Here is a 275481-nt window from a genome sequence, read left to right as displayed (position 1 = left end):
GGACAACAGGAGTTTTACAGATAAGCGTCTATACCCACCATCACCACCCTAATATCCGCACAAATCTGACCAACATCTGTCACACCACCTCTTTTAGACAAAATAACACAAATCTACTGCTCTGTGTACAACACACATAAAATACAAGCACCCTGACAGATGCCAGGGCTAAACCAGACTGTAATTTCCTGTGAAATATACAGGAAAACATTAATACTCTGAAATGCCTAGATATATGGTCCAAATGACAATGAATGCAAAAATAGAGCAGCCAACTAGAATACAGTAGTTGTGTCTGGCAGTGGCATATTTATATCATATACATGACGTGTGACCTTTTTCCAAACAAGTTCATCATAACAGACTGTTAATCCAAGATCAGTAGATGCTCATGTATTCATATAAACAGAGTAGACCCTGAATTTGGGGATAACTCAATTTTATTCTGTGGTCCTTGAGATGGAACAATAGGGAACCTCTCAGAATAAGAAACATTTACAAAGAAAGGCTTACTCATTATTAAAAACCAACAAGGGAATTGAAGTCTATTGACATATGAAAATATATTTTCATACAGTAACCCTTATAATAGTTTGAGCTACTGTAATGCTACGATGAGCACAATGAATTAGAGATGAATCCAAGTGAGATTTATTTCAGTAATTGCAAATAAAGTTAAAACAGGTCATTGTTTATTATGTATAATAAGTATAACAACACATGCAGAAATTCAGGTCACTAGAATGTTATATATTTTATGTTTTTATATATTTTTGACAAATCATAGTGTAGCATTAGATATCATACACTAAAAATGGTTGTAGAAACAGTTTTCACTCAATTGCTGGTTAATTTCACAAACAATTATAAAAAAGCATTGAATTTATTATCACATTGAAATAAATGTGAAAGTTTTATGTAGAAAAACTAAAATACTATTTTCTTGCAAAACATACTCCATCTTTATTTACAACTTTTAAAAAAATAACAATAATTCACAGTGTAATGCTCAATTTTTATAAAGTACTCTTTTGTGTCTCATGTTTAAAATATGTCTAAAAATTACATTTGGGCAAGGCAAGTTTATTTATCACATTTCATACCCAATGGTAATTCAAAGTGCTTTACATAAAAAGTAAAATAATCATAAAAAATATAATCACAACAATAAAAACAAGGGATTTAGGCCCAAAATGTTCAAAAGTTTACATAAGTTTAACAAAAGATCACATTGTTTTAGTTTTATATAAAAGGAGTTTGCTTATTTTCTCATCTCATGATGTGTATATTTGTGCATTTTTACTGTCTCCATACAACATAATTGTCATTTGAAGGCTTAAATTGAGCTTTTTCAAGAATGTTTGATATTTGAAAAACAAAACTTCAAAAAGCACAAAATCATAAAAGTCATATGGCTTTGTAGGCCCATACTGTATGTGCACCCATACTGCAAGTCTTCTGAAGTTTCATGTTCATTGTGTTGTGTTGGGAGTAACTGTAACACTTTACAAAAGTAACACACTTACAGTAATGTATTACTTTTTGCTGTAAGGCATTACTATTAAAAGTTTGGTAATAATATACAAAAACAAACAAACGAACAAAAAAACAAATAAAAACAAGAGGCAAATCATCTAATAGTGCAATATTATACCCGTTACAGTCTCAGTAACGCATTACAACAACTTTTTTTTATTATTTCATTTTAAGAATTTACAAACACTACAAGACATTCCTGCAGCACCAGAGAGAAAATTCCGCGGGTAAAATATTATGTCTGTTTGCTGTTGCTGGAATACGTGCGACACCGTGTCGGAGAAGAAAAGAATGTGGCGGATGAGAGCGCGGGAATTTCTCTCGGTCTGCCATGCTACTTAAACCCTGAGAAGTGAAGAGACTTGTGGGTGATTAGCCTATGTTGTGGAAAACATGAATCCTCTGTCAGCAGTAGAATCGCTGGCTTTTAGAAAGCTTGCCAGCAAAATCCCCGTCAACACACCAGCGATGGCAAGGTAAGCTAACATTGCTATGATTCATATTAGGGATTTAATGCACCCGAGCCGGTTGAAAATCGATAAAAAATATGTGACGATTCTTGTTGGTTATGAATATGAATGTATCTCTGAGGGAAACTGACTGTCTTTAGAAAAGTTTAGATTTTGTTTTCATCTTGCCTCTGTATAATGCATATTAAACTGCAGTAGAATTCCAGCAGTCAGGAAAGGCTGTATTGCTGCTGTTCATAAGCGCCACCTGCTTGCAGAAAGTGAATTTGTGTTCTCTGTTTCGTTCAGGACAGGTATGTTTAATGTAGCGTAATTTTACAAAACTAAGGTCAGACCATTCTGTCTTTGCTTCAAATTTCTAAATTATGCAATCTAATTTAAATATATACTGCATCTTTATTTGGATCATGATTAAAATGCAGTGGTTGCCTCCAATCAATGCATGCCAGGTTTGTGCTATGAACTTGAATTTAAAGAAAATAAAAGAAATAGAGGTTGTGCGTCCTGCCATTAGGCTATAGGGTGCATAAATTGAGTTTGGTATCTCTACCTGTCCGTTCTCTGTCGTGTGTGTCATTGTTCCTACCTCATGTTTCCATATTTGGCTTGTTTCCTGTCCTTGTTTAATATGATCATTAGTTGATTCTTGTCCAGCTGTGTTTGTCTCGTTATCTATGATTATCCTGTGTATTTATAGTCCTGTCTGTTCAGTTTGATTTCGTCTGGTCTACTCGTTACTCCCCGGTGTTCCTGTTTGTGTCAGCCTTGCCTTGTCTTGCCCTGCCTTGATGTCGTCATTAAAGATTGTATTTTGAGTTTACATCCTCGTCTGCTTGTTCCTGTGTCCTCCTCGTGTGTGCACCGTGACACTACCATAACTGACCAGACTTTGATTGTTTGTCTACTTTTTTTTCTTTTTTTTGTTTACTTGTGATTCTAACAGTGAATGTTACTCAATATTGTATTGTGCCATGAGGCTTCACTGCGCCTATTACATTATGTTGTTAGTAGGCTTGGGGGGCCTACACAGGCATTATGCTGTACCACATCGCCCTTCACTGGATGTATAATGAGCTGTAATAAACTGCATATTAGCATTTCAGAATGCTTAGTCATATTTCTGTGGTTATTTTGGTGAAAGTAGCTAACACAAAAGTAGTGTAACATTACAATACGGAGAGTAATATTGTAAAGCAGCTAATTACTTTCAAATGACAGTAACTAGTAATATATAATGTATTACATTTTGGAAGTAACTTACCCAACACTGTTCTTAGACACAGTAAATGCAGAATGAAGAATAAAATTAGAATTTTGGAGTAGATGGGAATCATTTTCAGTTCAGTCTGTTCTACATGCAAAGCTATTGTTGGATGACTTTAAATATATTTTACAAATCATATGGAGCACTTTTATGTGTTTTTGTTTTTTTCACAAAGGGAATTTCTCCCTTTGTGTTCCACAGACAAAACAACATCATGCTTGGTAGGAACCGCATGAGTGAGTAAATAATCATAGCATTTTTATATAATTACTTTTTACTTAAGTATTTCTTTGTCCTTTAAAATTATGTTAGTGTATTTATCCAAAGCCTAAAGGTAAAGGGTAATGTTTCTACTGTATTTATACAAAAATATTCTAATCTGAATAATGCTTTTTATTTTCATGTTTGTGTTAATTGTTTGCTTCTTGCGTAACAAGCCATGTCATGCAGTGTTCACTGATAGTTTGTAACCTTGAATGCACAGCCTAATAATTGATTTCCAAATTCAATGTATTTGCTATAAACATAAAGCTGAACCTAGTGTTTCTGTTCTGTTCCTTGAATTTACACTACAAGATTAGATCTGAACATATCTTTCTTATGCGTTTAATAGCGTTTAAATATTTCTTATAAAACTGTAGGAATACTTTTATTATATTTGTACAATGCTGCCCCCTTGTGGCATGAATGTGTATTATTATTAGTATTCTTCTGTGGCAAGGTGTATCAGACTTGTGGGCAAAAGAAAGCCCAATATTTATAGTATCTAATAAAACAAACAAAAAAGAAAAGAAATATGCTATTCATTTGGAAAAATAAAATATGCTTTTATTAATATAACCATCACCGGAAATGTTGATCTGTATAAATATCCTGGAGCATTTACACATCAAGCAAAACTTTTATGCCTTCAGACTTTCACTGTCTTTATTTGTAGTCGTTGTTGTTTTAAATCTTTTTAGTGAACATGCTACACAATTCTAGGTTATGATATGAAAAGAGGGATTATAAACAGACAATGCATTCCCATAAACCTAAACAAGAGATTTCCGAAATTACTAAAAACCAAGACAGCAGAGGAAAATCTGGGTCATTGGATGAGTCTGTTGCAAACTTTCCCCTCTTGAGGGCATCGGAAGCCCATGAAACACTACAAATGATTATCAGGATCAGACGGTGAAGCAAAAGTATTTATAGTAAAACACAGTACATTCCAGATGCCTTCATCTCCTGCCTCAAAGAACTCTCATCAAACCACAGTTATCTGATATGGGTGGTAATATGGGTATATCTATCTGTCTGTCTGTCTGTATCTGTGTAGGAAGAAGAGAGTTGATTCTTTAATAGTGCACAGGCTGCTAGGCAGATGAATGGAGAGAGGCAGCGGATGACACATTATTGTCGGCCATCTTGAGAGGGATGATAGGGGATCCGTGAGGGTCCCAGGGCACAACTCTGCATCTGTCCTGGGTTATTTTTAACTCACTGAGATCCTTCTACGCACTGCCTAGACAAGCACAAGCTAAAATAGGCCGGGGGGGGAAGTAGAACAAAGAGCCAAAGAGTTTGAAGAGGAGAGATGGGTGGAGAAGGAGAAGAGGCAGGAGTTTAAACAAAAGAGAACAGGATGACGAAAACAGCAGCAGGGAGGACGTAGACAAGATGATGCAGAGAAAGACAGTGTGCGTGAAGTGGAAGATGAGGGACTGAAAATTGAAAAAGACTTGATAAGGAACGCAGGAAGGAAACATCAATATGGTCATAGACATATGATTGATTACATAGCTTTAAGCTTTAATCAAAGCTTTAAAAACATTATTAAAGCCTGACATATAACAGCATTCTGAAAAAAATCTATTTTTTGGAAATGGAACAGTTTATTGAACATCTAGATAAAACCTTTATTGAGTATAATATGTGATACATCATGCTTTTATGTAAAGTAAAATGAGCAACTGGGCAATTTTCTGATATTAATATGGCCAAAAGATAAGATGTTCATAACAGTATAGCAGAGTACTTTCATAAAATGCATATAAATATTACTTGTCACAATATATATCTTAGTAAAATTATATTTAAATGCTTAGTTTTGTGACCAAAGCTCTGCAGTTTTTATTGTGAGGGCAAAACATTTAATGCAATTCAGCAGAGTGATGATTGAGGGCTGTGTAATTAAACATTTCTCAAAAGTCTGATTTATCATATTTGATACTCACATTTTAACATTTTAAATTCTAGCAAATTATGTGTGGATAATCAAGTAAACCCAAGTTACTTAAGTCCAGTGAGTGCTTATTTTGGAATATTACTAAAAATATAACATTTATTCTTGCATTTACTTCATAAAAATCAATAAAGATTTCACAGCAAAAAGACGTGTACCACAACCTGAAGGTGAACATTTTTAGAATTATACTAAAAGGCCTTTAACTTGATTAAAACAGTATAAACTATCAATCAGACAACAGAAAAAATATAGAAGACTGTGTACAGCAAGTTTTTCAGCTAAACATATTAATAATTTAGAGGCCTTAGAAATTTGTATGAAATATGACAGTAGAATTTATCATTTAAGGACACATAAACAGTTACAACAGTGCTAGATTTAATAAACATCACAGCACAAATAAAAAGTATAGATTGTTTGCCCACTTGTAACAACTTATTCATATTTGCAAATCTATTGGTATATCTCAGAACATAAAATTAATTTTAAACAATACAAAGCGCTTTTAATGTAATGAAACTTCCTTAATAAATATTCTAATAATTGTAAAGACGCAAACAGCATTACAGGCTAAAATTCAGATGAAGAGGAGTGTCACGGTTTGGTTTCTCTTTAGTTTCTGTGTGTCCTTATTTGGTCGGTTTCCTGTCATTAGTTAATCATTATTTATTCCACTCACCTGTCTTGTATTAATTATCTTGTTTCCTCATTAATTTGTGTTCTTTATAAGCCTTGAGTTCAGTAATCCTCTTCGTCGTGTCTTAAAGTTATGTTTACGCTGTTTATTCTGTTTTTAATACGTTCACTCCATTAAAGAACCTGATTATTCTGCATCCCTCGTCTTCCTACCATCCGGAATCAGCATCGTGTAACGAGGAGGACAGTGATACATTTATTATGTCAAGTACAGGAGACAGATGTCTAGCTTCTGTCTGCAACTGTTGACTGTGATGTAAGCCAGTGACATAGGTTTTTAATCAGAATCAGAATGAGCTTTATTGGCCAAGTATGTTTACACATACAAGGAATTTGTTTTAGTGACAGAAGCTCCACAGTGCAACAGAGAGACAGCAACAGGACAGGACACAGATAATAAAAGAATAATATACAAATATCTAAATAGGCAATGTACAAAACACAATAAATAATATAGACAATTATGTATGTACAGGTCTGATATGTGCAAATTTGAAATGAGAAAAAATAAATAAGTGTGGTGAAAAAATTATGTATAATAGTTGTGTGTTCCACGTTTATTGTTGAGTGTTCATGAGATGGATTGCCTGAGGGAAGAAACTGTTCCTGTGTCTGGTCGTTCTGGTGCTCAGAGCTCTGTAGCGTCGACCAGTCGGTAACAGTTCAAACAGGGAGTGTGCTGGATGTGAGGGGTCCAGAGTGATTTTACCAGCCCTTTTGCTCACTCTGGATGAGTACAGTTCTTGGAGAGTGGGAAGGGTTGTACCAATGATTCGCTCAGCAGTCCGGACTACCCTCTGTAGTCTAGTGTGCTCAGATTTGGTAGCTGAGCTGAACCAGACAGTTATTAAAGTGCAGAGGATGGATTCAATGATGGCAGAGTAGAATTGTTTCAGCAGCTCCTGTGGCAGATTGAACTTCCTCAGCTGGCGAAGGAAGTACAACCTCTGTTGAGCCTTTTTGACAATAGAGTCAATGTGATTGTCCCACTTCAGGTCCTGAGAAATTGTGGTGCCCAGGAATCTGAATGACTCCACTGCAGTCACAGTGCTGTTCATGATGGTGAGTGGGGGGAGAGCAGGTGAGTGGGGGGAGAGCAGGGTTTTCACGAGTCCACGATCATCTCCACAGTTTTGAGCGTGTTAAGCTCCAGGTTGTTAAGACTGCACCATACAGCCAGCTCCTTAACCTCCTGTCTGTAAGCAGACTCGTCACCGTGCATATGATAATCATGCATATGATATTGAATGTTGTAAAATGCCCCAAACTTTGGACATAGCCCAAAAGTGCAAAATACGTCTGTCACTATAGTTTCACCATTCAAGGAACAATGAGAATGAAGAAAAGCTGGGCAGATATTCATAGTATTCATATGCTGGATGTAGAATCAAAGGATTGCCAGGAGAAGGAAAAAAGGGATGACGCTTAATTTGTTCATCTGTGTCGTCACCAACTGTCTGGCAAAAATGTATTAATAGTGTAGTGTAGGTCAACATGAAGCAAAACTGAAATAGTCCTCACAAGGCTTATATCTTCACAAGACTCAACTGATAGTGTGCGACAAAAATGTCACTAGAAGAAAAACAGCACTAAACTGTTAGAATCACTGTCAATTTTCAGAAACCACTATTTATAATTTTAGAAGTCAGGCTCAGACTGGTATATGCAAATTATCCAGCCTCATGGACTTAAGGGTACTTTTCCAGTGGCAGACAGTGAGGAAGCAAATAGGTAGTTGACAAATCACATGAACATTAACTGTTTTTTTTTTCATTAAGATTTTGTAGGTTACAACTTACAACCCGTTTTTTAAATTTGAATAAAATGAAAACTAAAGTACTTTCAAATCACGTGAGCCAATATTTTATTCACAATAGCAAATAGATAACATAACAAATGTTTAAACAGAGAAATTTTACAAAAATGAGCTCATTTCAAATTTGATGCCTGCTACAGGTCTCAAAATAGTTGGAACGGGGGCATCTTTACCATGGTGTAGCATCTCCTCTTCTTTTCAAAACAGTTTGACGACGTCTGGGCATCGAGGTTATGAGTTTCTGGAGTTTTGGTGTTGGAATTTGGTCCCATTCTTGCCTGATATAGGATTCCAGCTGCTGAAGAGTTCGTGGTCATCTTTGACGTATTTTTCGTTTAATGATGCGCCAAATGTTCTCTGTAGGTGAAAGATCTGGACTGCAGGCAGGCCTATTCAGCACCCGAACTCTTCTACTAGGAAGCCATGCTGTTGTAATAGCTGCAGTATGTGGTTTTGCATTGTCCTGCTGAAATAGACATCGTCTGGAGGGGAGCATATGTTGCTTTAAAACCTTTATATACCTTTCAGCATTCATAGTGCCTTCCAAAACATGCAAGCTGCCCATGCCGTATACACTTAGGCACCCCCATACCATCAGAGATGCTGGCTTTTGAACTGAACGCTGATTACATGCTGGAAGTTTTCCCTCCTCTTTAGCCTGGAGGACACGGAGTCCGTGATTTCCAACAAGAATGTCAAATTTGGACTCATCTGACCATAGGACACTTTTCCACTTTGAAACAGTCCATTTTAAATGAACCTTGGCCCACAGGACACGTCGGTGCTTCTGGACCATGTTTACATATGGCTTCCTTTTTGCATGATAGAGCTTTAGTTGGCATCTGTAGATGGCACGGCGGATTATGTTTACTGACAGTGGTTTCTGGAAGTATTCCTGGGCCCATTTAGTAATGTCAATGACAGAATCATGCCGATGAGTGATGCAGTGTCGTCTGAGGGCCCGAAGACCATGAGCATCCAACAAAGGTCTTCGGCCGTGTCCCTTACGCACAGAGATTTCTCCAGTTTCTTTGAATCTTGATGATGTTATTCACTGTAGATGATGAGATTTGCAAAGCCTTTGCAATCTGACGTTGAGGAACGTTGTTTTTAAAGTATTCCACAATCTTTTTATGCACTCTTTCACAGATTGGAGAGCCTCTGCCCAGCTTTACTTCTGAGAGACTCTGCCTCTCTAAGACATCCCTTTTATACCTAATCATGTTGCAGACCTGATGTCAGTTAACTTAATTAGTTGCTAGATGTTCTCCCAGCTGAATCTTTTCAAAATGTCTTGCATTTCAGCCCTTTGTTGCCCCCATGCCAACTTTTCTGAGACCTGTAGCAGGCATCAAATTTGAAATGAGCTCATTTAGTGGATAAAAGTGTAAAATTTCTCCATTTAAACATTTGTTATGTTCTCTATGTACTATTGTGAATAAAATATTGGCTTATGTGATTTGAAAGTCTTTTAGTTTTCATTTTATTCAAATTTAAAAAACATCCCAACATTTCCGGATGTATGTATATTAATATGTATATTAATATTAGTGCTCTCAAAGTTAAGGCAAATTCATTTTAACGGCACTAATTTTATTAACGCGCGATTAACGCAGCGCATATTTTCTGTTTGACCCGTGGCCTAACCTGTAGTTGGAGAAATGGAGATGCACAGTGTTGCCAACTTAGCAACATTGCAGACCCCTCCAGACTTTTTTTCCCTTCAAAAAAGCGCCCAAACCTTATTTAGTTTCTGAGAATTGCTGGTACTGCCGCGCGAGCGCGAGGTCTTGCTCTGCCAGTGCGTGCACACCTCTCTCTCTCTCGGCTCGATTATCAGGATTTTTGTGCAGATTAAGATTTTGGGCGAGCTGGTTATGTAGTCTTAATGGGTCGCGTTTCAGTCACTATTTCATATTCATTCCGTTGTCTGACAACAGAAACAGTAAAATATATCAATGAAAGCTGTTTTATTGAGAATTTAGCTGCATCAAAATACAGTATGTGGCACAGAGAGGGAAACAAATGTAATCATAAATAATAATAATAAATAATAAATGTACATTTTGCATGTTAAGAAGAAGAGCCCTGACATGCAAAAATGTAAACAGGTTTGTGTAAGTAAACTGCTCAGTGCAAAGAAAGAGAAGTATAAATGGGAACCTGCATTTCTTTTTTCATGTGTCTAATAGACATGAACAAGTTCTTTGAAAAACATCTATGACCTTTGAAACATGTCTAGTCTTCATGCTCTGTGTTGACTATGGTTTCAATAATAATAAACATACATTTGCATAAAGCATCCATATTTGTCAATGCCCATGTTGATTAGAGTATTAAAAACTTGAAAAGTTTTAATTTAAAGGTACATTTAGAACTAATAAAAATGTGCGATTAAGTTGCAATAACTCATGACAATCATGCGATTAATCGCGATTAAAAATAAAATAAAAATTAATCGATTGACAGCCCTAATATATATATACACAAGATACTTCTCTTTTCAATATAAATAAGATTTTATTTATATAAACCGAAGACATAAACTAATCTAACACATGAACACAAGCATTCACACATTCACACGTTGCAGAAAGAGAGAAAGTAAGGAAAGGATGAGTTTAAGAGAATGAAAATGTGAAATCCCAAGTTTACAGCAATATGTTCAATTGCATAGACCTGAACAACCATCAATCACAATCCCCGAAGTGTCTGATTGGTTGAGAGTTCAGTAGTCTTTGAAGTGACATCTTGGGCGTTGGCTGAGGATGCGGAGTTGGTCTGGTTGAAGTTTGAAGCAAGTGCAGTCGGAGCTGGACTTTGCAGTAAACTTACATTAGAACACGGAACTCCACAGAAAGAAAAGAAACTAAAGTAAAAGAATAAGAATAAAAGGATGTAACAAGACTAGGTGGTTTTCTTCTCATTGTGGTAGCAGCTGGTACATGGGCCAGAGCACGCTCAAAGAGCAGCGTCAAAATGCAGTGGCAAAATAGAGCAGAAGAGGAGAAGGGTGACTAAGAGAGAGTTTGATGGTGTCCTGAGTTTTTAAACTCGGCTTTCAGACCATCCCATCTGGACGTCTTGACCAATTAGATACTGTCCTTGCTGTATTGCTTTGTTTCTCCACCCCATCAATAAAGCAACATGTTAAATGGTCAGTCACCTGTCCGAACTTTACAAGCTCTTGCAAAGCATACTTTTGAATTTGATTTCTATAACCAGAATATGTTACATTTTACAAAGAATTAATTGGAAGAAACATTTAAAGCAAGAATTTTCAAACTCATACATACCAAACATGAATATTACCCTTTAAGGCTTAAGCTATTCAATACTTATTAAAAGCAAGACATACACAATGAGTGATTAAAACAAGGATAGTCAAATGTGTGGGTTACATACATAATATGCAGTTATGCATAGAAATGATTAGTTTCATTAAAAATTGAAAATGTATTTAAGATGATTTTCGATGCGTATGGAAGCAGACAGTCTTTGTCTTGTATGGGGGAAGACCTCCCCAAGAGAGTCTGTAGCTCGTGATTTTCTATTACAGGTTTACATGTGACGGCAATCTCTTTGACCATCAGTCTTGATTACTTGCCCCAAATTTGACGGTCTCCTTCCTGAATTGGAATTATCAATAAGTGTTCTTTTGTCTCAAGGTTGTAAGTTGTTCTGTGAAAGAGGCTTGCTGGTTAGTTTGCTTGCTTCAGACTAGTTGGGGCTAGGAATCTGATTTACGACGTTGTCCCGTTTTCTTGGGGCCTCTCTGTGGAATCTCAGCTTCTCATGTTTCGATGTTCTGCTCGAATCTTAACTTTGTCTGATTCAGTCTGTGATATCCTACAAAATGTTGGGACGTTTTTTAAATTTGAATAAAATGAAAACTAAAAGACTTTCAAATCACATGAGCCAATTTCAAATGAGCTCATTTGAAATTTGACGCCTGCTACAGGTCTCAAAAAAGTTGGCATGGGTGCAACAAAGGGTTGAAAATGCAAGAAATATATATTTGGTGCAGTGACTAGTCAGGACCTTTAGGATATTTATTTTTTAGCGTCATCTGCCATAAGTGATGTGTTTATGAGATGTCATGTCTAGTTAAAAATATTTCAGCAAACAACATCTGGAGATGTTTGGAGATCTGTCTCCTGTGCGTTCTGCTCTATCTAGCTGTTTTGAATGCAATGCATAAAAACTTCCTGCATGAACGACCCCTTAGAGATGAGTGTGCATTATGGTGTGACTTTACTTGTTGAGGCACATGACTAACTAACTAATTCAAAATCTATAACCCCAATGACATATTACTTAACAATTAGTTAATAGTTCAGTGCCTCAACAAGTAAAGTCATAACATAATGATACCTTTGCAAATCATTAGCTAATGATTAATTAAAGCAGACAACTGGAAGTTTAAAGGCATGGCTTTGACCCAATGTGATAACTAACATATGAATTTACTTCATTGGTTAATAAAATAAGTTATTAGGTAATTAATACATTGACACATTTAACTAATAACAATTGTTTAATCTTTGAATCATATCGAATGTTCATTAGTTGCTGATGCAGTAATCATTAATAAATGGTTTAGTTCATCATGAGTTATACATTAACTCATGATTGTCTGTGCATTAGTTAAGCATTATTTAATCCATATTTGTGCACCAGTATTATAAAGTGTTACCAAAATTTCACACGCATAAAACCAAATGCATTAATTCAGTGGATTCACAAAAAAAGACTCACATCCACTCACACCCTGTGTCTGAATATGCGGTAACACTTTATTTTGATGGTCCCTTTTGATCATTCTGTTGACACTAAGTAACGTTGCACCTACATGTCAATTAATTTTATTCATTCAGTAGACTGTCTGCTTAACATCTGCTAACTCTTTAATGTGATGGTCTCCCAACAGATATTCTACTGACTATAAGAAACTTTGCAAGTACATCTCAACTTATTCTAACCCTACCAGTCTATTAATACTCTACTAACACTCTATACAGAGTTAGTAGACATGTACTTGCAATGTTACTTATAGTCAGTAGAATATCTGTTAATATTAATGTAGAATATCTCAAAATAAAGTGAAACCGAATATGCATAAATGTCTAATAGATAATATACACAAAGCAGTATGCATGATATGGAGAGGTCAGACTGGAAGAGTTGAAAAATAAAAGATGGCAAACAACTGTAAATTCTAAGGGAGTGTTTTCTCAAATTTGGTGTCTTTTATGACAGTTTCGGTACCGAAAGTTTTTTTTATATAGTTGGTGTACTTGGTTGCCAACGAGACGAAAGTGTCAGAGCATGCTGGCAAAAAATAAAAAACAAAAACAGAACACAATAACAGAAACAGTATCAGACCATTCTTGAAAAAAACTGAAATATCAAGGTATGAGAATATGTTATTTTAGGTAATTTCCAATCAACCTGTAATTGTGTTAAATTATGCAAGAAGTGCAAACTCTGTTATTTAATTGAAAGTGTTTGAAATACATAAAATGCTAGCTATGAAATGCTAGCATGTCAAACCAAAGGAGTCAGTTATTTTCTTCCAAAAGTATTCAAAATGTAATTTCCACCACCATCATTTCCACAACTGAAATCAGTTAAACACAATACATAATTTGGGATGTGGTTAAAATGACACATTGACAAAAATGACAGAATTCTCCAATGCATTAATTTCACTACTTGATATTGCTAATTAAACAAATTAAATAAACTAGTGTGAAAAGTGTTAATTTTAAAAGTCCTGTATTACCAAGAAAGTTATTCCTTGTAATTAAATTTTACTTGTTTCAACAGAGCAGGGGTCACCAGACTCGGCCCTAGAGGGCCGGTGTCCTGCAGAGTTTAGCTCCAACTGGCCTCAACACACCTGCCTGGAAGTTTCAAGTATACCTAACAAGACCTTTATTACCTAGTTCAGGTGTGTTTGATTAGGGTTGGATCTAAACTCTGCAGGACCAAGTTTGGTGACCCCTGCAATAGAGTGTATTTTTACAATTATTATCATGTCGTAGGTGAGAAAACAGTCAAAATATCACATGTAAAATGAGAAATTGTTTTCTGAAAAGAACAAATTTCTTGGTCCCTAAAGCCCACTCTTACACCTACCCAAGCTTAACTATACTCTGCTGCTGAATGACTTGCTTTTTTCACAACCAGTCAGGTCTTGAACACAAAACAAGATATTTTGAAGAATGTTGGTAACTAAATAGTTGCTGGTAGCCATTGACTTCCACAGTATAGAAAAAAAAAAGACTATGGAAGTCAATGCCTACCAGCAACTGTTTGGTAACCAACATTCTCCAAAATATCTTTTGTACTCAACAAAAGAAAGAAACTCATAGGTTTGGAGCAAATTTAGAAATTTAGAGTGAGTAAATGATGACAGAATTTTCAGTTTGGGGTAAACTATCCCCCTAACTGACAGCTTTAAGTAGTCTGGGTGCAGTGAATATAGGAGTGTTTAGGATTAAGATCTTTGCTTTAAATTGACACATAAACAGTATCGTCAAACAGTTAAGTTTAAGTTACAGGTATGTGTGTAAGATTGCAACTCAGACAGTGGAGGCACGTGAACCCTCCACGGTCCACTGATGAGAGCGATGACGCACTCCATTTGAAAACCGTCTGCCTCACTGCGGGAAGAGTGCAGCGCTCTGCGAATGTGTGATTAGGGCTAAATGAGTGTGTATGTGTGCACCCGCGCAAGTGTGCGACTTTGCATACGCAATTCATAAACTCTCCAAATGTCTGTGGTGCCGGAATCTGCCAAGAATGTGACTCAAATATCTCACATCTCCTCTCACTCCTCTCTGCATTTTATTCACCGTTTCACACACTATTTCAGCCCTGCTGATGTCTCTTGCAGTCTGTCTTTCTCTCTCTCCGTCTCCCTTTTGGTTCCTTTTACGGAGTTTTAACGTCAGCCACTGTCTCTTTCCTCCATTTACGCAGAGCAATATGAGTTTTACAGCTCTCTCCTTACACTTTGAAAACACATCAAAACATATGAGATAAAAAAAACCTGTCACTGTGTTCATGGGATGAATGGGAGTTGGCGCATCAAATAAGCACCCCCTCCACTTTTTATTTTCCTCCTGCAACAGATAGCCATGCTGGTAATCATTACGGAGGACATCATTAAATTCTGGGCCTCCAACACAAATCGATCCTTGGGTTCATTACTCTACAGCACTGGGCTCAGAACACCTATAATTAAGCCCAAAAAGGGGAGAAAAGAGGGGAGAGTCAAGGAAGATGAGTGATAGGAAGAAAAAGGCGACATGCTCATGTCAGTAAGAGCTGGAGAAAGTGAGGAAACCAAGGGAGTGAATTGGAAAACGAGAGAGAAGGGGTGAGAGAGGAGCTGATGACGACAAACCAAGCGGAAAGACCGAAAGAAGAGAGAGTGTGAAAAAAAAACAGAATATGTAACAAAGAACGAGAGCTTTGAGCCGTGCTGAACTGCAAGCTAGACAGAGATGTGGGAATATATTAAAATCATTGCTAATTTATACCGAATTAAACCCAGCAGCAGCTAGAAATTAGAAATTTGTGCTTATATGTTTTGTAATCATGTTTCATAGAGAGAAAATGCAATTTCAGCTCACAAAAGTTTACATGTTAAATGAACAACACACCAACACGCCATGTGTATGTGTCGATATGTACCAGTAACTGTATTTATTTGACATTTCTTTTCATGGGGGCGATTACATAACACTTCCAAACTCTTGCTGTGATGAGCAACTTCCGGTAAATTCACTCACACACATGCACACACAAATAAAAAAGAGAAAGCAAGTCGTTGCCTCCCATTTCTTTCTTCCTCACACATATCTCCCATTCATGTGATTCAGTGACTCAGTCTTCATCTAATATTCAGCGATACTGACGTGGTCGCCACCCCTCGATTTCCAGCCAACTCATTGTGCCTCATTGTTGAGTAGCATGGCCGACAGCCAGTGGGTACGCAGATGGCGGGTGGGATGATGAAGGACTATTTGCGCAACTGTCCTCCATCCAATGGGGGCATCGAGATGCAGATGTCTTCCATTCAAAGGCCTGATTCCGAAAATAGCCTCGTGCATCATAATCGGCGATACACGGTTTACTCAGTTGGTTGATTAGTTGAGTAATAGAGTAATTGTAGTCTACAAAATTTTGACATGAACATGATTCACATCACACTGATATCTTTAATCTCCAATCAGTGCAAGTTGTAACGCAAACAGGCTGAAGATTGAGCATTGGATGGAGGATGAAACAGCCTGTTGGCAGTAGTTTTCATGCTAGATTTACTGTGGAATTGAGAGAAAAGGCACTTGAGCCTCTCACCGGGTCTCACACGTATGTGTGTGTGTGTATGTATGTATGCGTACACGTTTGTGTTAAGCACAGCCTGCCTTTGCACATGGTGGGAGACTGAAGCAAACTCTGCATCTTGCTGCTCTTTCAGTGAGAGCCATCTGCTAAAGACAGAGAGAAAAAGAAAGCTTTTCTGAATCTGAATTAACAATAACCATTCAATACCACAGCTGGAGTGCTTTGTGAATACCTTTTCCAATAACATCATCTTTTAGTCAGCTTCAGGGGTGCGTTTACTCGCGCACACTTCTTGCATACACTGCAACCCTGAATTGAAGCTCTTAATGGCGGCCAGTGCGTTGCATGGTAACTGCATGTTATAGTGAATGATGTTGCCTTCAAAGAACTTTACAAGTGGTGAGGAGTAGAGAGTGTGTATGTGTGTGTCTGTCTATTTGTCTGTCTGTATGTGTCAAGGGAGGTCAGACTGAGAGATGCGAGGGAGAGAAGGCACATGCGAGATTCTGCTGTAGAGTCATGGCCGTTGGATGGAGATTTAAAGAAAGTACGCCCACACCAGAGATGTTTCGTATTCACAGATAAGCATTTATTCTTTTGTCATGCTTTCTGTCCATCACTTTGTGTTGTAGTGAAAATATTGAACATTCCATTGCACATGTTGCATACATTCTGGGTAAAAAGGTATAACTAATGCTTTGGTCATCTGTGAGCAACCTCACAAACATGGTCACTCAAGAGCACCTTAAGGCAGTTTGACCTTACCCATTCGGCTGAGATATACATTCACACATCGTACAAACATTATAAGACATAAATGTGTCATGCAACATCCAAGGGACAAAAAGATCAGTATTATTTGTTTCAATACCGTCTCAGGGTAAACAAAAAACAAGATATTGCTGAAATTAACAGTAGATATTTACCTATTGTATTAAGGACCTTTAGATTGCATTTGCATTTCTCTTTATCAGCATGTCCATCCTTTATCATCCATCTCTTTGCCTCTACCGCCCACATCCACCCCTGCTTTCTGTGCATTTCTTTTTCTCTTTCTCTCCTTTCCTTTTCTCTCTCCTCTTCTCCTTGTCCTCTCTGTTTGTTTTCCCTAAAGCAATTTGATTCTTTATTGCAGTTCGAAAGAGGAGGAAAAGGGAATAGGCAAAGCCCACCAAGAGCAGCCTAGACAGTCGGTATTTGCACCTTCCCTCCTCACACGTTTATGACCAATGGTAGACATTAATCTGAATGTCGACCAATCTGTCAGTAAGCACATTTTTCTACAGTAGCCAATTCATTTCAAGAAAGTCTTTCCACAGTGTCCTTCTTATATTGCCTTGTCTTGGATTCGGTCCTAGTTTTTAGCATTATGCCCATTATTTTTTTTAACTATAGCTGCAAGCTGTTGACTGGTTTGATTTAAAATTGATTCTTTAAATGAGAAAGGATGGAATTTGCTGGAATATTCTGATACAATCAGTTTCATTTGAATTTGAAAAGAAGAATAAACAAAGGGAAGTCTTGGAACAATGTAGGTAGTGTATTTTACAGTAATAAATCAACATGTCAACAGTATTTTGAAAGACATACAGTAAAAAAGGACATTCACACTCTCTCACGCCATTGATTGATCTTTCCATGCACTGACCATAGAAATAATATCACAGACATTACTCACAGTGACATTCTTGGCCATTCAGAACAGTGACAAGCATAAGGCCTTTCATAGCGTTATTTACAGCTCCCTCTGCCAAGATGTCATATTTACACAAGTGATAATTGCTGTCATAGCTAGTGGGTGATGTAATGAATTCTTTCGCCTTCTCTTGTGCGTGCTCTCTGTCTCTCCTGCGCGTGCTTTCGCTCTCTTTGTGCATCTTAAATTATAGCTGTATTGCAACACTTTCAAACTCATCACTCTATTGTGCTTTGTCTATCATGCTCCGCTGCTGCACGCCGTTCCTTTTGTGCTTTTCGAGCCCTGAATGATTTTGAGACCCTTCTGTTATAATAGATGAAATATAACAACATTTGATCGCTGTGTTCCAAAGGGAATCAAAAGATTGGCTCATTATGCTATTGTTACCAACTAACTACTGAAATAATGGAGCTGTGGCGCTGTTGGAAAGAGGCTGTCATAGTGACATCACAAGCTATAATTACAACTATCATAGAAGCACTTAGAGTGGTTGAAAAATCTAAAAGCATACAAATATTGTATGTAAACCTAAGATGGAAATTTCTATCCTCTGTCTGCACTGACTGTGACAGAGATGGCTTAGAATACACTTGTCCTCAAAAAACAGAAGGACCGAGTATCTGCTTAACTAACCAAGCCCTCTGAACAGCTTTCTTTACTTTCCATTAAGGGCCTGTACTGCCCAACGTTCCCTGCTTACCCACTGTATCCTAAATCAGTCTAGTGCCCTCTAGATACCAGGAACTAGAGGCTCGAACTGAACAGAACAGAGATACAGGTAAGGCTGATAGTAAACAGGAATCAAGGCATTGCAGAGTTAAATTGAGCAAACAGGGTTTTCCCTCCTCCAGAGAGGAGAAAAATGAGGGGGAAGAGGGTTCTTTTTGAGATAAACAGATTCAGCCAAAAAGAAGATGGATGCAAACAGTCAAGACAGACATGGAAAGTAGCAAGAAAACAGAAGATGAGGAGCGAGAAGTAGAGGAAGATGGTGGCAGAGAGTCGAATTCGGGAGGGCACTCAAGCTCAAAGCAGCGCAGAGAGGTGATGCCCGCATCTTCATTGCCATAGTTGGCCCAATACTCTTCTGGGTCAAGCTTGGGAAGAAGAGCCTCTTCCTCCCCGAGCTCATACTTTGTGGATGTAGACGTGATTGAGGGATGCTGCGACTTGAAGGGGTACGCCTTGGTCTCGGAGGTCTTCTCAAAGATGCCCTTAGAAGTGCTGACGGGCTTGTGCTTGGAGATCCACCAGCGGGTCTTGGTGCTGAAGGTGGTGGTGGTGGTGCCAGAGAGGGAGCCAGGGTCAGGAAGAGGGCACAGGGCGAAGTCCATTTCCCTCAGGAAGCGCAGGTCCTCTCCACGACGAGAAGCTGGGGAGGCGCACAGAACCTCTGAGCTGGACAGACGGGCGCCTCTGAAGAACTCCCACAGGGGACGAGCCTCGCAGCCGCAGGCCCAGGGGTTGTTGTTCAGCCGCAGGAACTCAATGGAGGTGATGTCACGCATGGCCTGACCGGGCAGCTCTGCCAGGGAGTTGTTGAAGAGGAAGAGCATGGTAAGTCGGCCCAGGTCGCGGAAAGCGCGGCGATTAACCTGACGGACCCTGTTGTCGTGCAGCAGCAGACGGTCGAGGTTGACCAGGCCACGGAACACGTTCTCGGACAGAGTGCGGATACGGTTGCCATGCAGGAAGAGCTGGCTGAGGTTGATCAGGTCAGCGAAGAGATCGTCCTGGATGAAGTGGAGCTGGTTCTCCTGCAGGTAGAGGAACTGCAGGCTGTAGAGCTTGTGGAAGATGTCATGGGGAAGGGCGGCCAGCCGGCAGCGGTGCATGTGGAGGCTCTGGAGCTTCTCCAGGCCGCGGAAAGCTCCACCCTCAAGGCGGTGCAGGTGAGGGTTGTCGCCCAGATCGAGCTCCTCCAGATCGCGCAGCTCGCTGAATGCACCGGCCTCAATCCAGGTGATGTTGTTGGAGAAGAGCCACAAAACCTGGTATGAGATGAATTGATGGACGGAAAGGAAAGGAAAAGAAAAGGTAGAGGGAGGGAGAGGTGATGAGGTGAAGGTGTTGAGAAGGAATACAAAATTAGTAAATATCTCATAGATATACTCTCAAATGTATATTCGCAAATGTAAATATTAAATGTTCTATTCTGCCGCACACATAGAGCCTACATACACTTCCTTACCTGTGTGCCAAAAGCAAAAGACCCCACTCTCAGTTCAGTGATGCGGTTGTTCTGCAGAAAGACACGCTGGGATTCGTAGGGCATGCCATGGGGCACAATAGTGAAGTTCTGCGCCTGGCAGCTCACTGTCATGGGGGTCGGGTAACACACGCACCGGTGAGGGCAGTTCTGTGCAGGCACAGGTTTTACCACGACCAGCCAGACAACCAACCAGAGCAAGAGTGCACCTGATGGAAAGAGAAGAGCGCGTCACATCACAAAGTCTTAGTAGCTAAAGCAAGTTTCTTGGTCTGTAAGTCTCATCTTATCCTTTACATTAATTCATGATAATAAAATGATTTGATGTTGAAAGATTCACGAATCTCCTAACACATTTCTACAAATGCACTAATATGTTTTCATCATTATGACAATACATTGGTTTTCATCCATTTACGTTGTGACAATAATTTATCTCATTAAGAACTTTTCGGAATTTCAGTTCATTAGTAAATCATTTTAAAGTGGTCGGAAAAAGTGCTATTTAACTTTGGGTTAGTTGTATTTTTGTAACTTTAATTTTACTGACAGGTTTTAAGCACAATTTTTACAGCCTGCCGCTCCGAATATTATTCTCTTCATCTCTTTGAATATAAATGTCATTCCAAATGTAACTTTAAACTTTTAAATATGTGCATGCATTTGCTAAGACTTGTTTGAAAAGTCATAATTCAAAGCACTAAAGCATTCATGCAACACATTTTAAGCATCAACCACAAAATATATATTCTAATCATGCTGCATAAAACCAAGCATACTGGAAAGCCTGTTTGATCATATTCTAAATCCTTAAATTATCTTAAATTCATTCATTTCCATTACTTAGAAATAGAATACTTAGGAAATTCAGCATTTCAAAAGCATATTCAAAATAAAGATGAACAGAGAAGAAGCAGAAACTTACTCTTAAAGTTGTGCGCAAAGGAGCTGCGTTGGCTCCGCGTAAAAGTTGATGCTTCCATTCCGAACCAAAGCCGAGAGCGAGTTAGCCTGAGGAGTTTAGCGACTGATTCCCTGCTATCTCCGCTGATGCTCTGGTTCCCGAGTCGGAGCGACTGAGAGAGTGCCGAATGATGGGTCCCGGGCCCAATTTATACACGAGCGCAGCGCGCGCCCACGGCAGTGGGCACCACGGAATCTCTCCTACGTCACCAGTCGGGTCAAGCCCAAGCGAGGGTGGCAAACGGAAAAGGCGGTGCGGCGAGAGGAGGGGAGGGCTCTCGCGCACCAGTTTGGACAGAGGGAAGTCAGACGTCTTAGCTCAGAGTTACGATTGTGGAGACGTAGTTGGAAAGGGCGGGGGAGCGCAGGCACGGCGCCCGGTAATGACTGAGCTGAGTGCATGCGAGGAGGATCGCACGAGGCACATGAAAGAAGCATACGGCGCGTTTCTTGGCTTTGCTTATGCGTCCCTTTGGATTAACTTGTCCTCCGCATTATTAATGAGACGCCTGAATGAAATAAACTCATTGACTTTATGCTCTGGAGACACAAGTCATGACTTCAAATATAGAAATATAAAGCTATAGCACTGAGATAATCGTTAAGGGATTTGATAATGGGTGACTAAAGAATGCAATTACTGTCACTTACTGCTGGAAGGAAAGACAAACCAATACCAAATTTGGTCTCAGCATCTCCTATTTGGGCAGCTTCCTGAAATCGGCTAAACTATAAGCCACTTTCCCTTGAGTATCTCATTTAGGTACTCCAAAGCTTTTTGCCTAATAGGTATATGCTGCATTCACAACACTAGTACATACATGGAATCATTAAAACAAATAATAATATATTTTTTGACAATTATATTGATGACTTTAAAAGTGTATATGTGAAGAGTACTGCTTTTGGACATACAAGGCCATTTCTGTAAGGGATAATGTAAAGTCAGCCGTTTATTAATGTAAAATAAAGCCAGGCAGATAGATCAGAACTCTGGTACAAAAATAAACAAATAAATGGACATGAAATATTGATTTCCCTTACGAAAATTAACCATGGTGTTATTATAGTAAAACTGTAGTAACCATGTCTTTTTTGGCATATTGATTACCATTTGTAAAACCACAGTTTTACTACAAATACCATGGTTAATCTTAATTTGTTGTTACCATGGTTTAAGTATAGTAACCATTTTATTTTATTTTTATTTTTGTGGTAAAACCATGGTTAATTTTCATAAGGGTTGACTTGAAATTATTTCATGTATGTGAAAAAAGTGTGTCCAGGAAAACGGAACTCAGCCAATCATTGATCATTGTCTTATTAGTTTTTCTTGTAGAGACTATGAAGAGACCAAACAGAAGCACAGCTATGCAGGAAACATAGGATTTCAGTGTGAGTGGTCAGTTAAACAGTACTGCCCTGGTCAGTGGCTTGACTGACCAATCAGAATCTAGCATTCCAGAGATCCTCGTAATAAACAGACAGACAAACCGAAAGACAACAGTAGACCCGAGGATGTCGATGTTGTTATTTAGCACCTCCTCCATTCGCTCATGTTCTGGACACCTCTTTTCTTTTCTTCCCTCCCTCTCCACCTCCACAAAAACACAAGATGACTGGGCGAACAGGCTTTCCCCGCTCCACCTACACCTACCAGCTGGACGTGTGAGTGTGAGGGATTTCATGTCTCATGTATATTACCCTATCGCCAACAACAGTCAGCCGAGTGAATGCCATGACTGACAGCTTCTGAGTCGTGGTACAGTTGTGTATGAAAACGAATTACCGAGCAACAACAAAAAGACTATGATGGGGGAAGAGGAAGTACAAAGTGTGGTTGGAAAGGAGGGGTTTATGGAATTAAAAACAAGGCAGAGGACCGACACATGACTCATAGATAGTGGAACGAGAGGGATATGGGACTGCACTTAGAGAGATGTTGCGCATAAGGCTTGATTAGTGTGCGGGCCAGCAGCCTAATGCATTAAAGCTGTATCCCTCTAGTGTTCCAAGAGTGGCTTTGTAGTGCCCTAAGGGAGTGCTCTACAGTGGCAGCCCACATATAATGACAGATTTGCTTTGCCCTGTTGCATAGAGATAGCGGAATAAAATCAGCCCTGATAACTTTAGAGTCCTGCGTCATGAACCTCATTAGTTTGCTGTGCGTCGGAGAAATAATGGAGGGCGGAGGGGAGGTTTGGAGGAGTCTCACTCCCAAATTTAAGGGAAAGTTGACCCAAAAGTGAAAATTATGTTGTTTTAAAGCTGCATGACTGTGAAACACAAAAGAAGATATTTTGAAAAATGGCTTAATAGGATGAGTAAATATTAACTGAAATTTAATTTCTTTACATATTCTTGTCATTTGTAATTTACTTTAAAGGAGTTTAAAGCAGACAAATAAAACTACTTTAAAGGGGTCAAATAAAAAGGTTTTGGAAAAGTATATACTGAACAACATTTATTAACTGAAAATCAAACAAAGTTTAACATGCTTCTCCCTGGTGACATCTCCCATCATTTAGTCTGCTTAATCTCCAGCACTTTCTGCTTTCATCCAATGAACAACTGATGGATAAAAGCAAGCCCGATTGTTCCTTTCTTTTTCAATAATCTGTCACTATTTCTGTTTCATCACAGCTTTAATTTACCAGCATCTCAGTATTAAAATTAATTTCTGTGTTAATCAAACAGAAAAGACACACACAGGAATAAAACATAATTGGGGGAAAGTTTACTCCCTTACAAACACTGATTATCCATTCAGGTTATCTCTTACATCCAAATTGTATTTTGGCAGCTCATATTTCTCTAGACACAGTGAGCTGCCAAAATACAATTTGGATGTGCGAGACTAACATAAATGGATCATGCCCTGACATGGTCTATAAAAAAAAAATATATATATTTTTAAGTCGTTTTTCACCCACTTGAAATGGAAATATATATTTTACTTAGGAATCAGTGTTATTTTAGTATCATTGATATATTATTAGTTTTTGTTCATTTTTTGAATTAGATTTTTTACTTTAATTTTAGTTAAAGTTTTAGTAATTTTGTTGCATAACATGTTTGTCATTTTTATTATTTTTTTTGTAAAAAAAAAAGTATATAGTATATATATATATGTATATAGTTTATACTATTTTATTAATTTATTCCTTTTAGTTTTAGTTTGTTATTTTCATACCCTAACTTAAACCAAACCAAAATGAGAAATGTTGCCTTGACATCTAGCCGAAATAAGATACATTTTTAATTATTTCATTTCATTTCAGTATTTTTTTATTTTTTTTCAGGTGGTGCATTTTTATGCTTTTAGTTTAATGTATTAATGAGTCTAGTTATCTTTGTTGTCTATGTTATGTGATTGGAGTGGGGACTGTTATATACGTACAGAGCTATATTACGGATGTGACCTCATATACTGAAGCTGTCACTGTTCTCTTCCTGTGTGCTGTAATTCCCTTAGCTCTGTTAATCTGGATACAAGAATAGTTACAACAAAAGCCCAGAACGCAGTAATCAGGTTTCAGGAGAATCTAATGATGCAGAAGCACAATCAAACGTTAAAAACCCCTGTGGTACCTTCACAGCCCCCCTTTACTCTCTGTCTCTCTCTTTCTCTATCTCTCTGTCTCTGTTTCCCCAGCTTGCTCATTATTCCTTCCTTTATAAGCTCTTTATGTCTTGCTGCTTCTTTCCCCAAGGGCTTTTCATACTCCCCTGTGCACAGTTTATGTTTATTATCAATGTTTTTTTGTTGATTAGAACATTCATGTATATATTCACATATTTGAATAAGATTCTGAGGTGGTAGTATCAGGATCCTTACATGTTAATGTAAACTGCCATCACACCCACACCCATCAATTAATTACATAATTATTTATGAATATTTATAGTCTATAGGTGTAAATAACTTTATAAACATGCTATCTGTGTGATTGCGAATGTCTACAGCAGCAAGTATAACATATGGATTATGTTTCTATTAGATGTGCTTATATGACTGTTCCCTAACTGTTTCTATTATATATCTCTTGTATGAACACTTAGAGCACCTGCTCCAATAGCCCCTCTGAAAGTGTGCATTGATTGCTCTGATTAGATGAAATCCATCTTAGACACATTCGCTGGGCTTCTCAAAACAAAGTGTCCCCTAGAGATTTGGCAGAAAATTGATGCTGCGGTTGACTAGAAGCATTCATGTTGGCTCAAGTGGCTCATCTTGAAGGCTGTAAAATATAATGATCATGTTGCCTCGACTGCATAAGAAAGAACAATCCCAGTTGGATCACATGACTAAAATAGAGTGAGATACTTGTTCAGTAAAGTCACAGAAAAACCCAAATTTTATATTCAAGTGTTCCTTCAATTATGAACACTTTTGGTCCAGTCCAGTTTTTTCCTCCTAATTTGTTTTGAACAAATTTCATTTCCATCATCAAATATTAAATGTTCAGGTTGGGGTCAAAATTACATTTATAGAATAAAATGACAGACTCCTTTGGCTTGAGAAGGATCATTTTATAACTAGCATTTTAGTACTCAAAACCGGATGTGTAAAATTTGTATACAAACGTTAATGTTGGCTTAAAAAAGCCTAGCATTAGATAAATAGATAGATAGATAGATAGATAGATAGATAGATAGATAGATAGATAGATAGATAGATAGATAGATAGATAGATAGATAGATAGATAGATAGATAGATAGATAGATAGATAGATAGATAGATAGATTCTATATTTCAGCTTTGATATGACTCAAAATGAAAATATTCTTTTTGGAAGGGATATTTCTCTTGAGTTTTCCTTTCTTCACACATTTTATATTTCTCATACCATATTTTCTTCAAGTCTCACATTTCATCATATTCTTGCTCTTCACCAGCACTGGAGGGTCCTTGGAAAACAAGTGCAAATAAAACCTTTATTAGTAGCAAAATTCTAGGTCATATTACACCAGAACTGAGGGACAGTCATAATTTGTTCAAATAAAAAAATAATAATTTTAAGAGTTTATATTATGATTCTACATGCAATAATTATATATTTTTAAGATCATATTGAAACTAGATTTGTTTTAATGTGATCTAACAAAAATGAAAAAGTGAAAATTAGTTTGTTTTAATAAATTCAACCCATGCATGGGACGTAAAAGTGCCGTTAGTTATAGAAAGACCCATTTGCATCTGGAAAGTTCTTCGGTCTAATACATCACTGCCTGCTATGACAACACAAGATTATAATTAGGCAGAGACTTCCAGTCACGCTTCAGACAAAAAGACAACGACAAGCTGTCAGACTTTTCCTATCCATCTCGACAGAAGCATTGTGTTTGGTTAATCGTTGTCTTTCTTTCTCCTCTGCCTACTTACAGACCCACTTCCTCTCCGTGTTTCTCATACAGCAGTCATGCACTCTGCACTGGCCATTATTTACTGATTTGATCTATTTCTGTAACAATGCACAAACTGAATCTACAGAAAAGTGTTTTGACACTTGACACTTTAAAATGACCGTTACCTTACAACTACATAAATATCAAATCAGATGTCGTTTATTTTAAGGAAAGATATGTTAAGCACACTTTTCCAACAAAATGTTTTGTTGTTGGGATACGATTCCTCTACACTTTTGGGTTGCCACACAACTTGTCCACTGTAAATTAGATGAACTACACTTGTGGTTATTCTGCTAGGGCACCTGTGAATTTGAGCAAAACTGATTTCATACATCCACTAAAAATCATAACGAGAACAAAAAATGACTCAGTTTGTTGTAGAAGTTACACTTTATTTGGATAGTTCACTTTAGAAGTTCTACTAGCTATAAGTAACTTTGCAACTACAAGTCAACTAACTCTTATTTGAGTATTAGTGGACTATTAGGTTAGGGTTATTAGAGTAAATTGAGATGCACTTTATAGTCAGTATAATGTCTGTTGGGGACCATCAAAATAAAATGTTAGCTGATATTAAGCAAACAGTCGTACTAATACTTGTAGTTCCAATGTTATAGTTAGTGAAGTGGACTATCAACACAAAGTGTTACCACTTATTTAGATATTGAATATCATACCTTTTTAAAGTATTCTTAGGCATCCAAATTGTTTTTGAGGCCAGAGTAAATCAAACTGTAAAGGTACAGAATTAAGTATACAGTAAGTTGAATGTAAACATACTGAATTTATCACAATACTAAAATACACACAGGTTTCTTTAAGTGTGTGTATGATGACATCAACCAAGCAAAAAAAAAAAAAAAAAAAAGCAGCCTAGTTGCGCATTCAGACGCTTTGTGTTCAAATGCCTGATGTGACTTTGATTTCATTTGAAAAGCTTTTTTTTCTTTTTTTCCACATAGCGTACTGTGGTTTGTGTCGCCATTGTACGCCACGCTGAGAATAATACAATCATGAAAAGACCTCCATGTGATTCAATGTGAATAAAGGAGGCTAGAAAGTGTTCATCTGACTCTCTCAGATCTCTGTACAGGGCGAGACAGATTATTAATTATGCATCGCGAAGTGCAAAGTGTGTCTCTGGTACACTAAGAAGCTGATCGTCACTGATGGTTTTTTTAAAGCATTTCTGGTAAAGTCTACGTCATTGTGCTGTGGTTTTCATTCTTAGAATTTTATCATAATCTAGCAAAATGATTTATATACTCAAGCTGTTCAATCTGAAATGCAAAACTGTATTTGGGTTGTCTCTGTGTTTTTACTGCAATTTAATGATATACTCAATTATTACATGTATTATAATTATAGATATGTGCTACAGATACATACACCTGTCTATACCTACATCTGTGTCTACATTTAACATTTATATGTATATATAGGCATCCTTCTGTATCAAAATCTGTTTCTATATCTGTAAGCACCTCTCTATATCTGTATCAACAACTACATCTAAATGAATCAGTTGGCTACATCTCTCTAGGCCACTGATTCTCAACTGGTTTTGATTTCTAATCAAAATGTTGTGCTGTAAATCATATGGCAACCAAATCCAGGAGCAAAATGGTAGAAAAGTTTAGAAATTTTTAAACATTATTATTTTATATAAATATTTAAAATTAAACTTTAATGATCATAATGTTAAATTATTTCAATGGGAAGTGTTTTTTCTTCTGTTTTAAAGATTGCATATTTATCCTGTCCTAAAAAAGCTTGATTAGTTAGTTAATTAGTTGAATTTTTTTCTTGCAGACATCTATCTTATCTGTAAGACTTGAAGAACCTCAGACACTTTGATCTTACAGACAATACAAATACGGTGTATTAACATACAGACATATGTTTCCACATCTCACTGATAGAATGGTCAACAGCATAAAATAATGTTCTACATGAACGCAAGTGAGATTCACAGTTATGTTTGGTATCATTTGAAATACAATGGTCTCAATCTTACAAGAAGTAAACTAAAAGGTAATACAGATCAGAATAATTTAGAATTATGTTGCTTACTGCAGAGAGTGCACCATTTCCCAGTCTTTCATGCAAATTACCATCTGTCCCCAAAAGGTGTAAACTCTCCACGTCTAGGACTTGATCAGTGTAAATTTCAATTGTTAGTTCCTGTCTCTATTTGGAGGATGTTTGTTTTGGTCTGAGTACTTAAGGAGATGTTGCAAGAAGATCAGGGCGCTGTAGATGAGCCTGTTGTATAGAGTGTGTACACACACTCAATCCTATGCATTTTTCTGAAGTCCTTTACTCTTAGATTTATCTTTGAGAATTTTATGTCTTGTGTTGATTTGATTTGATATCTTTGAATTGATTATGTAATTGGCATAATACATTTTATCTGATAAATTGTCACATTTGGTATTATTCTGACTTACTCTGATATTTTTGACTTAAGTCCACAAAACCACATACGTTAGGAATGGACTAAAATTATGTTTTAGTGCTCCAACTAACACATTGGCATTAGTCATGTATACTTAGACTGTAGAGGCTAATAATGGGTTTTCCACTTATAACAACAGAGTGTGAGCCTCAACCTCTTATTATTGTAATATTATTCTAACTAAGTGTAAGTGGGAAACCATGGTATGATTATATAAAGATACTATTAGAGGAAGTTAAGTTGGTCAACTTGGTATGGTCATGACCTCTGACGAGTTTGTGAGTATGAGATCCGTATACATGGCCGGTATGAGAGTCAAAGTGTTATAGGAATCCGAATGAGCGAGCACAATATGATTAAAGAGGTAAATACAATAATCAGATGTCTAGGTGAATTATCCTATGAATGTTGGCACCGATAGCCTTGTAGGCTATGTGCCAACATATAGTGCCATTGCGCTTCCGTCCTGAGTTATAGTCCCGGCTTGTGGACCTTTCGCGATCCTATCCCCACTCTCTCTCCCACTTTACTTCCTGTTGTTACTCAACTGTCCTATCAAAGTAAAAACAAAAACGCCAAAAAAATTATAATAATTGGCATTCTAACCTAAATTTGAGGTCATATTAAAACGGAATCAGATTACAATTTAATTTAAATTAAATTACTTTGCGCACCGAAAAGACCGAAACCTTCAACCACCATTGGATACCTTCGTTGGGCCAATTGGGTGGACCTTACATATCTTATCTATCTAGCCAGTTATCTATATTTACATCTATCAGCATCTATCTATATCTTTATCTATAGGCACCTGAAGTGTACTTGTCTACATCCCTATCTATAGACAACTAACTACAGTATATCTACATCTACACATCTTAGGGATGCACCGATATGAACATTTTGGCCGATACCGATAACCGATAATTCTTTATAAATGAAAGTCGATAACCGATATGTTGGTCGATAAATCTAAATCCAAATTTTTATATAATTTTTGAGCCCGATTACAAAAAAGTCTCAACATTAAAGCCATTAAACACTTCAACATAAATCAAACAAAAAGCAGCTTTACACATAAATAAAACAGGGCTTAAATAATGCAAACAAGTCACTGGACAACGTTACTTAATGTTACATGCAAAAAATTTTTTATAAATAATGTGCCATGTATTAATTAAACTGAATAGCCTCCGCACTGACAATTAAATTATTTTAATTAAACCATAATGAAAATAATAAGATAAAAATCAAATTGGTGGTTATTATTATTAATATATCAATGATTTTGAAAAAGAAGTATCTTAAATTAATACCACTGTTTCAAATAGCAGCAAGCAGTTTTAGCTGCGTGCGCTGAAGAGCTGAATGAACACACTTGCAAATCTGCAAGTGATCTTGTACTAAGTTACGCGCTAATAAGATGTGACGTGCTCTTGGCTCTTCCCGCACTAACGTGCAAAAACACGACAAATTAAACCAAAGAATTCACAAGGTTTTCTTATAATAGTGTTCTCATGATAATATTATATATATATACCTACATTTAGGTATATATATAATAATATTATATATATATATACCTACATTTCACTGCTGGTTATACTCTGAATAATTGTGTATGTGACAAATAAAAACTCTTGAATCTTGAATATAATTGTCCCAATCATGAAGTGCTTTGCTGGCAGCTTATTTAACCTAAGGAAATCCATCATATATGAAATTAATCAGCTATTTATACAACATAAACTAAACATAATATTACAACTTGTATGTACAAAAAGACGCAAATGCACAAGTGAACTCGAACTAAGTTACGTGAACCAGAATGTGTAACTTCTGTTGTGGATGCGCTCTTCCCACAACAACGAGCTGAAACACGACAAATTAAACCAAAGAATTCACAACATTTTATAATAGTATGTTCTTATTGTAATATTATATATATGATAGTCCCAATCATATAGTTATTAATGTTGTGCGCTGTTGTTTGAGCTGCATGCACTGAGCTAAAGATGATCACTGAAGCGCTGTATTAACGCTCTATTAGCTTAAGAAAGCGAATTCTATAGGTCTATGAGATAAATCAGATATATATGCATAAAATAAACTCAATATTACAACCTACAATTGCAAAAAAGGCTGCAAATGTAAGATAACTTCATGACTGTGCTAGTCATGAATGTGTAGCTCTGTTGTGGATGCGCTCTTCCCGTAACAACGCGCTAAAACACAGGCTCACAAAGATTAGTAATGTTCTCATTATAATATGACAGACTTGCCCTACACATGTTGCACTTCACTGTACTTTCCTGTTCCAAATGATTCCAATAATATTTCAAGCAATTAAAAACCATCATGGCGAACAGTGCGCATCTGAAGTGCCTCTGCAGGAAATAATGTATTATTTATCGACTTAATTTTCTTATCGGTTCGATTACGATAACAGAAAAATTTACATTTATCGGCCGATAACGATATGGTGGCCGATATATCGTGCATCCCTAACACATCTATATCTCCCTATGTGTATCTATAGGCACCCATAAGTGTGGCCACGGCCATTTGTAAATTTAATGTGTCTGGCTTCCGGTTTCAACCGCTTCCAGCTATTTTTAGCTGTACAAAACAGCTAGTTTTTCTGCTTGATATTGCAAACCGGTACGTCTTACCATATTATTTTAATGTATTATGTTAATAATGAACACACTGGTTTGTAGTACAAACCGTTTTACCATTTACTGCACTTATTATTCTTCTCATTATTTCCCCACTGCAGCTAATGAACCGAAAGTCTCACACATTGACAGAAACGGCTTACTTCCGTGTTGAAAAATAAGCTGGATACAGTTAGGTCCATATATATTTGGACATTGACACAATTTTCATAATTTCAGCTATATGCCACCAGAATAGAATTAAAATAAAACAATCAAGATGAAACTGAAGTGAAGACTTTAAAGGAACATGCCACTATTTTTGAAAATAGGCTCATTTTCCATCTCCCTGCGTAATATCATTGCGCCTGCTGCATCCATGGTATGGCAGCAAAGTTCCTTGATTATAACACCGGAAATGAGAGTATAGTTCCTAGAGTTGACCCTTAACCTACTTAATTGAGGTAGAAACGAAAGAATATCCCACATCTGTCCATGAAATGGCTTTTGAGTCAATTGTCCAATTATTTATGGTCCCTTGAAAAAGGGGATAGGTACATATTAAAGAGCTGTAATTCCTTAACGTTTCCTCCAATTTTGATGTGAATACAAAATAAAGCTCAGAGTGTGCACTTTAAGCCTATATTATATAACTATAACTTTTGGTCAACAGCTAAAATAATAAAAATTGTGCCTTTGTCCAAATATATATGGATCTAACTGTATATCTACAGATGCATCTCAAAATATTAGAATTTCGTGAAAAAGTAAATTTTTTTCTTGTAACTTATTTCAAAAAGTGAAAGTTGAAAGTTCTTTAAAGTATGTTTATTTATGCATTCAATACTTGGTCGGGGCTCCTTTAGCACAAATTCCAGCATCAGTGAGGTGTGGCATGGAAGCGATCAGCCTGTGGCACTGTGCGACTATTGAGCCTTCAGCTCATTTGTATTGTTGGATCGACAGTTTCTCAACTTTCTCTTGAAAATATCCCATAGATTCTATATGTGGTTCAGGTCAGGCATGTTGGCTGGCCAATCAAGCACAGTAATATCATGGTCAGCAAACCACTTGGAAGTGGTTTTGGCACTGTGGGCAGGTGCTAAAGTCCTGCTGGAAAAGGAAATCTGCATTTCAATAAAGCTTGTCAGCAGATGGAAGCAGACTGGTAGACTGCTGCATTGACTTTGGACTTGATAAAACACAATGGATCAGCACCAGCAGACGTCACGGCACACCAAATCATCACTGACTGTGGAAACTTCACACTGGACTTCAAGCAGCTTGGATTCTGAGTCTTCCAGTCTTCCTCCAGACTCCAGACCTTGATTTCCAAATGAAATGCAAAATTTACTTTTATCTGAAAAGAGGACTTTGGACCCCTGAGCAACAGTCCAGTTCTTTTTCTCCTTAGCCCAGGTAAGACGCTTCTGACATTGTCTCTGGTTCAGAAGTGGCTTGGTAGCCCTTTTCCTGAAGACGTCTGAGCGTGGTGACTCTTGATGCACTGACTCCAGCTTCAGTTCACTCCTTGTGAAGCTCTCACAAGTGTTTGAATCAGCTTTGCTTGACAGCATTCTCAAGCTTGTAGTTATCCCTGTTGCTTGTGCACCTTTTCCTACCCAATTTCTTCCTTCCAGTCAACTTTGCATTTAATATGCTTTGATACAGCACTTTGTGGTTTATTATTGTGGTTTCAAAGAACAAGAGATACCCAGAATTTATACTGTAGGGATGGTCATTTATTGAAACTCAAATTTAAATATTCTAATATTTTGAGATACTGATTTTTGACTTTCATTAGCTGTAAGTTTATTAAAACAAAAACATATTTTTAAATGTTTTACTTTACATGTAATGAATCTAAAATATATGAAAGTTTAACTTTTTGAAATAAGTTGCAAGAAAAAATGAACTTTTTCATGATATTCAATTTTTTTGAGATGCACCTGTATATCTACGTCTGTATCTACATCTACGTATATCTACACCTACATCCACGCGTAGCAGACTCTTCACTCCTTGAGTTCTCTTTGCAGTTGTTGCATAACCCTGACCCACATCTTTCAGTACATTTCTCTGTTATTTTCTCACTCGTCTGTTTCCTCTGTCATTGATGATCCATAGTTGCTGCTGAGTGTCGGCCTTCATTTCTCTCTTAATAAATCCCTCAAAGCACAGTCTTGTTCTCTGCAATTCCTTCTTTTTGTTTTTCTCTCAGGCACATCACATCTCTCTGGCTCTTTCGCACATGTGCTTTTTGAGATTACAGTTCTTCCTGCCTCGTTCTTTTCTCTTTTATGTTTTTTTGTCTTTTGGTGACATCCTCACTTTCCTTCTCTACTGTTCTGTTTTTCTCTCTCTCACTCCTTCTTTTCTTCCTTACCTTCTTTTCTGCACTGACTCTTTGTCAGACTCAAAGAGAGGAATGCAAGTGTTAGTTTGCTCACTGCCTTCTGTGTGTGTGTGATCGGTGTGTGGGCAAGTGTCCTGAGGACAAAATGTGTAATGTTTGTGTGTTTGTGTACAGACACAGCCACAGTATAACTGACCCTGCGTGTGCATTGTGGAAATGTGCTAGTGTGATACTCAGCTTGAACCGTACTCATGTGTCTCTCTGTGAATGTGACAATGTGTCAAATAGAGGTGTCATTTCCTGGTTTTTATACAACAGTTTGTTCCAGTTCTCTGATTTGATTGGCCAAGCCATTTTCTAAGAGTCAAATCAGAGACCTCTAATGAGGAGTAGACGGACCACACATAGAACGATGATTGGAGGGATAACAAGTTCCTGCTATAAAATACCCATGCGCAACTATTGGAAAATACTTTTTTTTTTTAAATCAGACTTTCTGTGTTTTTGTTTCTTGCTCTAAGATTGCAGTGGGACTTGGAAAACCCATGCAACAACTTGTGAGCTTTGTGCTTCTGCTTTTTCCAAACTATTTGAGTTGGTGGAAAAAAAGCTAATTATTCCACCAAATTTGATCTGAAACGATAGGTATTTGATATTAACTTGTGGTTTATTGGACTGTTGTATAAGGCTGTGTTTGAAAGCTGAAAAATACTGCGTCCGCAGGCAGCACACGGAGGTAGGAAGCCAGCAAGGCACATCCAAATCCAATGATCATTTCACATCCTTTGCCCTAAGATACTTTCTTCTGATTCATTTTTGAAGGCAGCATAGATGCATTCTTCGCTGTTTGATATCTACTATCCTGTGCGATTTCATAACATTTTTCAACTTTATACTTAATTATGACCAAAGTTTTCTCTGTTTAGTTATAGATCATTATACAGTTATGCTGTGTCAGAAGCGCATCCGAAATCAGTTTCAGGAGGTACCTTTAAGCTGAGAAGTCACTGGCTAAAGGCTGTGACACACCAAGCCGACGCTCAGCTGTCGGCCAACGCCAGACAGTCTTTGACCGACTGTTGGCTTGGCTTTTGCAGTGAATTGTTTTTGGCCAGATTGTGAGACAGATCACTCTGACTGGCTGTTCAGCTTAGCAGATGAGTGCATGTGAAGAAAAAAGTGAAACTAAAGAAAGCAAGCAAGCAAACAGCAAAGTCAAGAGGGTACATACAGTACAGATGGCTCTTCTAATTTTACATCTTCATCTTACCTGAACATTCCGATATGCAATATTCCAATATTTTTATAATGACATGGCTGCCTGGGATGAAGAAAGTGAAGACCGACTGATCAACAAGATCATATACAAACAACTAGTATAGATGTTCAGAACATACATGCTATTTGTCTGGTGTCTGTAGTTTTTTGATGTTGGTTTGGTGTGTCACGGCCTTTAGCCAATGATTCCTCAGCAGCAAGGCAACAAGTCAGATGCTTAAGCTTTCATATTCAACCTAAACCTCTGAAAACACCTCTTGCATGAGCACACAATAACTAGCTAGCCCTTTTGCACAACCTTTTTGCTTACACTTCTACCACTGGTGCTTGCAGGAATTTGTCATTTGAAATAAACGTGTTAATCCCTTCTGGTATATTTCTTTTGCTTGCATTTCAGATTTGTTTCTTTGGATAAAAGCATTTTTTTTAATGAATAAATGTAAAACCACATTTGCGATCATGCTATATAGTTATTATCATTAACTAAAACTAAAATGATTAAAAAAACATTTTCATTACTTAAATTATTCTTAATTTAAAATATATAAAAGTAAACGTAAACTGAAATAAAATAAAATTTAAAAGCCTTATTTTGTTTCAGCTAGATTAGTTTAACAAAACTAATAAATAAAAGTGATATATATATATAACAATGTTACTAAAACTTTAAAATCAAAGTGAAAACAAAAACATTACTTCAAAATATTCACAAAAAGTACAATAGTATATTAATAATACTAAAGTAACTCAAGTAAAATGACAACCTTGCTAATATTCTACCCGTTTACCCCTCTTCCAGCTATCCTCTTGCCACATTTTCTCATGTTTTCATTTCCAACAGATTAAACTTTCATATAGATATTTTTCCAAAAAAAAAGATTATGAAAACTATATCTTCCTCTTTCCACTTTTACACCTATCTAACACTAACTCATATTCTTCGCCCAGATTCCTCAGACTTGCCCCAGCATCCCAACGCAGTTTCTGGCCTCTCAGCCTCATGCACTTGCTTACACACACTCTCTCACCCCTCTCTGCTCTTTATTTTTAACCCAGTCAATCAGACACTGCTCACCGATGACGCAGATCCACATGCAGCACTGACACCATCAGCCAGAATGAAAGAAAGAGAGAGGGAGGCTGGCAAAACAGGGACAAGCTGTGGCAAAGAGAGGAGACGGAGGGAGAACAAAGTGCCAGATAATAATCAAAGATGAAAATCCTTGAAATTTACAACTGAACGACAAGTGCATTGTTAAAATATTTTGTCGGGTAACATCTAAATAAATTGGTTTTATTCAAATTATGATCTAGTATTGCTGAATCAACCACCAAAAAAGTCCATGCTAAAAATCAACCACCAAAAATGTCCCCTGTCAGATCAGGTAGAAACGGCTCCTCTAGTTAACACCTGTACATTTTCACCTTTTTTATACAGTGTATGTAAGATAAATATGCTGCTTTGTAGGTGTCTTCACTCTTTGCCTATTCTCCACTATCTCTTTGTCACTTTCTCTCTAACTCTCTCTATCTTACTGATAGGTTCACACCCACTCGTTTGTTAAACACTGAGACAAATAGCTTACATCACTCGGCGGAAAGACTTTTTAGGAAGTTCCAGAAAAAGAAGCGCTTCTCCCCCAGCTAACTCACAACACAGCCGTGACGCAAGAAAGAGACCTGCCGCACACACACACACATACAGCTCTTGCAGGCTCTGTGTACGCTTGTGGTTCAGAAGCAGAGAGATGAAACGGCAAAGGACATCTCTGTAGATTTCTGTGTGTGTGTGTGTGTGTTTGTTTAAATGGAATACAGAAAATCCATGAGTGATATTGCACTGTAAAAGAGTTTTCCCAGGCAACCTAATGTGCTTATCTAATTTAACTGATCACTAATATGATTATAAATAACTAAACTATATTAGGTTACACTAATGAAGAATTTTTAAAAGTCAGATTAGGGAGAACTAGATCTGCACATTTGCACTGTATGTGTGTGTAGATGTGAAGCCGTGCTGTTGTTGACGTCGTCATGACGTATTTCACAAATGTTGTGAATAGGAAGCAACTACAATTATTTCAAAGTGCCACAAGAATAAGAAAAATAAGAGGACTGACAAAACACAATTGTTGGTACCTTCTTGTGGTGGTTGTGTGGTACTATAAGAGTGAGATACAATTACCTCAGAATCCCACTGAGTCTACCTTCCCTCTAAATCATTCCAGCCTGTGTGAGTGTGAGGATGAGAAAAGTGTGAGAGATGGGATGCTCACACACTTAGGATGTGGAGTTACTAGATTTCCCAAGGTGCTTGGAGTGCGTGTGTGTGTGTGTGTGTGTGTGTGTGTGTGTGTGTGTGTGTGTGTGTGTGTGTTTACGTGAGCGAGGCCTCGGGGCGACTGACGTCAATGAAAAGGCTGGAGCTGGGATGAATCTTAATTGTGTCTTGTATGTGTTTTGGCCTTATGTGGGAAGCATGACATCAATTTCAAATAATATATTAATTCATTCAGGAAGGTTTAGAAATACGTTATGTTAGGATAATATAAACTCATGCATGTGTTTGAAGAAACTGGTGAGGTGTTATATAAACCCACAATCATTCTGTGTATGATGACAGAAACCTATATCTGTCTTATATTGCATATTATTTTAAATGCAATGAAATCCAATAGAAGTGACAGATATAACAACGCTGATTTATATTCAGTGCACAGGCAGCACATGCTCCAAAACTGTTAATTATCAGCTTGTGTAATTATTATACAATCTTAGTTTAGTATATTTGACAGCTCACTCAGAATCTTCATTTTAAACGAGTAATCCTAGACTATTGCTGTATTTAAATAGTTTAAATGGGTCATATCATAATTTTAGATTTTAGTGCATTTATGCTATATGTGTGCTGTTATTTAGACTTTTAGTCATTTTGTTTTGTTTGTTTTTTCTTCACCACAACAGGCAAAATTTAGTTTTTATGATCATAGACTCTTTGGCTTAAACAGGCTATTTATTTTCCTTTTATATTTTTATGAAACATTTTAGAATTTAGAATTATAATTTTTTCTTTGGCTATACCTTTAATACTTACAGTATATGCAACATTTCTCTAAAAATATAAATGATTTTATTTTAAATTATTTAGGTGCCTTTCAAATCATTGGGGCCCTTCAAAAGGTGCTAATATGTATTCTTTAGGTACTTTTCAAGTATTCTGTCTTGCACATGACATGACATTTTAATTATTAGTGATTTAAACACGTTTAATTTACCACATTTTGTTTGTTTAGTATTGTTTAATATTAAGGTCAGTTATTGGATTGCATTTATGGCGCCTTTAAAAATACTGTTAAAAAAGGTATTATTATTTTCTTAAATTCTTCCAAACTTGTATATAACCCATTTGCTTCCCCACTGCCATGAAATACACAATGCGAAAATGCGATTTGTACAAAAACGTGTGGCTGAGGTTCATTCATTTATTTAATTATTTATTTATTTTTTGTTGGTGTGAGTGGGAATTTGCGAATTTGCTGTAAATGTTTCAGTATCGTTGAGATACTACTAGCTTTTATTATTATTTTGCTGTTAGTTTTTAATATTATCTTATGTTTACATTTTCATTTTTGTTAAATTTCATTAATTTTGTTGTGTTTTTGTCATTTTTTAATTATTTAAAAAAATCTATATTTTTATTTATTTTATTTCATTTGTTTAGTACATCAAGCTGTACTAAATGAAAATAAGAAATGTAGCTGAAAGTTTTTTGTTTTTAAGTTTTAGTTTTAGTTAACTATAATACTCCCGTAGCTTGTTGTTATCAGTATATACCAACTTTTTACCACTTAGTTTCAATAAAGTTCATAATATGAAAGTTTTCATTCCAAAGTATCAAGGACTTATTATACTACCCCTTTAAAGATATAATTCATAATTAATGTTAACATTTGATTCATGTCTTTCTCTTGAAGGTGTTAGAATTTTTGGGAATGTGATGATATGAGAGGACTGACATATTGATGTTAAAAATAAAAGGCCATGGACACAGATCAGCAGTGATAACAAGGAACGGTCACAGGTGTCGCTTTTATTACCGTTCCAAAAGGATGTGGAGGTTTTACACGGCCTTTAGGCCAAAACACCCCTCCCTCTGCTACCCATTGCCCCCCCCCCCCCCCCCCCCCCAACCCACCCTTATCAATCCCCTCGAGTCAGACATCAGTTAAGACTCTTTTTGATGGACTGATTTCCTCAGGGGAAAAGTGAATGGAGGATGAGGAAGGGGAGGAAGAGGGAAGAAAGAAGAAGATGGGAGAAGAGGTGAAGAGTAGAGAGAGAATAAAGGGAGGTGGGGAAGAAGAAGCCATGCTTTCATCTGTTATCAATAGCCACATTTTCTATTGTGATGTTTTGTCTGCTAGGCTGCTGGCCATAACTCACTGACCTCCATCCCTCTCTCCTTCTTTCCCTTCCCAGGATGACTCATACGGGTGGTGCGCTCCTCCTCTCCTTCTTGGCCCTCCCCCCTCCCCCTCCTTCATCGTCTCCTCCTCCTCTCTTTCTCTCTCCCCTGTTCCCTCTCTTTCTCGTCCTCCCTAGCCCTCACTTGGTGGCCATAGTGTAGCAGCCGTCTGGGTGCCACTGCATGTCACGGATGCGCCTGACGGACTGAAACTGGGGATGACGAGCGCCATACTCGTTAAAGTGACGGTACTCGCCCTTCTCCAGCAGGTACTGGCTGCCACGATAACCAGGATACTGGTAGCCCACCCAACTAAGACAAGAAATGAGAGGAAAGGCAAACAAACATAGAGAATGAAGAAAACTCAAGTACAGAATTGAGAATAAAGAAGAGCCTATTTTTCACTTCTGTATTATCAGAAGTTTACCACACTGAAAATTATTTTATTGAAATATTAACAGCATTAATACTGATAGTTTATCTAGGTTAAGTAACCATAAATGAAATGAAAACTTAAGTGTGTAATGCAAGACAAAAGTGACTGTTTTCAAACAGGTTTCCAGAAAGTCTGCCATTAGTTGAATAAACACAGTCTCATGGTAATTCGTAACAATTTTACGTTTTGGCAAACTGGTGGCTAATTCATATAAATTATACAATTATATCATTTTATCAAATCATATAATTTGTATGATCTGCTTATGCAACAGTGTCAGTTATGTTTAGGGGGCCTTCATGCATTTTTCAGAAAATCATATGTTTTTGTGTGATTAACATTATATGAAATCGCCACCTCTTAGAATAGTTTTGTTTTTCTGTGAGTTTGGGTTGGTCTTGCCAAAAAAGTACACAGATTTTACAGTGCCAGATTTTATACCACATTGGAAAATATTTTATTCATATTTTGTTGATTGAAATATTAGGAGCTTTGATACTGTTCGCCAAAGACAAAAACAATCTCATGGGAATTCATAACAATTTCATGATTTGACAAATTGGTTAATTCATAAAAAGAATTGTTCAGTCTGATTTGTATGATCTGCTTAGGCAATAATAACAAAAAAAAAGAATCTTCACACTTTTTTTGGAAAATCATACATTTTTGTATGATTCACATTATATGAAATTGCCACTTCACAGAATTATTTCTGTGAGATTGGATTGGTCATGGCAAAAAAAAGTCTGCCATTAGTCAGACAAACAATCTCATGGCAATTCATAACTATTTTACGTTTTGGAGATTACTAATGAACAAATTCATTCAAACTCATTTTGTCACTTTCGTACAATTTGCTTTTCCCTCAGTAATAGTTATGTTTAAGAGTGGACCTTCATGCATACTTTATATAAAAAAATATATATATTAATTGAATTCACATATGAATTACACATGAATTCACATAAAATTGGCACCTGGTAAAATAGTTACATTTTCCCATGAGAACAGGCTGACCACCCCCCAAAAAAGAGCAATGTCTTGATGGTGCCACATTTTATACACTTTTCGGTAGCTAAAAGAAAGTGTTATAACATGAAAAACTACAAATTTCTGTTTTAAGCTCAGTGGATTTAGGAAGTGAGGTTTATGACTTATAGATCACAGACTTCACATTTTTCTCATATCAGATCTATTTTTTATGCTGAGATCTCACTTTTATGTTCAAATATCACAGTCTACTCAGATTTCTTTGATGAGAGACCACTTACGTGCCACAGCTGACCATGATGCTGCCCACGCGGTCAGTAAAGCCGAAGGTGTACATACTGGGAACATCGTCATCGATAATCTCCATTTTACGGCCCTTGAATTCACCAACTTCATACAGACAGATCTTATGCTTTTCTGGGTCCTGTGAGGAGCACAAACAAGAGGAGATAAAGGTACAATGTTCACTAATAAATGCATGAGATTTCAAAAATAATTTTTTCTTTGGCCACTTTTAGCCACTTTTATGAATATAGTGAGTGCGACAGGACTGGAAATGATGGGAGGGAAGAGATTAGGAAATGTTGGGAGCTCGTTTCAAACTTACATTGCCTTCAAAAACTCCATGGCTCAATGTTTCAGGAAATATATCCATAGATTTAAAAATATGTATTTTTTTCCTTTTCAGTTTATCTGTAGCTGGGAACAGGAATCAAACTCACTTTTCTGAATGAGCACCATGGCTTAGTGAATGATTTTCTTATAAATGGAACGAAAACATTCTAAACAAAACCAGAAATGTGTATAATGAATAAAAGGGATGGATACCATTCTGATAGGTCTGAAGGACAGCAGGTAGTCGTTCCTGTGGCAGTTGCTCCAGCAGTCCCAGCGGGGGTACTCGCCCTTCTCCAGGATGTACATCTCTCCGCAGAAGTTCATCTGCTCCCAACCCACCCAACTAAATAAAAGAGAGGAACACAGAGAAAATGGAGGTATAGTGTTAAAATGCACAACAATTGGTAAGTCGCTCATAACTATATCACAGGAACACTCACGGGCCGCACTCCACGCGGAGGGAACGCACTCTATCCATGCCCATTTCACACACATTCATGCACTCATTGGAGATCTCGATCATGCGGCCCTGAAAGTTCTCCTGATCATACACATACATCTGAGAGAGAACAAAGCAGAAGAAAATCAGGTCAGTTTTGCTTGTTATCCAACTCTCAGTTAAAGTTGTCAGTTTTTAGTTTAGCTTGGTGTAAAAATAAAGCATACATACAACTCCCACATCTATTTCTATGGAAACTGAATTGACACTGTTTGGCACAGCTGTTTGCCATCGTGCACCTTTCATCAGTCATCATGTGCGACTTTTATGCATCTGTAAATATGGCACCGGCACATACCCTGTAGTTTCCCATGCCCGTCTCGGTTTTCTTCTGAATTTGAGCAGCCTTCCCGTCAGGCTGGGAGGCAGGCTTGGACTTCTCTCCACCAGTGGACATGATGACTACAACAAGAGAGTGGAGAAACGTGAATAATTAGCAGCCTTCTTGCTGGAAATATCTATTGTTGGATATGTAGTGATGTGAAGTGTTAAATATTGCTCAAAGCAAGCCATGAAACCCATTCCAACAAATCATCGAGTACATTTATAGCCCTGAATGAATTCTTCACCCACTTACTTTGAAATACTTACACAATAGTGTTACAGACGTACAATGCTCATACGTAACAATTTGACCGGGATGACTAATTTACAAATATATCACAAAATGGTACATTATAATGGCTGAATATTAAAAGTGAAACATGGAATGAGACCCTTAAGGTATCTGATGGAAAACTGAGGAAATATTGGCTGATACAATTCTTGCTACTTCTTCAAAATATTTGCATAAGATATTAAATTAACCTAGCCCCAGATTCTCACAAGGCTTCAAACAGCCCTTTTTAATTAAAATAACACTCACCCCAGTAAGTAATTAGCAGACATTTAAATGAGAGACTGTGTTTAATAAATAATTAAAAACCTGCATCACTTGGTACTGCATTTTTATATATTATTTAACACACCACCTATAATTCATTTCTCTCTCTCTCTTCATATCCACAACTTTTCTGTATTCAATGTTTCTGTTATGACAAAAAGGTTACAGTTCACCCCGATGATGAATAAAGTGCTATGCTCACAAAAGGATTACATTTTAATTGCCTTCTACCAGTGACTAATGCGTCAAAGCTGTTAGAGATATTCTTACACGCAAGCTCATGCTTGGGTTTCCTTGCTGTAGACTATGCAACCAGACTAAACATGGGATCAACTCTCTCCCAGTTTGTTTTTGCTCACAGACCCCAGTCTCTTACCTGTGTTAGTCAGTAGCCGCTCTCTGTCTCAATCAGCGCGTCAGCGTGTGTATTGAAAGCAAACATGTGTCCCTTTTATAGGCTGGCGCCCAGCATAGGGGGATTAAGCCCACAGAAACAAACTCGCTGAGCTCACCAACCCACACACAGAAAAGAAATCACCCCATCATCAAACACAGAGAGAGAGAGAGAGAGAGAGAGAGAGAGAGAGAGAGAGAGAGTATACTTATTTCTCAAACTCAAGAAGTCTTTTTCATAATCATGGAAGCTTACCTTTTGTCTGTGTGTGTATCTGGTTCTGAAGCTTTACAAGGTGACAAAAAATACAAGCTATTGAGTGCCATTACAGCAATACTTCCAGTTTATTTCCCTGTAAAATGAAGTAGTCCTACATGAAACCTGATAAACGTAAACCAAAGGAAAAATACCAAAGTGATACTAAAGTGAAGTCTTCGATTGGAAAGTTGGATCTATGATATTTTACATAAAAGCCTAATTCATTTAGTGGTAGTAGAAGTTCATCATTTTAAAACTACATTATTAACCTGCTTCCACAGCACACTAAAATGGACAAAAACTAAATCTCATTTGTCAGTGCAATGGAACACCATCGGGCCAAAGCCAAACCATCAGGCGGCAAATTGAAGACTTGGCGAATTTCCAAAACGTACACTGAATTTATGATATTTTTCATAAAATGCATCTAATTTGGTGCCGATAAAAGTTTATTTTTGTCTCATTTACAAAGTACATTAACCTGCGTATGCAGCCCATATGTTGTGTTAAAACTCTTGGCAACTGTGAAAGTTAGGGTTTTTTTTGGATAATATGCCAACAAGACTGCACCAATTACAATTTAAGATTCATGGCGGAGTGAGACTGTTAGCCTAATAATTGTAGCCTAAAAACTTATTACAAGAACATATCTCTTATGTGGAATGTATTCTTTTACACACCGCCACAAGGCACTCTGGCTATGTTTAAAACAGCAATAAATCCCATAATACAATGAGTTTGACTGTGATGGATGAACCCAAAGTAATATCAGCCATAGTCTGAAACCTCTTTCCTTAAAATTTGTCAAGCTGATGACACAGTAAGATATTTTTAGGCAAAACAAGGGGGAAAATGCAAATCACAGCATTTTCAAGATAACTGAATTATGCAACATGGTACGATCCTCATTTCCTGCTATTTTTTTAGGCCTACCATTTTTCATTCATTATAAATTGCAGTAGTATTCAGTAAACAGTGAGCTTGTAATTCCCATCACTTTAACACTTCTGGGTCATGGGTCATGTAAGGTGAGGAGCAGCCAGTATGGAGCACATGTACCTAATGCAACACTACAAGTGTGGATTATGGATTTATGATGAGTTTAGTATAGTACACTTGATTATTAAGGAAAAAGGTCTTGTTGTATTACAGAAACATATTAAAATGTTCAGTTCATTTAAGATTTGAAAAAGTTCTGTTTCCTAAGTGATATTACCATGGACAGATAGAATTCTAGGTTGCAATGTTTTTGTAAAGCAGAAAAGAAAGGAGGAGGAGGAGGGGGGGGGGCTACAACAAATTATTTTAAACCTCAAAGTGAGAAAATAAAATAAATAAATAAATCACCACTCATAAATCCAATGTTTAATGTGTGGATTCGCCATGGTTGTGGTTACTAAAAATGACTAGGCTGTCTTCCAAACCTTAAGACAGCAGACAAACTACAAACATGTTTCTGAGCTTTGAAAGCGAGGACGTTCACTGTATGCAGTGGGTCAAATCCCTGTATTCTCCACATATAGGCCGCTCATTGTGTAGCATACGATGCGCAGTGCTGACCGATAGGAATACAGGCGCTTGCGCTCCATTGTGTGAATTAATGTGTCTGCATTCACACGAGCCGCGGGGGTGCGCGCTCGCTCGCGGATACATCAAATCCAATGCGCTGACGGCGCAAAATGCTCCACTACTCTGGACTCACAATAAAGAGAATGATTTCACACACACACACACACACACACTCCCTCCCTCACAGATCCTTCCATTAATTTGAGCGTCGCGACGCGCACCTAGCTTTGATGGTCGCTATAAAATAGAAGCGTCAAATAATCATAAAACTCCTCTCCAAACGGGACTGACGAGCATCACTGTAAAGTAGGACAGGTGGAAATTCAGGTAAGATAACGTTACAGTAATAGATGCATTTATGGAAATTTAGCCTACCTACAAAATAATTAAAAAAAACGAAATAAAAAAACGCCAATTAATTTCTATTAGCTATCTGATCAAGTGCCAAATTAAATAGCACTTTGTCACCTTGGCTGTTGTTTTTGGGATATTACCTGGAACAACCGGAACTTCTTTGCAGTGTATAGCATGCATATTAAAGCTTCCTCTGGGAAACAATCCGTCGAGCAACGAACGCTGAAACATTACAATATTTTATTTCTATTTTTGTTTTGTTTACATATTTTTTACGAGCAATATGTTCAGTAATTTTAATCTACAAATCCACTTTCTATGGACGAGTTAGCAAAAATGCTACAATGTAACATATTTTCTCTCATATAGCCTAACCATATGGGAATCTAATTTTTCTCTAAATATTATCCTTCTAAATATGCTCTTTTCTTTCTAGTAAGCGTCTAGCAATGTATTGCTAAAGGTGGCAAAAAAGCGCTTCTCAAGTGGCTTTTGAAATTTACCATCATAAAAGCGATACTGAAGACCACAAAAACATTTTAGCACTCTTGTTTTGAGATGCATATGTTACCAATCTGCTATTCTAACTTTTTAGCATTTGTATGAAAAAGAGAGCTCGCGGAGTGATACATACAAGGGACATGAAAGTAGCACCGGTTTGTTATAAGAATCAAGTATTCGGCAGAGCAGTAAAATTATGTATAATAAATATTATTTAACATATGTATTTATACATACTCATTTATTTTTGATCCAATACGGATTGGCCTTTTGATAATTCCATTAGCACTCCTTAGGTTTTCCCAAAATGCCCAAATGTACGTCAAACCGTATGTTTGTATGAAACGTAACTGTACATCTCCCAAAGTTTGTAAAATACTTTTGATGAAGTTTTCGGCCTTGGCTCTTGTGCAGGAAAGAAGATGAACAGAGTTACTAAGATCCAAACAAACCCATCAACGTCTGGGCTAGACATGGCTGCTTGCTTTAAGGTAAAAACCTCACCACTCATTCTCTCCAGTGAGAAGAACAATGAATGGGAATGAATAGAGAGAAACAAGCTATTGATTCTTTGTCTGAGAGTGAGAAACAAGGCACCAGACTATCAATATTTTAACAAAGGCATCCTCTTCTCAAGTATTGATTTTGAGACTTTAAAGATGAATGCTCTGTGGATGGTTGCTGTTTCTTGTCCAAGATGTGCAGAAGTATGAGAAGAATCCTGGATTATTTAAAGGGATAGTTCACCGGAAATGAACATCATCGAGTTGTCCCAAACATATATGAATTTCTCTCTTGTCTGGAACACAAGGGAAGATGTTTTGAAGAATGTGTGTAACCAAACAGTTTCTGGTCCCCATTGACGTCCATGGTTGTTTTTTCATTCTGTGGAAGTCAGTGGGGACCAGCAACTGTTTGGTTACCCACATTCTTCAAAACATCTTCCTTTGTGTTCAGGAGGGGAAAAAACCTTCAAACTGGGTTGGAACAATTTGAGGGTGAGTAAATGATGACAGAATTTTCATTTTGGAGTGAACTATCCCTTTAACAGATAGGGGACATAATGAAAGGACAGGAGGCCAGTGGTTGTGTGTTTGTAGGAGAGAGAGACATTTCTCCAAATTAGAAAATGGAGCTGTGGCATATACATGTGTGTGTTTGTCAGGTGACCGCGTTCGAGCAGGAGCATTTCCAAGGAAAATGTCAGGAGCTCACCTCAGAGTGCCGCAACATCCAGGAGCGTGGGTTTGACAACATCCGCTCTATCCGTGTGGAGAGCGGCGCGTGAGTCGCCCACTCTGTGTTAATGATTTCAAATCTTGCCAGTTAGTAAGGAAATTACAGTTTTAGATGTTTTTGAAAGCTTTTGGGTGTTTCATCCTGAGATGTTTTAAAATGTGTGTTGGGAAGTGTGCTTTCTAATGAATTATGAATATGATTGAGATGCCTCAAGATTACTTGAAAATTGGTTTTGTCTTGCTTCCTGAAGGCTACCCAGGAAGAAAAACAAATCCAGAAAATATTTATGAGCACAGTGCTTATTATATCTTAATGTATATTTTTTAAGAAAACAAAACATCATAAATACCCCAAAACCTATTATAAGTACTTTATAATTTTTTTATTCTTAATTCTCTGCAGCTGGGTAGGATACGAGCACCATGACTTCCAGGGACAGCAGTTTATCCTGGAAAAAGGAGAATATCCTCATTGGGATGCCTACAGCGGCAGTCTGGGCTACCATGTGGAGAGGATGATGTCACTGCGCCCCATCTGCAGCACTGTGAGCGCATTCTGATGCTTTGAAAGTCTTTTATTCTCAAACTTTTCAAAGCAGTTGGACTGATTTTGCCTGACAATAAAACAAGATGAGAAAATCTCTTGCAATGAAGAACAGAGCTCAGCCATGTCTGTGGACCAGAATATCATAGACACTTTCGGCTAAGCAGCTACACTTAAAAATAAAGGCTTTATTGGCATTAATGGTTCCATGAAGAACCTTTAACATCCATGGAAACTTTCCACTGCACAAAAGGCTATTTAAAGTGGAAAAGATTATTAAAATGGTCTTCACACACTCACTCACACGCACACACAAAACAGTTCTTTTAAAAGCTGTTCACTGAAAAGTTATTTAGGGAGCCCAAAAACTATGGCTCTCTGCGAAAGCCCCCTTTTGAAACCTTACATGTTTTTAGTGTAGCAACAGGCAAGATTGATGGTAATCGTGATGTTTGTTGGTGTTCTGCTCAAATTCATTCAAGCAAACTGTGTCTCTAAAATCTTTTTTTTCCTCCAAACTCTCTCTCAATTTGTAGGACCACCAGAGCAGTCACATGGTCATCTATGAGAAGGAGAACTTCATGGGCCGCAACATAGAGCTGTGTGACGATTACCCATCTCTGCAGGCCATGGGCTGGTGCGACAAGCAAGTGGGCTCCATGCATGTGCAGTGTGGCGCGTGAGTAATGCTTGACAAAACACCATTAGTGCCAAACTACTGTCCTCCAGAACTACACATTTCTCATGCTCAACAGCTGTGCTGACAATACACTTACACACAACGCAGATGAGACCAGCATCATTGGCTCATAGTATCCAGTCCTTGTATTTGTGAAGCGTTAATGATTTTGCTTTCACAATACAGTCATGTGTAACATACCATCAGATAAAACATCTTTCTTTGACTGCACATTCCTCACTTGGTGCATCAAACGCACTCACATAACAGCAATACTGTACCTGTGACTGCCACATCTGTTATGTAATGACGTTATATCAACATTTCAGTGCATGTCATTGCAGAAACTGATAATTTAACACAGTGATAATTTACTATAGCATACATGGAAGAAGGACTTGCAGTTTTCATGTGTTAGGTGATAAAACAGGAAAAAAGCATCCCATAATTCTAAACTCTAATTATGATTATTTTAAGTATTCCATTCTCACATTTTAAGGGCCAATTCTCACTGCCAACTAAGACTTTTCCCCTCAATAAACTCCTAATTTGCTGCTTATTATTAGTTAGTAAGGTAGTTGTTAAGGTTAGGTATTGATTAGGATTAAGGGATATAGAATATGGTCATGCAGAATATCTGCTTTATACATACATATAAACCGTCAATAGGCATGCTAATAAGCAACTAGTTAATAGCGAGAAAAGGTGTTACCTACATTTCTAATGTACATTTGATTAATCCAGCCAAATTTGTTAATTCAAGATCCTCACTTTCTATTAAAACTCTTTTTTTAATTCCCTTCCACATAGCTTGTCATATCGTATTCAGTCGCCACCTCTCCTCCTCATTTCCTGTCATGGTCTGTTTCCCTGCAGCTTTGTGTGTTACGAGTACCCTGGCTATCGAGGACAGCAGTATGTTATGGAGTGTGATAGGCACAGCGGAGACTACCAGCACTGGAGGGACTGGGGCTCTCACTGCCAGACCCCTCAGATCCAGTCCATCCGCAGAATCCAGCAGTAACGCCTGAGGGCGCATGGAAGGAAACCGAAAGAGTGCAGAGTTTGGAAGCAGAGGAGTCACACCAGTCATTCTAGCGGCAGTCACTTTATGAGGTGCAGTGTGGGAAATTGTAAGACCTTCACTGGCTGCACGTAGTTTCCACTTGCTGAAAAAAAAAAAAAAAAAAAATCCAGGCATACACAGATACACATCAATGCCTGTTCAACAAACATCACCAGCTAACATTCAACCCCACAAGTGATTCAAGGTAAAGTAGTAGCATATAAAAACAATATTCAAATGAGACTAATATTCTATACAACAGAAGCACACTGGGAGACACCGGAGAGTAAAAATGTGTCAAAGGCAAGATGTGTATCTGTATATGCAACCATGTCACATCTCTGTGACGTTTGAGTGCCATATGGGGACAGATGGGAGTGTGTTAGACCATTCGGAGGAGAGGAGGACAACGGTTGACTAATAAAAACATACTCACCTCAAACTAGCATCTTTGTCTTTTTGCCAGTTCACAAAAAGATTGTAATATAAAGATTGTGATATATCTAGTAAATGTTTTATGACAGCAGTAAGGCACTAATACACAAAAAGGTCATAATGCTGGGGATTAGGAAAAGTATTTTAAGAAATATTATTTTAATTCTCAATTATTTCTTTTTGTCTGAAATCCAAACTCAAATGGGGCAGTTCACAGAGAATGCATTATTACATCCCACTGTTTATGTAAACATGATGCGCTACATATTTTGGTTGTTGCATTGCGCTCGAGTCTTGCATCTTGTGCAGCATCTCGCCCAACTGAAGCAACTTTTTGTTTGTCAATGTAACCAACTTGAACAAGTTTCAAAATCTGCTTGGGGACATTTTTCGCCCTCACGAGAAATTCAGTTGCTTGGATTCCTATTGAAATAACTTGATTTCACCTGTGAAAAAAATTGACCTTAACAGTGATAAACTTAAAAAACTAAAATAAAACACAGCTCAAGTTAAATACTTCCATTCCACTGCCCTGCGTCTCACATTTTCAAATGCAAAAATGCATTGTTGAACTTATCTTAACTTGTGTACTGCATTTTTAGAATGCTGTGTCATGCACTAAAGTCCATCTAACGCATGTTTACATTAAAAAATTTATGGAAAAATATATGGCAAAATACCAAAAATTTATTCTGGTGAACTGCCCCTAAGAATATAACTGCATAAAATACCTTATCAAATGCAGATGAAAGAGAAACACTGCAAACTCGAAATAAAATAAAAATAAAGTATTATTGTGTTCATATCAAAGCACATCATACATTGGTTTAAAATATTCCAATGGGCAAAATCACCATTTTAAATCATATACGTATCTCCTCTATTTTATCTTTATTACAAATTTAAAACTGGTTTTATAACATCATATAAGAAAATGAAATGCAACACTTTTTTTAAATGGAGAGAACTTTGGTTCTTCAGTTACAATAAGGAACACAGATATGAACTGGATAAAGAATTACAGCGCACAGAAAGGAATTAGAATGAAATACACAACTCGAGTACATCACCTTGCCTCCAAATGGAGAATATCCATTTCTATGGCAACAAACCACCTAACCTTACAAGGTATCTACAGTTTCCTCTTTTCACTTCCCATTTCAATGAAATGCTTGGTTCACTTCTTCTTTATTTTATTTATTTTATCAATTTTTTTTACTGTGAACTACTTTCTGACCTTCATTTTTTCCATCGGTGGCCCACACTTTTCCTTTCCAAAGAAAAAAAGCCTTATTTATTATAAAAGCGAGTAAACGTTTCCCATACCATCGCTTCTCTTTCAATCTGGCTATTCAGTATTTTACAACTTCCTCTCATCGCTTTCCAATCCCCAATCGTGCCTTTTCACCTCTCCTTTTCTAGTCCCTCGTGTGTTGGACATAGTCCTCTCTCTCTCCTGCCTGTTCGTAGGCAGTGTTGTCTTGTTTCTTCCTGCGGTCCCTAACCCCGCTCCTCTCCGGTCCTGGTGAACCCTGGGAATCGTCGTCTGTATTTCTGTCCTCCTCAACCAACCTTCTCTCATCCTCATCTTTCTCATCAGCATCACTAAAATCTGTGTCGGATTCATCAGAATTTTCTTCCTCAAGGTATCGGTAACCTTTGACCTTTGAGGAAAAGGATAGTAATGCAAGTCATTAGCAATGACAGTGATATGGAATAATAATAATCCAAACAGGATGAGTCAAAATGATAAAAAACAATTATTTTACAGAATAAATTGATTCTACTTCTAACATTAACAGAAGACATTAGTGAAGCTGTTTCTTTTATAAAATCACTTTAAAGCCTCCAGGGACTCACTGCATTGTGACACATTAACAGCTAAATTACCTTGTGTCTTGGACGGGGAATCCGGGGCAACCTGAACGGAATTTTCTTCGCCAGACGACGCTCCATCTGCACGTAGCAGAAACATGCCACTATGAGAGTGAAGAGTAGGAGTCCAAGCTTCGCCTTAAAAAGAGACCAGAGACAATGCTCAGCTCACTATTCTTAAACATCGATAAACAAACAACAAAAAAAGTGAATATCTCTCAACAAATTTAATGGCATTTCATGAACAAAATCCAGTCACTTTAACAGGAATCTGTGCTGTCGGGAGTTTCGTGCGAGTGTGAAAAAGCCAGCAGTGCAGAATTCGCAATGTTCATGTTAGTCACGCAAATGAAAGCAGCTTGGTTTGAAGGGTGTGCTGTGTGACAATGTCTAAAACGTAGTTTTAACTATATGAATTATATTGAAAAATGTCCTGGCTCTTCCGAGCTTTATAATGGAGCTTATGCTACACCTACGTCCTGCGTCATCACCTGGAATGCCACTCTCTCGTAAACACACAGTTTTAAATATGGATATTATTTTTACACAAATGCATCGATTCACTTCAGAAAGTACTTATTATGATTGATTTATGCACTTTATTTAGCTTCAGGTGACATGTTGGAACCATAATTGACATAACTGAACATTTTGTAAACTAAAAAGCAAATAATTTTTTGCCTGGTTACAATAAATGCAAATTATGCAGTCAAAACCTACAAAAAAATAAAAATAAAGGCTTTACCCGCATAGGCAATGCAGACCAAAGATAGACGATGAAGATTGCAATGGCCTGCCACCAGTGGTAGATGGTATAAACAAAGTCTAGTCGCTCCTTGTCTTCATACAGCATCCCCAGCAGAGCTACACACAAAAACGTTATGTTATATCATTGATGTTTGTGCAATCTCGAAATGGGTGTAAGCTTAACGTGGAAAAGGCACTTGTACTCACTGCTCAGTCCAGTCTTGTTGAGTGCAGTGCCCAGACCCCAGAGGGCAGTGAGCACCAACAGATACGGAAGATAGCTAGGCTCTCGTGGTTGGGGCGACCAGCACATAAGGGCTATAATTAGCACAAAGTGCATGAAGGCGCCCCCCAGAAGAATAATCGGCCTGGGCAAGCGTAGCAGCGTCAGGGCCAGGCCCGAACAGACGGAGGATGACAAACCATACACCATAACTAACAACCACAGCTTCTCCATCCCTACTGTACACACTCCATATGACTGAGAAAGACAGGCATAAAAAAGGAGAAAATCTGTTTAGGTAATGAGTGATTGCCTGCTGTTCCTTTAATAGCTTAATTAACCTAAATAGCAGACAAATTGGTTTACTTGCAGTGTCTTCGTAGGTGCTTAATATTGCAGAACAGCAACCAAAAACTGTCTTGTTAAGCTAAAAAATACTGAGTGCTGAGAGCTGACACTGTGACTTTTGATATTCAAATTTTACCAGTGTATTTCAGCTACACAGTCTATTTTTCTCACCAGTATGAGTCCCTGGACGGCGAAGAGCGTTTCAAAGCCAGAGTAGACGAAGAACGGACAGAGCAGACGGAGACGGTAGTCTCGTAAGTGCTTGAAGGGCAGCTGGAAGATGTTCCCCCATCCGATGCTGCGGAGGTCAATCTCCTCAGTAGGCCGATATGCAGCTCCACACAACACCAGGAACTATTAGGAACATTGGCAGCACACTGTTAAAAGGGGTAGTTCACTCCAAAATGAAAATTCTTGTTTAAAGTTGAACATGAAATGTGAAATTTGATTAATTATGAGCAGTTCGTACCACTCGTGCACTACATGGTAAAACATGATAACGTTGTGTGAGGAACAGTCCAAAATATATGCTGCTGATATCAAACCAGAGCACAATATCGTTTTTCTTATGACGTAAAACATTCTTAATTTAAAACTTAATTGACTTTTTATGCCGTATAGGCATTATTAAATATTTTAATAGTCAGCAATTATTTAGTGATTCACTTTCACTTATATGGAAATTAATTTTCAAAAAGAAAAAGACATTATTTTAATGCATCTTTGTTACCATGTAATTACTCAAATATGTGCCGAGTAATATCAATTAACAAACATGTACTTACTATACTAATTGCTTGTAATTATGCATAACTTACTGTTATTTCTATAGTAAATACATATAGAAATAACAGTACATTAAAAAAACTTAACAGAAAGTCTAATGGATTCAGAATAGCATGAGGCTATATAAAAGATGTTCATTTCTGAGTGAAAGACTCCTTTTTTAAATTAATCACTTGATTTTGCTAAAAACAAAATAACAATCCTACTTTGGTTCAGTGTGAAATATCTATGTGAAAGGACTATCAAGGTCAAATTGCTCTTGACTACAGACTGATATAATCCTATTTTTTTAAGATGATGTGGAGGATAGAGACGTCATAGTGATGATGATGATGATGATAGTCTTACGATAAGCATGGCGAGGAAGGCTGCCCCCATGAGCACACTCTCCACCTCGATAAGGAGCAGAGAGCGAGGCAAGCTGAGCAAAACTGTCTTATTTAAATTCTCTATCACCCCTTTCCCGGAGGCTCCTGAGAGAGAGAGAGAAGATAAGATGAGACAAGAGAAAATAATGCATCGTACAAGACTGCAAGACGGTTTTATATTACATTTTAGGTCTAGATGCATTCATTTTTTAAAGATTTCAGAGTTCAAACTGCTTCTTTCTCTATACAGTGTTTTTCTCTACACAATATGGCAAGTGGGTGACTTTCCATGTTAAGCAGTGCTGCTGGTGATTTGGCGTGATTGGCTATTTTGCCATTTCAAATGCTGGTTTGAAAAAACTCTTATCGTCATCTCTGCTGAGAGCTAGGAAGAGCCAGACACAGCAGAGCCCCGAGGAGCAGATGTGCTGACGCCTCGGTTTGCAGGAAGACAGAAGTGATTGCCAAATGACAGATTTTTTCCAACCGTAAATATTCTTGACACATTTGATTTTATTTTGCAAGCTTACGCCTTATTCGACCTTCTCATTATTGACACATGAAACTACCATGCCTTCAAGATGATTTTGTTCCTATTTTACCTATTTTCTTTGGTGTTAAATGGAGTTGATTGAGGTAAATTTATTTTCGGTGTAATTAAGTAAATACAGGTACAGTGGAAGTAATGAATAGGCCATACTACATAATGTATTCATTTAAATTAATCAGAAATAAAAAAAAAATAAACAAGTAGCATCTAGAAATATATTATTCTCGAGAGCTAACTTTACTTTTCGGAGTGAATTTTGCTATTGTTTAATGCATTACTTATGAACATGATTCACTAACATTTGACAACCACAAAATAATAGTCCAAATATGTTTTGTCTTAATTATGAACCATCCATATATTGTTTTATAAAACCAAAAAAAAAAAAATAAAGGGTTTCAAATGCCAAACATTCAAAAGTTTGGGATTTTTTTTCCATACAAATAATAAGCAGCATCAAATCAGCGTGTTATAATGATTTCTGAAGGATCATGTGACACTGAAGACTGGAGTAATGACTTTATTTGTAGTTTATTTGATAGAAATAAACTACATTTTAAAATATATTAAAATAGGAAAAAAAAGTTGTTTTTACTAGAGCTGGTAATTTAACGCATTAATTAGATTAATTAATTACGGTAAAAAATAACGCGTTAAAATTATTAACGCATTTAACTCACTTGCCCCGTAGAGTGCAATCTGGACGATTGGGGCAGGGTTACACATTGGACAAGTGTCGCTCCGCCCACCCCCAATTCCATTGGTTTATAACACAGCAAATCTTATTGGTGTAGATCCGAGCATGCGCATTCATTTGTGAACGATTTTGTAAGTGATTTGGCCATATTACAGAAATATTATGTGCTAACTCTAGAATCATAGGCCTATCTTAATTATTATCTGTTTAGTAACCATGGTCATTTTAGTTAGATGACGTCATTGTTTACAAATAAACTCTTGATGACAGCACCTCCGGGTTCTTCAGGTTATAGCGCTTCATTCATATTTCCTTGAGGATCGGCAGGCTTCGGATGTTTCCTTGTTTATATCTCAATAAAATATTTTTTAAGACAGTTAAAAACAGTTTTTAAAGGTTCCTATCTTATAGTAAATAAGTGTCCGTGACATCAGATATTAAAAATCTAATTATTTATGTATCCACACCCTCACTGTGTGCCTGTTCTAATCTGTGTACGGGATGAATTTAGATTCAGTTATTAACACTTGATCATACTGATAACTATCAAATAATTGAGCACTTTTAATGAATAAAAGAGACCTTCTCTGTGATTACTATTTTTGTTTTTTATTAATGACTATAATAACTACTAAAAATCTAAAGTCAGTAGGCCTAATAGAGTACAGTGATTCCTGGTTCTTTGTAAAGGATTGAGCCACAAAACCAGTAATTTAATTTGTGCATATAGCCTATATATAAAAGGATAAATAAAAATGGCGCAGAGAAAATATATGAACATTTAGGCCTATTGCTTAAATACGCACTAAATCACATTAATAATAATATTTGATGTAGTTCAGATTTAATAATAGCTGTTTTAGTAAACAAAAACATTTAAAATAGGCCTATATGTAAAAAAAATAAAAAATTGTTTCAGCAAGGTTTTTAGTTCACACTGATGGGCTATTTGGTATTGTCGTCTTATTTGTCACCGCAGTTGTTTTTTAAAATAAAACCATTTGCGGGTTTTCCTATATGTCTTACTGAACTACAGTGAATTATCATCATATCTTAAGTTTTTGCTTATCCCCCGATCCTAAAATAAAGAATATAGGCTACATATAAATATACATATTACAAAACAGCTAAATCTCAAACAGTGGATCATTTTTATCAACAACGCCCAGCTAAAACGGCTCAATGTTAAAGTATGTCTGCTTTTTGTACTGTGAAAAGTGCAATAATATCTGACTTCATTTAACGTGCTATAGCATAGGTAGGACTATATCATGGCCACAAATTAAGAATTTGTTCCACAGACTTCATTCGAGAGCCGCTCTTATTACACAGCTCTGTTCCGCCCGAAGTACTCAGAGACGTAGTTAGAATGTCCCTAAAATTCAAGATATGGGGCAAAAAAATGCCCCTGTTTGAGTTTGTCTTATACTTGCATCATATAGTTAAGCAATACCACACGAGCAACAAGTGCAATTCAGTAAGTAAGAAGTTAATATTGTGTTATTTTAGACACAATGTTGTCAGGTTTGCACAATTTTGCCAACGAAAATATGAAGACGAAGCAGAACTGTTCGTCTACGAACAACACACAGCAGGCTTTGAGCGAACTGGGTGAATCATTTGAAGCGCGCTGCACAGATCGATCGGTGTATAAGATTCAAAAACATGCAGAGCCATCTGCTCTCTAATACTTTGTCACACACCGATCGGTCTGATGGTGATGATCCGCTTCAAGTCGAACAAGCCTAACGATTCAATGGACCATTCATAAAGAACCATCTACTTCACTCCTGAATGAATCAACTGTTTTAACGAATCAAATTAATGAATAAATGACTCGATGACTTAATCATTAAGACATTTACCACCACGTACTGGCAGTTTTATTTTGTTATTTAGAGTATCATTTCATTCAAGAAATTATTTCATATTTCCATAGTAATAATAATAAAATTAATAAAATAAATGATTAAAGGCATAGTTCACCCACCCAGAAATGACAATTGTGTCATCATTTGCTCACCCTCATGGTCCAAAAGAGTATATGTAATATATTTTATCAAACAAAATATTTCTTGCTGAAGCTACTTTTTGTAATGTCTGTTTGATGCTTTACACAACAATGACTTTAAATTATCTTTTGGGAGTAATTTCTTGGCCAAATTTGACGTGTGATTAATTTGCAATTAATTAATCACCATATCATGTAATTAATTAGATTAAAAAAAAATGTAATTGCTTACCAGCCCTAGTTTTTACTGTATTTTGGTCAAATAAATGCAGCCTTGGTGAGCATTAAAAAAAAAAAAAAAAAAAAATTATATATATATATATATATATATATATATATATATATATATATATATATATATATATATATATATATATTTATTTATTTATTTTTTTTTTAAATCTTACTGACAAACATTTGAATGAATCTCATCCTGATATTGTCTTTTTCTGCTGTTGGTTACTCATTTTCCTAGCAAGTCTGGTTGGTATTCAAGCAACAGCTGTTGAGGTGTTATATTGTTTTTTCCAGTGTCACATTTTGTTTTTATGTCCTGTTGCTCCCTTATAAATATGTATACTTTTGTATACCTTATGTTTAATGTGGTGGTTTTTATTTTTATAGGTGTTATAACCCGCAAAAAGTGAATACCTTTTTATAAGTCTCTCCAGTGAGCGCAGCAAGCACTTCAGTTTTGAAAGTCTAAAGTACTTCATACAAGTCATTCTTGTCTATTTTTAGTTCTACATTATGCATCAAGCATGAGAAAACTTCACAAAAGGATATGAGAACTAACGCAAATACCATACTGAGCAGCTGCTCAATCTGTGAACGACACACGAGCCTTTAAAAATGTAAGCGTGTACAGCTAAAAAGAGGATAAGATCGAGAGAGAGGATTTTACCACACTGTGTGACTTTGAAGAGAGTGTGTTTGTAATCATTCAGATATTTATTGAGGAACAGCACCATGGGGAACTCGGCAAACACGAAACTCAGCTGCAGGAGAGAAGAGAGACAGAGTGAACGCTATAAATAGCTGCATATTAATGCAAAAACCCACATATGCAGCTGGCATCCGACACATACACACACGCAGCTCTGAATACATAGAAATACTTCAGGGGAAAACACAACTAATGAAAGGTTAACTATTACTGAATTACTGAAACTTACAGCATTTCACACATTTTAGTGGAAGTGCCTTAAACTGAGCATCTTTACTCACATGGAAAATGATGTAGAAGACCGACTGGAAAATGATGATGTAAGAATGGAAGGCTCCTTTGGGGGGCTTCTTCTGCTCCTGGACATGTTCGTCCTTATAGTTCACATACTCATAATACTGCTGGGCCATTCTGATAACCACACAAAACAAAGAGGAGGGAGTGGGTGGGGAGTTAGTTAACTGTTATTGTATTTCCAAGCCTGAAAGACTCAATGACTGAATAGTGAGCTTTTATTTGTGCTAAGACAATCTGAGGCGGTATAATTGAGAATTGCTAAATGCATAATCTGAAAAATAATGACCAAACAGGTTTCCCTGTCTACCAATTCACAGTGCTGCTTTGTTGAGTCGATGTTGCAATATTGGAAATCATCCTACAAATGGCTTAGCTATAGTTTCTCCAACAGAACATTTACATTTAGTTATTTATTTATCCAAAGCGACATACAAATGAGGACAATAGATGCAATTAAACCAACAAAAGAGTAATAATATGTAAATGCTGTGACAAGTCCAGGTTAGTCTAACGCAGTACACGTAGCAAGCCTTTTTTAAATAATGAATAAAAAGAAAACAAGTAGATAGAATAGAAAAACAATAGCAAAGGCTAGTGTTAGAAGGTCAGTTTTAATTACACAGCAAAGGATTCACCACTATTACAATTCAGCTCGAAACCAATTAACAATACCAGCAATTGTTTTCATGTTATGGCCAGTAACTGCAAAATATATATTCAAAAATCTCTGATATCGGCCAATAATCAATATAGTACTGATAAATTGTGCATCACAGCTGCATCTTCAGTTTCGCTTTTATTTTGCTATATTAATCTGAATAAATTTGTGGAAAACTGAGAAGTAGAATAAAATACTGTAAACTGTAAATCGTTCAAAAATGCTTCTGAAAGAAGCCTCTTATTAAAAACTCCAAAATTGTGAAATATTACTACAATTTAAAATCACTGTTTACTATTTAAATATACTTTAAAATGTTATTATTTCCTGTGATGTAAAAGCTGAATTTTCAGCATCATTACTCCAGTCTTCAGTGTCACATGATCCTTCAGAAATCATTCTAATATGCTGATTTGGTGAAACATTACTTATTATTAACAGTGACAAAAGATGTGCTGCTTAATATACATTTTTCAGGATTCTTTGTTGAATACACTGCTACTTTTGATCAATTTAAAGCACACTTGTTCAATACAAGCACTAATTTCTTTCTCAAACTTTCGAACAACATTGTACATCACTGATCCGTGCACCCTCAGCTTCTGAACACCCTCACCTGGTGATGTAGTTTCCCAGTGACGCCCAAAGAGGAACAATGACAACACCGATGGCCACAGCTGACGGTACAAGAGTATAATATCGCTCCCAGTAATTGGTTGAAACAAAGAGAGCATATATGCCTGATGCCAGGAACATCATCCACTTAGTGCCAAGAAATCTGAGAAAGAAATTGAGAAAAACAATTAAACTTGAAAATAAAGGGTGTGGGATTACTGGACTGTAATTATCACCAGTCATTTTTAGTTAACACCACGGGTGTGAGAAGACCTTTGGTGCCAAAACTGCTCAAGCATTAAGTTGACAGTAGATGAACAGTAGAAGCGCTGCTAATAAATGTGGCGGCGGGTGACAAACATCCAAAGTGCCAAACTAAATGAGCAAAACGGAAAAACGTAGGTTGCATGAGCATTATGAAACAAAAGAGAAACGCAAGGAAAGACATAAACTCAACCTAATGAGCAGCGGCGTGTAGAGCAGGCCGACAATAGGTGTAACGTTGATGCCCATCAGCATTTTGTTGTCGATATCCTCCAGCCCCAAGGTGCCATACTTGACCTCTCTATACGTCTCATCGTAGTGCAGAATTAACTGCATCTGTAACAGACCTACAAAGAAACAGCTCATCATGAAACATACACAACTCTCCAAAAACCTTCTTTTGTTTTTGGCATGTGACAAGATGTCCCAGATTTGTCAGCTGTTCCTCGATTTCACAGTCTCAGACCAAATGAGACATCTTTGTGTGCGTGCATGCCAATGAACCTGCTAAAAATGGCCAAAAGAGTGAAGAGTCAGTGAAGTATGCCATCCACAAAGCATGTCATATTCATTTGCACTGTGCATAATGAAATCACACTGATACAACAGTGTGACATAAGTAGAGTCCTACTCAGTGTCGTATTTAGAGTAAGATCTTTTTATAAAGCAGCGTGCAGACTTTGAGGAGTATGAGGTCATCACTGGACTGAATCATGTTGTGTGCCTGTGGTGTGTGATGCGCAATGGCTGACCCATGTAAACGCTGTAGATGATCATTCCTCCGCAACTGGCCCCCACCACGTTCTTCACTACACCCAGCCTCTTTCGTCTGTAGTACTTGCGCTCCTCCTCCTCCTCATCGTAGTCAGGATGTGGGCCGAGAAACTCTTCCACCTGTCAGAGGAAGAAAGTTCCAAAAGTCTGAGACCACATTGAAAATTCCAGATTGTTTTTCTCTTTTATACGTGGACATCACATAAACAAAGTTTCAGGGTTTTAAAAAATTGAACAAAGAAAAGTTATGAGGTAAAATGGAATATTTGAGATTCTATACAGTTTTTTAGCACATTCGTGACACTGACCATGCAATCTCCAGTTTTTTTTCTGATAAAATTTTACTCGTGGTGTTATGCTGATAATATACAGTACTTTTTGAAGGTCTAGAGTCAATAAAATTTTCTGAGAGAAATTAAATTTTTATGCAGCAAGGACACATTAAATTGATCAAAGTTCATTGATGTTAATGAATTTTCTATTCATCAAAGAATCCTGGAAAAAAAAATATTATCCAGTTTATCCAACATTGAGTATAATAAGAAAGATTTATTCATCAGAATGTCAGCATATTAGACTAATTTCTGAAGGATCATGTGACACTGAAGACCAGAGCAATGGCTGCTGAAAATTCAGCTATGCCAGCACAGGAATAAATTACGTTTTAAAATATGTGATCCTGGACCACAAAGCCAGTCTTAAGTCGCTGGGGTATATTTGTAGCAAGAGCCAAAAATTAATTGTATGGGTCAAAATTATCCATTTTTCTTTTATGCCCAAAATCATTAGGATATTAAGTAAAGATCATATTCTATGAAGATATTTTGTAAATTTCCTACTGTAAATATATCAAAACTTAATTTTTGATTAGTACTATGCATTACTAAGGACTTCATTTGGACAACTTTAAAGGCAATTTTCTCAATATTTAGATTTTTTGAACCCTCAGATTCCAGATTTTCAAATAGTTATATCTCAGTCAAATAGTGTCCTATCCTAACAAACAATACATCAATGGAAAGGTTATTTATTCAGCTTTCAGAAGATTTTGTGACTGAATTTGTGGTCCATGGTCACAAATATTGAAATAGAAAAAAGTTATTTTAAATTGGAATAATATTTCGCAATATTACAGTTTTTAAAGTTTTTTTTTTTTTTTTTTAAATAAATGCAACCTTGGAGTATATAAAATACTTTAAAAATGCTAAAAACTTGTGAACACTAATTTATTTTGTAAAGAAAATGTAATAAATATAAAACAGACTTTAGACTTTTGAACTTCACTGCACATCAGAATATTTCATTTGCAAATATAAACTTATATTATAAGAGTATTTAAAGAAAAGACAAAACAAAGAAGTCTGCAAGAAAATTTTAAATTAAAATAATTTAACTTAATTAAAAGATGTAAAACATGTAAAATTACATCAGCTTTCTGATATATCATATTAAATGTCGCCCAAACCATTGTTTTTATAGAACAACAAAGTTCTGGCATCATAAAATTAACCGTGGTTAATCATTTAATCTGTAGATTATTTAGTTAACAAAATTGTTAAGTGATACTTCTGATACGCTGTAAGACTGCTGCTGCTACCTGTCCCTGTATGTTTGGCTCAGGAGCGGGCGGCTGCACTTGATCCTGTCCATCAGCAGGGGGCGCTCCGTTCAGCTCAGCCTCGCTGTAGACGTTATCCTCCGTGAACACTGCTGCCATCTGCCGGCCGCGCTGCTCTCACCACAGCAATGCAGGTAGATCACTGACGAAGGAAAAAAAAAAAACACCCTTTCAAGCATAAAACAAAGCACAATAAACACTTTGAGTGATAGCAAAGGAGGAGGAGAAGAAGCATAAAAAACCATGGCGATTGTGAGCCTGTAATGTTTAATAAAATATTATGGAAACTTGTTCCTGGACTTAATAAAAACACGGAAGGTCTACTACAGGTGTACAAAACGACAACACGACTTTTTAACGCATTTATTGGTAATGTTGTATAGGTAATGAAGCTTGACGATCACGCAGGGCGAAGTAAACATTAAGCATTAACTAAGAGCAAATATAACTCACCAAAGTGGAAACGATGAACGTCGCTATAGTCACAAAGGCTGTAAAGTCGTTTAAAAGATTAAAACCTAACGTTAAGGAACTTATATCGAGCCTCTAATGCAATTTTCGCCTCATAAACAGTTGCCCGTAGGTTTTATTAAGAATACAGAGAAGGAAATGAAAGTTTTCTCCCTAGTTCCCCATTTTCTTAAAGGGACAGTGCCTCGAAATGTGGGCTATTCACACGATAGACGGCCTGTTTGCCTTCTCTTGCTCAATGTTTGCGAAAGGAACTTAACATTGAAGAAAGATAACATTGCTGGCAACGCACCAGTGTTACTAGGCACCGTCTTTTACACGTGATTGATTGCAGTCTCAGTTTAACACACATTGAGAAAACTTTAAATAAAAGTGCCTTTGGAAATAGAAGAATTACCATTATGAATGGTTTACCCCCCAAAATAAACATTTTGTTAATACTTATGTTGTTCCAAAACTGTATGCTGTTTTTTTTCCCCATGAAGAATCTTCAAGCAGCTGTTTTCCATACAAATGTCAGTTTATGGTGACCAAAACCGAACAGGAAACATCTCGTTGAAAATTTGTTACATAAGTAGTTCCTTAAGAAGATGAATTTAAGCGAGTCTTCTCCCTGAAAATAATTTTTTTAGCATACCGACAGTCCATTGGTTGCTGTTAACATGCTGTCAGCTCATTAAAATTGTCTCTGGGAAGCTGAGACATTATATTAATCAACTTTAAACATTAAACATCAACTGTCAGGTAGCCATCCTGACACAATTTTATTAAATAATACAATTTTGTAAAATAACACAGCACAGTTTTTGCTCATTAAAAAAAAAAACAGTCGGAAGAGAAACAGAATGGTAAACATTTTAATTCTATTGCGCAGTAAAGGTACATTTTGTAAAACAACAGAGAATGTCAGAAATTACAATGTCAACATAAAAAAAGTTCTCACAGGGACATAATTTCACAATGCTTCACAAATCTCCCTACCCAGACAAACACTTTATTCCATGTTCATGCCAACAAACTATCAATGAGTTGTAGGGCAAAATATATCCCACCCACCTCCCTCCAAAAGTCTTGATCTTTTAGTGGCATGTCTATCAGTGGATCAATATTTGTCACAATATTGTTCATATTCATGTCATATTGTTTATATCCGTAGCATGCTGCCCGATTTCCCCCTTTAGTGTCCACAGTGCCCATTCGTCCCATCCACAGGCCTTCAGCTCCACCCTTAAGAGTCTGTAGGGGGTCTATCCAGTGCCCGCAGCGGCCTTCCTCATCACCTCCTCATCCTGAACAGAGAGCTCAGTGAGCTTCCGACCAAGTCTCTCATGCAAGTCCAAGTATTTGGCCACACAGCGGTCCAGACACACAGCTTCCCCCTTTGAAACTTCTGCCTCCTTGTAATGAGGAGGAACACATTTCCTGTGACATGCATTGGTCATTCTGCATGAGGAAAAAAATAAAAATAAATTATAAACACAGGACAAATGAGATCATACACATTTTTTAATGTATAATCTAATTGAAACACAGAAATGTTCATCTTCATGAATGATTCAAGTACTATAATCTTTATTAATTCATGCCATTATTTTGTAGAGACTACATACTAGGTATGCAACAATTAATCATCAACAACAAAAAAATTGCTAATCTGATTACTGATTAATCGCATTTGCAGAAGCATCCAGAAAACAGCCAGTCTCGCCATTTTACACTAAAGAATAATGCATTTCTGTATATTTTGATATGTTAAATATATAATTTGTATTTGTAAAGAGTAATTGTATTTTTATGAGAGCAGTAACAGTAATGGGGTATAGATATAATTACTCTGTTCAGATTCAGCCTCTTACCACTTAACATGTTTTTATTTTTTCATTATTTTTAATATAGTGATTTTAACTTTAAATGTAAATTTGCTATGTATAGCACAGGCTTCATAGATACATTCACTAGATTTGTTTTCATAGCCTTCAATTTGTAGGATGTGATACATATACACACAAAATAAAATTCGGTTTTTCATCTGATTAACTGAGAAATAATCAACCGATTAATCATTATCAGAATTAATATTGCAGTCCTACTACAAACAGTAGGCTACACACCAGGAATGAATGCAATGGAAACTTCTAATTTCCTTCTAATTGCTATAAAGTGCTTCTGCTAATTGCAAAAACGGTTACCTTGCAAATCTAAGACGCTTATCTCAAGGGCACAGGCTAACACAGTTTGAGAGATCTTTATATTCTCAAAATTATTGGTCTATCTGTTCTGACGGAGGCCAGAGAAGGTGAACATGATTCGAGCTGTACGATTATATACAGGATGGTTTGAACTATATTTGAGTGCATACAGCTTAAGCAATGAAGCATAAAGCAAAAGGCCAGTTTTATCATGCTCTAAATAATCGAATTTGATACTGAGCAAAGCCTGGTGTCTAAATAAGTTATAATAGCAGCATTACAAAACATGTAGCCTGCCGATAGCCACCGATTGTAGTAACTAACGTTACTAAGCTGCATCTACAGACAATATACTATTCGATAGCGTAACCCACTACACAAGTCCATATATTTCTTTCGTTAGATGTCGAGAACGTGAGTAATCTGACAGAAAGCATGCTGTAACATATTTACAAAGACCACCGTGGGCTTCATACCGGTTATACATGTCAGCCATCATTTCAACCTCCAGCTCCGCGGCGAGCTGCTGCGCTTTCATGGGGTCCATCTCTGCAAAGATGATGATCTTTCGGTTCACCCTCGCTAAAAACCCACCGGACAACGCGTGGGTCCCGTTCAACAAAGAGCTCTGACAGCTTGCTTAACCTTCAGTGAGCGCGCTTGACCAGAGGAAGTACCCACGTGGATCCTATCCATCCAGCAAATTGGTACTTCCGCTGACAATAAAGTTTTCTATTCAAAGTTAGCTTCTTCATTTCTAAAGGAAGTTATGCGTAATAGCCCTTTTATTAATTGTATAGTTTTTTTTATTTCTTAATTTAACTATTATTATTATCATTTCGCTATTATCGTGATTCTCGCTTTTTTTTTTACCAATTCCTATGACTTCCAGTTGGGATTACTGGATAAAGATAATAATTTTATAGAAACAACGCTCTCAAAATTTCTAACTGATAATTCTATGCCAATAGAATAATGTATATTTACTACCACAGTCTTTTAAATTTCCTAATATTTCGAGGGAATTTAATATTTTCACATTTTATGCTATATTTATAATTTAAGAATAAAGATACAAAGTCAGACTAAAATAATTACAAGTCTCGTATTATATTTTAAATAAAGCACACATACAAAAGTGTAATATGAACTTATTTAAATTGATTTTAATTTATATAATTTTTATATGTAACTTTATACATGTATGAGACAATCCAAAATAAATTGAATGAATTTATAGGCTAATTCACATAAGTAATGTCAAATTGACAAAAAAAAAAAAAGAAAGAATTCTTCTCACCATTTGATACATTAAACCTTGGGTTAAGAACTTGGCTCAAACATCTGCTATTGATTTCAAAATGCTAAACATGTATTCTCAACATGAACATAAAAAAAAAAATCATTCCGTCTCTTCTCCAGTGACATCTACCTCCTCTTCTTCAGTGGCATCCAACTCATCCTCTTGCTCCATTAGACACTCAATAGCCAATGTGACAAACTGACTAGATGCCAAAAGCCCTAAAGGATCTTCTACAGACCCATCGACAACATCTACTTCAATATCTTCTTCATCTGCTGATTCTGTATTGGACGTCACCGCTGAGATATTCTCGCTGCACACTTTGGGGCTTTGATAGTTTGACTGAAGCGACACTTCAGTCTGGACAGAAGGAACATTTCTGCTTATTATTTCTTCTGTGTTTCTCAGTGTCATGGCTATGAGGACAAAACAGAAATCAGGAATATGGATTATTAATAACGGAGTGTACAAAAATCTTGAGTTAGAATTCGAAGTTTATCCATTTTACCTCTCTTTGATGCATCATGTGCAATCCCATCAATATGTCCTTCACTCAATTCATCTTTCTCCTGTAGGGTCTGTTCATCAATCTTCCCAGCACTGTACTGGTCCCCCTCCTCATTCATTTCATCATTATCATCCCACCCATTGGTGGTTTCCCAACACCTATCATCTGAAGAAGGCAGAGCATTTTCCTCCACAAGCTCATTTGGCTCAAGGATTTCCGTTTCTTCAGTCATCTGAACCTCTTTGTTCCTACCTAAATCCTGCCCTTTCTCAGCCACACAGCTAACATCCTGGGTGTTAACACCATGTGCTGTCTGAACGTCTTTGTCCATGTCTGATGTTGCCTCAAATGAACACTCATTAGAAACTGTCTCTTCCAGGTTTTGTTCATCTCCGAGATGTTCTGCTAGTGTACTATCAGGATTCGTACTGAAATCCATTTCTATTTCCTCCATCACTGTCAGTTCATTGGTAGAAACATCACAGTCTTTCTCTGTGGGTGACTTGGCATGATCATCAATATCATCAGCCGGCATCATAATTTCCTGCATTATGTCCTCCTGAGCTGTTAACGGCACAGAAATCTCAGTCATTTGGTCCTGAATGTCTTTTCCCATCTCATTTTGGGAATCGCTATTCTGTAACACACTGGCTTGTCCACTTGAGTTCTCCTCAGTGGCAGTTTCTCCGTCTTTAACCAAACATTTCACGTTATCTAGCATATCTCCACAAGACAACAGTGACCCTACTTGCTTGTCAGATACCTCCATGTCTTCATTCTCATTTATCAGCATAGACGTCTCTGCTTTTTTCTTACCACAAATGCCCTTATTGATCACTTCACTTCTATTCATCATTAATGTACTATTCTCATCTTCACTTTTCCGTCCTTGGAATTTTTGAAGGCTAAAAGACGTGTCTCGCAGGCTTGATGTTAGCGGCTGATCAATTTTCAGAGAACTCCTACAAGGGAGACTTTCAACACTTGGAAGAGTCTGATGGAAAATTTGATCAATGATATTTGGTCCTTTAGCCTGACCAGCATATCTTAAGTGAGAATTCAGCGTTGTCGGTCCAAAATTGCTGTTAACATCTGCTTCTTCCATTTCTGTTGAGTCTTTCTCCTGTTGTGTATTTGGTTCTTGCTTATTACCCTGCTCAGTCTCACTGTCTTTCTTAGTTTTTTCTACTTCACAATAATCTTGTCCTGAAGTGGACAATTTATCTGCACTGTTGCACAAGTGAGCTCCAGCAGTGGTTTTGGATCTAGGGGGTCTACCACGGCCACGTTTTACAATACCAGTGTATTTTGGTTTACCACGACCACGTTTTACAATACCAGTGTATTTTGGTTTAGGTAAAACATCTTCATGTTTTTCACTGTCAGTATTCGATGGAGGCATTTTCTTACTGATAGGTGAAGAAATTTCTTTTTTTCTCTTCACACCTGCAGTTGCCTTTCTGTTCGCATTGGTTATTCGGGCACTGACTCTACGTGCAATAGAGGTTGATGGCTTAACATCTTCACAGTGGGGATCATCACACTTTGATATCCTCGGTTGAACCTGTTCCTGATTTTCAAGTTTTTGACACTTTGTATCCCCATTCACTTCTGACTTTCGAGTTGCAAGCCTACGTCTTCTCGTCTTTCTCTGCTTTGGGTGCTCACTAGCATCTTTCACATCATGCTGAATGCTGTTTGAACTACTCCCACTCATTAAATCATCTTGTAAAAAGGAAGTCTTCAATTCTTGCTTTTCTGCAAGGTCAGGGCATAATCGATTTTGGCAGGCGATGAGGTCAGGCTGTGGATGTGGGTAGGAGGAAACAATCATCGAGCTTAGAGGGAAGTCCAATTTCAGTGGTGACTCAGAAAGCCACAAGGGAAGGTTTTGCATTTCTAGGTCCTGTCTGTGTGGTGGTTCTTGTGTAGGAATATCACTGTCTCCCTTATCTGATTGAAGGGGGGAAAGGCATCGTAGTAGTTTGAATTCTGGCCTGTTGTCCAGTATGCTGGTCATACCAAGGCTTGGCATTTCACCTGCGGCCGGAGAAGGGTTAGCTGGGACAGCTGTGCCTTTTGGGGTTAAAAACAAATCTTCTATCAGGGAGGGAGTGGAGTTTCTTGCCCCAGCTGACAGATTCTTATCTTTGTTCAAGTCGTCCTGTCCAGGAGACTGACTCATGAATGTATTGGATCTTGACTGATTATGAAAGCCTGAGTGGTCTAAAAAACAAGGAGTAAAGTCAGGAATAAAGTGCTCAATAACATATACATATATATAAAAAAAGTAAATTAACCCTAACCATATTTCTTAAAAATATTTTTTTGGGACAAAAATGTCAAGGTTAACAAAAATGTCAAGGTCGTAAAAATCGTAAAACAGGAAATAATATTAGAGAATAACATTTATGAATTATAAACCATGATCAGCGTTTTGTTTACCTTTTAAAGTATAAAGTGATAATATTTGATGGTTGCACCACATAACATTTAATTCAATTTCAACTTTTTTTTTTGGAAACTATAGAAAACCAACATAAAATCAGAGTACATTTCCAAGACCTTGGCACTAGTGTTTTAAGCCAGATTTTATTTTTATTTATTTATTTTCTCTACCATGGACACTTATTTTTCATTGACCCAAAGACTAATGCAAGCATATCACACGCTGTTTGGGTTAAGTAAGCATGTGAAGAGCACTCCCAAATAAACAACGACAGAGCATAAGAAGAGATGCAATTTTGTGTCAAAGAGGGAGCTGAGAATGTTGGATGTTTGATGAATGTAAGTGTTATACAAAAAACATGAGAAAGAAAGCTGGGAGCACCACAACATAAAGAATCTACACATGCATGGTCTAAAGCACAAAAACCCAAGACATTTCAAGATGATGCTTTACCTTCATCTCTTTGTCCTGGTGACCCAACTGGTACTGCTGTTTTGCTAACATCAGATCCCTTCATCTCTGGCTCACAGCTTTGCATATAAAGACAAGCACCTTGAGCCTCAGCAGCCCTCTGCTGACCTTTAGAATCCTGAAGAGGACCTAGCTGCTCTTGCTCATCCAGATTTCTGTCTATTGGCATCAATGGCAAGATGTTTAAATCCATCAACATATCATCCAACATCTTTGCAATATGTTCATCAGATTCATCTGCTTGGGGAGGGCTTGAAGATATAGTTGGTATTTCCAAAGGGGAAGAGACAGAAACGTGGTGTGGCGTACGAAGACATTTATCTGAAGAGGCATGTGTGGAAGAATTGGTGGGTGAAATATGCAGGTCCGTTGGTGGGGTGAGAGTTGCAAGACTTTGACCAGCAAGTACAGTAGGTGGGCAGCTCTTTAGTCAGAAAATAAAATAATAAAATTATGAAATGAACAAGAGAAAATATAGAATAGACAGTTTGCTATATATATATATATATATATATATATATATATATATATATATATATATATATATATATACATATATATATACATACATACACACATTTTCAGCCAAATGTGTATGCTCATATATATACAGTTATGTGTTGTTTGGGGGTTAAAATCAACGAAGAGTACAAGACGAACACCAAACAAGCATGACCTTCAAGTTGGGACGTCTTGCTGAACACCTCTCGATCAAGAAGAATATAAAAGGCTGATTTTACTTAACAAAATTAATTTGGATAGACCTGTGGAGTTCTGGAATATTTTTTATGAAGTGGCCAGTTCAGTCTTCAGATTTAAATCTCATTTAAAATACCTGGTGGAATTTGAAGAAAGAATATCAGTGATCTGAAAACTTTTTCCAAGCAAGCAATGGGGCAATTAAGGGCAGCGTTTCTTGGAGGTTATTAAAAGTAAAAATATTCTCTACAAAATGAACTGTTGGCGTTGTATAATTTTGTGCATCAATGTTTAGAGCCAATTTGATTTTTTTTTTCCATTAACTTTACGCACTGAGAATCACTCAAATGTGTATTAATAATTTTCCTATTATAGTTTAATTATGCCTTGGTTGAACTTTTTTCATAAATTTTTGCTCACAGCAGCAGAATGTCTTACAGGTCTAGAGGGTTGTTGCAATCAAAATTATTCAACCCTCTAGACCTGTAAGACATTCTGCAAATTCTAGAAAATATTTCCGCTTCATATTTTTGTGGAAAACATGATCCGTTTTTGTTTTCAGGATGCGTGACTTTAGGATGTATAAACTGGCCACATTATTAGGTCCACCTTGCTAGTACCGGGTTGGACCCCCTTTTGCCTTCAGAACTGCCTTAATTCTTCGTGGCATAGATTCAACAAGGTGTTGAAAACATTCCTCAGAGATTTTGGTCCATATTGACATGATAGCATCACGCAGTTGCTGCAGATTTGTTGGCTGCACATCCATGATGCGAATCTCCCGTTCCACCACATCTCAAAGGTGCTCTATTGGATTGAGATCTGGTGACTGGAGGCCATTTGAGTAAAGTGAACTCATTGTCATGTTCAAGAAACCAGTCTGAGATGATTTGAGCTTTGTGACATGGTGCATTATCCTGCTGGAAGTAGCCATCAGAAGATGGGTACACTGTAGTCATAAAGGGATGGACATGATCAGCAACAATACTCAGGTAGGCTGTGGCATTTAAACGATGTTCAATTGGTACTAAGGGGCCCAACCAAAATATCCCCCACACCACTACACCACCACCACCAGCCTGAACCGTTGAGACAAGGATCCATGCTTTCATGTTCTTTATGCCAAATTCTGACCCTACCATCTGAATGTTGCAGCAGAAATCGAAACTGGCGCCGCTTTGTTCGGACGCCGTCCAGGTCGCTACGCTAAGATTGTGTTTTTATCTACTTTTTTTAAATTTAGTTTTACTTTCTCTTTTTACACATCTCACGTCGGCACTGATCACCTATAACAAAGAAACACTTTTGGACATGGGAAACCGCTACACTAACCTGTTCCAGGACACTCTATCCAGTAATCCAGCATGGCCTCTGGAGATTCTTCGGAACGTAGAGATAAACAACAACCCCCAGAGGCGAAGGATCAAGAAACACCACGGGAAACGCGCTGGGATTCGAGATAGACTCCGGAAAAGGGCTCACAGTCCTCCCCTTCCGAGCATTCTGCTCGCAAATGTCCAATCCTTGGAGAATAAGATGGACGATCTTAGAGCCAGGATTAGTTTCCAACGGGACATAAGGGACTGTAACATCCTTTGTTTGTCAGAAACATGGCTTTCGTCCATGTTCCCGGACACTGCTGTAATGCCAAGTGATAACTTCTCTGTTTTTCGGATGGACAGAACAGCAGAGGCCGGTAAATCCAGGGGCGGAGGAGTGCGTTTCATGATCAACAAGAAATTATGTGACCCCAGGAATATCTCCATTCTGTCGCGTTCCTGCTCACCTCATCTGGAACATCTTTCCATTATTTGCCGCCCATTTTATCTGCCCCGGGAGTTTTCATCGATCATTGTTACTGCTGTGTACATTCCACCACAGGCGGACACTGGCTTGGCTTTGTCTAAACTTCACGATGTGCTCAGCGGCTATATTAACAAACATCCTGACGCTGCCTTTATCATCGCGGGGGACTTTAACAAAGCTAACCTCAGACAGGTCATGCCGAACTTTCATCAACATGTATCCTGTCCAACTAGAGGACCAAACACACTGGCTCATTGCTACACTCAGTTCAAGAATGCCTACAAAGCCCGCTCACTACCGGCTTTTGGCAAATCGGACCATGGTTTTTGAGAGACTTGTAAAGAGCCACATCTGCTCCTCCATCCCTGATACTTTGGACCCTCTTCAGTTTGCCTATCGCCCAAATAGATCCACTGACGATGCCATCTCTCACGTCCTCCACTCTTCCCTCACACACTTGGACAGCAACAATGGGAATTATGTAAGGCTACTATTCATTGACTCTAGCTCAGCTTTCAACACTATAGTCCCCATCAAGCTGACTTCTAAACTCACAGACCTCGGCCTAAACTCCTCACTCTGTGACTGGATTCAAGACTTCCTCACCGGCAGACCTCAAGTGGTGAAAGTTGGCCAGTTCACCTCAAACTCCATCACCCTGAACGTAGGAGCCCCACAGTGTTGTGTCCTGAGTGCCGTGCCGTGCTCTACTCTCTCTACACGCATGACTGCGTGTCCTCTCACAGCTCCACATCTATTATCAAATTCGCTGATGATACTATGGTTCTGGACCTCATCTCCAACAATGATGAGACCGCTTACTTGGATGAGGTAGAGAGACTCACATCATGGTGCCAGGACAACTGTCTCTGTCTGAATGTGAGCAAAACTAAAGAGCTGATCATGGACAATAAGCTATTCATAATTTTTTCTACCTCATATTGCTGCTATTTAAATACCCTGTACAACTTTTTTTTTTGCACATTCCTGTTATATTACTATTTATGTCAACAACACTGACCTGCACATTTATATTTATACTTATTTTTTCTTATCTTTTATTTTTTTCTACTTTTCTTTTTCTTAACACTTGTATTCTATACAATTGCACTGTCCTTGAAGCGGACCTGACTCACATTTCACTGCTGGTTATACTCTGTATAATTGTGTATGTGACGAATAAAAAAATCTTGAGTCTTGACTCATCAGACCAGGCAACGTTTTTCCAATCTTCTATTTTCCAATTTTGGGGAGCCTGTGCAAATTGTAGCCTCCGTTTCCTGTTCTTAGCTGACAGGAGCAGCACCCGGTGTAATCTTCTGCTGCTGTAGCCCATCTGCTTCAGGGTTCGACGTGTTATGCATTCAGAGATGGTATTCTGCATACCTTGGTTGTAACGAGTGGTTATTTGAGTTGCTGTTGCCTTTCTATCATCTCTAACCAGTCTGCCCATTCTCCTCTGACATCAACAAGGCATTTTTGTCCACACAACTGCCGCTCACTGGATATTTTCTCTTTTTCGAACCATTCTCTGTAAACCCTAGAGATGGTTGTGCGTGAAAATCCCAGTAGATCAGCAGTAGATCAGAAATACTCAGACCAGCCTGGCACCAACAACCATTCCACGTTCAAAGTCACCTAAATTCCCTTTCTTCCCCATTCTGATGCTCGGTTTGAACTTCAGCAAGTCATCTTCACCACATCTACATGCCTAAATGCATTGAGTTGCTGCCATGTGATTGGCTGATTAGCAATTTGTGTTACCAAGCAATTGAACAAGTGTACCTAATACAGTGTGCAGTGAGTGTATATTTCAATACATCAATATAATCTATGCTTTGTCTAAATTTTGTTATAAATTCAGATTTAAAGAAAACCCTTACCTGAGTTTGAAGTCCACACTCTTTCATTTCTTCTGGGTTCTTCTCGCTCTCTCCTTGGACAGAAACGAGAAGGTTGCTCTCCCAGCAAGCTCCACTCCTCCTCAGTTTTATCCTAACTTTAAGCTGGTCCAATTTGGCCTCCTTTTGGTCAGCAGTAGCACTTTTTTGCCTGTTATCTGCCTCTAAAAGTTTCTGGAAGTTTTTGCCTGAAACATTCATTTGCTGCCGAGTTAATTTGTTTAATTGGCTTTCTCTCTTTGCCATTTTCCAACTCTTATTTGCCTTTGTTTTATGATGATTTATTACAGATGCTTCTGTTGCGACAGCGAGGGAAGGAACAGTTGCATTACTGGTCCGATTAAAACATGCAGTTGGACTAGCTTCATCAAGTAATGACAATGAGGACAAATCAGCTTCCAATAAGCCACAAGCTTGCACTGGAAGAGTACTGTTCTCTATCCTTAATGGCTCAGACACTATTTCACTTTCCTGGCTATTCACATCTTCTGTCTGTACACCAATCTCTGTCCAACGTCTCACAACATCCTCAACTCCTCTTTCCACGCACACTCTCTTTCTTTCCAAAAGGTTTTTAAGTCCAAGTCTGAAGGCAGCAGCCATTACCTCCTCATGTTCTCTCTGACTCTTGATCTCCATTTCCCCCGTGTACAGGAACTTAACTAGATTTAGTAAGGCATGAGATCCTACAGCCTCAAGGCTCAGAAGCCTGTTTTGCCCAGCCTGTGGAGCAGGGGAAGTGGAAAGGACTCTTGACAGGACGGGGCTTAGAGCAGCTAACACACAACTGTGAGCTGGAATACAGACACCTGAAGAGTTGAAAAGATTTTTTTTTTTTTTAATTATAAGAAAAGCATAGGAAAAAAAATATTAGTCAAATACAACATTACAGGCAACGGAAGTCTATAGATTCTTTGAAGAAAAAATTAAATAGTGTAAAACAACTGTTCAGAAACCAAATGATTCATTACCCCCAACAAATGGCTCTTTTTTCAACTCTTAAAATGCAAATTTGAAACGATTTTAAATGACAAAAATGGCAGAGTAAACAAATCAACCCCCCCCCCAAAAAAAGGATAAAAAGAATACAAATAAAATAAAGCAAAATATTATTGGAACTTTTATTAATGTATTTGTGTTTACATAGTGTTTGAACACTACTAAAAAATTTGTTTGTTAAAAAAAAAAAAAAAAAAAATCAATGGTGTGATGAATGAACTGCTTTTGTGTGAAAAAATAAGTTTAGTCTAGAAAATTCATTTAAAACATTACACATTTTTCATTAGTTTATATCTATGGCCACTGACTGCTAATTTATGTCTGTGGTCCAATTTGGAAATCATAGCAATGCCATAATCAGGGTCTTAAAATGATTTGTTTACAAGGTGCTAGTTATAAAGTTGACAGCTCTTTCCAAAGACAGACCCAGAGCTGGCTATCTCCAGCACTGAAGATCTCTGATCTCTTACCGTCTGTCTGCAGAAGTGTGTCGCAGAAGATGCTTCCCTGCTGCTGCTTCTGAAGTTCACCAAGCAGGAATATCGCAAAGTCAGGATCATGATACTGCCACATGCTGGTAGCAGCTTCAGACTAAAACACATTTAGAAACTTCAAAACAAAAGTTAATCTGTTAACGACGCAAAAATCGTTAACAGCTTTCTTCAATTCTGCAAGATCAGATTGATTTACTTTGTGTTACCAATTCAGATGCAACTGCTGATACGAACAATTTTTTTTTTAGATGGAGGTAAATATTTAGAGAAGACAGACGGACCCGTGTATGAGCGTCAGGTAACTGTGATCTCAGTTCAACGCCTTCATGTTGTTTAGTTTGTTTAAATGGCAAAGAAAGGCTAGCTCAGCCACACTCTCAATAAGGTCAACTGAGCCTGATGTCCCGAGGATTCATCTGGTATTAATACCGCAAAGCCGTCTTGTTTTCAAACGCTAAGTGAACTTTGTTCATCAAACGTGCTGAAACACCACGTTATAACCCAATATAGACACACATAATTGTACATACGCAAACACAGGTGATATGTAGGACACGTGAGCCGCTGCATCTCCACTATTCAATCACCTAGAAGTGAGTGAGATTTTCAGTGAATCTTTTGAATCAGTTCACCAAAAAGATTCATTCATTGATTTGTTCAGTTGCCATGCCTGCACAGCCAGTAGATGGCGCTATGGTTGAGCATTTTGAAAGAGTTTGTTGAATTATTCATTCAATCGATTCGTTAAAAACACAAGCGGTTTCATGATTTTGTTCTTGTTTACTTGTGCAACTGAAATCTGACGAAGATTAATAAAACAAGACATTTCCTAAGTAACAAAAAAGACTATCTGACATTTCCACAAATGCATTTATTGGTTTAAAAGCTCTCTTCAATGTAGTCTCATTAAAATCAGTGAATTTAGGTTTGTATCAGTGGTTCTGACAGGGGGCTCACTATGGCTTAAAATACGGCAAAATAAGGATTATCAGCTAAAATCCAACAATTTAGCAATTTATTTTAAATTCACCTCCGTCAAAGCCGTTTTCCCCCTCTTCCCTTTCAGTCTTGAAAAAAAAATCCCTGGACATATGAGGTAGCTTAATTGATGTCTACATCTAGAAAGGCCATGTAGCCTAATTAATAAAATCTTAAAACTCTGGGCATTTTTATAACAAAATTGTGTCTAGTTATGCCAAGCACACTAAAATATTAGGTAGAAATTACAACTTATAAATTGAGATAAACTCGTGCAAATGATTTGGTAAAAAGGGATGGGAACATTGCTGTGGATAATGTTCAACAAACAGCTTGTAAACCACTGGTTTAGTTACTTTCAAGTAATTTAAGATGACAACTAGCAGTTTACAATGCTTTTTCTTTTCATTCAGCCTAACATGTTAAATTCACACCGTCTTGGCTGGTTTGTAAAAAGTTTTTTGTTTTTTAAGAGAAAAACTTGAAAGTTGAATCAATTCAATAATAATACCATGCTTCCCTATAGCTCAAATGGTAGAGCATGGTGCTAGCAACTCCAAGATCATGGGTTCGATTCCCAGGGAAAGCAAGAGCTGATAAAATGTAAAACTGTGACTTGAATGCAGTGTAAGTCGCTTTGGATAAAAGCGTCTGCTAAATGCATAAATGTAAATGTGCATCAAACATATTTCTCAGTAAACAGCTAGACTGTATATGGTGAAATATATTACATTTCTCATTTACTTCATTACACTGATATTCTGAAAATGAAGAATTCTAATCAAATAAAATGTATTGAAACACTCTTTGAACCACACAAAAATTCTCTGTCAGAACCTTGGAAAAAAATCATTCTTTTATTTAAAAAACAAAACAAAACAGTATTGCCAAGTTACATGTTCAGTCCATGAGAGAAAGGTGCAACGTTTAAGACCAAAGGTAAAGTGGTGAAATATAGGAATTATGGATCAAGATCCACATGTTAGTGTTGCAGAAACATGTCAACTAACAGCACGACAAAGAAGTTTTCCTTTCGTCTTTAATTAAAAGATATAAACCGTAAATGCATTTATTTAAAAAATAAAACTGATTGCATATGCATTCACCCACAACACCCCAGAAAAAACAAAATCAGCCCCAATCATAAAATATAGAAAAGAAAGAGTAACGGAACAAAAACCAAGAAGAAAAAAAATAATTAAAATTAACAAATATTCTCTGGTATATATAGTTAAATGTGCTAGTTAAATCTTATTTTCTCATCAAGCTAGAATCAAAATCTGGCTAAATCCTGCCTGAAAGAGATGCAATGTTTTTGTAATTAAAAGATTCATTTATCTGCCTCCATCAACACTGAACAATCGATTGATTCTTCGAACTTGTGAACAGCTTCCTGTAACAGGACTCGGACTTCTGGCTCACATCCATTTAGTCAACAGCCAACCTTTCCTTTACTGACTGTAGTCTCGAAGGATTGGTCTGCGGATTGGCAGACAGGGAATTAAAAAGGCATTGGGTAGAAAAAATAAAAAATAAAATCCATTACCCCTAGTGCTAATGTTTCCATTCAGTAAATATCTACAACAGACTTACTGTGCGTTTTTAATTATGCAGTCTAAGAAACGAGCACTGTACTTATGGATCTCAGAAAAAAGAAAAAAAAAATGCATATACATCCTCAAATGTACACTCGTTCACTCTCTACACAGACAGGCACTGAAACCAAGAGGCAGAAGGGTGGCCGAACGTCCCTGTTCACCGCTCATCACAAACACACTCAAACGACGCGCTGAGCAAGCGAGGCACTCCAAGTATGCAGAGTGGATTTGTGAGACGTGGTCATATTTACACATTCATTTATATTCAGACTGATCGAAGACCAGGGCTACAATTTGTCTCAGACTTAAAGGCTCTTTTGTGGCTATTTAATTGTACTTATTCTTAATGAAGATTGAGGAACTTTTAAATTCCCACACAGAAACTAATCGTTGTCAGTGACAATTTCAAAGACAAAACAAAGGGGGAAAAAAATTTAATCCCAAAACAGATTTCCCACTCTGGAATGCTTTGCAAATTTGACAACTGAATGAATAAAACTATCCTCACCTACCACTAGAGAACTTTCTTGAATGCTACTGGTTTAAAAAAAACAAATCTCCCAATCAAATATCCCTCTGCCTCTTTTGTAATGCTTCATCAACGCGTTCACAACAACCACTTCCTAGAGACCGAACACTCCACGAGACCATCCACAAAAACCACAGATGGATAACTTAAGGGGAACTGGTGGTCGTCTAGTGCTTTCAGAAAACGACAAAAAATAGGCCTCATGCCCGTTGCAATGCATCGAGACTTATCGAAAAATTCTATATACATTATTTTCTGCAGGCCGCATATGATTGATGCAATTTGGCATTACCTTTTTATCAATGTGAACCACAAAGCAGGATGAAGCAAAATAATCAAAACACCAACGCCATACTATACTAGTGTTCTAATAGATGCATAAGCAAAAAAAATAATAAAAAAAGGAAATGATTTATAAAGCTCAATAAGCTGGGGGGATGTGACTAAACAGAGCTTGTAGTCCCTAGTGTTTCCATTATTTGACATAAAAAGAGTCCGTTTGAAGTAGTGGCTGTTTTCAATCACATTGATCTCAATGAGAGCAGGAGCGTGACAACATGAGAATGTTGAAAACTACAGAAGAGTCGTTGCAATTAGTGGCTATGGTCCCGTAAGTGATGAGATCAGAGACTCAGCAGGGACAGTAGGCAGGAGGAGGAAACTCACGGCGGGTGATGCACACGATCAGTTTTTCTGTGGACAGAGACAGGATGAGACGTGAAGGTCAGACGTGGCACTCACTTACATTAGGTTTACTAATAACAAAGGAAAATGATTCAGTAATGTGTCATCAAGGAGCTGCGATGGGAATTTGTGTGCACTACTCAAAATTCACATCACCCATTTTATGTGGCAAAGTGATGACAGATACAACCACTGAAACATCAGTCATGTGACCAAAGTGGACACATGAGGGGAAGAGATCAGTGTTGGGGAGTAACTAACTGGAAAAAGTAGCAACACTGCTAATCGAATGTGGCATTCGCTGAGCTGTTTTCCAAACATTTTTGAGATTTTTTATTAATGTAATATAAAGATCTACATACACTATTTTTGCAGTGAAATATTGACCTTTCAGTCGTTTGTTTCTGACTAGTTGCTCACTGTAAATTTGTTTAAATTTAAAGCTGTCATCCTATTTGATATCCTGGTTTTTGCACCATATAATGCAAAAACAATCGAATATAAAAATACATTACAAAAAGAAAATTAATTTTCACTGAAATATTGACTATTCAGTCATTCATTTTTTTTTTTAACTTTAGTTGTTCACTGTAAATTTGTTTCATTAAAAGCACAAAAAGCTGATCAATTGTAAAAAATAATATATTAAATTAGTTTGAATTTAAAGCAGCCACCCTATTTTTGCACCAGATAAAATGGCTCTAATCGAAAAAAAAATGTAAAAGAAAATGTTAAAAAGAAAAATTACAATTTGAGTCCATTTTACCAAGACTGGCAAAAAAAATATATAAATTATTAATTTCATTTATATACATACACATATAGCCGTCACTCTAGTTTTACATTTTTTTAAATGTAAATTGACTTTTCAGTTGTTTGTTTTTATGCAACTTAAAGCTGTCTTCCTATTTGAGAATTTTGAGATGAATATGGCCCCAGTTGTAAAAAATAAGTTCTAAAAATACATTTTGATAAATAAATTCATTATTTAAATAAGCACCTTGTATACCTAACCACATTTCAGTAGCCGTTGCTTAATTCAACTACTGTGAAACTATAGCTTCCCAACTATAAGCTACACCAAATTTCAAGAAACTTCCCCAACACTGGATGAGATTTACAGAGATTAGTAAAAAGCATTTCCACTCAAGTACAGAATAACAAAATACAGTTAATGAGGGTTAGAATCACAAATACACCGAGCGGCACACATACACTTCAATATCCACATGAAGGCCATGCAGAAGGTGGACACACATACCATGCGTGCTCATGCACTGAGTGGGGGGGGAGGGGGAGTGGCCTAACCATCATAAGAGTCCAAGAGAGGCAAAGAGCCCCGCCTCTCCCCATACATTCCTCCCTGAGAGCCAAAGAAAGAGAGAGAGATTGACAGAGGATAATAGAAAGGGAAAGGCATTGAAGAAGAGGTGAGTGATAATAGAAGGAGAGGGGCGTGTGAGAGTTAGTTGAAGTGAGACCCCTCTTAGTATTATTAGTGAAATCACAGTGGGTTAATAAGTTTCAGGTTGTGTAGTGTGTGGGTTTGGGGATGTCTGGTGTGCTGAATTGCTTGTGAGGGAAGTTTAGTGAGAACAAGTTGTTTGTTGTGTGTAACTGCACAGGGGTGGATGTTCCCTTGCAGGTGTGTGTTACCTGAGGTGCCTCTCTGTCAGAGCGATCCAGAGTGTCGTCCAAAGTGTTTCTCCGTCCTCTCTGGTCTATCGTAGAGTAAGCGTCTGGAACCACAGATAAAAAGCATTTTAAGTTGGGGAAATACTCCCCCAAACCCAATCTTGATGCACATGATATTTACTAGAAACATTTTTTATATACTTTATAAGTAACATTTTATATTTTTTAATTGTAAAGTGAAAAACTGAAGTAAAAAGGCAAGTGTTGAAAATGAGAATTGGGAAAACCATATCCACCACTGGAAAATGTGGCTAAAAATTAATTTTGAGACCTTGTATATAAACAAACCATGAGAATAAAGTATGTATTTTTTACCTGGTCCCATGTCATTAAGAGGAATCATGTCTCTGTCCTGTTTGCCCCCTAACAAAGAGACCCAAACAAAGTCAGATCACAGAAACACTGAGATGTATCCTCTATGTCCATGTGGCCGACAAACATCTGTTTTCTGTGTAAACACTACAGAGCATTCAGCAGGAATGTGTTGCGTCTTACCCCTGTCTATTAGCGGCAAGGTGCTGTCCTCATATCCTCCGTTGCTGCGGGTGTTGTTAGGGGGGTTAAGGTTCACCATGAAGTCTGTTTTCTTCCAGCCGTCCTTCTCCAGTGTGCGGCGGAGCTCTTTGAAGCCCCACACGATCTGCAGCACCAGCCCAGCGCCACGCACCTCCCGATCTGAACGGTTGCTATAAGGGTAAACAGAGGATTGGCATTTGCAGTTAAATACTTTCTTCTTCCAGGTCTCTCCAATGTGACCGGCCAGTTATTAAAATCACTTAAACATACCTGTCCTTGTTGATGAGCACCAGTCTCTCAATGCCCTGGGAGCTGCGCAGGGTTTTGGCCGCATCCACACTGGAGCCGACCACCTCCACCATAGTGCTGAGAACAGACACCACCGTCTCCTCTGAGCGCGTGCACGCAGGCTGACTCTGACCACCGCCTGGCAGATTGGCCACCAAGTTAGGCACTGCATGCTTCCCTACACAGAGAGAGAGGAAGAGGGTAAAAATAGACTGGGATTCATTCATTAGGACTGTACAAATATGATTTTTTTGTAGAGGTTTTGATGGGAATAACACTAAATGGACACGAAGGCCAAACAGGTATTGTTTGCTCACATACCTAGCAGCTCACGGTTGCGAGTGTCAATGGCCAGGTTTCTCAAGGCTCCGGACATGGCTCTGACCACACGGTCGTTCCCATGAGACAACAGCTCGGTCATCATCGGTAGGCCATGCTCCTGTCTAACCACTGCTCTGATGTACCGCCCATACTGAAAAGATAAGGACAGAAATTAAATGATGAAACTGTCAGATTTTTTCACCTGATGAACCCAATTAAACAAACATTAACTATGGAATAAGGGCAATAATAATAACAATAAACGCATACAGTACATCATTTGGGGGGGGGGGGGGGGGCAATGTTAATGTCACAACTATTTAACTCGTTGACCTTGGAAACATTATAAATATATTCATCTTTTAAACATTGAATTTCTTTTAACTTTGATTTAACAGAAAAAAATGGAATATATATATTTGTATAACACATTTGTATATTATAGTATAATGCATATTGGGTAGAGCACACTGCTGTATAACAAAGGGGTATGCTGAATTTATAAGATTAAATTATAACTGCAAAATGGAATGCAGCACAATAATAATTTTATCTTGATAGTCTTGTTTCCATTATTATTAATGATGATTTTGGCTTCCTAAAATTAAGCTCCTTTAAATGCCCTGGCTTATAGATAATTGAATGTTTTTCAAATTTACTACACGTCATGTGGCACAGGTCTGAATCAGATTAAAAACCACCCTTGGGATGTGTGTCAACCAATCAGCATCAAGAAATAAATGGCATATTTATTGTAAAAGAGGTCAAATTATACTTTCGTTTACTATTCTCCCCACTGATGTCCACTTATGTGGGTAATTTTTTTTTTTCAGTGGCAAAATATTTAATTTAAATAAAAGCTACTGAAGTTCAGAACGAATAGTTTTTGCAGCTCAGTTTCCATAGATGCTTGCATTTCTGGATGACAAAGTTAAAGCTGCATTAGGTTTTCATAGTAAATCAAGCTTTTAATTAAATAATAAAATGATGGCTCCTATAATGTTGAATGAGTCTAATACGCTCTGGATTGCAATAGCAGTATCGTATCTACACACAAGAATGCATTAAGAGTGACCATTACTCACAGTCCAGCGGCCCGCACACAGGTTCTGCACGGCCCCCGCCGCGGCTTCGAGAACCGAGGGGTTCTTGCTCTCTTTCAGGAGAGAAGTGTAGACACGCACCACCTCTGGCTGGAACAGCAACTCATAACCTACAAAAAAAATGATCATTACATTTTATTTAATCTATTATTCAACTACAATACGACGCAAAACTACTAGTGTAAGCATTTAGAGAGAAACAAGACTGTCATTGTACCTTTGGCTGGTGTGCTTCTCTTTGGAATGTCAACGGTATCTGAAGTTCCATCATCCTCTTTTTTTCCTGAACAAAGCAGACGGCACGAGCAACAAGTTAAATAGTGTGATACAGAAATCGTATCTGCTGTTTAATGGTAGTGATGTAATTTGTGACAGGTCTGAAGAAAACCTCAAGATTTAAGGGGATTTTCTTCAGACAGTTATGACAGAGGCTACATTTATCCCCTGAGGAAAACCCCATGCGTTTTAATGACTGATGACTTAAAGCCCCAATATACTTCAAGCGAAATCAGAGATGGTGTAATGTAATTTCAAAATAAAATCAGCCCAAAACAAAGTTCTTTTGGAGTTTGAAACAGCTTGCTAAAGCAAACTTTCCATTATGAAGTTCACCACGATGATTAGTGAACACCTATGAACTACTATTTGTTGTGTGGCAGTTACAGACAGGTGTGCTCAGGGGCTGTGTCTTCTTTAAGATGGAAGTCTCGTCATGTTCATTTTTATCCGTTCAGTCGGTTTAGGTCAATGGAGAAAAAAAAAAAAAAAAAACCTTTGCCACAAGTATATTGGGGCCTTTAAAACGGGCCTTTCACAGTAGTGTATGACTTTATAGAGAGGTGACAATGCGCAAGTTTAAAAGAATCAGACAATTATCTTTTAATATGTCTATATGATTAAAGATTAACAGTGAAGGTTTATAAAGAATGGATTTATCAGAAATGCTGCATTCTGGCACCCTCTGGTGGATACTAGTAAAATGTTATATATACAGAAAGCACTTATATAGACCAGAGTCCCACAAAAATCATATCTGTTCTTAGAAAACTGGGAAATGTCCTCAGTCTTTCAGATTTGTAAATTTATGCTAAAATTTCTTTGTCTGTGATAGTTTGGATTCGTACTAGGCTTTAAAACGGAGCCCTAAAGTTTAGTGTCCAGCGACATAATCCGATACTTGTTAATGATTCCACGTCTACTTCCTTCAGATCAATAAAAACCTTATTTGTGTGGCTGGTCCCCTTAAAATGCCTTCTTACTTTATAAAAGTAGTGCAGTTAATAAAACGAATGTGAAATGGGATGAGAAACCCAATTATTTTCCCCTAAAACATTACTTGAGTTTCCCATTTCACATCCATTTTCTGAACTTTGACCTATAACGGTGTTAATAATGGGTTATAGTGAGAAAAACTATGATTCCATGAAAGCAAAGCCTTTTTAATTAAAAAAAAAAAAAAAAAAAAAAAGGAAAGAAAAGAAAAGAAAAAAATTAAAAAGACAGAAAAGCTTACCTTTGGAAAACCACTCGTCTGTTACAGGATAAAAAGATGCACGGATTGAAAGCAGAAGAGACAGATACAGAAGAAAATGAGAGGAAAGGACTGTTTTGGCATTAAAAAAAATTGCAATAGTGCCCCAGCCACCGTACATTGCTCAGCAACAAACCCACAAAGCACACACCCATGTGAAATTCATGCACGTCGCATCTCCTCCTTGTGTAAACAAACTTGATCTGGCACATATCAAACGTACAAGCTTAACACACTTCAAAGTGTGTACTATGATTAAGACAAGGAATAGACACGGCCTCTTGGTTTGGTTAACACAACACAGAGATTATGCACTGGAATGCAAAGATAGCACGTTAACTTATTTGAATTGGTTACGGCCCAAAGCCAGTGCCTGTGTTTTTCTTTAAATGAATCAGACACGCACCTTTGCCCTTTCGGGAGCTGAAGCAGCCGCCCTTTTGGGAAGAGGCGGGGCCTTGATTGACAGGAGTCATCTCCTGATAGCGCTCGCAGCCTGGTATCTCCCGATGCACCTGATAGGACAGATTCCTCAGCAGACACACACTGTTCTCAATCAGCTGCACACAGACATAATAAACATGATTAAATAATAGATACCGTGTAAGAGAATGAAACAGGTCAACTACCAATGCCAAATTTAGCTTTTATATATAAAATCATTGATGAAAGTGGAGACTGATCCTACTTACTAAAGAGTAACAAATAAACAAAAAACAACAAAAATTATATTTATTTATGTTACTCTCAATATATGGGCATTATATAAAGACAGTACCAATCAAGGTAGTTTTTGAAAGGCTAAAAATAGTAGGTTAACAGTAATATTATGAAATATTCTAATTAAAACAAAATATTTTCCCTTTTAATATATTAAATAGAATATTACTTATATTAAAATGGCAAAGATGAACTTCAGCCATTACTCCAGTCTTCAGTGTCACCTGATCCTTCAGAAATCAATCTCATATGCTGATTTGGTGCTTAAGATTTCATATTATCAGCAGTAGTTTTGCTTAATATTTGTGTTAACCTGTGCTTAATAGAAAATTAAAAAGAACAGCATTCATTTGAATTTTTATTTTTTTATAAAAATGCCTGTCACTTTTGATCAAATTCTTAGTTTCTCAATAAAAACAATCTTCTTTCAAAATCTAACTACAAAAATTTGAATGGTACTATAAATGTAGTACATTTAATTTAATTAGCTATTTACATTTTTCTGTGTAAATGGGTTTAAGCATTAAAAAATAAGAACCTACTAGCTCCAAATAACCCTAATTATTCCCCCAAATTATAACAATGCATTGAACTATTATTGAAAATGTACAATATGCAATAATAAAAATGACCAACAATGCTTTCTTCCCCCTTTGCTCTTCCCTAAAACGCTCTATTCATGTGCTTCCCCATCATAAAAAGAGCAGTGCGCATGAAAGCGCAGCTTTCAAAGCCGAAAGGTCAAAGTCCAGTTGTTACCTTGTTGTCCACATCTTTACAGTTGATCTGTGACTGGACGATGTACATGAGCGAGTCGACCAGTCCAGTGCACTCCCTCAGCTTCCTCCTGGCCTCGCTCCGCTCCGAGCTCACATTCCTGAGAGCAAAACGTCATGCAACTAATTAGGACACAGCCTGTTTAATGTTTAGTAACGTTTGGCACGCACAAAGTTTTAGCTCCAGGTCATCACCTAAAACATATTAACCAAATGTATACACAGATGGCATCTGAAAAGCTGAACGGTGAGGGTTAAAAAGGCAAGACACCGTTAGCTCTACTTAAATGTAATCACGGTGTAAAACCATTCCTCCGACGGAACCGAATGCTTTCTAAAAACCTAATTGGCGAGTGGGAGAAGTGAGGGACACTCAAAGAGAAGCACTCAAGGGAAATAAGTGGATTCGAAGATCACATTTCTCTCTTTTGTCCAAACTTTGTCCTGATTCTTTCACAGCCTTAGAGGTTCTTGCGCGAAAACACAATTCAAGAGCATTTCCTTTGCACTTCCCTCCTTTCTTCTACATAAAATGCAGTTTCCTCACACACACAAACTTTACTTGACAGGAATTCTTTAGCAGCACTGAGACACACCCCTCCTCCCTTTAACGTCTTTCATTAATCTGAATCATAAAACTGTCCCTCCTCAATACATCCTAATCCTTTCCTCAGCCCCTCTCTCTGGCTTAACTACTGATTCTCAGGCTGAAAAATGTACACTTTGAATTCGCTGTCAGCCACTTTGGATAAAAGCGTCTCCCAAATGCATTAATGTAATCTAACCTTAAGCAGCCGGTGGTGTTGGTGAGTGCTGTCTCCCACTCCAAGTGTCTGGGTTTGCAGCTCTCCTCTCTCCCATCGTTCCCCCTCTCCCAGCCCGAGTGAGGAACCATCACCTCGTCGGACAGGGCATGCAGCGCGTGGTCCACGATCTCCATCTTTACAGAGTCGTGAGACGACAGGTTCCACAGCGTGCCTGAGAGAGAACGAGCCATCAGTTACTACAGGATGTAAGCCACAAACTGTCTTGTCTGATCACTTGTGCTTGAATCACCTGAAACAGGATGTTAACTCAAAATGGAAATTGACAGGACATTGTTTATGTTTTTGACAGAAGTCTCTTATGCTTACCAAAGCTGAATTTATTTGATCAAAAAGTGAAAAAGCAATATTGTGAAATATTATAGCTTTTAATTAACCCTCATATTTTAAAACAATTTATTCCAGCCATTACTCCAGTCTTTAGTGTCACATGATCCTTCAGAAATCACTTTGTCAGCAAATCATAAGTAGAATGAGGCAGCAGTTTACTGACGGAGATTTGCGCCGCATCCAGTGTGTCCACTGATTATAATGAGTTCTATAGAATTCGTCGCACCACACCACGCCGGTCACATCTGGTGTAGACACGGTGTAAATCGGTTTCATTGTGACTTTAATAGCATAAAAAAGGTGTGTACCCGTTATGGTGTCGGTAAGGTCCTGATCTCTCGTCTTCCTCAGTAGCCGCACCAGCGCGGGAATTCCGTCACAGTTCTTGATGGCTATCTTGTTATCTGGATCTCGTCCGTATGAGATGTTCTTGAGTGCTCCGCACGCTGCGTAATGCACCTCCTTCTTTGGGTTATCCAGCATGGACACGAGGGCAGGGATTCCCTTCAGTCGTCTAACTTCTGACTTCACCTGCAAAGACAGAGGAAAGACTGAGGGCATGGAATCTGCATAGACACAATGTCATTTGGGTGAAATCTCAATCCTCGCCAAAAGCCAGTACTAAGTGAAGAAATCACAGGCAATCAGAACAAAAGTTTGGCTTGAGTATGTTTTTAAAATTAATGCTTTTATTCAGCAAGGATGCACTACAAAAAAAAGATAGTAAAGACATGTTACAAAAATACTTGTTTTATTTTATTTACTTTGTTCATTAAAGTTTAACAAAATATAGAATGATCTCTGAAGGAAAATGGGACAAACTGAAAAGAAAAAAAAAAAAAAAAACTGAGGTAATGACTGCTAGAAATCCAACTTTTCTTTATAGGAATAAGTTACATTTTAAAATACTTTGAACGATTTCCACAATAATACAGTTTTTAATCAAAAACCAAATGAACCCAAACTTTTGAACGGTATTGCATCTGATGTTTAATATACTGCTATGTGTGCTGCGACACCCAGCATAGTGTGTACGTGCATACTAACCTTATCGTTTTTAAACGTGAGATGTTGCAAGTATGCTGCAGCGTTGCTTTTGACAGGGTCCAGGCGGTAGTTGAGCATAGCGATGACTTCAGGAAGCTCCGGCTGCCTCCATGTTGTGGGTGCAGGACCTTTACGAAGAGTGCTGTCCAATGATGCCATGCTGCCTCTCTCTCCCTGAGCCAGCGGAGCTCCTGCTCCCCAATAATACGCATCACCAGCTCCACTCATATCACCATCCAGTGTGCCCTCATATGACCTACACAAAACAAACAGCAGTTCAAACCGACTGATTTTTTACCCCCTTCTTCTGTGGAACGCAAAAGATATTTTGAATAAAATTGGTAGCCAGACTATTATAGTTCCCATTAACATTCCATAGCATGGACATACTATGGGATCTGAAATTGTTTGGTTACCAATATTTGGTAACACTTTATTTGAAGGTGTCCTTGTTACACGTTACATGTACTTACTTCTAGAATAACGAATTATGCATAATTACATGCAAGTAACCTTAAACCAAGCCCTTAATCCTAACCATATAACAAGTACATGTAGTTAATTAATATTACTCAGTACTTAAATGTGTAATTACACTGTAACAAGGACACCTTAAAATAAAGTGTAACCCAACATTCTTCAATATCGTCTTTGTTTCACAGAAGAAAGGACATACAGGTTTGGAACAACATGAGGGTGAATATCATCTTTCCCAATCAAAATGATTTTCTTAACGTCTAACTGAATACACTTACCCTGCCCGACGTGGAGGTGGGCCATGATGTGCATGTGCCAACCGGGGCATTGTGCTGTAATGCATGGGTGGTTCCATGCCATAATCGGGTTCGTCGTATCCCAGGCTCCTCTGATCATCCTCCAGGCCGTATGGCTCTGGTATAAAGCGCTGCATGCCAGAGATTTCCATAGCACTGCCCATACGTCCTACTTGGGGCTGGGCTGCATACGGGTCCAACTGCGGCCGGCTGTGGGTGCGATAGGCGGAGTCCAGTGTGCGATAGCCATCCACGGGCCTAAAGAGAAAGCAACAGGGGAATTAATTTGTACATCTACAATGCTCGATCTCAAAAGGCAAACGCAACAGGCACAGACCTGTAGCGGTCATCCATTCGTGTCCCTCGACTGAGACTGGCGTAGGCTTCAGAAGGAGGGTAGCTGCGGAAATCATCATAGCCTGGTGGTCCATAGTGGTAGTTACGGGGGACAGTAGCGGTGGGGTAGTCCATGGGGCCGCCCGGTGGCCTGTACACACGGTCCATTGGGGTATTACAACCGGGTATCCCAGTGACTGAACCAGTGCCATCAAGGGAAAGTGTGTCGGAGACTGAGGGAATGACTGTTCGTGTGGTAGTCGTCTTTGTGACCTTCTTTACCTGATAAGAGGAAGCGCCATCATTATCTTTCCAAAGACAAGTGGCCATACTTGACAAATTGTCGTCAGTTAAATTAGACTGCAAACTTACTGTGGTCTCAGTCCGACGTGTGGTGCCATCACCAGTGGTTTCAACTGAAATAATTGGCATCGAATCATGGGGGTCCTCCTCCACTGTGACCGACTCAACCATATGACCAGGGTCCAACATCCTGTACTGTAGCACAGACGCATAAACAAAGAACAATAGTGAGCATAAGCCAAGAACAGGAAGTGTGTACACTCACACAAACACACCATCTGGAGCACTTGCAGGTGGATGTTAATGACGACACAATAACAAGTTAGTGCAGAAACAAGTGTGAAAATATGCGCAGGAGTATCTTTCATGTACACTGACACACAGGGTTCAACAATAGAGACCAGAGCTGTGTCTTTTACCATGACACAAAAATAACTAAATATTTAGGCCTATATTTTATAATAATAAAACCATCTTAATTCTATTTTTGTGATATTAGTAGTAGTAGTATTTTAGCTTAGTTTAGCATAGATCATTGAATCGGATTAGACCGTTAGCATTTGGTCATAAAAAATGACTAAAGAGTTTCAATAATTTTCCTATTTAAAGCTTGACTCTTCTGTAGTTACATTGTGTACCAAGACCGACTGGCTGATATGGCTAGGAACTATACTCTCATTCCAGCTTAATAATAATCAAGGAACTTTGCTGCCGTACCATGGGTGCAGCAGGCGCAGTGATATTAAGCAGCGCCTGAAAGTAGTCCCCAGCTAGGTAACTAGTTATGATATAGTTGGGGACTACTTTCAGGTGCTGCGTAACATCAATGCTCGGTCTGAGTACACAGTGTAACTACAGAAGAGTCGAGCTTTAAATAGGAAAATTATCGAAACTCTTTGGTCATTTTTGAGTGAGATGCTTTCGGTCTAATCAGATTCAATGATCTTTGCTAAGCTAAAAGTGCTACCGCCAGACACGGAGATCGGCTGAATGGATTCAAAAACGGTAAAACTCAACTGTTTATCTCTAGGGGAGTTGTAAAATGAGCCTATTTCCAAAAAAAATGGAGTGCTCCTTTAAGTAAACATCATGAAGATATTTAGTGAATTTTCTACTGTAAATATCTCAAAACTTAATTTTTGATCAATAATATACATAGCTAAGAACTTCATTTAGACAACTTTAAAGGTGATTTTCTCAATATTTAGATTTTTGTACCCTCGGATTCCTGATTTTCAAATAGTTGTATCTCTGCAAAATATTATCGTAGCCTAACAAACCATACATCAATGGAAAGCTTATAAGAGCTTTCAGATGATGTAGAAATCTCAATTTAGAAAAATTAACACTTGTGACTGCTTTTGTTGTCCAGGGTCACATATTATTAATCTATCACAATCTTGCACAACTGGAACATCTCCATCTAAAGAAAATTATCTATTGCGGACACACCATACTAACCTGAGTCCCGTTTATGTATCCCTCGCTTAATTTGAGCCGCTCTAACTCTGCATCACCAGTGACACGGCCGTTCTAAAGAGACAGAGAGAAAAATTACAACAGCCCAAAACAACAAGACAATGTGGCCAGTGATCATGTCGATGAACAATGCTAAACATTCAGCGAGACCACAAATTGTAGCAGGACCTTGAGTAAATACTGTAACAAACAAACATTATCTTATGAATGCTCATGCAAAGGATGCATAGGGATAAACAACACTTAAAACAAAAGACTTAAGTTAATGAGACCATTGCATAAGAGAAACATGACAATGTTGCGGAAATGGATAATGGATGAATAAATGATGCCAGGAATGAGAAAGGGGTTGACCGCTACTAGATAATATTACTCATGCTTTTACATGACATGCAGCACCATTCACACTTAAAGCACAAATTCTCTACACGCAAACCAGGGGAAGTGGGCTGCTGTACTATTCCCAGTCCACAGAGGGAGCCGTGAAAGTAGATGGTAATCTCAGCTGGCAGGCAGGCTTGTGGGAACCTGTCAGCAGGTAGGAACTGAGCCTGCTCAGCATGTTAATATCTACACAACTATGTCAACAGAGAGTAGATACGTATGATGGCGGCATTCCAAGCACTGCTGACCAGCTTATCTTTACATACATGTCTGTCTCTGTGTGTTAAAGTGTGCTAGAGAAAGAATGGGAGAGAAAAAAAACAAAAAAACAAAAAAACAAAATAGATTTCCCAAAAAAAAAAAAAAAAAAAATTATTTACTCACCAATTTAAGTCATATGGTACCTTTATGGGATAATCATACCTAGAGTTCAATCTTTCTGTTATAGTTCTCAGTATCATTCACATTTGTGGTGAATTGAAATGTGGAGCATCAAAACGTGTTGCACCAAGTTTGACATCTCTGTCAAATGATGGTTCTCTTGCTCCATATTTAAAAGGTAAACAAGTGCAAATGACATTTGCGCACTATGACAGGTGGAAAGCTTTTCAATTAAATCAAAGCAAATTAAAACAATTGAAGTGGCGGCCAGAATTTTTGGACTGCATTTATGGTGCTTTACATTAATTTATATTATTAGCTAATAAAATCAAGCCCATATTTATTATCATAAATTTAATTAAAGTGCAACCGAGACATCCTGCAAAAGATCATGCTCCATGTAAGAAAATAAGCGATAAGGGTTTGAAACTAGTGTTAAAAGGGATAGTTCACACAAATATGAAAACTGTCATTTTCTTATGTTCAACATAAAAAGATATTTTGAAGAATGCTGGTAATTGAACAGTTGATGTCCCCATTGACTATTTCTTTCACTACTGTGGAAGTCAATGGAGACCAACAACTGTTTGGTTGTTCAAAATATCTTGTGTACACAAAAAAAAAAAAGAGCGACATGAGGGAGAGTAAATAATTTAAATTTTTGGATGAACTATTCCTTTATCTAAAACTTAAAACTATCGTTTTCGGTAAGTGAAAAAGCCGAAATAAAATAAAATCCACGAGATGAAAATCTTAAACTTAACTCAAAATTAGAAATGCTGGCACTTAACTGAAATAAGTTGACGTACTAAATTAACTGACAACTGACTGAAGTTATATAGAAATACTTAAACTGAATGAAAGCACATAAATTGCTAAAACTAAAATAAAAATAAAAAAACTAATTCAAAACATTAGTAAATACTACATTAGTATATAAATAATGCTAAAATAACAGTTATTCTACACACCATGAGAGCGTATAAATCACAGAATATAAATTTAGGTGAAGTACTTCCAATTTTGAGATATCTTTAATGTATCTGAGTGCCAAGAGAAACAAAAGTTGTGTATGCACCTATCTAGTTATGAATAAATCACACACACACACACACACACACACACACACACACAGTCGACGCCCTCGAAGGAGGGGCTGTATCTATGTGGAATCATGCAACGAATCAGAGAAGTCCTCTAGTCTGAAGTAAACTGAGAAAGCTGAAATTAGGACGATACTTAACATGTTAGCATTGAGCAATTTCCACCGCAAGATAGAGCTTTCTGAAATCCTCTACACACAAGGGAGACTCATCTTACTAAACCGGTTTGTTATCTCTCCGCTTACAGACATCAGCGGAAGGGGGTTTTGGTGTTGAGAAAGTTTCAGTGATAACGGAGACATTCACCATGAGGACAGAGAGTAAAAGAGGGAAAATTCCCCTTCTTTGAAGAATACTCATACCGCCAAGTCAAACAGACAGGTTAATGACACATGTACAGACATGCCTTTGTGTGACATTCACAAAAAAAAAAAAAAAAAAAAAAAGTTATGAGTGGTTATGTGGTGGCAAACAAATTGGGGACATAAGAAAACATGCAACAGAAGAGTGACTTAAAAACTAAGTATCCTGTGACGCCACACGCCATAAACCGCAGAATGATGCAGACAACTGCGTATTATGATGACAAAGGGTGGGTGGTGAATGACGACAAGAGGAAAGGATGCAAAAAATGGGTTCTGATGACATTGAACACAATGCTGAAGGATGGGTTAATCGCCATGCTCCTCGAGGTGCCAACTAGGACGCATTGGTGCAGAGTGATGCAGCATGGGTGATGATGCGGGGAACCCTGCTGCTGCATGATTGGCTGGGAGGGCGTTACCTGCAGGGTGGGGAGGGGGCGGGGTAGGGTACCGGAGGGCCCCACGCTCCTCCTCTCCTCCTCCAGAGCTCGAGTCAGACGCTCGAACTGCATCTCCTGCTCTCGCACGGAGGCCAGGAGAGATGCGGCATTCTCACACTGCTCCATACACACTGAGAGAAAGAGGACAGGGGTTACACACTCGCACACATCATGAGACTCATGACACACGTGCCCTGAAACACACACACACACACAAACAAACGCTTTATGCAGACACAAATACACCGCTTAAGAAGGTGAGCACCATGTGACGCATGTGGCAAGCTAAATCGAGAAATGGTAACTCGGAAAAGAAATGAGAGAGATAGAGAGAACATGACAGACAGAAAATAAGAAGAGTGAAGAGACAGGTGATAAAGCGCTTCAGATGCAGGCGTGATCACGCTGCCACCGATAAGTGACAACACACAGAGGAAACTAGACCGGTTTCCAGCTCGCAGATAGGAGAGTGATTCAGACGCTGTGCAAGAAGAGATCGTGTCGAGGCAGGAACGACGAGTGCAGACACAACAAGGAATGAGCCAAGGTCTGTTCAAATCAAGAGCGGCTCCACGAAACCGTACCGCAACTAAAGAAACTGTCTGTTCTGCTGTGCTGGCCTTTCTGGAGGCCATTTCACTGTCTGACAACTGGAAACCAACTCCGTGCTTTAATGCTTAAGCTCTTACTAAATAGCACTGCAGCAGTACCACAGTATAGTCAGCAATGGGATCATACATTTATAAAGGATTTCAATGTTTACATTCAATGTTGTAGATGAATCAAAGTACTGAGTCATAACATTTAAGATACCATTATACTACAAGTAGCTTCAAAAAATGCTATGATACAAGTAAAAAAAAAAAAAAAAAAAAAAAAAAAAAAATACACATTTATATACAATGTTGAATAATATTTTTTTAAATGATAAAAATCTTCAAATATATAAATAGATAAATTTAAATAAAGCTAACAAAAAAGCAAAACAAATCATGGTATTGTCGTCATTAAGACCCATTTGCAAATATATGGTCATTGCAATTAAATACTATGATTTAAAAATGTGAGAAATATTTAAATATATTTAAAATAAAGAATGCAGATATAATAATAATAATAATAATAATAAAAGACATTATTAGTAACATCAATATTATTATCAACATCGTTGGAAGCAAAACAAAGGTTTTATTTTATTACTTTGTAGGCAGTATCTGCTCAGTGCATCTTCACCCTGGTTTTAAAACAAGACTATTATTAAGTGAAAGTTAAGTGACATATGGCCAAGTATGGTGACCCAGAATTCGTGCTCTGCATTTATCCCATCCAACGTGCACACACACAGCAGTGAACACACACACACACACACCGTGAACACACACCCGGAGCAGTGGGCAGCCATTTATGCTGCGGCGCCTGGGGAGCAGTTGGGGGTTCGGTCGTGGTATTGAGGGTGGAGAGAGCGCTGGACATTCACTCCCCCCACCTACAATCCCTGCCGACCCGAGACTCGAACCCGCAACCTTTGGATTACGAGTCCGACTCTCTAACCATTAGGCCACAACTTCCCAATTAACTAACAACTACAGTGAACTTTATAAAACAGCTGGAGATGCTACTCTGAAGGCTCAGAGGACATCTTTTATTATTCGCTGTTAAACAGAAGCTCCATTGTTAGATGTGTAACTTCTAGAGATATCCGTGGCGTAGAGTATAAATAACTGCTTCTGTGAGTTCACGCTGCATTTGCTCATTAGCACCACTGATCTGGGTGGGGTGCAAACGCTGTGTGAGAACAGCAGGTGAAAAAAAAACAAAAAAACTCTGGATCGCTGATCTGAGCACTGACATCACCAAAGTGATGTGCTCTGAAACATGACTGATGTCAAATATGGGAAGCTGAGTCAATTTGATTCACAGGTTGAGATAAGTTTAAAAGGTTCCTTGGAAGAACTACAAAGAGGGCATGGCAGCTTTACACAATCTATATTAGCTTACAATAAAGGGAACCTAAGAACCATTTCTGATCATTTCCAACGGAACTTCCCAATTTATTATTATATTTTTTTTAAAGATTACTAGGGTTAAGCCAAAGTGAAAGAGAAACAAGTCTGTCCCTGCCCTTGTTCGGGAATCATTGCTACACAATTTCAAAAGATAATCAAAACATAACTCTGTAAGTGATATCTGGTAATAGTCAACTAATAGGGCTGGGTTTGACAAATTTCACGATTCGATTCAATTCTCATTCACAAGCTTGCAATTCGATTCAATAGATTATTTTAGATGTATCAGGTACACATGCAAAATTTTCTCAAGGAGAGAAGAGAAAAAAAAAACAAACAAACAAAAAAACACTTAACTAATGCTGTAAAATATACATGAGAGTCAGTTGGTAATACATTAGCCTACAATAATATAAATAATAAAAAATAGAAATTAACATTGAAGAACAGTAAAAGTTATATATATATATATTATATGGTGCATATATTTAGTAAAATGCTTCTAGCTAGAGTTTATTTTTCTATGAGACTAATGAATTTATGGTCACCAAATCTGTTTTTTTCTGAGGTAAATGTGACGTTACGTGACATTGTTTACAAGACGTTATACTGACATCTTTGCGCGGCTGAAACACGGAGCGATTACATGAGACAGGATACGGATTGTAAAGTTGTACTCTTTCTTTTAACGTACCTTCGGATGTTTACTCATGTTTATTTTGTGCTGAAACTGGTATTAATGTGGAGGATCAGATCAGTTCACGTGCGCCTCGCTTGCTGCGTCTATTGAAATGAGGCATGCCGCGCTACAGCAATCACTCCACATTAAACAGCACAAAACAGCATTTATTGTTTAAATACTGCAATAAAATGGACACAATTTGAAATCTGAGACTTTGTTTCATATTAAAAGTACCAAAGCACAATGCTTATTGTGATTTATTGGATGGGAGGTGTCCTTCAATGTAAAAAAAACAAAAAAAAAAAACAATAGAAGCCCAATAGAAACCACAGAAATTCCAATAGTTTCCATTAAAACACCATTAGCTTTTTCCAGTAAAACCATTACAAAATTCCCTTTTGTAGTGTGTTTTGGACATTTTTCCAATAGGATTTAACATCCCAACAATAGAATCCATCACATACCAGTAGACACATTATAGTTTCCATTAAAACCAATACAATTCCCATTATAACCATTAAATCCATTTCATTTTCTATTGTGTTTTGGGCAGGGTAGCTGTCCCATCAACTGAAAACAGGCTAAACTAATAGATTCTTGGGATTTAAGAATTGATATAGTTTCGTTAAAATGAGACTCAATTAATATCGAGATTAGGGATGCATCGTTCCAATAAGCCGATCGGTATCGGTCAGACGAGACTGATCCAAATCCGATATTGTGCGTATACTATTGTGTTATTGTTGAGCCCCACAAAAGGCACAAAAAAACATTATAAAGCACCATAATGTTTTCGTGCACTATTTCTCAAGTGTTCTGAAGCTGTTCCATAGTTTAATCTGAGGTACAGATGAATATTTAAGTCGTTAAATGTCTGTCATCCTCCATTCAGCGTTCAAACTGTGCGTCACATTCGGTTCCTACAGTCAAACTCTCTTCAAGTAGCTGAGGTTTAAAACTGTTCAAAGAAAAGGATCAATAAACTAACGCACAAATTTAATACACTACGCATCAATATCTTTTCCCTTTGTACTTTGAACTTTTCTGTGTGGACTCGGAGGACTGCACGCTGTGACTCCGTGCTGCTTCAAGGCCTATATATTTATGTATAAATGCTTCTAATGTCCTCCCTTTGGATAAAAGCGTCTGCTAAATGACTAAATGTAAATGTATTTGCTTGTTTTTTTCATGAATGTATTTTACAACAATACAAAGAGCAATGTGTACCGATTTAGCAGATTTAGTCCTACACATTCACTTTTATTTGAAAATAAAAATGTTTCACTAGGTTTTATAAAATTGTGCACCCATGATTTTTCTAGAGGTCTTTTGCTGCCATGTCATTTTAAAAGCTATTGTTCACTTAAATCCGATTTATTTCCAAATTCAGTTTTGTTAAAATGTTATTAATCAAAAAGTCTGTCTAATTAATTGAGCTTTCCCTCCCCACAAAGCACACAGACTCTCGTTTGCTGCTGAGATATGTCTTTTGCTGCTGAATTATCCACTAACCTAGTTTATAATAGTATTTGTCATGACAAAAATACTATTATAAACTAGGTTAGTGGATAATTCAGCAGCAAAAGACACTCTAGGAAAATCATGGGATAACTTAATTTTATCATAAAATCATAATAATTTTGATATTAAATCATAATATTATGATTAAATCAATTTAATCATAACTTAATTTTAATGAAAAATAACAAATTAACATTTTATATATATATATATATATATATATATATATATATATATATATATATATATATATATATATATATATATATATATATATATAAATATATATATTTTATTTTTTTCATTAAAATTAAGTTATCTAGGCTACAAGTAGATTGTGTTTAAAACACAAAAGAGTGACGATCAGGTCAACACAGAGAAGTATATATATATTAAAAAAAACAAACCACGCTGTATCGGATTGGATCGGTATCGGCAGATACTCAGAATTTTCGGTATCGGATCGGTTCTGAAAAAATGGCATCGTTGCATCCCTAATCGAGATTAGGGCTGCCACTAACAACTATTTTTATTTCGATTAATCTAACGACTAATTTCTCGATTAATCGATTAATCTAAACAACTAATTTCCCACAAAAAAAACAATTTTACTTAAAAATATTTTATTAAACCAAATGAAATCTAAATTTCTATGAAATCCTTTTTTAAAGCAAAAGTGAAGTGTAACAGAGTGTAAGAAGCAAGTGTTCATCTCGTAGTCCAAATCACTGAAATCAAAGTTCAGTATTATAGTGTAAGAATGACAACATATCCACGTATTCTAGTCTAATAATAATAAAACTATAATCAAAAAACACTTTTTAAAGGAGTATTCACCAGAAATATTATTTACCAGAACTTATTTAGGTGAAAAATGTAAATGCAGTATTTCTGAAACAATACTTTTTTTAAAATATAAAATCAATTAATTGGATATGCTTTTTATTATTAAAATTTAAAATGGAATCCAGAAAATAATGGAAAACAGAATTTGGTAAAGATAAAACCGTAAAACTCAATTAATTAGACAGGCTTTTTGATTAATAAAATTCAACAAAACTGAATTTGGAAATAAAACGGATTTAAGTGAACAATAGCTTTTAAAATGACATAGCGTTTGTGAATTCACAATTATGCTTAATTATGATTTTAAATGGGTTTAATATATCATGGAGCCTTGGAAAATAGTCTACTAATGTGTTTTATGGATTCTTGTCCGTGAAATGCGGCACTTCCGGTATTTTGCCGGTTAGTCGACGCGAGCAAAAAGTCGTCGACGATTTTTAAAAATCGACTAGTCGCGACAGCCCTAATCGAGATATCGATATTTTTTACCCAACCGTATCAACTAATGAGCTTTTTAGTTGCCAATGCTGATATCTTAGTGTAAAAGAATAATAAGGCTTATATTGTCCACTCTGCTCTCCATTTAATAATTTATTTGTAAATGTTTTGTAATAAATGTATAATTTTAGTAATAAATGCATAATTTCTGCAATTAAAAGATTTTCACGGTTAGTAAATATTAGAAAAATTAAGGAACAATGTGAAAAATAATTTGAACTTGATAAAATAAATCTGTAAAATAATATTTTTACTTAATTACCCTATTATAATATTTTTCACAAATTAAATTGTTAAATTATTAATAAAATTAAACGTAAACCAGCAGTGCACTCAGTAATCTGATAAATTTGTGCACACTGGAAATCACCCCCCCCCCCCCCCCAAAATACATAAAATAAAAAAATTATAAAACGGGTAACACCTATTTATAATCTACTACAAGTGAATATGATATGGATAACTTGAAATCAAGGATTTAAAGTTGCTTAGTCGACTCAACTCTCGTCTGTATCCAACTCACACAGTTTGCATCCTTCACGTCTCATAAAAAAGAAATGCAAACGAAGTTTGAATATGTGAAAGCACAAATGAAAAGCATGAATAATTAACTTGTTTCAGCCTAAAATTTATGGCTTGAGAAGACTTCGGAACAACATGTGGTTAAATAAACAGACAGTTTTAATGGCTGCATTTAAAACTGAACTATAACGCATGACTCATACGGACCATTTTATGGTACTTTGAGTTGTTTTATGAAATTGATAGCTTTTGATCACTTGATGCTCTGCTGCATGAAAAAGAACAGCATGCACAATCTTCAAAATCTCTTATGGTGTGTTGTACATGAGAATAATCACCAAATTTATATTTTTAGGTGAAAATTTAAACAAAAGACTCCAGCTAGTCAGAGCACTTCAAAACAGTGGTCTTTAACTGAATACAGAATCGAAGACATAATATAATCAATGTGGGCTTTGAATCTTTATCTACAGCTCTGCAGGGATCGAAACTTCACAACATCTGCAACAAAGCACAAACTCAACTGAGATTTCTAGACTCATCCACAAAACTAGAGTGCATGTAACTATTTTAAGGAGACCACAAAAGCACAACGACCCAAGAACAAAAAAGAATCCCGAAAAACAAACAGCAGCTATCATGAGCAGGACTGAAATGGAAGCAAGCAGAAGTCAAGGCCAAAATGTACAAAACAGCAGCATAGGAAAAGCTCCACACCCCCAAAATGCTGTAGCCACTGAAGATTCAAGCAGCTAACAACCCACAACCAGCTCACAAACGCGCTCTCTCTCTCTCTCGTGCCACACAACGGAGTGTGTGCGTGTTTGTGCGAGACAGAGAGAGAGGAAATATTTGCAGCTGTCTGCCTAGTGGTTAAAAGAACAATAGGAAATGTGTGTCCACTACAGAGATTCTCGAGAGAGGGACAGCAGAGGGGTGTGCATATGCCGTGGTGATTTTAGTTCACCGGGGGGCATTTGGGTGGGTGTGATGATCGCATTGTCCTTGAAAACACAGACGCTGCAGTCAGTTTCAACCAGGACTGAAACGGTTTTCCACCTCTCTTCGACTTCCCTCCCCACAAAGCACACAGACTCTCGTAGAAAGCGAGGAATGAACACACACACACACATTCCAGCTTGTATTGTGGCATGTCAGATCCTGTCTCTGCTCCACTGGCAGCTCAAAAAATAACTGGAAAAAACACTTCTCTTCCTTTCTCCTTATATGTCGCTTTTTCCTCTGCATTCCCTATGACATATGTCCTCATTCTTTCCCTAAGCATCTGATTGAAGTGTGTAACCAATGACTCATTCACATCTCAGACCGTTTCTCGCTGATGCATGCATCATCTAGACAACAAAGACTTCTGATACACTTTTCACAAAGTAAAACACAGAGGGGAGTGTCTAAATTATAATGTATTATAAAGCTCTCTGGCAATACTTCACTCTGATTGGTCGATCGCAATAATCTGTGGTTAAATATTTTTGCGTTTGTTGTGTTAGTTGCACATCTCTCATTTCACTCTGTGGTCTCTTTGCCCATTATAATTTTGGCTTAACCCATTATTTCACATCCATTAGTTTGTTTATTTAATAAGTATTTTGTATTACGTGCAGTAATGTACAGTGAATTAGTCGTTATTGGAAAATAAACCGCATTCAGGACGACAGAAGGACATGGGTTGTGCTTTATTTCACTATAACGTATAGTACCAATAGTACCAACGCAACTTTAAACGTTTTCGAGTATGATTATTAAACAAAATGTACACTCGTTAAAAAAAAGGGACTTTTGAAGTTGTAAAAACATTGTTGGAGTACATTTTTCAAGAAAAAACGTGGTTTAAATTTGATGTTTAATTCAATGCCATTTCTTTGAAAAATAAATTTGTATTCAAATGCTAATGAAACAGTGTACATGACTACAGACAAGTTTTCTTAATTTTTACATAAAATATTTTCAAACATAAAATCACCAGATAGAAGTGTTGTATCAAATGTTCGTGCTATGACATTTATTAAAAATGTCAAAAATAGAAGTTAAATGAAACATGCATGAGTGAATTGTTCACAATAAGCTTGTTAAGATTAGGGATGCAACGATACCATTTTTTCAGATGTAGAATTTCTATACTTCTGTGTGTTACTCTTTTGTGTGTTAAACACAATCTACTACATATAGATAACGTCATTTTAATGAAAAATAACAAATGAAAAAATATGTAATCATAATCTATGACAAAAATACTATTATAAACTTGGTTTATAATAAAGCAAAAGATACTCTAGAAAAATCATGGGTGCACAATTTTATAAAACTAGTGAAACATTTTTATTTACAAATAAGTGAATAAGTGTAGGACTAAATCTGGTGAAATTATACACATTGCTCTTTGAATTGTTGTAAAATACATTCATGAAAAAACAAGCAAATACATTTATATATAAATATATAAGCTACTATAAAATTAAAAGACATTTCTTTTAAATCTATAGCACAGTAATGAAGGCAGCAACATATGATAGATAGGACAGAACAAGAAAGACTGTTAATAATCTTTCATTGCGCAAAAGTATTATAATAAGACTCCAATATAGAGCAGCAGAAAGCGCTTATGCGCATCCCGTGCACAGAATGATGCGCTTGAAGCGACACGGAGTCACTGCGCGCAGCGCTCTGAGTCCGCATAGAAACGTTCAAAGTACAAAGGGAAGAGATATTGATGCGTAGTGTATTAAATCTGTGCGTACGTTTATTAATCCTTTTATTTTAACAGTTTTAAACCTCAGTAACTGTGCGCTCTTGAAGAGAGTTTGACTGTAGGAACCGAATGTGACACGCAGTTTGAACGCTGAATGGAGGATGACAGACAGCCACGGCAGAGAGAAGAGTTTACCAGAACTTGAATTTAAAGACTTAAATATTCCTCTGTACTACATTAAACTATGGAACAGCTTCAGAACACTTGAAATATAGTGCACAGAAACTTTATGGTGCTTTCTAATGTTTTTGTGCTTTCGTGGGGCTTAACAATAACACAGAATAGTATGCGCACAATATCGGATTTGGATCGGTCTCGTCTGACCGATACCCGATCCGCAGAAAATGTCCGTATCGGAGCCGATACCGATCCTGAGTATCGGATCGATGCATCCCTAGTTAAGATGCATTTAGTAAACCGATATGGCAAATTTCAATTTCATGCTGTAACATCATAACTGTAATGGCACATACAAGTGCAAACAAGACACCTTGCAAACAAGACACTATAAATACATACACACATGCATATATACACATATATACACACATATACATACATACATATACATACATATACATATAGACACACATACATACATACACACAAACACATATAGGGCTGGGCGATATATATCAAACACAATGATCATGTGCAACTTGTCAGTAAAGCCGGTTCCGTGATTAGCGGTAAATCTCCATCACCTGCTTTCAAATGGAGAGGCATTTAATGCACAGAACAGTAGTTCACTGACAAGCTGCACAATATCGAGTTCATTATCGCAGATGAATCGCCTTCGATAATGAACTCGATATTGCGTAGCTTGTCAGTGAACTAAGGTTCTGTGTATTAAATGCCTCTCCATTTGAAAGACACTGGATTTGCATTTTTTGAGTTTCGGACACAAATAGGCCTCCACAGGACACTACCAGCTGTGCAAGTTCTCGTCTTTTAAGGAGAAAACTGTCATGGGAGGACTCTCTAAATAGGTCTGACCTAGAACACCCTGAAACTTGGGCAAGAATCACATAAAATGATTTAACACCACAAGTACACTATATCTGCAGAGTTCAGCGTGCTGAACGATGCGTCAAAAACCCAGCATCATTGGCACAAAAAAACACATCTGGTCAAATGCCAGTCCGTAATAAGAAAGCGTGATTCATAGTGCACCAAAACCCCACCGAGACTGCCCTGAGCTCTGGCGGGATTACAGAGAAAGTGCCCCGTGTGACATCAACACATCATCTAAACCATTCGATTGTAGTCTCATAACTGACGGGGGGAGGAATGGCAGCATTAGACATAAGCCCGAGTCATTTAATTTGTCAGGTGCTTAACCATTTGCATCCTTTAATGGGATAGCAGAGGTATTAGACAGCTAAGCCACTAAGCATCCAGACTCTATAAACACCTTTGGGCTGAGGTAACACTTACAGCGAGATACAATATAACAGGACACATTTAAACATATTAAGGGCAAGTAAATAGATCTTGCTGTATAACAGACTGCAACTGCAGCAAGTGGTCAAATATGATCATCATATGCATGTGGGAGGCAATTCAGACAACAGCTGCCGACTTCTGCTCCAAATATGTGGATTATGGGAAGAAAAACATTATGCTAACTATAATGTGCCTTTATATAAAGAAACTTTGAGACAAAGTCAATACAGGTGTCTGAGTAGGACCCTTTAAATACACATACCAGTGTGAGAATAGACCTTTATCAGGGTAGCATCATATTTAATTTTTAACCGGAACAAAAACAATGCTGTGAGGGACAAAAGTATGGTGCGTTCAATAGATTGTACTGTTGTTTAACAAAACCAATCTGACCAAAATGAAAAAGCTCCATTAAAAAGTTGAGTTTGAAAGGGAGTCATGGAAATTAAGTGATCTAGGATTCTTATGCCACTGTCAAATCTATCCCTCTCACAGCCTTGTTTTCATCCGCGTTATATTCAATATGGCGTCTAACCTGACTAAGGTAGTACCATCTCGCCACACATCATGCTTGCTTCTGGTTTCCTGCTGACTCAGGCAATGCTGAAATGTAAAGAGCAACACCATCAGCACTGGCTTGGCTCCAGTCTAATGCTGTGAACTTTGGTACACACAGACAACTGATCCAAAACGGTGTTTGTTAAAGCCTCAAAGCGTTTGGGAAGGGTCTACTGACTTTTTCTGCACAGACACATCAATTAGTCATTATATATTATAGCCTTTATTTCTCACTCAGCCAGCTCACAGTCAGAGAGCAGAGACCCGGAAATGGGAGTGCTGGTGACGTAACGCTTTTTAAACATCAACCTGAGGCCGTTGCTGCAGGTAAAAGGTAACAAGGAGGGGCAGACCGTTCTTCTCTTCCTGTAATGACGTTGCCTGGAATTTGAAAACCTAAAGTATAGTGTTGTAACCACTGAGGAAAAGAGAAGGATGTGCTTTTTTTAAACCCTGCTTGGAAGAACTATTACTAGCACTGTTTCTCTCCACAAAGTTCTTTCCTTTGGAAGAACTGCAATAGAACAAGTGGTTAATTTTTTATTTTTTTGGCCAAATTGCTTTAACAGAAACAAATAATATATCAGGCCATTTTTGATAGAAATGGAAAAGTATTATCTTATGAACAATTTATGAGTACATGGATTTCCCTATACACTTGGAAGAATAACTCTGTTATTAAAGCAAGCCCCTCAGCTCCTACACAACTTGTAAAAAAGTCAGCAAAACTATAACTCTTTAGCAGTTATTACTCCCAAACTGGGTTAGATGGTATCAAAAACGCATTTGTCAAAAGCAAAACCTCTTGGAAACCTATGTTGCCTGTAATATGTTAAAGACTGGCTGGTTGGTTCTCAACAAATATAAGTATTAAAATAAGATAAGAGGTCCCAAGCAAGAATTTACCTGTCAGTTCTTTAATCGCCATTTAAGCTTCCACTGACAACCCATAATATTTTCATCAATTACTCTCCCTCAAGTTGTTTCAAACCTGTTTGACTTGGAATATAAAAGATATTTTGAGCAATATTTCAGTGTTTTGTACAATAGTAGTCAATGGTCACCAACATTCTTCAAAAACTATTTTGAGTTCTGCAGCAGAAACAAATCCATGCAGGTTTGGAAGGTCACGAGGGTGTGTAAATGACAATTTTCATTTTTGGGTGAACCATTCCTTCAAGCAAAAAGGCTGTAGCATATTGTGAAAACAGCCACTGTCCCAGCATGCAGTGAAGTGCCTTTTTGCTTGACTGGTTACTACTAAAAATTTGAAAACATATTCAAAAAGCTAGCAATATAATAAATCAAAAGTCTTGATCTGTAATTTGTCATTTTAACTTCATAAGCAGAAAATGTATACACTTATTGCCCAAGGTCCCAAATGCTCTTTTACAGTAAAGAAGCTCTCAGTAAATAAAATAATAATGAAATCTTTGTAAATTATTATGATTTAGTTATGATTTTTTAATTGAGGCATACTACAAAATAATGTTGAATTATGCACTGGTATGTCATGTAATTAACTGTATAATATTTTCATTTAAAAAAGCTAGAATTATTAAGTTTTTAATATTATACATGTTTCTAATATTAATTAGAAAAGGTCTTGAAATTGTTCTGCAAGATCTGTCATTTTTAGCTAAACTTCATATGCAAAAAATTGCACAATGCTCTAGCTCCAGATTTGTTCTTTTAGAGTTTAAAACTTGTTTTATACTACTACTACTACTACTAATAATAATAATAATTTCTTATTATAGCATCTTTGTAAGGTGCTACTCTGATTTATTTTCATAGTGATGCGCACTACAACACAATATTATTTTGCCCTGGTATGCCATGTTAACTGTATTTTGCATGCATGTTCGTAACAAATATTTAAACTGTTTTTAAAAACAGCGCTGTGTCCTTCCGCGTTTGAAAGACACACCCTGGTGTTAACATTAGAGCCGGTCATTACCGCGGTCAAACTATTTGGTTACCCGTCACTGAGTCGTTGTCTTCAAAGACACGTCCCGTCACCGTTTTTGACTCATTCTTCACTTATTCAGTTAGTAACGGGAGGATCGAGCCTCCTCTATGGGTGGGGGGCGTCTTAAATCGGGCGAGTGTACACTTGCACTGGTCTTTTCAGGTCAAGGTAAGCGAGGAGGAAAAATCCCAAACATTCCTGCTTTGAGCCTTTTAGTTTCTGCTCAGAGACAGATCATGAGCGGCACTGACTCATGCTGAGCGTCTCAGGCGGGTATTGAGGTAAATCACACACACACTCAGTGTGACCTGCTGCTTCACAGGGGTTGTGTGTAAATGAGAGTCACTGTTAACACACACACACACACACACACACACACACACAGGACCGCGCCTTTCCCTTCCCCCACCCACACACACCCTTGCACTAAAATACTAACTCAACAGGTTTCCAAACTTTTCTCGTAATTATTATTGCACATATCCGATGAGTTAAATGACAGAATTTCGCCCTCTTCTGGGAAAAAAACCCGGAGTCAAAGTCAAGTAAAGCTGAGAAACACACCTGTGTCTCCTCCGCTGTAGAAAGCGCACCTGTGAGGCTCAGTTCAGGTGAAGCAGTAACGTTAGCGGTCACGGCGATACTACATAAACATGTGAATCTCGACAGAATACACCCTGCAAAAATCATTTTAAACACCAATAAATTCATTCTCATTTGGAAATTGTGTTATTTTGATTACAATTAAATCCACTAGTTCATTAAGAGTCACTTGTATTTTTTTTTATTAATTACAAAACACGCTGGAAACTACATGTTGCAACATTTTATATTCTCCAGAAGCAATGCTTTAGCATGACTTCCGCGAACTCAGGTGTGTTCATGGGCCTTGACCTGAACATTTCACCCTCACTGCCATTTATTCACCCACAGATGCATTAGTATACGGTTTAAAATACACACATAAATCATTTCGATAACACCTACAATTACATCAAAATATATTACAGTACGCGAGAAAAAACCCGGAGGAAATCCCCCTGATGTCTATAAACCATTGAAATAGTCACATTATTAGACATGAAGCATTGACGCCTATCTAAATGTAAATCAGTTTCTGGATTAATTCGTAGAAATTATGCCTTGGACATGAACAATTAATACAAGAGCACAGTCATATTTACTTATGCACATAAAGCAAGAGAGTTCCCAAAACCAAGAACTTTATCCGCTCTATTTATCCTGAATATCTGCAACAAGGTTGCAAAGCTCCGCTCCCAGTTATTCTCTCACAAAGCCTGCATTACAGAGTAAAGAAAAGACTACGCACACGATTTACAGATGAACTTTGAGGAATTTCAGGGAAACAAGATACCTCCGTCCCAAAGATCCTCCTCAGGCTCGTGCCATTTCTATTAGCACGGCGGCTAACTCCACTAGCCTGCTAACATGGAGAGCTGGCTAACTTTGTTCTACTCCTCAATTACGAGGCCAAACAGGGAAAACCAGGAGACAACAAAGAGAGCTATCAGAACAAACAGAAGAGTTTTCATGGAGTCTACCTTTGTTTTTAGTTTCGTTAAAGTCCCGATGTGAGGTCGTGGCCTATCGAAACGGGCTTCTCTGTGGCCAGTTTCAGATTTTCCAAGCGGTAGGAAGTGATTGTAATTCCAAACGTTCGCTGCTCTATATTTGGGCGTTTCAGCCCCACGCTACGCCAGACGCATCTGCCCTATTTTATGAGCTCGCTTTCTAACGAGTGGCCTGTAACGCGACGAAACAAAACAAAGAAGAAACCTGAGATGAACAGATTTAAGCAGTCTTTTTAAAAACCCACCAATCGATCTCGCTCCCCTTGTTCACTCCTCTCTTCGCTCGTCGTCCCACCGTGAAGCGTCTGACCCCTCCCCTGTGGACTGGAGCAGGAGTTCAGCTCACCGACACCGCTTTGGGCGGGGACACGGCAGACTTTTCGATATGCAAGCAATATGAAAGAAAACCCCCTGCAATATTACACTGCAGAATTGTTCTTTAAATGTAAAAGCGCTTATTAAACGCATTTATTCGTCGTCGTGTGAATTATCAGACACCGCTGCATTGTAGTTGATATGCCACGAAACAACGACTTTTCGCTGCACCTGTGAACCTGCGATAGCCTACTTCATCACGGATTGATTGGGAATCTGATCTGAGAGAATCCCACCAAAATGGAATCGTTTACTTAGAACAAAAAGAATACTAGGCTATAAAGAATGTAGGTAAAATAAACATCAAAGGCTAAATAAAAATAAACCTTGCACTACACTTTTCTCACATAATTCAGTCATATTTATTAAAACACTTTTTTGTTTATTAATTATATTTTTAATTATTCTATCAAACTTATATTTAATTATTTCAGTTTTTATGTGTTAATTCCCTATTTTGCATATTTATCTCTATATTTTTTATTTCTGTTTATTTCAGTATGATTATATGAAAATCACATAAAACCTTTTAGCGTTCCCCGTTTAGTGTCCTCAGATTGCCAGGTTATGGTTCTCCAACGGGTTCAACCAGTGTAAATAGTGCTTCAAGTGTCTTTTTAATTTGTACCCTGCATGTGCAATGCGAAAAAAAGATCAGTTATTATCAATAAAGGGCGAGTGATGGCTAACTATTTAGCCTGATTTCAGATTTTGAATTTCATTATTCGTTTAAGTTTTTTTTCAAGATCAACTCTGAGGAATATGAGGTTGGTTCATTTACAGTTTTGAATTTAGTGGAGATTCTATTTATTCAGTTTGATGAGAATCTTGGTAGACTTATCACTACACAGAACTGACATTGCATTCAAAACATATGAATTATTAATGCCTTGGTCCATCTAAGTCCATCTCAGTTTGCACTTCATTTGCTCAGAAGACTTCCTGAGGTCACCAGATGGATATGTCACTTGAATGTTTGGAAAACAGACCTGATAGATTTTATAATTACAGTAATTACAACAAGAACTAACCATAAAGGTAAAGGCTGATGAAAGGTTATCTGCCATTTTTAGCCATGTCAGACAGAACAACAGATAATTCCCACAATATCACACAATTAGTAACAAATTAAAGTGATTATAGACATAACTCAGTAATTTATAGACTTACTATTGTTGTCAATATTAGTACTATAAATCTGAATTAAAAAGTTCAAATGTTATACTTACACACCTCCATCTCAATTCCTATATTTATCAGTTAGCTTGAATCAGACTGACTCATGATCTGTCACTGCTGGGTCAATGAAGCGTCAGTCATATCTAGTCAAAGTCATCTGTAACACTGAGTTCCCCACCCAGCGAATCAAGCTCAACGGATATTGAAAACTAACCTCAATGCAGCCAGTCAGGATGGGAGTTTGTGGATCCAAGTATGAGTCAGAGTCGCCCTACTATTAGCAAGTACAGGAGCACACAGTAGCTCCTGATAGGTTCATAGGTCAATTCTTGACCCTAGGGCACACAAAAATGTTCAGCAGCTACAGCACAGAGAATTCCACGTTTGTCCATGTGGTGTTGCACACTGGTGTCAGGTCTCATGGTGCATTGTTAGCCAGCAGGCAGTTTGTTGCCAAAACTAGCCCCAGCAAGTTAGGGAGCAGTTCAAATACGAATCAGCAGAGGCTTATCAATTCTCAATTTCTGCTTAATTGCTTATCTTTTTGTTTCATTTTATTTTTACCTTATGCATCGGAAGGCATTTTTAAATAGATTATGCAGGATATGTATTGTTTTACGATATGTCTGAATACTGTATTTGTGATAAATTCAACCTTGGTGAGCATGCTTAGAACACTTCCTGATGTTTTCTCTGAATGCTCTCTCTGAATCTCTGATAATGTCAGGTTGGAATCCATGACCATTTCAAGGACTGACAAGACAAATAAGCAAATACCGGCAAAACAACAGAGACTTTCAAAGGACCTTATACTGGTTTGGAGCTCTCACGGATTCTTTTAACATTAAGTGGAGAATCTTGAACAAAGATTTGGAACCAGTTGTGCTAATATATCATTTCAATATGTACCACATTTCACATATTACGCAGCCTTTCTTGAAAAGGTCCTTGAAATACATCCTCATCGAATAGCAGGCCACCAATGAGGAGCTATATAGAAACAAGGCATTTTACTTTACATTGTCGCTTCTAATAAAGCTTCCTTTGGTAAAAATGCACCAACATATTTGTTTAGAACTGGATTGATGGATTTGTTTCTTAAAAATACAAAGCCTTTTACTTCACAAGACGTTAATTGATGGATTTGCAGATTATTGAGATATATTTATCAGCTGTTTGGACTCTCATTCTGACGGCACCCATTCACTGCAGAGGATTCACTGGTGAGCAAGTAATATAATGCTAAATTACCTCAAATCGGTTTAGATGATGAAACAAACTCATCTACATCTTGCATGGCTTGAGGGTGAGTACACTTTCAGCATTTTTTCCCCCATTTTGGGTAAACTATTTCTTTAAGACTGAGACATTAACTGGATAATTCTGGCAGGTGACAGATGCAAGATTTTTATCACAACATGAATACAAACTCAGCTACAAAGGCTGAAATGTATAGTTGCCAAAAGCCAGACAGATCTGATTAAAAGTGTTTCATTGAGCTGATGAGAAGAGAATGCAGGGAGGTTAGGATCAGCTGCAGAATGTTTATATTTGCCAAATGTGGCAGTGTATGAAGTAATTGATTAAACTCTGCATGGGGCACAAGATGACTCATGATATTGAGCAGAGCAAGTGAGTCAATAGAGAGCTGGTTAGGGTTCTTATGGCTCCATCTAGTGTTTACTAGTGGAAACTACAGCCCTTAAGGCTCTCAGCACTAAATTATAGTTTAGAATTGCCATCCAAGATATAGATTAGTTTGTTTTAGTTTGTCAGTGGAAGAGATTTGGAGGAATTTAGCATTTCATCACTTGCTTACCATCCAGGATCCTCTGCAGTGAATGGGTGCAGCCAGAATGAGAGTCCAAACAGTTAAAAATATCACAGTAATCCACAAGTATAAATCTGTTTAAGACTGCTTTTGCTTGTAATCTGTGCATGTTTCTCTCCTGATTCAGGCCAGACAACTTTTTCACTAGTGAATATTATGGATATGGAGCCGTATTTTAGCTGGAAGCAACGCTTTTAAGTTAAAAACACTTTAATGATGGATTTATTTATTACAAACAGCTATTCACTTTATTAGATGTTAATTGAAGGCTTGCAGTCATGTGGATTATTTGTGGATGATTGTGATGTTTTTATCAGCTGTTTGAACTCTCATTTTGATGGCACTGACAACACAGACACAAGTACTCTTTATTCGGATCTTCACCTTTTACACATGTAATAAGTGTATTTTTCTTTCCTTTAGCACCTGCATCACACAAAGAGGGTACAAGCTATCATGATCAAACATACAAAGCCTTAATGTCAACACACAAGAGGGAGCCAGATGGCCACAAGACTGAATTATTTGTTCAACCAGGCAGGACAGATGTAGGTCAGGAACTGCAAGTCCATTACATGTTTAAGCTTACCTGGTTGCTTCCTTGCGTTCGCTTGCTCTGCATCAAGTCTTTCATCACACAAAATGGTGGCACTTTACACAAAAAGAGTATTTTTTGCAACAGTGGTTACCAAAATGTTCTTGCAATAAGCATTTTTTATTTGCAAAAATATAATTTTTTTGACAGTTTTTAAAAATTGTCAAAAATATTTTTTTTATTAGCCTATGTAATCATGTTTTTATTGTATTTTATTGTGTTAGCTGTATTTGTTTTAGTTATTTTTTAACCTAATCAAAATAACCCAACTGTAGTTTGATTGAGCTTAATTAGAATGCACAATGAAAAAATGGAGTTATCTGTTTTTGCAAATGAACTCTTCAAATGTAAAATAAATGTATCTATATTAAATAAACAAACATTTTTTTTTTACAGACAAAATGTATATCAATGGGTTGCAAATTTACCTTAAAACAAGATGCCACTCAGTAGAGACTTTTTGATTATTTATTCGGCTATTATTATTTTTTCTTAAAATAACTTACATCAGGGTTGCATTGTTGAATTTAATTAATGCAATCAATACTACAATTTAGGTAAAAAGCGACAAATTGGAAATACTGTAAAACAAAATAACGGAAAAGGATACAATTAGGCTATTTGAATATCATTATGTCAAGGGTAAACTATAACATTTCTTCATGTATATATTGTTTCATACATAGATATGTGTGTATATATATCTATGGTTTCATCTATCTAAATATATATTTATTAAAATAATTACAATAACTGGTCAATAAATAGGTAATAGTAGTAACTAAACAGTAGTAACTGTTGTCGTTCACTTTGGCCAATTGCCAGGCTCATGAACGCGCATACGCGTGCACAGGTTTAGTAGCCTACTGTTCACCACGAAACGGGATTTTACAGCGCTTCATCAATCCCGTCATTCAGTGCGACAGAAGACTGATGTGAGTAGATGTCTATATGCAAATAGAGTCATTTTCTATGAAGAAACAATTTAAATTTAGAATACCTGACTCATGCCCATAGATTTACTATTGCTCAAGCTTGGAATGGAAATGTAGTCAAATCCATTTGCTTTAGATAGTTTTAATTTAATTCGATCTGACGCTCTTTTAGCATTATATCGGATATCGCCTGTATCTGTTATATCTTTTAAATTATGCATAAAAACGGTGGACGAGTAAAACTGTTCTTGTTAGAGAGATTAGTGCTCGCAGACAGGGTAATCTGGATTAGAGCGCGCGCATGTGTGCCATCAGTGATCAACTTCAGTTTTACCCTATGTCACATTTCAAGAAATCTAGACACTGATGCAGCACGTCTGAACTGCTAAATCACACTTATGTAAGGGATACTGAACAGACAGCCGGTCATTATAACAAGAAAAAACCTCTACATCCGGGTTATCCAAGACCCTCTCTCTTTACATCAGGGTCCTGATAACCCTCTCAGAGTTTATTTCGCAATATCTGTATGCACATTTTTCCTACTTGTGAAATAAACATAGACATAAACTATTGATTTGAGTTGAAATTACGCATTTCTTTTTCCCCCCGTATATTTTCTATTACATTAGGCTATTAATAGCCTAAATAATAATAATAACACCTTTAAACTAGTACTACCTCTACTGCTAATGTTGTTGCTGTATTGTTCTGCCATTCAAATTGCTTTATAAATTCACTTCCTCCTCGTTTTTCGTTTTCTTGTTTTGATTGGACACTGACTGGGAATTCCCATGCCTCCAGCAATCTATCAATATTTTATTCTTGCCATAGATTTCTTGTCCTTCCAGCTGTTTGTATTATTAGCCTACTGTCAGTATTCCCCGTGATCCCGAGATGATGCTACTGTAGTTTGCGTTGCAAGATAAATGTCCAGTTTAGGGGTGATTTTGCAAAAAATAGTTGGTCGTTGCTCAGTGCTGCGACTGACCAATCAGAATCAAGGGTGGTAGGGAATTTATACCCTTGAATAATAATTTTATTGATTAAATTGAATTGCACCTGTAAAATGTGACTGTCTGTCTCTTCTTGCAGTTTTACATAACCCTCAGACACAGTTTTAGAGGGTGAGAATTTTAGGGATAGGCCTACAAACTAAAAGGATAGTGGCATACAAAGATGCTGATGAATATGATCACACATATAGCTCAGAAGTAATACATTCCATGCAAACTTCTTAAATGTTCTGTCATGTTGTTTTCAACAGCAGATCTATAGCTCCATCTCTTGAGAGGAACATGCACAATTCAGTCCAAATACGTGGAAAACGTTATCTCTGCCTCCATTTAACCGACCTGCATAGTTTCTTTCTGGTCAAATATGAGCAAGCCTTAATACAAACAAGAGAAGTCGGTCAGCGTTTAGGATGATGCATTCAAGATTAAAATTAATTTAACAACATATAGTGGCAAGCATATACAGTGCACTTTCCTACACAAGTGGATAGTTCTAGAAGTGTTCCTGACCCTGACGGTGCGCAAAGGATGCTGGGATGCAAGGGATCATCTGGGATGGGGGTGAGATACAAGCTGACTCTGGCTACAGGACTGCTGGAGTGCTTGGGTTTTGCTGGAGTCGTGTTTGGTTGGGCGTCTCTCGTGTTTGTCCTAAAGACAGATGGCTACTTCAGCGATTTGTGCATCAATGCGACAGACGCTAGTGCAGAACTTGGCACAGGTGAGGTCATTTACAACAGTGGCTTTTAATGTGTTAGATGGTTCACTTCATTTTATGCTTTTTTATTTTGGTCTGTGTCTACCTGCTTATCTGTTTTTCTCTTTAGATTGCAGTCTGCAAGATGAGAAATTCTCATTGGTTTTTACCGTGGCCTCCTTCATGAACAACTTTCTCACTCTGCCCAACGGATTCATCTACGACCATTTTGGCACGATGGCAACGCGATTTTTGGCTATGTGAGTTAGTCCCTCGTAGGATGTAAAGCAGAGGTCAGGCAAGAATTAACAGAACTGCTGTGTCTCTCTGCGGTAGAGTCAAGATGTGTATCTGATTGTGTGTGGCGTGTGCTTTAAGCAGATAGTAGAAATCAACGTGGGCGTTTGACTGGGCTCCAAAAACAGGGTTTTGTCCATTAAGTAAAAACAGTCCCTAAGTACAATTTGTTGAGACTTCCAGAATTGTTGCAAATGTAAGCTGTTGTGCAATGTTAGGTACCATTCGTTCTATACAAAAATGTACATTTATAAAAAGGAAAAGACTGGACCATCACAATAATATTTGAACAGTTATGGTTAGGGTAATTGATTTTTAATTCAATTTGATTTATACCAGTTGTATAATCATTGTTTTGTAGATTTCTTTATACCACCGGCACTCTTATTGTGGCATTGTCCAATAAAGGTAAAGACAGACTGATTTTTTTTTTTTATTAATAATCACATCACACACATCATGGGCATATTTTATATGATTTATTTCCCTCTCTTTTCATTGAAACAGCTCTCTCTATCTTGCTTTTTCCTGCTTTGTCCTTCATTGCTGTGGGAGGTATTTTATTTCTAATGACAAATATGCAGGTATGTTCATGAATGATTATATTTCATACATGCAGTATCAAGGGTATGATCAATTGCTTGCATTACTTGTCCTCATTTCAGGTTGGGAACCTTTTCGGCTCTCATAGATCGACAATTATTACAGTCTATAATGGGGCCTTTGACTCTTCGTCAGTTATCTTTCTTATCATCAAGGTAAGAAGTACACACACTCACACAAATAAAAATGCATTTAATAGTCCTATATTCAAGTTTATCCTCAGTGATAAAAACGAGTTCATCAGCTGTTTATCATACTGCAATCTATAATACCCTGTATAACCATTTTTGAAGGTGCTCTATGAGAGAGGGGTTTCTCTTCGCTCCTCATTTCTCTTCCTCTCAGCCTGTAATCTCATTCATCTCCTCCGGACTCTTTTCCTTATGCCAAAATCACACATTCCCTATCCCATCCCAGATGACTACAAATATGGGTGAGTGAAACGATAAGCTAAGTATAAGTTGAATAAACAACAGTTAAAAGGTTTTGGGTAAGAAATTAATTACTTTATTCAGGATGCATTATATTGATCAGAAGGGACACTAAAATTTTTACATTGTTACAAAAGACTTCTATTTTAAATACATGCAGTTCTTTTAAACTTTTTATTCATCAAATAATTAAAAAAGTATAATGGTTTCCACAAAAGCATGGACAAGCAGGACAACTGTTTTGAACATTGATAATAATAGGAAAATTTTATGAGCAGTAAATCAGCATATTAGATTGATTTCTGAAGGATCGTGTGACACTGAAGACTGGGGTGATGCTGAAAATTCATGCTCTTATCCATATTAATTCAAATGCAAATTGTTATTTACAGGATGAGCTGTGCTAAATCACATAGCTACAACGTTGAACAGTATGAGGGAGAGCAAGACCTGAGTTCGGACAGAGGCAGAGGTGTAGCTGATGAGTCACTGGCGACAACAGACAACTCTGAGAAAGGTGCTGCTTGGCCAGCATAGGTCTCCCTTTGGTAGACACTGCATGGTTATGGAAACGTTTCTTGTCAATGAATGGTTCAAATAAACTGACTGAAATAAAGTTTCTTCTTTTATTTAATTTTTTCCTATAGACAGTTTTAGGAGCTGTGTTCTATCCTGGTTCTTCCTGTGGCACCTCATATGGCTGTCAGTCATGCAGCTGCGGCATTATTTCTTCATTGGAACTCTGAATCCAATGCTCAACAGACTGGCCAACCAAGACCCAGACACTGGTAAACAAATTTTCTCACTTCTATGATGCATTTCAGTGAATTTTGTGAAATCTTTGTTTGTGTTAGGAGTCTCTCAGTTCATAAAATGAACTTGAATGTGAATTACAGGAGGAGGAATTGACTGAATTCAAAGACATTTAACGCTATCACACATTAGACTTAATTTAAAGCACTCTGGGTAAAGAAGAGATTTTGCACTATGGCCCATAAACATATATATTTTAATATATTAAATATATCGTATATGTATAGATAGATAGATTTCAATTATAGAATTAATATATTAAATGTAGATCAATTAAATAAAAAAAATCTGTGAATAACATTTCCAGAATTGATTATTAATATAATATTATATTTCTATATACCATATGGTGTGTGTATGACAGATTTTTACACTTTTACACTTAAAACATGAAATCCATTCCATTTTAATTCGACTCCCTTAAATAAATAGTAAAAAAACCTAGTTACAGTTCTGCATCCTCTTTGCTATACCAGTCAAAATTCAGGAATGGAAATGGATTTTCACTTGTCAATGCAGTTCTGATTGGCAACACCCGTAGGATAATTTTCAAATGCCTTACTGTGACAGCAGCAGAGGTTATAGAGTTTGACTGAGGCTTCTTTTTCTCTTTTTCATTCTCAGTGAGTGAGTACACCAATGCGTTTGCTTTCACCCAGCTCTGTGGAGTTCTCTGTGCTCCCTGGAATGGACTGCTAATGGACAGACACAAAAGAAAACCCCTAGATCCAGGTCAGTTGAAAGAGAAATGTGAAGGTCTCTTTTCTGATAACACACCTTTACCATTTTTCTTTCTCATTCCCACCCTGTATTTTTTGTAGGTGTGTCAGAACGGGAAGCAGACCTGCGCTCGTCCATTCTGTCTCTCCTCCTCACCTCTCTGCAGTGCCTGTTGTTCTCCATCTGTGCAAGCGTTCCGTTCCTCCCTCTCCAGTACGTCACATTCATCCTTCAGGTCCTTAACCGCTCTTTTCTGTACGGAGGGAATGCTGCATTCATCAGCATAGCGTAAGTAAATCGGGTGATAGAAATATCTCGATTGTCACTAGACTGGAATCTTTACTTCCAAGTGAGTGCAATGAATCTGAATTCCAACAGGTTTCCTGCCCGTCATTTTGGAAAGCTCTATGGTCTAGTGATGTCCCTATCAGCTGTGGTCTCATTGCTGCAGTATCCCTGCTTCGCCCTCAACAAAGTTCTTGGAGGAGACCCCTTCTATGTAAATCTATGATTCCCATTCCACTGTTTCAACTACAAAGAGCTCATATACATACAGCGGCCCCAAAAGTTTGTGTACACTTGAAATTGCATGAAAGTCATTGAATTATATCACAAAAAACCAAACCAAGTGACATTTATTTAAAAAAAAATATAGCACAAGCACACTTTTCAAGCAAGGGCATTTTTACAAAAAGAGGTTTTAAGAGATAAAACAATATACTGAGATACAAAAAGTAATCGACACTTTCTAGTTCACAAATGTTAGTAGAACATTAGTTAGTAATGTTATAGTAGTAGTCTGAGAAAAGGTCTAGCATTATTTCTTTGCAAATTGAGCTTCATTTGATATTTTGTTATCTAATTTAATGAAATTCATACATTTTAAGTGTGTCCATTTGAGGTTTCAATACTTTTGGGGCCACTAGATGTTGATTCCCATGGAAGCCCATTTCTGCTAAAAAATCATGGTTTGGTAAATCATAAAAGCCAAAATTATATAAAGTAAGAATTATGGGATAAAAAGTCAAAACTGACATAAAAAGGTGAAATGATGTGATAAAAATTGTGATATAAAATGTCAATTTTTCTGACATAATTATTATCAGAATCCTTGACTTTTTGCTTCAATGATTCTTGTGTCATATTTATGACTTTTAGTTCATAATCTCATCTTTTATCTCATAATTACGACATAGTATCTCATAATTTTGACTAATTATGGCATGTTTTTGTTTTAAGTCAAACATGCTGTGGACATAAAAAGTTATAGTTCTAATAAAAAAAATTATTACATATGTGGCAGAAATGTTCTTCCAAACTATACCTGCAACACGATTATATGGTTAAATGCTATATACTAAAACTATATAAATACTAAAAAAGCCTATAAAAGTGAGTTTTTCACATCAAACATAAAAAAACATGAAATATTTCTCCATATCAGTTTCCAGGAGCATTTGATTAAATATTCAGTTAGTTTTAATTCCTTGTGTGTAAATTGACCATAATCATTAACTTGTTTTTCACAGCTTTTACTGTAAATAGTAAATTCTACTGTATTTCTGTGTTTCTGTAGGCGAACATCATCTTGACTGTCCCGACTCTACTGGCCTTCATTCATCCTGTCTATGTGTTTCTTCACTGCAGAGAGCTGGCTAAACAGCGAGAGAATTCACAGAGTATTTTAGAAGCCTCTATACTGGAAACATCAATGTATTAATTTAAATCTATAGACATACTTGATTAATGCATACACTTATGCAAATCTAGCTAGGCCTTAGCTTTTGTAACTGACAAAGGGAACATTAATAAGCATTGTGATTCTTATTTATTCAATGCAGTGTTTTACCACCATTGTATTTTAGAGCTTTAAATACTTGAAAATAAGAGTTAACAGTCAGCAATTAAATTAAGTCCATTTAATTTAATCGTTATTGAATATTTACAATCTTTATGAGTACAGAAATAATCAAAATATCAAAGTTTTTTTTTTTATAGTTCACTGTTGGCAAGAACTGATATTTAGATAAAAACATTTGTTTGAACGTAATGATTAAGTAGCAAGGGTAGATCACAAATACAGATCTTTACACAGGATCTCCAGACTCTTCCAGAGTTGTAGGATGTCCAGTTTTGCATGTTAATATCCTGTTCCCACAGGGAAAGCATTAACAGTCCTAAAAGCATCATACAGGGACTCTATGATTTATATCTGGCACTGCAGTCCACAATGCCCATTTACATCATACAGTTTTCAGTAGTTATTAATGTCCATTCAGGAGTTATAGCATGTTTTATAAATAATGTGGGCTACAACTATGTATCCTTACAATTCTGACCATATGTGGAAACATGGAACATTCCTTAAAGGACTTAATATACATTTAATTTCAGACAAAAATGGTATAAGAAACACACTTTTCCTCTTTGTCATAAAAACAAGCAAATGTGTGAAATAAAGATCCCTGTATGAAGAAAGAGCATGGTTTAAATAATTATATAAAAGGTAGTTAAAGCAGACGCATAGTATTTCACTCTTCACATTAGGAGTTGGCAAGCCGGTTGTTCTCTCCCTTTTTCATGAGTCTTCTATGTTAGCGAGACATCATTCGGACAAACTCTGTAGAGCATAAGGTGAAAAACAGGTTAGTTAGAGATGAACAGATAGCTTCCGTTCCAATTTATGAGCAGAAATATCCAAGTATTATAGTGTATGTATATGTATATATTAGTGCTGTCAAACGATTAATCGCATACAAAATAAGTTTTTGTTTGCATAATATGTGTGTCCTGTGTTTATTATGTATACATGAATGCACACATATACAGAATATATTTACATGTTTATTTATATTCATATAATTTATATTATAAATAAATTTAATATATAAACAACATTTTTCTGAAATATATACAGGCAAGTGTGTGTTTCTATATATATAAATATACTCAGTACACATTGTAAACAAAAAAACTTTTATTTTGGATGTGATTAATTGTTTGACAGCACTAATATATAGGAAGGACATGGTCAGCAACAATACTGAGGTTGGCTGTGGCAAAAATATGCCAAGAAAATGTTACCCATGATATTACGCCAGCACCACCAACCTGAACAGTTGATACAAAGCAAGATGGATCCATGTTTTCATGTTGTTTATGCCAAATTCTTACCCTACCATCTGAATGGCCAAGTAGAAATCAAGACCCATCAGACCAGGCAACCTTTTTCCAGTCAACTATTATTCGATCTTGGTGAGCCTGTGCGAACTGTAGCCTCAGTTTCCTGTTCTCAGCTGACAGGAGTGGCACACAATGGGGTCTTCTGCTGCTGTAGCCTATTTGCTTCAAGGTTCATCATGTTGTGTGATTAGAGATGCTTTTCTGCATACCTCAGTAACGTGAGGTTATGAGTTGCTTTTCTATCAGCTTGAACCAGTCTGGCCATTCTTCTCTGACCTCTGGCATCAACAAGGCATTTTCACCGGCAGAACTTCCACTGAATGGATATTTTGTCTTTTTCTGACCATTCTTTGTAAGCCCTATGATGGAAAATCCCAGTAGATCAGCAGTTACTCAGGCCAGTCCGTTTGACACCAACAACCATGCCACGATCAAAGTCAAATTACCTTTCTTCCCCATTCTGATGCTCGGTTTGAACTTTAGCAGATCATCTTGACCATGTCATCCCTAAATGCACTTAGTTGCTGCTATGTGATTGGCTAATTAGAAATTTGCATTAACAAGCAGTTGAACAGGTGTACCTAATAGACTGGAAGGTGCTTGTATATGAATAAAGGCTACATATAATGGTTTTCCAAAATGCACATGCAAGAATCAAAATTCAAGAACCCGTGGAGCACAAAATATAACTCTAACCTTCAAAGTCAACCTGCCCGTCTCCATTGAGGTCAACATCCCTGAGGATCTCATCAATCTCCCTGTGGTTGAGCTGCTCTCCCATCAGCTTCTTCATGGCTTCCCTAAGTTCAGCCAGACTGATCTGACCATCGCCATCAGAGTCAAACTGAGAAAAAAAGATCAATTAAAAGGGGTGTGACTTCAGAAAATTTAGGAATACAATACACCTGTCAGTAGCACGGAACACCAACCTCTCTAAAAGCATCTCTCAGTTCTTTCACTCCAATCATGTCTGCTGTCTCAGCCAGCATCTTTGGGCCCATCAGGTCTACAAAGTCCTCAAAATCCACTCTACCACCACCTAGTGAACAAACAAACAATCATGTAAGAAGTATCATTAATACACCGCAAATATATATGCTGCCAACTGAGATAATGAAGTATAATGACAACAACAAGGTTGGCACTCACAGATCTGCTGACTGAGTTCAATCAGCTCCATTTCTGTGGGCATGTAGCCCATCGTCCTCATGCACTCGCCCAGATCCTTACAGCTAATGAAGCCATCCTTGTCTTTGTCAAATTCCCGGAAGGCTTCTTTCAACTCTGAAGGCAGGGAAAGAATGAGAGAGTTTGTTGACATTGATGTGTAATCTGTTTGTCCAGTAAGAGGATTTTGAAGGATAAAGGTACGGTGATCACTCATATCATTTGTTGGAGGAGTAGTTCCTCCAAAACTACTCACACTTATGCAATTGCAAAGCAGTAGCTAATGCTTTCCATAGAACACAAAAGGAAACAATTAAATTATGAAATGAGCAGTATCTATCAAGCTAAAAAAAAACACTGTTCAAAAGTATCATATAAGTGCTCCATATGTCTTCTGAAGCCATACTAATACTGTGTCAGGAACAGACTTGAATTCAGATGATATTTTTTGAATATGGTGAAATGTGAATAAGAGCTGTGAAACATTCTTTGAATTTCTCATTTTGTGTTCCACAGAAGAAAGAAAAATATACATGAGCGTAAGTCAATTATTTGCATTATTTGGTTGAATTATTATATTAAATTTATCTTATCAAGGGATTTAGAGGAGACTGAAGGTAGATTCGTTTAAACTGAGAGAGGTAATGGCAAGAATCCATGTTGATGTGGGAGAGAAGTCGATCAGGGAAGGAATCATATTACTTTGGATGGTGGGAGAGTTTAACGCTCTTAATGATAAAGCATATCAGTGATGTTGGATATCTCTGTACCTTCAATTTCCTCTGGCCGTAGATCTCTGTCCTGCAGTGAGTACAGATTTTAAAGAGACATACAGAGACAAACTATTAGGACAGACACACAGATATGTAGACAGGTGCATACATACAAAACACAGAAAAATGTGCATTATAATTACAATACAAATATGACATTAAAATAATTTAAATAAATAACAATATAGTATAATTATAACAAAATATAAATAATAATATTAATAATTCAATTGAATAATTTTTGTAACTGGTTTAGTCATCCAATCATCACATGGTTAGAAAAACTGGTTCGAAAGTGTGGGAATCCTGTATTATAATCTTTCCTGTAATCTGCTTTGCACTCAGACTGTACTTGTTGAACTGTCACTCAAAGTACATTGTACCAGCGAGCCTCACACACACCTGTCAGTATCACTGGGGGCGACCATCTGCACGAAGTGCCTGCACGTAAAATATGACATGGGCGTGCCCCCCCCCCCCCGCCCCCCAAAACAAAACAAACATCCACAAAATGTATTTATAAACTCTGTTTTGGGGTTAATCACTGTTTCACCTACAGTACAACACATACTGTACAACATACTACTTACAAATGTAAAGGAATAGTTCACTCAAAAATGAAAATTGGCTGAAAATGTACTTAGACTCAGGCCATCCAAGATTTAGATGAGTTTGTTTCTTTATCTGGATTTGGAATAATTTGGCATCACTTGCTCACCAGTGAATAAAACATCACAATAATCCACAATACTCCTTCCATCAATTAATGTCTTGTGAAAAGCTGTGTGTTTGCATTTTAAAAATCCATTTTTTTCACTTCACAAGATGTTAATTGATGGATTTGAGATGTGTGAATTACTTGTGGATTATTGTGATGTTTTTATCAACTGTTTGGACTGATCCATTGGTGAGCAAGTGATTTAATGTTACATTTCTCCAGATCTGTTCAGATGAAGAAACAAACTCATCTACATCTTGGACAGCTTGAGGATGAGTACACTTGCAACAAATTTTCCTTTTTGGGTGAACTATTCCTTTAATGAACTTAGAATATAATCATGGACTTTATGGATTTAATATTTTCCTTAATAATATCGAGGCCCTGAAGGAAAACTAACTGAGAACCACAGTGCTATGATATTATGGATTATATTGTAAGTTATCTAAGGATAGAAAAGCACACACATGGGATTGTGGGTTGTCAGATATTCATGTTTGTGGAAATGCAGAAACTCAGTCATTAAAATATTATCAACATAACTCCAAGTAAAAAAGAACAAGCAGAGCAATGAAATCTCAAATGAATCAACATTTATACATTACATAAGTAAAATGATAACAAATGGTAGAGTGATCTGGATTTTGATCTGATTGACTGAGCCTGTGTTTTGGCAGTGGCCAGTCAGAACATATTCACACAGCTGGGGAGTATTTAGGCTGATTACTACCGTGAATTGGCAAGCATGATGCAAGCAGCAGTAGGATAAAGTCACTATGGTGAACAGATTACAAGAGTCCAGGTTGCCAGGCAACAAATGGAGTTGAATGGAGTTCACATATCTTTTTTTTTGTTGTTGTGAAAATCAGGTGTACTCACCCATACAATATATAGTTTTTATGTAGTCTGTTCAACATGCACCCTGGAGCCTCAATAAGTGCTGCACTACTAAGCAGATACACAGATAGTGATATTATCTGGTGAAAAAGGCTTTAGATAAATATGTCACAAACCAAACAATTTCAGGGAATTTTCCATCTGTTTTGTCTTTGCACCAGTTTCTGCAGCTTACACCCTAATTTTCTATCCACACAAAAATAATTCTGGGATTATCAGACAGATGTAGACATTGATATGAAACATTAAGCTACTATGAAACTACACACTTGTACACTTCTTCTCTTTTCGACTACATTCACCAGTCTAAGATTCTGATCACACTGCCAATTGTAGGTGAAAAATCTTCACCTCTCTTTGAAAAAACATACAATGATTGTCTTTTTTTTTTCTGCAGAGAGAGGTTTTACCAAGATTCTCCCATGAGTAAAAAAAGAACATTATACTAATGGCATATATAAATCACAATTGACAGCAGAAGGATATTACACTGTCTCAGTCGCAACGATCAGTACTCTAGAATCTACAGGAACTTAATTTACAATTTTAAAAACTACTAATTTCTTCATTCACCCCAAACCACTTCACTAGGTAATATTATATTATACTATATAATTGCCGATCTGGTGCACACTTGAGAGTAATTAGGTTGTAGAAATGCATTCATGGCAGGTTGTGCATTCATATCTGTTATGAACACTTTAATGTGAATTGTTAGTTTTAAATGCATTTGAATGTAAGCATCCTTACAAATCTGCATGAAGGACTTGGCAACATAAAAAATGACTTGGTATTGACTCACAAAGAACAATGTGGCACAGCATGCCACATTGATGGGACATTATGAAAGTAATGGGGGCTCAAGGGAGGATTTGACTGAAGATGGATAAGACAGAAAATGATCATCTGATTCCCTGATGGAAATTCTGACACCGATGCACCGATGCATTGTCTAAAAAAGGTGTGTTTGTAAGTGTGTGTGTACATACGAGTTGAGCCTGAGCGAAGCTTTGGCGGAGAAAGACGCAGGCTGGGCCCACGATGTTGTGTAGCATGGTACAGTTCTGAACCAGAGCACATATCGGCTCTTCAAACTGCTGGCCCAACTCTTCATCATCCTCATACTCAGCTGCCGCATCACCGCTGCCTCCTAACATGGCGGATGCCAATGGCAGTCCACTGCCTTCCAGGGGCGGGACCCCCTTTGCAAGGAACCATTTCATTACGCACCAGACAAAATCACAGTCTGACAAGGTCTAATGCTGTTGTATGTGGTGCTGATGTCTATACTATAAATTACAAATATTATTTTATTGTAAAAATTTCATGGGAACCAAATCAGTTCTCGAAAAAAAAAAAAAGTTCAGTGGAACATGAAAGGAGGCGTTTAGCAGAATGTCCAAACCACTCTTTTCCATAATATTAAAAGTGGATGGGGACCGGGGACTGGCAAGCTTTAAAAAAGCACAATAAAAGCATCACAAAATTGCAATATATGTGACCCTGGACCACAAATCCAGTCATAAGCAGCACGGGTATATTTGTAGCAATAGCCAAAAATACTTTGTATGGGTCAAAATGATCGAGTTTTCTTTTATGCCAAAAATCATTAGGATATTAAGTAAAGATCACGTTCCATGAAGATATTTAGTTAATTTCCTTCCATAAATATATCAAAACTTAATTTTTGATTAGTAATATGCATTGCTAAGGATTTTCTCAATATTTTGATTTTTATTGTTTTTTTTTTTGCACCCTCAGATTCCAGATTGTCCTATCCTAACAAACCATACATCAATTGGAAAGCTTCATTATTCAGCCTTCAGACGATGTATAAATCTCGATTTCCAAAAATTGACTCTTATGACTGGTTTTGTGGTCCAGGGCCACATATTACAAATCTTCTGAAGCCATATTATTGCTTTGTGAGAGATAAAGAATGAAATTTGATTACTGGAAATCTTACAAATCCTGTTTAAAAGCCACCGTTACCATTCACTTTTATTGTAATAGAGCAGCTTGGACATTCTGCTATAAATATTATGTATAGTCATGTTTGGAATGACATGACTGTGAAAATATTTATAATTTATCATTATATATAGTACTGTTCAAAAGGTTGGGGTCAGTAAGGATTGTAATTTTAAATAATTAAATAATTGTTCAGTAATTAATAATTTTCTTCAGTGCGAATGCATTAATTTGACCAAAAACTACATGTAAATACATTTATAACGTTACAAAAATTAAAAAATTCTATTTTAAATAAATATTTTGAACTTTTAAAGAATTCTGAAAAAAGTATCCCTGTTTACACAAAATATTAAGCAGTACAACTGTTTATAGCATAGATAATAATAAAAACATTCAGCATATTTGAATGATTTCTGAAGGATCATGTGACAGTGAAAACTGTGGTATGACTAGTGAAAATTCAGCTTTATCACAGGAATAATTTGTAAAATAAGGTAAAGTAAGTTTTTTTTAAATATTATTATTTATTATAATTTTAAATTATAATAATATTTCCAAATAATAGTTTTTACTGTATTTTTGATCAGATACATGTTCCTTTATCTTTGTACATTACAAATACTGCAACTTAATTCACACACTTCATTTCAATAGATGAACTTATCGCACCATTATACTTTCTGCAAAAGGCCAAGTAAGTATGAATAGTTTCAAGTAATTTTCTAAATCAGTCTCACTAATCTACATTTTATAAAATAGTCTTTTTAAAAACAAATTTAAAAACTGATATCTTACCTTCTTCATGCTGTTTCTTTTAGATGGCTTCGCTCCCATCATTTGTATTTCTCTAATTCTCACTGCTCCAACTCTTTCTTGTCATGTCTGTCCCTCCCTCTGTCCCTCCCCTTCCCTCTTTATCACTCACTCTTGGTTCCTGTCCTCAGATTATTACATAAACTTTGCGACACACTGTCGTCAGAATATCCCAAGAGGGGGCGGAGTTGCTTAAACAAGAGGTGATGGGTAGTGATGCTAATACCACCAAAAACAGTCACCGCATGCTTTGAGGAGAAGTGAGACCAATTCCTTCAGCCAGAAACGGCATTTCCAGGGTTTTCTGAGCACTATAATCTTGATGCTCTCGGACCTTGCATCTGCTGTCTGTTTTCTCTCTTTCTCTGCACATTTTTTCTTTTTCCATTTTCTCTCACAGCCTCATTTTGCCTTGAGACAGACTCTAATTGCACTTGTTCTACTGCAAGTGACTGGCATGGTACAAAATAGGAAGGGATGGAGGGATGAGGAGAGAAATGGAGAGAGAGCGAGAGCAAAGGGGTGGGAAAGGTCTGCATAATTCGCAACATTCCAGATTACATGGTGAGTGCAACGCAGCTGGCAGTGCTGATAAGGGAATGTAGGATTGTAGAGAGCAGGTGGTTTTTAGAAGGGTGATGAGCTGCAGTGTCAGGGGTCAGAGGTCAAAAGGGTCAGATGAGAGGATAGATGCCAAATCAGTATGAATGTCAGTGTAGAAAACAGGAAAATAGTGTATAAACAGGGAAATAATGTTATATAGCTTATTAGTTACAACATGTTATGGTATATAGCTACTATAGCTAATATATGATACTATATTGTGCTATATTATTAAATAGATCTATATTTACTATATTACTATATTATCTATTTTTGGTCCAATTTGCTTTAGGTGAAAGACTGTTATAAACAAACAAATAATAAATAAATATCAGAATGACAGCTATCCCCTGGCCCATCAACATGGTTGTTTGTTTTGCTCTAATAACTCCCAAAATATGATAGTCTGAGCACAGATCTAATTCTTGGTATTAGAGGGAGAAAAAACATTTTACAGTGGCTTGCAGAATTACTTTACAGTGTTATGATTAACATCAGTAATACTGGTGGAAATTAAATTATGTTTGTCTATAAGATTAGGTGGGTTTAAACATGCAGGTGAGTGCAAAACATGTTTTACAAGTAAGATGAGTTTTTGGTCCAGATCAAGGTATTACTGAGTTCAATCCCACATTCATGCAATATTACCATGTAATCTCTTTATTCCATACTAGGCTTTCTCTCACATTCTTTTTTTTATTTTTTTATACACAACTAAGATATTTTAAGATCAGTTAAAAGATAATTGTGCTTAAAAGCTCTTCAGGTAGAGACAAAGTTGGCATACACAGATAGAGATGTTGGGCAGTTTTATAATACAACAAAATATGGCATTTTAATGATATAAGATTTGTTAATGTAGACTTTACTAAATCTCCATATCACAAGAGGGCAGCATCAATTCAGTATGAATGATTTAAATATGAATAATTAATATTTTCTTTATATCTTTTAAATAAAAGAGGGATCTTAGACCATGCAGAATAAGCTAAAGCTAGAACTATATATTTTTCTTTCTTCAGATTTCTTTCTGTCTACCGTCAGCAGGTGTATTATGGATATATATATATAGCCACTAGGGGGAACCAAACAAGCATTTTTGATATTCTGTAATGTTTACAAAGCAGAATTTCATATTTTTCACAAGATGATTCTAAGATGAAAGAAAAAATAAATAAAATGAAATTAAGTTAAATTACATTTTAAATTAAATGAATACATTACCTTTTTTTATTATCCTGAAACCCTATTGTTCAATATAAAGGCTTATGTGTAAATGCTTAAAATGAGCTTACATAGGCTATTTAAATTTGGTGCATGTGCAAAACTAAATCTAAAATGATTTTATTTGCATTTTTAAATGGATGAGTTGGACCGGGGAGTGAGGGACAATGTGGAGACTGATGATGATAGTTTATGCTCTCAGTAACTAACCAATCACAACAAATATTCAAATATTAATTTTCTTCCAAAGATGCTGTCAAAAACGAAATTGAATTAGCTTCCTTTCTAACAATCATTATCAGAGGTAATATGTCAAGAAAATCAGGATCGATATTTATGAAAACCCTAAGGATATAACCAAGGATGTTGAATAAATGATGTTATTATTGTTTTCTTTGCTCACAAAAAGTATTGTCATAGCTTTGTAAAATTACTGTTGAAACACTCATGTCACATGGACTGTTTTACCAATGTCCTTGCTACGTTTCTGGACCTGGGAACATTGCAGTTGTGTTGCTGTCTACGGAAGATCACAGAGCTCACAGATTTGATCAAAAATATCAAAATTTAACAACCATTAAACAAGCACGTGAAAAGAGTTTATTTTCCTATAGTGCACAGGGCCAAAAGTGCCCCTAGGTTTCAAACAGCTTTTGTTTGCATACTTTTTCACTCTGCTACTGTTTGTCTGTGCCAGAGCTGACTAACATATCAAGAAGAGTTTATCTGTGCATGTGTTTTATGAACTTATGGTAATTGTCACGAATCCTACTGCAATAAAACCTACTGCAATCTTTGATAGTAGGAATGCAAATGTAGGAACTCCTTCAACACTGCTTATAAAGTGTCAAGTGCCGCCCATAATCTAGGAAAGAGACTACTTTGAGTAATATAAAATACACACCAGTTCTTATACTTCCATTTCTAGTTATAACTTTAATAGCTTATATAAAATGTAGAAAATAGTAATAATAAAGAGAGGGTGTGTCCAAACTTTTGACTAGCAAACAAACATTGAAGGGATGTAATCTGGCAAATGATAAGTAAATCCTATGAGGTTTCTTCTGAATTCTGTGGGTGAGGATTATAACCAAAATCACACACACCCAAACCTCAACTAAAAAGAAGAACATTTCAGGTATATATATTTATACAATTTTACAATTAAGATTCAAATATTTAATTATTTTTTAAAAGATGGATTTTTGAAAATCATTGAAAAACTCTTCCTTCCTGCATCACAGTTTAAAGACAAATGAATTTCAGCAAAAAGCATGATTATACATGATGCATGTGAGTTGAGTTTTCTTAAATGTGCTCTATAATGTTTTTAATTTTTGCATACAATTAGTCATTTAAAAATTGTTTAAACATTATATTAGCATATTATATAGGCTATTAGTATAGTATTGTAGTACAGTAGTATAGTAGGGAACTCATGCAGAGTTGCCTTGTTTTGACTTCAGCATTCCATTGGTACGTCACACCAGGTTTTCCCAATGTTCCCAGTTTTCCCACATTGACAATGGCCCTTACAGACAGCACACATAGACCCTGGAAAAAGTTCAGTATATGTTCTCTCCTTACTAGTGCAGAGAAGACCAAATGCTTGTGAATTATGATCCGACTAATATATTTTCATCAAATAACAACGGCAGCATTTTTTAGCATGCCTAATTGACTTCAGTCATTCATTTCTAAGTATCAGTTAGTCTGCTATTGTCATTCCCTCCATCTATCTGGAAACAACAGCTGTACACTTATATGCATCCATGTGCATATCTGCATGCATACAAGTCAAAGAGTCACTCGCTTGCCGTTAAAGCTCTGGTTCATCAAAGAGTGTGTCTTACTCTAAGCCTTAGACTTCGATCATCAGTGGACTAATCCATCTCTACATTCATAAATCAGCAGGGGTTTATCTGCTTAGCACACATTTCTCACTCTTAGACATCCATAAATGTACATTTAACAAGCTAGCGCTCACTCTCTGTATATCCTATTTACTCATACATGGACAGGCAGGCAGATTAGTGTCTTCCCATTGGAACACAACCTTACATTAAAACGTCACATTTTAAAGTGATAGTTCACCCAAAAATGAAAATCTGTCTTTATTTTACTCACCCTCAAATTCTTTCTTCTGCAAAACACAAGAGAATATCTTTTAAAGAACTATTTTTGTCCATACAATGAAAGTAAACGGGGTCTAAAATGACTTATGTAGGGAAAACCCCCTGAGACATTCTTCTGAATATCTACTTTTGTGTTCCACAGAATTCTCACTCATAATTGTTTTTCATATAATAAAAGATCAGCCGGCGATACTGTACAGAGCAGCTCCTAATTGGGTTACCCGTGGAGACCTGGTCTCTGATTGGTGGATTAAATTATCTATTGTAAAACAGCCAGACAACTGACCTACAGACGGTGAAATGTGGAGCATCTCGTTTCTGTTGATTCAAACAGCTTCTGTACTTGTTTATGTGTATATGTGTGGGCTATAGAGGAGAATTGGGTTGTCTGCTGTATATCGGTGGGCTGTCGATGGATTAAGGCCAAAACACAAGAGAAGAGACAAGCAACAGAGAGACACAGAAGTAGAGATAAAAAAGGATGTCAACCGAAAGCAGAATGATTGTGTGTCTGTCAGCACGTGATGTATCCTAGTCACACTTTTTAATTTGACAAAACCACAGCTTGATTACAAATGACACAATAAGTGATGTTTTCCTTGTTTGGCAGCATTTCCATGTGACCGGGAAACCTAAATTTAGGGAATTGGTGGAAAATAAAAATGGATGTGGCAGTTAATATTGATCTGATAAAGATATTTTCTTCTTCTGAATTGCAAATATGCATGCATCTTTTAAGCGGATCTACAGGATAAAGGTTCTTCATAGACATCAATGATTCCATGAAGGATCTTTAACATCCATAGATCCTTTTCAGTGCATAAAAAAGCTCTTTTATACTTGTTTGTCATCAATAGTTCATTTGTCCCCAGCCCTGTGTCTAATTGCTCCACACCTGTTTCCGTTCTTCCCTGTTGATTTCCCTGTGTTCATAGCGCTGGGTAAAATATGGGCAAACCCAGCGATTGGGTTGTTTTGAGCCAGCGGTTGGGTTACTACCCAGAAGTTTGGGATAAACATTTAACCCAACCGCTGGCTCAAAACAATCCTTCCCTTCTCAATCATTCTGACACATTGCAAAGGATAAAATTTAGTGTATTGTTATTACCTTCTTTTAAATTACAATCACACATTAACTTTTATGTTATTTTTGGGGTCTGAGAGACATCAAAATCTTTTTAAAAGCTTTTTAAAAGTTGTAATGTTTTTTTTTCTTTTTTTTAAAGTTTTGAAATAACTATTGTTATTGTTTATTAAGTCAGTCCTGTTTAAAGAATTTGAAGGTGGATGGATTTGGTCTTCATATTAATTTAGTGAAGAATAGTGAATTAGTTAAAATAAATAGATTTAATGGAAAGCTGTGCTAGTTTCATATCCTATGGGTTTGGGAAGGCAAGCTTTAAAGAATGAGGTGTGGTGAATAATAAATAATACATAATACTCATTCACCTTTTACTCCAGTACAGAGCCATAATCCTCTGAAAGCAGAGAGTTTGTCAGAAAATGATTATTATGATTGCTGCTGTGTGAAAGGGTTTAAGAATGAATAAACTACAGACTGGAAAGAGTAAATGTGAGAGGAGTGTAGATGAAGGGAACAATTCTGTGTTTCTATACAGATTTTTCAGCAATGGACAATGGTGACAAGTTATGTAATGTTATCTTCAGTGACAGTCTAATATCTGCATAACTCTCCTTCCTCCTGACCAGTTAAAATATTTGAGCTCCCAGTGTGTATTATTATTACATACAAATGTCTAAGTACAATGCTGGCATCAGATAACCTTTGACCAACATTTGATCATTCAACATTTGAAATAGGCTTTTTGAATAACTTTGAGGCCCAAACCAGTTGTCATCCAACTAATAAGTAACATTGTAGTGAGAGTTTCCATTTAACATCATGTATTTAAGCATCAAACATTAACAACTTAAAAACTGCAAATAATCCAGACACTACAGAATCCTGACTACTGGTCTTTGAGTTAATAGAGCAAAAAAAAAAAAAAATCCTTCAGTGTACCACATACCCATGTGACCTATTGACAAATAGAGACCCTCATTCAGAATCACACAAAAACAGCTTCTGGAGTCTTCACAGTATCCATCAGCATAATAATAAGCACTATTTCATGAGCAATCACAGTGCCTCTTTATTGAGTTTAAGTGTAAATTGTATCATCAAGCACTTAATAAAGAGTTCAGCAAACCAAAACATTTGTTTAAATCAAGACCATGACTGAAAATACAATAGTTCACCTCAGCGCAACATAAAAACATAGGCTAAATATCTTCTTGTGTGACACAGCAGCCCATACCTGACCAAAGACGGATGCCACTATGGGTCTGAGTTTCCTGCGCTCCGTCTCTACTCTGAGGGGCTCTGTGTCAGGGTCAGTGGGCGAATTCAGACTGAGGGTTTTGGTTTTGGGTGGCCGTTTGAAGCTGCTGCCGCCTGAAGAGGTGCTCCATCTCCTCAGCTTCTCTATCTTCTTCCTGAAGGATCCCTACATTTACAGTATGGAGTAAAAAGAGCATTTTATGATCTAATTTAAGCTCCAAGTATGAAATGTGGAGATCAGGACTAGTTGTCACATGGGCTACATATCAATAATGATTAGATTTTGAGGCAGGTACAGTTAGACAAATACTTGTACAACAGTAGTTATACATATATATTATATAAATTCTGTCCTATTATAAATTACTGTATTATAGACCATTTAAGTGATTATGAAATTAAAATATTATACAATACTATAGTTTGGGGTCAGTAAGTTTTTGTTGCTAAATTGTTTTTAATAAATCCTGAAAACAAAGCACTATGGTTTCCACAAAAAAATTAATAAATAGAATAAACATAAATAAAAAAATAAAAAAAATTTGCAGCACAAAATTTCAATTGATATTAATAAGAAATGTTTCTTGAACATCAAATCAGCGTATTAGAATAATTTCTCAAGGCTCATGTGACACTGAAGACTGGAGTAATAACGCTAAAAATTCAGCTTTGCATCACAGGAATAAATTATATTTTAAAATATATTCAAATAGAAAACAGTTATTCTTAATTGTAATAATATTGAAAAATGTAGTTGTTTTACTGTATTTTTGATCAAATTAATGCAGCCTCGATAAACATAAGACACTTATTGTAAAAACATCGTAGGACCCCAAACTTTTGAATGGCAGTGTGTATATAGCCTATAATATTGAATATTATTCTATAATTAAATTTTTAATTACAGTTTCTGTTTGTCAGATTTTTAGCGTTTCTTGAATTGACTTGTGTTTAAAAACTGTTTTACAGTTTATATTTGGCTGAAAAACTTAAATCGTAAATTTCCATTGTGACAATTTACCCCATATACTGTAGCATGACAACACACAAATGTGAACTGTTTCTTTGCAATAATGGTTAAATAGTGTATAAAAACTTTTTGATTGTCAAAATTATAGGGTATGTGCCTGTTGTCACGGTTAGTAGCATCCAGGCAGGCAAGAAGGCGCGGGGTTCACTCATAACCAGAGACATGTTACACCTGTACAGAAAACCTACCCTAAGAAACATTAACTGGACTAAAAAGTGTGACAACCAGCCCCGGTCTTTCTTTCTTTTCATTATAATATATTGTTCGTTACGCATACAAAGTTTCAATCTGCCAAACTTACTTATCTCATAGGCTAAGGCTAAAAGGTCACGTACCTTTTTGACAATCTTGTCTTGAGGAACCTCAATGGTTTCCATGCTGCTTGCTTCCATTGACATCTTTCTCTGTGACGACTGACGAGCATTAATAATTTTCTATGGCTGTGTATTTCTTCCTCTCACTCTATCTGTTTAGATTCTGTTGCAGAAAATTACATTGAGTGTATCCATCTCTGGACATCACTCGCCCCTCCCTTCTCTCTCTCTCTTCCCTCTCTCTCGCTCACGTTCTCATCATTCAGTCTCTCTCAATCTGTTCCTCTCTAATACTGTCCCTCCATCTCTCGCTCTCTCTCTCTCATTCATTTGCAGGTTCTCTGTCTCCTCCCCCTTTGCTGTATAGATGAATCAAGTAAATATAACAAATATTTTCCCATTTCCAGACAAGACATGTGTCTTATATACGTGTGAATTCATGAACAATAATACAATAAAACTTTGATTCTTTTGACTTATTTAGTCAAAAGACAAATGATTCCTCCAAACATATAACTCATATTGAGTGTCTTTTTTTGATCTCAGTCTCACATTTTTTTTTTTTATGGAAAATGAATTTCTCTTCATTCCCACAACAACTATATTTATTTTCTCTTATCAGACAGTATTGATGCATCGGCAGTGTGTGATTAGACTGTAGATAAGGAGAAACGATTCATCTCTCATTCTTTTTCCTGATTTACATCTGATTTAATCCTTTATCCTGTCTCCTGCTCTCTCACAAAATCCTCTTACACGTTCATGTTCTTGTCTATAATGTTTCACCCTGTATTTCCACCCAACGCCATTTATTTATATAGTCACATCTGTATGGGTCATTTGAAATGAAGTCAATAACCTTCTCTAAATGTTGCTTACCTTTTGTTGATGACTCTAAGAGATTGTTTTTATTAATAATATAGTAGTAGTAGTAGTAGTAATAATTAATAACATTTTTAAAAGATTAGTCAGTTCATGATTAGTCATTTGTGGGAAAAGTGCCATTATCTTTTAATTGTATTGCTATCTTTATTGCTTCCATATTTTATTTGAAATTTCTTGCTAAAAACAATTTTTGAATAATTTTTTGAAAATTGTATGTATGCAGGTTAGTCAAATGTTAAAAATCTAATTTTTTTTTAATTTTTTTTTTTATTTTCAGTTCAGTATTGTAAACAACACATACAACCTTCTGGATGCATCTTCTGAAGTCAGACCTCAATCATAGACCAGATGTCCTGACAAGCAGCAGCTTAAATAAGTAGGTGTAAGACTCACATTCCACAGCAGGGCTTTTGTTTATAGGTGAAGATTTCATGATATACTTAGCACGCACAGCCCACACAACAGTAATGTTATGTAAGAGGGAATAAAGAGGAACAAGGGGGAATAAAGAAAAATCCGATGATCCCTGATTTGCATGGTACATTTTGTTCTGATCTCGAGAAACTTATGTCATATTCACAGAGATGCTAGTGATGCATTCAATTGATAATCTGATTGCTAAAACCGATTCCACAAGCTTAATTTAAAAATGAGCATTTTTAATAGCTATGGGAACAATATGTAAATGTGGGTTCTTGCTAAGCATGCATGTGTCAGTGAACACGTACACTTCCTGGTTCTTGATTTGCCTGCTGTCCATAGCTGGGTTCCTCATTCCTTTGTCCTAGAGTGCTCAGAGTAGCTGCAAGCTGCTAGTGACGCATACATGGAGTTTTAATACCACTAAGAGCATCTGTTTCATACTGTTACAGCACAGAGCTCATTCTTTTACAGCTTAAAACGTGAACTGTTCCGTCTGTCCACTCTGTGCTCCATCCGTTCAACAATTTCTTTTTTTTTTCCCTCTCACATGATCCCTTGCTAACTACAGCTGCTTATTAAAAACTGGGTCAATGCACATGGAGTATAGCCTACAGATACTGTGGAAGTTTTGTACAATGCAAAACTATCTATTAAATAAGCAATATTAAAATAATTATTATAGATTTGCATTTTGACAATGAAATTGAGCAAGAAATATTTGAGATTCTGCACTATTTCAAGGTCACTAAACAAGTAAGCAAATTTATAACGTTGATTATGTGAGATTTTTTGTACAGACGGTCAGATGTTCTTGCTTCCATTGAAACATAAGTTGCTCTTTGGATCATCAAAATCATCCTGGATAAGGATAACATGATCTTTAGGTTTTACACAAACTTGCGAATTTCATGCAACCCGTGTGCTGCAGAGAGTTCACAATAATCAAAATCAAACTTTTTTTTTTTACCATATGTATTTGTCTGCTTCTTGATTCTGTGGAATGCAATGTAATTTATAGAAGAAGATCCAAACTTTTTCATGCTGTGAAAGTGAATGGTAACCACAGCCATCAAGCTAGATTTTAAGTGATTATAAACTTAAAGGGTAGTTCACACAAAAATGAAAATTCTGACATGAATTACTCACCCTCATGTTGTTCCAAATCTGTTAAGATCTTCATGCGTAATGGTGCTCTTGTGTCAAAGACTGACACGGAAGAGAAAAAATTGTTGAAAAAAGTTATTTTCTTTGCACACAAAGTATTCTCCATAGCTTCATAAAATTTCAGTTGAACCATTGATGTCACATGGATTATTTTAACAATGTTCTTACTATCTTCCTTAAAATGTCCATAAAACATGTAAGTTGCGTTGCTGTCTATGCAGGGTAAGAAAGCTCTTGGATTCCATCAAAAATATCTTAATTTGTGTTCTGAAGATGAACAAAAGTATTACGAGTTTGGAACGACATGAGGGCGAGTAATTCATGACAGAATTTTAAAAAGTTTTTTGGTGAACTATCTCTTTAAAATATAGTCTGCTCTTCACAATCATATGGCTTCATAAGATAAAAAATATAGCATTATAATCATATGCACTTGTGTTTTTATCAAATTTATTTGTTTACTTCTGACAGTTTTTCAGCTTCTGGTCACCATCCATTTCTACAGAATGGAAGAGAGCAACAGTAACATTCTTCCAAACATTTAATTTTGTGTTCCACAATACATGACATACCAAATACAAGGAATTCTGAAATTCATGTGTTTTGTTTTTTACACTTAAACTGTTATTACAAATTACATATCAAAAATTTGTTTAAAATGAGAAAAGATTGGGCAATAGAAACAGGTAAAACTGTTGTATCATATAGATTTTGATTTTGTATTCTAGTGTTTTCTAGTGAAAATATTTGTATTAACATAAAACATAAACTCAACATGTTTTGCAGGCATTTAAAGAACAGAAATGGAAAAATGAGACCCTGAACAAAAGTGAGTATCTTGTGTGGTCACGAGCTGCTGTGAGATGTTACCCCACTCTTCTTTCAAGCCACTTGCAAGTTCTCAAACACATCTGGGGGGAAACATGGTTACATTTTGACACTTTGACACTGCAAGGACTATGGCATGTTCACACAGGTGATCAGGGACCAAGGCATCTTATTTCTGGTGAGAGTTAGTAGAAAAGTCTCTTTTTTACTGTCCTAAGTATCTGTGTAATTGCCTACCGACTGTAAACTGTTAAGGTCTACTCCACAGTTGCATGTGCAATAATTGCTTATGGTTCATTGAACACGCATGAAAAAAACTCTTTCCAATAAAGTCCCTGTTGCTGAGTTATATATGCATGTAGTTAGTAATCTGAACAATGTGAGAGAACAGAAACAGGAATATGGGTCATGTTGACTTGTGTGTGTTTGAGAGGCTTTGGTTTTGAGTTCATTTGTGTTTACCAGTAGCAGGGACATACTCTCTTTAATATTCTAAAAATCACAGCAACCTCAGAGGTAATCCAGCATGACTATAGCTTAAATCAAACCCAGTGTAGTAAAGAGATGCAGAAAAGATAAAAGCTTATAAGGCCATCCCATGATTGTGACCTCCAGTTGGTAGACCATAGTTCACTCAGAAACATTAGTCAGTTCCAATATATTCCACATTATAAAGTCACATTTTGTCGTCCCTCTCTCCCTCATTTGTCGGGCAGTTTTTAAAGCCAGAGAGGTTGATGGGGCCCTGTATGCCATGCTGGCTGCGAGTGACTCTGGTGGGGGTGGGAGAACTGGGTGAAGAGGGGAACAATGAATCTTTCTTCCTCATCCTTTCTGTGACCCATACTATGGGTCCAGCTTCCTCCACCAGCCCCTCGAAAAGAGCCCCCAAACTTTGGTGGATCTGAGTGCAGAAGTTTGGACAGCTAAACGTGTAGATAATCGGGTTCAATACAGAGTTCAGGAAGGCGAATGTTGTTGCGACAGGTAAGTACACCTCCACAAGCTCCACAATCTCTGTCTTGTACTGAGCCGTAACCTCCAACAAGCAGAAGACGTGGTAGGGCACCCAGCAGAGAATAAAGGTTGCGATCACTGAAACAAACATCTTCATGAAACTTTCCGAGAGTCGAACGCCGTTTTGTCTGCCTGATGAAGACAGGCTGCGGAAGAATTTCAAGGATCTCTGTTTGCCATTGCTTGCACCCTGCCATCGACTCTGAAGCCTCTTTCTGCGAGCTCGCAGTTCAAGAACAATGGAAGTGTAACTGACGGCAATGACAATCAGAGGTACGACAAATGCCAGCAAGACTTTGGACACTGCCGTCGCTGCCTGACGCACCTTACAGTCTCTGTGCAGTGTGTTTGAGGAGGAATAGAATGCAAAATTGTGATAGCAGAGTTTGCTGCCATCCTTTTTTTCCACAACAGAACGGAACATGAAATACGGAAGTGCGTTAACCGCCGCCCAAGCCCATCCAAGACCACAGATCTTCCACGCTGCCGACACAGTACGATGGTTCTGAGTCCAAACCGGTTTAGTCACCATCAAACAACGGTCCAATGATATCACAGCCAGTAGGAAGGCAGAAACAAACATGTTGAGGAAAAAAATGGAGGCCTGGGCTGCACACAGAGCGCCGCCCAACTCCCAGCTGTGGTTCTTCAATAGGTAATGAGTGAAAAGCGGCAAGGTTAGCGTAGTTAGGAAATCCGACAGCGCCAGATTGAGGACCCATACTGCAGCAACTGTCTTGCGACGAAGGCGGAAACCAAGCACCCACAGCACCAGTCCGTTTTCCAGGATCCCCAGAGTGGATACCACACCGTGGACGCTCACCACTGCCAAGTTCGCGCCAGTGTCTTTGTTTAAGGTGTGAGAGCTCATTGTTTGCAGAAGAGGGCAGTGGAGCTCTGGGGGGGATGATGGGCTGAGGGTGGAATTTGGAGTGAATGAGGAAGTCATTGCTGTCACAAAACAAGAGAAAAAATATTAATATATTTTATTACAGCCTTCTGCAATGAAGCATAGATCAATGAAACCTTTGTGTTTTTTTTCCTCAAATGTGTGTGATGTGTTTTATCTTGAAGTTGAACATCTGTAGGATCTTCAAACAGGTGTTGTATTGCATACACTCATAAACATACAAAAGCTGTCACTGTGATGGTACCTTTTCAAAAGGTATGCCTTTGTACCTAAAGGGTCCATATTAGTGCCTAAAAGTTACAAAAGTGTACATTTGGAAAAGATACCGCCCCAGTGTCAGCTTTTGTACCTTTTTCTGAGAGTGTGGGATCTGCTAATTATTGTTTGAACTTTGTGAAAGACGTCTATTATGCTCACCAAACCTGAATTTATTTGATAAAAAATACAGTAAAACAGTAATACTGTGAAACAGTAGTACAGTGGGTATAAAAATTCTGGACATGCAGCTTGTTTGCATAAAAATTCCCTTTATAACAAGACACCTGTTTGTAATTAACAGATTATTTTGGTCACTTGCTGCATGTGACAAAAACATCCTGTATTCTCCATGTCTGTGGTGTAGAGATAAGAGACGGAAGCTATTGCTCACCAAAAAAAAAAACCTAAGCTTTTCCAAAATGTGTCAAAATATTTTATGATTTGAATAAACTACACTAAACTTTTGAACCCATGATGAAGATGGTGGATCCTGCAACAGGGCTGCTTCTCTTCAGCTGGGACTGGGGCAGTATTCAAGATGGAAGCAATCATGGGAAGTTCCAAATACCAGAACATTTTGCCACACAACCTGCAGTCATCCATTAAAATTATATAGATAAAGAGGAATTTCAGCATGATAAAAGCCTTGAACACAAATCTAAGTCAATAAAAGAAACAGCTTCAGAAGAAGAAAAATAACCTTTTGTAATGGCCCAGTCAGAGCCCAGACCTAAATCAAGATGTGCTCATATACTCTTCTGACGACTGACTAGCTAAAAGCAAAAGGCGTTTTAATCTTAGTGTATTAGTATTATTTGAGGGGTTTGCACACTTGTGCAATCAGGTTATTTCAAAACTTTTATTTTTCATTTTTCCCCATTAAACGTGTTATTGTTTGTTATTGGTTTCAACATTACATTAAAAGAGGATCTGACATGATTTTACTTGGATACCTTTTTTCTTCTCAAAAAAAATAGCAATTTTAACACTGGTTTGTAGACTTTTTATACCAATGTACAATTTAAAATAGCTGTTTTCTCTTTAATTTTATCTTAAAATGTAATTTATTGCTGTGTTGCATTCTAATGCTGACAATACAGAAGATTTCCCAATGCTTTCAAAATAGAGGAAGAACGAATGAGAAAGATGTCTAAAAATAAGCAATCAGGAAGCTGTGGTGATGACATTCAGATGAGCTTTGAAGTTAAGCAAACTCTATCGAATCTATCGACTAACTGCATTTACAGTAATACTGTAATGAACCGCCTTAGTCTCTTAAGTCTATTAGTCTGACTATGAGGTTTCTGTTCTCGCTATTTTGGCTTAGTTTTGTCTGGTGTGAATCATATCAATCATAGTTTATCATCAAGTTCACACATTCTCCAATCAATCTTACAGTAGTTTACAGTGTCTAAACAAACATATTGCATTATAAATGTGCTCAGATTTAGATTAATTGGTATCACAGTGTGTTAAACAGGAACGTATCTCTCACTTACATAACAATCTGTGTTTTAGTAGAAATGATGAGTGCGCGATGTCTACCGTTCGCTTATCCTGCGTCATCCGTTCATGTCAGAGATGTCAGTTATAATTCCTCAGGAAAACCTTGGTGCTGATGATATAAACCTACTACAGTTCAGGAATGGTAATGGATCTTATTCTTCCTTGAAAAAAAGTAGCTTACAATGGGCAACATGAACATGTCAGTGCCTGCCCCACAATATCTCTCCAACAACATTTACTTAGAAACAAGGTAAGGGTTGTGGGAAGAGGAAAGACAGTCTTAGAAGAAATGAGAGCAATCATTGGAACCGTTGGTTTCATTGGAATTATATTGTAATAACACAGGTGTTTACTCACCTTAGACTTAAGGATGGGTCTTCAGATGAAACCTCCTGAAATACAGAACAATTCAGTGATTGTATGAATGAATGAATGAATTTTGTGTAAAACCTGGCGTTAATGTTCTCAGCATGATTTGAGAATGTTACAAATTGCGTCTTGTGCTAGAATAAAAACATTTTATTTAGTGCAGAATCTGTAATCCTCATGTTATTGCAAACCTGTATGACTTTATTTATTCATTGGAGCACAGAAGATGGATTCTTGTCATATGAGGTCAAACAATAGCTTTGTCTGAGGAAGAGACCAAAATGTAGTCATTATTCACTAATAACCTTAACAATCAATATTGCAACACTGAGCAATAAGCGACAGCTTTTGTGGTATTTCATGGCACCTTTGGGCCTTGATTCTTCTTCTCTTTTATTATATTGAAGAGATCAGTGAGGATATTCTTAAGTCTTTCTAACTATTTTAGTTGATCAGTATCTTGTTTCGGTAAAATGGGAATTTCAGACATATAAATCTTTTTTGAAAAGATTTGAAATATATATTTGAAAAGTAATGCTGTAAAATATGATTTTAAAATAACTGTCTTGTATTTTAATATATTTTCAATATATTGTATTTATTTAGTGCTATCAAATGATTAATCATGATTAATTGTATCCAAAATAAAAGTTTTTGTTTACATAATAGGCTTATATGTGTTAGTACTAGGAGTATGAACTCTAGTGTTGTCTTGTTCTGTTACTTTGGCCTGTTCCTGTTTTTCCTTATTTGTTTTGGTCACGTGTCGGTTTCCATTTGTCCTTATTTGGCATTTCCTGTCCTAGTTTAGTTAATTATCATCCAGTTCACCTGTCTTGTGTTAATCATCTCGTTTGCTCATTAGTTTGTGGTCTTTATAAGCCTTGAGTTCCAGAGTCTTTTGGTCTAGTCTAAAAGTAACTTTCTGTTATTTAGAAGCATTGTTTCACTGCTCTTTGTTATTAAATCTCACTTTTGATATATTCCCTCGGCCTGTGTTCCCTGGAACGATGTACCGTTACAGAAGACTGGACCTATACAGAAGATGAGGCTGAGGTTAGTTCCCCGCAAAGTTTGCCCATGGAACGTCAGCCAACCGCCACCCATGGCCAACGCAAGACAGACGCTGTCAGCGGCCAACGCAAGTCTGCCACCCGCCTCTCTCTCAAGCCCGCCTTTCACGGGGAAATTCCTGCCGCCGTCCGCGGCTCCCCCAGACCCGCCGTTCGCGGGAGATTGATGCCGCCATCCACGGCTCCCAAGACTAGCCTGCCTGCAGAGAATATGGCAAGCCCACTGACAGACGTTCACGTGCTGTTGGGGTTATTGGTGGTATATGAGGGGATGTCGTGGATGCCAGTGCCTGCCCCTCACAAGTGCCCTCCAGTGCCTGCTCCTCGCAACTGCCCTCCAGTGCCTGCTCCTCACCTGAGCCCTCCTATGAATCCGCTGGTCCCGTCCAGTTCTCCTACGTCTCCGCTGGTCCCGTCCAGCTCTCCATTGAAACCGCTGGTTCTGTCCAGCTTCGCGCTTCCAGAGCGCCCCCAAGTGCCCACTCCTCCAGAGAGGAGCTTCCCCAAAACTTTTTTTTGGGGGGGGGCTATATACTCCTGGCCTGGATAACCATAGTGGTCGTGGGGAAGACCACTATGGTTCCTCGATCTATTTCCCCTGAAAAAATAGTCCCGCCTGGACTCCCTGAGCCCCCAGACTCACCATGGCCGTCCAAGCTACCTGATCCGCCATGGCCTCCCGAGTCTCCAGTCCCGCCATGGCTCCCGGAGTACCCTGATCTGCCCTGGCCCCCGAGTCCCCTGATCTGCCCTGGAGGATTCCGTTGTCTCCTCCCTGTCCTGGCCTTGCTCCAGCCTCCAGGGCGCCCGCCCCCCTCCCCTATGTGACTGTTACGATGCGAGACGAACCTTCGATATCGAGGGGGGCGATATCTGTCACATGTCGCTTTCCATTTTAGTTCCGGTTTGTCCTTATTTGGCATTTACTGTCCTAGTTTAGTTAATTATCATTCAGTTTACCTGTCTTGTGTTAATCATCTCGTTTGCTCATTAGTTTGTGGTCTTTATAAGCCTTGAGTTCCAGAGTCTTAGTGCAGTCTAAAAGTAACTTTCTGTTATTTAGAAGCGTTGTTTCACTGCTTTTTTATTAAATCTCACTTTTGATATATTCCCTCGTCCTGTGTTCCCTGGAACAAAGTACCGTTACAGTTATCAATTATATATTCATCTTCTGGAATTATAGCATTAATAGTATAATCAGATGATTTGTTCGTCCACAGTACGCACAGTTTTAATCGTCTATTGACTCTAAGGAAAATTATTTCTCTGGCCACGAAAAATAATTTCCTCCCTAATACATTGCTCATAGAGCATGTAACAAAACCAGAACGTTGAAGTGACCTCGTTCTGTGAGCAGCAGACACAGACAACCAAGCGTGAATACAATTGGATGTTTAGTAAACTACACTACAGGGGAACATGCAGCATCGAACTAGACCCAAACATACACACATTAAACATAGATGTCAACGCAAGGAAGGCATGGAGAGAGAGATAGAGCGCTCGCGCACAAGAGAGTAGAGCATAATGGCAGGTAAACACATCAGCTAAACTCGTTAGAACCATCGGAGAATAACATCACCTTAATTAAAAGGGGTCGAAGCCTAGAAGCGCATCTAAATAGTTAACAAACGGTTACTTGCATATTGCTTTTGTTGGTGCTGAGTAAAGTGTCCTGGTGCGTGTCCATGTATAATGCGTAGATTCTTGATGAATTCCTTTAGGAGTGAAAGCTTCGTTATTCCAGCCATGGGTTGATTGGTCCGAAGTGAATCGACAAAGTTACTGGACTTAAAGCTGGCAGAAGCTTGGACTACCCCCGAAAGGGGAGCCGCAAGAAAGTGCAGTAAGAACAGACCCTTCTGAAATCCATGCAATGCCTGTAAAAACAGAACTATCCTCCTTTTACTCATTGACAAACCTTTCTACGAATAAACATGCATCCCAGGACATTGTGTGTATGATTTTAACTGTCTTGTATAGTGTCCCTTGCATTGTATTTTTCACAGATTGGCCAGGCTCAGTCACCAGTCAATCACAGTGCACTCCCTCACCTGAATTCTAATCACCCGCACCTGCACGTTATCAATGGCAATCATCCCGCACTCCTCAAATACTCACACCTCACAACACTCCAGTGTCTGGTCTCGTTCCTATGAAGAGGACTACTGCAGCTATCGTATCTGTATGCTTGATACTTAGCATCTTGTTTACTTACCTGCTGTGTTTCATCCCATGTGTGTCTTCCAGCGATCCCAAGTCTGTCAGCTCCAGAGTCTCGTCCTAGTCCACTGTGTTTGTGAGGAGTGCAGTTTGCTCCTGTTCCGTGTTTCCTGTTTGGAAAGATATCCAAGATACCATCCCTCCTAGCCTGGGGAGATGGCTCTTGACCACAAAGACAATGCATATGAGTATTGTTTCTGATTGCCTGCTTGCAACAAAGTCAATTTAACGATTTTGATCTTGTTACATGCTCTGAGTAGTACAGTACCTTGAAAAGGGTATTTCCCTTACCCTGTAAATTAAGATTTCTTTGAATTCATAATTAATCAATGCTGAGCATTCGCTAGACAGCCTGGTCAATTGATTGTACTGTAAACTCTGCTTTATCAAGCTATTTCTATTAACTCATCCAAATATTATAATTAATTATAACGAGTTATGATTAATTATTAATATTCCCCTTTTAAGCTAGTTTGCTACACATGTATACACAGCTAATAATAAAATGTGACATTCTGTAGTTTTGTCTCATATTCATCTTTTAATCATATTTGCAAATGACTTGACTCCACAGCCAACAGAGCAATTCTGTCTTTACTGCTCCAATACTTATGGAGGGCACTGTATATTGCTCAATAAACATTTGTTGTTGTTATTATCAAGGTTGACATTTGATCCTTTGAAAAATAGGAAATTCAAAGATTTTAAGATTGTTCTTTTTACCATAAAAGGCAGCGGAGGTATGTTTTCAGGTTGACTTTTCTGGCTTTTTATTCTGCCACTACTTTCATTAGTCTCTCTACTCACAAAGCATCACCTGGATAGATTATGATTAAACATACCTTTTATGAAGTTTGTTTGCTGTGATCCCACAGACATTCTTCTATGGTTTATCTTTAGGTGTCCCTCAATTTCTTTCTTCTGTGAACTCTTCTTTGCCTCTGCCTTTATTCTTCTCTCTCTTCTCACTCGTTTTTTCATTCCTGTGTCTCATACATCATTTTGTATGTAGTTTTGAAGAGGCGGGGCATATCACAGGTGAAGAACAGTATAAGCTGTAGGTGTAAGTGGGATCTTTGTGTTTTTCTGAACATGACAGTTCAGCTATTCATAATTACTATGTTTTGTTTTGCCTACAGATAACAGCTGTTCGGCCTGTTTGTATGTCTTTTAAATGTATGAATAGTGCTGAACAATAAAAAGGAATTATTTTATTAGATATTTTAGGCTGTTACGCGTTGCTGAAGTAGGGGGCAGGAAGACGAGGGATTCTGAATAATCAGGTTCTTTAATCGATTAACGTATTAAACAACAGGAATAACAACAGAAACATAACTTTACTTTGAGACACGACAAACATAATAACCAAACTGAATGCTTATAAAGAAAACGGAAACAAAGAGCAAACAAGATGATTAATACAAAACAGGTGAATGGAATAAACGATGATTAACTAATGACAGAAAACTGACCAAATAAGGACAAACAGAAACTAAACTGAACACGTGCCAGAGGCCACAGGGCAACCAAATAAATAAATAAATGAGCAGAGACAATGAAAAGTTTGACAAAATACAGACAAAATAATCACCACAGTATAAATATACACAGTACAGACATATATTATGTGAACAAAAACTGTTATTTTGGATGCGATTAATCGCGATGAATTGTTTGACAGCACTAATTTATTTTAATAAGGACAATTTTAATTAGTAAAAATTTGGTAACACTTTAGAATAGGGAAGACTTATTCACTATTAACTACTTTTCCCTGACTGACTTTTCCCTCAATAAATTCCTAATTTGCTGCTTATTAATAGTTAGTAAGGTAGTTGTTAAGTTTAGGTATTGGGTAGGATTAGGGATGTAGAATAAGGCATTAATATGTGCTTAATTAGTACTAATAAATGGCTAATATTATAGTAATATGCATGCTAATAAGCAACTAAGAAACCCTAAAATGTAGGGTTACCAAAAGTTTTATTAAAGAAATAGAATAATACAAAAATAAATACTGATTAGATGATTTAATTAATACAAATAATATGTTATATAATTAATTTTCCTCATTGCATCCTGGCAAGTCTCAAGATAATATTTGCATCTCATTAAACCTGTACAATCAACATTATTGACTGAACAACTGAACTTTAAAGGGCCTCAGATTTCGAGAACAGGTGTGGTCTTATTGCGGAATGTGACGTTTGTTTCCAAAGTTTATAATAAACTGGGACACGGCTCATATATTCATAAAGCAAATGAAAATAAAGCAATGTAGAATTTTGAATGGTCAATGTAGAATGTATGGTCAAAGGTGGATTTGACCCAATGAAACCTTATCTGGCATGCTACAGATCAAAAACCTCACTCAGTTTTATTACAGCTCTAGTTTTATCAAAACAGTTTTGGATGTTATCTCACAGCTGATGTAGGCTATTATAGTTATGATTCATAATTTTGTGTGTGTGTGTGAGATGTAACACAATATTTTACAGGTAGCTATATCTTAATAATGTAATTCCTCCATTGCGGTAAATCATTTGCTGAGGTCTGATTGCATGACGACTTCTGAACACTGTGAGATAAGACATTATGTATATATACTTGTCATCAGAGACTAACAAGGAGCCACAATTAAGGGGAGATACTGGAGGAACAGACGCAGATTGAAAACCAGCATAAGGTAAGAAGCTCTTATATTATGTTTATACTATGTTTATACTAAATATCAGGGGTGCCCAACCCTGTTCCTGGCGATCGACTGTCCTGCAAAGTTTAGCTCCAACTGTAATTAAAGTCTTCAGGTTTGCGTAAAAATTAAAGGCAGGTGTGTTTGATTAGAGTTGGAGCTAAACTTTGCAGGACAGTTGATCGCCAGGAACAGGGTTGGGCACCCCTGCTATATATATATATATACACACACACACACTGTATAAACATATAAATATACATGGATACATGGGATTTACGTGATTTAAAAAAAAAACATATATTTATTTACACTTTGTCACGGTTGGTGGTTGTGGCAATAGGAGCGCACGACAGAGAATAACAAAAGGTATATTTATTAGCTTCAACACACTCTAAACCGTTACAAACTTAATATCCGACAAACATAAAGGCAGAACTGAGGACTTATAAAGAAACAGGAAACAAAGGAGCAAACTAGATAATTAATCAAACACAGGTGATGCATATAACTAATTAACAGAACTGGGTCATGAACTAAAACAGGAAGAACCAAATATGGGCAGAAAGGAAACTAAACAGAAACAGATATATTACAGTATCTCCCCCTCCCGGAAGGTGCGTCCCGCACCGTAACAGTAACATCGGGGAGGGGGGGGGCGGGCGTCCTGGAGGCCGGAGCAGGACCAGGACAGGACAGGGGAGCCTCCAGGACGGATCAGGAGCCTTGGGAGGCCATGGCAGGACCGGGGACTCGGGAGACCATGGCGGATCCGGAGCCCTGGGAGGCCATGGCAGGACTGGAGACCCGGGAGACCATGGCGGATCCGGAGCCATGGGAGGCCATGGCGGGACTGGAGATTCGGGAGGCCATGGCGGGACTGGGTCCTCGGACGACCATGGCGGATCGGGGTCCTCGGGCGACCATGGCGGATCTGGATCCTCGGGCGGCCTTGGCGGATCGGGGTCCTCGGGCGGCCTTGGCGGATCGGGGTCCTCGGGCGGCCATGGCGGATCGGGGTCCTCGGGCGGCCATGGAGGATCGGGGTCCTCGGGCGGCCATGGCGGATCGGGGTCCTCGGACGGCCTTGGCGGATCGGGGTCCTCGGACGGCCTTGGCGGATCGGGGTCCTCGGGCGGCCATGGCGGATCGGGGTCCTCGGGCGGCCTTGGCGGATCGGGGTCCTCGGGCGGCCTTGGCGGATCGGGGTCCTCGGGCGGCCTTGGCGGATCGGGGTGCTCCGTGGCCTTGGCCCTTGGCCTGGCCACACAGACTGAGACTATATGGCCCCCCCCCAAAATTTCTTTGGGAAAGTTCCTCTCTGGGGGCCACATTGGAGGAGAGGGTTCTTGAGGGCGCTCTGGAGGAGCGGACTCTTGGGGGCGCTCTGGGGGAGCGGGCGCCTGAGGGCGCTCTGGGGGAGCGGGCGCCTGAGGGCGCTCTGGGGGAGCGGGCGCCTGAGGGCGCTCTGGGGGAGCGGGCGCCTGAGGGCGCTCTGGGGGAGCGGGCGCCTGAGGGCGCTCTGGAGGCGCGGAGCTGGACGGAACCAGCGGAGACGAAGGAGAGCTGGACGGGACCAGCGTAGATGCAGGAGGGCGCTCTTGCAGCACGGACTCTTGAGGGCGCTCTTGCAGCGCAGACACTTGAGGGCGCTCTTGCAGCACGGACACTTGAGGGCGCTCTTGCAGCGCGGACACTTGAGGGCGCACGGGAGGCGCGAAGCTGGATAGAACCAGCGGAGACGAAGGAGGGCTGGATGAGACCAGCGGAGACGCAGGAGGGTGCTCTGGCAGCACGGACACTTGGGGGCGCTCTTGCAGCGCGGATTCAAAGGGGCGCTCTTGCAGCGCGGACATTAGAGGGCGCGCTTGCCGCGCGGACATTAGAGGGCGCTCTTGCAGCGCGGACATTAGAGGGCGCACGGGAGGTGCGGGGCTGGACGGGACCAGCGGGACTTCAGGTGGGCTGGACGGGACCAGCGGGAACTCAGGTGGGCTGGACGGGACCAGCGGGAACTCAGGTGGGCTGGACGGGACCAGCGGGAACTCAGGTGGGCGGGACGGGACCAGCGGGAACTCAGGTGGGCGGGACGGGACCAGCGGGAACTCAGGTGGGCGGGACGGGACCAGCGGGAACTCAGGTGGGCTGGACGGGACCATCATCGCCGTAAACGGCGCAACGTTCGTCGCCTGTTGCGGCGGTATCCTCCTCGCCGCAGGCGGAACATTCATCGCCGTGGGTGGAATCATCTTTGCCTCGGACGGCAGTTGGCTGGAGCGAGCTGCGGTCGGCGTGTTGGTTCTGGATCGGGGCAGAACACTCTCCAGACACCGGAGGATCCCTTCTCTCCAGCTGAGTCCGGTGGTGTCTGGGAGGTCTACGGAGCGATGGTAATTTGCCCCGATCCAGAACAAGGAGTTCAGCGTTGCGTCGTCCAGCCCCGTCCAGACGGCGATTCTGCTGAACCCCAACGCATACTCCGGCAGCGGTAGATCTTGTTGGGCCAGAGCTACGATCCGGTCAGCCCACTCCATCCTTCGGTATAGGTCGGATATTCTGTCACGGTTGGTGGTTGTGGCAATAGGAGCGCACGACAGAGAATAACAAAAGGTATATTTATTAGCTTCAACACACTCTAAACCATTACAAACTTAATATCCGACAAACATAAAGGCAGAACTGAGGACTTATAAAGAAACAGGAAACAAAGGAGCAAACTAGATAATTAATCAAACACAGGTGATGCATATAACTAATTAACAGAACTGGGTCATGAACTAAAACAGGAAGAACCAAATATGGGCAGAAAGGAAACTAAACAGAAACAGATATATTACACACTTTTATATACTGCATATTTTTATAATATTTTAACCTAATTCCCCTCAGTTCTCTCCAAAGATTTAAATTTCTTTATTTTTTCACTTAATTTGACTGGTTTAGTTAGTTTACTTTTATTTGGCATTAAAAAACAACAACGTGTCCCTCACATTATTACTACAAGAAATAAAAATATGGCTACAGTACATTTTCATAAAAGCAGCTATATGACTGAGAAAAAGTCTCAGTGTCTCACAATGAAAAATGAAATTAAAATGTCTCTGTTACATAGCTGTTTTCACATATCTTTATCTAGTGCTGTTGCACAGGCTTTACTAAATGTAAATATTTGTTCACTTAATTCAGACGATCATGAAGTCATCAGTGCCTTTCGTGGTCCTGATCGCACTAGTGGTGTCCAGGGTGCAGGCATTTATTTCAATTGGGGGTAGCGGAAACACCCATGTGACCATTACTGGCCATGCTGTAATGGCGAAGATCCATGAGGTGTGTGAAGCAGTGGCTGAATCAGAAGGAAGAGATTTCAAACCCACGGTGAGTTTGTGTACAAGCAGAGGCATAAAACAACACTACCATGAAAGCTGCGCACTTCTTTGAAAGACATATAGACCAAGTCATTTTTCAAAACGATGACACATAATTTAATTTCCCACTTTAACTCAGGGCCCATCAGTAGAAGAGCTGCTGCGTGCATGTCTGGGCACAGCCACAGGTAAGGTGTCGGGGGCCAAGTTTCGCACGGCACTGAATCAGATCTACAAGCAGAATGGCTTGGTGGACCAGGACTTCATGAGCAGCGCACCACACCACTTCAATAATGAGGCCTTCAGTGAGGGACGCAACCTTATCATTCAGGGGACTGCGGCCATTAAAGCGAATGTCCGCAACGACAACTTTCAGTCTGCCCGAGAAACACTGGGGCGAGTGTGTCACACACTGCAGGTCAGTGAGAGAAAGATAATCAGTGACAGTGACTAAGACATTGCACAAGCATATTACCTTGGAATTGCTCAAGAACATGTTTTTACTCATTAACTATCTATTGAAAATACATTAACTACTAAAAGCATACAAAATCTAAACCCCTAATAAATATAAATATACATGTTTCTCTAAAATGCGGTCTCTTGAAGCATCTTGGAGACGTTGCCACAGTTCTTCTGGATTGTTGTGTTTTGTTGTGTTTCTTCATGTCATTCCAGACAGACTGGATGATGATGAGATCAGATCTCTGTGTGGAGCACTGGCTGTTGTCAGACAAAAATTATTACAATTAATAGCAAAAGGATTGTTTGGAAATGTTAACTGATATTTCCTACTGACACACTACAGCAAAAGATAGAAATAACTTTAAACTTAAAACTTTTATATTAATAATATATATGATCATTATAATAATATAATTATGAGAAATGTTTTTGCTAATGGTTGTGACACGTTTCCTTAAAAGGAGTATCTATAAGCAAAAACAAAACAACAACAACAAATAAAACTTTCATCATTAATATTAAGTTAAGCATTCATTTTAATTCATGTTTCCCCCGCCAGGATTTTTACAGCCACAGTAACTGGGTTGAATTAGGTAACAAAAGTCCATATGCCAACCTCATCAGACCGGATCTCAACATTGAGAAGATTGCAGGTACATATAGCCAGTGGGTGTGATTTTTGAGAGAGACTCCGATGTGGAAAAAAACAAATTACTCCATTTTTTTTGTGTGTGTTGTCCAATGTCTAATGTTCATGTGTAATAGCTTCAATGAAAACTGGAGATAAGTGAACAGATGACTTGGTGCTTAACTGATAACAGGTTACACTTGGGAGTACATATCATATTGTGTGAGATCAATCTATGTTGACTGATCCTAAACAGCAAATAAGCAAATTGAGTGTATGACTGATGATTTGCTATGTGTATGTGTTAATGTGTAGACACTGCAATGCCAACATGCAGTGACTGTGCCAGTGGTACCTGTCCAAACCAGCTGCTTCCTGCCATTCTGAATGGGAAGTACCTCACTTCAGGATATATGGGCTTGTTCTCCCCTGAAAAACCTCAAGGTTAGAGACACGGATACTGTAAAAAATTCAAGTTGAACTCAAAATGTAGTAGTAACTACTTAGTAACTTAATTTTACAGTCTTGGTTTTGCAAAACCTAGTAACTATGTAAATAGATGAGTTGTTGAAAACACAAATCAAACTCAAATGACCAAGTTTTGGTGTTCAGCTCTTTTAAATTGTCATATGGGTAAACAACTGAGTGTGGACTTATTTCAAATAATGTTGTTGAAACTACGATGTTGGTGGATGTTGTAAGGTTGTGGTTCAGCTTATTTCCTGACACACTTTGCACTTTTTTTTCTTTCCATTATTACATAATACAGCAAAATCTATTTGTTATATTGTGTTCATGGGGTAAGAAGTGGTTTCAGTTAAGCAGTGTCCAAGTTTACCAAAGAAAACAACTTTGTGACAGCAATTAAAAAGTAAAAGCAGAACTAAAACATCTAGTAGTTCATAACTTAGCAATGTAAGTTAAAAAAAACTAATTCAAAATGCCTTTGACGCATAAAAAATAAGGTATCTGATTTATTCCATTTTCTCACTTAAGCAAGACTTCAATATTAGGATTAGAAGTGGAAAAAAGAGCAAAATCTACTGTTTAAAAGAATGTGGATTTGATAAAGTTGATTTGGAGAGAAAATATTCTTAAGTTTTAAAACTTCAGTAACTCTTTTTCAGTGATGGGGATAACGCATTATGCGTTACATAATCAGATTATTTTTTTTTAACTAGTAAAGTAACGCATTATTTTTTTAATTTATAAGGAAATATCTGAGTTACTTTTTCAATTAAGTAGGCCAAACTCCAGTTACTTTATTTCCCAGGTATTGACTGACAGCTCTGGTGTTGCCATGTTGAGAGAAATAGGGAGTAAATGCAGCTGTTGTGTGCGCTGTGTGAACATGATCTTAATGTAGTTCTAGACTAAATATGAACATGTATTTACTCATCTCACCTGCACAAAAACAGATTCAGTATTCCTCAAAAAGAATGAAAACAGTTGGATGAAAACTCAGAAAATTATATAAACCTGCAATAATTAAATAGGCTATGTTAAATAAGACAAATATCTAATTTCCATCATGCGACAGACATCTCGTCCTTATGTTGCGTTGTGTAAAATAATATAGGCTAATATACACCACATTAAAGACTTAATAAATGAAATAAAATGTATACAAACCTTTATTTCCCAGAAAGAGTGCACCAAATCGGCGGCTCTGAGAACTGCAAAAAGCCTGTGCTCTGACTGTGGCTCAGCAGCTGGGTTGTTTAATCAGAGACAGGATCAACCCAGCGGTTAGGTAGAAAAAAATAACCCAGCGTTAAAAATGACCCTGCAAATTAGTTACAGAAAAACTACCCAGCACCTGGGTAAAAATATAAAAAAAATAACCCAATAAGATGATCCAACAAGCTGAACTCAGAATTTGGGTTAAAAAAATAACCCAGCGCCTGTAAAAATATTTAAAACAACCCAATAAAATGATCCAACAGGCTGAACCCAGCATTTGGGTAAAAAAAATAAATACAAATAAATAACCCAGCATTTTTAGAGCGTAGTTATTTTTTGGTTAGTAAAGAAATATTGTAATGCATTACTTTTTTTTTTACAATTTTTTTGGGTGATCATAATGAGGCTCGAGAATTTGTGATATATTTGAATAACTTGGTTGACGACTTAGAATTTACTTCTGAAATTAATTCATCTAGAGTACATTTCCTTGATATGTGGGTACAGAAGAACGAAGGCAATTTGACTACAACTTTGTTTACAAAAGAGACTGATCGTAACACACTTTTACTTGCTACCAGTTTTCATCCGACTTTTTTAAGAAAAGGACTGCCTAGAGTCAGTTCTATAGATTGAGGAGGATTTGCCATTCTGATTCCGATTTTATTGAGAAATCGAAAATCATGAAAAATAATTTTTTGAACAGAGGTTATCCTTTGGACTGGGTCGAAGATGGATATAATACAGCTTTTAAAAAGACACGGTCTGAATTGCTAAAAAAGAAGATAATGAAAACAAGAAAGTACTCCTTTGCTTGTATTACAACATACTCACCTAAGTCTTACATGATAAAATCAATTTTTAAAAAACACTGGCATTTATTGTCTTCTGATTCGGAGTTGAAGGATATTTTTAGATATCCTCCTTTGATTGTATATAAACGCGCCAGGAATTTAAAAGATAGCTTGGTACATGCTCGTTTTCAGAGCGCCAGTTCTCGTGCATCTCAGAGTTTACTTAGTCCTACACAGAAGGGCAATTATCGGTGTGGGAATTGTGCTCAGTGTAATAATACTTTTAAAACATCGTTTTTTTGTCATCCTAGAACTGGTAAAAAATATAACATCAAATCTGTGATTACTTGTGTTTCCACTCATGTTGTGTACTTGATCCGTTGTCCTTGTGGTATAGGCTATGTGGGAAAAACGTCACGTCAATTGAAACAAAGAATTAGTGAACATAAGAGTTCGATCAGAAGAAAAGATATGAATTATCCAGTTGCGGCACACTTTTTAAATTTGAAGTCGTGGCCTAATGGCTAGAGAGTCGGACTCGTAATCGAAAGGTTGCGGGTTCGAGTCCCCGGCCGGCAGGAATTGTAGGTGGGGGGAGTGAATGTCCAGCGCTCTCTCCACCCTCAATACCACGACTGAGGTGCCCTTGAGCAAGGCACCGAACCCCCAATTGCTCCCCGGGTGCCGCAGCATGGCTGCCCACTGCTCTGGGTGTGTGTTCACGGTGTGTGTGTGTGTGTGTGTGTGTGTGTGTGCATTTGTTCACTACTCACTGCTGTGTGTGTGCACTTGGATGGGTTAAACGCAGAGCACCAATTTCGAGTATGGGGCACCATACTTGACAATACGTCACGACTTTCACTTTTTTTTTTTTTTTTTTTAAGTTTTTGTGGGATTGAGAAAGTAACTTTGCCACCTAGGGGTGGAGACATTGAATTACTTCTACAGAGACGTGAATTGTTTTGGATTTATACCCTTCAAACTTTATCACCTATGGGTATGAACGATGAAGCACCATTTAATGTAATGTTATAGTGGTGTAATTGTTTTGAATGATGTGCCGTTTCTATTATGAATTTATAATGAGTTTGAGTTGTTATGGAGTTTTGACTGATTGGTGTAATAATTTGATGCTGTTTGAAGACAACGTGTTGTTTATGTATTTTAGATGATCTTGTGAATTTGTAGTGGGATCTTTGTTGGTTGTTGTAACTATCATAATTTGTAACTGTTTACGATAATTTGCAAGTTACGATAGTGTGCGGGAATTGCTTGTCTGTTGAGGCGATCCACCTGGTTGGTCCTTTGTCCTACGCAACTATTACTTGCAGGTGTGCGATGGAGTTTGATCACTAATGCATTACTTTTAAAAGTAACTTTCCCCAACACTGCTCTTATTTGTCTTTTATGTGTGTAAAAGGAAAATGTAGCCATGGTGGGGAGACTGATCTCAGCAGTAGCCAGAATCCTCGAGGTGGGATCAGTAAAGATGAGAACCATTCCTACAATGCTAATCTACACAATAATGCTGTGAACCTGGCAGCTGAAGCCACAATGGAGCTGCTAGAGGACATACGTGGAGCTATAGGAAACACTAACTACCTTCAGTATGGAGATAGATTTCTTATATATCTTTAGACAAACCTTCTTAAACCTTTTATAACTTGCAAAGCTGGGAGTTGTTCCCTTAACAACCTGTTCTCTACACTACTGTTCAAATGCTTGACGTCAGTAAGATTTTTTTTAATAGCTTAATACTTGTATTTAGAAAATTTGAATTAGATTAATCAAATGTGACAGTAAAGACATTTATAATGTTACAAATATATTTCTATTTCTAATAAATGCTGTTCTTTTCTATTCATCAAAGAATCCTGAAAAAAACATATCACAGTTTCCACATTTTTTTAACAGCACAACTTGTGCTGTTAGTTTTGAACTGTAATAATAAGAAATGCTTCTTGAGCAGAAGATACTTTAAAAAGTCTCATTTCCCACATACTTCTTAATGGTGTATGGAAATATAAATGTTTTTTTTTTCTAAAATTTGCTTTTGAATCCACTGACCAAAATATTTTTCTCTTTTTCCTCCTCCATCAGGCTGATGGGTGTTGCGCGATCTGCAGTGCTGGCTTTTGTGATTGACACCACAGGCAGTATGGCAGACGACATTGCAGAGGCCAAGAGAGTCGCCTTCGACATCATTGACAGTAAAAAAGGAACTCAAGATGAACCATCTGAATACATTCTGGTGCCGTTTAATGATCCACGTGAGTGCAAAAAAACATATCAAATATAGCGCATAAAAATATTTGGTAAAAATAATCCATTTTAATCACACTGAACTGTTTTGATTGATGCAAAACTGTTTTGACTATGCAATTTATAATTGGTTCATTTATTACCAACATTTGTTCATTATCTTTTTGTCGTTGTCTGTGAAAAAACATGAAGTGCTGCCTTAATATTTGACCAAAATTAGGCATCTTAGCATAATAAGCATAATGACGCAGCTGACTGACATCTCGTCCTTATGTTGCGTTGCGTAAAATAACATAGGCTAATATACACCACATTAAAGACTTTATAAATGAAATCAAATGTATACAAACCTTTATTTCCCAGAAAGGGTGCAGCAAATCGGCAGCATAAGGAGATTAGGAGAAATTAGGAGACATAAGCATAATGAAGCATAATAAAGGCTTTGTTTTGGGAATGTGCTCATGGTGACTTAAAATATTACCTTGAAACAGGGCAATAACATACTTTTTCATTCGTATTATGGCAAAAGTGAACAGACATAGTCTAAATGAATATAAATCTAAATTATTTAAAGACATAATTTGTATATATTTTGTATGAATTTGTAGAATTTGGACCATTAATAAGAACCACAGACCCAGATGTGATGAAGTCAGAGATCTCCAAGATTACAGTTCATGGTGGAGGAGATATCCCAGAAATGTGCCTGTCAGCACTTCAGGTACTGTGTTTTGTGGCCTCTCAAGCCAATCATCTCAATCGTCATATGTGAATACTACCAATATAGTTCCCAGTTAGTGCTATGAAATATTAGATTATTGAACAAAGAGTCAAGGTTCCTTCTCCTTTCTAACCTTCTGTTTCTCCCACAGTTGGCTCTGACAGGAGCTCCTTCCTCCTCATATATATATGTGTTCACGGATGCTCCAGCTAAGGATATACACCTGAAGAAAACCATCATTGCCCTCATTCGCAGCACCAAGTCTACGGTAAAACTATCCATCCTTGTTTCACATGCAGCCCTAGCCATCAAAATTTTCACCAGCCCTCCATCAGTTTCCCACTTTTCTATCTCTCGGCCTTTCTTTTCAGGTATCTTTCATACTGACAGCATCAAGCAGGAAGAGAAGGGCATTGAGTGCATCGTCACAATTTAAGGTGTATTATGACATGGCCTTGGCCTCTGGTGGTCAAGCCATTGAGGTCTCCAAGTCCAGCATCTCTCAAGCCACTGACATTATTGTTGACACCTCTACTTCAGCCCTGGTATGATCAGCATAGTAATTTTAAACTAGCTGACTGACATTGCAAATACAAAAAAACAGCATCTTCAAAGAACTTTATTTGCACACTCTTTCTTCATCTATCAGGTGACAATTCTTCAGTGCTCCAGGGATCCAGGACGAGTAGAGAATTTCCCCTTCCTGCTGGATGGGTCTGTGTCCAACACTACCATCTATATCACAGGAACTGGCCTCACTTTCAACCTGCACAGCCCTACAGGTAAATTCAAAGACACTTTTTACTAAATTAACTAAAATAAAAATATTTTTGTAACCAAAATACATTCAAAAATTAACTTTTGATACTGTACATGGTACCAGTTAGGAAAACTAAACTAAACTAAAGTTACTGAAAATAAAATTGTAAAAAGAAAAGAAAGAAAAACTAAAAAAAAAATTTAAAACTATAATAACCCCAATGGGAATTGATTGTATTATATTGTGCTCAGCTTCAATATAAGATACCAAAGTAAGTTCCTCCATTATTGCTTAACGGAATACACTTGCTTCCAGGAGTGACTCAATCTAACACTGTTGTCAACGGACCTCTGGGAACAATTCAGAAAGTGGGAAACCTGCAACGAATCCAATTAAAGTCAACAGAGATGGGCCTGTGGTATATTGACATGACAACAACTCAGCCTTACACCATAAAAGTGATGGGTGAGCCATCATGTACTTATTTGATAAACCAATGCAAAGCCGAACACTAAAGTTTTTGTCAACCTGTTTTGAGAATAATACAGATTAATGACAAGTTCTCTCATGAAACTCAGGCTGATGGGTCCTTAATGCAAACTATGTTATTCACAGTGTTAAACTAAAGCATTAAAACAAAGCTGATTGGTTCATGTTGATAAGCAGCCAATGGGTTTGCTGCTTTACATTTAAACGGCTGGTTAGCATTCGCTTGAGGATTTCAGAGTTCCTCAGAAACCCTCCACCTTCCCCAGCTCCACCTGTATAGTTCTGCTACAGGTTATTACATATACTATTTGTGCAGCAGCAGTATATCTTAAATACTCATAGCACAGCACCGCATAGACAGCAATATCAGCAATAATCTAAAACAACAACAATAACCAACAACAGCAGCAATTCAGCAGTGTAGCAGATCTATTCTGCCAAGACCCAATACATTACCACTGCCATTACCATGCTAAAATCTTCAGAGTAGTCATAATATTAATGTATATTTGTTCTTTACTCTTGTAATATTGAGGAAAATGGCTAATGTGGAGTATTGATCAAAAACATTGTAATTGATAATTAATTAAATAAAAATATGTAATTAATAATTTTGATGGTAATAAAAAAGCTGTGGCACTCTAAGATGTATGTTGATAGCATTCCGACCCTTTTTTGCCTTTCTAATGTAGACAGTTAACAAAATGGTTTGCTTTAAACCATGTTTTACAGGTCAGAGTACGATTACTTTCATCTACGACTTTGTGGAGGAATTCAAAGGACCCCATCCTGGACTTGCTGCCATTGATGGGCGGCCGTCAACAGGTTAAAACTGTTGTCCTGTTTTACTATTAAACAATTCTTATTAAATGATTTGAATGAAAGTGTACAGATACTTTCTGTACTGGAAGCTCATAACACCAAGACAAATTCCTTGTGTGTGCAAACACACTTGGCAATAAAGCTCTTTCTGATTCTGATTCTGATATTTTGCTTTTTATTTAGGCTCCCCAGCTAAGCTGCTGCTAACGCTGACTGGAGAGAAAGGCCCAGAGGCTATAGAGCTGCAGGAGGTTGCTCTCATGGAGGTGTCTGGGGTCAAAGTGTCTATTGGAACCACTGAGAAAATCGGTAATGGAGATTACCTGGTTACTGTGAATGACGTGCCAAAAGGAGAGTTTGTGGTAATGCTGAAGGGAAAAGACAAGACCTTCACCAGTCTGTTCCAGAGGCAGACCACTACACAGATGTCTCAGTCTAAAATTACCATCAAGGTACAAACTGCATTCTTACTGCAGTCTTATTAAAACTTGAAATTGATTATAATGCTCAATATTTGTGGACTGTATTATTAAGCTGATTTAAGTGTTGTGTTGTTAGCTTATCAACATGCTAACATAAATATCTGAAATCACTTGTGGGTCAAGTCTCTTGTATGAAAATCAGTAACTTGTAAGTTCCCATGACCATTATAGGCCCACTTCCTTTAGAAGACAGTAGGCAGCTCGCTAGTTATTTAAACAAATCTTAATTTTAATTCTAATGCTATTTTCTCTCCATCTACAGGCAATAGCAGACAACTCCATGCTGCCAGGACAAGTATTTAAACTCAATTTTACTGTTACAACCAATGGAACCACTGGTACCTACACAATCAATGCAAGGAATGACAAAAACATTCCTATGACACATCCATCAACGTAATTCCTCCACTTAGTTCTCAATTCACTCAGTAATGATTCACATACAACCTTTAATCAGCTTTCCTTATCAAGAACAAAACTCTGTGCTACAATTCTGTTTCTTTGTCCTCACAGTCTCAATCTCGTGAGTGGTGGCAGTGCTCAGGGGACAGTGTCTCTCACTCCACCTGGTAATACGGTCTCAGGCACAGATGTTACGCTAACCATCGAGGCAGAAGGTCCTGGAGGAAGTGACTCTAACTATGCTGTCCTTCGGCTTTCTGTTCTCTCCAAGGTAACCTCAGAGGTTTCAGACAGACTGATAAAGCATTCTGCTCTTGTGAAATTGCAGTGGAAAAGAATGTGGACTTAGATAAGGAAATTAAATGAGGCATATATATACAACCTGAATTCCGGAAATGTTGGGACGCTCTTTTTTTTTTATTTGAATAAAATGAAAACTAAAAGTATTTTAAATCACATGAGCCAATATTTTATTCACAATGGAACATAGATAACATAGCACGTTTAAACTGAGAAATTTTAAAATTTTATGCACAAAATGAGTTAATTTCAAATTTGATGCCTGCAACAGGTCTCAAAATAGTTGGGATGGGGGCATCTTTACCATGGTGTAGCATCTCCTCTTCTTTTCAAAACAGTTTGAAGACGTCTGGTCATCGAGGTTATAAGTTTCTGGAGTTTTGGTGTTGGAATTTGGTCCCATTCTTGCCGGATATAGGTTTCCAGCTGCTGAAGAGTTCGTGGTCATCTTTGACATATTTTTAGTTTAATGATGCACCAAATGTTCTCTATAGGTGAAAGATCTGGACTGCAGGCAGGCCAATTCAGCACCCGGACTCTTCTACTACGAAGCCATGCTGTTATAATAAGTGTGGAATTGTGGTTTTGCATTGTCCTGCTGAAATACACAAGGCCTTCCCTGAAATAGACATCATCTGGAGGGGCGCATATGTTGCTCTAAAACCTTTATATACCTTTCAGAATTCATAGTGCCTTCCAAAACATGAAAGCTGCCCATACCGTAGGCACTTATGCAGCCACATACCATCAGAGATGCTGGCTTTTGAACTGAACACCGATAACACACTGGAAGGTCTCCCTCTTCTTTAGCCTGAAGGACATGGTGTCTGTGATTTCCAACAAGAATGTAAAATTTGGACTCGTCTGACCATAGAACACTTTTCCACTTTGAAACAGTCCATTTTAAATGAGCCTTGGCCCACAGGACATGACGGTGCTTCTGGACCATGTTCACAAATGGCTTCCTTTTTGCATGATAGAGCTTTAGTTGGCATCTGCAGATTGCACGGCGGATTGTGTTTACTGCCGTAGTCTCACGTAGCCAGACCTTCAGACTGACGGCTGAAGGTCTGGGAACTTTGGCCTCTTTGAATGGCCAAGGCCCGCCCAAGTGGCCATATGACTGACAGGTAAAGCAACCAATCACGTTTTGTTTTGTTCCACATCATGTTTAGGGGCGTGGAAATGTCACCACAATAACAGACCGGTGTGTTAAACTCGCGGACATATTTTAAAGATTCTATGCCGTGAACTTTAAAATTTTCACATACTTTTGAAAGTTCAGCTTTTAGTTGATCCTGACAAGCACTTGTCATCAGTTGTTAATACAACGGCTTTCTTCTTTCGTGAGGGGGTTTGGCACTACGGCATTTGTTTCCAAGCGGAACGTTAAAGAACGCGACACACACCTCTCCAGGAAATCCTGTATAATCTAACCAATCCGATGACGACTTCGAAACTCCTGAAGTGTTTCCAGCTAAGTGTGCCATATGCATCAGACGTTCAGCCAACGGTCCGTGGGCGTGACGTCTGAGGCTGAGACTAGCTGATGAGTGATGCAGTGTTGTCTGAGGGCCTGAAGACCACGGACATCCAACAAAGGTCTTCAGCCTTGTTGCTTACGCACAGAGATTTCTCCAGATTCTCTGAAACCAGTTTCTCCAATTTCATCATCATTTGATGATGTGTACTGTAGATGATGAGATTTGCAAAGCCTTTGCAATTTAACGTTGAGGAATGTTGTTTTTAAAGTATTCCACAATCTTTTTCTGCACTCTTTCACAGATTGGAGAGCCTCTGCCCATCTTTACTTCTGAGAGACTCTGCCTCTCTAAGACATTCCTTTTACAGCTAATCATGTTACAGACCTGATGTCAATTAACTTAATTAGTTGCTAGATGTTCTCCCAGCTTTTCATAATTTCTTGCTTTTTCAGCCCTTTGTTGCCACCGTACCAACTTTTTTGAGACCTGTAGCAGACATCAAATTTGAAGTGAGCTCATTTAGTATAAAATGTATAAAAGGGTAAAATTTCTCAGTTTAAACATTTGTTTTCTATGTTCTATTGTGAATAAATTAGTGCTGTCAAATGATTAATCGTGATCAATCGCGATTAATCGCATCCAAAATAAAAGTTTTTGTTTACATAAAATATGTGTATAGTGTGTATATTTATTATGTATATATAAATACAAACACATGCATGTAAATATTTAAGAAAAATATGTTGTTTATATATTAAATATATTTATATATATCATAAAATATAATAATATAAATGTATATACATGTAAATATTTTCAAAATATATACTGTATGTGTATTTATATATACATAATAAACATAGACAGTACACATACATATATTATGTAAACAAAAACTTTTATTTTGGATGCGATTAATTGCGATTAATCATTTCACAGCACTAGAATAAATATTGGCTCATGTGATTTGAAAGTCTTTTTCATTTTATTCAGATGTAAAAAATGTCCCAACATTTCCGGAATTCGGGTTGTATGTGGAATGTTATTTCAGTCGTGGCATCCCAGGATAAGAAAATGGACAATTTAGATTTCTAAATGAATTCTATGGCAGCCAATTGTTTCTTCACACAAAACAAATTGTGTTTGACTTATGTTTATTATACTACCATTCAAAAGTTTGGAGTCGGTATGGTTTTTATTGTAGAAATGATTTAATTTAGCAAGGATGCGTTATATTGATCAAACTTAGTAGTGAATACTTTTATTTTGTTACAAAGGATTTCTGTTTTCATGAATACTATTCTTTTATTTGCAGCTCAACTGTTTTCAACATTGATAATAATGATTGATAATGTTTCTTGAGCAGCAAATCAGTATATTAGAATAATTTCTGAAAGATCACGTGACACTAAAGACTGGAGTAATGATGCTGAAAATTCAGCTTTGCCATCACAGGAATAAATTACAATTAAAATATATTTAAATAAAGAGTTATTTTAAAATAACAACAATGTTCTTATTTTTACTGTCATTTTAATGAAATATATATACCACATAATTCAACACTAAGCTGTTGTTTTAACTCACCCTTTACTGTTTTATCCAGGTTACTGACTTCACACCTCCAAAATGTGAAATTGTGGATGTACAGGGTATTTGCTACTCCTCCTCTTGCAGCTCATCAAACTGGGAAATGTCTGTCAACATCACAGACGGTAATGGCACAGGCGTCGAGAGCATTTCCATCCAGCAAGGCAGTGGAAACTTCAGGAAAGTGGAAGACGGTGTGATCATGGTCATGGGTCTGTATGAGGCCTCATGTTGTTCAACTTCTGTGACTTTGTCTGCAGTTGACAAGGTAGGGAACGTGGGCAGGTGCAGTTACACCATGAAGTCCAGCGCAGGCTCGCGCCTTATCAGCATGTCCCTCCCTCTGTGGGCATCTCTGCTTTTATACAGTTTCCTATGTGACGCCTTCCCTCTGTAGTGAAATACACTACAGCCAAATACACAGTCATCCCATCCTTCTCTTTCTCATCCCATTCTTTTATGGCAATATAAAGCATTCTTAGAGCTCTGAAATGGCATTTCATCCCAAATATTTCTTTACTGGTATTTCCAGCTATGGAGGGGACTACCATTGAAGAGCTATGCTGCTTATACAGACCTGCTTACAAACCTCAAAGATAGATTCATGTGAGAGGCAGAAATATGACTCAGGAATCACCCACGTTATTTTTATTAACATGAATTTAATTAATTTCAAAAGTTATGATTGTCATTTTTGTCACATACTAGTTTAGTGTAATATTTACTACACTATATTAATAATATACTGTGCTTGCATTGAATGATGTGGTACGTTGCAACATGAATATGTAATCTTGACTATATCTCAACCAGCTATCCATATGTTAACAACATAACATAAACTGGAATTTGTACTCAAATATGTCTTTGAATCTTTTTTTAAGCAGGCTACTCCGTTCAACATGTGCTTGCATGTTTGCCTAAAATGAAAACGTACTGTTTACAATTCTTCACAGTGTATTTCTGCTCCTGTTTTGTTTTCATCTCTACTGCAATTCATGCAAGTTATTTCATTCTTGAGGTTTATAAAAGCTGTGGTATCATACACCGCCACCCAGTGGTTGATATGATTTCTTTCTTGTCTGCATCATACTAGTACATTTATATGAACACATAAAATATACCTAATATTATTTCAAGATAAACTGTGGAACAAACAAACTCAGCTTACATAGGTATCATCTAAGGTGTTTTATTGATATTTATAGTAAGATGGACAACAGAAAAATACTATAAAAAAAAACAATATATATATAAAAAATAAACAAGCAGTATAAAAGTTTCACATTGACAAAAGAACAGGATAATCATCACATTTTATTACTTTACATTTCAAAAGTGCTTCATTAAAGCACTTCAATAAAAGTAAGCAATTTTATTTGCTTTGCTTGGTATGAGAAAAAGAGCAATGCACAAAATTAATGCAGTAAAGCAGTTAACTTTTTTTTATTTTTCTCTTTTAGAAATGGCATCTTCATAAATTAATTTACAGTCGGGCCTAATACCACTTTATTTTCTGTAACAGAATATTTATCAGTAGATGAACTGAATGCTTAATATTGAACAATCCAAACGCTTTTTTTTTATGTAACATGTTGTGTGTTGAGATGTTTCTTGAGATGGGCCGACTGAGTAAAGCGTTTCCCACATTCCTTGCACTCAAACGGTCTTTCTCCTGTGTGGATTAGTTTGTGTCTTTTAAAGTTGCCTAGATCCACAAATCCCTTTTCACAGTGGGGGCAGATGTAGCGTTTCTCTCCTCTATGCCCCTGCATATGCATATTCAGAGCAACTCTATGTTTAAACTTCTTCCCACATAGAGTGCACGAGAACGGCTTTTCTCCGGTGTGCATTCGCATATGGGTAGCCCGGTCTGCCTTGGCCAAAAACCTCTTTCCACAAACTTTACAAGGAAACGGCCTTTCTCCAGAGTGAATAAGATGATGTTTAGTAAGGGTAAAGTGGTATACAAAACTCTTCCCACACTCCTCACACTGATACCGCTTTTCCTCTGCATGGACCTTCATATGCCGGTTAAGACCTCGGACACTAGGAAACGCTTTTCCACACTGGGAACAGGTATAAGGTCTTTCACCAGTATGAAGTCTCATGTGGTTCTCCAAGGCTGATGCATTGCTGAGGACCCTTCCACACTGGGGACACTCTGTATTTCTCTGCAGTGTTTTGCCCGAAGATTTTGGTAATAGTTGATTTCCGTTATTTGAGCCAGAATTTGGTGTTTCACTCATCAAGTCGTTCTGCACCTGATCCCCCCTCTTATTCTTTACCCTAAGTGTGCCATCCTCATCTGCAAGATCTATTTGTCTAGATTTGGAGCAAATCTTTCTTTGTTTTCTAAGTCTAGATTGGAGTGTGGGTGTGTCATCATCTTCTGAAAGGTCTTTATCATTTCTCTCTGTGCAGCATGGTGAAAATGGTACGTCCGCTTCGAAGCGGTCAACTGGAGATGTAGAGATATCCAAAGATGGAATGGGTACTCGCCCTAAAACAACATTAGCGGAAGCGGCAGCTTGTTGCTCCTTCAGTGTTAGCAGAGGTGCAAACTGCCCAGATGGCTGAAAATGGTGCATGGGTGCCTGCTCAGGGGCATCCTGTGGTGTTATCACGATAGGCGAATGCAAATGCAAAGTATCAAGAGATTCAAGCAAACCTGGCGTATTATCGGGTGGAGGAAAAAACTGGTCTGGAGAAGAGGAGAATTGATCAGATTGTGGTGGATATTGAGATTGCGTGAGTGGAGGTTGAGGTGGGTTTAAGGAGACGGATCCCTGAATTGCGTTAAGTGGAATATGTGGAGAAGTAAATGGAACATGCGTTGGCAGATAAGATGGTGGTGTCGCCTGAACTGGATTGTGTGGCAGAACCAAAGGGAACTGGAATGATGGACTTGAATTCACAGAATGTCCTGGCATTACCTGTGGGGATGCAAAAACATGGGATTGAGGAGGAACAAGATTGGTTGTGAGAATCCGATCTTGGACTGGTGGAAGAGTATTTGGAGCTGCTGGGACAGGAATGTGTCCTGATGGCATGACAGTGTGGAGTACTTGTGGAGTCATTTCTTGGGCTGTTGTTTTGATGGATTGTGGTGGAAAGAATGGTGGTTGTGTAAGTTGAGAGGAACATTGGGTTAATGGCTCAGTGGCCTGGTTTAGCGAGGCAATGGTTGAAAGAGATGTCTCAGTATTGAGTGAAACCAATACCTGCGCTCGCTGTTTGGACGAATGAGGCTCTGTTACGAAGACTTGGCTCGGAGGAACAGGAGTTGGGTAGGTGTTTTGACAGATATTTGACCCCTCTTTCTGAGGGACTACCTTCTGGTTTGATGTTTGAGGATTTGGGTTTGGTCGACGATTAACTAATGAAGCTGTAGGCTTGATTTGAGGTACTGACAGAGTGCCAGACAGCTCAATCATTGGCACAGACGAGTTAACACTGGAAGCAGGAGTCTGGGTCAAATTGGGAAGTACTGAAGAAGTTGATGTCTGCGCTTGTGCACTGGCATTCTGTCTTTTGTTTTGGGAAGACAAGCCTTCAGTGTTTTCCAATGTTCTTTCAGATGTTCCTCGGATGGGTTGTATAGTTTGATTGGGTTTTGGACCACTGGAATCCACTCTGCGACTACAAGCGGAAGTACTCACTGGTGGTGGTGACTTTCCTCTATGGTTGTTATTGTGCCTGGTTATTGTCTGCAATGCTGGTGGGATCGCAACTGTGAATAGAGAGGTGAAGATGCAAGAAAGGAACATAAGGAAGACAAAATGTAAATATAAAAAGTTGCAAATTGAGTCCTCAACAGATAGATTAGCTGAGTATCTGAGTGGTGTACATTACGGAATGGGTCATTTCATTTTTTTGTTTTGGTCCTAACAGTGAAATACAGCTCATATATACTTATGGTCAATTTCAAAATATTTAAGCATATTTTTTATTTGAAAAGGATTGGCTCATATATGATAATTATACGTAAATGGAAGATTTTTTAAAAATCATTAAAGTGTAAAAAGTTCAACCTTTAAAAATGCTTATATAATGACCTATATTTTATTTAATTCTATCAGTTGTTGCTAAACTAGTAAATGCATATTACACAAAGCAGTTGAGTCTCCATTGTGGACTTGTAAAAGAACTACATATAAGATATGACATATATAAAAATTGTTCTCATTATTCAGTTGAATTTGTGAATGACTCTTGTACCCCTTTCCACGATGTCCTTATTTGGCTCTCTGCGCACCAGTATGGGCTCAGCACCCTCTTGCTTTAGTAGAAAGTATCCTGGTGCATAGCCGTTGCATTCAGTCTCCTGAGGCTGAAGAGACCAAACATAAAATAATAACGTATAAAAGGGGCTATAGCATTTAAATACTGTCCACTCCATAAAGACCAACTATGAACATAAGATTTAAACTCAATCCTAATTGACCTCACACAGTATTTTGATATTCAACCAAGCCTCTAAATAAAGAAAACCCTCACAGTGAGGAAATATGACCTCAGTCTATGAACTCTGCTGTTTCTCACCACATAATTGATATGCAAAACAAAAAAAGGGTTAGGAAGGAAGAGGGGAAGTGTACTATCATGTGACCCGTCATTTCTTACCTCTTTTTTGATGAGGAGCAATGCAAGCTGTCTGTTCCCATCCTCACTGGCACATAGATCTGTGAGTTTATCACTAGTTATGTCTCCCACATTAAGGCGCTGTCCTATAAACTGAAGAGGGCTGCATCCCTGGTCAACCAAAGTGGGCTTTTCTGAGAAAAAAACTAAAAACTAAATAACCCTGTTGAAAAACCAGACTAAACATCTTGTGTATTTAGGAGGGTATACATAGCAAGTGACAGATTATGAGAAAAGTCCCTAGACAGCTGAAGAGTAAGAGAAAAAGGCCATAGAAGTGATTTTATGTATTTACTATCTGACTTTGTCTAAGCAGTTAGAAGTCGTTCATATTTTCCAGGAAGTGTACGCCATAACCCAGAAACACACTGTAAGAAAAAGACCTACCACACTGCACGCCAATATCACGATGTTTAGAGACGTTTCCAGTCCTCTGGCTCCCGGCTTCAGAGAATCTCTTTGTGCTCTGGCTGGACGGATCACCTGTCTTCGTGTTGACTCTCTCTTGTCTCAGCTGCACCAATTCCGCTTTCAGGCGCTGCAAAGAGCCATCATAAAGTTTGGTCGCTTCCCTGACAGCAGTCTGTAAAATTGTTTCCATTATGTGCGCGAACTGGGTCTGAAACCCGTCATAATCGTCCGCGCTCGCGTCCGGCATGCTTTTAAGTTAATTTTATGGAGAACGTGTTATGCTCCCTTTCACATGGTCAACGAGAATCATAACGACGCGTCCGGGGAGGGCGGTATACTTCCGCACTGAGTGTTACATTTTTTTCATTTATAGGCTGTAGTAAAGATAGTTTGCGGTCTGCTTTTAACTAAAGCTCTAAACAATAGCCTACATCAGTGGTTCTCAAACTTTTTACACCAAGTACCACCTCAGAAAATATTTGGTTTTCCAAATACCACCATTATGACCAACATTAAAATGCTGTAGCACTATCCACAGTAAAAAAACATTTTTATTTATTTTTGTTAGCCTCTTAGAGCATAATACACAGTTTGAACATTAACATTAACACTGTGCTTACTTCCAGGTAAATAAAACATTTGATTGTTAAATTAAAATATATTGTACCTAAAAGTGAAATAAAAACTGTACTGTACTTAAATGTTAAAAAACTGTACTTAAATAAAGATTAAATGAAAATGTATCGTAATTAACATTTAAGCAGAATAATTTACAGTTTTTATTTAACTTTTAAATAAAAAAGTACTTGATTAAAAAAAAAAAAAATTAACACAGGCTGTATGTGTAGCTGCAAATCACAACAATCAGGCCACGTGTCCACCAAAGCCAGCTGAAAACGCCCAGCTGTGAGCGCTCGAGAGGGCAGCTTATTTTTTTTTATTTTTTTTTGTTTTTTCAGTTGACACTCTGTGGTTGCTGTGATGTGGAATATCCGCTGAGGTAATATGGCAGACGCATCGATAATGAAATGTTTCTCCAAGCATTATTTTTCATAACAATATTATGGTACTCCGGCAATTCCATCTGGTAAAAACATAAATAATAATAATAAATTAGTTGCATTTATACAGCGCTTTCCTAGACACTCAAAGCGCTTTACAATGTGAGGAGGTATCTCCTCATCCACCTGGATATGCGCGGCACCCATAGTGCGCCAGAACGCCCACCACACACCAGATTACTGTGATTACAAAGGGACGCTTTGGTGGACACGCGGCCTAATTTAGATTTAATTCAGAGATTCCTCTGCGTACCACCAGAGGAAGCTCACGTACCACACTTTGAGATCCACTGGCCCTACATGAAGAGTTCAGATTGACTGCCATCGGAACAACTGAACATAAAATAGCATAAAAATGCTCATTTTAGATGAAAATTTCAAACGGCAGTTAGAGGGTTTTGCATCGGAACTCTTCACATGTAGATGTCTTGATAAAGCAGAGACACAACATTTTTTTAGAACTTGCATTACACAGTCCTGCATCATGACAAAATTCTGCTGATTTCGGAAAAAAGGCCTAATTGCCTAAATTGATAATGCAGTGAGTTAAAAATATCGATAAAAACTTTCCATTACATGCATTTTTTTCCCACAAAATAAGAATGACAGTTTCCAAATTATAGACTATAAAACAGGCACTATTTTTTTAGCACATTGCTTTTAACTATGCTAATAAATGAGACATGAAGTACTGGATTATGTAAGTTTCACAAATGAATTTTGGCAGGTTTTACACCATATAACTCCTTTTATGTTATATTGTTTCATAAATAACAAAACCGATTACGTTACTGTAGTAATAGGCCTACGTTAGAAAAGGGAAATACATGCATATTGCATCCTTTCCAATAGCAGGCCTAAAGAGCATTGGTTTTCAAGTTTTTTTTCTTCTTTTTATTATTTTTTTGCTACTTCTGTTGAAATAAATAAAAGTAAACCACTGATATATAATAACCTATGATCTATATGTTCGCTATTATAGATCACTGAAGTAAACTCAAAAATATTAGGACAGTTTAATGCTGTGTACATCTTCATTTGTATATACACAGTGTTTCCTCTAGGATTTTTTCCAGCTGTGGTGGCAGGACTATTTCCCATGGGCCACACCCCCTCCCCACATATGAATCACGTGCACTCAGAATTGAATTTATTATAACTAAAAAAGACAAGTAAATAGTAAATAATAAAATATGAATGAAATATGAATGAAAAAATTACTCATCAATAATCAAAAATTCTGATCAAAACCTAGCCTTCCTAGTACGAGGTGATATTTGACTCCTTAAAGTGATTTACAGGGGTATTTTCTTTTACCTTTGTAATGGCATTTTTCTAATTTTATTAAAAGTATGTCGTCTATATTAAATTCAAAAAATTTAATTTATAAGCTTTTTAGAATTTCTAATTTAAACAATATAAGAAGAAGTAGAATAAGAAGAAGACAAATAAGTTAGCAATCATATGAAATTAGTATTAATAAAAAAATTATTTGTACAGAGGTGGCACAGAAGAACATAAAAGTGGCTTGTAGGTACATTTAATGAGGCGCAGAGTGCAGTTAAATTCATAAATTCATGTTGAGATTAATGTTTTAAATATAAAATTATGAATATAGAAATATTAAATGATTTAAATAATTATAAATTATACTTTAAAAATGACACTGAAACAGCCAGCAGGTGGCGGTATGTCACTGATTTTATCACTGAATCATTCATTAAAGTGATTCGTTCGAACGTCTGATTCATTCAGGAATGAATAAACACTGTCCCACACAGAAAAAAAATCAACATTAAAGAAAATAAATTATTTTATTATTATTGGGGAAATATATATGTTAAATAAGTGATTTTGAGTAAAAGTAAATTGTTGTAAATACGTTAACGCCATAAACGCTAATTTCATTTTTGGGTGAACTGTTCCTTTAAATAGGTCCCTAACTTCCATCCGTATTTTTGCTTCAGGAAGTGCTTCCAGTCAGTCCCGCTGTAGGACGAGTGCATGTTTTTTGGATCAGCACTGATTCTCCGCGTATCGTTTATATTATATTGTTTAAATGCGACACTAATTAGAGAACAATAACCGGTTGTTAGCGTCAACTGACAGTAACACAATAACAGTCCTCGCTAGCTTTTGCTAGCAAGTGTATGGACTAGAGCAGATTTGACAAAACTAAAAGATGGTTCGAAAACAAACATCAACATGATGTGACAATTTGGTTTGAAACGTCTAACGAGGAGCTAGAGGCCTTTGTAGCTTGTTTATATAACATAGAAAGTAGCTAGACTTTTCACGGTTGGTTCAAGGCTTTTTTAAATCCGTTTACTCGTCAATATGTCCGAAGTCATACACTCGTTTCAGTCACAGCTGTCTGGGGTCATGGAGACCGTTTTTAAAGCTGCCATATTTGAGATCACCCGTCTCGTGGAGGACAATTTCGTGAAGGAAGTGTCCCGCAGTCGAGAGCAGGTAGAGACTCTGAAGAAGAGGCTCCAGTGGAGTGAGACCAGACGGAGAAATCAAGAGATGAGTGTGAGGTGTGCAGAGTGTGATAAAGGCCGTGTGTGTAACGAGGAAACTGAAAAAATGTCACCGCAATCAGGTTTGTACACAATCACAATTCAACTGAGGCTCAATGTCTTGGTTGTCACTATTTGTCATGTTATACAAAAGGTAATTGAATGATTTTGTAATCTGTAGGAAGTTCATATTTGATATAGTAAACTTAGTGATTTCTGTTAGTAATTACTGTATCTCAGAACAGGAATTTATCGTGTGAACCATGCATACTGAAATCTTGCACATTTAACTTAACCCTTGTATTAGGTTAAAAATAAAAAAAGGGTTTATGGTAGTCGTCAGGATTCAGCACAATTCAACAAAAATCATACAATAAAAGCATCTGGTAAAAATAGCAAACCTTTAACCTTAATATACAATACAAAGTAAATATATAAATAAAACTATGCAATATGTTGTTTAATGTGTATTTAACAACTTTAAACATTTGTTCACAAGTACAGTAGTTTTTTTTTATTTTTTTTAAACAAGGAGTAGAGCAGTTCAGCATGGTGCTAGAAACAATCATGAGATTCCCAGTGAACTGAACATGCAAGAACTGATAAAAATGTCAGATAAATGCGTAATGACAATGCATAAATATTAATGTAAGTACCCTCAGGCTGGTTGAAACATTTCTAATTTCAGGTCTGTGCGGCTGGTTTTATTTGACCCACAAACATCATAATTGTAGAAGCAGTTTGCAAGCACATTCCACAACACATCAACACTTTGCAGGCTTGTTCATGACCCTAAATGAGGAAAAGTCACAAAATTCCCAAAAAACATCATAGGTTAACCAGTATTTCTGACAACGCAAAAATCCAAACCTGCAACATATAAAATAGGAATTGTTTAAGACCCCCATGTCATTCCAGATATATGACTTTGTCCTTCCATCCCTTTAAAGACAATTAAAGGACTGTGTAATCAATGCCCTCACAGTTGCATTCACCCTTGACCACATGTAGAAAATGAACGCAGCCTCAAACAGGAGAAAGTTCCAGGTGGGAACTGGGGAAGCTGTGAGTTGGAGTCCGACAAACTTTTGGGAAAAGAGAGATTAGAAGTCCAAACCAGCACCAGTAATACAGCAGAGGTGAGTAGCCTACTGGTTAAACCACTTTTACGAACCTTGTTTGTACTGTAGTGTTTCTCAAAAGCGGTGTCTGAAACCTGAAAAATAATGCTGTGAAGATAAAGCATTATTTTCTAAATGCTTGTTATTGATCTTAATGTGAACAGTTCCAGCATGTTTAAATTTTTTAAAAACTCAATCTTCCAGTGAAACAAAATTTAAACTCTGCCCCTTTCTTAAAATCAACTGGATGCCCCATCCAATCAACAACCAATATAGATCCCCATCCTACATTTTTCTGATAATCTATTTCATCACAATACAGAAGAAAAGATCTGTTGCTACTTCTGTTTCATCGTGACTTTAACATTCTGTGCACATGCTGTCACATTGTGTTCTCTGTAGTCTGCAAGCACAGAGGTCAGGAAACTGGACTGCGTATTAAAAGAGGAGACCCTTTATGTCACTGCCGCTAATAAAGAGTTTCAGGATGGTTGGATATTGGATACTGAAGGTGTAATTTTTAAACATCTGATTACTACTTTAACCCTCTCACATTAGACTGTGTTTGAAGATTTTTTTTTTCATGCTTGGTTTTCCAGGAGCTGAGACGTCAGCCTTCTCCGCTCACAGTTACAGTGAGCAGGAGCTGCAGCAGATTCAGGAAGAGTGGAGCTCTGGACTTGATCAGACTGCTGACAATGAAGCTTACGCAGATATTGTAGACGTCCAGGGCTTGACGTATCGGACACGTTATGACGCAGAAGAGCTAGCAAGCTACGGTGTGCATGAACTGGACATGGGAGACCTGGACGGTCTCGGAGAAAGAACTGAAGACATGTTGGGTAATTCAGTATCAGTTGCAGTTGGGCCTGATCAAAACGACCTGGACCAAGAAGGTGGGAGACATCACAGCTCTTCCATTAAGAGTAAGAGAGGAAACAGAGGTTCTTTACCCGTGCAAGCAACCGCAGAAACCAAAGACGTGGATAGAGACATGCACTGTTTACTTATTAATGCAGATGGCCACTTGCAAGACATAAATTCCTTTACAGAAGCTCGCAGTGGGGTTGCAGGAGGTGCTGGACATAGAGGACACTCGCTGTATGTTGGGGACACATCTAGTGGTGCAGTGTATAAGGGACATGCATTGAATAACTCTCTGAAACCTAATGTTGGACAAATGTTAGGAGACAGCAGGGCTTCTGCCAAAGCCTTCCCAGTCTCCCACCGAGTCAGTTCAAGTGCTGCATACACATGTAACCAGTGCGGTAAGAAGTTCACTCAGGCCTGCAACCTAAAAGTGCACCAGCGTGTCCACCAGCGGGACGGTCTCCACTTGTGCAGCCACTGTGGGAAAGGATACTCGTCCTTCAGTGACCTGCGACGGCACCGATGCAGTCAGACCGGAGACAAGCCCTACACCTGCACGCTGTGTGGGAACAAATTCAGCCGACCGTGGAATCTCAAGCTGCATCAACGTATTCACACACAGGAGAAACCACACAAGTGCACTCTGTGCAGTAAGAGCTTTACCCGGGCCGATATCTTGAAAGTCCATCAGCGTACTCATACAGGAGAAAGACCTTACTGCTGTGGTGTTTGTGGACTGAGCTTCAAACGATTGGATCATCTCAGGTCACATCAGCGCAAACATAGTGCTGACCAGACCAATCCATAAGAAATTAATTCACCACACTACCTTACAGAGTTGTTTTGACTTGTACTGCTAGAAGGTCATAAATCACAAATTGTTGGAAGGCCATAAATCCAGGTGTTTTCCATAAATCATAACATTGTTGCCGTAGAAACTCCCAGTATAGTTATGTCTTCTGTATAATTTAAATTTAGTTTTTCTGAAAGGGATAGTTTATCCAAAAATGAATATTCATTATTTATTTACTTTCCCATAGGTAGTTTGAGTCCTGTAGGACATTCTTCTGTGGAATAAAGAAAGATTTTAAATTTTTTCCAGAAATGTCTTTCTTCTTTTTTTTTTTTTGGTCTGTCTGTATAATCTGTTTGGTTTCCAATATTCTTCACAATGTCTTTTGTGTTTAGCAGAAGAAATGAAGTAAAACAGGTTCAAGAGTAAATGATGACAGAATATTCATTTTTGGGTGAACTATGCTTATAAGTTATGCTATGGATAATGTGGCCAACTTTGCATCATTTAAAAGTTTGAATATTGTTTACTTGTGATGTCGAGTGGTCAGAGATGGTCACTTTCATGCTCTTTATAGCTTTATTGTCTGTCACACTCATTTTGAAAAATAGATTTAGTTCAGTTTATTTTAATAAACCTACCAAATATTTATTTGCTCAAATATGCAATGTATGTCACATCATGGAATATCAGTCCATTTTCAGCTCTCTGCTTCAGTGATTCATAGTCAAATGTCATTTGAAATATTTATGTGGTTGGTGGTTGATTAAATCCTCCAGCTGTTTATTCCAAATGCTTATTGTTAATTTTCATTATTGGTTTATCAGAACTCATGCAAGGAATAATTGACAACTGGCAACTGAGTTATAGAAAAATGCTAAAAAGTAATTCACATACAAGGTGCTAATGTGGCCACGATGTGAAGTGACATAGCTTCACATAGACTTCATAGCTGTGTGTTTACTGAAAAATAATTACACTCCTTAGACCAGGGGTATCAAACTCAGTTCCTGGAGGGCTGCAGCCCTGCAGACTTTAGTTCCAACCCTGCTCCATCACACAGTCCATGTAGTTTTCAGATAAACCTAAATTATTAGATTGGATCAGATGTGTTTAATTAGGGTTATATCTAAACTGGAGTTTGACAACCTTGCCTTAGAACGTCAATCAGCCAATTAAAATCAAGCATTTAACAGTCCTGCGTTATAAAATTTAGAAAACACTTGAGTAAAGCTATAGAAAAATATCCATATTCAAAACGTTATAAACACTTTTCTCTAACTTACGCTAACTGTCCTACACGCAAGGATGCCATTATAAAGCTTGGATGAGCCAGGACCATTTTTAATATATAACTCCGATTGGATTTGTCTGAAAGAAGAAAGTCATATATACCCAGGAGGCCTTGGGTGAGTAAAGCATGGCTAATTTTCGTTTTTGGGTGAGCTAACCCTAGTGATGGTGAAATGAAGCTTTTCAAAGCACCAAGGCTTTCGTAAAAAGGTTCAGTACTCGAAGCTTTCCAACACTAACGACATCTTGTGGTGATGCATGTTCCAGATGGCCCATTATTATAATAATAATCATTATTTTATGAATAGTGTTGATTGTTTCATGTAATAAGTCACTTTCTGCTCTGAAAACCCCAAACGCAATACAATAAAATTCTTCTAAAATAAAGTTTTTCTGCGTGGATGCAGTACACAATAGCTTATTAATGAATTCATGAAAGAATTAATAAATGGGATAAATTAACTATTTTTTTATGAATGTGCTTTGATCAACACATGCAGCCTTATTCAAATAAGCTTTATCCTTATTCCTAAACCTATGGATTCATAGGCAAGGCTCATGTAGGCATATATAATCAAAAGAAAAGGACATTCTTGTGGAATTGTGAAATGCTTGTGAACTCGTTAGTGAAAGTGCATGTTTAGCTCTAAAATGTCTCAACATGGAGGATGTGTTGTTATTATAAGGAAGCTGTTGAGAGCAAATTAGGCACTCAGCCTACAGAAGGAGGTCACGTATTAATATATTGAAATTCTTTTCCTACATTATGTAGGCCTATTATTTAACATATTTTGTTATACATTGAATAAGCATAAAATACACATGTAAATATTTATTCATATTATAGTTCATTATTATAATTATTATTTTAAAGTACCAATCTTACTACTACTACTAGGCTACTACTACTAATAATTATTATTATTGCTATTATTATTATTATTATTAGCTTATTTTATTTGTTGATACAGGTTGAAAATGCTGCCAGACTTCCGAGCGGCCTGTTTTCTTGGCTGGTTTCATGCTGACAATTCAAAAGAGCTCAGTCTCTGTTCCGAGGTGCTCGGCACGCGAAACCTGCGCAAGGGGTTCGAACTGTTTTTGAATCAGATTACGAAGCAGTCACGTGGTTGTACACGAAAGTGAAGCTTCGGACGTCACTGATCACGTGATTATGGCAAAACGAATCAAGCTCCGGTACTCTGCTTCACTGCCAGATGTTTCGAAGCCTCGGAGCAGGACGTCACATCTCTAGCTAACCCTTTAATACTATTTTAGTACCACAGATCACCACTGATTGTGATTAAAACAGTGTCATCTTAATATAAAGAGATTATTTTACATTTTTTAATTTATTTTGAATGAGTTATAATTTTAGGTTTTAGTAATTTTGTTTTTGTCAGTTTTTAGGCTATTTTTAATGTCTAGTTTTTAATATTTATTTTAATACATAAAGTTAAACTAAATATACGTTTAATTTTTTTTTAGTTAACGTTTACGTAATGTTTTTTTATTTTAGCTTAGCACTTGTTGTCTTATAAATACTGCAATATAGTTATTTAAGTGTGAAAGTAATGTGGTTCTTGTTTAGAAAATGATATTAGTTTATTCTATAAGAAAGCGGGTAAAAACCCTTAATTCTGTCCAACAAGGCCACCGTACAACCCGTGACGTCACCCACAACAACATCATTGTCCGTCTGCTCGTCTCGTTGAGACACTGATGCTGAATGATGCATTAGTCAAATTCACACACTTCCAAAACAAACTAGGTAGTATGTATTTGGACGTTATGCAACAACTGCTCGCGCCTAAAGGACATTTATTTGTGCGCGCGCTTCATAATGTCAGGCAGATGTAATGAGCTCGATGCTAAATAATTGTGAGGATTTTATCATCGGGGTTTGATTGACTGGCCGTGAAAGTGTGAAGTGCAACATTTACCGTGAAATTAAGTTCCCAAAATACTTGTGCGTGAAATGAGTACTCAATAGATACTAAAATATTTGAGGGAGAAATCAACACGGGTGGTCATTGATGCCTTGATCATTCAGCAGTCAGTTTATCTTGATAAGAACGAGCTCGAGTAGATCGGACACAGGATGACGAACACGCTGGTCCTCTCCTTCCAGACTCGGCTGTCTGCGGTCATGGAAACTGTCCTCAAGACCACCATGTACGAGATCACCCGGCTAGTGGAGCAGAGCTTCTTGGAGCAGATGGATCGAGGCAAGCGAGAGGCGGAGGTGTTAAAGCGGAGGCTGATAGTGTCGGAGGCCAAAGTGAGGGAACGGGAGCGGTTTAAGAGGGTGAGGTGTGTGGACTGTGGTCGGACAGCGGTGTCCAGGAGGAGGATACTACACCGAGGCCCCGAAGCACAGAGCAGTGAGTAGAAACAAGGCTTTCCATGAGGCCCGTCGCCTCTCAGTGACAAATAACAACGTGCAGTATGTTGGTTATAGTTATATGCCATTTTCAATAATAATTTAATGAACCAACAAATGTCAAGTGGTTTAAAAAGTGGAGAAGTAATTTCCCTGTCATCATTTTCAGCAAAAATGTCTGAACATTCAATGTGATATTTGTCTTATAAGAAATTAATGAACTTCACTAAACTAACTTCACAAGTAATGAGGATCTAAAGCAGTGATTCTTAACCTTTTTTTGACTTGGGAAATATGATTTCAGCTTACATGGAAGTCGTGGCCTAATGGTTAGAGAGTCGGACTTGTAACCCGAAGGTTGCGGGTTCGAGCCTCCGGCCGGCAGGAATTGTAGCTGGGGGGAGTGAATGTCCAGCGCTCTCTCCACCCTCAATACCACGACTGAGGTGCCCTTGAGCAAGGCACCGAACCCCCAACTGCTCCCCGGGCGCTGCAGCATAAAATGGCTGCCCACTGCTCCGGGTGTATGTTCACGGTGTGTGTGTGTTCACTGCTGTGTGTGTGCACGTTGGATGGGTTAAATGCAGAGCACGAATTCCGAGTATGGGTCACCATACTTGGCTGAATGTCACTTCACTTTATAATAATTTTGTAGAGCTATATTTTATATTTTAATATTAATTTTTGAATGTAAATACTTTTAAGTAATCTTGAGGTTTTTGTCAAACCTGCAAATGTCAAAAGGGTTTAAAAATAAATGGTTATTTCCTTGTCCTAATTTTCTGGACTTTTGTTTTTTCAAGGTATTGTAGGCCTATTTCCTATATTTGAGGAAAAATACTGAAACAAAATCATAGAACGGGTGTAATTATATTTTTAATATTCAGATCTTAATTTCAGTGTCACTGAATGCTATTCTTCTTCTTCAAAGGTTTGGACCACCCACTTGTAAAGCAGGAAAATGCCTCTGACAATAGCTGGAGGTGCAGTCCCAAGGGAAGCGCAAATCAGGAGAAGCCTTCAGCAGCTCCAGAAACTAAACAAAATGTGTGTTTGGTGTTGTTTTACTGGTAATTTCCAGTGACCCAGAAGACAAAAGGCATTTGGACATTTTTTGACTGCCAAAGGGCATCAGTGAACTGGAGGGAAACTGATATCATACAAAATTACAGTTAATTTTGATAAACCATTTGTTTGCACATGCTGTTTGATTTGATATCATCTAATGCAATAAAATTCTGACATTTTAAGTTTGGCTTAGATGTCCAAGTACTTAAGCAATCTACTGGGCCATTGTAGTTTGCTGAGATATGTTAGTATAACTTTTAGCTTTAGTTGGTATGAAGTTTCTAATTCACATGTGTTTTGTGCATGACAGCCTGATCAAGTGTGTGAACCTAAACCTGGAGGAGAAGTGAAAGAGGAAGCAGCAGACGCTAGAGACCCGCAAGCTCGTCTAGTAATACATCCTCATATACACAAACAAAAAGATCCTCCAGGCAGTGTTGAAGAGACCAATGGACTCCGCAGTACAGATTCTGACAATAGACCAGGTGGCAAATCTTGCACTGAAAGACCTGTGGATGAGGATGAGGTCAGGCACAGAAACCTCCCAAAATGGGTTGACCCTAAAACAGACCCTTTAGCACGGTCATCTGTTTCACAGCCAGAACCAATCAGGACCTCAGTCTCTTCAGAGTCTCCGGGTTTGAGACCGCAAGTGGGCAGCATAGACTCAGGGCCTGTTAAACAGGAAGTTGTAGTGATGCTTCCACCAGACTGGGAAGATATGGAAAGGATCAGGCCTCCGGTGGTTTCTGCTTATAACAGTGCTAAGAAAACACAGTTAGATCTTCAGCCTGGAGATCCTCTCACCACTAGGCCTCAAATACAGGAGCGAGTTACCTATCCTGCGCCTCCCGTCAAGGTTCAGAGCCTTGCACCACAAACCATGCATCATCTCAGATCACCAGTTAGGAAGAACACAAAAATCGTTCTACATCCCAATTCAGTTGTGACCGATCATGGCGCAGTTAATGTAGACCGGGTACAGCCCATCTGCAAAGCACTTCCAGCTCCAAAACCCTCTCATGTCCATCAGTATCCTGAAGGAGCCGCTACAGGTGAAAGAAGTTTCAGTGCCGTACACCCAGGAAGAAGTCTGCCGCAGATGGTCAGTATGAGGGTTCAAGGGGACACACGGCACCATTCGGCAAAGACAATGCACAATTGTAGCCAGTGTGGAAAAGGCTTCTCTCATCTGTGCCACCTCAGAGCTCACCAGCAGATTCACACAGGTGAGAGGCAGTTCTGCTGTACCATCTGTGGACGGAGTTTCACCAAACTGAGTAACCTGAAAGCACACCGCAGGGTTCACACTGGTGAGAGACCTTACATCTGCACAGACTGTGGGAAAAGGTTTACCCAGAAATGCAACTTGAAGAGACATCAGAGAATTCACTCCGAGTTCACTCACTCTAATGTATGATGAGACGTGGAGGGGTGATAGTGGTATAATCTGGTACTTTAGACATTAACATATTAAATGTTTCGTTGACTGGTTAATTTATTTTTAATATTATGCATCGTGTTAAAAGTACTAAACCTCATTTTTCAAACCTTATGCTCTAAAAATTTTCTCCTGTAGTGATGTGACCGGATCACTCAAGGGAAAATACCAATTTTAAGATAAATAGAATTTTTTTTAAGGCAGAGCACTTTTCATTTCTCTCTGGATATGAGAGGCTATTTCTCACCAGTAAATGTCCACATTTTACCCTAAAATCAAAAGAAGAGAGAGTGTGTGTGTGTATATATATATATATATATATATATATATATATATATATATATATATATATATATATATATATATACATACACACACACTAAGCATGTATTGGTTATGTAAATGCAAAACAACAATAATGATAAATTATAATGGGCCTAAAAATAGACTTTCTGTGTACAAAATGTAATTTTCCATCCTTTTGATTTTGGGGTCAAATATGACCTGGACAGTTTCACCCATGCTTTAGAAATTTTCTCTTTGTTATTGGGTTTAGTGGTTCCTCTGGTTATCAAAATGGAGATTTACAAGCCTTGATAAATACAACACAATTACTCAAGTATAGACTTAAATCGGATCCCTTTTGATTTGTTTGTATATTCAGGTACGTAGCATTAGCTCTTTGAAATGGTGCATATATAATGGTGCATTACTGTTTTTTCCTTTTCCTTTAAGATATGCAGTAAACTGTTTGAAAAACAAATTTATGTGCATATGCTGATGTGGGCTTAAATAGTTACATGTTCATATTTAGATGTCAGTGGTTAAAGGTTCAAACCTATGCAGGAGGGCCAATGAAAGCACCTGCTTAACTTAACATTTTAAAATGTAATGACATTAAATGACATGGTTTCAGTGTTTTTTTAGAGTGTGAAGAATGAGTACATTCGAGCTACTTTCTCTTCTGTTTTTAGTTTAATGACTTTTGTTGATTAAATCCCACACACTGTTTTATTACACACTGAGTAAACTCTTCCAGTAATGCATGCAAACAGATTATTGGTTAATCAGGTACTCAGTAAGCCATCTACATTACAGGCTCTATGACTGTAATTAAAATTTTCTTCTTTTTCTGTGAAAATTAAAAATATAAATTATAAAATCGCATTGAAAATGGACCAAATGGCAGGAAGTTAATGTCTCAATTTTTGTCATATATGTTGTTTTGTAAAGTTAAAATTTTGTCGGCAAAATTAAATACTTCATCTGTTTGGTATGTACTTGGGTCATGTGATATTTTCATGTGGTCTTTTTAATAACTGACATGTTCTCCTTTCCTATTGCACCACAACTGATACCATGTAATACTGATACACTAATACCACAGTAATGCTCTGTGGTAACAGCCAGTGGCAGCGTTTCACAAAACCATAGGGCTGCAGCACCCCCTGTTTTTTTCTGTAAACTGTAAACTCATATTTGAGTTTGTGTGGAGAAAGTTTAGTGACAAGCTCTTTTGAATGATTTTCATTGGTTAAATATTTGTAAAACCCTCAAACAGATACAAGGATGATCAATAGCAGTGATTTAAAACAATAATAACGAATATATAATAGAGAGTTTGGATAATTTTCAGGCACACCTGGGCTATAGGGCCGCCCCTGGTCCAGCAGGGCCTGGCGTTCTCCCTGGCAGTGGCAGGTCGTAGCGCCACTTCCGGTGGCATCGCCAAATGCCACCGGCAGCTGCCAGAGTTCGTGGCAGCTGCCAGGTCTTTTCTGGCAGCTGCCAGATTTCTCGTGGCAGATGCCATGGTTTTTCTCGTTGTTTTTGCTGTTTGCTCGGTAAAAACTACACTGTTCTCAGTGGCGTGCGGTGGTGTTTTTTGTTGTAGTTGTTGTATTATTATTATTATTATTATTATACATTTTTATGGATCAGCTGCCAGAGTTAGTGCCAAGAGTCACGATCGTTTGTCGCCGTTTATTAAATGAAATATTTGATTATGCATATTATATACCAGCAAGCAGATGCGATCAGAATATGAACCCAATAAGCTAAATTGCATAAGTATTTTACCATCAAGAACATACACACAGATAAGGAGTGCCCAGCTGCCGCTAGCCAGTACTGTATATGCACACGCGCTCGCACACGCAAACATATTTATGTATTTAATGTAACACTAGTTATTAACTAGTAGCTTGCATATTACTATATAAGCTGTTTATTAGAATCATAAAGTACATACTAATGCCGTATTATACGTAACCATATGCTACATCTTACCCTATACCTGAACAGTAGGCTAATTAGGAGTTTGAGGCAAAAGTCAATAGTTAGTTAATAGCGAGAAATGGAGACAAATATATAGGAAGTGTGTATATATTGTTATATAAATATATATATATATATAGAAATAATCATGAGACCATTGTAATTGAGACACTCAAGTTTTTATTGAGTTTTTTATTGATCATTGATTGATTTATGACTTATGATGACTTATTCTTCCTCAAATCTGGCGAAGATTTTGTACTTTGATTTATCAATCATTTCTGTGCAGAACACCCCATAATCTTTTTTTTCCAAAAATACAAAAGTGAAAAATTCCACCGGAGAACTTTCATCATAGTCATCCATCCAGCTCTGCAATTTGCTTTGGCATGCAATTTGTTCCTCCTTTTCCAGTGAAAGGACACTGGGAAATTGTATTTCTCCATCCCAATTTCTATTTCTGCACCAGTCAGCTGCAGTCCTGGTGTCTCTCACAAAATGTTTTCCTGCTGTGAAAGAAGAAAGTATGGTCAAAATATTTGGTGTATATACAAATGTTACAATTAATGCCTCAAACTTGTAGGCCTAGAGCATTTACAGTACATGACATAAATGATCTTTTCTAACAATGAATGTTTTCTATAAATATTATACATTACTACCGTTTTTCTTTGTAAAATAACAGTAAAAATTATTTGCAACAAAACTTATGAAAATTACACATTGTTTTGCAACAAATAAAACGTTTTTCTACACTCACCATAGTTTAAGCATGCTATTTGTAGTAAAACTGTGGCTATAGCCTACAAATTGTAATAAAAAAAAATTCATTTCACGGTGATCCCACATTTGTCCATTTTAATTTTTAGCTTTTCAAAAATTCTATACTTAATTGAACTGCCCAATTTCCATTCATCACTTTATTAATTTGCATGCATGAAATTAATGTAAAATAACCTGCAAAAATGTACATAACCTCAAAGCCGCAAGGATCATAATTTAAGATACTGAATTTCTGATGTTTGTGTGTTGTACGGCTTCTGTCATCAGTCGTTGCCTGCCATCAGTCAAGGCAAGGGAGGCAGAGACTCTTTAGAGAAAAAAAAAATGGATGAGAAAATTATCGATATTACAAAAAAAATCAATGCAAGCATTACAAAATATGACATTAAAAGCGTAAAAGTCACTAGTATGTATAAAGTAATTGTCCAACAGCGACACCCGCTGGTAAAGTTAAAAAGAACAGCTGAACATCAGTCGACAAAAAAAAAAATGTTTGTATTGTTACTACTTTTGTTATTATTTTGGAATAAATGTAAAATACGTAAAAACACTAACTTGATGACATTTATTGGTTTTGATAAACAGAATATTACACAGTGTAAAAATACAAAATATAATTGTATTTGGCCTTTTTAGTGTAATGTTTATTTAAGGGAAATGTGACAACATATACACATACACGAAGCCGGAGGGCTTAGAAAGTGCAAGACAGACTCATATTGAAGTAATAACTTACAAAGTACCAGGAAATCCCTAATATGGACAAAAGCATCCAGCTATCACTGTATGATCTGAATAAAAGGCAGAAACCTTTGGAAACATGAATTAAACACACGATTGCGACCATATATGGTTTATTTGTACTTTTTTTCAATCATCTCCAGGTGATTTTATGGTAAATTACCAGGTAAGTTTATGAACAATTCAGTGCTACCTGACATAGCATTTATTACAGTACAAAAACTATTGTCTTATATTTGATAAAAATGAATAAAAAAAGTGTTTGTAGTACATTAACAAATCATTTATTGGTTATTGTCCAACAGTGTATCTGATTTCTAAGCCAATTAAAAGACATAAGAGAAAAAAATTAAGTTTCCTATATTCTTATAAACAGTATCCTATATATATATATATATATATATATATAAAATAACATTTTTGTCCCACTCACTTCTGAAATGTTGGCTACGCACCTGTGTATAGTATACACGTGCATACGGTCTATACAGCTAAGCACTCCTTATGTGTTCTTTATGGGAAAATGCTGTTTGGCTTATTGGGTTCATATTCTGATCGCATCTGCTTGCTGGTATGTAATATGCATCATCAAATCTTTCATTTAAAAATAAAACTGTGTAGTTTACAGCAGAAACGGCGATAAACGATCGTGACTCCTGATACGAACTCTGGCAGCTGATACATAGAAATGTATTATAATAATAAAAACAATCATAATAAATAACACACCTGTGGGAACTATGCATTATTAAAACACCATCGATCGCCACCATGAACAGTGTAGTTTTAAACAGCACCAAAAACGGCGAGAAAAAACCGTGGCATCTGTCACGAAATCTGGCAGCTGCCAGAAGAGACCTGGCAGCTGCCGGTGGCATTTGGCGATGCCACCGGAAGTGGCGCTACGACCTGCCACTGCCAGCATTTGCGCTTGCTCTCTCTCCCCTGGTACATGATGAAACAAACTTTAGGTCTGTGTAGAGCAAGATGTGGCACTTTTTAGGCTACCCTGGGACCCGGTTTCAAAAATGATTGGTTTCACTCTTCGAAAACGCCGGTTTCGTATGGACGAAACGCCTATACGATAAAAAATTTATGCGTAACGTTATACAGAGAAACCCGTCTTCGTGTGGACGGGGCCTAACGACAGGCTCTGTGTATTAAATGCCACTTCATTTGAAAGCAGGTGATGGCCATTTACTACTAATCACGGAACCGGCTTTACTGACGAGATGTGCATAACAATAGCATGCTGTGCGATTAATTGTACAGCCCTAATTAGAAAGCTAAAAAAAATCACACGTGATCTTCACAATCAAAAATGTCTGCCAAACTAATGGGAATTAATACAGAGCTGATTTTTTTTGTTTGTTTTAAAATCTACAAATCAGCACCTAGTAGTCTTAGATAATTTGTAAATAAATACATATTCAAATCATAAAACAGGTTTTAAAATAATCTTATTAGCAAATACACAGTCTATTGGGCTACAGCATCTAGTGGCTACACAATGATATTACATGTGTTTTTCTTTATTTCTCCCACCAGGTGGCATCAATGCTTTGGATTTTAACTTAAACACAATGTAAGCGGTAACTCTTATAATATAATATATATATATATTTTCTAGTATTAGTATTATTTTATATAAATAAATGGTGCATGTCATAGACATAAGTCAATTGCCATTTTCATACAGCACAGACCAGAAAACTAAACCTCGACTACTGTGTGGCATCTTCCAGGCCACTGGAGGGCAGTAACAGGAAACATCAACATTTCCTGCATCCGCTCAAGATGACAGTGTCAACATCTACGATAATAATACTACAATAATACCGTATTTTTCACCTTATTCCGCGTTTTTGCTGAGGATTTCGCTGTGCGAGTTTCGTTTTCATCAGGTACTTACCGTCTGAACAATGTGGCTTTTGCTATTTGTCACTGTCCTGTTCATTTCATTTACTTTTTACACAAAAGGCCCGTAGAGGGGGTCACTACCGAGCTTATTTACCACAGAAAACCAAGTGAAACTATTCATATGCATATATAGACATATTTCTGATAACATAGCATTGGCAGCGTTGCAGTAATAATCAGATTGTGTGCCGCATCCTGCACAAACAACAATAACAAACGCCCACCTGCTGAGAGTCTTGATTAAAATACAGGTTTGGAATATGTTGACACGGGTTTTAGTTGGTCGTCATGATGCCAGTAATATCACAGTTTTCTGATGTCTTTTTAGGGGGATTACTGTCACCGGAGTCATTCACTGCATCAAGGTGTCCTCGAGGCGGCAGGACGATGTCAGGAGCCCTTCTCCTCACTTTCCAGTCTCAGCTCTCTGTTGTCATGGAGACCGTCCTCAAGTCAGCCATGCTTGAGATAACCAGGCTGGTGGAGGGCAGCTTCCTCGAGGAAGTGGGTCATTGTAAACAGGAGGTGGAGGTCTTGAAACGAAGGTTGCAGTTGTCTGAGAGTAAACTTCGGGAGAGGGAGAGGGAATGGGAACGGGGGAGGAAGACACGGTGTCTGGACTGTGGCCGAACAGGAGAGTCCAGCAGCAGAGATGAGAGCCAGCCTGTAGAGACCGTTCGGGGTGAGCTAAAACTACTGTTATTATTGATAACTTAAACTATTAACATCCATCCATCCTTTCCCGTTATAACTTATCCTCTGTAGGGAGGGCTGGAGCCTATTCCAGCATCTCTGAGTCAGACCCAAATGCAGGCTATTAAAAAACATTTTATTTAACTGAAATTATATAAAATAAAAGTATTAGATGTAAAAGATAAACATGTAACTTAGATAAAAATAGAAATGGCTGCAATAAAATAAGTTGAAATACTAAAACTACTCGCACTGAAATAAAAATAAATTTAAGTTAAAGTATTTAAAAAACAAATCCCAATAAAAATGACATGGCTAATTAAAAGTATTTTTTTAAAGAATTTATAATAGTAGGCTATATAAATAACACTGGTTACAGCACATCTAAAACTGGACAATAACAAGACACTAGACTTAAATAAATCTGAAATACATAGAATTAAATAAACATAGTACTGTACATAATATTTTATATTTATTAATTTATATATAGAACAACCATTTTTATATATACTATTATTAATCTACACGCATACACATGTAAATAGTTAACATTAATAATATTTATTATTTATTAAAATTTTCTTCATATCTATCTATCTATCTATCTATCTATCTATCTATCTATCTATCTATCTATCTATCTATCTGTGTAAACATGTCCTTTTATAAAAATGTATTATTGGTATTTTTTCTAACGCTACTCTTATTATTTTGATTATATTTCTACACTTGGAAGTTCACCAGAGCATGTCGTTTAAAATTCCTGAAGAACTTCAAAATGTTAATTGTCAATTTTAATAAATATTTGCAAGCTACAACAATGTGCAGTGCTTTATCCATTCTCACCAGCAGAAGATAATAGGTGATTGTTTTATTTAACTTTTATTACTGACCTGCAGAATGACAGTTTCATCTTGCAAGTCAGTACAGTATTCTTTAAATTACTAAGTCCTCCATTGATAGATTGCAATGCATCGGTGTTCTTACTGTTAAGAACATAAGATATAATATATACATTCTTCATATGTTCAAATACTTATCATGCTGTTCCTTAATTTTGTTTCCTTTCTTCTGGTGTAGGAGCAAACAGCCTTTGTTTAGGCCTAAGCCTGAGAGATCAGTCTGCTAATCAACCTACTCTGACTGAAGAAGTCTGGAGTGCCAGACAACGCCTGGAGTCTACCAAACAAACAACACCACACACACACTCTGAGAAGAATGATGTACACAGACAGAATGCAAAAGAGATCGTCACACCTAACTCCAATGCACAAATTCATCAGGATTTTCTGCAGAGGATTCTGGGCAATTCAGTCATTCACAGTGAGTCCACTAGTGACTTCAATCCCAGAGTGAACAATTTAGACAAATCCGACAAAAATTTTACTCTCGATAAGGAAATGGACTCAAACCACTCAAGACTGTTACAAAGTCCTTCTGCTCAGGATGCGCACAAGGACCTTCCATCGTCTTCGCCAAACAATAGAGTAAAAACAGAAACGGAGCTGGATCTTCTACCTGTCAAGGAGGAGGAAGAGATGGTTCCAGTGTGGGACAGCGTCAACAGAGATGACAGATGCCATGCAGAAATGGCTGATCTGAGTCAGGGAGAGCTCAGAGGACCTTGTGATCAGGAGGAGATACAGGTAGAAAGCTTTCCAGGTCTAAACTCTCTCGACATGCCAGACGCCACCTCATATTTCACACCTTATTCAGTCAGCACACTGGTACATCAAGGTATTAGGGCACAACATAGTCATTTATGCACAACAGAGCTGATGCTCTCTAGCATACCAGAGAGGTCACATTCATTTGTCCAACCAGAAAATGGACAAAGTTATCCTGGTTCAAAGAGTTCTGTCCTTTATTCTCACATTGATGTTTGTCCAGGCGAGAAAGCAGTCAGCCGTGCACAATACCCAAAGCGCTTCTCCCAGAATAAACATGGGACGCCTGAACAAATCTATGCAGAAAGATCCCACCATTGCACCCAATGTGGGAAAAAGTTTGCAAGAGCATGCGACCTCAAGGCTCATTTGCTGATCCACAAGGGCAAAAAGCCTCTGAGCTGTTTGCAGTGCGATCAGACGTTCACGTACAACTTCGAGCTCAAGGCTCACCAGCGAAACCACTCAGGGGAGCGACCTTACGTCTGTCTGCACTGCGGCAAGGCCTTCGCTCGAATGAGCAACTTCAGGCAGCATCAGAACATCCATACGCGGGAGAAACTCTTCAGTTGCACTCAATGCGGGATGCGATTTAATCGAGCCACCAACCTGCGAGTTCATCTCAGACGACACAGCCACGCGTGGAAGACTTACAATTGCCCTCACTGTGGAAAGAGCTTTCTGAATCCCAGGCAGATGAAGGCTCATTTACTGAAAGCCCATGGAAGAGGAGGGAAATAAACATATCTAATTTATGTTTGGAAATTTAATTAAACAGTTTGAACTGATTCCGAATTGGATCAATTCATGTTTACATGTTATAAATGGTCTGCGCTGTTAAAACTCAAGAAGATACCACTGTCCCATGGTTGCCACGCTAGAGACAACTAAACAAGATCTGGACAAATTATGCATGGAATCTTTTTATTACAGAAAGATAAGGAAACTTATTTAGGTTTAATACGTCTATATAAATTGGAATGACTGATTTTCATCAACAGGAGTTATTTTGCTGTTGTATGATCAATGTGTAATAGCTGGTATATATTATGTATTTAATGTTTTTATATATTCCTTCCAACAACAGTCAAGACAGAGTATGTAGCGCATCCTCTTTCCTGAGAATGTCTTTTTAGAATTACTTTACACTTTATATTTTTACTAAAGAGGTACCCTGGCCTTCTCTTAAATTGTGATGTGTCCTTGTAACGTCAACTTTCATGCCATTTTGTTGGAAAAAGTAAATGAACCATCAGATGTAGCAACTACTAGCACCTCTCTTTCTTGTTCCTGACAATCAGTCCGTAGTCAGTAAAGTTAGTCCAAAATGCTCCAGATCCATTTCAGTCTTCCATTCAGACCTCAAGTCTCCTTTTCAGTGTGTTTTTTTTTTTTGGATTGAACACTCTTGTTGGACAATTCAAGACCTCCTGCTCAGCCATTTCCACAAGATTTCTGTGATCTCCAGCAGCATTGTGTCTTGATGCCTGCCTCTCCTGGAGTGATTGTAGTCGGACAACTATTTTCCCCTACATACAGGTCATTATCTGATGGATTTGTATACTTTTTTCCAACAAAAGCAGTAAATGCTAGCAAGACTTTTAAATTGGGAATATTTAATTTGATATTTGTTATTTGATTAATTTCATTGTTCCTTCTGACTAATGCAAGACTGCAGATATTTCTGACAAACATTCAGTACTCATTCAGAAATATAATTTTAAATGAATATTGTCTGTGTTTTTGCAGACTTATCTTTGTCTGTTATGATAATAAACAAGCACATTATATGCACGTGATATTATGCATAACCTGAAAATTAACTGTATTTTAATACAAAGCAGTCAGTCTCTCAACCACAAAACATGTTTTTTGAGCAGAATATTACAGAAGCATAGAAATGTTTCTAAATGCATCCAAATTGATATGAAATTAACAATGAAAATTGTGGTTTAATAATTCGTTGTTGTGTTTGTTGTAGATTGGCCAAAGGTTTGCAGAACAAGTTTCCATGGAACAAGGAAATTTACATCCCATAAACGAGCAGAGGAAATTCAGTGTAAGCAGTTATATAAGTGAATTTCATTTATAGGCTCTTGGACGATCAAGTAAATAATATTACTTTTGATTCTTGTTTTTTCACCAGGTTGTGGCCAGGGAGATCCTGACTCAGTTTCAGGTGTGGCAGAGGGCCTGCTATAGCAGGAACATTGAGTGGGGTCCGATTACAGCGAAGGTTCAGTCCTCTTTATTTGTTCTGTCTGATGAGATGATCTATTTTGATTATCTAAAATGAATGAAGATAAAGTCATGTTTTTAGAGAGTGTATTGTGCTTTACTTTTACACAGATAATTTCTGCATTGCCGCAGTTGTATGGACGGGAGGCAGAGGTGATTGTACGATGTACTAAAATGCTACACAACCGCAGAGATTACCTTCGAAGGAGAGCAAAGGTTAGAGTTCACAGGCTCAAAGATTTAATCTCTTAATTGCTTGCATTATGATGAATTATACATATGAATTCCTCTTATTTATGACACAATTGTGTGAATGAAGGTAATTCCCTAGGGCTTATATTGCTTGGATGTTATGGAAGAAAACTCATTTGAAAAAATAAACATTTCAAATGGAAATTATATGTATAACAACAATTATAATAATAGATAAATAGACAAATAGATTATTTTAAACAAATGTATTAGCATAGGCGTTGTGAAAATCTGTCCTACTAGCATTAGATGGTCTGCCCATACAATTTTTCACCCCAAAATGAAAATTCTGTCGTTAATGACTCACCTTCATGTTATTCCAAACCCGGAAGACCTTTGTTCATCTTCGGAACATAAATTAAGATTTTTTTGATGAAATCCAAGAGCTTTCTGATCCTCCATAGACAGCAACACAACTGACACGACATGAGTGAGATTTCACACAGATTTTTCATTTTTGGGTAAACTATCCCGTTTATGTTTATGCTTGTTTGTTTGACAGTGCAAAATGTAGGCTAATTACTAGAATAAGGCCCGATTCGGACTGTAATAAGAGCTTTATGTGCGAGTTTGTAATTGTGTGTAATTGTTTGATGTTATTTTGAGGACCCCCTCGAAAATGAGATGTTTCATCTCAAGGGGTTATCCTTAATAAAATGAAATGGAAATGAAATAATAGTTTCTCAGGGGGACGCAAGTGATTTTCACCATATGCAGGGGGTAGTTGGTGATTTAATTGCTGTCCGAATCCAGGACATCGTTGTTTTTCTCTCACCCCCCCCCATAAAAATCCCCGGCCGAATTACCTACTGTTTTTTGACAAACACCAAGGTCGTGTGATAATTTAATTGCCGTCCGAATCCACATCCACAACAAATCAATTCAGAATTCAGCGTTTAAACCCTTTTTGAACACTCCCAAACACCGCACGGTAACTGTTGTACTTCGGTGTAATTTGCATAGCTATGTATTTATTTTTGAAATGCTGGAAAGTATTTAAATGAACAATACTTCATAACCAGAGCAGAAAGAGAAGAAAAGCACGTAAACATTCGAAGTGGGTCTTTATTATGGCAGCAGCAGGTATGCAATACAATTTTAAAATTGGTATTATAAACAGATATATATCACGTATAATTATATACAACTATAGTGCGTATTTTCCTATTTTTAAACAGGAAATTTAATTAATCAAATAATAAATAGGATTATACATTATTAAATATGTTTGGAATAATAAGAATACATTTTACATAAGTATTTTTAAATACATTTTACACAATAATAAGAATACATTTTTAAATAAAATAAATTTTATTTACAGCACACAATCATGTGACTGGCCACGTGATTCGCAGGATCACAGAACTCACTCCTCCACTGTGAATAATTCGCCATCCGAATCCATGAGTTTTATCACTGAGGTGATATGTAAATCAATTTTTACAGACGTCCATATGAGAAACAATTACCGTCCGAATCGGGCTTAAGACTGCAATTGACAATTTTGATAATCAGTTAAGCAGAGAAATTATCAACAGATCATTTGATTTAATGGATTGAACAGATTAAAGAAAATGTTCTGTATATATATAAAAAAAAAAAAATGTTTTTCCATAACCTTCAAAAAAGTGTAAAATATAAAAAAGGCAAATTAGGTTATTAAATACATTGTGCACAAAAAATTTATATAAACCACATTATATAAAAAAAGCAAAAGGACAATTAAATCATGTTTCTATTAAATATGGTCAGCATTTTTGCATTGCCTGTCTGTTAGAAGAGGGTTTTGCTGCAGACTGTAGCACGATGAAGTAGTTAATCTAATCCGCTACATAATAATTTGGCTGGCATAGGGGATGTTTTTAATGTGAATGCATAATAGGGGATTTTGGTGACACACTGGATGTCTTTAATGCACGTGCGTAATAATGAGGATTATTTGTCATCATACTCCATGACAAGGATGGACTCAACACCAACAAGTGAAACAGTAAGTGAATGAGCACAATTTGTGTTGTTGTTGTTATATTGTTCATGTGTTTTAATGACACTTGCATTTTACATTTGCTCTTTTGGAAATGACTTACTGTTTTCCTAACATCATGCTGGGTCCTCATAACCCTTATATTGCAAATGTAAGAATATTTATAGTAGATTTTAAAAGTTGTCAAGGCAAACTTTATACTGAAAAATATCAAGCTGAAATCTTGATTATAACAAATTGTTAGCGAATTGTCTTATTCAAAATGTTGATGTTAAATATGTTAATCATTGTTTAATTGTAAATATCCTTTTCTAGACGCATATTACTGTCCTTAAAAATGGAGAAAGCCCCTGTATCTCCAAGTGCACTCAGTGTTGTGACAAGTATCACTGCCCATTTTGTGAGACCTGGGTCTACAAGCCAAGAGAGTCATGGAGCGTTGTTAACCACGTCCAGAATCATCTGAAGTTGGCTGTCCAGCAGGATGGTGTGTAGAATGCTTCCAAATTCATTAAGATGTTACATTGTCAAGGCATATTAATTCACTCGTTTTACTTTTTTTCAGATTACACTATTGTCAAGTGTAACTTAAAATGCAGAGAATATGCCCATTTTCATTGCTGCTACTGTCCTGCCACTGTTCTTCGACGAGCTCAGTTAAAAACACATCTCACAAAATGCAAGCAGAAGTTCAATGCTGAAGAGGAATTTGAAGGAACCTGTTCATTTGAGGAAAGTCCTTAACATGAGTAGTGCATTTTTATTTATTTATTTTTAAGTTCTGATACTGTTGATTTACTAGTTCATATATTTAGTTCCCTGTTAGCTACAATGTAACTCTCAGAAGTATTTGGTGGATTATGAAACTATGTTGTGGAAATAAACATTTAGTAAGAATGTATCTGTGCTTCTTCTTTCAGAACTGTGAAGTGCTGTGTAAGGACTAAATGATCTGTGTACATTATCTAAAATAATCTGTCATCTGAGATACCACATGATATTAATAGTTCAACTTTTGAAATGGTTTTAACATAGGACTTCCCAGACCTGCAGTTTTTCCTCTCCGTATGAGTAATACAAGTAAAACAGACACAGGTAACATATGGCTGATATAAAATATATAACAGTACATTTATCAAAAAAAATAAAACTTTTAAAAGTTCTTAAGTCACTATTCATTTATGTTGAATTAAAAATGAGTTTGACATATAACTGCAAACAGTACTTAGCATCCTCTACAAAAAAAAAAAAAATTAAATTCATCTACTAAAGCTACTTCATCATACTACAGTCTGCAGTGAGAAGAGTTGTTCTGTTGTGCTTAGAAGAGGGGTGACAGCAAAAAAAAAGAATGTTTGGGGTCCGTAAAAATTGTATTTATTTAATTTATATAAATGTATCAGTTTCCACAAAAAAAAAAAAATTAAGCAGCACAACTGTTTTCAACATTTATAGTAGTAATAATTATTCTTGTGCACCAAATGATCACATTAGAATGATTTTTGAAGAATATTGTAACACTGAAGACTGGAGTAATGGCTGCTGAAAATTCAGCTTTGCCATAACAGGAATAAAATACATTCAGTAAAGACGGGCTGCTCTGCCTCAGCTTTCTTATTTCATTACTCATGTAAATAGGCAAATGGTGCTTGATTACATTATCACCATGCCAAACATTGTTGGAAAGTCAGCAGGGGCATTAACTCAGGAGTCGCTGGGTCTTTTAACACCCACCTACTGTGAAACGCTGCCTGACTTGTGATCCTTTACTCCATATGTAAAAGAAGAAGACAACTGAAAATCTGCTATTGTGAAACTAGTTTTACCTGTTAGCCAGACAGACGACTCAGTGGGCAGAATAAGCGACAACGTTGACCAGCTTGTATACTGATAAATATTTTAATTTTTTTATTCATTTTACACCAGCCTCTCATCTTACTGGAAAATCTATAGACTGCAGACAATACAGGGTGATGCTCCTACACTTCAGTGTATTTGCTACTTAATTTACTTGGCTTTTAACAGCTTTTTGTGTTTAGGCCATATCGCAGTTTATTCATCAATTTCCAGTTTCAAATGGTAAACTTTAAAATGATGCGAAACATCTTTTTATGTTCTTTTCTCCTGCAGGAAACTGCTGTGGAGAGAAATCTGTTACCTATGGGCCAGCGATATCTTGTACAACTTCAAAGAGGTGATGTTCAAAATGTAAAGTTGTGAATAAAATATGGTTATGTGTGACATTGTCCTCTGCTATTTTTGTGTGTGCATTTGGATATGTTTTCCTTCAGGCAGGCTTTGTAACATTCATGGGAACTGTTGTGTGGGAAGGACATGGAGTAGGTTAAAGGAACAAGGATTGAGGAGAAAGGTTGAGGGTAAAATCATAGAACCCTTAAAGCAGATGGGGTGCATTTTTAAGTTTAAGTTTAAGATTTGATGTCTGGTTTAAACATCATTACATGTAAATCGCGAGGACAAATACTCGACTATGTAAATAAATGCATGGAAATAATTTTATACACGTTCACCAGTTTTCCTGCTCAAAACTCATGGGTTTGTTTACTCTTTCTATGTTTGTCTACATGACCAAAAAGGTTTGTTACGACACATGCCAACAATACTACAGCTAAAAATGCAGTTTGTCCGCAATGTTGTGGGATACGGTCCCGCTGATATTTGTTTCCCGTCGGCCCGTTATGCGGTAACGCTTCACACTCCCCCCAGCGACTGAGGGATTCAGAGCCCTTGTATCAAACGGGAAAAATAGATATTTCATCGAAGGTAAGCTTCTCTTTTAATGAAATATTTGTTTACCTTTAAGTGTATACGCTACATGTTGTAGTAGTGGTTCTAGTTTCCAGAATTTGCACAGGCGCCATATTAAATTATTCCCTCTTCAGACTATTGATGAGGTGAGGAGAAGTTGCTTTTCTAGTAACTTAACAGTGCAGGTTATTTATGAAAAGAACCTGACCACTTTATCTTGGTTAGTTTACAGAAAGCGGGGTATATTAGACCCGAATCAGTTTTCGTTTTAGCCTGAGTGCTTTAGCAGACATGTCCCTTTAAACGAGAGAAATCCACGTGTTTTTTTTTTTCACAGGCATCACGGGTTATTTTTTAGACTTTTTCTTTCTTCCATACTCAAATTTGCCGTTTTTAAAATAAGTTATTTTTAGGTAATTTCAATGTTGGTATTGTTAAAAACTCAACCGTTTAAACCAGGTAAGTTAAACAAAGTGGTTGCTTCAAAATCATAAAGTACATGTATTTTGTAAACATCTTAAGAATTTCTGCTTGACAAATAGATGATCAGTAACCATCCTGAAATCATCGACGACATTAATGCTGGGTTTGTCCGTATTTTTAATAAATGGTAATACATTTTGAAAGGACTAGAAGCAGCTAAACATAATACATGAAGAGTTAATACTTAATGCAAAAGCCTCTAAGTATTATCTAAAATTTTCTTCTAAAAGTTGTATTTTTCTCAGGCTCCTACGTTTATGTTCAGTTATTTCACTTCAACAGCAAAGAAAACAACCTTTTCATTGGCATTAAAGTGAAATTAGGAAACCTACATAGGAGCCCGATACAAATGCTCATTTTAGAAGAAAATTTCAAATGGCTTTTGCATCTGAACTCTTGACAGTTCACACAGACTTTTGATAGGTTTTTAGAAAACTGTATTTAATGTTAGTCTCTGTGTAAGAAATCCTCCACCAACGACCCACAATGGAAGTGGAGGATTCCTTATCGGCTAAGTTCAGGGTCCTGATTCAAGGGCTCATGGTGACGACAACCTCAGAGATCGTCAAAATATTCAGCAAAGTGCTGCTGGAGACCAGAATGGAGATCACCCGGAGCTGGAGGGAGATCGATTTGTTGAAGCAGCAGTTGGAGGAATGTGAGCAGCAAAAGACCATCATTAGGGCCCAGAGGAACGACTTCAAAAGAGAAGATGACGAGGTGGAAGTGTCACATGATGTGAATTCTCAGCCTGATGTACAGAGCTCAGACACTGTCACACCGGAGGCGGTGGTGAGTGGGCATGTGTTCTGTGGTCATTGCTTTCACTTGTTTTCAGTGCAGTGCAAATCTGTGCTGTTTACCACAAAAATACAGAAGTACAACATTTTGTTAAATAATTGAAAATGAATGGCAGTGATTGGACTTGTTTCCAGTTGGTCATCATAGCTAATCTGCCATTTTACAGACATTCTGTTGAAAATATATTATTTTCTGTAGAATAATTTGTGCTGTTTTGTTAATATTAATCACCATGTTTTGTGTGTTACAGGGCCTTGACAAGCGAGCAGAGAATGTCTCAGAACCAGAGACGACACAGTCAGGCACACCAGGTATTACTATTTTTTAGATAATTTTCATGATAATAAATAGCAATAGACATAAAACTCAGGGAAGTACCACTACAAAATAAAAAATAAAGACTATATAAAAACGGGAACTATGATAAACTGTAAAGTTATCTCTAAGTTACTAGAGTTTGTTCTCACTGACCATATGAATCGCTAAAATGATACAGCATTAAAGTGGCGACACTTTATTATTTTAATAGTATTTTTTAAAAGTGTTTTGCAGTGACATTCTCACATAATATGAGGAAAAACTATTTAAAATAGTTTTTGTTAATTGAAATAAAGCTGAAATAAATATGAATGTAAATCTTAAAGTAAATGAAAATGAAATGTTTACGTTGAAGTACTAAAATTACTAAAACAAATAAAATAAATTAAAGCTAAATAGAAATATATAAAAAACAAACTAAAATAACAAAAATGGTGAAAACTGAAAATAAAAATGAATTCAAAATATATAAAAATATACTATAATAATATATAAATAATACTAAAATTTTTCATCATCACTGTTGTTGTACTGAAGTAAGAAAACATTTCCTGATGTACGCTTTAATAATATATTCACAATTTTTTTGGTGTTGATTCATTAGGCCGAAAGGTTCAGAAAATCTGTGCTATTGCTGAAAACAGCCAGAAGGCCAAGTGCCAAGAGACTAAATGCACACAACATGTGATAAAACAGAAAATTGTTTGTCCCACCGATGTGCCACGAGTGAGAGGGCGCAAATCATCAAGCAAGACCATATCACAGTCCACATCTAAAATCATTGCAAATGGACCATCTACGAGTGTGGACATATTAACAAAAACCCCAAAATCAGAGGTGATGAAAAAAAGTACATTAATCAAATCGCCAAAGGATGTTACTGATGTTAGTGTTGCTCGTGGTCTTCGAGACCGACAGCACCTCAGCATGCAGAGGCACTGTATGTGTTGTTCATCGGACGAGTGTGACCTCCAGTCTAGCCCCTCCAGAGCCCTGCACCAGGTCCCTAGTGTGTATATCTGTCGTAAATGTGAGAGGAGGTTTAAAACAGACCTGCTCTTCAAGAGTCACAATTGCCCAATGCCTCAGAATTGCAACAGGTGTGGGCAGATGTTCACTACACTTCAGGGGCTCACCGCACACAGTCAAGAAGTTCAACCTCAGGTCAGCTGCAGTCAGTGTGAACAAATGTTTGCCACTCAATGTGCTTTAACCGTGCACAAACGGATCCACACCAACCTTATTGTTCCCAAGGATATTAAGGCTAAGAGGTTTGAGGTTCGTCTCCAAAGAATCTCAGACTCCCAGCTGGAGGCTGCTTTGTCATCAAAAAGCTCTCTCTTGCAAAATAACTCTTCAAAACAAGATCTTTTGAGCAAACCGCAGAATATAGCTACAGAAGATGCAAGTCCTGGATGTGCAAGCAAACACCGTGCAGAATCCACTGCGGTGAACATACCTGAGACCAGCGAGACACAGCTATCATCCCAAAGCCTGGACTCAAGGCCAGGAGCACTATTGGAGTCCAGTGTTGGACAGTCAAGTGTCAGGAAAGTCTATGCTGTCATGTCCAGTGCCTCATGCCAAATTCAGATGAGTGAGGATGCAAATGGATCAGAGGCACCAGCTGTGCATGAAACTGAAAAAGCAACAGATAACGGAAAACATGCCAGTTCAATTGATGAGTCAAGACTCCGTTCTCCTCCAAGAAAGCGGAAAATGTCAGGTAATATTACAAAAATAGGAAAAATGTTCATCGGACATCATACAATAAGTGACTGTATTCAGTATTATTTTTATGTAGATCATTTAGTTATATTTGAAAATTCTGAGTGATGTTTTTCCTCTAGATTGTTCTCATGATGCATACAATGGCGTGTTTCCTGTTGAAAATATTCTGAGATGGAGAAACAATAAGGTAGGAATGAAGTGCTTTTATGCATCATCCCATGAGCCCTCAAATCAATAAAAAAATGCTTTACTCTGATATTCTTTTCATTTTAAAAGGGAAGAAATGAAGTTCGTGTCAAGTGGATGCCTTGCACATTGTGGTAAGTCTTCCTCGTTTGATATCACACTACCAAAGAGAAACACAGCACCATTCAGCTTTACCTAGTTCCTAGTTTCTGTTCATAAATGTGTAATTCAGTGGTTTGTCACTGGAGTTCATACAGTGTGTGCAGAATTATTAGGCAAGTTGATGTTCTGGTCATTGTTTTTCCAAGAACATTTTACCAATTCCAAACCACGTAAATCTTAACTACTATTAATTTTTGTATTTAATCATTTATAAGTGATATATAATTGTCCATGAAGGCGGAAAGTCAAAAACTCCTTATTTAAGGTGTGCAAAATTATTAGGCAGGTTTTCTTTTACAGATAAAATGAGCCAAAAAAGAGATTGAATTCAAGAATTATTAAATATGATAAAAAAATATGAAAATGTGATATGAGGATATCAACTTGCCTAATAATTCTGCACACACTAGCAGTAGTCAACCTATATATTTTGTTCATGCCATGCCATGTTCATGTCATATTCACTGTGCTTTATGCGAAATTAGTGATATCTTGTCTTATCATTTTTTTTTTTTTTTTTTTTTTAAGAAAAGCTAAAAGGCTCCCAATTACACCAGATTACAAAATTACTGAGTGCACTGTTGGTTACAGTGTTTACATCCTTTTTATACATATACTTTTTTTATAACAATTTATTTGTGAGAAACAGTAAAATAGAATCATTGTTTTTTTTCATACTTATTCATTTTCAAATTCTTACATATATGTAAAATAAATATAAATTTAATTTCAGCAGTATGCATGTGGTTTTAAGTATTGCAATGCATACATATCTAAGCTGTGTAAGATGTCCTTCTCTTTAAGGTATCTGCATTGGCCATCAAAGAATCCATATGGATTGATAACTAATGTGAGAAAAATTATGAGATCTTAATAGTAGGGCTGCCACTAATGACTATTTTTATTTTGATTAATGTGTCGATTAATCTAAACGAGTAATTTCCCACAACAAATCAACAATTTTACTTAAGAATATTTGAGTAAACTTGCAACTTTGTCATTTAGTAGTGTACCATAAAGTATAAATGTAAACAAGCCATTGACGAAATGTAGTAACACTAAAAGAGTAAAAATGTAAACAAACCTTACAAAAATTAAATAAAAAGAAAATAATAACAAAAGTCTGAGAAAGTCAGCATGTTTTTAATGACAATATATCCACAGCTGTAAGTGCAACTATAAAGGGAAAAAATCAATTAACCCCAACGGTTGGGTTTTCACATTAAATAAATGCAATGTTTAGAGTCCACTGGAATCAAGTATTAAAATTGTATTATTAAAAGTTATTATTATTAAAAATTAAGTATTTAAAATATTCTTTGAAATGTGTAAACAACAGATTTAAACCGATATCTCCAGCATGATGAAATAAATGAACAGAGGTCTTCAGTAGTGAAACTCCAAATGAAATTTCTATGAAATCCTTTTTGAAAAGCAAAAGTAAAGTGCAACATAGAGTGCAAGAAGCAAGTGTCCTTTAAAAAAACAATAGCCTTTAAAATTACTTAAAATACATATGAGCAATGAGGCAATAATAATTAGTTCAGGTAAAGTATCAAAAGCAAGAAATCATATGGTTTTATTGAACAAAACTGGTAAAATACAATGTATTATAAACAATAGAGCTAATGTACATTACGCACTACAAAAAAGCCATGCGGGGGGCGCCAATGGCCTGACGATTGTTTTTACACATTAGCTGTTCAATCTAATCCTTGTTTAATATTGACCAAGCACCATTTAATTCAAATGTCCACCTAATCTTTAATATTTGGACATTTAATTAAAGTGGCTACAGCATTTCTGTCCTAAAAAATAAAATGAATACGTGGACACCAAAACGTGTAAATTCAGAGTGAGGGTTTGAGCTTTTATCTTGAAACCGCAATGTATTCTCCTGTGTTTGTGTGGATTTATAAATGGTTTACAAATCTGATGAAATGGCGCCAGTGACGTAGCAAGTCAGCCCTGGGCCCATATGTAAAAAATTTGTACGGGCCCTCCCAAATAATAAGGGCTCCTACTCGGTTAACTTGTTGATTTTTCTGACGTAAATAACGTTACGTGACTGTTCACAAGCGGTTTAAATTACGGTAAAAATGCTTGGAAGTAATATTTAACGTTTTCAAGTCCATTCATTGCATGCAAGCCACCCAATAATCGCAATAAGCTTTGTGCTTTTTTTATTACAACACACAGTCTCATTCTTCTGAAACTTTTAAGATCAGATACAAACAATAAATGTGTTTTGCGCTCTTTTATTTGTAGTGCGGTAACAAAATGATTCAATGATATTTACCTCTTTATTATTTGCAGCACGAAATAAACATGAATAAATATTTGAATGCATATAAAAAAAATTTTTATACAAATGAATGACTCATGAAATCGACCAATTAGAGTTTCAAAAACATTTATAAGCCTACATTTTATTGCTGTTTTTCTTGTTAAGAATGACAGGTTGGATGCCTTTATTTTATTTATTTAAAAATATTTATTTTATTTGCGGAGTGTAATTTTCACATTAACTTCATGCAATATAACATGATTTTATTATTATAATTTTGACTTTATTCTTAAAATAGTATGACGTTAATCTTATTTAGTTATTTTTCAGCTTGAGACTTAAATGCAGCTGTAGGGTATTTGTAGCCTACTGCATGCAAACACAATCTTGGCACAGTGGCCCAAAAACAAAACAAAGTAATTAAAAATAAATAAAATAGTATGAATTTATTTTTTTAAATGACCGATTGTTTCGCTAGATAAGACCCTTATTCATCTTCTGCTATCATTTATAGGCCTTTGAAGCTGCACTGAAACTGTCATTTTGACCTTCAACTGTTTGGAGTCCATTGATACTAACTATATGCAGAATATTCCTGGAACGTTTTCATCAAAAACCTTAATTTCTTTTCGACTGAAAAAATAAATACATAAACTTGGATGACATGGGGGTGAGTAAATTATAAGGAAATTTTAATTTGAAAGTGAACTAATCCTTTAAAAAAAAAAATAATGCAAGTGATCTCGCTAGTGCCTCCAAGTCCTTTTAAAGCGCGCTTCAGCTTACACTTTTAGCACAGACGATTTGATATCAAGGTTTTTTATGTCTCAAATCGTATTTATTTGAGAAGGCTAAACTGATCAAACATTCTCAACTCACTGTCTGGCACTGGACGCTTGGTATTTAAAAAAATAAAATAAAAACTTGAATTCAGCAAACATAAAATGCTCCAATCATGTTTCTAAATTAACTTAATAAATAGGGGTGTAAGAAAATATCGATACACATGAGTATCACAATATTTTGTTTGGCGATACTGTATCGATTCTCAAAAATGCAATATCGATATTTAAAAAAAAAATAATAAATAAAAAATTCATACAAGATTCATGGCAGTTGTTTCAGTTTGACTTTATATCCTGACCGCTAGATAGCAGTCTTCTTATCTCTGAACTTTAAACAGTGACAGGAAATATTAGCACGTCCACTAATGTTAGTGTTAATTGCTTGTAATGGAGGATGAAACAATTGTTCCAGCTCCAGCCTCGGTGTACAAAGCTGAAGTGTGGCATCATTTCGGCTTTCGTTACAGACAAGGCACAAAAGAGATTGACAAAAGTCATGCGGTGTGTAAAATGTGCAATGCCAACGTCAAATATTCGAAGAACACCACAAATCTGAGAGCGCACATAACGAGGCACCATTCTGATGTACTGCTAACAGAACAACAGCAGCAAACGTCTAACGGTAAAAGAGTGGATCCTCTTCAACTCACTCTGGAGCAAGTGCACACATCAAAGTTACCACCAACCTCAACGCGTGCAACCAAAATAACTCTGTCAGTTCTTTATTTAATTTGCAAAGATAAGCGCCCTCTCAGTGTCGTAGAGAACGAAGGCTTCCGTTGTATGCTGAAAACTCTGGAGCCTCGCTACACAATACCATCCTGACAGCACATTACGGACATAACTGTGCCCAACTTGTACAAGGAGGTAAAAATGAGCGTACTAGAATCTCTTAGCTCAGCTGAGAGAGTCGCTTTGACATGTGATGCTTGGACATCACGAGCCACTGAATCGTTCGTAACGATAACAGCGCATTACATGACGACTGAATGGAATTTGGTCTCGTATATACTACAGACAAGAGCGATGCATGACAGTCACACGGGGGGTAACATTGCAGAATTACTAAAGGAGACCGTCACTGAATGGGGTTTGGAAGAGAAGCATCTCGTGATTGCAACAGACAATGCATCAAATATGAATGTCGCGCCTGGACTTGCAGACATGACCCACGTGCGATGTTTCGCACACAGCCTGAATCTCGCCTCACAGAAAGCACTCAAATTGCCAGCTGTGGAGCGACTTCTTGGCAGGATCAGACGTGTTACAAGCTTTTTCAGACACAGCACCATTGCCAGCCACCAACTAAAACTCAAACAAGACCTGCTGCAGCTACCAAAATACAGGTTAATCACAGATGTTGTAACAAGGTGGAATAGCTCTTATGACATGATAGAAAGATTTTTAGAACAACAACCAGCCATCTATGCAGCTCTACTTTCATCAGAGGTCAGAAAGAGTGAAGAGGATGTCTTCACACTGAATGAGACTGACATCACATGTGCTGAGGAAGTTCTCAAGGCACTGAAGACAATGATGAATGCCACATTGGTAATGTCAGAAGAGAGCATGCCCACTCTTTCTGTCATTGCACCACTTTATTTAAAGCTTGTTACAGGCACAGAAGAAAGCCTGGATGACAAAGACAGCAAAGGACATCAAGGCTGCCATAGCGCAAGATCTGGGAAAGAGATATGCCGATGAGAGGGGGACACTGTGCATGGCATCAGCTCTGGATCCAAGATTTAAGGATCTACCTTTTCTTTCTGAAACAGAGATCAAAGAGACCTACTCCAGAATGATCGATGCTGTGGTGGCTGCCATAAAGAAGCAACAGAATGTAAGTAAATCAATATATTAATAAATTAGGCTACTTATTTTCATTACATACATTAAAATTTTTAGGTGTATCACTTCATATAGATAAAAAAAATACAAACGTTCATTGGTGTTAATTTAGTTTTACTACATAGTTGTACTTAGATAATTTACAAAATAGCAATATGCAGTAGGATGAATTTTGTCTCAGATTATTTGTTGTGATAGTTAATAACAAATTAACTGTAACAAATAATAGTTTGATGCGGTGATGTTTTTCAGCAGCAAGAGGAGGTACAGTGTCCAGTAATGGAGACTGACCAGTCAAAGGATGTTGAAGATCACCTACCTGACTGTGAGGATGGCCCTGCCTCTACCTCCCTGGAACCCATAAAGAGACCAAGGAGATCATGTGCATTGGCTGACTTGCTTGGAACTGTATTTGCCACTTCTGAAAACAACATGCCACCAAAATCTGCACATGAAACTGCTGCAGCTGAGATTAAGAGGTTTAGAGAAGAAAAGCCTTTGCCTCTTTCAAGAAAACTCACTCAGTTGGTGGAAAGAACATGAACATGCGTACCCTGAGCTATCCAAACTAGCAAAGGGTTTCCTGTGCATTCTGGGCACAAGTGTTTCTGCGGAAAGAGTTTTCTCAACCGCAGGAGACATTGTAACTGCACATAGAAGTACCCTTAAATCTGAGCATGTTGACCAGCTTATCTTCCTCCAGAAAAACCTTGACATTCAAAAATAAAGAAAAACATAAATACAAACAGAAAAACCTGTAAAATACAAGTTAAAACGGTTCTGATTGTTACATCTGTATTTGTTTTTTTTTCTTTAGGAGTCCTGCAAGCACTTTATTTTTCATTGTTATTAAGCAGATGTAATTCTTTTGTTCAGATCAAAATGTTCTGACATTGTATGTTACAATTGTAAAAAAACTTTGAACCTTTAAGGCAGGGTCTAAAAATATATATGGCCTGTTTATAACAGCTGATACATTTTATACATTTAATTTAACTAAGAACCCTGCAAGCACTTTATTTTGTACTGCACAAAAAGTAATGTTGAATGTTACAGACTAATTAATGCAAAGGCAGATCCCACCGTGTTCTGGATTAAATAATTTTTTTTGCTACGGTTTGCATATGGTGGTGTAAGGCTCCACCCATCCGGCCCAAAGAAGGTCTCCGGTGGTGGATGAAGGTTTCCTGCGTGCTCGGTCTTTCCAAATGTGCAAAGTTCTTCAATTTTAATTAAACTCTAATCTGACTCCATTTTATCATTTAATCTGACTCCATTTTAGTTTGACCTCGTATTTAGCTTGAAATACAAATTGATTGTTTGTCCATTTCTAATTTGTATTCTTCTGATATTTGATTATTCTAGTTAACTCTTGACTTTATGTTTACTCGTTCATTCGGTTGCTCATGTCTTTAACAAGGATGCAACGTAATCTACTAGAGTCAATAATTACAGAGTAGAACAGAATAAGGTCAAATGTAACAATTTATTCTCAGTCAGGTAAATACTGTATGTATTATCTCAATTCCACAGCAATTCAAAGAGATCAAATCATAGCAATACAAAACATAGAATTCTCAAAGATAAATCTATGAGTAAAGAATGCAAACCTGACTTTATAGAAATACATAGTGTGAGTATTGACACAGCACACTACGGGCTTCTGGCTACAGAAATCGCGCCGATCCTTTTGCCACATTCTCCTTAAGTACTTCAGACCAGAATAAACATTCCCCAAACTCGAGACAGGAACTAACAATTGTAATTTGCAATTTAATCAAGTCGAGTTGGCACCTTTTGGGACAGAAGGTAATTTGCATGAAAACCATTAGGTGCGGTCCGCCCTCTACAGTATGCAAAATGTCTCTGAACTCTTAGGATTTGTATTACCTTTTAGTTTACTTCTTATAAGAATGAGACCATTATACCAGTCGCCCTGAGACAATTCAAATGATACCAAACATGACTGTAAATAACACTTGCATTAATGTAGAATATTACATTCTTCTATTGACCATGAGTGAGTGAAGGATGGGGGAAGGAAGGAAGGGATGAAAAGGAGTTTATGCATATGCGAGGGAGGCATTTTCTTGTATTCTCTCTCAGTGGGGTGTGGAGACAGATGTCTGTATGTTAATGCACTGTGTGTGTGTGTTGTTCATCTCAGGAGTTCAAAGTGTCTGAGGTTCTGTAATCCTTACAGTGGTGTGTTCTTAATGACAGCTTCCTTAATATAAGAAATATCCCAATATATCGCCTTGCTTACAGTATCGCAATATATCTTATCGCATACCTATTGTAGTAATGTTGTCTCTGGTATTCTGGTCTGTGAGCGTATATGCGTGCAGGAGGCGTGACTTTAGACAGCGATTGCAGGGAGGGTGGGACATTCGCTTTTAGTGCTATCAGACTAAAGTTAGCATTTGCCAAGATCTCCTACTGCACCTTTAACCTACACGCATGTGAATAGTTAAAGCGCATATAGCCTATTGTATTAGAACTGCATCGCATATAATTATTTAATTAAATCGTTGCGCTTGTGAACTCACAATTATACTTAATTATGATTTTTAAATGGGTTTAATATATCATGCAGCCTTGGAAAACATTGTGTTTTATGGATTCTCGTCCGTGAAATGCGCCACTTCCGGTATTTTGCCGGTTAGTGGACACAAAGAAAATGAAGTCGAGGATTTTTTAAAATTGAGTAGTCGAATAAAAACGACGAATCGCGACAGCACTACTTGATAGAGAAGTTTATTACAGCATAGCAGTGACTTTAGTGCCACATATTGCCTTGGGTTCAGCAGAATCGGAATGAATCCTGAATACTCTCTGCTCAAACATTTTATACTGTATTGCATTCATCTTCCCACTCTACATGCAATTTGAGGATAAAAATGAAAGTGATAGCCTTCTGTTCCCACATCTTTGGTTTTCTTTCAGATGGGAACAATCAAAAGTTAAGGTGATAAGATTGTTTGAATCCCTAGTAATTATATTCATGTACCCTTTTAAACACAGGATGGTTCTTGATGCCCTACTGCAACTTCCATGCTATAAGTGATATAGTATCACTCCAGTGGTGCTATTTATGGAAAATAACTAGATAATAATGATATTTTAATTTACTTACTTACTGGAGAGTTAGTTTTAAAATTGGATGGCACATTTGTGTTTCCATTATAGTGACCCCTTTGATTTAAAGTGAAAGTGACGTGACATGGCCAAGTATGGTTACCCACACTTGGAATTTGTGCTCTGCATTTAACCCATCCTAAGTGCGCACACACAGCAGTGAACACACTCATGTTGGTTTTTGTGGTTTATGGGGACTCTCCATAGGCGTAATGGTTTTTATACTGAACAAACTGTGTGTGCTATTGCCCTACGCCAACCCTACACCTAAACTTAGCCCTCACAGGAGACTTTGTGCATTTTTAGATTTTCCAAAAAACAGCATTTAGTATGTTTTTTAAGCCTTTTGAATTACGGGGACATAGGCAGTGTCCTCATAAAGCACCTTCATATTGTAATACCTCTGTCATACCCATGTCATTATACAAATTTGTGTCCTCATAAACACACGCACGCACACACACACACACACACACACACACACAGTGGTGCCTTGCTCAAGGGCACCTCAGTCGTGGTATTGAAGGTGGAAGAGAGCACTGTAAATTCACTCCCCCCAGCTACAATTCCTGCCGGACCTGAGACACGTACTGGCAACCTTTGGGTTACGAGTCCTACACTGTGAAAAAAAAATCCCTAAAATTTATGGTAAAAAAACAGCAGCTGTGGTTGCCGAAATTATACTGTAAACCATACGGTAACAACATTTTAGGTTTTAACTTAAATTTACAGTTAAATACCGTAATTTCATTAACAGGTATAATGTTAATATACCAACCTATTGAAGTACTGAAATCTGTTTTGTACTTTTTAAATACACTGATAACCACCAAATGCAGGTGTGGTGATGAGTAAGTCACACAATGAACCAAAGCCCATCACAAGAAGCTTTTAAATAATAACATATATAGAAGGTGCACAGTGTCATTCACACAAGCACTAAACACCTGTAACATACAACCCTAATAAACATAACTGATAAGAAAAAACTAAGAAGAAACATTTATTTCAAAGAAAAAACATCAAATTCAAACAAAATTTGAAATGCATCGCAGGGACGTTTACGGTTTTTCCCTGTAAATTTTACAGGAACTTAACTATTTAAGTTAACTATTTAACAAGTTTTTACTGTAGCATTTTCACAGCTTTTTACCATTAAAATCAAAATAATTTTTTACAGCGTACTCTCTAACCATTTGGCCATGACTGCCCTTATTTAAGCACATTCCAACAGTGGAAACCCCCAAAACTGAACTCAGTTCATTGTTTTTAAATGCATTTGAGTAGCTGCCGTTCATGCAAAAAAATCCTTGATGTTTAACTTTCCATTTATATTTTATTCACTTTTCTCAGTGGGACAAAGTTTCAGAACACATGGGAACCAGCAGAAAGCTTTCCAGGCTATTTGGATGACAAGAACGAAGAGCCGAAGAAAAACTAGAAGGATCAAAAATTATATGCTGACTATATGCTTTTAACTTCTCTGTTTACACTCTAAGAATGTATGCTTTGCAATGCATTTAATTTAATGATTTTTTTCTTGCCATTCCATTTTCCTGTAATATACTCCTTACAGTTACCCTAGATAGATGCATTAAAGTTAAAAAGGTGACATTTCATTTTAATACATGGTTTAAATGCCTGAGAAGAAAAATAATTTCTTATTATAGCTTGTCTTATTGTGATCAGTAAATAATTTAGTGTATTATTTTAGATATTTAGTATTTGAATGGATGCCTTGTATTTACCTCACTGCAGTTTTTGGTTGAGGGTTCATTTACTTATTTACATGTTTTTGGTAAAACTTGTCTTTTTTTTCTTTTTCCCTCAGCAATTTCATTGTATTAATTGGCTAAGCTATTTGTGGGTTAATGATTTACACTGCAAGTAACAGTTTATTACTAAAACACCATTAATCGTTATTGCCTCTTCCTGTTTTAACTTGTATGGTACCAAAGAATACAGTTATGAGCAAGGCATATTTTAGGAAATATTTGGAAGTGTTAACTAACATGCCGTCACACAGATGAAGTAGGCTGGTTAAAAAAGGTGGTAAATGTACTGGAAAACCCCACAAACTCAAATAAACAGTTTCAAACCGGCAGGACTTCTCATAAGTATCATGATTCTTGATATAACATATTGAACAGCATGAAAATCTTGCCAGTGTTGTGGTTATGGTTATTGCATATATTTTCTGAATTGTTTAGGTTTCTCTTAATTGTTCATAAAAAAAACACCATAGTTTGAAGCCATGGTTTTAAACTGAAGTTACACATAACTTGGTAAATGTGCTAAGATTGTGGGAACAGTAACTGGCTTTGCTCATTTTCAAAAATTCCAAACCATGTCTGAAATCCAGCAGTTAGTAGAATGATGAATGAAATCTTGTTTTAATTTGGACTTGTAACAATTAGATTTTGACTTCTATAAATGTATAGTTGGTAACAATTATATCTGCTTTCCAACTCAAAATCAGTGCTTTACTATAAATGTGCATTTTCAGTGAGACTAATGAGCCATATTTTCTGTACTTATTTGTGGAATACATATAATACTGCAATGTTTGCAGTAGGCTAACTGAATCCAAATAACAACTATTCTGTTCTGTGGAAGTAAAAGACAGTGAGCTCCCTGTCTTCAAGTGAATCAGATTACATTATGATTACATTTGTATTAACTATTAAAATGTATTGAAACCAAACTTTTTCAAAGCTGCTGAAACTTCAACTCCATCCATGACAACCATAACCACACTTTACAGACAGAATGACATGCCACTTTCTATGTGGCCTGTGACATGGCCACAAAAGACATTTATAGTTAAAAACCCATAAGAATCATCAGCAATGCATGGAAAATTGACAAAGTGCCCTGCTAATCACAAGTTTTATGGCACTTTTTCCCCCGATGTGGTTTTGACATGCTATCTCTGAGTCTCCACAAAAACAAAAATGCTGAAATGTCAAAAGACAATCTTGAACTTAAATCTTTCTCTGACCAAAATGAAGGGGAAATGCTATCCAATGTTGTCCAAAGTCTTTATCAAGACACTGTACCAATTTTCAAAGCAAAGTTGCATGTAGTTTGTGGCCTTCACACCTAAAGCTCTTATATGTGTATATGAGCAAACCTACTTCCTTTGGCCAAACAACTTCCTGCTGCAAAAGAGGGCATTGTCATGACTCTGATCTCAGAACAGACTTTGGTATCTGAATTGTCATCTTCAGTGACAAGAAAATCTGATCCCAGTACAGCAGCCAGCAATGAACCTTTTGATATAGAGAAGGAAAACAAAGAACAGTCTCATTTCACCTGAATCGCAAGTGAGTACCTAACATTGACGAAAGAGATATGACTACTTTCTGCTTTACAAAAATCTTCATTTCTCATTTCTGCATCTCATTTCTTCATTTTTTAAATTCCTAAATGGCCTTTATTGGCTAAGCATATTTTAGTGGGGAATTACTTTAACTGTATTCTACAGACAATAACAAGCACAGATGGAAACTTTAAAAACCCACGCAAACTAGGAGTGAGCAGTAAGCGTGGTTTTACTTCCTTTGACTGGAAATCTTGCAGTTCTTTAGAAATCAAGTAAACACTGAATTATTACTACACATCCACCACATCCACAATGGCGTTATGTTTAATCGCTCTAACAGGTAAGGTAATTTTAAAACAATTTTAAAAGCTTATAATTACTTCAATATATCTGTTACAAAAAATATATTTTGTGCAATTCTAAACAACAAACAGGATAAAATCCCTTTGTTTGCTTTCTGTCAGCTCTCCTCGTTTCGCCCCTGAAGCATTTAGAAGCAGAGGAGCTGAAAGAAGTTAAACTTGGAGAGACAGTGGCACTGATGTGCAACCTGTCTTTCTACTCTGACATCCACTGGCTGAGGATGAGTGAGGGGCGGCCGATGGCTCTGATGGTCACAAGTCTGAAACACACTGGAGAACTGTCTGTTGTCTGGAATTATAATGAAACTCATTTTGAGGGTTTTATGGAGAAGCAGATGACTGGACTGAGAATTCTCAATGTCTCCGTCAGCGATCTTGCCACATTTTATTGTGCATCGTTATATCAAAAACGCTTGAATTTTGACAAAGGAGTGCAACTATACAGTAAGTGTGAACATTTCATTTCTCGATAATGAATTTCTGAAGGTCAGTTTGAAAAGTATCAGTGAACAGCAACACCCTAGCAACCACCCAGATTAATCTAGCAACTGGATAGCAACCTCCTAGCAACCACGCAGAATAACAATCTTGTTGGTTTCAAGCCAACGTCAAAGTTTTTATTTTTATTTTTTAAAAATCTAGTTAAAGCCTAACTGTGACCTTAATTTCCTGCCGCCTGTAAACCTAAGTCTTAAGAACTATTCCACAGGTTCAAGTGCAATAAAATTGATTCATTAAAATGTAATATTGTTTAAAGTCTTTCCAATATAGATCGGTAAAGCTTATATGGATAGGATTACAAAATTATCTTTAAATTCAAATTATATTTGGATTACAATATTATCTTTAAAATACAGTATCTTGAAAAAGGGATATTTTTTCCTGCTGAGTTTATATGGGAGTAATTATTAGTGTGATTGTTCTGCTCATCTTTTTTGTATTCCTTTCAGCAAACCTGCAAAGTAAAAACAAGCCCTTTTATGAAGTACAAGGTAAAAGTGAAAAATGCTGACACTATAAACAATATTTTAAAACTATCTGTTTTTTTTTGTATGGTGTAAATAAAAATACAAACTGACTGAACTTTCCTTAAAAACAGGTCCCACTGGTCTTTCTCTTCATTACCAAGTATTCGTAGCAGTGCTGTGTTTTGGCCTGCTGGGAATGTTAGTATCTGTTTTAGTGGTGCATATGAAGACCAGGAAAAACACACCACCTCCAGCAGTGAAGAATAAGAGAGGATCAGGAATTCAGCATACAAATATTTAAAAACCATTCTTTTTGTTGTTATTGTTCAAATAAATAAAAACCCTTGAAACTAAAAATTTGATAAAAGGCTTTTTTTGGCTTTTCTTTGTATAGGAGAAAAGAGAATGAGAATGGGTATAGCTTATTTAATACTTTTTAAGAAATATAGGATATGTATAAATCTATACAAATATATACAAGTTTAGCATTTTAATTGTTAAATGATTAAATGTTTATGTATGTTTATTTTTTATTCGTTTTGGAAATAAAAATCTACTGGGCTTACAATTTAGTTTGTCCTTCATGAAAAAATGTGGTCTAGGAACTACAACTATATTGTTTCATTATAATTTTTCCCACTGTTACTCTTGTATAGCTTAGTTCCATTTTGAACGTTCACTTCGCGTTGTGTGTATGGAGAAAACTCTGTACTGAAGCCTGATTTGTTACTGTTCTACTCTGTACCGAAGCCTGATTTGTTACTGTTTTACTCTGTACCGAAGCCTGATTTGTTCACGTTTGTGTAGTTGCATAAACCAATGGCGCTTTAGTCTGCCAGAAAGGGTGGAGCCGATGTGTATACAGGTACATCTCAAAAAATTAGAATATGAAAAAGTTCATTTTTTGAAAATATATGATAAATGAAACTTTCATATATTTTAGATTCATTACATGTAAAGTAAAGTACATGTCATTTTGATGATTAGAGCTTACAGCTCATGAAAGTCAAAAATCAGTATCTCAAAATATTAGAATATTTACATTTGTTTCAATAAATGACCATCCCTACAGTATAAATTCCGGGTATCTCTTGTTCTTTGATACCACAATAATGGGGAAGACTGCTGACTTGGCAATGGTCCAGAAGACAAACATTGAAGCCCTCCACAAAGAGGGTAAGTCACAGAGGGTCATTACTGAAAGGTGTGGCTGTTTACAGAGTGCTCTATCAAAGCATATTAAATGCAAAGTTGACTGGAAGGAAGAATTTGGGTAGGAAAAGGTGCAAAAGCAACAGGGATGACCACAAGCTTGAGAATACTGTCAAGCAAAGCTGATTCAAACACTTGGGAGAGCTTCAGTGGACTGAAGCTGGAGTCGGTGCATCAAGAGTCACCACTCTCAGACGTCTTCTCGAAAAGGGCTACCAAGCCACTTCTGAACCAGAGACAACGTCAGAAGCGTCTTACCTGGGCTGTGGAGAAAAAGAACTGGACTGTTGCTCAGTGGTCCAAAGTCCTGTTTTCAGATGAAAGTAAATGTTGCATTTCATTTAGAAATCAAGGTCCCAGAGTCTGGAGGAAGAGAGGAGAGGCACAGAATCCATGTTGCTTGAAGTCCAGTGTGAAGTTTCCACAGTCAGTGATGATTTGGGCTGCCATGTCATCTGCTGGTGTTGGTCCACTGTGTTTTCTGAAGTCCACAGTCAACGCAGCCATCTACCAGGAAATTTTAGAGCACTTCATGCTTCCTTCTGCTGACAAGCTTTATGGAGATGCTTATTTCATTTTCCAGCAGGACTTGGCACCTGCACACACTGCCAAAGGTACCAAAAGCTGGTTCAGTGACCATGGTGTTACTGTGCTTGATTGGCCAGCAAACTCGCCTGACCTGAACCCCATAGAGAATCTATGGGGTATTGTCAAGAGGAAGATGAGAGACACCAGACCCAACAATGCAGATGACCTGAAGGCCGCTATCAAAGCAACCTGGGCTTCCATTACACCTGAGCAGTGCCACAGGCTGATTGCATAGAAATGAACATACTTTTCAGAAGCCTGACATTTCTGTTTAAAATATCCTTTTTTATTGATCTTATGTAATATTCTAATTTTCTGAGACACTGAATTTTGGGTTTTCATTTTCTGTAAGCCATAATCATCAAAATTTCAAGAAATACAGGCTTGAAATATTTCACTCCATGTGTAATGAATGAATCTATATAATATATGGGTTTCACTCTCTGAAATGAGTGACAAAAAATATTGAGCTTTTTCATGATATTCAAATTTTTTGAGATGTACCTGTAAGTCAGCTCGCAGCCATTTCATCAGATCATTCTCCTTCAGCGACGAGGATCATCTCTTTGCTGACTCTGGAAGAAACCAAGACCCAGATAGCAAAATTCCTGAGGCCCAGATCAGGCCCAGGCCTGACACTTTCATCTGGTCCACATACATGTGGAATGATAACACTTGGGCGGTCTGCTCCTGTTTGCCAGATTTGGGCCACAAGTAAGCCAAAGGAAGGCCCAATGTCGGCCATGAATAAACCACATAAAGCAGAACTGGCCCAAATTTGGGCCACATTGATTTTAATTCTGGCCCAGATTCAACAACTTGCTCCGGCCCACATACCATGAAGAATGATGGCACTTGGGCAGTCCGCTCCTGTTTGCCAGATTTGGGCCACAAGTAAGCCAAAGGAAGGCCCAATGTCAGTCATGAATAAATCAAATAAAGCAAAACTACCCTAACCCTAAACTAACCTAACCCAAATTTGGGCCACATTTATTTGAATTATGGCCCAGATCCAACACCTTGCTCTGGCCCACATACCATGTGGAATAATGGCATTTGGGCGGCCCGCTCTTGTTTGCCAGATTTGGGGCTCAAGTAAACCTTAGCATTGCCGCATGTAAGCCAACCAAATAAAGCAAAACTGGCCGTAATGTGGGCCACAGTTTATTTTTTTTTTCGAACCCTGGTCTTCCCCACATTCCTCATGTGGCCCACATGCTGCATGTAATGGTGGTATTTTGGTATTGGTCCAAAAGCAGGCCACTGCACAGCCACATTTGAGCTAATAATGAACCAAATAAACCATAAATATACATTATTTTGGCCACACTAAGCCTGAACCTCCTGAGACCCGAGAAAAACGTTTTAGTAAAAAATTTGTTTTTTTCATGTCTTTACATTGTTTAGAGCATTAAAAATAAAAAAATTATAATAATTAAAAAAATAATAATAATAATAATAAATGATATTTCATTCATATGTTATGCTATGTCCTCGGTAGAGGACATGGGGACGCAATTTCTTAAAAAAAAAGAAAAAAAGACATGAATGAACATGCATAGGCAAAAACAATTGATTTTTTAAATCATCAGTACATTTTTAGTTTTCAGGATCTTTTTTTTTTCAATTTTGTTTAAAGATGATTCTCAACTATGTTATAACAGAATGATTTGATATACCATTCTTCTTTCTGCGTGTGTAAAATGTCCATAAACGGGTTTTCTCATTATATACATTGCATCTATAAACTAAATCTAATTTGCCTATTAATGTATTTTTGGGGCAACGTGTAATGAATAGGATTAATAATTGACACAATTTTCATAATAATATATAATATTTAATAGAATATTAAAATATAATTTATTTCCCTATTCATTTATGTCTCCCAAAATGTGTAATAAACATGCTTTTAGTCCCGGTGTCCTCAATTGAGCACATGTCTGAAATCAATGTCCTGTTTCGTAACAGAAAGTCATATTTTGATTTGAAACCCCATAACATTTTCCTGAGATAATAATAATAATAATTCATTACATTTATATAGCGCTTTTCTGCTTTTTTCCAAGCACTCAAAGTGCTCTTCGTTGTCAGGGGGTATCTCCTCGTCCACCACTAGTGTGCAGCATCCACCTGGATGATGCAACGGCAGCCATAGTGCGCCAGAATGCCCACCACACACCAGCTAACTAGTGGAGAGGAGACAGAGTGATGAAGCCAATCAGTATATGGGGATGATGGTCAGAGGCCAAATTTGGCCAGGATGCCAGGGTAACACCCCTACTCTTTTTCGAAGGACATCCTTTCGAAGGACCATTTTTAATGACCACAGAGAGTCAGGACCTCGGTTTACCGTCTCATCCGAAGGATGGTGCTTGTTGATAGTATAGTGTCCCCGTTCCTATACTGGGGTGTTAGGACCCACACAGACTGCAGGGTGAGCACCTCACTCTCACTAACACCTCTTCCAGCAGCAACCTAGTTTTCTCAGGAGGTCTCCCATCCAGGTACTGACCATGCTCAACCCTGCTTAGCTTCAGTGGGCAACCGGTCTTGGGCTTCAGGGTGATATGGCTGCTGGTATAGATGTTGATTTATGACACGCAGTTTAAAAATTAGATTTAAATTATAATTGCAAAATATTTTCAGATTTCCATAAGAGTGTCACTAAATTAATATTAGACATTTTTGAAGACCAAGGAGAGGGAGTGGTCATGGTGTAACAGCCAATCATTTAGTATCCTTGAAAAGCCCTGAAGGTGTTCTGTACAGGACACCCAGACTTAACACTGTGACATATATAGTTTCAGAGAAATTCACTAAAATATAATGTCCTCGTATGAGGTCGCAGGGTCTTAAGAGGTTAAGTGAGTTATGCATCAAAAATACTCAACAAATTTTAAAGAGAAATTTTAAAATGTCCTCCCTAAATGTTCAAATAAGTTCCAGAAATGTGTCCTACTTGACGGATTCGAAAGGGAACACTCTCGGTTACTTACGTAACCTTGGTTCCCTGAGATGAGGGAACGAGACATTGCTATCAGTGCAGTCTTTCTATGAAGCCCATATTTATAATACATTATAAGGGTATTCTTAAGGCATTATAATGAATGCATAATGCATTATAAAAAAACTTATAATATATTATATTGTCTTATAAATAATCATAACAACAATTATAATACATTATAATGCTTACGCATTTGTGCTTATAACTTTTAAGATTATGATTATTTATAACACAATGAACACCATATTAAATCTTCTTTTAGATTGATAATGGACTATATATCTTGACATTATTTAATATCTGCATTAGTGTTGTCAAAAATATCGATATTTCGATAAATATCGATACTGAAATATCTGAACGGTACCAATATTAATTTCCCGAAGTATCGATACACCGATACTAGCCGAGCTGTCACTTTCACTTCTCTCCAAAGGCGCGTGGACAAGCACCACACGTGACCGCACTCGTCTCCTTCGCTCTGGTTAAATAGCAAAAGTGAAGTGAATAGAAAGATGACTGCTCTGGTTGTTAAAGAACACAGCAGGAGCGCTATCTGTAGGGATCTATGATCTCCGCGATGCAGAGAACGAGCACGGAATCCAGTTATAAAAACAAAATTTACAGTTTAACGCGGAATGTCACGGAATTTGTCAAAGTTTGGATGACTTAATCGAAAGTAGGTCATTACACTTAAATCAAATCGCAATATGGACTAGTATCTGTAAATATTAAGCTGCAAAAGTGGATTTAAATATGAATCCTGCATGTTCTGGGCGTCTCTGTGTGAATGTGCTGCACGTGCGGTTGTGTTTACTAATGTGGCGCTCGCGGTGATTTCAGCGTCTGCCGTCTCAATGAGGACATAAATACATCAACAATATCTCCAGAACTGACCTGAAAGGCACTTTACGAGCATTTTACCATTTAATTTGAGTAAAACTAGCGTCATATCATACACACACAGAACTTTAGAAGTATTCACGGCAACCCGTCAAAATAAAAGTTCGGTTTAACTGACCGTGTGCCAGAAATAGGCTATATTACTATTATTTAGTACAATGTACATAATACTACTACTGTTAATTTTTTTAAAAGAAATAATCACAACATATTTTAATTTTAATAGTAAATCCCCTTCATTTGCCAAAAATGTAAATGTTTAATTTTCATTAATTCAAATATAAATTAATTCAAATAGTTTTATGCCTTCATCTGATATCCAGTAAAATTTAAATACACAACACAGAATTTCTGAGGGTGAAAAGACATTTCATAAGGCTACTGTAAGAATAAATAAAAATTGTTTGTATGCATTCAAATAATAGACATGCTAAAACACAGAATTTGGTAACAATAAAACAGGTGAGAAAAAAATAAAACATTTCATACGGCCCTAAACGTGTCCTTTTTGTTACACTTTTAATAAATTAAATGTTAAATTGTATAATTTTCATGATTTTAATGAATTAGACATGCTTTTAGATTAATAGCATTTAATTTGACCATTAAAAAAAAAAAAAAAGAGTCCAGAAAAATTCAAACGGAAAAAAACGGAATCCAGAAAAATAAAAAATTGAATGTAGAAAAAAATAAAACAGAATTTGGGGAAAAATAAAATAGATTTCATAGGGCCCTATATCTGGAAATATTTTGGTTATGAAGCAAATGAGAATATCAACAAATAGAACTTTGGATTTTAATTAGTACATGTATTAGTAAAGGTTAGTTTCAATTAACATTTAACTAAGATTAATAAAAGATTAATAAATAAATCAACAAATGCAGTACCTCAAGACATTTTTTTGTTCATGTAAAATATACCGCATGTTCTCGACTTGTTACATTTATCTTTAAATTAAAAAAATTACCCCCTTAATATTGTGGCAGTTTTTTTCACCGTGGTATCGAAAATGGTATCGAATATCGATATTTTTCAAGGTATCGTGTCGAAGTTAGAAATTCCAGTATCGTGACAACACTAATCTGCATAGTATATCTTGTAAGTGCTTAGGTGTGGAGTGTTATTTGAGTGTTCCCTGTGAGGCTAATATTAATTTTGATGTGAGCTAGTTAATAATTTCAACTGAAAAAAAAAATGCAATGTTTATGTTAGGTTACATTTTATTTTGATGTCTCAGTCTATTGACTATAACAACTACGTGTCAACTAACTCTCATTAGAGTATTAGTAGGCTTAGGTTAAGGTTAGTGTAGGTAGAATGTTGACATACTTGCAAAGTTGCTTATAGTCAGTTTGTCTGTTGGGGAACCATGAAAATATAGTGTTAGCATATATTTAGCAGATCATACTACTAATACTGCAATGACTGCTAGTTGACATGCAGTTGCAGAGTTACTTAACAACAGCTGTCTAAAGGGTACCATCAAAATAATCAAACTGATACTAAAACAAAAATAGTTCAAAGCAATCTGATCTGATATCTGATCTTATGGTTGTTTGAGAGAAAAAAAATATTACTATTATTATTAGTATACCTATAAGTGGTCATTGATGGCTTTTAGTAAAGTAGCATAAGAAAGGGTGGTGATGGTGCAGTGGATAAGACACATGCCTTTGGTGTGAGAGACCCAGGTTCGAATCCACTGTGAGACACCAATGTGTCCCTGAGCAAGACACTTAACCCCTAGTTGCTCCAGAGGCGTGCGACCTCTGACATATACAGGTCCTTCTCAAAAAATTAGTATATTGTGATAAAGTTCATTATTTTCTGTAATGTACTGATAAACATTAGACTTTCATATATTTTAGATTCATTACAACACAACTGAAGTAGTTCAAGCCTTTTATTGTTTTAATATTGATGATTTTGGCATACAGCTCATGAAAACCCAAAATTCCTATCTCAAAAAATTAGCATATCATGAAAAGGTTCTCTAAACGAGCTATTAACCTAATCATTTGAATCAACTAATTAACTCTAAACACCTGCAAAAGATTCCTGAGGCTTTTAAAAAATCCCAGCCTGGTTCATTACTCAAAACCGCAATCATGGGTAAGACTGCCGACCTGACTGCTGTCCAGAAGGCCATCATTGACACCCTCAAGCAAGAGGGTAAGACACAGAAAGAAATTTCTGAACGAATAGGCTGTTCCCAGAGTGCTGTATCAAGGCACCTCAGTGGGAAGTCTGTGGGAAGGAAAAAGTGTGGCAGAAAACGCAGCACAACGAGAAGAGGTGACCGGACCCTGAGGAAGATTGTGGAGAAGGACCGATTCCAGACCTTGGGGGACCTGCGGAAGCAGTGGACTGAGTCTGGAGTAGAAACATCCAGAGCCACCGTGTACAGGCGTGTGCAGGAAATGGGCTACAGGTGCCACATTCCCCAGGTCAAGCCACTTTTGAACCAGAAACAGCGGCAGAAGCGCCTGACCTGGGCTACAGAGAAGCAGCACTGGACTGTTGCTCAGTGGTCCAAAGTACTTTTTTCGGATGAAAGCAAATTTTGCATGTCATTCGGAAATCAAGGTGCCAGAGTCTGGAGGAAGACTGGGGAGAGGGAAATGCCAAAATGCCTGAAGTCCAGTGTCAAGTACCCACAGTCAGTGATGCTGGTGTTGGTCCACTGTGTTTTATCAAGGGCAGGGTCAATGCAGCTAGCTATCAGGAGATTTTGGAGCACTTCATGCTTCCATCTGCTGAAAAGCTTTATGGAGATGATTTCATTTTTCAGCACGACCTGGCACCTGCTCACAGTGCCAAAACCACTGGTAAATGCTTTACTGACCATGGTATTACTGTGCTCAATTGGCCTGCCAACTCTCCTGACCTGAACCCCATAGAGAATCTGTGGGATATTGTGAAGAGAAAGTTGAGAGACGCAAGACCCAACACTCTGGATGAGCTTAAGGCCGCTATCGAAGCATCCTGGGCCTCCATAACACCTCAGCAGTGCCACAGGCTGATTGCCTCCATGCCACGCCGCATTGAAGCAGTCATTTCTGCAAAAGGATTCCCGACCAAGTATTGAGTGCATAACTGAACATAATTATTTGAAGGTTGACTTTTTTTGTATTAAAAACACTTTTCTTTTATTGGTCGGATGAAATATGCTAATTTTTTGAGATAGGAATTTTGGGTTTTCATGAGCTGTATGCCAAAATCATCAATATTAAAACAATAAAAGGCTTGAACTACTTCAGTTGTGTTGTAATGAATCTAAAATATATGAAAGTCTAATGTTTATCAGTACATTACAGAAAATAATGAACTTTATCACAATATGCTCATTTTTTGAGAAGGACCTGTACAGCAATTGTAAGTCGCTTTGGATAAAAGCGTCAGCTAAATGAATAAATGTAAAGGTGGCAAGATATGAGATTTATAATACATTATAAGGAATATAATCCATTGTAATTTAAGTGGATTATGTATTGTAAAAATGTATTATAAATATGGGCTTCATAGAAAGTGTTACCAAAATTACAATGCCATGCAACTACATTACCTGCTTATGGTCTTCGGTGTCCGTAACCTGAAGAGCAAATTAGTTGTTTGTAGAAAAAAAAGATATTGTCAGGCACATTACAGATTGTAAACTGTGTGTGGTACTAAGAAAACGTTGTACAAAAGCCTCCAAGAAAATGCACTTTTCACAGCTTGTAATACTTTTTACAAAACAAAACAAACAAAAATTGTACATCACGCTTACCTCTTCCACTCATCTACATCTACCATGCCCCCACTGAAAGTCGATCGCACTTGCAGTTTAAGTCCCACTCATTTGCAGCTGGCTCCGACCTCCTCATCTCCTTGGAGCTGCTGAGTCACGTGATGGCCTGACAACCAAACACAGCGTAGTAGCAGGGGAGGAGCAGCAATGAGATGTGAAAAGAGCGGAATATACACCTACAGACATGCCAACACTTTGTTGAATGTATTAAGCAACGTATTAAGTGTATAGGAGAAAAAAAAAACCCAGAGTATCGATCCGATACCAATACCAACGTTGGAATGGATACTATCGATATTAGGATCTATACGCCCACCCCTACAGCGCATGCGTGTAAAAAACAACAACTGCTAGCTGCTTGAGTGGAGTAGTGTTTGATGCGAACGTTAGCTGACTTTTTTTTTTTTTGTCGTCTCGACACAAACAAAATCTTACCTTAGACTTTAGTAAGTTACAGGTTACTCGTGACAGGATTTTGTATTTTTGTAAAGATAGTGTTCAGACAGTTCGTCAACTTCCATTTCTTCAAGATTTATTTTATCGACGACTTCTTATGACATGCAGTGAATTGTTCGGATGTCTTAAATCGTTTCGCAAACATTTTTAACACGTCTTACGTGTGTTCAAATGCTGTGTCGATAGAGGGATTTAGAATTGGAAGATTCTTAAAGCTCGACGGAGAAAGAGGCTTGTAACGGGACAGGTGAGCAAAGGCATTTTAAAAAAATAAAAGTTATATTTCTAGCCAGGGATTGAGTTATGTGAAATTTAGTAGGCCTTTTTGTCAGCCGAGTATACGCTGCACAAAGCTTAAGTTGTAACTGAGTTATTGTGACCTTCATCGTGCATTGAAGGTCAATATGTCTTCTCACATCAGGGGCACGTTCAGCTTCACACTGGTGCCTAACGTTTTGCTAGGGTTTCCGGTGTTCTGAAATATTCGGTGTCTGAGATTTTCGGTGACGCTGGGCGGAGCAAACACGAATATTCATGAGTTTCCTGTTGCGCGTTAAAGCGCTACTGAAAATATTGACTGTTTTCAGAATAAGACATGCTTCGAAGTGTGAAGTTCAGCAGGTATTTAGGCTACTGTTAATGTTGGCACAATAGTTTGTAGATTGTGTCGTATGTTTAATTATTACAGCTATTAATTTGTTGATGTGCCTGAGGATACACTCCAACTTACAGAGCCAACATACATTTTTGTTTATGTACCTAATTTATTTTAACAATCTTTAAAACTGTTAATAACTGATATAAATGTATCTTTGCTGTGTTGACAGTTTCAGTTGTGATCATTCTGGGGTGATTATTTTTGTTTGCTCAGTTGGTAGCTTATATAACATCAACACAGCTTTAGTAATAAATTCATGTTTTTGTAATATATTTAAATTATAATATAAACATTCTTAACACAGTGTTTCATTCTTAACACATTGGTTAGAGACATGGTGTGATGATAAAAGATAAACTCTTTATGTGGCTATTTAGCATTTATGAATACAATAAAGACAGCAGGTTATTTTGGTGCTAGTTTTAATCGCAAATGTGTGTATAGAGAAGACGATATAACCTAAGCCTTTTCTACCCCCCCCCCCCCCCCCCCCCCCCATTTCTATTCTATTCTATTCTATTGACTGAATGGCTAGATGACAGAGACCAGTGATGCACAATTACATGTAATGATCAATTATATATAAGACTCATTTATTAGATTTTGCACTGCTGCGTTGAAGATGGATGAGGCTAAATTCAAAGCACTGACAGACTTTAAAAGATTTGGAAAGATACCTCAGGGTCGTTCCAGACAAGACAAATTTAAGTGAGTGAAGTGACATTCAGCCAAGTATGGTGACACATACTCGGAATTCGTGCTACATAACCCATCTAACGTGCACACACACAGCAGTGAACACACACACAAACACATGAAGCTTTGTATTACATTTACATTTATTCATTTAGCTGACGCTTTTATCCAAAGCGACTTACAATTGCTATATATGTCAGAGGTCGCACGCCTCTGGAGCAACTAGGGGTTAAGTGTCTTGCTCAGGGACACATTGGTGTCTCACAGTGGATTCGAACCCGGGTCTCTCACACCAAAGGCATGTGTCTTATCCACTGCGCCATCACCACCCCATTTTTTATTATATAAAAAAAGAAGGTACTTTGGCAAAAGTGGTCAGCACGAAAAAAAGTGCCCAAGAAATTTTTGAAGAGCTCCACAGCAGCCCAATAGGTGCTCACTGTGGCATTAAAAAACCCTGGATGCCATAAACAAGTGCTTTTATTGGCCTGGTATGTCTGTGGACATAAAAAAAAATGGGTGAGTTTAATATGTGAATCCTTCGTCATGTTTTCATTCATGATTCAAGATTCAAGATTTTTATTCGTCGCATACACAATTATAGAGAGTATAACCAGCAGTGAAATGTAAGTTTCATACATCTATTATAACATCAAAACTGATTTGATTTTAGGTCAAACACTGTGCTGCTTGTCAAAAAAGACAAGTGCTTCTCTGAAGAACCCAACAGAATATACCCCTATCGTGATAATTCATGTTTTTATGAAAAACACAAGGAATATTTTTGTTACAGCTATTTTATATAGTAAACATGAATGTTTATTAGGTGACACAGCATTGGGATATTGTGGGGATGGATTTAGTGGGAAAGCTCACACCAACGAAAGAAGGCTACCAGTATACCTGTGTGATGGTAGATTACTTCACAAAGTGGTGTGAGGCTTTCCCACTGAAAACCAAAAGTGCAGAGGAGGTAACAGCCTGCATAGAAAAATTGTTCTACAAATTTGGTGCCCCCCCCCCCCATTATGTCTGGTCCACATACACATTTGTACATAAAACTTAACACCAAATCATTTAATGTCTTTAATGTATTCAGCATTATAACTTCATTTCTTTATAGTAGTAACTGTGCAAATTAATATGTGGTATGTTACTTTAGCTACTTAAATCATGTGAAATGATTTTCGCTAAGTACTACAAGCTGTTATTTACCAGCTGAGCAAGCAAAACTAAATTTTGTATTAGATCTTTATGCCACCTTAGATATTCGTTATCAAGTTATCAAACAAAACTTTAAAAGACCCTGGAAAGGGTTTATAACACATGTTAATGGCATATCCTAATGACAGGAAGGCAAATTAATTGCTGTAATCATGAAATCAAACATAACATATACAATATACAATATAGTGCTCATATGAACAAAACTTCAAAAGCTAAAAAAAAAAAAAAAAAAACACTGTAGATCGCCACTGACACTGAAACATATTTACATAACGTCAAACTTTCTGTGCTGTGATGATTCTAGAGTGCGCTGATATTTTCAGTAGCGCTTTAACGCGCAACAGGAAACTCATGAATATTCATGTTTGCTCCGCCCAGCGTCACCGAAAATCTCAGACACCGAATATTTCAGAACACCGGGTTGAACGACATGTATCCTGGAAACAGTGTGCAAAGGGGCTTGAGATACGTTTTCTCTTGTTTGGTGGGTGTGTCAAAAATGTCAGCTCAATCAGCAGCAACATGTATATATACACCACGCTGTATTAAAGAGACAGATCGCACAATGTGTCCAAGTGAAGTCCTTTAATATGTGTCCGCTGCAGCTCAGTATATGCAACAATTGAAGATATCAGAAGACATGTTTGTCGTTTTATAGTAACATATCAACATGATGATGTTGATGAATTTGTAAGTAAATGTAATTAACATTAAATAAATTAACAAAAGCAAGTATATTGTTTGCACATGTTTATTTTGCATTAAAGGCAAAATAACTGAAATAATAAGAGCACAAGTATAAATCTGGAACTTCTTTAAGTATGTCTACATATGTAGTAATTGCAATGTCTTCTGGTCCATATCCTTTCTTTAGGAAGGTGTGCTAGACACTGATTAATGTAACATAAAAATACATATTTATATATTTTGCTATTGTATTGTGGAGTGACACTTTCATAAACTTTTCTATGCTCCTCTGATTATATAATGGTAAATATTACAATATGATAGCACAACAACAGTGATCAGCAAAAATGATAAGCCTAATACTCACAATAAAAATAATAAGGTCATATAGATCATAACACAGTCTCGGAGGTAAGAAGTGGATTATCCTTCACCTGAAATGTATTTTCATCCTGAAATGCGAGGCAAATGTTGGATCACAATAATCAGGAACCACAGTTTCCACAAATCCCTTCACTCGATTGGGATGTTCTCTTTTATTCTGGACGGCAAGGGCAGTGACTGTAACATCGAGCGTATTTTGCAGCATTAAAAATGTATTTATACCGATTTTATCAGGCTCTGAAAATTCTTCAAAAAGAACACACAGAGGGATCATTTTTTTATTTCTTTTTTTATTTTTTATTAATGCAATACAAAAACACAGAGTTGACATTCAAATAATGATTGTACACAATATACTAAGTATCATGAATATACATTGTCAACTGAAATCAAGTACTACAGATTATAAGAGAAAAAGTAGGAAAGGAGGAAAAGACAACAAAAAAGAACAAAGACAAAACCATAAGAAGTTGAGGGTAAGACATTTAAATATCAATTACAGTATACAAATTAAAGTCATTGCAGAATGAAGTAGTTCTTCTTGCTTTCTTACTTTCTGACAATGAAATGGTATTTAGGTAATTTTTAAATTCTTTCAAAAAAACCACACAGAGGGATCTTCTCAGCTGCCATAGTTGCAACACTTGCGTCATCAGAACAGGGTGTTCAACGCATCACCGTTTCCGTTTAATAAGCGTTTTTTTTTTTCAGGGCTGAAAGCAGCCCTGTTGTCTATGAACGTGAGCATGTTGAGCTTTAAAGTGATAACACGGTTTACCTTTGTAGTTCCGCTGGCTAGACAACCGTCCTAGAAACTGTGTGCAGCTTTAGTTTTAAATATAATAAAAACTGTTTTATTGCATTTTTTACAACCACTTACTACTACTACTACTGCTAATAGTAATACTCTGGTGCAAAATTACAGCAAATGCATTTGCAAGGATATTAATTATTTATTATTTATAACAATATACATATCATTATTAAATTAATGTAAATTAATTCCTTGCATTTGCATTGTTTTATCCAAAATAATGTACTCCCAAAAACATCAGAAAAATATTGGAAATGTGGAAGAGACAAAATATTGATATTACAAGACATTACACTCTTTTGTCTACATTTCATATCCTCTTATTCTTAAATCCTCCAGTCCCAGAGGCCATCGGACAACTATGAAGCTACCTCACCCATCGAAGAGCTTCCTTTATTTGTGCCTAACCTTTGGTACGTTTTTTTTTAAATTTATGTATTATTATATAATTATTATATTAAAATTTCTTAATAAAAAGCACTTTCAAAACGGTAGATATAACACTACAAGTTAATTAAACTAAACCAAGTACACTGAAGGTATTTAAGGGGCCAGTATCTTTTAATACATCACTATCCTATTAGATAAATGGTTTCCAATCTGAAGAGTATTTATCTTGGTCGGAAACAAGGATCTAAACTAGAGCATTAAATTCTTATTCATATTAATATGTTATGGTAATTTGTTTCACAATCAAATATGTTCTTCTAAAATTCTATTTTATTTTCTCTTTTCTGCTAGGACTGTTTCTAGGTAGAATGTCAATTCCTGTTGAAGTGAACATTAGGGATAATGCGATTTTCACTTGTAATGAGACATGTAATGGACCTCTCTTATGGACATTCAACACAGACAATGAAAATTTGGACGTTTTAAAATGTGTCCAAGAGTCTTGCACAGAAGGAGACAACTTTAAGAACAGAGTGAGCCTCAAGGCTGGTACCCTGTCTCTGACACTGTATCTTGTTCTGTACAATGACGAAGGCTGGTACATGGTCAACTGTGATTCAGTGCTTCTCTGTAGATTCCACTTAAAAGTACTTGGTAAGTTCATATTTTTTAGTTAAACATGACATACGATTGTTTAATGGTAATGTTTATCACCCTACATAGGGTGCTTACCACTGCTAGATGTGATCTAATGCTTTGTATTGTGTTCTTTCATTGTTTAGTACCCACTACTGTGAGCGCCTCAGTCAGAAGCAACGTCACACTACCCTGCTACGCACGCACAGAGAAACAGATTGCTGATGATGCTGTCAACGTCCTATGGAAAAAAGATGACCAAACGGTGTTACAAGTTCAAAAAGGAATCACAATGCATGGTTCAGGTTTTACAGGCAGGGCATCAGTTTCACTACACCATTATAAGGCCGGAGATCTTTCTCTTAACATACTCGGGGTCACTACATCAGAAAAGGGATTGTATCGGTGCTATCACAGAACTACAGAGGAGCATGGTTATCCTGGTGCTGTCACTCTCAATGTTACAGGTTGTTAAATATTAATCTTTTTACACTTTTTTTTTTCTCCTATAAAAGAAGAAAAAAAATCCTTAACTTTAATTGTGAAATTCTTTCTTCAGCTGTTCAAAAGTCCTATGCAAAAAAGTTCAGAGAAAATCTCACCCTGGACCTGTTCGGCTGTGATCGTGTGAAGGTAACTTTCACTGGTCATGATGCAGCAGAGACCCTGGTTTGCAGTGTGACAGAAAACAATACTACATGTTCATCTGACTACAGTCACAGAGTATCTATCATAAAGGGCTTCCTCGTGGTGCGTGATGCAACATCCTCTGATACAGGCACATTTACTGTGAGAGACAAGATGGGTGAAGTCATTGGTGTCAACACTGTCACTGTGGAGGGTACGTTTTAAATTAAACGAATTTCAAATCAGTGTAACAATTGGCATTACTTTACATTCAGAACTAAGTTACTCATTGTCGTCCACAGGTGTGACCCAGCGACATCACTACATAGTTCTGTTCATAACAATTGGTTTCATTCTCATTTGCTTGTTCCTTTGCTGTCGGTGTCATAGACAGTCTGAATCACAGCAGTATCGCTGCAGTTATAATGCAGTACCGTCTAATGTGGATATAAATCCAGTACCATTGATAGCGCCTGCATGCATTGGATTGTCGCAACAAGAAACCAACCCAGAGCCTGACGTTCGTCCACACACATCTGTAGAGGAGACCATGCCTGTGCCTGTGAAGACCACTGAGAAGCAAGACAATACTGAAGAGTATATTGTTACTGAAATAGGATTTGGACAAACAATATAGGAGTAATTTAAGGGAACTGAAAAACTGCTCAAATGTCGTCCTTCTGCTGTATTATATGCTAGGAAAATGGTGGCATCATATTAATTCTTTGAGTGACTGCATAACTGTGCCAAATGAACAACATGTTCATCAGTCTCATTTCAGGCTAATGATATGACTGATTCATTGTAGTATATATTTTAAACAGATTTTTCAGAAGTAATGTTAATTTCCTTGTGTAAAATTTTTTCTTTTTTTTTGTATGGGGAAGTTTACTCAGTATCCCTGTAAGATCTCTAAGCACACTATTTTTATTGTGAATTCCAGTTAGCTATACAGAATGTAAAATATTTTAATGACAAACCATGTAATGGCCTTTCTCCCGACATGTTTACATTGCTGACAGCGATCTTAAGTCATTAGGGTTGAGCCAGATATGGTGGGGATGCTGAACTATTATTCTTGCTGTATTGATGATGTCAGATGTGCCCAGACTGGAAACCCACCTGCGTTACTGTGCTGTTTCTGTAAGCATTACTCTGCACTTTTTCTAGCTGCACTTTGATACATTGCACGTTTTTTTATTACTCATAAGCTTGTGATAATTTGTCTTTTTTTTTATTGTTTTACTTGAATAAAATGTTTTACAGTGTGTCTTAAATGTTTTCAGATAGAAATCAATGTATATTGTTACACACAAACATTGTGAATAAAAATAATTGAATACCCCATTTGAGGGAGCAAAAGGGTTCAAGAGTTCAAGAGTTTTATTTATTTGTCACATACACAATTATACAGAGTATAACCAGCAGTGAAATGTAGGTCAGGTCCGCTCCAAGGACAGTGCAATTATAAAGAATACAAATATTAAGAAGTACAAACATAAAATAAAAGATAAGATAAAATAAGATAAGATAAAAAAATATAAATGTGCAGGTCAGTATGTTGTTGACAAATAGTAATGAGAGGAATGTGCAAAAAATTATGTGCAAAAAGTTGTACAGGGTATTTGAATAGCAGCAATATGAGGTAGAGAAAAATTATGAATAGCTTATTGATATATGATATTTACATGGAGAAAAATTATGAATAACTTATTGATATGGTGATATTATGACACAGAGTTAGAGTTTAGGAGCCTGACGGCCAACTGAGGACCGTTGGGGGGGACCATAGGGAGCTGCGGACATAAGTGGCTGCTGAAGCAAATATGGAGGAAGAGCAGCAGCCGGCATAATCTGTCAGACACAAACGAGTGAGTGGGACTTTGGACAAGACCCTACTGGAAATAGTCAAGCTGTACAACCAGGCTCACTGAATAGATTCAAGGTAAGTTTTATGATGCAATCACAGGAATTCCATCATCACCATCATCCCTCCATCAAGGTTTGCCATTTACATCCTGAGGTTATTCTATAAGGGGCAAAACACTATAGGTGAAACCAATGTTTGTTTGTTGTTGTTTTTTTCTCACGCACTTGTAAATTTTAGGATTTTTTGCAATTATACTTCCACAACTTGTTTTCTTTCACACTAGTGGAAATAAAAACATATTTAAGTGTTTAATTTATTACAACTTATCTATTTGTATCTCTATATTTAATTTACAGCATATATTTAGAGGCCATTTTCTCAAAAAAAAAAAAAATTTCTCATGTACTCATACAGAAATCTCTACTTCAGAAGCACGTACATACACAAAACTTTACTATAGAACTAATGAACTTTATCTATAGAATCAGGGCTTCCATGCAAAAAGAGTGCATAATACTTAGATGATGCCTCATTGGTATATGTAAACAATATTTCAGAAAACTTGTAATACAAAACAATTGTATTAATATACTGTGATTAATCAACTGGGTAAAGTATGTGATATTATTTATTGAAATAATTTATTCACTTCAAATGATTTAAATTTCACAAAAACACAACACTATTTAAATTGAAACATGATTTAGCCTATTTACAAGAGTTTATAACTCATGATACTTCACTATAAAAGTAAGGGCAACTGGCCCTCACAAACAGTAAGTTTAGATTTGAAGTGTTTGTCAGTTGAGAAGTTGTGACTTACAAGTACACCGGTGTTGTGGTGCATATGAAGACCAGAGCAATATACAAATGATAATAAAACAGAAACTTTTATTCTTGTTCTGCGAAACACAGCAAGCACATTAGCTTTTTAGCTAAACCCATGATGACACAATAATAAAGATGTTCTCAGTATTAACTCGATATTTCGTTGCATATACAATATTTATAACAGAACACGTGCGAGTAGGTTACATAAGGAAAATGAATACTGTGTCGCAAACAGTCCAGATAAAGGTATGTAGCTTAGCTGGAAGATTCTATTAACCATAAACATATCAAATGCGGGTTACAGAACCAAGAGAAACAAATGAAAATAGAGATAGAAATAATCTAACGTTATCAGTCATATTAATTTTACATTATGCTTCAGATGGGACACAGTAGCCTGTAAACGGAACTTATAAAAAAAGGTTATAGGCTATAAAAAGCCTACATTTACATTTTACATATGAGTCATGCACTAGTTTGTTGCAAAATAAACAGAAATATCTAGAGACGTAAGTGTTGATTGGTAAGTATGTTCAAAATTTGATTTTTGGTCATGACTTCACATGTGCTTTTCCCACCAAACTCTTCCTTCCGGCCATTTCTCTCAGCAGCTCTCAGACTTGTTGCGTAGTATTTATTACAAACCCCGCCCATTACAGTTGTTTAGTAGAGCACGTGTTGATTGAATTTCCGTTTATACGTGTCAGTTTAACCAAGTAATGGGGATTTATGATTAATCAAGCTTCAAATAACACAAACTGCAGCCCATCAACATCCTGAAGCAGGGTGTCTTACCTTAGCTGACGAGGAAAAAGCCCCTGGGATTGCGAGGACCCAACTAACGAGACAGCGCACAGAGAAGAGGGTGAAAAGCGTAAGAGATCCAGCAGTACTCCAAACCCCTTATCCTCTGTGTGATTTTAGTTAATTTTTATTATTTTTTCTAAATAGGGACTTTACGCAACAGCTACAGCAGCTAACTTACGTAAACTAAGTAGCTGCAAGCCGGTATGGTTGTCATGGCAGCCAGATGTAGCACGTGAATGGCTTGCCCTTAAATTAGCAAACAGGTTGAAAATAATTCACTATAAACATGATTGTCAACACAGTCTCAAAGTAGGGTTTTATTAAGCAAATGTAAATCACTGCTTTTAATCAGGATGAAGATAAATAAGACCCACAACTAATGAGGCATTTGTGTAAACAATAATGTAAGGAAGAGCGCCTGTCTTATTTTATGGCAAGCCGTTTTAATATTTAATCTACAAACGGTACCTTTATATATTTCCATGCTCCTAGTATTTTTTTTAGATACTAGTATATAAGACAATTAATCATGTTTTTATTATAGTAAATGTGTAATAACCCTTTTTTTGGCATATTGATGACCACCCAGCTAACAAGAAAAGGTCCCCAGGTCGTCCCCTAAATGGCATCTGCGAACGTCCGTTTAGGTCCGCAGTACGTCGGCTTTGTAGCGTTTTGTTTGTTTTATTTGCAATACTTTTGTAAGGGTATAGGCAGCTGCCATGCGTATTCTCAATGTCCTGATATGCAGGAGGAAGGGAAGCCCCCTCCCTGCTGCCCACTGTGGCTGTGTCCAAATTCAGGGCCTGCATCCTCCTTAGGATCCTTCCTACCCGGTTGAAGGAGGAGGGATCCTCCGAAGTCCGCAAAACCCGGAAGTCGGTGTTTGTGAATTTGGACAGCCTACCCTTCTTTCAGTTCCCTCCCTTACCCGTTGCTCATATCCTGTCGCCTAGCAACCGTGAAAGCGCCAAGCAAGAAGCGGGAAAATGGACAAACAAAGAGTTATTCTCCTCATTTTAATTATTTTGGAAGAAATAAAGCAATTAAATAAATTAAATACTTTCTTTGCTCATTGTCGGAGAGTTTTTTATATCAGACTACAAGACAGTCACATCCAGGTAAGCCATTATAGCCTATTTTTATTTGTTTTTAAGTATTCTACTAATTTCTCCTACAAATTCATTGAGCCGAAGCATAAACTTTAGCTTGTTTTGTCAGAGAAACTCCTCTCCCACTCCGCTACCGCTCGCTTCGTCCGCCATTACGCTCTGCCGTAGTGATGTTACGTTCGTGAACGAATCGTTCTTTTTGAACGAATCTTTTAGGTGAACGAATCATTCTCGTTCACGTAATCCATTGACTCATATTTCTCGTTCACTGAAATTCCTCCCTCCACCGCAGCGCGCCGCTATTGCGCGCATGCGTAGCTCTGGACCGTTTCATCTGTCAAAGAATGACTAAACCTCGAGCCAATAGCCTTCGAGTATGATACGAGGACGGAGCATGTGATTTGTTGAATCTAGTGAACGAATACGCCCTTCATTGAGTTGCTTTGAGTTTGAAAGAGTCAAATGAACTGTTACATACATACATCTCGTCTCATTATTACGTTCGTCGTTCGAACAACTGGTTCTTTGTTTTATTTTTTTATAATATTGTTTTATTTTTTTTTATATATCATTTTGTTTTATTTATTTATATTATTGTTGTTTTATGTTTGAACAGTTACATACTTTTAAATAAAAAAATATTTCATTATGTTAGTCATGTCATGCACTTTTGTTTGTTTAAAAACTGTGAAACATAAAAAAATATGGCAGTATTGATTATTTGCGTCACGTCATCCCATCTCATTTGCGTCACGTGACTCACGTCAGCAAATAGCATTTCAGCTCGGGTTTAGAAGGGGCATGTAATTGGTTGGATCGAACGAACGAACGAATATAATAGCATCATTGACCGAGATGGCTCTGTTTTGAGTCTGAACGAGAGAGAGATCTCCCGTTCGTGAACGAATTGAACGAACTGGTAGCTATACCCAGTTCGTTGACCGGGTAGGTCGGCCATTCTGTCAATCTAGTTCATCAATCAGCAGAAAGCGGATGCAAAGCACAGGTATCCGTACTGTGCACGCTTGTTTATATTCATATTTTACATACAGAATAACTCCTCGTTTAACATAATCTCAGATTTGAACGTGTAAATCTCTGCCTAAACAATCAAATGTTAACTAGCCTAGTATGCAAACAAATAAAAAAACACTTGTGGGAAGGGCACACTTTTTAATGAAGCCAAATCGGTTTTTATTTTGTAACAAGTAAATACGTTAGTTGAACAACACATTTTGCCGCACATGCTGACGTATTTGTGTAATATGGAAAAATGGTCACTGAACGAGTTAGTGAATGAATCTGAACGAATCATTTTGGTGAACGAACGAAAAATGAACGAGTCTCTGGAAAGAATAAAAATTTCCACCACTACTCTGCCGAAAAGAATTATGGGATAGGTAGGACGGGAAAGGATCCACCACACCCATCCTTCCAATTCGGGGAAAAGGAGGACGTATTTGTGGGCCGCATTTGAAGGATCCTACGAATTTGGACAGCCTTCGTCGCGGCGCTGTGACGTAACATCCTTCAAATGAGTACTCCGAAGGATGCAGACCCTGAATTTGGACACAGCCTGTGTCTTGCCTGCAGAGGCAGCATTCTTCAGCTTTTGGATTCAGACAAAGTCTTGAGAAAGTTTGATTCCTACCAAATCCAAGCCTCACTGAGGGTTTACATTAAATTTATTGGTCTAATCCTTTTTTTCTTTCTATAAATGCTCTAGTTCCAGAAGCCATTAAGCTAACCATGATGCCATTTGGAACCATTTGTTTTATAGGACTAGTATTACATGGTAAGATTTAGATTTCTTTTAGTTGTGAATTAATTTACAACCCGAATTCCGGAAATGTTGGGACATTTTTTTTTAAAATTTGAATAAAATGAAAACTAAAAGACTTTCAAATCACATGAGCCAATATTTTATTCACAGTAGAACATAGAGAACATAAATGTTTAAACTGAGAAATTTTACAATTTTATGCACAAAATGAGCTAATTTAAAATTTGATGCCTGCTACAGGTCTCAAAATATATGGAATGGGCATGTTTACCATGGTTTAGCATCTCCTCTTCTTTTCAAAACAGTTTGAAGACATCTGGGTATCAAGGTTATAAGTTTCTGGAGTTTTGGTGTTGGAATTTGGTCCCATTCTTGCCTGATATAGGTTTCCAGCTGCTGAAGAGTTTGTGGTTGTCTTTGACGTATTTTTAGTTTAATGATGCACCAAATGTTCTCTATAGGTGGAAGATCTGGACTGCAGGCAGGCCAATTCAGCACCCAGACTCTTCTACTACGAAGCCATGCTGTTATAATACATTTAACATTTATGCATTTAGCAGACGCTTTTATCCAAAGCGACTTACATCACATTCAAATTACAGTTTTTATATTTTATCAGCTCTGTAATAGGTGCAGTATGTGGTTTTGCATTGTCCTGCTGAAATAGACATCGTCTGGAGGGGAGCATATGTTGCTCTAAAACCTTTATATACCTTTCAGCATTCATAGTGCCTTCCAAAACATGCAAGCTGCCCATGCCGTATACACTTAGGCACCCCCATACCATCAGAGATGCTGGCTTTTGAACTGAATGCTGATAACGCGCTGGAAGGTCTCCCTCCTCTTTAGCCCAGAGGACACGGCATCCGTGATTTCCAACAAGTTGGAAGTTCCAATTTGGACTCATCTGACAATAGAACACTCTTCCACTTTGAAACAGTCCATTTTAAATGAGCCTTGGCCCACAGGACAAAACGGGGCTTCTGGACCATGTTCATATATGGCTTCCTTTTTGCATGATAGAGCTTTAGTTGGCATCTGCAGATGGCACGGAGGATTGTGTTTGCCGACATTGGTTTCTGGAAGTATTCCTGGGCCCATTTAGTAATGTCAATGACAGAATCATGCCGATGAGTGATGCGGTGTCATCTGAGGGCCCGAAGACCACGGGCATCCAACAAAGGTCTTCGACCTTGTCCCTTACACACAGAGATTTCTTCAGTTTTTCCTAACCTTTTGATGATGCCTCTCTAAGACATCCCTTTTATAGCTAATCATGTTCCAGACCTGATGTCAATTAACTTAATTAGTTGTTAGATGTTCTCCCAGCTGAATCTTTTCTAAATTTGTTGCCTCCGTGGCAACTTTTTTGAGACCTGTAGCGGGCATCAAATTTGAAATGAGCTCATTTAGTGGATAAAAGTGTAAAATTTCTCTGTTTAAACATTTGTTATGTTCTCTATGTTCTATTGTGAATAAAATATTGGCTCATGTGATTTTTAAAGTCTTTTAGTTTTCATTTTATTCAAACTTAAAAAACGGAATTCAGGTTGTATTGGAATTGCACCTTTCCAACTTTCATTAGCTGTAATCTATGCTCACCTTTACTGTTTCTCTTTAGAAAACAACTGTTTAACTAAATACATGAATCTAAAATGACTACTTCTTAATGTTTTCTTCTCTGCTAGTATTCTCACTGGGGCTGTCATTAATAAATAACCCTGTGGTAGTGATTCTGGGGGAATCTGCCCTGCTCTCTTGTGTAGGGACATGCAATGGACATATCACATGGACAAGCACTGTTGATCAACAACTGAATGTTGTAAAATGTGACCAAAAGTCCTGTACTGAAGGACAGGGCTTTATTAACAGAGTAAAGATCAGGAATGGAAACTTGTCTCTCACAATAGATCCCACTGTATACAATGATAGGGGCTGGTATGATGCAAGATGTGATCTAACAATTGTCTGTCATGTCTTCTTGGATATATTAGGTAGGTTTTTCATTTGTTCAGTATAATATAGAACACAATATATAATCACATACAATGATGACTGTATATGTTATCTAATTGTTTCTTTATTGCTATTCCACCATTTAGTACCTACCATAGTGAATGCCTCAGTTGGAGACAACGTCACTCTGACCTGTCATGCACATACAGACAAACTGATCACTGATGATGCTGTAAACATCTTGTGGAGAAAAGATAATCAACTAGCTTTACAAGTTAAGAATGGTATTACAAACTATGGTTCAGGATTTAAAGAAAGGGCCTCTGTTTCAGTAAATCGTTACAGTGAGGGAGACCTTTCCCTTACCATAATCCGGGTCCAAAAATTAGACCAAGGATTATACCAGTGTTATCACAGCACAGAAGAGAAAAAAGGACACCCCGGAGATGTCATTGTCAACATTAAAGGTTTTTAAATTATTAAAAAATGTTTTATTGCTTACTGTGTTTCATTCTTACAGACAAAGAAATTCTTTATGCATTCACATGTTTCCATTTCTTCTTTTAGCTCATCAAAATTTACATGCCAAAACGTTTGGTGATGATCTCACCCTGGACCTGTTTGGCTCTGACCATGTGAAGGTAACTTTCACTGGTCATGATGCAGCCGAGATCCTGGTTTGCAGTGTTACAAGAAACAACACTACATGTTCACCAGAGTACACTCACAGGGTATCTGTAAAAAATGAGTTCCTCATGCTGAACGGATTAAAATTATCTGATATAGGAACATTTACCCTGAAAGACAAGATGGGTGAAGTCATTAGTGTCAACAATGTAGAAGGTAAGTTTTCAGTATTTTTAGTTTGCATTTTCCCTCTTAGTTTAGAAAACAATGCAAAATATGTATGGAAAAAAACTATGTTCCAACAATGGTTTAATTATATTTTATAACTATATTTCTTTTTTGTAGTGTCAACTACAAGAGTGGCCTTGAAGGATCACATTATAATTGTAGCAGTACTGAGTGTACTCATAATCCTTCATATTTCTCTGTTCCATTGGTGTCAAGAAAGTGGGAGGTCACTTGCTGTGCCTGTGTTTAGCCTGGGTAAAAATGATTTGGCTATACATAAAGTGTAATGCCAATGAGGTCATTTTTCATTTCATTATGTAAACTGCCATGTTTTTAGCCTGTATGAAAAAAATCGTTTTGTGGTTCAATCTGCTACAAGCATTAATGACACAGTTTTTACAATGTTTTTACTACACATTTTTAACTAGGATTTGAAATAATAATCATGTTCTCAGGACAGCAGAAAAGACACATTTGCTATGAAATGCAAGAACAATTTTTTTTTAAATGTCTGATAAAAAAGTTGGTTTGGATAAAAGAAGTATTATACATAGATAGTATTATACATATATAGTATTATATACAAGTTTTCACTATTATGCACTATTATGCACTGATGCACGTTTATGTTTCTTTGTGGTTATTTGTAAGTTTTGAGGACTGCTGTTCACTTTTCTTTCTGTTTTCATATATCATTTTACAATGAGTAGGACATTATTCAATTATTTAACTGGACTTAAAAAATTAAATAATATTGTTATTATTTGAACCTATTGTGGAAAGATGCTATAAAAATATATTCTCAGCAATACATATATTCTTCTCTTTTGTTCCTCCTTGACTGATACATGAGGGCAGAACTGGTGCTACCACACTGTAAAAAAAAAAAAGCTGGTTGCCTTAAAATTTTAAGTTGGCTCTTTTTTTTCCTTTTTTTTTTTACAGTGCAGCTGTTTGTTTGGCCAGTTCTTGTGTATTATTTGTATATTTTTAAAAGGAGAAATTAAAATTCATTTTTCGCACTATTCATGTGTCCTGTTTGTTTGTATCGACTGGATAATAACACCCACAAACAGCATTTTCTAATCAATGCTCATTTTTTATTTCATTGGCTATGTGTTGCTTAGATATTTGCTGATTGTGTTATAATGCCATCTACTGGACTCTTAAATTTGCAGCATTTTTTAAAAACGAGGTCATTGTTCAAAAAACAAGGTCATTGGAGCTTTGTAAATAGGCTACAAAACCATTTCAGTCTGATTTCACTGTCTGAAATATTCAACCCATAAAATCCTATAATTACCGAATGGCGATGACCACACACAAGCCAATTATTATAATTATGGCTTTAAATAGGATGATTCGTTATGTCTTGTTTTTCCATTCCTTGTCAGACAATAATTTGCCTCCTTACCTCACAGAGCAAACAGCTCTCCATTCAGCCTGCTTATTAGTCTGTGAGTCTGTGAGAAAGCTCAATCCTAATCTTTGGGCACTGGCCCAAAATGATCTTTTGTCACACTGTATACACTGCATAGTCATTTTAATTTAATGAATATTATTCACAAACATAATGTATTATATTATGAAATGTTTTTAATGATTTGCCATAATGTAATGATCTCATCATCTAATAAAAATACACATACAGTACCAACACTCAAACTCAAACCCAGACAATAAACTGAAAACTATCAGCAGCTCAAGTTTTAAAGTGTTTGACCATAATGTAGCAAATTAGCTCAAAAGGGAATTATTTATAATTAATAATAACTGGCTATAATTACTTACTTAACTTTTGTCATTTAGCAGACGCTTTTGTCCAAAGCGACTTACAAATAAGAAAAAGTAACTAAAACTAAAAAGTTACAACTCTATAAGTACTGTCTACCCACATATTTAAGTAAATAAAGAAATTAAATATAATTGACACATGCATATAACAACAACATTTCAATAATAAACATATCAATGAAAAAATTTAATAAAAAAAAAAAAAATTAAATAAAAAAAAAAAAAATTAATTAAATATAATTATTCATGAATATTTAGATCAGATCATAGAATTAACTGTAGCAGAATCAATATTACAATGATTTAATCTGTTTGTCCACTGACAGTATAATCATTTATCAATTCTAGGAAAGATTGTTTTCCTGGCCAAGAAAGAATAACTTTCCTACTTCATACAGTACTAGCATTAACTTAACATGTAGCAAGATCAACATTCAGTGACTCCGAATTGTGAGCAGCACACAGAAGCAATCAATTGTGAATATAATGAATTTAATAAATGAAACTGCAGCTAACATACAACTAGACTAAGCAAAACACACATATATACAGAATAGAAGGAAAGGAAAGAGAGAGAGAGAGAGGAGAGAGAGAGAGAGAGAGAGAGAGAGAGAGAGAGAGAGAGAGAGAGAGAGAGAGAGAGAGAGAGAGAGAGAGAGAGAGAGAGAGAGAGAGAGAGAGAGAGAGAGAGAGAGAGAAGAAACAAAGAATGGCAGTATTTAGCATCAATTAACCACAACCTAGTGAGAATCATCAGAGCATCAAAAATCCCCTTAACAAAGGGGCCCAAACTTAGACCTGCATCTGTCACGGTACGGCGAAGAAGCGCCGCGAAAAGATGAGGTCAGGGTCCAAGTGCAGGTGAGGTGCTTTAATCAAACAAACAGAAAGGCCAACATGGCACAAAAACCAAAACAGAAAATGACTGGGATACAAAACGGCAGTCCAGTGCATGTATCCCAGACCACAGCAGACACTAGAAACAAAAACCCCAACCACGCATTTACAAATCACAATCAACAAATAGACAACGAACCAGCTCAGGACTGCAGACACCAGGAGAATAAATAGGGAGACAAACGAGGAGGACACAGGTGAAGTCACTGAAACAATAACGAGATAACAAGGAGGGCGGGGGTCAGACAATAGACAGGAGAGCACATGGCACAAACCACAAACAACAAGCCATGTGCTCAAACAAACACACCGTGACATCTGGTGGCCAATCAGGGCACACCAGCAGGACGTGACAGCATCTAACTAGTTGGAAACGGTTACTTGCAATGGCTTTATTGTTGAACAAGAGTCCGGATGCGGTAGACAACAGAGGATCTTGATGAGTTCAGTAGGAGTGAGCTGGAGGCTTTCGTTGGGTTCTTCTGAAGATTGGAGAGTCAACAGCGAATTGACAAAGTTATTTGAGGATAAAAACTGCCAGAAGGTCCGACTCAAGGGTGATGAGTCTTGGAAAGTGTGTCTCAAAGGGAATGAGCAATGATGGGTTTGGGTTAGGGCCTTTTAACGGTCCCTGGTCACACCCATCTTTGGCAGATTGACCAATGTAGAGGTGTGAATTTTGAGAGGGAGAGGTTCCTTTGTCTCACTCAACACCTTATTTGCATGGTTTATGGTGGTCTGAAGGATCTGTCCAATATTAAGTCAAAGTATGGTAAAAAGAGTATGGTGCAAGTTATGGTGACATAATATACACAATTAATCTGGGAATCAGAAGACAGTCATTTTGATACCTAATATGCAAGGGTTTGGAAAACATTAAAGCAGTGACACATTCATATGTCTAGATCCAAGTAATTGGAGCTTCACTACAGTACTACAGAGTTGTAACTAAGCTACTATAACCTAGTCCTAGGAGCATGCATACAACACATGAATACACTATATGCATTTTGGAACAGTTTGATTGTGGATAAATTGAGCCAATGTCCTTTCCTATGTGTATTGCAGCTTTTGAGTGTGTCTGGGCCATGGGTAGTGGCTCCTCATGGGGATGGTTTGATACATGTCTGTATATGACGTGGTATAGACAAAGTGAGACACATGACACACCATATGTGTCACAACTACAGCAACCTGAAATTAGAAGAGGGCATGCACGAGTTTAAAAGCAAAGGGGGGATAGAAGCTAATAGTTTGCACTTCTGCTCTGCCTTCAATGTACTTTTATTTTGTTGAATTTTCTACATTTATTGACTTTTGTGAATTTATTAGTAATATGTATATATAGTACCAGTAAGGATTCTTTAAAAATATACCAAAATATTTTATTTCTATGGACTGTGTCTCTTTCTCAGTTTCAAGTTTCAAGATTTTTATTTGTCACATACACAATTATACAGGGTATAACCAGCAGTGAAATGTAGGTCAGGTCCGCTTCAAGGACAGTGCAATTATAAAGTATACAAATATTAAGAAAAAGAAAAGTAGAAAAAATAAGAGAATCAGGCCATCTTTTCCATGACTGGTCTTCTCAGCATTTGCACTTGTGGTCCTGTAAGTCTCCATTGATACATTTTTTTTTCAGTTTGATTCTATAGTAACAAAATTGTTTGTGTTTCTAAGATCTACCAGCCACAAATTGGAATAATTGCAAGTAACAGTAATGAGGTACGTTTCTTATCCTTTTTTTGGCGGTGTATATTAATAACACATTTAAAAGTATAGATTTGGCAAGACTGGTGTGGGTTTGGGTACAGCACAGGTAATTCAGTTAATAAATAATTCAGTATTAATTTCAGTAAATAATTTAACTTAAAAAGTATTTGAAAATAGCTTGAACATTTAAAGGTAAAATCAGGCTTGTCTATATAATCATGTCTAAATATTTTAACCTGAAACAAGGAATTAACTGGTACCTTAATATGTTTTTGTTAATCTGTTCTAAGCACTAAGTATAAGCTCTAAATTCGAAGTTTATTCTAAATCATAGTTTGTGCCCATTTTTATAAGGGGCTCATTTGAATGTTGCTTTCTTTCTCCCTAGGGAACTGCATTTTTCCCTTCCTTCCTGATCCAGCAGCAGCCCCCACTGGTGCTGAACTTTAGCCCTGCGATGCAGGGACCCTTCCTGCCTCCTCAAATAAACCAGCTGAACCCAGCACAGTTGCCCCCATTGCAGCAGGAGCAGCTTATACCTGGCATTATTCCCAACAATGGCTTTCCAGCACAGAACCTTCCTCCGGTACATAGAGACTTAAAAGGGAACATCATGCACTCATGGATTTTATATATACTGTATATATATATATATATATATATATATATATATATATATATATATATATATATATATTTTTTTTTGGTTCCTTATCCACAAGTTTTTTCAGTTATTCTCTCAAATTGTTCTGGAGAGTAAAAAATATTTTGTTTTTAGGGCTTTCCATTCTTCCTGACAAATCTATATCCTCTGAGGAACACTCCTGTTAGGCTGACACCCAACCAGAACACTGGCCCAAGTGTTCAAGGCCAGGACACCATGCAACCAATACAGTCAGTCCAACCAATTCAGTCAGTCCAACCAATGCAACCAATCCAACCAATCCAGGTATTGTAAAGTATAATTTCTCACATTTTCTTCTCCTTTTAATTGATTAGGCAAAATGTGATTTTAACAAAGAAAAATGAATAAATGAAAAGTGTATTACCTCCATGAAGAAAACAATGAACATGCATTTTTGTTTGAAACATCTAAAAAATATTACATATAATTAATATTTAAAATAATGAATACATAATTTTTTAAATAAATAGTTAATAAATATTTAATATAAAATTGTTATATTTGATTAAATTATTCTGATGTAGGGCTTGTATTTGTGTTTTCTTCTTACACAATTTTAAAAACAGTTTTTAAATTTTTTCAGAGCAGGGCCAGACCTGAAGGTAATGTCTGCTCCTGATTACCGTGGTGATTGGCCCGGTCCTGGAACTGGAGAGGTTTTTTCAGAAGTTATCTTTTGTTAACATGTTGTGAATAACTAAACATGAGAAAACATGGCTGGGCAGAATAATTACTGTAGAATTGGTAGACAGTTTATTAACCAATCCTGTCTCTGACAGGGGCATCCTGGGTTCCCATTGTTTATGCCATAGACTCAGAAGATTTCATTATTAAAGAGGTATTAAAATTTTGTTAAATTGTTTATTATAATAGTATATCATACCAATTAATTGATCAGAATGTACATTTGTTGTTGGTTTTCCAGATATCCCACCATGGAGACCCCTCATTGGAGACATTTTTGTTCAACTTCGACATATGTTACCAAGTAAATAAAAGATGCTCTTTTTATTTAGTCTAAAAGTGATTTTTTTTTCATGCTGAAACTACTCCTTTGTACTCCTCCTGAAACTTGATTAGGAGTAGTGCTTTTATTTAGTAACAATTAAAACCCGTGTGCGGTCTTCTTTCTTCATCTGATCATTATATCGCTTCTTCGGCCCCCCAGCTGAACGTCGACCATGATGTAGCTGCCCGTAGAGCACTCTGCGGGGCAGACGACATGGGGGCATCCTTATCACGTGCCCCAACCACTGCAGCTGGCGCTGGGTGATCATGGCCTCAATACTTCTACAGTTGGTCTTTTTATGTATTTTAGTGTGAGGCACACGATCCTGCCAGGTAACTCCCAGAATGCGCTGAAGGCAGCTTATATGGAAGCGCTCTAGGGACCTGATGTGACGGCTGTAGGTTACCCAAGCTTCATAGCTATAAAGGAGGGTGCTGACACAGACCGTTTGGTATACTGCAACTTTTGTGGAAGGATGAAGATTCTTGTTGTGAAAGACTCTACACCGAAGTCTCCCAAAGGCAACTGATGCCTGTTTAATGCGGTTCTGAACTTCGTTGTCGATACCACAGTCCTCAGCAAGAATACTCCCCAGATATTTAAAAGATGGCACTACTGAAAGCTGTTCATCCCCAACAGTGAAGGCAGGTAGTGTGGGTGGGACATTGGTACTCCATTGGCAAACCACTTCTGTCTTGGTGGTGTTGACAGTCAGCCCCATCCTGCTGTATGCCCTAACCGCCACAGCAAGAACAGTTTGAAGATCCTCTGGAGTATTGGCCACAAAAGCACAGTCATCTGCATACTGCAGCTCCAGGACCTGCTCTTTACAGAGTTTTTTGGTTGCCTGTAGCCTCCTAATATTAAAGAGGTTGCAGTCTAATCTGAAGTCTACTGCCATGCCACTGCTATTTTCAATCTCGTTGTGGAGAAGCTTGGTGACGCATAGGAGGAAGATGTTGAAGAGCACTGGTGCTAGCACACACCCCTGCCTCACCCCTGTGCGCACAAGGAAGGGCTCGGACTCTTGTCCGCCTATGGACAGCCGAGCAGTCATCCCATCATGGAACTGGCGGAGGATGTTAATAAATTTATTGGGACAGCCAAACCTGAGGAGTACATGCCATAACAGCTCTCTTTGCACAGTGTCAAAATGCTTTGTCCTGATGTAGCTCCCGGCTAAAAAACATGTCCTGATATAGCTCCCGGAACATTTCGTGAAGCTGCCGGGCTGTGGAAATCATGTCGATAGTGCTCCTATTCTTCCTAAATCCACACTGCGATTCAGGCAGCATTGACTCAGTGATGTTGTTAATGAGTCTCTGAAGCATCACCTTGGCCAGGACCTTACCACCCACAGAAAGGAGTGATATCCCCCTACTATTGCCGCAGATGGCCTTGTCACCCTTGTTCTTATAGATAACAGCAATATTTGCATCTCTCCATTGCTGTGGGATGTTCTCATCAGTCCAGGCCTGGGTGATGTACCGGTAGAGGGTGTGCATACATATGTACCCCCCCTCCTTCAGTAGCTCTGTAGGGATATTATCAGTGCCAGGGGACCTGTCGTTCTTTATGGAATGGACAGATGCTAGAACCCTCTGAAAGGTTGGTGGATGGGAGGAAGTTTAAGCAGTTCTTCCAGAATGGTGGGGTCCGCATCAGAATCCTGATTAAGCAGGGTGGCAAAATGTTCAGCCCACCTCAACAGGATACTATTTTGGTCCTTCAGAAGTATTAGTCCATCTGCTGTTTTCAGAGAAGTGATGCAGCGATTTGTTGGTCCATAGATGGTTTTGATAGCATTATAAAAGTTATGCATGTCATTTTTATCGGCAAACGACTGGATTTCATGCACCTTTTCAATCCACCATTCATTCTGCATGGTGCGTGTTTCCCTTTGCACTTTCCCCCGGATTTCCTGCAAATGCTGTCTGGTCTTAGTGGATGAAGGGTTTTCTAAAGTTGCCCGGTGTGCTTTGTGCATCTCCTTAGGCAAGTTATGGATGGCGTCTGAGTTATCGTCAAACCAGTCTTGGTGTTTCCTACTCTTATAGACGATGCATTGGGCTGCTGCGTCGTAAAGCACAGAGCTGATATAGGTCCACTGTTGTTCCATGGTGTTTTCTGAGCTCAGACAAGGTTCCGACTCCCTTAGTTTCTCATCTAGAAGACGTCGAAACTCATTTCTTGCTTCTGTGCTTCCCAAGCAGTTACAATTTATCTTTTTGTTCCCCTTTTGCAGCCGCAAAGGGGGGGGGGGGATGGGTTGGCGGCACTTTCATATGGAGCTTGGCCACAATCATACGATGGTCTGTTCAGCACTCTGCTCCTCTCATGGCACAAGAGATGAGAACATCCTTGATGTCATTACACCGCACAATGATAAAATCAATCATGTGCCAGTGTTTAGAGCGAAGGCGCATCCACGAGGTCTTATACTTTGCCTTCTGCTGGAAGATGGTATTGGTTATGGTAAGGTTATGCTTACAGCAAAGAGTCAATAGTCTCATGCCATTTTCATTCACCCTACCAATGCCATGCCTGCCTAGTACTCCACTCCAAATTCTGTTGTTCTTTCCGACCCGAGCATTGAAATCCCCAAGCAAGAGGATCTTATCACTCTTAGGGATCCGGCAAAGAGCTTCATCTAGTGCCTGATAAAAGCATTCCTTAGCCTCGTTCTCAGATGATAAAGTTGGTGTATAGGCACCGAGAAGTGTGACATGACACTTTTTTGCCACGGGGATACGGAGGGTCATTAGCCTTTCACTAATTCCAACAGGTATTTCTGTGAGACTTGGTAGAATGGTATTATTGATGGCAAATCCTACTCCATAGAGATGTTATCCACCTGGAGGGGAAACCTTTCCAGTAGAAGGTATAACCCGTCCCTTCCTCTGTTAGAGAACCTTCATCCAGAAGCCTGGTCTCACTCAGGGCAGACAATATCAATGTTGTAACGGCTCAACTCAGCAGCGATCAGGGCTGTTCTCTGGTGAGGTCTGTCAGAGGTACCATGCAGGTCCAGGAGAGTCCTTACATTCCATGTTGCCAGTTTTATACTGTATCATTTCTTATTTTCCTTATTTCGACTGCAGTAGTGGAATAACTAGATAGGCGCGGTAACCTATCCAGGTAAATGATCGAATGGGCAATTTTTAGGCCACCTTTTCTAGGCCCTTCCCCAGTTGAGGTGCGCAGTGCGGTCCCTAAATAGGGCTGCTCAGTCACACAGGGGTCTGCCGAAAAAGCTGCCACTCAAACCCAGTTGATAACGACTAGGAACTTCTGACTAGGAGCTCCCAGTCTATTCAAACCTGCTCCCATTGACAGATGCCCCATCGCCGTCAGACTTCAACCATATGTAAGGGTCCAGATATTATCACCGTGGTTAGAGATGGAAACCCGCGCAAGGAGAGATTTAAAGTGCCAAAGGGGGTGCGCCATCTCCAGTAGCACTATCTTCACCATGATAAGGTAAATCCCAGTGGCAAGGGTGGTCCCAATGAGAACTGGTCCCACATCTTGGCTGCAGGAGGTTGCCGGGTCCTTCATCTGTTGAGGCCCGCCTATTGCGCACCTTCAGCGCAATGCTTTTCTGTCAGGGTGTGCTCCCTTAGCCTTGTCTCAATAGACCTACCACAAGGCAGTGGGGCTATTTGCCCATAGCTGGGACAGTGGTTGACAGGACGTGTCCACACAGTGGTAGGCCTGCAAACCGTGTCTCTGGGGCCCACTGTTGCTCCAAGATCCCCTGTAGTTTAGCCTGGGACCGCTTGATACCCAGTCTCCGTGTGTGGCCGCGAGGAGGCACTACAGGAGTCTTGGTGATGGAGAGGCTCTGTACTGGCAGGAGGAGGCTTACGCACTCGGCTCGTCTTTTCACCCTCTATCAAGGAGGCTAGCCAGCAGCAGCAGCTGTAAGCAGAGAGTAGCAGGCAGAGAGCACAGAAAGCACAGCGCGACATGCAACATGCAGCATGCACTAATATGCACTAACTACCAGCATCACTACACTACTGCACTACTGCACTAGACACTTCACACTGTGTGCTATACACACACCCACACACATCTACTCACACAGACTCACTTACACACACACACACACACACACACATGTTGGGTTTCCATGTTTTATGGGGACATCCCATAGGCGTAATGGTTTTTATACTGTACAATCTGTATGTGCTATTGCCCTACACCAACCCTACACCTAAACTTAGCCCTCACAGGAAACATGCTGCATTTTTAGATTTTCAAAAAACTTTATGCTGTATGATTTATAAGCTTGTTTCCTCATGGGGACCAAAAAATGTCCCCACAAGATTAAGATTTACTGGTATTACTATCCTTGTGGGGACATTTGGTCCCCAGGACGTGATGAATACCAGGTGCACACACACACACACACACACAATTATACACATTCAAATGAATTGGTATGCCTATAACCATATAGCCAATATGAGTTAGAAGACTGAAATAAGAGGTTGAAATCAGATCAGACCCAGAAGGATTAGGCTCTAATAAAGCATTACTGTTAATTTTTAGAGTTTTAATGTTTTGTGTAACAAAATGCTTTCTGTTTTCAGGGTTGACTAGTAATAATAATAATGCAAAAACCTATATAATAACCTATATAATAATAATAATTCAAAATAATATAAACCTTGAGAAAAAGTAGTCTTTGAGAATGCCTAAATATACATTTAAATTCACAACCTAATAAAAGTAAACAATTATGTCTAAAAACAACTAGGGAATTCACAAGCCTCTCTATAGAGTCCTATACAGTAGTTACACCATGACATGACATGTTTTTCTTTCTTTGCTCACACCAGGAGGTGCTAATCTGCATTCAAAAATTGGATTTTAAAGGTATACTGTCTATTTTCATCTGAAATACTGCATAAATTGTTGTACTATTTTCAATGGGACAAACTGATCATAATTATTGCATAAATAATAATTAGTACCATAAAATTATCTCAAAATACAAAAGAAAAAATATTATTGAACAAAAATATATTAGATTGTGATTTTACTGAAGAAAAAAAGTCACACTTCACTTGACTCCCAAATGAGGAGCGCACAAGGGTTAAGAATAGGCTATATTACCCCACTTCAGTGACAAAATGATCAAAGTCACAATGTTGATGCTGAAATTTTTATTGAACAGATTCTCAATAGTAATGATTAAAGAAGAAAATTCAGCAAACTAAGAGTGAATAATATGCTCAACGCGCTGCAACTCCAGAAAACACATGCAAATAGACAAAGCACCAGCAAATCAAGAAAACATCTTCATCAGTTTGACAGCAGGAGCTGCAAATGCTCACAACATAACCAAATACATTTTACTTGCTGTGCGTTTCTTTTTTTGGTTGTGCTGTGAGCATTTGCAGCGTGTGTGTTGTCAAATTGAAGTGTATGAATTATTTATTAATGAGTTATTATATATAACAATAAATTCTTAATTATTAAATAAATGTAAATGAATTCCTTGTATTTGCATTGCTTTACCCAAAATGATCTTCCTTTTTTTGAATGCTGTGCTCCCAAAAACATCAGAAAAATATTGGAAGTGTGGAAGAGACAAAATAGTTTTGACATTTAAAATTTTTTTGTCTACATTTCATATCCTCTTATTCTTAAATTCTCCAGTTCCAGAGGCCACCAGACAGCTATGAAGCTATGACCTCAACCATCAAATAGCTTCCTTGATTCGCTCCTAACTTTTGGTAACATATATATATATATATATATATATATATATATATATATATATATATATATATATATATAATGCGAATTTATATATTATGATGTTCTTTTATTCCCTTTTCTTCACAAAAAGCACTTTGAGAAAGGTAGATATGATAGTACAAGTTAATTATAAAAATGAGTCAAATACGCTCAGAGTTTTTAAGGGGCCAGTATCTTTTTAAAAACAAGAATCTAAACTAGAACATTTAATTCTTATTCATACTAATATGTTAATATGGTAATTAGTTTTACGATTAAATATGTTCTTCTAAAATCCTTTTTATTCTCTGTTTCCTGCTAGGGCTGTTTTTAGGTGTAATGCCTGTTGAAGTGAACATTAGGGATACTGTGACTTTCACTTGTAATGAGACGTGTTATGGACATCTCTTATGGACATTCAACGCTAACAATGAAAATCTGGACATTTTAAAATGTGTCCAAAATGTCTTGAAATGACTGGAATTTGTCTGTTAAATTTCGAAGATCAATGGTAAATAAGACTATACCTTACTTTAGTGAAACATGAACTTAAACAACAAGCTATTTTTCTTGGTCACTGATGTGACTGATTCATTCTAGTGTAGATATTAAACAAATATAGTATAGTTTAACACCAAAGAAACCAAGCGAACAGAACAAGTTTTTTTTCGCAACAAGTTTTTTTTTTTTTTTTTTTTTATAAGTCGATTCCAGTTAGCCACAGAAAGTAAAATGAATGTGAAATATTTTAAATACAAATCACGTAATGGCCTTTTTCCTGATATGTTTACATTGGCTAACGACATCTTAAGTTATTAGGGTTGAGTGGGACTGCACCATAAGAGGGGGAACAAGCATCCATGTCACAGCTGGCTATGTTTCCCCTACATTCATCTCTGAATGTCTTCACAAAACTAAGCTAAGTTTTCCTCTTATACTTAATGCTTAAAATATACTTAAATTATACTTTTATGCTTAAAAGCTTTCAGGGTAGTGGCAAATATTGCTTGTTGCTAAAGGATAAACTAGTTGTTCAGTGACATGCTTGTTGATTTAGGCTTGTTGGTATTATCGAGATTGAGGTATTATTGCTGTTTGCCCAAAACAGAACTATACTGCCAAATCCAAATTGTAAATTGTTTATGGTAGAAATGTAGCATTACATCACTTGGCACCCATTCACTGTAGAGGATCCATTGGTGAGCAAGTGATACATTTCTCCAAATCTGTTCTGATAAAGTGACAAATTCATCTACAGTAAATTTCGGAAAGGCCTGAGGGTGAGTAAATTTTCATTTTTGGGTGAACTATTCCTTTAAGCACTTTGTATATCCCACTAAAAACTAATGTCCTACACAAACAAATACTAACTCTTTTGTGTCTGACAGATTCTGCCTGCTGCTGCTTTTCCTCCATATGTGCTTCAGCAGCCACCTGTTCCCTTCGGTCCCCCCAACATGGGACCTCAGTTGGCTTACCCTTTCGCTTCACCTAATGGGGTATTTGTTCATTTTCATTCACAATGCCTGTGTAACAATATACATTTATTTCATGTAATTTGGTATGCTGTTTTGGACTGTTCTGATCTACAGGGACTGTCGTATTACATTGGTGGACGCCAGAATCAACCAGCCATAATCACTCCGCAGCAACAAGTTGCGGTACAAAACAACCCTTCTAGTTGCTAGTACTATTCCAACATAATAAATTAAATGTATGGGCTATAAATATGTTCATGAAGCTCATTCCTAATGCTTTTAGGCTGGACAAGGCCCTACTGGAAATAATCAAGCTGTACCACCAGGCTCACTGACTAGATTTAAGGTACATTTTCATAAAGCAATTACAGGCAAAACCATAGTTTTTTAAGACCAGTTTTTGGCCACTGATCAAAAATCGTCTCTGTAAATACCTTTAATTGTATCCTATAGTGTGTTGCCTAAAACTACTAATACCTAACTATAACTGATGTTCCTAGTAAAATATGTACTGTAACTTCATTGTTTAGCAATATTCAGTGTTTATGCAATATTCAAAAGGCAGAATTCCTGCCGTCCACCTAACAGTGTTAAATTATTCTTCTCAGCGCTCCTTCTTCAGAAGGACCACAGCAAGACCTGTCTCAATCACCCAGGTTTGTAGAAAAAAATTATTTGTATCTTTCTAAAAATCTATTGAGTGGTAGCCTGCATTATAATATAATTTATAATTTGTATACTACAGATGCCAGTTCAGGTCAACCCTGCTGTGTCTGGAAATCCTGTTGGGTAAATCTGAGTGACGCATGAGTTTGAATAGCTTACAGTTGGTGTGTTTTATACATGTGTTGATACAGTTAAAAATTGATTTTATGATTAATGTACAATACTTAATACTCTAATGGAGAAGCTGATTGAGTTTGTTTCTTTTCATAGATACTTTCAAGAGATCTTCTCTTCTCTGCAATAAATTTTTTTTTTATTTAGAATATTGCAGAATCATTGTAAACTGTCTAATGCTTTCCTTTATACTGACAAATTGTCACCATTTGAAACAAATGTTACATGAAATGTACTGAATACTGAATAAAAGTCATTGAATTTGTTGCAATTGTGAGTATTTGCTCCTTTGATTTCACACTCTTCATCATATAACCACACTTTTTTTGTTTGTTCACTACGTTATATTGCCATCTACTGGCAACAGTTAAGTAAAAAAAAAAGCACCAGTATGTAATTATTTAACAATTTTATGAATTTTAATAATATTACCATGCAAATAATAATAATCATTATCCTCATTATCACTGTTAAAAATAGTGATTTAATCTAATTTGTTTTTCTATTCCCTGTCCTTAATTTGTCTCAGTCCTATTCTTTTGTCAATCTCTGACAAAGCTAATTTCTGATATGGGCACTGGTCCAAATAGACTTCTATTTAAAGAAATTTATAACAAATACTATAGTTCAGACTAAAAGCATGCCAATACTGTGGTTGGCATCAGGACAGAAAACTAATCAAATTTATATAGACTCAGACAATAAATAAACAAATGAATGTATATATATATATATATATATATATATATATATATATACAGTGGTGTGAAAAAGTGTTGGCCCCTTCCTGATTTTTTTTTTTTTTGCATGTTTGTCACACTTTAATGTTTCAGATCATCAAACAAATTTAAATATTAATCAAAGATAACACAAGTAAACACAGCATGCAGTTTTTGAATGAAGTTTTTTATTATGAAGGGAAAACAAAATCCAAACCCACATGGCCCTGTGTGAAAAAGTGCTTAAACCTAATAACTGGTTGGGCCACCCTTAGCAGCAACAACTGCAATCAAGCGTTTGCGATAATTTGCAATGAGTGTTACAGCGCTGTGGAGGAATTTTGGCCACTCATCTTGGCAGAATTGTTGTAATTCAGCCACATTGGAGGGTTTTCGAGCATGAACCACCTTTTTAAGGTCATGCCACAGCATCTCAATAGGATTCAGGTCAGGACTTTGACTAGGCCACTCCAAAGTCTTCATTTTGTTTTTCTTCAGCCATTCAGAGGTGGATTTGCTGGTGTGTTTTGGATCATTGTCCTGCTGCAGAACCCAAGTTCGCTTCAGCTTGAGGTCACGAACAGATGGCCGGACATTGTCCTTCAGGATTTTTTGGTAGACAGCTGAATTCATGTTTCCATTTATCACAGCAAGTCTTCCAGGTCCTGAAGCAGCAAAACAGCCCCAGACCATCACGCTTACTGCTGGTATGATGTTCTTTTTCTGAAATGCTGTGTTACTTTTACGCCAGATGTAATGGGACACACATCTTCCAAAAAGTTAAACTTTTGTCTCATCAGTCCACAGAGTATTTTCCCAAAATTTGTTTGTGGGCTTTGGATTTTGTTTTCCCTTTATAAAAAAAAACCTTCATTTAAAAACTGCATGTTGTGTTTACTTGTGTTATCTTTGATTAATATTTAATTTTGTTTGATGATTTGAAACATTAAAGTGTGACAAACATGCAAAAAAATAAAAAATCAGGAAGGGGGCCAACACTTTTTCACACCACTGTATATATATATATATATATATATATAACACTCATGTGTTTATGTATTTTACAGTTACAGTACACACAGTTTTTAGTAGTCATCAAAAATCATGGTTTCCACACATTAAGCAGCACAAGTTTTATTTATTTACTTATTTACTTACCTTTTAAATGCATGGAATGATTTCTTAAGGATCGTGTTACACTGAAGACTGGAGTAATGGCTGCTGATAATTCAGCTTTGCCATGACAGAAATAACATTTTAAAATATATTAAAATAGAAAACAGTTCTTTTAAATTAATTGTAATAAATATCTCATTAATGTTTTGCTGTGTTTTTGATCAAATAAATGTAGCTGGGTGACCATAACAGACTTTGTTCGGAAAATCTTTTTATGTATGATTCACTGTGGGTATTTTAAGGAGTGTGCAAATGGTTTGTGTCACAACGGTTGTGCTTATCAAGGCCAGACAATTGTAATTATGACAAGTGTTGAACAAGTGTTAACCTTTTAATGCAAAGATGTTCTGATGTCTCAATGAATGAATGAATACTCACCCCCAGCTACAGACAGAATTTCAAAAATTCAAATAAATATACAGCTTTTTGCTGCCTATGATAAAGACTATAAAATTGGGTTACATAATCAGACATGTTAGGTCTTTAACCAAGCCTACATATAGCTGGCGACTATTTTTTTTTTTAGATATCGGCTGATTGTACTATAATGCCATCTGCTGGACTCTTAAGGTTCCTGAACAGTTTAGAGGTCTCTACAGCTGAGGAAACACAAACCATTTGAGTCTGGTTCTTCTGTCTGGGATACTCAGCCTCTAAACCATGTAATTACTGAGTGGTGATGACCACACTAATTGCCATAATTATTGTTTTGAAGAGAATGATTCAATCTTGTTTTTTTCATTCTCAGTCAGACAATAATTTGTCTCTTTACCTCACAGAGCAAACAGCTCTCCATTCAGCCTGCTTATCAGTCTGTGACAAAGCTCAATCCTGATCTTGGCACTGGTGCATCTGTTCTATTTCTGTTAAGCATGAAATGTTTTTAGTGACTTTGTATAATATCATAATGATAGTTCTCATCTCATCAAACACACATACTGTACATATACATACTCAAACCCAGACAATAAATGAATGAAAACAATTAGCAGCTCATTTGACCATAATGATACATGTCTATGATGACAAATTGAGACACATGACACACCATATGTGTCACAACTACAGCAACCTGGTATTGGAAGAGGGCATGCACCAGTTTAAAAGCAAAGGGGAAAAGACGCTAATAGTTTACACTTCTGCTCTGCCTCAAATGTACTTTTATTTTCTCTAATATTCTGCATTTATTGACTGTAGTATTAGTAGTATATATAGACAGTACCAGTAAGTAGTCTTTTAAAATATATATCTAAATAGATATCTAAATAGTTTATTTATAAGGACTGTATCTTTCAGTTTTTGGTATATGTTCATTCTCATTGATTTTTCTTCCACAGATTACCAAGATGAAGTTTCAGGCCATCATTTCCATGGCTGGTCTTCTCAGCATTTGCACTTGTGCTCCTGTAAGTCTCCTTTGATAAAGTCATGTTTTCAGTTTGAATAAATAGTAACAAAACTGTTTGTGTTTCTAAGATCTACCAGCCACAAATTGGAATAATTGCAAGTAACAGTAATGAGGTATGTTTCTTATGAAGTTTTGTCACAAATTATATACTAATTATTATATATTAAATTCTATATATATATTTTTTTTCTTTTGCTCACCAAGATCAAAAACACAGGAAAAGCAGTAATACTGCAAAATATTATTACAAATTAAAAGAATTGTTTTCTATTATAATATTTTTAAAGCTGCATTTTCAACATCGATACTCCAGTCTTCAGTGTCACATGACCTTCAGAGATCCTTCTAAAATGCTGATTTGCTGTTATTTCGAGATTCATTAATTAATAGAAAGTTCAAAATTACAGCATTTATTTGAAATAGAAATCTTTTGCATAAATGTCTTCACTGTCAAAACATATATGGTATATGTATGTATATGTAGTGCAGTTTTGGTATAACATTTTTGTTTTCTGTTATATATTCAGTTGTTTTCTGTCATGCTCACAACTGTTACTTGTTCCTTCTTTGTAGGTTTTGCATCTCAACGGACTCACGCTGGCAGGTTTGGGTTTGGGTCCAGCACAGGTAAATCAACTTCCAGTCACTGAAAAAACCCAAAAACAAACTAATATTTAGATAGCTTGAACATTTAAAAGTAAAATCAGGAATAGCAGAGATATCTAATTTCTTAACCTGAAACAAGGAATTACTTGTTACTTGTATCTTAATATGGTGTTCTGTTGGTAGCCTATAGTATGGTGCTTATATTATATGTGGCTCATTTGAATCTCTGCTTTCTTTCTCCTCAGGGAACTGCATTTTTCCCTCCCTTCCTGATCCAGCAGCAACCCCCACATGTGCTGAACTTTAACCCTGCGATGCAGGGACCCTTCCTGCCTCCTCAAATAAACCAGCTGAACCCAGCACAGTTGCCCACATTGCAGCAGGATCAGCCTATACCTGGCATCATTCCCAACAATGGCTTACCAGCACAGAACTTTCCCCCGGTACAGACAGACTTCTAAGGGAACATCATGCACTTGTGGATTTGTATTTATTTTTGGTCCTTATCCACAAGTTTTTTAAATTATTCTCACAGATTTTTCTGGAGAGTGAAAAAAGTCACATTTTGTTTTTAGGGCTTTCCATTCTTCCTGAATAATCTATATCCTCTGAGGAACACTCCTGTAAGACTGACACCAAACCAGAATGCTGGCCCGAGTGTTCAAGCCCAGGACACCATGCAACCAATCCAACCAATTCAACCAATCCAACCAATCCAGGTATTGTAAAGCCTTTTCTCACAGGCAAAAATTTTATTTTTACAAAGAAAAATCATTAAATGAAAAGCGTATTATCTCCATGAAGGAAACAACAAACATGCATTTTTATCTGACATACTGTAACTAAAAAATATGTATTTAATAAAAAAAATATGTAATACATAATTATTTAAATAAATAGTTTAATAAACATTTAATATTAAATTTAATTACATTAATCACATTACTCTGATGTAGTTTTAAGGGGCTTGTATTTGAATTTTCTTCAGAAAATATTTCAAATTTTCCAGAACAGGGGGAAGCCAGACCCGAAGGTAACGTCTGCTCCTGATTACCGTGGTGATCGGCCCGGCCCTGGAACTGGAGAGGTTTTTTCAGAAGTTATCTTTTGTTAACATGTTGTTAGTAACCAAACATGACAAAACATGACTGGGCTGAATTATTACCGTAGAATTTGTAGACAGTTTGTTAACCAATCCTGTCTCTGACAGGGGCATCCTGGGTTCCCATTGTTTGAGCCATAGGCTCAGAAGATTACATTATTAAAAAGGTATTAAAAGTTTTCTAAATTGCATATTCTAATAGGATATCATACCAATTAATTGATTAGAATGTAAATTTGTTGTTGGTTTTCCAGATATCCCACCATGAAGACCCCTCACAGGAGACATTTTTGTTCAACTTGGACATATCCATATGTTACCAAATAAATAAAAGATGCTCTATTTATTTTGTCTAAAGTGATTTTTTTTTCATGTTGAAAATACTCCTTTTTACACCTCTTAAAAACCTGATTAGGAACAGTGCTCATATGTATTAACTATTAAGAATACAAGAATACACTTCAATGACAAAATAATCAAAGATGCTGGAAATTTTATTGAACAGATTCTCAACAGTAATGATTAATGAAAAAAAAATCAGCAAATTAAGAGTGAACACCCATAAATATGCATTAATTAGCTATAAATAACCCCAAAAAATAAATAAATCTATATGACACATTTAAATTCTATTGCTGAATTATATAATAGCTGGATGTTCATCTGTGGAAAAAGAAAAAGAGGTTATTCAAAGCCAAAATAAAGTTTTTAATCAAACTAAGTACAGCAATCTGCCTTACCTGTGTGATTATTGTACATAGTTCTTTTCTAGTTTGTCCCACGATCACTTTCAGACTCCGCCTGGGGAATCAGAGTCAAAAGCAATGTTGAATAAATAAATAAATATAATAAGAGAATCTAAAATGTATACTCAAATACTTCAAAACCAGTCCCTCTTAACCTGGGAACTAAAATACTGACCTTCATGAATGAGGGGAGCTGCAAAAACAAGCCGGAAATAAAACAAAAAACCCCAAAAAAACATTGAAACAAGAAAGAGAATGCAGTTAGATGAAAAATGATTTTAAGTACTGGTAGATGTCTATAATGTAACTGATGTGATATTAGTACATATTCCTGATTACTTACAAGCTGTGTAATGCCATATTCAAATGAGATTTTTTGCTGTGGGAAACAAATATACAATAGACTGTTGTGTTGTTTTAAAAAAAACTATATTAAGTGCCCAGATATGCAAGGTCATTCATACGCCAGTCTCAAGATGAAGATGATATGACTTACTGTTGCAGTTGGGTTGTAAATGAGCTTCACATAAGGCTGTTAGATATGGAAAGTGGATTTGGTAAACTGAATTTAAATGTACTTTTAATGTTATCTTTCTTTAATAAATGTTATCTTTTTATATGTTATCTTTCTATTTATTTGATATATTTTATTAAGCATGATGAATGTTCATTATAGTGCCAGTTACCTGAGGGCCGTAGAGGGAGAAACCCTGACCATACTAAACATGATAAAAAATGTATTAATTAATTACACAACAAAGAAATCATATGGAATCTATTTCACAATAATAAAACATGTTTTATAATAAAAAACAACTTTACCCCCAGTTCCTGAGGTCTATTCACTCCACCCTGTAAATAAGTCAAATTTTTGGACTATGAAACATTACTATATCTATAAGAGAGATTGATAAAAATGTGAATTACAGCTTCATTACTTTTTTTGGTGGCTGCATCTGCCCTTTGCCCTGGATGGAAAGAAGATATTTTCTGTGTATATCATAAAACTTTTAAATGTACCATCTTATTCCTTTTTTCTGTTTAAATTATAACCCTCATTATGTGTTGATTAAACAAAGTATGAAATAAAAAGACATATTGTACACTATTGCAAATGGAAAATGAATGGCAAAGTATTATCTTTACTTAGACTGTTTCATTCACTTACTTTTGGTAAGAGGAACACATTCTCTCCCTGAAAGAAAGGCAAAAATTTATTCTGATTTTATCTTCTGTTTTATTGTATTTTTTATATCTTGAAATGGTTAATTAATGTCAATTTCCCTAATATAGTTGCATTACCTCCTTTAGATGGAACGCACTAACATCCTGTTAAAGGGAGAACATATTTATTTGTTTATTTATTGTTGCTTTTTTATATATTTTCTCATCTCAAAATATTAAAGATTACTTCTATTTCTGGATACAAAACAACAGCACCGTAAGTTTCACGCACCTGCAAAGTGACATTGTCAGCCTATGTTGAGCCAAGTGAATAACAATATTGAACAAAGATTACAGACTTCATATGCATTCAGTTCATGACATTTAATGTCTTTGGTTAAATCAAGATCTTACCTTGAAGATTGGAATGAACTGCCTGTTATCCTAGACAATGAATCAAAGTAAACTCATGAATCTATACACAATCAATAACAACTGAACATAAAACCCTGTTTATTCCATGAATGAATTTGTGAAAAGTGCATGTTAATATTAGCAGTATGAGCTTACCATCATGTTGGGACTCAAAGGTTTTCCAAAGAGTGGACTCATTTGATTCTCTTTAGCCCCATCTACTGGAGCTTGGGTTGGGCGGGTCGGCATCCTATCCAGCTGAAGGCATTTAACAACATTAATAATTAATATTCATATTTCAGCAAATATTCTATTATTCCACATTAAATATGTTATTTACTGTTTGTCCCAAAATGAGGGCCATGGCATATTGTTTTCATGTCTTAAAGACTCTAAAGGAACTCCAGGAACTTTAGTCTCTAGGCATTAAAAGTGCAGTCTAACTTACTTTGTAAGATGGTCTACCAGTTCTCCCATTCCTCTGTGGTTTTCTGACTCCTTCCCATCTATGCCACTGTTCGCTCCGCTGTATACAGCAGAAGATAAAACTAATGTTTATTGTACTGCATAATGATTGCAAACTTCGCAAAAAGGATTAAAAATGTTGCTCACCCTGTCCCCTCCATTTTGACCAGGGAACACTGTATCTTGTCCAAATGGAGAGCTGTTAGATGGATCTTGTGCATGTCGCTCAGGTCCATCTGGGTACAATAGGCCCACTGGATCTGGCTGTATTGAGTGACATTTTGAAGTAAAATTACCTTAAATAATTTTAGAGTTATGAATCAAAAGGAAAAACGTACAAAAACCGGACGTCCAAAATGTTGCTCCCATCTGGGCCTGATTGGAGTTGGCTGTGGTACTTTTACTCCTCCACCTTCTGGATCACCATTCACTGGGCTAACTCGATCACAGTGGTTTCTGTCATTGGGCTAATAAAAAAGCATTATTGCATTAAAAGTTTCTGACACCCGCCGTGACAATAATAAAATATAAAACAGTGTGAAACTCCACCATGATACTAAAATACACTGATAAACTGTATACCCAAAATATCTCTCAGAATGCTGCTACTCACTTGAGCCGCCACCACAACACATGAAAAGGCCACTAGAAACCACATTGCTTCTATAGAATAAATATATGCAATTTTCAGCAATAAATTTAAGTTAAATAGCAGCTGATGTGGCACCAGAATCGAAGACTTTGCCTGTTTCTAGCCATGTCACATTGGTCGTGCTTCTCTCTTTATAAAAGCCAGTTGTTGAGCAATCGTCACTGTTGTTGTGGATCATTTGTTTTGAACAAGGACTAATCAATTGTTAGAGAAATTGTTACTAAAAATACTAATACAAAGATGAAGTAATTTAAGGTGGGTATGTTGTAGTTCATTTAAGCATTTCATAACATTACAAAATTCTTGCTTCAAATAGATGTAAGTGTATGGACTTTCTTATAATTCTCTCTCTATTGCAATATCAGTTAGACAGATTAAAGAAAGCCGCAGAGGAGTGTCTTGTGAAGGAGGGATTGTACTGATTGCTAAACTAATTTGTTGCCTTAAGCACACCTAATGTTTTAGGATTCACCCCGTGCATTTAGCAACAGCAGTCAGCAATTTAGGCATCAACATAACAGAGGGGTGTGATATCTATCGCTGTATTTAAATCCTCCGACTGTTCAAATTATTATTATATTTCTAGGCATTAGAGCAATAAATATATTATTTCTGCTGCTTTGGAGAATCGTACTCTTTGACAGAAACATGAAGACAGTAATCTTACTTGCATGTCTTCTTGGTCTGGCTTTCCAGGTAGGTTTCAAAAGCATTTTACACACTTATAGTTGCATGTAAATAATGTGACAGTGATAACAATGATTTTTTAAAATTGCAATTAGGCTGAAGTTCACCAGCGTGTGGCTCGCTCAGTATCCAGCTCAGATTCTGATGAGGTTAGTCAAACAATGTACCTCAAGGATAAAAATGTAAAATTCAAGATAATCTTTTAATTGCTTGCATATCTGTCATAATGTCTCTTATCAGACTGGAGCTTTTTCCCCCAATCTGCGTCAGCCTTTCCTGATTCCCAACTACGACCAGCTCCTTCAGCTGCTGATGGCCCTTTACTCTAGAACTGTCCCAAATCCAGCCCCTGCCCCTGTGCCAACTCCCCCTGCTGGCCCATTCACTGCCCCAAACCCAGCGCCAACCCTCGCACCTATCACAGCACGCTAAGGCCTGCTGCTTTGTTGAAAATAATTACAATTTTCTGTTTTCATGTGTCTAAATAATGACTAGAAGAGCTCTAGCCAGTGATATTAGTCTACTGTTTATTTTAAATAGAAAAAAAAAAAAAAAAGAATAATTACTACACAAGTGCAATTTATACGGGAGATAAAAACTGTCAATTTATTAATTTGTTGTTGTTGTTCTCATTGTATTTCAGCAGTTTGTTATCATTAAAACAATTTTGCTTCTAACAATTTTACTGCCTGTGTGTGTGATTCAGTATTTTGGATGTTAGAAGTATTAATTTATGAATAAAAACACGACTAGTACATTTCACATGTCAGACCTCATATAGCAACTTTGGAAATAAAGTTGCTAGAATCACAAAGAGGGGACAGGAAAAAGAGGGAGTAGTAAAATAAATGTGTGTTTATGGAGATAAAGTAACAAATAAATAATAAAGTAACAAAAAGTCAAGTCAAGTGAGTGAAAATAAAAATGTTGTTACTAACAAATACAAATCTTGCATGCCAAATGTTAGGTTTGGTTTAAAATATTACAAACTTGGATAACCAAAGATGTTCTGGCATTCTGACACAATTTTTCATTTATTATGATTTACTTGATTGCAATGACTATATAATAATCTGGCAACAACCAGAAAAGTAAGCAAAAAATATATAACTAAAATAATAAAAATAAAATAATATATATAACTATAAATGTGTATGTGTTAGAAATAAGTGTGAGAAATAATCAGCACAGATATTTATGGTTTTAAGAACTCGTGCTAAATTTAATAACATCCTTCATGCTAAAAATATTTCTCACAATCATGTCAATTCAATCATTATAAAGATTTTTCCACTGATGTTTTTGTAGAATTGGTTATTATTTATTATCAAAGTATCTCAGTCACATCCAGCCCTAAGGTGTGCCTTAATATTTTGTTTTGTTTATGTGTTGCATAAACTCAGTTTAAGTATGCGCACAATTAATATACCACAAAAAGTCAACCATGTGACTCATTTCCCTATTTCCCAATTGCTGAGTAAAGTCTAACTTGCTAAATACTATGTATCACTTTTTTTTTTTTTTTGATGTGTCACTGTGTCACTTCTGCTGATTGGCCAGTTGCATGTCAATAATGTATATATAAAGCATATATCACTGCTGTTTTGATGTCACACAGACAAGTCTCTCAAACATTTGGCATAAAGGTAAGAGGCAAAAGTAGACTAAATTAATATAATTTACTTTTATATTTGGTCATTTAGACATTTTTCTCCAATGCGATTTACACACTTTTTCTATTAGATCATCAAAGCCGCTCTCCTTGAGAACCATGAAATCATTCCTCATCATTGCTTGCATCTTTGGACTCTGCTGTGCCGTACTAGTTAGTATCATTCCTTTTTATTTGCATGTACATGCAAATTTTTTACTCATTTTTACAACCACATTGTTCTGTAAAGTAATTTATAACAATGGAAATGAAGTGATGATGGTGATGAAGATTAAGATGCAAAATGAGAAATTCATTTTCCTTTTTAGGCAGAGGATGAAGAACTTCGAGAGAAGCGCTCATCAAGCCGTTCTTCAGAGGTCAGTTTGAAACCTAAAACTAAAACCATTGCATAAAATCCTTGAATCAATGATTTCAATGAATCATTTTTTAGGCTACAATTTTTTAGACTCTTTTCAATGGAAATCTTACATTTTCTACTGATATTTCTACAGAGACAGCCTGGAGGCTTTTTCAACCCGTACCCATTTCAGCGTCCCTATCCCTACCCCTACCCATACTTCCCCCCTTACCAGAATCAACCTCTGCCTCTGCCTCAGCCCCTGCCTCCAAACAACAATGCTCTCCTCAGCCTCTTGCCATTCATTTTAGCACAGCTGGCATCCACCACCCCTGCTCCGGCACCGGCACCGGCCCCCGCACCTGCCCCGGCCCCTGCACCAGCCCCAGCTCCTGCTCCTGCCCCTGGTGGGAGATAAGACACCAGTTAAAACTGAGCATGTATCTGATTGACTTGATACTCTTCTTCTTGGTATATTAAAACAAATAAACTTTGCATCATTGAATCATACATTTGTGTTTGTGTTATTCTTTTAAATGTATAGGATTTAAATGTACAGTATAAGATTTTTTTAGTGTTTATATTAAGTTATAGCATGCAGCCAAAAATGTAAAATTATCCAACAGACAATAGTCCTTTAATCTGTTTTGAGCAGCATTCCAAGTACCAGGACTTCTTTGAGTCTCTGACTCAGCCAGTCTTTGAGTCTCTCTGTCAGTATGTGATATGTGTATTTTTCAGGGAGTATTTCTGCAGTTACACATGCCAGTAGATGGAGACAAGTTATTGATTTTTGTTCAGGAACGAAACAAGTTATTAGTGAATCACTGAATCACTCACAGATTCATTCAAAAGCACTTAATCAGTCAAGAACAAAACAACACTACTGCATGTAACAATGGGTCCTCTGTGGCTTTGTTTAGAGCTATTTTCAATAATGGAGTTCTTAATTTCCTCTTTATTGAACTGTTAGCCTATATAAGGAATGCTTGTCACTCTCAGAAACAGTTGCTTGTTTAAAGTCGTGACGTATTGTCAAGTATGGTGACCCATACTCGAAATTGGTGCTCTGCGTTTAACCCATCCAAGTGCACACACACAGCAGTGAGTAGTGAACAAATGCACACACACACACACACCGTGAACACACACCCGGAGCAGTGGGCAGCCATGCTGCGGCGCCCGGGGAGCAGTTGGGGGTTCGGTGCCTTGCTCAAGGGCACCTCAGTCGTGGTATTGAGGGTGGAGAGAGCGCTGGACATTCCCTCCCCCCACCTACAATTCCTGCCGGCCGGGGGCTCGAACTCGCAACCTTTCGATTACGAGTCCGACTCTCTAACCATTAGGCCACGACTTCCAAAAACGTTTAGAGACGTTTTTGGATTGTAATGGATGCTTGGACATTTCTTGTACTTACTATTGTTTAAATGTAGCATATATATTTTGAAAAATGTATAGGTCTATTAATTACTCTCGCGAGAGTGAGTTAACATGGCTCAGCTTAGGTTATTTTTGAGAACTTGACAAAGCACGTTTTTGTTTTTTTTCATTTTTTTATGTTCTCTGAATTAAAATGTACAGACTTATGCAGAAGCAGATGCAATGTATGTAATTTTGTACACATTAGGCCTACTATCACATCATAAAATTGCTTCTTGTAATCCATAGACTGATTTTTTTGTTGTTGCTATTTATTGTTGTTTAAACCAGGCTCCTCATATCATTTCATGTATTCTACTCAAAAATGGAGAGACAAGTGGCATATCTACCTGCCAGGCTTTCATGGAGAACTAACAGTTAATGTATTTATGTTTGTAGTCATGAAATGAAAAATTCGGTATCGGTATCGGTGCATCCCTAGTATGTAGCAAGTTGAACTTTACTCAACAATTAGGAAATCGGGAAATTAGTCACATGGTTGTCTCTCTTATGGTATAGTAATTGTAAAGATACTTAAATTTTGAGCAGCATTCCAAGTACCAGGACTTCTTTGAGTCTCTGACTCAGCCAGTCTTTGAGTCTCTCTGTCAGTATGTGATATGTGTATTTTTCAGGGAGTATTTCTGCAGTTACACATGCCAGTAGATGGAGACAAGTTACTGATTTTTGTTTCACACCGTGTTTGTTCACGGTGTGTGTGTGTGTGTGTGTGCATTTGTTCACTACTCACTGCTGTGTGTGTGCACTTGGATGGGTTAAACGCAGAGCACCAATTTCGAGTATGGGTCACCATACTTGACAATACGTCACGAAAAAAAAAAAAAAAAAAATTGAATTTATGCAACTCACAAACAAAACAAAAGCATGAAGCACACCTTAGGGCTGGATGTGACTGGGATTATAATGATTATTATTCATATTCGTTATTAAAGCTGTCAAGGTTTTCATATATACTGTATTTATATATGTCCTTACTACCTTTCTGGGCCTGGGAATATTTCAGTTACACTGTTGTCTATGCAGGGTCAGAAAGCTCTTGGATTTCATCAAAAATATCTTAATTTGTGTTCCAAAGATGAACAAAGGTCTTATGTGTTTAGAACGACATGAGGGTGAGTAATTAATGACAGAATTAGAATTTTGAATTGAAATAGAATTTTTTTTTTTTGGAGTGAACTATCCCTTTAAAGTTGTAGTGTGAGTAAAAAACTGTCCATAAGTAATAAGTATGTATTTTGCCAATGCATTTATCCAAATTAACATTTGACATAATTTTCCATTTGATTATTTAGTAAGTTTAGTTCATTTCTTATAGTACGGTAACGTATCGTTAAGCATCCCTGTATTGGAGCTCTGTATCAGGGCCCCTAAAATTAAGGTCACCACCCTCTTTCACTTCTCTTTTCTTTGAGATACAACCCAAATTTGAATAATTAGTTGCTAGATGTTCTCTTAGCTGGATATTTTCATAATTTCTTGCTTTTTCAGCCCTCTGTTGCCCCTGTGCCAACTTTTTTGAGCAGGCGTTAAATTTGAAATGAGCTCATTTAGTGGATAAAAGTGTAATATTTCTCAGTTTAAACGTTTGCTGTTCTCTATGTTCTATTGTGAATAAAATATTGTCTCTTGTAATTTGAAAGTCTTTTAGTTTTCATTTTATTCAAATTTAAAAAAACATCCCAACATTTCCAGAATTTGGGTTGTATGTCAGCTTCCATTTTTTATATAGCTACTGCATAGCTACTGCATATCAGTATTTTTTACTTTGTCTTTAGGTACAGAGAGATACGTAGACATTACTTGTCTTGCAGTAAATCCACGATTATCAGAGATTAGCTCATCTTCTGTAGCAATGTGTCCAGGAAGTTTTTAAAATGATCTTAGGATGTCATAATTGCACAAACTGACAGTGAGCTTTTGGGGATTTGGGGAATTTTAAGGATTTCGACATGACTAAATATTGTCCTTGTATATTATGGTTTGAACAGTAAGTAAAAAAAGTAAATGCATGTGCTAGATCTCTTTGATGAGTTCATTTGAGTGCTTTTCGCTGGGCTGGGATAAATCTCAGTGTATTTACATTTCCTTCAGGACATCAAGAAGACTCAGTGTATTGCAGGGCTGTAAGTATGGCCTAAATGTACTGTATGGATAAATATACGCTTCACTATTTTTGTTACTTCGAGATAACGTTATCTTCATTGACTTCATTGAAGTATAGGGAAGACTGAGGCAAAGTGTCACACTTTTTACTCTTGAATGTTTCTTAGTTTTGGCTAAATTTTGAAAATATGTACAAAAATCGTCTAAATTAAGCACCAAGCAGCTACTGAACATTTTCAATGACAACAGGATGCCACTTAAAATGAGGCAAGTTGTCACAATGGATTTCACCATTTAAACAGCTTATTATGGGCTTTTTGGCAAAACTGAAACAGGAAAACAATTATAATTTTTTTTAAAGAAAACAGTTTTTATTATTTAAAATAAAATTTTAACTGAAATAAAATAAAATGTCGCCAACTTAAGCTTTTTTTTTTTCAGCTAAGCTAATGTACTAAAATGACTAAAGCAGAGTTTAAAAATAAAGAAAACTACATAGACTTAGCTTTATCTAAAATTAAGATGAAAATGGAAAATATAAAATAAAAATAATTCAAAGTATTAAGGAAATCTATAATAGTATCTCAATGATACTGAAATAAAGCAGCAGATAACCAACAAATATTATGTTATACACATTTTTAACATTTAAAACAATGTATCTTACAACCTTTAAAATAAATGTGACATTTTGCCCCAGCCTGACATGAAATGTGAAAATTATTCTTGTTTGCATTATTCACTCAATGTACTTTAAATTATTGTGGTTTTAAAGTATGATTCACACTACAGATATTAGAAGAATATAATTTTGGTATTTAAGTTTGGAGTCCTTTTTTTCTGCTCATGAGTGACTCCATGTGGCTAAATATAGTCTTATGAGTGTGCACTTAAAATGCTTGGTCTGTTAAATATCAGTATATAACTATCACTGAATTGCTATTAATAATGAGCTTACTGTGATTTTATATGACTTGTTTTTTTCTCCCTAAATAAGGTTAAAAAATGTGCCACCCCAAAATGAACAGTCTCATTTTACTGACCATGCTGTGGCTCATTCCCTCTGGAGCTGTAAGTTAATATTGTTTTTGAAAGATGCTTCTCCTCTCATAGTAGTTTGTATCATGTCTTATAATGCTGATATAACTGAGCAGCCCAGCTAATTTAAGCCTCAAACAACACTGTATGATACTTAATTAAATGACAGTGATTATGATATCATGTCATTTTGTATTTCTCACAGCTCTGTCACCGCTATAAACCCTGGAGTTCCTCTGGCAGTGATGAGGTAAACTCAAAGTGCTGCCAATTAAAATTAAATTTACTTTAGCAAAAAATGCATAATTTTCACTGTTTATAATATATTTGCTCTAGAGGATCTATGGGCCCTATTTTCCTGAAGGTCACTACGACTACGTGAGGCCTGAACCTTTGTCTCCCTTTCTATGGTTCCTCCTGCCTCGTCCAGTCCCGGCCCCAGCCCCGGCTCCTTCCCCCGCTCTAACTCCGGCCCCAGCACCCACAGCCTCACCCAGACCCCCAGTCATCAGCACCACTGTCCGAGGAGATGGTTGACAGTTGAGCAGGAGTCGTTTTGTAGCTGAACGATGACCCAATGATTTACTTAAAATACCTTAAAATGCTTTCAATAAACATAATGAATCAAACATATTCTGTTGTTATTTAGAAATAATGAAAACAACTTTTCTTTTAACATTTATTTAGTAAGTTGGTAAACCCTGCATTAGAGAAATGCATTTCTATACACTGTTACTGAATACACTTATGACCTACATATTTATTATCATTGCATTCAACCAATTATGATTATTATTTTTTTAAATCCAACAACTAGCTGCCCTAGCAATGTGACCAAATACCAATATAAAACATGCATAGACACACACAATTATGAAGTGAAATGATTTCTGAATGACTCTTCAGTCATTCTAATGATACCTTAGTAGTGTTGTTTAATGTAATGGTCAATGCGTGCAACTCTGAGGCACTATGCACTAGGTGTGGTGCAAGTGTCAACAGACCAAGAGGTGGGTATGTAATTTTGAGATTGTTTTGGGTGGGACAGTATGACTCCTGAGTCACTACACACTTATTAAACACAGTCTATCTTAGGAGGATATGTTTTCTGATGAGTCTTAGCAGTGATAGCATCACATATACGTACAGTCTATGTACTGTCTTAATTTTTTCAAATGATTGAGTTTTGTTGTTTGCATATCCAGTCATGTTTGAGGAATTCCTGGTTGTTTCGTTAAAACGGTTGTCTGTGTCTGCATTCCTATTTGCTCTGAACCCAACTTAATAATAACAGTTATCTCACCACAATGTGAAATTAGTATAGTTCTAACTGTGGGAATGACAGAATTATACTGTCCTTAACTGAACCAAAGTGCCTTTTCAGAAGCTAACTGTGGTTTTGCTTTAATCAACATCGGAAAGGCGAAATCAGTGAGATGCAACCTCAGATGAGACAAAGGATTCTGCTGTGGGTGAACACAACGTTGTGATTTATTGAAATAAACCATATATCATTGTTCTCTGATGCTTACACGCTATCACGTTTCTGTGGTGAAATGTACACATTGTGAGAATAAATGAATTTATGACATTCACAGGCTACCACAAAATACACATCATATTCATCTTTTATTCATTGACTTTTAGTACTAAACTCAACCAATATATCAAATGAACTCATCTGGATACGTTGAATGTTTCAAAATGGGTCATTTTGATGATTCATTCAGACAATAAGTGTTCTTGAGGAAAGGAATCTGTTTAAGTACACCCTTCTCCACTTACAATTTTCTGTTGTATTCAAAGGATTTTAAAGTGAGTGTTTGGCTTTTTTCTGTTATGCAATATTAGCTATTAATTTCATATTTTTCCATGCTGCATGGTGCGCATGTATTTATTATGTGTGTATCTTTAGGTATGACACAAATGAAGCTTCTAGAGTTGCTCACATGTTTTCTAGCTGGAACATCTGGAGTTCCGGTGAGTCACTGATGTTCATCCAGTTAAAACTTGAGTTGTTTAGAAATTATTCAGGGTTATGTTGCAGAAATCATACTTCATTCATGCTAATTAATGAATGTTTATGACTTCTCTGTGTGAATGCACTACTGCGTTTATAATCCGAGGTGCAGCAAATAGTGTTATTTCATAATTTATAACACTAAATGCATCATTTGAAAGTCTCCTTTCACTTATTATGTAACTTTGATACTATTCACTTTCAATCAACCTTTTCATAGATCTTCCCAAATGCTGATTTGATGGAATCAGTCCCATTGGGAGATATGCCAACGCAGGGAACCCCAGTGATACAGTCCTCACCATCTGGATCTGAGGTGTTGGTACAAGCCCAACATCTGCCATAGCAGTTTCAGCCTGAACCTCCCAGAATGCTCTCTGGTCCTCAACCAGATCTGCACACTCTGACCAATCCATGGGCATCTCAAACCAACCCCAATAATGGTCTCAGTCAGCTTCCAGTACACTTCCAGTACTTAGCCTATCCTCATGCCCAGCAACCGCAGGTAAGAAACTTTCATGAATTCACTTGGCTTAATCTCATATATGCATATGTATATAGAATATATACAAAATGTTTTTTGGCATAAATAAAACACTGTATTGTATTCTTACTGTATTTTTCAGTTTTTCTATTATCCAATTCTTGGAGCACAATCAAGGAAAACCCTCTAGTAAGAGTGTTTCCATCATTCAGTGTAAAATATCAGAAATATGTGTGGTTTTGTTTGTAGTCAGCAGAATAACGTCACAGGAAGAGCCGACAGACCGTTTGGGTTCAGCAGGTTTATTCTGATTTGAGATCCAAACCCAAACTTAATTAACTTTTGCTATGTAACCCTCAAGCAAGCCTTTGTGCTTTAAACTGTTTGGTAAATTATCAGAAATATTTTGCTGGAGGTAATCTTCTTGTCTGTCTTCTGTGTGTCAGATCTGAAGTGTTTTGATTTATTGAGGAAACCCTCTGCACTCGATGTGTCCAAACAAAGAGAGTTGACATAAAACATTGGCTCACGTATCAATAAAATGTGTGCACACTAATAAAATCTCTGTCAGCAAATTGTCAGCTCAGCATATTTACCATTTATCAATCCCAAGAGAGTCATTCAGTTCATTCAGTCTTTTCATTGAATATCATCTGGCCCAAGATTAACTTCTTTTTGCGTCTTTCTTTTAGAGTTTTTGCACACTTGTCAGTCTTCTAAGTCATAACTTGAACATTATTTCTTGCATGTCCCTTTCCATCACCAGTTCTCCTACGGAGTGCCTGCTACATCTCAACAATATCCCGCTAATGCAGTTCCAGCTTCACAGCCATTAATGATACAAAACAAACCACACAAACCTCTAAACCAGCCTCAGCACCAACAACAGGTATCAACACAAACTTTCTGGACTCAAGCAGCTCTAGTTTTTTGAAAAAATAGTCTAATATATCATGCATTTCTCGACAGGTTCATCAATTTCTTTACATGGTTCCACAGGTTCAACAACGAATGGTAAATGAATAATTTAAATAGCTTTCAAATGGAATATTTATTCATCATAAGTATATTTTATTTGGGTGATATTCCTTATGTTAATGCATTTTAAAGGCTGGGCCATATGATGGATTGAGCTCTGAGGAACTTCAGGTAAAATTAGACTGCAAAGATGTTTAAAAGTCTTAGAACACTAGTGAAGAATCTTTCTTTATCATTATTCTGGTTATATTATATTATATTACAGGTAACACTTTATTTTGATAGTCCACTTTATACATTCTACTAACAGTAAGTAACTTTGCAACTTCATATCAACTAGCAGTCATTAGAGTATTAGTAGACTATCTGCTTAATATCTTCTAACTCTTTATTTTGACTATTAGAAACTTTGCAAGTATGTCAACTTACTCTACTAATGGAGCACTGCCTAATAGGATTGCTAGTGTGCAGGACCGTGAGCGAGTGCCGTGTGATCACGTCCTGCCTGCTGAAGACCCCTTAGCCAACACTGGACCTTTGGTTTCAGATCATGGGCCTTTCATTTCAGCAGTCATACCCACTGTCCAGCCTGATCCCCATCACAGTGATCCTACATTCCCAACATCAGAATACAAAGAAGCTCTCGTTCCAGCGTCCCCACCACTGCGTTCTGATACGGTCAACACTAACACTGATATGTACTCCTAAGACAAATCTTTTCTGCAGCATTTACACAAATATGCAGTTTAAATCATGCTAATGCTTTATGTACTGGGTTAAGGCAGCATAATAGAAGATTGTAAATGTTTTTCATTGCAATTCTGGTACTTTTTATGTATTTCTTTGGTTTGTTTATTTGTTACTGTTTCTATTCTACCCATAAGAGGTATGAATTAAAGTTTTGACTTTGTTTGGATAAGTCTATGTTAAAAGATTTAGTTTGAAATTGTTTCTATCTTTTGTACTGTGAACTATGTGTGTGGGCCTCAACATATATATCTAACTTGTAATTAAATACAAAGATAATTACAGCCTGAGGCTCCTTCTGTGTTGCATACAGTATAACTGTCATCAAGTGTCAGCAGTGTTAATAGTACTGGAAAAACGTGCACACTTAGAGAAAACAAGCTGAGTGAATAAAAAGTATAGAATTACAGTGTAGAGCCTTTTTCAAGGTCCAGTTTAGCGATACATGCTCCTGATTAGTATAAACAATGTATGGAGGCACATTGTAGGATGAAGGTATCCAAAAATACAAATTATGACAAGATTAATGCCAATAAACTATGTTCAATGTTATAAACAACCAAAAATGAACATAAAAATCTTTAAATCTTTTTTTTTTCTTTTTTTTAAATGTCGTAGATGACGTTTAAATCTTTACATAAAAGGCAACAAAGTCTAATTATTGACTTTCACTGATGTTTCCCAAAAATGTAAATCCAGATTATAACTCAAAAAAAGTGGGGATTATATATATATATATATATATATATATATATATATATATATATATATATATATATATATATATATATATATATATATTTTTTTTTTTTTCACAAAATGTTGCATGGACCATTTATATTCAATATTAAATGTTTAAAAATTGCTTAGGTGTGGTGGTTTTGTTTATTTTGGTATTTATTGTAGGCCTATATAATATTATTTATGAATGCTCAGTCAGGCAGAAGGTTTTTACAGCTTAGACAAGTGAGAACAGTGCTGTCAGAAATTAAGATTTCATCACCTGTGCCATAAATGTATTTTTTGATTGCATTTGATTTATTTATACTATACTGTCACATAGCTTTAACATATCTTGCCAAATTTCAATATAA

General features: G+C 37.1%; 20 protein-coding genes and 1 long non-coding RNA gene across 44 annotated transcripts; 12 read left to right on the top strand and 9 right to left on the bottom strand.

Moving 5' to 3' along the window:
• Positions 1-16940: 16940 nt before the first annotated feature.
• LOC306872040 (reticulon-4 receptor-like 2) lies at positions 16941-21461 on the bottom strand. The gene is made up of 3 exons (XM_079420377.1): positions 21204-21461; positions 20261-20487; positions 16941-20060 (listed from the first exon to the last, which is right to left on the bottom strand). Exons 1-3 carry the CDS (start codon positions 21259-21261, stop codon positions 18969-18971), a joined length of 1377 nt encoding a protein of 458 aa, XP_079276503.1. The 5' UTR covers positions 21262-21461; the 3' UTR covers positions 16941-18968.
• Positions 21462-40008: 18547 nt separating this feature from the next.
• Positions 40009-42808, bottom strand: LOC306872049 (beta-crystallin B1-like; the record flags this gene model as incomplete). Its single annotated transcript, XM_079420391.1, has 5 exons — positions 40009-40180; positions 41576-41718; positions 42123-42255; positions 42353-42471; positions 42710-42808. 5 exons carry the CDS (start codon positions 42806-42808, stop codon positions 40009-40011), a joined length of 666 nt encoding a protein of 221 aa, XP_079276517.1.
• A 2777-nt stretch (positions 42809-45585) lies between these two features.
• LOC306872051 (beta-crystallin A1-like) lies at positions 45586-50336 on the top strand. Its single transcript, XM_079420393.1, has 6 exons — positions 45586-45842; positions 46785-46861; positions 47536-47654; positions 48012-48153; positions 48689-48831; positions 49708-50336. Exons 2-6 carry the CDS (start codon positions 46793-46795, stop codon positions 49853-49855), a joined length of 621 nt encoding a protein of 206 aa, XP_079276519.1. The 5' UTR covers positions 45586-45842; positions 46785-46792; the 3' UTR covers positions 49856-50336.
• Positions 50337-51208: 872 nt separating this feature from the next.
• LOC306872031 (protein unc-93 homolog B1-like) lies at positions 51209-63832 on the bottom strand. 2 transcript variants are annotated; one of them, XM_079420361.1, is made up of 13 exons: positions 63563-63832; positions 63089-63251; positions 61470-61611; positions 60911-61064; positions 60455-60616; positions 59165-59294; positions 58842-58935; positions 54660-54784; positions 53697-53879; positions 53162-53435; positions 52953-53071; positions 52223-52345; positions 51209-51996 (listed from the first exon to the last, which is right to left on the bottom strand). In XM_079420361.1, the coding sequence occupies exons 2-13, from the start codon at positions 63206-63208 to the stop codon at positions 51751-51753; spliced, it is 1872 nt and encodes a 623-aa protein (XP_079276487.1). In that variant the 5' UTR covers positions 63209-63251; positions 63563-63832; the 3' UTR covers positions 51209-51750. The 2 variants fall into 2 exon arrangements, with proteins under 2 accessions (XP_079276487.1, XP_079276488.1); XM_079420362.1 differs by having other exon boundaries at positions 63089-63277; positions 63563-63826.
• A 253-nt stretch (positions 63833-64085) lies between these two features.
• Positions 64086-66493, bottom strand: LOC306872055 (mitochondrial import inner membrane translocase subunit Tim10). The gene is made up of 2 exons (XM_079420397.1): positions 66246-66493; positions 64086-65023 (listed from the first exon to the last, which is right to left on the bottom strand). Exons 1-2 carry the CDS (start codon positions 66314-66316, stop codon positions 64828-64830), a joined length of 267 nt encoding a protein of 88 aa, XP_079276523.1. The 5' UTR covers positions 66317-66493; the 3' UTR covers positions 64086-64827.
• An 11714-nt stretch (positions 66494-78207) lies between these two features.
• On the bottom strand, positions 78208-109657 carry LOC306872025 (catenin delta-1-like). 15 transcript variants are annotated; one of them, XM_079420352.1, is made up of 21 exons: positions 109559-109611; positions 105727-105794; positions 94883-95034; positions 92213-92284; positions 90821-90946; positions 90450-90730; positions 90095-90370; positions 89340-89595; positions 88601-88823; positions 87924-88116; positions 87122-87239; positions 86049-86202; positions 85625-85642; positions 84329-84394; positions 84094-84221; positions 83009-83159; positions 82670-82865; positions 82379-82569; positions 82199-82246; positions 81845-81927; positions 78212-80197 (listed from the first exon to the last, which is right to left on the bottom strand). In XM_079420352.1, exons 3-21 carry the CDS (start codon positions 95027-95029, stop codon positions 80189-80191), a joined length of 2736 nt encoding a protein of 911 aa, XP_079276478.1. In that variant the 5' UTR covers positions 95030-95034; positions 105727-105794; positions 109559-109611; the 3' UTR covers positions 78212-80188. The 15 variants fall into 15 exon arrangements, with proteins under 15 accessions (XP_079276481.1, XP_079276468.1, XP_079276479.1 ...); XM_079420351.1 differs by having other exon boundaries at positions 109284-109584; XM_079420341.1 differs by lacking the exons at positions 105727-105794; positions 109559-109611 and adding exons at positions 81450-81551; positions 109284-109422 and having other exon boundaries at positions 80063-80197.
• A 4443-nt stretch (positions 109658-114100) lies between these two features.
• Positions 114101-121583, top strand: slc43a3a (solute carrier family 43 member 3a). The gene is made up of 13 exons (XM_079420376.1): positions 114101-114228; positions 115324-115965; positions 116072-116201; positions 116600-116646; positions 116746-116822; positions 116904-116996; positions 117135-117274; positions 117665-117789; positions 117920-118060; positions 118710-118817; positions 118907-119093; positions 119184-119304; positions 120382-121583. Exons 2-13 carry the CDS (start codon positions 115773-115775, stop codon positions 120523-120525), a joined length of 1506 nt encoding a protein of 501 aa, XP_079276502.1. The 5' UTR covers positions 114101-114228; positions 115324-115772; the 3' UTR covers positions 120526-121583.
• LOC306872048 (calcium-binding protein 2-like) lies at positions 120712-136237 on the bottom strand. Of its 2 annotated transcripts, none has more exons than XM_079420390.1 (7): positions 135999-136237; positions 134611-134799; positions 123926-123956; positions 123138-123272; positions 122918-123027; positions 122685-122832; positions 120712-121425 (listed from the first exon to the last, which is right to left on the bottom strand). In XM_079420390.1, exons 1-7 carry the CDS (start codon positions 136059-136061, stop codon positions 121400-121402), a joined length of 702 nt encoding a protein of 233 aa, XP_079276516.1. In that variant the 5' UTR covers positions 136062-136237; the 3' UTR covers positions 120712-121399. The 2 variants fall into 2 exon arrangements, with proteins under 2 accessions (XP_079276516.1, XP_079276515.1); XM_079420389.1 differs by lacking the exons at positions 134611-134799; positions 135999-136237 and adding exons at positions 126533-126745; positions 128313-128406.
• A 2655-nt stretch (positions 136238-138892) lies between these two features.
• LOC306872041 (prostaglandin D2 receptor 2-like) lies at positions 138893-143149 on the bottom strand. Its single transcript, XM_079420378.1, has 2 exons — positions 142962-143149; positions 138893-141245 (listed from the first exon to the last, which is right to left on the bottom strand). The coding sequence occupies exons 1-2, from the start codon at positions 143026-143028 to the stop codon at positions 139954-139956; spliced, it is 1359 nt and encodes a 452-aa protein (XP_079276504.1). The 5' UTR covers positions 143029-143149; the 3' UTR covers positions 138893-139953.
• An 8070-nt stretch (positions 143150-151219) lies between these two features.
• On the top strand, positions 151220-166624 carry LOC306872028 (von Willebrand factor A domain-containing protein 7-like). The gene is made up of 18 exons (XM_079420358.1): positions 151220-151315; positions 151376-151935; positions 152512-152700; positions 152830-153108; positions 153715-153808; positions 154099-154227; positions 157681-157867; positions 158361-158530; positions 159131-159243; positions 159395-159511; positions 159615-159788; positions 159893-160025; positions 160319-160468; positions 161225-161317; positions 161498-161766; positions 162059-162192; positions 162310-162469; positions 165589-166624. Exons 3-18 carry the CDS (start codon positions 152518-152520, stop codon positions 165967-165969), a joined length of 2766 nt encoding a protein of 921 aa, XP_079276484.1. The 5' UTR covers positions 151220-151315; positions 151376-151935; positions 152512-152517; the 3' UTR covers positions 165970-166624.
• Positions 166625-166749: 125 nt separating this feature from the next.
• LOC306872029 (uncharacterized protein) lies at positions 166750-170974 on the bottom strand. Its single transcript, XM_079420359.1, has 4 exons — positions 170604-170974; positions 170199-170350; positions 169794-169905; positions 166750-169305 (listed from the first exon to the last, which is right to left on the bottom strand). The coding sequence occupies exons 1-4, from the start codon at positions 170872-170874 to the stop codon at positions 167156-167158; spliced, it is 2685 nt and encodes an 894-aa protein (XP_079276485.1). The 5' UTR covers positions 170875-170974; the 3' UTR covers positions 166750-167155.
• Positions 170975-173648: 2674 nt separating this feature from the next.
• On the top strand, positions 173649-177784 carry LOC306872037 (uncharacterized protein). The gene is made up of 4 exons (XM_079420374.1): positions 173649-174293; positions 175222-175349; positions 175734-175842; positions 175931-177784. Exons 1-4 carry the CDS (start codon positions 174026-174028, stop codon positions 177007-177009), a joined length of 1584 nt encoding a protein of 527 aa, XP_079276500.1. The 5' UTR covers positions 173649-174025; the 3' UTR covers positions 177010-177784.
• Positions 177785-179942: 2158 nt separating this feature from the next.
• LOC306872038 (uncharacterized protein) lies at positions 179943-183274 on the top strand. Its single transcript, XM_079420375.1, has 3 exons — positions 179943-180671; positions 181602-181717; positions 182049-183274. The coding sequence occupies exons 1-3, from the start codon at positions 180389-180391 to the stop codon at positions 183156-183158; spliced, it is 1509 nt and encodes a 502-aa protein (XP_079276501.1). The 5' UTR covers positions 179943-180388; the 3' UTR covers positions 183159-183274.
• Positions 183275-188726: 5452 nt separating this feature from the next.
• Positions 188727-197986, top strand: LOC306872035 (uncharacterized protein). 4 transcript variants are annotated; one of them, XR_013784390.1, is made up of 8 exons: positions 188727-188884; positions 189229-189582; positions 190677-192802; positions 193245-193322; positions 193410-193499; positions 193613-193717; positions 196056-196227; positions 196306-196640. XR_013784390.1 is itself a non-coding variant. In XM_079420368.1 (8 exons), the coding sequence occupies exons 2-8, from the start codon at positions 189288-189290 to the stop codon at positions 196482-196484; spliced, it is 1485 nt and encodes a 494-aa protein (XP_079276494.1). In that variant the 5' UTR covers positions 188736-188884; positions 189229-189287; the 3' UTR covers positions 196485-197080. The 4 variants fall into 4 exon arrangements, 2 of the variants coding, with proteins under 2 accessions (XP_079276494.1, XP_079276495.1); XM_079420368.1 differs by having other exon boundaries at positions 188736-188884; positions 190677-191242; positions 196306-197080; XR_013784389.1 differs by lacking the exons at positions 196056-196227; positions 196306-196640 and adding an exon at positions 197871-197986.
• Positions 197987-198460: 474 nt separating this feature from the next.
• Positions 198461-212420, top strand: LOC306872033 (uncharacterized protein). The gene is made up of 7 exons (XM_079420365.1): positions 198461-198524; positions 199456-199784; positions 200044-200104; positions 200716-201837; positions 201962-202029; positions 202119-202162; positions 211662-212420. The coding sequence occupies exons 2-7, from the start codon at positions 199479-199481 to the stop codon at positions 211747-211749; spliced, it is 1689 nt and encodes a 562-aa protein (XP_079276491.1). The 5' UTR covers positions 198461-198524; positions 199456-199478; the 3' UTR covers positions 211750-212420.
• Positions 206827-208423, top strand: LOC306872053 (uncharacterized protein). Of its 2 annotated transcripts, none has more exons than XM_079420395.1 (2): positions 206827-207162; positions 207423-208423. In XM_079420395.1, the coding sequence occupies exons 1-2, from the start codon at positions 206959-206961 to the stop codon at positions 207711-207713; spliced, it is 495 nt and encodes a 164-aa protein (XP_079276521.1). In that variant the 5' UTR covers positions 206827-206958; the 3' UTR covers positions 207714-208423. The 2 variants fall into 2 exon arrangements, 1 of the variants encoding a protein (XP_079276521.1); XR_013784391.1 differs by having other exon boundaries at positions 207036-207162; positions 207426-208423.
• A 1083-nt stretch (positions 212421-213503) lies between the features above and the next one.
• On the top strand, positions 213504-215529 carry LOC306872050 (uncharacterized protein). Its single transcript, XM_079420392.1, has 5 exons — positions 213504-213634; positions 213796-213973; positions 214098-214439; positions 214946-214987; positions 215095-215529. The coding sequence occupies exons 2-5, from the start codon at positions 213946-213948 to the stop codon at positions 215262-215264; spliced, it is 582 nt and encodes a 193-aa protein (XP_079276518.1). The 5' UTR covers positions 213504-213634; positions 213796-213945; the 3' UTR covers positions 215265-215529.
• On the bottom strand, positions 214310-224777 carry LOC306872056. Its single transcript, XR_013784392.1, has 4 exons — positions 224447-224777; positions 224243-224269; positions 215080-215150; positions 214310-214950 (listed from the first exon to the last, which is right to left on the bottom strand). It is a non-coding gene; the product is annotated as an uncharacterized lncRNA (long non-coding RNA).
• LOC306872042 (uncharacterized protein) lies at positions 224600-232403 on the top strand. 3 transcript variants are annotated; one of them, XM_079420379.1, is made up of 6 exons: positions 224622-225170; positions 229729-229802; positions 230131-230433; positions 230562-230882; positions 230975-231256; positions 231345-232403. In XM_079420379.1, the coding sequence occupies exons 2-6, from the start codon at positions 229751-229753 to the stop codon at positions 231677-231679; spliced, it is 1293 nt and encodes a 430-aa protein (XP_079276505.1). In that variant the 5' UTR covers positions 224622-225170; positions 229729-229750; the 3' UTR covers positions 231680-232403. The 3 variants fall into 3 exon arrangements, with proteins under 3 accessions (XP_079276507.1, XP_079276505.1, XP_079276506.1); XM_079420380.1 differs by lacking the exon at positions 224622-225170 and adding an exon at positions 228883-229051; XM_079420381.1 differs by lacking the exon at positions 229729-229802 and having other exon boundaries at positions 224600-225170.
• Positions 232404-234370: 1967 nt separating this feature from the next.
• On the top strand, positions 234371-241281 carry LOC306872044 (uncharacterized protein). Of its 2 annotated transcripts, none has more exons than XM_079420383.1 (6): positions 234371-234617; positions 237389-237457; positions 239134-239439; positions 239548-239868; positions 239969-240244; positions 240374-241281. In XM_079420383.1, the coding sequence occupies exons 2-6, from the start codon at positions 237412-237414 to the stop codon at positions 240541-240543; spliced, it is 1119 nt and encodes a 372-aa protein (XP_079276509.1). In that variant the 5' UTR covers positions 234371-234617; positions 237389-237411; the 3' UTR covers positions 240544-241281. The 2 variants fall into 2 exon arrangements, with proteins under 2 accessions (XP_079276509.1, XP_079276510.1); XM_079420384.1 differs by having other exon boundaries at positions 234399-234617; positions 239356-239439.
• Positions 241282-243386: 2105 nt separating this feature from the next.
• Positions 243387-246357, top strand: LOC306872316 (uncharacterized protein; the record flags this gene model as incomplete). The annotated part of the gene is made up of 7 exons (XM_079420817.1): positions 243387-243521; positions 244631-244675; positions 245052-245249; positions 245442-245612; positions 245932-246004; positions 246128-246186; positions 246274-246357. The coding sequence occupies 5 exons, from the start codon at positions 243387-243389 to the stop codon at positions 245965-245967; spliced, it is 585 nt and encodes a 194-aa protein (XP_079276943.1). The 3' UTR covers positions 245968-246004; positions 246128-246186; positions 246274-246357.
• Positions 246358-275481: the final 29124 nt, after the last annotated feature.

Source organism: Barbus barbus (assembly GCF_936440315.1).
Source record: "Barbus barbus genome assembly, chromosome: 7".
NCBI classification, from domain to species: Eukaryota; Metazoa; Chordata; class Actinopteri; order Cypriniformes; family Cyprinidae; genus Barbus; species Barbus barbus.
This window is presented reverse-complemented; position numbering and strand designations above follow the sequence as displayed.

Excerpts from the sequence above, each read along its gene's own strand:
- LOC306872040 (XM_079420377.1), bottom strand. The coding sequence starts at position 21,261 with ATGGAAGCATCAACTTTTACGCGGAGCCAACGCAGCTCCTTTGCGCAC. Across the intron at positions 20,488-21,203 it reads CTTTGCGCACAACTTTAAGA|GTGCACTCTTGCTCTGGTTG; the intron begins GTAAGTTTCTGC and ends TCTTTCCATCAG. Across the intron at positions 20,061-20,260 it reads CTTTTGCTTTTGGCACACAG|GTTTTGTGGCTCTTCTCCAA; the intron begins GTAAGGAAGTGT and ends ATCTCATACCAG.
- LOC306872051 (XM_079420393.1), top strand. The coding sequence starts at position 46,793 with ATGAACAGAGTTACTAAGATCCAAACAAACCCATCAACGTCTGGGCTA. Across the intron at positions 46,862-47,535 it reads ACATGGCTGCTTGCTTTAAG|GTGACCGCGTTCGAGCAGGA; the intron begins GTAAAAACCTCA and ends TGTGTTTGTCAG. Across the intron at positions 47,655-48,011 it reads ATCCGTGTGGAGAGCGGCGC|CTGGGTAGGATACGAGCACC; the intron begins GTGAGTCGCCCA and ends AATTCTCTGCAG.
- LOC306872031 (XM_079420361.1), bottom strand. The coding sequence starts at position 63,208 with ATGGCAGCAGTGTTCACGGAGGATAACGTCTACAGCGAGGCTGAGCTG. Across the intron at positions 61,612-63,088 it reads AGCCAAACATACAGGGACAG|GTGGAAGAGTTTCTCGGCCC; the intron begins GTAGCAGCAGCA and ends TTCCTCTGACAG. Across the intron at positions 51,997-52,222 it reads TTCCCCGTCCAAGACACAAG|GTCAAAGGTTACCGATACCT; the intron begins GTAATTTAGCTG and ends TTTTCCTCAAAG.
- LOC306872055 (XM_079420397.1), bottom strand. The coding sequence starts at position 66,316 with ATGGACCCCATGAAAGCGCAGCAGCTCGCCGCGGAGCTGGAGGTTGAA. Across the intron at positions 65,024-66,245 it reads ATGGCTGACATGTATAACCG|AATGACCAATGCATGTCACA; the intron begins GTATGAAGCCCA and ends TTCCTCATGCAG.
- LOC306872025 (XM_079420341.1), bottom strand. The coding sequence starts at position 95,029 with ATGGAGCAGTGTGAGAATGCCGCATCTCTCCTGGCCTCCGTGCGAGAG. Across the intron at positions 90,731-90,820 it reads CACGTCGGACTGAGACCACA|GTAAAGAAGGTCACAAAGAC; the intron begins GTAAGTTTGCAG and ends TCCTCTTATCAG. Across the intron at positions 88,824-89,339 it reads TCACGTTTAAAAACGATAAG|GTGAAGTCAGAAGTTAGACG; the intron begins GTTAGTATGCAC and ends CTGTCTTTGCAG.
- slc43a3a (XM_079420376.1), top strand. The coding sequence starts at position 115,773 with ATGCTGGGATGCAAGGGATCATCTGGGATGGGGGTGAGATACAAGCTG. Across the intron at positions 115,966-116,071 it reads TAGTGCAGAACTTGGCACAG|ATTGCAGTCTGCAAGATGAG; the intron begins GTGAGGTCATTT and ends TTTTCTCTTTAG. Across the intron at positions 116,647-116,745 it reads TGTGGCATTGTCCAATAAAG|CTCTCTCTATCTTGCTTTTT; the intron begins GTAAAGACAGAC and ends TCATTGAAACAG.
- LOC306872048 (XM_079420389.1), bottom strand. The coding sequence starts at position 128,354 with ATGATGGGAGCGAAGCCATCTAAAAGAAACAGCATGAAGAAG. Across the intron at positions 123,957-126,532 it reads GCTTCGCTCAGGCTCAACTC|GACAGAGATCTACGGCCAGA; the intron begins GTATGTACACAC and ends TACTCACTGCAG. Across the intron at positions 123,273-123,925 it reads ACGGCCAGAGGAAATTGAAG|AGTTGAAAGAAGCCTTCCGG; the intron begins GTACAGAGATAT and ends CCCTGCCTTCAG.
- LOC306872041 (XM_079420378.1), bottom strand. The coding sequence starts at position 143,028 with ATGACGCAGGATAAGCGAACGGTAGACATCGCGCACTCATCATTTCTA. Across the intron at positions 141,246-142,961 it reads ACTAAAACACAGATTGTTAT|CAATGACTTCCTCATTCACT; the intron begins GTAAGTGAGAGA and ends GTTTTGTGACAG.
- LOC306872028 (XM_079420358.1), top strand. The coding sequence starts at position 152,518 with ATGAAGTCATCAGTGCCTTTCGTGGTCCTGATCGCACTAGTGGTGTCC. Across the intron at positions 152,701-152,829 it reads GAAGAGATTTCAAACCCACG|GGCCCATCAGTAGAAGAGCT; the intron begins GTGAGTTTGTGT and ends ACTTTAACTCAG. Across the intron at positions 162,193-162,309 it reads CCTATGACACATCCATCAAC|TCTCAATCTCGTGAGTGGTG; the intron begins GTAATTCCTCCA and ends TTGTCCTCACAG.
- LOC306872029 (XM_079420359.1), bottom strand. The coding sequence starts at position 170,874 with ATGCCGGACGCGAGCGCGGACGATTATGACGGGTTTCAGACCCAGTTC. Across the intron at positions 170,351-170,603 it reads TGATATTGGCGTGCAGTGTG|AAAAGCCCACTTTGGTTGAC; the intron begins GTAGGTCTTTTT and ends TTTTTTTCTCAG. Across the intron at positions 169,306-169,793 it reads TAAGGACATCGTGGAAAGGG|TTGCGATCCCACCAGCATTG; the intron begins GTACAAGAGTCA and ends CTCTATTCACAG.
- LOC306872037 (XM_079420374.1), top strand. The coding sequence starts at position 174,026 with ATGTCCGAAGTCATACACTCGTTTCAGTCACAGCTGTCTGGGGTCATG. Across the intron at positions 174,294-175,221 it reads AAAAATGTCACCGCAATCAG|AAAATGAACGCAGCCTCAAA; the intron begins GTTTGTACACAA and ends GACCACATGTAG. Across the intron at positions 175,843-175,930 it reads TTGGATATTGGATACTGAAG|GAGCTGAGACGTCAGCCTTC; the intron begins GTGTAATTTTTA and ends TTGGTTTTCCAG.
- LOC306872038 (XM_079420375.1), top strand. The coding sequence starts at position 180,389 with ATGACGAACACGCTGGTCCTCTCCTTCCAGACTCGGCTGTCTGCGGTC. Across the intron at positions 180,672-181,601 it reads AGGCCCCGAAGCACAGAGCA|GTTTGGACCACCCACTTGTA; the intron begins GTGAGTAGAAAC and ends TCTTCTTCAAAG. Across the intron at positions 181,718-182,048 it reads CTCCAGAAACTAAACAAAAT|CCTGATCAAGTGTGTGAACC; the intron begins GTGTGTTTGGTG and ends TGTGCATGACAG.
- LOC306872035 (XM_079420368.1), top strand. The coding sequence starts at position 189,288 with ATGTCAGGAGCCCTTCTCCTCACTTTCCAGTCTCAGCTCTCTGTTGTC. Across the intron at positions 193,718-196,055 it reads ACCTTCGAAGGAGAGCAAAG|ACGCATATTACTGTCCTTAA; the intron begins GTTAGAGTTCAC and ends ATCCTTTTCTAG. Across the intron at positions 196,228-196,305 it reads GTTGGCTGTCCAGCAGGATG|ATTACACTATTGTCAAGTGT; the intron begins GTGTGTAGAATG and ends ACTTTTTTTCAG.
- LOC306872033 (XM_079420365.1), top strand. The coding sequence starts at position 199,479 with ATGGAAGTGGAGGATTCCTTATCGGCTAAGTTCAGGGTCCTGATTCAA. Across the intron at positions 200,105-200,715 it reads GACACAGTCAGGCACACCAG|GCCGAAAGGTTCAGAAAATC; the intron begins GTATTACTATTT and ends TTGATTCATTAG. Across the intron at positions 202,163-211,661 it reads TGGATGCCTTGCACATTGTG|TGGGACAAAGTTTCAGAACA; the intron begins GTAAGTCTTCCT and ends CACTTTTCTCAG.
- LOC306872053 (XM_079420395.1), top strand. The coding sequence starts at position 206,959 with ATGACAAAGACAGCAAAGGACATCAAGGCTGCCATAGCGCAAGATCTG. Across the intron at positions 207,163-207,422 it reads CCATAAAGAAGCAACAGAAT|CAGCAAGAGGAGGTACAGTG; the intron begins GTAAGTAAATCA and ends GATGTTTTTCAG.
- LOC306872050 (XM_079420392.1), top strand. The coding sequence starts at position 213,946 with ATGGCGTTATGTTTAATCGCTCTAACAG. Across the intron at positions 213,974-214,097 it reads ATGTTTAATCGCTCTAACAG|CTCTCCTCGTTTCGCCCCTG; the intron begins GTAAGGTAATTT and ends GCTTTCTGTCAG. Across the intron at positions 214,440-214,945 it reads CAAAGGAGTGCAACTATACA|CAAACCTGCAAAGTAAAAAC; the intron begins GTAAGTGTGAAC and ends TATTCCTTTCAG.
- LOC306872042 (XM_079420379.1), top strand. The coding sequence starts at position 229,751 with ATGAAGCTACCTCACCCATCGAAGAGCTTCCTTTATTTGTGCCTAACC. Across the intron at positions 229,803-230,130 it reads TTATTTGTGCCTAACCTTTG|GACTGTTTCTAGGTAGAATG; the intron begins GTACGTTTTTTT and ends CTTTTCTGCTAG. Across the intron at positions 230,883-230,974 it reads TGTCACTCTCAATGTTACAG|CTGTTCAAAAGTCCTATGCA; the intron begins GTTGTTAAATAT and ends TTCTTTCTTCAG.
- LOC306872044 (XM_079420383.1), top strand. The coding sequence starts at position 237,412 with ATGATGCCATTTGGAACCATTTGTTTTATAGGACTAGTATTACATG. Across the intron at positions 237,458-239,133 it reads TATAGGACTAGTATTACATG|TATTCTCACTGGGGCTGTCA; the intron begins GTAAGATTTAGA and ends CTTCTCTGCTAG. Across the intron at positions 240,245-240,373 it reads TAGTGTCAACAATGTAGAAG|TGTCAACTACAAGAGTGGCC; the intron begins GTAAGTTTTCAG and ends TCTTTTTTGTAG.